This window comes from Eubalaena glacialis, chromosome 20 (genome assembly GCF_028564815.1).
Source record: "Eubalaena glacialis isolate mEubGla1 chromosome 20, mEubGla1.1.hap2.+ XY, whole genome shotgun sequence".
Classification (NCBI taxonomy): Eukaryota; Metazoa; Chordata; class Mammalia; order Artiodactyla; family Balaenidae; genus Eubalaena; species Eubalaena glacialis.
The window spans coordinates 33,953,251-34,241,608 of record NC_083735.1 but is presented as its reverse complement, the minus strand read 5'-3'; the positions used below and the strand labels follow the sequence as shown (position 1 = coordinate 34,241,608).

General features: G+C 42.1%; 3 protein-coding genes and 1 pseudogene across 4 annotated transcripts; 2 read left to right on the top strand and 2 right to left on the bottom strand.

The window, feature by feature from the left end:
* Positions 1 to 41,275: 41,275 nt before the first annotated feature.
* PLAT (plasminogen activator, tissue type) lies at positions 41,276 to 65,410 on the top strand. The gene is made up of 15 exons (XM_061177176.1): positions 41,276 to 41,413; positions 41,927 to 42,024; positions 53,072 to 53,169; positions 54,325 to 54,373; positions 55,971 to 56,108; positions 56,464 to 56,574; positions 56,886 to 57,060; positions 57,727 to 57,818; positions 59,015 to 59,189; positions 59,635 to 59,720; positions 60,595 to 60,790; positions 60,883 to 61,019; positions 61,157 to 61,297; positions 62,161 to 62,327; positions 64,569 to 65,410. The coding sequence occupies exons 3-15, from the start codon at positions 53,098 to 53,100 to the stop codon at positions 64,725 to 64,727; spliced, it is 1,698 nt and encodes a 565-aa protein (XP_061033159.1). The 5' UTR covers positions 41,276 to 41,413; positions 41,927 to 42,024; positions 53,072 to 53,097; the 3' UTR covers positions 64,728 to 65,410.
* A 2,935-nt stretch (positions 65,411 to 68,345) lies between these two features.
* Positions 68,346 to 88,360, bottom strand: AP3M2 (adaptor related protein complex 3 subunit mu 2). The gene is made up of 9 exons (XM_061177207.1): positions 88,320 to 88,360; positions 86,540 to 86,877; positions 82,606 to 82,777; positions 79,180 to 79,317; positions 74,400 to 74,485; positions 74,015 to 74,148; positions 72,456 to 72,663; positions 72,055 to 72,199; positions 68,346 to 70,868 (listed from the first exon to the last, which is right to left on the bottom strand). Exons 2-9 carry the CDS (start codon positions 86,810 to 86,812, stop codon positions 70,768 to 70,770), a joined length of 1,257 nt encoding a protein of 418 aa, XP_061033190.1. The 5' UTR covers positions 86,813 to 86,877; positions 88,320 to 88,360; the 3' UTR covers positions 68,346 to 70,767.
* Positions 88,361 to 131,993: 43,633 nt separating this feature from the next.
* Positions 131,994 to 144,494, bottom strand: LOC133081288 (large ribosomal subunit protein uL22-like; annotated as a pseudogene).
* A 14,552-nt stretch (positions 144,495 to 159,046) lies between these two features.
* Positions 159,047 to 267,413, top strand: KAT6A (lysine acetyltransferase 6A). Of its 2 annotated transcripts, XM_061177623.1 has the most exons (17): positions 159,047 to 159,124; positions 161,638 to 162,554; positions 214,101 to 214,209; positions 217,866 to 217,981; positions 218,576 to 218,657; positions 221,381 to 221,516; positions 222,843 to 223,159; positions 225,609 to 225,727; positions 238,563 to 238,678; positions 249,139 to 249,280; positions 250,780 to 250,941; positions 251,959 to 252,052; positions 254,202 to 254,433; positions 255,128 to 255,359; positions 256,529 to 257,146; positions 260,382 to 260,694; positions 262,811 to 267,413. In XM_061177623.1, exons 2-17 carry the CDS (start codon positions 161,955 to 161,957, stop codon positions 265,486 to 265,488), a joined length of 6,066 nt encoding a protein of 2,021 aa, XP_061033606.1. In that variant the 5' UTR covers positions 159,047 to 159,124; positions 161,638 to 161,954; the 3' UTR covers positions 265,489 to 267,413. The 2 variants fall into 2 exon arrangements, with proteins under 2 accessions (XP_061033606.1, XP_061033607.1); XM_061177624.1 differs by lacking the exons at positions 159,047 to 159,124; positions 161,638 to 162,554 and adding an exon at positions 186,425 to 186,489.
* The last annotated feature ends 20,945 nt before the right edge of the window (positions 267,414 to 288,358 follow it).

Below are 288,358 nucleotides of genomic sequence, written 5' to 3'. Positions count from 1 at the left end.
GGTGTTTGTCCCACCTGCCTGCCCCGTCCCAACTTCTCCTTTCTGCAGGAGGCTGCGGGCGACTCCGGGCGGCCAGATCTCCAAATAGGTAAAGCGGATCTCCATCTCGCCACCAACTTCCTGCCTCCGGGCTGGGGCCTCTCTCTGTCTGAAGACATCTTACCCAACTCCTCTGTCCCCTGGGCCTCTGTCTCCAGCTTCATGCCCTTTTCTGTGTGTGGGACCCTTTGCAGGGGCGTTTGAATTTTAACTGGAAAAAGAAAAGGAAGTAAAATCACATGTCTTGAACACCTTTTACCAGAGGGAAAGAAAAATTCAAACAGTAACAAACAAAATTAAAAGTAAAAAAATTCTCTCTCCAGGTCTTAATTCCCAGTCTGTCCCCCAAGAGCCAACACATCAATATTTCTTTTCTGTCCTTTTTAGGGGGAAGAGGGGATACTGTCTTTTTCTTTTTTAAAAAATTTTTTTGATGGGGACCATTTTTAAAGTCTTTATTGAATTTGTTACAATACTGCTCCTGTTTTTTTTACGTTTTAGTGTTTTAGCTGCAAGGTATGTGGGATCTTAGTCCCCGACCAGGGATCAAACCCTCACCCCCTGCATTGGAAGGCGAAGTCTTAACCACTGGACCACCAAGGAAGTCCCGGGGATATTGTCTTAAAGCAGCATAACATATGCATGGCTCTGTACCTTCCCTTTATCACTGTATAATCCGTCTTGGAACTCTTTCCATGTCAGCATATATATTAATTTTGATATAATTTCAAACTTGCAGAAAACCTGCAAGAATAGTAGAAGGAATTCCTGTACACCCATGAGCCAGATTCACCAATTATCGATATTTCACCCCTTTTGCTTTATCTGTCTACCCATCTACATATTACTTTTCTTTTTTTTTAATTGAAGTGTAATTGGTTTACAATGTTGTGTTAATTTCTGCTGTACAGCAAAGTGACTGAGTTATACATATATATATATACATTCTTTTTTATATTCTTTTCCATTATGGTTTATCATAGGATATTGAATACAGTTCCCTGTGCTATACAGAAGGACCTTGTTGTTTATCCATCCTATATATACTAGTTTGCATCTGCTAATCCCAACCTCCCATTCCAACCCTCCCTCAAACCCCTCCCCCTTAGCAACTGCCAGTCTGTTCTCTATGTCCTTGAGTCTGTTTCTGTTTCACAGATAGGTTCATTTGTATCATATTTTAGATTCCACATATAAGTGATACATATGGTATTTGTCTTTCTCTTTCTGATTTACTTCATTTAGTATGATAATCTCTAGGCCCAACAATGTTGCTGCAAATGGCATTATTCTGTTCTTTTTTAATGGCTGAGTAATATTCCGTTGTATAGATGTACCACATCTTCTTTATCCATTCAGCTGTCGATGGACATTTAGGTTGCTCCATGTCTTAGCTATTGTGAATAGTGCTGCTACATATGACTTATCTGAACCATTTCAGAGTACGTTAGAGACAGTCTACCTCTTTACACAGTCTACCTCTAGACTGCGGGATCTTAGCTCCCCGACCAGGGATCGAACTCCCACCCCCTGCACTGGAAGGTGAAGTCCTAACCACTGGACCACCAGGGAAGTCCCCTTTGATGATGTTGTAACTCTATCGTTCCTTACAGTTGGTATTCTACTGTAAAGAACTTGGTTTTTTAGCTGGCATTCTACTGTAAAGAAGAGCTTTCCCTTCTCCACCATTTATTTATGTATTTGTTTTGTTTATATTAGTATAAACCTTTGGATTCTCATTTTATTCAATGAGTTGTAATCCAATGCTATTACTTTTATTAATTTTGATACTTAAATTATTTCAAATGGCCAGTGAAAGCCACTTCAAGTTGGCTCCTGTGTCCGTTTGATGTGGCCCCATCATTCTTTGAGCCCTTCCTTATATTCTGGTAACATTCTGGCAACAAGATGTTCCAGGATTATCTCACACTTTCTATGCCACCGTCCTGGAATCAGCCTTTTCTCCAAGGAATCCTGGTTCCTTTTAGTGGAAAAAGTTATTTGGAAACCAAGATCAGGGTGCTGACAGCACACACATTTTCACCTAATTGATTTATCAGCTGGATATGATTCTATTGTATGTATGTAACATGATTTATAACCAGTCACCTGTTCATGAACATTTGTAGTGTTATCAGTTTTAGCTATTACAAAAGTGTGCTGCTGTGAATACTCTTGGCTTACATTTGGGAATATACCTGTAGAGCAGATTTCTAGCAGTGAAATGCTCAATCAGGTTTATGCATTCAAAAATTTGATAAGATTACTCAGCCATAAAAAGGAACGAAATTGGGTCATTTGTAGAGACGTGGATGCATCTAGAGATTGTCATACAGAGTGAAGTAAGTCAGAAAGAGAAAAACAAATATCGTATATTAACGCATATATGTGGAACCTAGAAAACGGTACAGATGAACCGGTTTGCGGAGCAGAAATAGAGACACAGATGTAGAGAACAAACGTATGGACACTAAGGGGGGAAAGTGGCGGGGGGAGGGTGGTGGTGTGATGAATTGGGCGATTGGGATTGACATGTATACACTGATGTGTATAAAATGGATGACTAATAAGAAAAAAAAATTTTTTTTAATGCAATATAAGCAGAAGGATTAAATTAGAAACAAGCATTCCAAGGATTAAGAAAACAAGTAGATTGAATTGCTCAGAGCGGTCATAAGTAAGGGAATAGAACTTAAAAACTAAAAATAATAAATGAAGGACCAGGCTAAATTTGAATTGATAATTTGTATATTTAATCATATGAAAATATGAACATTACCGTACCCACAAGGTTAACTAGAAGTTTAAAGTATGTTAAATTAACCTATATAATACCCCAGAATCTTTGTTATAGAAAAGTCATAAAAAGGCAAGCGTGAGAGTCAGAGATGGTATGGGCCAGGATTTATTCAATTTATTTTAAGCTAAATTCTTTCTATTTTTAGATTACATACAATATCACAGTTAAATACATAGGGATGAGTGGTACAATTGAGTAGGATAAATAAAGACAAAAACTTAAGAAGAAAATATGGATAGAAAACATGTTATATGATCAGATTCTAAACATGGAATCAGCTGGGCATATTGATCCTTTATTAGGTCCTTGAGGCTACTAGTGATTTATAGATGGTTTCTGTCTCTAAAGTTTACACAGAATTCCCTATTCTTTTAAAATCACCACTTTCACTCAAACCACAGACTGCAATTTCAGTAAGTGCTGAACTTCACTATTTTGAGATCATTTAAAAACTTTGTGATTTCCTCAAATTGTCCAGTGTCTCCACAGTCCGCTGCTCTCTAGAAAATACTTCTCACAAACACACACTAGATTTTTTAGCTTAATCACTGAAGAAGCTACACACCTACTTCTCATGAAAAATGGATTTGTTTGTTCTATTAGCAAGATCAGCAAAGCAGTGATGTGCTCTGCACGGGGGCAGGGGACAAATCTACACCCACTTGGTGTTTGTCACGGTGAGAGAAGGTTGAAGTCAGTGGCTCCAGTAAGTATCTTTAATTTCACATGTACACTAAAAAACCAAGTTAGTCAGATTCCACTGAATAAAACATATCCAACTAACATGTATGAAAATTTCAAAAATGCTTAGGGATAAATGGCCAAGCAACCATTAAAACTAGCACGTGGGCTTCCCTGATGGCGCAGTGGTTGAGAGTCTGCCTGCCAATGCAGGGGACACGGGTTCGAGCCCTGGTCTGGGACGATCCCACATGCCATGGAGCAACTAGGCCCGTGAGCCACAACTGCTGAGCCTGCGCGTCTGGAACCCGTGCTCCGCAACAAGAGAGGCCGCGATGGTGAGAGGCCCGCGCACTGCGAAGAGTGGCCCCCGCTTGCCGCAACTACAGAAAGCCCTCGCACAGAAACGAAGACCCAACACAGCCAAAAATAAATAAATAAATTAACAAATTAAAAGAAAACAAAAAACAAAAAAAACTAGCACGTTATTTACAATAAATGTATAATTATAAATCTTATTGATACAGATTCACTTAAAGATTCACATTTGAAAATTTAGAGCAACTTTATAAGGTTTGGCAAGGTTTCTTCAATAAAGGTGGCATTTAAATGGAAAAAAAATGTGATAAGGAATATGAAAAAGAATGCACGTGTATGTATAACTGAATCACTTTTCTGTACAGCAGAAATTAACACAACATTTAAAATCAACTATACTTCAATAAAGTAAATTTTTAAAAAAAAGTGATAGGTATTTTCAATTATCCCTTGAAAAGATTAGAAAAGTACACTGATTCACTCCACATCAATGATGGAGTGTCTATTTATCCAAATCTTGCTAACTCTAAATACTATCTAAAATTTTCAATTTTGTCGATTTGATTATGGTTTTAAATGGATTTCTTGTGTTACAAGTGATATTGACTATCTTTCATTGGTTTATTGGCCATTTGTATTTCATGCTGCCTGGTCAAATCCTTTTCCCATAAATAGACATTCTCTTTATTCTTACTGATATATACCTTCCTTGTAAATGAAGACATTAGCCTTTTGACAAATTTTTTCCCAATTTATTTTCTGACACTGCTTAGTGTGATTTTTTAAAAAACATTTCTGAGAGCCAATTTATTGACATTTTGTGGCTTCTAGCCTTTATATTCTGATTAGACAAGCCTTCCCTACTACATGATTATCAATGAACATCACTCAGATGTTCTCTTTATACTTTTGTGGTTTCTTTTTTTAGGTTTAATAGTCTATTTAGAATTTCCTTTTGTGTAAAGAATGAGGTAGGGATTCAGCACTATTTCCCCCCCCAAGAGGCTAGTTCCAGCCGTTTATTTAAACATCCATCTTATTTCTCACTACACTGAAGTTCACCTTTATCAGAAACTTCATCCTCATTTGTTTTGAATCTATTTCTGAACTCTATTTTGTGTCATTCAGCTCTCTTTTATTCTCCAGGGAGGAAAAACTATTTTAATGATTGTACTTTATACTGTCTGAATATCTGGAAGATGACACATGATCTCATTTAAACCTCAAAATAACTCAGAGAGAAAAATGTTTCTCCCATCATTGCTAGTGAGGAAATGGAAAAGAGGAGAGGCAGCTTGCTCCGGGCTGCAGAGAAGTTACTAGGACCCCAGGACCCACCCTAACTTCTCCATCGCTCTCCGGGGCTTTTTTGAATATGAGGTCTTCCAGCAGGGCTTAGTAGGTTCTGATGTCCTGCTAGGGCTCAGAAGAGTCATTGGCTTTACCCTGTCACAATCAAAGGTCCTGCAGTTCATCTTAGATAGTCCCAGTTAATAGAAATATTCCTTGCTCTATGTAACAGATGTTTCCGAAAGGTCATATTAACCAATTTTTACAAAGTAAATCCTTTTTCAAATGAACCAGAAGGGGGTCTCTGTTGAAAGAAACTTCAGCGATCTAGCACAGCAGAGTCCTCTTGCAACTGTAAAATTTTCTCCTTCACTGATCTTTTTGTGATTCATATTTGGAGCAGATATTCGGACCTCTTAAAAAGAAGCATACCTGCCCTCTTAGAGTCCAGTAGCGTATGGCAAGTGTGCCTGAACCAGAGATATTGATGAAAGGAGCAATGAGATTGGACTCCAAGGTAAAGATGAGTGTTTCCTGGAGAACACCCTTCTTCTTTGTCAGCATCTGAAATTCACTGAACGGTTGCCTGTGAAAATGACCAGCAAGCTAATGAGAGTATGGTGTAAGAAACCAGTTCATCTTCCTTAGACAGGAAACTTGAAATTGCTTTGTAAGGACAGTCAAAGGGCGGAAAAGCTGCTGAAGAAACTGTTTTCCACTGGCTCTCCTGCTGAGATGGGTGGTTTTCTGCACCAAGATCAAGAAGGTATCTATCTAGTTGTTTCCTGATACCGCAGAGCTAAATTTTAGTGAGCATCACCTCATGCCTGATCTGTGCTAGGGGTTTTATAAATCTCATTAGATCCTTAAATCTAAGTTTTATTGTATACACCTTTCCTATCTAAACACGTTTTAAATGGAAAATATATATCTCAGGGGGGAAAAAACAGAGCAATACAGAAACATATAATTCGGAAAGTGGACTTCCCACAAGGCAACTCACAGAGATAAACTCTTCTGCAATTTTCTTTCCAGTTAATACTCTGTCTTGAAAATAGATCTGTGTCAGTTCTTATTCTTTTTAACAGCAGCTTCGTATCCCATCGGATGGATGTACCACTTCTTAACTGTTTTCCCATTGGTGGGTGTTCCACATTTTGGCTATTGTAACAGTGCTGCAATAAACATCCTTGTACGTGTATCTTTGCACACATGTCAAGAATTTCACAGAAATCCCTAGAAGTGGAATTGAGAGTTCAACAGCCATGCAGATGTAAATATTGTAATAGTCATTGCCAAATGGCTCTGCAGAATGCTTATGTTTTACAGGCAAACTCCAGATAAGGGCTCTTGTGTCTCGTGAGCTGAGGGCTGCCTTTCCCCTCTGAACCTGAGGGTCCTAGATTCCCTTGTGATCACAATAAGATGAAACTACGGGCTACAAAACACAGGGGCTCCCTCTCCCTTTACTTTGTTGCCACATGCGTGCCCAGTGGTGTCCAGATGAAGCCCTCACTGCGCTCTGCCTGCCCATGTGATTCTCAAGCAGCCCAAGGCTTCTCCGGCCAGAGCCGGGTGGCTCCCTGGGTGCTGTGACAGATGGCTGGTGACCTGTCGCTGGGCCGTTGTGTGCACAATCCGCCTGCAGTACTGAGGGGGTGAAGTGTCCTGACCTGTCCCGTTGCTCTCCTCAGATCAGAAGATGTAGACCCACGGCTTCATCCAATCGCGATGCTCCCACTGCTTTGGGAGTACTGATGGGAAAGGGAGAGGTATTCCTGACTTGTATCGAAGCATTAAAAGTGTGATTTCTAAACAAAGGGCCTAAAAGCCCCTTTAGGCCAGGGCTTTCCAGATGTTACCCCTTGTTGCTGATGTGCCCTCTGCCTGGGGAAGAGCACATAGACCTTGGCACAGCTGGCTAAGGCAAACCACAGCTTATGTATCCCTCTGACTTCCGTTCAGAGGGAAAGCGCATTTGCAGGAGGTTTACCTGAGGGTTCCCCATATATCTCTGGCCTAGTCAGTGGAGGAATCAGTATCTGAACCCAGGTCTTACTGATTCAAAAGCCTGTCTAGAGAAAGGACAGTCTATTCAACAAATGGTGCTGGGAAAATTGGATATCCACATGCAAAAGAAGGAACTTGGACCCTTACCTTATACCATATACTACAAAAACTAACTAAAAGTGGGCCATATACAGCTCAATAACAAAAGAACAAAATAATCCCATTAAAAAATGGGCAAAGGATCTGAATAGACGTTTTTCCAAAGAAGAGGTACAAATGGCCAACAGGTACATGAAAATGTGCCCAACATCACTAATCAGCAGGGAAACGCAAACCAAAACCACATGAGATACCACCTCACACCTGTTAGAATGGCCGTCATCAAAAAGACAAGAGATGACAAATGCCGGCGAGAATGAGGAGAAAAGGGACCCACCATTGGTGGGGTTGTAAACTGGTACAACCACTATGGAAAACAGTACGGAGGTGTCTCAAAAAGTTAAAAGTAGAACTACCATACGATCCAGCAATCCCACTTCTGGGACTATATCCAAAGGAAATGAAAACACTCTTACGAAGAGATATCTGCACTCTGTTGTTCATAGCAGCATTATCTACAGTAGCCAAGACACGGAGACCACCTAAGTGTGCACTGACAGATAAATGGATACAGAAGATGTGGTATCTATACACAAGGGAATAAATTCAGCCATAAAAACAAGGAAATCCTGCCATTTGTGACAACATGGATGGACTTTGATGGCATTATGCTCAGTGAAATAAGTCAGACAATGACAAATACTGTATGATCTCATTTATATGTGGAACCTAAAAAAACAACAACAAAAAACCAAACTCACAGAAAAAGAGATCAGATTTGTGGTTACCAGAGGCAGGGGTGGGGGGTGGGGAAATTGGATGAAGGGGGTCGAAAGGTACCAACTTCCAGTTATATAAGATAAATAAGTACTGGGGATGTAATGCACACCATGATAAATATAATTAACACTGCTGTATGGTATATTTGGAAGCTGTTATGAGAGTAGATCCTAATAGGTCTTATCACAAGGAAAATAACATTTTTTCCTTTTTTTTACTATCTACATGAGATGATGGATGTTAATTAAAATTATTGTGGCAATTATTTCACAATATATAAAAGTCAAGTCATTATGCTGTATACCTTAAACTTATACAGTGCTGTGTCAATTATATCTCAATAAAACTGGGGGGAAAAAGATTTTAAAAAATGGACTGTAGACCTAAATGTAAGAGCTAAAACTATAAAACTCTTAGAAGAAAACATAGAAGAAAAGCTTCACAATACTGGATTTGGATATGACACCAAAAACACAGGCAACAACAACAAAAGAGATAAATTTGACATCAAAATTTTAAAGTTCTGTGCATCAAAAGACATAATCAATAGATTGAAAAGGCAGCTCATTGAATGGGAGAAAATATTTGCAAACCATCTATCTAATCCAGAATATATGGAAGACTCTTACAACTCAACAACCACAACAAAACCCTATTAAAAAATGGGCAGAGGACTTGAAGAAGTCCGTTGTCTCCAAAAAAGGTATACAAATGGCCTAGAAGCACATGCAAAGATGCTCAACATCACTAATCATTAGGGAAATTCAAATCAAAACCACAATGAGATACCACCTCACATCCATTAGGATAGTTATCAAAAAACAAAAACCAAAACCAGAAAACAGCAAGTGTTGGCAAGGATGTAAGAAAATTAGAACATTTGTACACTGTTGGTGAGAATGTAAAATGATAGAGCCACTGTGGGAAACAGTATGGAGAGTCCTCAAAAAAAAAAAAAAAAAATAGAACTACCATATGATCCAGCAATCCCACTTCTGGATACAAACCCAAAATAATTGAAAACAGGGACTTGAAGAGGTACCATTATTCCCAATAGCCAAAAGGTGGAAGCAACCCAAGTGTCCACTGATGCACGAACAAAATGTGGTCTCTACACAATGGAATACTATTCATCCTTAAAAGGGTAGGAGATTCTGACATGTGCTACGACATGGATGAACCTTGAAAACATTACCACAAGTGAAATAAACCAGTCATAAAATAAAACAAATAATGTATGATTCCAGTTATGCGACGTGCCTGGAGTAGTGAAACTCATAGAGACAGAAAGTAGAAGAGCGGTTACCAGGGGCTGGGGGAGGGGAATGGGGTGTTCTTGTTTTATATTGTTAATACTGTTTAATGAGTACAGAGCTTGAGTTTTGCAAGATGACCAAAGTCCTGGAGATGTATGTTGGTGCTGGTTGCACAACAACGTGCATATACTTGACACCGCTGAACTGTACACTTAAAAATGGTCAAGAAGGTAAATTCTATATTATGTGTACTTTACCGCAATTTAAATTTGTTTAAGTTCACAATAGTTCTCCCCCAATGTAGGAGGAGAGCAACACTTCGTTGCTCAAAAGTGTGCCTCAGAGACCATCAGTTTCTTAAAAGTTCAGATTCCTGTGCCTCACGCCCAACGTATGGAATCAGACTCTAGGAAGAGCAGCCCAGGAACCTGCCTTTGGATGAGTTCAGACGGTTCCTAAGCCCACCAGTTTGAGAACCACTTCCCTACAACCAAGTGGCCAACTGAGGAAACATAGCAACTTTGCAACACACCCCTCAGCCCAGGAAAAGCGACGGCTCGGACTTTGAAAGCAGAATGACACGCAAAATCTCGTTGCTTTTGCCGCAGGGCTGTGGTCCGTGAGCAGCCAGCTCCCCGCCTGCACTGCCTCCCTGGAGGCTCAGGACTCGGCCTTCCAACCGGGGCCTCGTCCACAGCTGACCTGTGTCACGCCTGGTTCTGACGTAACCAGTAAAGTGGGGGATGATCACTGCCTCACCAGGTTGGTGTGAGGGTGAAATGAGAAATGCCTACAAACTCTGCTTTGAAGTCGTATGTAAATATAAATAATCATTATCTTGCAACTCTGAGAATAAACCATTTTGGCAACAACACACTCTCAGATCAGCATCTCGAATGCAGCAAAAGACCTTCCTCAATATGGTATAGAATAGAGCACAGGGACAGAACTGATGCGCGGTCCAGCCTGGTACAATTTAGGAAATAGTTCCCATCATGTTTCCTGCCTTCCAATCCCTGGACCAATTACAAGAGCAGCCTCGTGTCGCTGGATAATCCATTGATAGCAGACAACTTAACATATGAAATTAATTATGAATTACTTCTCAAATCATTGCTATACCAACACAGGAGTACGGTAAAGAAGATTAAAAGAAGCAAAAGGAACTTGGCACACTTAAATCAGGCCTGTTTGCTGCAAACATCACCTGGAGCATCGCATGCATTAGAGGCACTGCCTGTCCCATCACGTGTCTGGCAGCCACAGCACTGGGATGGCCAAGGACACAGTCCCCCTTATTTTCTAAACAGGAAAGAGAATGGACTCTGTTTTACTAGCTCCTTCCCTCAATCAGGGATCAGACTAGAAACTGTGAAGTTTTAATTAATCCATTCACATAACATTACCGCACGGATATGACACACACATCGGCCTGGATTTCCACATTTTGGTTGGGAGACCCCAAAGCATGACAAACACCCAAATAAAATAATTAATACATTTAAAGAAAAGTGTTCATACATCATCAGTGGAACCAAAACATGATTACTAGAAGTAGTTACCTCCCAAATAATAGGAAACCTGTTTTGGAGTTTATATAGACTAGAGGGTGTCCAACCCTGAAGTCATATCAGTATCCCCCTCGCGGAGTCACTGCTAATAAAGCCAGAAGCCCTCGGTGACCAATGTCCTGCATCATCGGAGTTCAGCCGAGTTTCTATCTATAGTCTAATTTTGCGAGTGTAAACAAAATTTGAGACAACATGCAGGTCTAAAAGCTCAAATATTATGTGTCCAACTACAGATACTCTTAAAATGATTAACCAAAGGACCAGGACTGTTGATCCTTATTTTAATGCTCTGAACACCAGCCCACCACTGAGCTCGCCTGCAGTTACAAACTTGGGGTTCTTGCCAGGACTGTCCGCCTCCCTGAAACTCAGTCTGGGTATCCGGCTCAGCCTGGAACCCTGGGGCCTCGTGCGGGGCTCTGAGCAGTAGTGCTAGCAATTTCATCTGAAGTGACACCGTCAATCATGCTAATTAATAGTGGTTGTTATTATTATCAATCCTGACCACATCTCAGGGGGGTGGTGAGACAGGATACCCCGGAGATGTGTGGGGCTCTGAGGACACAGAAGCCCCATGCCCACGTCCAGAGAGACCTGCCCATTGGCAGCAAGCCTGGCGCCATAGCAGTCTTGTGGAAATGGTGACTAGGCATGTCCAGTGCCCCGTGTCCCACAGCCCTCCTGGACAGCACTAGGAGTGACCGGGGGGAGGGTCCAGAGACCAGCAGGAGCCTCTGGGCAGGGATGGGGGGACAGCATTCGCAGATGTGGCACGGGCTTTCTATGCTAGAGGCTACGGAAGGATTGTGGGCAGCGACAAATGCTGCAAAGAGTGAGGGCAGTGACCAATGACCAGGCAGAGCGGGTTGACATCTGTGGAGGGTGGCAGAAAACAGCGTGGACCAGAGTCCTCCCCTACCTGCTACAGAACTCAGCCAGAGTTCACTGACCAGCCACCAGTATGGAGTTTTCCTTATACCTTTATTATTTCTTACAGGGGTCCTTTATACATCCCCTCGACAACATCTACCCTAATCTCTCTGATTCTTCTAGTCTTTTCGCTGCCCAGTGCTGCTCTAAGATGAGGCTTGCTAATAACAGCATCTAACATCCGCAATATTGATTCTATTCAAAATCTTGGCTGTTTATCAATGCTAGAAAATTTTATCCCAACCACAGGGCTGATGCGCTAAACCATCCTTACTGTAAACGGATGCTCTTTGTTTTGTCATATTAATGCGCCTCTCTACTGTGATGCAAGTACATCAGGGATCTGATCTGAGCTCAAATCCCACACTCACCAATGCCGCCCGTGCTCTCTGTCTTCTCCTCCACTGTTAACAGCAGGGCTTTTACCACTATCGCTTATAAGCACGCGAGCTTAGATTTCCATATTAACTTTCTATTTCTTTTTTCATTTGTTTCGAGTGTGTTTGTAATCACTCACTGAAGCATTTTTATGACGGCACTCTCAAGTCTTCGTCAGATAATTCTGACACCTCTGTCAACTCTGTCTTGGCATCTATGGATGGTCTTTTATTACTCAATCTACTGATTGTTTGAGATCTTCCTGGTTCTTGGCATGATGAGTGATTTTTGGTTGAAAGCTGGACATCTGGGGTATTATGTTATGAGGCTCTGGATCTTTTTCAAACCTTGTGTTTTAGCATGCTGCCTCTGACACGACGCTGGCAGGGCAGTTGGCTGGCGATGGGGGGAGGTGCCACCTCATTACAGCCAGGAGGGGTAGGAGTCCAGGTTCCCCCACGGCCAGTGATGATCCCCAAGGGGGGCGTCATTACTGCTGGGGGGGGGAGTTCCTGCTCCCCACGTGCTTTCCATGACACCCAGTGTGGGGTGACCTTGTTACCACTGGGCGGTGGAGAAATTTCTGGCTCTTCCCTCTGCTCCTCTGACAGCCCCCAGGAGGGAGACAGGGGCACGTGGTTCCAGCCAGGGGAGGGCGGAGGCCCAGGACCCGCCTCGGCCTTGGCTGGTGTGGGTGGCTGTAGGTCCATGGCTTTCCTTCAGTGTTTGGCTAGGGTAGAGGTATTGTCTACAGGCTTCCTGTCTTGCTAGGCTGACGCTTCCCTGCTCCTTTGGTAGAGGGAGCAGCCTTTTCTCGAGGGTTTTGTTTTGTTTGTTTTTTGCACCTATTGGCGTTTCGAGGGGGCTCGCTTCTCCACCTCCAAGTCTGGGAAATAGACGAGGCAAAAAGAAAACCCAGAGAACTCACCACCCTTCACCACCTGGGACTTGTGACCCCCTAGCCAGTCTGCCTCCTCTCCACCTTCCAGACTCTTCTTAAGTTTATGTGTAATGTCCAGGGTTTCCAGTGGTATTTAGCAGGAGGAATACAGAAAATCTGTTTATTCCATCTCCCCATAGCAGAAGAACCTATCCGTTAAAAATTAAAATACTGCCTTTTGGGGATACACACACACACACACACACACACATATGTGTGTGTGTGTGTGTGTGTGTGTGTATATATTTTTTTTTTTTTTTTAATTTTTTTATTTGGCTGCACCGGGTCTTAGTTGCGGCACGCGGGATCTTTTGTTGTGGCGCACGGGCTCTTCATTGTGGCACTCGGGCTTCTCTCTACCTGTGGCAAGCAGGTTTTCTCTCTCTAGTTGTGGCCCGCAGCCTCAGTTGCCCCGCGGCAAGTGGAATCCTAGTTCCCCAACCAGGGATCGAACCTGCGTCCCCTGCACTGGAAGGCAGGTTCTTTATCACTGGACCACAAGGGAAGTCCCGGGGGTATATTTTTTAAAGGACTTTAAAAAACCACAAATGGCTTCTGCATCAGCAACAGTAACGGCAGCACTAATTCAAGCATATGAATGTTTATAGGGGCAAAACCTCTTATGATCGCTCATGATTTAACATCTATATCACTTAACTGGTAATTCAAATTATAAGGAAATTTATAGTAGTGCTATTTATTTGTGTGAGGATTATAAACATTATTGTCAGCTGACTTAACAAGCCTAGCTTTTCCCCGCCTATTAATCTAATTGGGACAAACTTGTAACTAATGATTCTTTCTTTTAATTGAGCATTACTGTTTTACAGATAGGTCTAAATTTAGTAATGACAGCTAGTTCTAATTATACAGTCTTTATAATAGAAAGTAGGATATGTATTAATCATTTTAATTGCACTAAACCATCTTTTGTATATAGACATGTTCACATAAATTTATACGTAATCTCTCTTCTACTCCTATAACTTAATCCTAAAATTATTCATGGGTTCAAGTTCTGTAAATACAATTTAAATTAAACCTTGGATCATGATTCTATGAAGAGAAGCTCATTAGTTCTCATTTACTAAGAAAAATTTTAAGAATTTCAAATTCCTGTTACTTTATGTAACAGTGGTTTTTTAAAGATTTTAGATAATAATTTTTAGTTTGTTCATTTTCTCAGGAGCCAAAAACTTGGTAATGCTCCAAACTAAAAAGTATTAATATACTAATACTTTAACAGTAATAAACTTGATGGTCACTTTTCCTATGTTATCCACACACTTGCACGAGTCATATCAATATTCAAATAGCTCTTTCACATGCCTTTTTAACCTGTCCTCTTCTTGGTCTTACATTTACTAATGCAGGTCAGATGACTACCATTTCAAACCCACATTGACCAACTATGCAAATATTTAGGCTCTTCATAAATGTTAAATTTGATTATATTTCAGTAATCTTTATTCCCCCTGCCTTTTAAGAACATGTTCAATTCTGAAATTTTAAAAAATGGGTACATATTTACTCAAATATTAATCAATTACTCAAAACATTTACCCTGATTTATGATCACTATAACTCTTATGCCTAACGATATTTTCAAACTTTTTATTGAGTAAGAAGGCACAGTAGTCATGTCATGTTATTAACTCGTTAATAATACGGTCAAACAGTTGCAAACACAGCACCCCTCCAAGCAGTTCTTGGCAACTGTGTTGAATTGTCAGCTTTGAATCAGGTTTTGAAAAATTTATAATTAACTCTACTTCATAAGCTTATAACTAATTTTTTATAATCAACCCTACTTGGCTTCCCATTTTAGGCTTCCTTGAAAGACCTGAGAAGTCACCCCAATTTGGGTCTGGCCATGACTGCCTCATACAGTAGAAATCTTCCAACCTAACAGCCCTACCTCATTACAGGACAAGAGTGGAACAGGATTTGTTTACACTAATCTGAGTCTAATATAACCTAGAGAAAACAATACAAAACAGAACACTCTGTTTATGAGCCCAGATAGCAATCTAATTTTCACGAAAACATTACATTTTTAAATTGTTGCTTTTCAACCTTTGACCTACTAAGAGTACTAATAACACTGAGACAGGCTGGGACCTGGGACCTGGGAGCCCTTGCTGCAGGGCTTGCATCTCCTCTAGCAACAAAACACAAAGAAACTATAAGGGACTAAAAATCACTGCGTATATGGGCAGTTGGGGCTAATTATGGACAACAAGATACAAAAAGACCAAAAACCCAACTGCCACTTCTGAAGAGCCAGGAGCAAAAGCAAGGTACTGCACATGCCCCCTGCACAAGACACCACCTAAGGGGTGGGCAGACCCCCTAAGCCCCCTCTCCTGCCCAACCCCTGGACACACCCCTACACTCACCCCATATGAGGAACCAGCTCGCACCACCCCCCTCCCTTCCCACCTTGCTCGGGGGCGCAAGTAAGGGAACCTGTTACTTGTTTTTGCTCCCTGCTGCTGCAGCAGGGGCCCCAGTAAAGCCTTGCCTGAATTTCTTTTTTTTTTTTTAACATCTTTATTGGAGTATAATTGCTTTACAATGGTGTGTTAGTTTCTGCTTTATAGCAAAGTGAATCAGCTATACGTATACATATATCCCCATATCTCCTCCCTCTTGTGTCTCCCTCCCACCCTCCCTATCCCACCCCTCTAGGTGGTCACAAAGCACCGAGCTGATCTCCCAGTGAGATGCGGCTGCTTCCCACTAGCTATCTATTTTACATTTGGTAGTGTATATATGTCCATACCACTCTCTCACTTCGTCCCAGCTTACCCTTCCCCCTCCCCGTGTCCTCAAGTCTATTCTCTATGTCTGCATCTTTATTCCTGTCCTGCCCCTAGGTTCTTCAGAACCTTTTTTTTTTTTTTTTAGATTCCATATGTATGTGTTAACATGTGGTATTTGTTTTTCTCTTTCTGACTTACTTCACTCTGTATGACAGACTCTAGGTCCATCCACCTCACTACAAATAACTCAATTTCGTTTCTTTTTATGGCTGAGTAATATTACATTGTATATATGTGCCACATCTTCTTTATCCATTCATCTGTCGATGGACACTTAGGTTGCTTCCATGTCCTGGCTATTGTAAATAGTGCTGCAGTGAACATTTTGGTACATGACTCTTTTTGAATTATGGTTTTCTCAGGGTATATGCCCAGTAGTGGGATTGCTGGGTCGTATGGTAGTTCTATTTTTGGTTTTTTAAGGAACTTCCATACTGTTCTCCATAGTGGCTGTACCAATTTACATTCCCACCAACAGTGCAAGAGAGTTCCGTTTTCTCCACACCCTCTCCAGCATTTATTGTTTGTAGATTTTTTGATGGTGGCCATTCTGACCTCTCCAAAGAAGATATACAGATTGCCTAAATTTCTTGTATGGCCTCTAATCAATTTCTATTGATTAAGGAGGCCAAGAACCTTGGTCAGTAACAATCGCAATTGAAAGTAATCAAACCCACTTAAAAAGAAGACATACAGATGGCAAACACGCATATGAAAAGATGCTCCACATCACATGTCATTAAGGAACTATGAGATACCACTACATACCTGTTAGAATGGCCCAAATCCAGAACACTGACATCACCAAATGCAGGTGAGGATATGGAGCAACAGGAAATCTCTCCCTCACTGCTGGTAGGAATGGAAAATGGTGCAGCCCCTTGAGAAGACAGTTTGGCAGTTTCCTACAAAACTAAACATACTCTTTTTATATGACTCAGCAATCATGCTCCTTAGTATTTACTCAAATGAGCTGAAAACTTAACATCCACAAAAAACCTGTGCATGGACCTTTATAGCAGCTTTATTCAGAATTGCCGAAATTTGGAAGCAACGAAGATTTCCTTCAGTGGGTGAATGGATAAGTAACTGGTGGTATATCTAAACATGGAAATTTATTCAACACTAAAAAGAAATGAGCTATCAAGTCATGAAAAGACATGGAGAAACCTAAAGTGTGTATTCCTAAGTAAAAGAAGCCAATCTAAAAAGGCCACATACTATATGATTCCAACTATATGACATTCTGGAAATGGCAAAACTATGGAGATGGTAAAAAGATCAGTGGCTGGCAGGGGCTGGGGGGAGGAAAGAGTGAATGGGTGGAACACAGAGGTTTTTTAGGGCAGTGAACTACTGTGTATGATATTATAATGGTGGATATATTTGTCCACATCCATAGAATGTACAACACCAAGTGTGAACCCCATTGTAGACAACAGACTTTGGGCAATAATGATGGGTCCATGTAGGTTCATTAAGTGTAACAAATGTACCATCTGGTGGGGGATTTTGATGGTGGAGGGGAGCAGGGTGTACATGGGAACTTTCCATATCTTCTGCTCAATTTTGCTGTGAACCTAAAACTGCTCTAAAAATAAAGACTTTTTAAACATCTAAAAAATTGTTGCTTTTTCAGCTTTCTGCCTATTAGGAGTAATAATATACCAATTGGAATGAAGCCAATGTACTTAAAAATCCTTTGCAATAAGCACATGCTTTTTTTTAAGCAATTGTATTCGTGGCTCTATTAATCGCAGCTTTACGGATGAACAGATGTTGGCGAGACAGGAAACCTAGTCTCATCCTTTCTTTTTACTGTGTCATCTTTAGCAACTGATAGCCTCACTTAATTTTTTTTCCTTTTTTTCCATTCTTTTGTTTTTCTTTTTTTTTCTCTTTTTTTAAGCCTCTCTTTAGTCGAATGCTTTTTCTAGTATATTTTTAAGTTATAAATTGTGAAATATTTCAACCTTCAGGAAAGTAGAGAAATAATATGACAACCACACATCCACCATTAATTTCAAAAATGGATATTAGCACTTTGCCATACTTGCTTCATTAACATCTTTACAAGACCAGGTGCATTACACTTTCCACATCACATACTATTTGTAACTTTATCACCATGCATGTCATCTCTACATTCTTTCCTTGATCAGCAAACTCATGAGAAACCAGCAACCCTGTTGGAGAAGATCCTTCTTGGCCTGGCCTGCTGTTCAAAGTAATTTCTAAGCTGAACTATGGCTGGTCCTTCCTTCAAGATCATGCAATCTAAAACTGACCTTAATTCCTCTTAAATGAGACATCATGACAATGAACTCATGACTAATTGGTCCATAGTCACACATAACTATCGTTTCTTCAGTTGGGTATCTTTTGTTTTATTTTGTTTTAATGTAACCTTAACATACATACAGAAAAGTACATAATCTGTAAGGCTGCAGCTTGACATCACTCAGATCACATGGTATCTTATTAAGTGAGGGAGATGCTATAATTTAGATATGACGTAAAAACCTAAATACAGTCTGAGAGCTTATAGCGTGTGATCTATGAATGCTATCTTCTTAATGTTTGAGCCATAAAATAAATCTTTATCAAAAGCAATGTGTAATAAAGATCTGTACATGAGCACAAATGTACATGAGGTAGTTAAGCATAAACTAGAAATAAATACAAAATTAAGTTAATTAGTTTACCTCCTGAATTACCTAGCCCTATTACTTTTAATATCTTGTTAGACCTCTAAAGTAAGATTAGTATATACAACAGCAATAGCTACTATCCTGTATTAAAAGACTAATTTTTAGGTATAAATAATGTTAAAATTACTAATGTAGCCTACAGAATTTTTACCTTGGTTTTGCATTTATGTAAATTACCTGATTTTATGCTTCAGTACGAACACAGCACACAAACGCTTCCTGAGCTGATCTTGCTTATATTAAAGCTGGGCAACGGAAACACCCAGGTGGGCTTTTACAGGCCCATAAACCTAAAGGCGGGGCCTGGCTTTATCGATAGCGGTCAACAGAATTGCACGTGCCAGCACTGGCACACCAAAGGGAAGGGGCTCTGGTCCACGAAAACTGAAAGGCTGCAGTGCCGAGAATACCATAAGGCAACTCATCACATCTTGTTTGACCAAGTCCCCACGGAATCAAATTGTCAATAAATAATTTTAAATTATCGAACAATAAATGACGGTTTGACTAAGCTGTCCTGAGAATGGTAAATTTCATCCTAGCAGTTGAGTGCATATAGTTGATCCAAACCAGCATTCCCCCGTGTAAGGCATGTCTAAGAATTGAAAAGTGAAGTTCAAATTCAACTGCATTGTGGATAATTCCAGCTGAAATAAAAATGAAGATGCTTAATTTTTTCCCTTTTTTTCGGTTGGGGTGGAGTGGGTTTCAAACATACAGAAAAGTTGAAGAAATGGTACAATGAAAACCCTTGTACCTTCCACGCAGATTAAACATTTTGCCATATGTGTACCCTCTCTCTCTTTCTCTCCCAAACTCTCTCTGCTTCTGTCTCTCTAGGCAGATAGATTGATCGATAGATAGATGTACTGTTATATAATTTACGTTTATGTTTGGTTATGTCATTTGAAAGTAAAGTTGCAGACATTATGATAGGAGGACAGGTCATCCTAAATATTCCGGCATGAGTCTTCTAAGAATAAGGACAATCTCCTGTGTAACCACAGTCCTATTATCACACCTGAAAAAACTAACAATCATTCCTGAATAGCGTTTATATACACTCCATATTCAAATTTCCTAAATTGTGCCCAGAATGTTTTTATAGCTTTTATTGCCTTGGAATTGCTCGTTACATGTTCTTCAGTCTACCCACTCCTTTTTTTCCCTCCGTGACCTTGACTTTTTGATGAGTCCAGGACTGTTATCCTTTGAAATGCTCCACAGCCTGGATTTGCCTAGATTTGTCTAACCGGCCTCTTGATGTCACTTAACTTCTTCTCCCTCCCCTGTGCTTCCTGTGGACTGGAGGTTAGGTTTACGGCTTTGGTAGATGCAAGTAAGACATTTTGGACAGTCCTTCATGGGGGATGTTGGGTGCCTTTTGCATCCCACTGGGAGGCACATACACTCAGGGTGTCCCACTATTTGTGAGGCTAATGTTGATCACCTGATTAAAGGGGTGATCGTCAGATTGCTCCATTATAAAGGTGTGTCTTCTCTTTGCAATTCACAATGAATCTGTGGATGGTACTTTGGTGCCATGAACATATGCTGTTCACTAACGATCTTTCACCTAATGGTTTCAGCATCTGTTGATGATCATTGACTGAATGAATATGTGGGACTGCAAATTGGTGATTTTTAAGAAAATGATTTTTGGAGACTATATAAGTCAAGACCCTGATGAGAATTAGATACTTTCCCATGCTTCATCCTAAACTAACACAGACAAAGCATTTTTTTTGCCAGAAGACTGCTAGTAATGGCTTAAAAGCCAAATAATATGTGGTGGTTGTATCCCTCTGGGAGTCTCTTCTGTAACTGATACTCTCCTGTAAACCTCAGCTTCCTTACCCTTGCGATCAGCAGAGCCTTGGCATTGTAGAAGAGAAGGCACGGGACGGTCATAAAACTGTCAGAAAAGGTGCAGCATCTGGGTTAGGAACAAAGGAGCTACATCCTCTAGTGTATAGAGTATGTGGTTTGTGAATGTTTTCATGGTTAAACAGTCCAAAAGAGGATTTAATAATTAATTTAAAAAAAACCATCTATGAAGCACTCATACCCAACTTCAATGAAAAATCTGTAATTTGGGGCTTCTCTGGTGGCGCAGTGGTTAAGAATCCGCCTGCCAGTGCGGGGGACAGGGGTTTGAGCCCTGGTCCGGGAAGATCCCACATGCCGCGGAGCAACTACGCCCGTGCACCACAACTACTGAGCCTGTGCTCTAGAGCCCGAGAGCCACAACTACTGAGCCCACGAGCCACAACTACTGAGCCCGCGTGCCACTACTACTGAAACCCGCGCGCCTAGAGAAGCCACCGCAATGAGAAGCCCATGCACCGCTCGCGGTTGTGCAAAGAGTAGCCCCCTCTGGCTGCAACTAGAGAAAGCCCGTAGGTAGCAACAAAGACCAAATGCAGCCAAAAATAAGTAAATAAATTTTAAAAAAATCTGTAATTCATAATATGATGTATTTTATTGGAACCCACAGAGCAGATGGGTCACAACATGGTGAGAAGACTGACAGGTATACTTGGGTGAATCAACTGTGTCTCAATCCAAGCAAATTCGGGGTGGTTTGGGGGACACCTGATTACACTGAACTCACCCTAATCCTTTCCTAAGTCAAATTAAACTCTGCTCCACATTTCTTAAAACATTCATGTTCACTTAAAGAAGGGAAAAAACACTGGAGATTTTAAGCAAGTGCTGTAAGGAAATGGTAAACAATCAAAGTTAGCCAAGATCAAAACTTACGTCTTCGGCATGAAAAATTAACCAGAACTAGACGCACAAAATCTTATGGGTTTCAAATCCTAAATGTAACTAAATGAACAACTCATGAACAATTAACAGAATGAAGTCATCTATGTTGCAATATTATGAAAAGATTTATTAGGAAAGGGGAGAGGCCAACTCCACCCAGATAGTCAGTTACGGAAAATGGAATTTAAGTTAAACTTTAAATACGCTTTTAGCGATAATAACCTCAAGCTTATTTTAATAGAAAAAGAAGGTACAGGTCTTTTGAAATTGAAAATATTTTTTGTTGATCAATGAAAATACCAAAAATTCATTGTAGGCATAAGAGAAGGTATCAGTTTAAGTGGCTTAATTCCCATAATCAACCAGTAGCCCTGACAAACTATTGAACTAATCTATATATTTTAGAAGAAATAATACTTATTATTAGAAATAATAGTAGTTAGAAATATGAAAATCAGATTTCTTGGCATACGTCCATTTAAAAGAATAAGAAGGACAGAAGGCTGGAAAGGTGAAGGGGGGACCAGACAGAGGAGGCTTTTCTTAAAGGGTCTGCACATTCTCCCATGGGTAGCAGGGAGCCAGTGAATGTTTTAGAGCAAGGTGACTATATGAGGCAGGCATTGTTGAGCGATGACTGGAAACAACTCTTTGAGAAATGAGAACGGCTAGTTTGCAGGCATCCAATAAGTGCCAGGCTGTGTGCAGGCCCGGTGGATATTCTCTCTCTCAGCCCCACAGCCAGTCTGCAGAGTGAACACCGGCCCCATTTACAAATGAGGAAACTGCTCAGAGAGCGTGTATCTTGCCCAAGGCCACGCTGCTGGCAAATTGTGGAACTAAGATTCAAAACAAGTGTGTTGACTCTGAAGCTGGATGCTTTCCTCTGCCCCAGGCAGTGACTGTGGAGAAAACACGTGGCCCGGCCAGCAATGCAGAGACCTGTCTTCTGTGCAAAGGAGAGCGTGGGCTGCGTCCAGGGCCCGGGGCCGGGGGCCGTGGGGTTTCTGCCCTCTTTCCGGGGTTAGTGCTGACACCAGGGGATCCTTCTCCACGTGCCCCATTGGAAAAGTCGCCTTGCCCTCACTCTAACCCTCTGAAGGCTGGGCAAAGGAATGAAGAAATAGGAAACAAGATAGACGTAAGATGGGAATTCAAGGCTGAGGTATTTGGCTCTGACTCTGAAATGTGTCACTTTACAGTTTTTCTACTCTCACTTCCTTCTTACCTATCCAACTGCCATCGCTGTTGGAAATGTACCTAGTCAACCACCAGTGCAACTAGAAGCAGGGATGGGGCAGGTGCACACAAGGGACAGAACTGGGAAGAGGAAGAAACCTGGGCAGGGGGGCAGTTGATCATGTTTTCTGGACTCAGAATATATAAAGAATCTCTCTTTAGAGGTGATTTAAGGATTGAAATGGGATTAGTGACCATTTCTGGGTACAGGTGCATAATCACATTCCCGGCGTTTCTCAAACTTAAATGTGCATGTGAATCACGCGGGATCTTATCAGAATAAATATTCCGATTTAGCAGGTCCAGAGAGGGGCCTGGGGTTCCAGGTCAAGTTCACACCTGGATAAACAGGAGCCAGACTTCTGTAAAGGACAAACCTCTGTAAAGTGGCCACAGGGGTCTTGGTGTGAAGCCAATGTGAAGAACCAAATAAAAGTTATTTGGATAAATGATACACTTTGATGTTAATTATTTAATTCACCAAGTGTCCGCTGAGGTACCCACCAAACACCTGGCAGATATGGAAGACAAAATTCCTGAGAATTACTCTCATTTTCAGAGCCTGGACTCAAAAAAGAACCAAAGTGTCCAGCGGCTAAGCAACCACGTAGACGGGGCCCAGGGCGGAGCTCTGTGGGTGGCTCTGTGCGGGAATCTCTGGAATTCTTCTTGCTCTATGGCCTCGGGCACCACAGCCTGCTGCCAGGAGTGGGCTCCAGGTGGGCCCCAGCCAGGGTGATGCCACAGAGCAGGAAACCCTCGGCCACAAAGGCATGCCCTCCCCCAAGGGCACTGGCTTCCCCTGGCTCCCTGCCAGCCACCTGGGATGCTCCAGCCTGACCAGTGGGGTGACCGGACAGCGCCCCTTCTTAAGATCCCCTCCCTGCACTACCCACGGTTTAACTTTCTTCCAACTCTGAGAAATCTTGGCATCCTTTCCCCACTGGCAGGTGAGGCCACAGGGGTGGGACAAGGGAAGGGGGTCCTCAGAGCTGGGACCCACGAGGGGCAGTGTGGAGAGAGCCAGGGGTCTGGCACCAAACACGTCTGCCACTCAGGGGAGGCAGTGACTTTTGGGCAAGGGTTCCCATCACAGAACGGGCTTAATAATGCCGACCTCACTGTGTTTTGTGAGAATGAAACTGAGATGGTTTATGTAAACTTTCTGGAAGTGCACTGAACACAGACGCCTCGGGCCTGCTTGTTCCTCTTCCCCTCGGCCCTGAGCACGGAGCCCCCCTGAGCTGCCTGCTGCTTCTCCGGCCTCCTATCTGGCTCCTGTTCCCTCCAGTCTAATCACATTCCTGGGTTGCGGCAGCCTGACGTCCCGTGCAGTGCTGACCGCAGGGCCTTTGCTCTGCCACATGCCTCCGTTTTCCAGCCACGCTGCCCCCAGCCCAGCCCACATGGTAGCTTCAACTCTTCGGTCAGCTCAACCCTGCAAGGCCTCCTTCACGAGGCCTGCTCAGTCCTGACGTCTCCTCAGTAAAAGTGCCGGCCCCCCTTTGAGCCTCCCCACACTGGGTGGTCATGTCTAGCTGGTGCACCACCCTCTGGGGCAGGATCGATAAACCGCAGCCCACGGGCCAAATCCAGCTCGCCACCCGGCTTGGTCCATAAAGTTGTATCAGAACCCAGCCACACTCCTGTGCTGACCACGTGGCTGCTTTCATGCTGCTGTGGCAGTGTTGCATAGTCACCGTGGAGACCCTATGGCCCTGGACCATTTGGCACGTTGCAGAGAAATCTGCCAGCATCTTCTCTAGTACATCCTTGTCTCCTCTCTCTAGACTGTCAGCTACCTGAGGGCAGGGCTAGTGTCACCTGCCTCTGTATCCCCAGCACGTCGCACCCTGCCTGGCACGTAGCAAGATTCTAGCCAATGTCTGAGAGATGGAAGAGCGAGCACATAAGTACTGGAATTGCGAGGCTTTGTCTTCCTTATCCCCCCGTGGAGTGGGGACCCATCATGTGGCTTGAAAGTAGACGCAGAGGATTTTTTGGTTTTTATTTATTTATTTATTGTATTTTTGGCTGCATTGGGTCTTCGTTGCTGTGCGTGGGCTCTCTCTAGTTGTGGCGAGCGGGGGCTACCCTTCGTTGTGGTGCATGGGCTTCTCATTGCGGTGGCTTCTCTTGTTGCGGAGCACGGGCTCTAGGCGTGCGGGCTTCAGTAGTTGTGGCACGCAGGCTCAGTAGCTGTGGCTCACGGGCTTAGTTGCTCCGTGGCATGTGGGATCTTCCCGGACCAGGGCTCAAACCCGTGTCTCCTGCATTGGCAGGCGGATTCTTAACCACTGCGCCACCAGGGAAGCCCAAGGCAAAGGATTTTTGTGCTTGAGATGAAGTCTCCTGGACCCCAGCGAGCATATCCGAATGAAATGGTGACATAACGTAGCTTATCTGGATGACAAAATCTCCATCTCTGCCAGTGCTTCTGAGGATGCCCCCAGGATGCCCTGGGACTGCAAACAGAGTCCCTGGGCAGGAGGACAGCAGGGAAGCTGGGCGGGAGCTCTGCTTCCGTCCGAGGAAGAGTCCACAGTCAGATTTTGTAAAGAGGAAAAACTGGAGATCAGATCGGCGTGTTGTGAAGTGGTAATGGCTTCACGCATGAAGTTGCCCTGGGCTGTCTATACCTACTTCCGGGGAGGGTCGTAACTGAGCCTTTCTCCGGATGGGCAGCATCTTCACCCTGTAGCCATATTTAACTTCGTCTAGTCATTTCTTCGGAGTGGCAAGGTGGATTTCGTGGTGTTCTAGAGAGAGCCCTGGACTAGGTCAAGGAGCACTGGGGGCCCAGTCCTACCACCACTGGTCCAGGGACATGAAAGTGTGGAGTGTGGGCTATAAGTCAAGTGGAATCCAGGGCTGCTTTTAGTTCCATAATTCTGCAAATCTGATTTGTTCTCCCTTTGGCTTAGGAGTACAAGAGTCCCTTCCCGTCCACGGGACTACGGTGCCAGGGTCTCAGTGCAGACGGGGACTGGTGTGTGATCTCTGAGACAGCGTGCTGGCCACTGCTCCCGTCTTCCTGCACCCTCTCTGCTTCTCTGCAGGCCATAGTGATGGACACACGACCCAGGCTGGGCCTGTCCGCAGGATCTTTCTGTGGTGCCGGGCTATAAGGACTGTCATGTCTGCATCCCCTGGACGCGTGGCACGCCAGTCTGAGAGGCCCTGTCACACAGAGAGGAGGGGAGAGACGGTGAGCAAAGACCAGTGTCTGCTGCCCGACAGGCCAGTTTACCGGCTACTATGCCAATAAATCCCCTCTGTGCTCAAGGCTGCGCGCGGGGCCAGACCTCCCGAGCACACAGCAGAGTCCTGGCCTTCTCACAGCGCTTCAGGCAGCTCAGGGCCCCACGGGGCCCCCTCCCCGATGCCCTTACTGCTCTCTCTGGGAGAGTCTTTGCTGGGTGGTGCTGCGTTGTGGCTGCACAGGGGTACTCTGGAGTCAGGCTGGACTAAATCCTGGTTTGTCACTTACTAGTTGTGCGACATGCAGGTCTTGGTGCCTCTGTTTTCTCATCAGCAAAATGGGCGCGATCACAGCATCTCCCTCACAGGGCTGAACACGTGTGAAGGGCCTGACCGTGGAGGTGCCGTGTAAGACATGGCTATTAATATTCTCCCCGGGAACTCAGGCTATCTCTGTCGCAACCGAGGAAGTTTAAACTCTTGATGGAAACCCGTTCTCCCTTCGGCGTGGCGGCGTGGGAGTGCGTGCATCAACAATTGTGTTTAATTTTTGTCCAACCCCAGCCACATAGGACCACTTCAGATGCATTTTTGTTTATCGCTTTACCTTGAATCACTTACAGGAATTCAGCAGTTGGGCACAATTTCCTGTTTAGGACACGCAGACTGCTTAAGGGAAACAGTGTGGGTTAGCCGTTCCAGCCCTCTGCCCCCTGTGCCGTCCGCCCCCTGCACAGCTGATGACCCCAGGGTGGCCTGAGAAAGATCCAAGAGCTGGGTAGCCAGGTGGGGTGTGCAGAGGTAGCTGCACTGCCCTCTGAGCCTGCCCTGCCCCCGCCCTCCTTTCTGACCTGTACCCTTTATGAAGGTATTTCATAGGGAGTCATAACTGAACTTATTTTTGCATAGCAAGGTCTCACCAATGATCATTCAATCTTCCAACACCCCTCTGAAGGCACAGCGTTGGATTTCATTCCCATTTTACAGATGAGGAAACTGGTCCAAGAGCTTAAGTGGCACCTGGTGAATGGCCTGGGGCCTAGTTTGATCTCTGGACCGTGTCTGCTAATAGAGGCGGTCAGAGACCCTCTGGGCAGGTGTGTTCCAGGTGTGAGCCTGTCCGTCCCACCTGCCTCCTGCCACTTCTCTCAGGGAGAAAGTGCCAGGCGGGGCTGCCCCATCCCCCCAGGTGGAGCACATCCTGGCTGGCAGAGCACAGCCGGGGGACCCATCACCACCACCATCACCACCACCACCAAAGCGGGACTCCCAGCCCAGTGGGAGGTCAGGCTATGGGGCCAAGTTTAATGACTCTGGCAAGGGCACGCCTTCGGCATCTCTGGGGATGGAAATAGAGTGACCCGTCCCAGGCCTGGCAGGGTGGAGGCAGGTGGGCAGGGCAAAGTCGTGCGGCAGCCTCAGCTTTTTGGCGTCCATGCCCTCCTCCTGGCCGGGAGGCTGGGGCCACTTCAGACCCAGGGGCTTCCCGGGAGCCAAGAGGCCCAGGAGGAGACATGGGCGGTCACAGGACGCGGGGAAGCGGTCTTCTGTTCCCATCCGTGTGGGAGACGGACAGGAGGAAACACTACACGCAGTCTCAGGAACGTTCCGTGGCGACAAGAGCCAGCTGAGCGGCTCTGCCTTGAGGACGTGGGAAGCGCCAGGTGGCATTGGTTCCAGGAAGCCACTTGGTGGGCACACCTACCACAGGAGCATCCCTCTGGCCAGCACGTCGGCTTCTGATGTGATGTGGGTTCTACTGGGGGCACGACAGACAAAAACACCAGCAAACTTAATCCTCGCTTGAGTTGCCGCCTGTGGGCGGCTGCTGCGGACTCTCTGCCTGCCCACCGACAGGTGGCCGGAGCCCCCTGCTGTGTGCTATCCTGGCTGAGCCCACATTCTATTTCGGTTGACCTCGTTGGGCTCCCTCCGGTACCAGTGAACAATTCTGTGGCCACAGGCAAGTCCTCTCTGGGCCTCCGTCTGCTGCTCTGCAAATTGGGTCTAACACCATCTCTGTCTTGCTGCTAGGCGATCACATTTGTGAACAGAAGTGATCGTGTACCTGAAAGAGCTTTGTAAGAGACAAGGCACTGTATAAAATTAGTTATTACGACAACCCCGTGGTGTCTGCAAGGCCGGCTCACCCTGGAAGCATTTGGCATCTCCCTGTTTGAGCCTCCTTCCTCCCTCTATCTCTTCTCCAAATACTCAGCATCCCCTGGGTACCACAGCCAGGGACGGTGAGGTGGGGGACCACACTGCCAGCACCACCCTGCAGGAGTAGCTTCTCCTTTCCTTCATGACTCCGATTACCTTTCATTTCCCAGCAAGGTTAGGGTTAGGGAAGGTGTCTTCCCTCCCAGCTTCATGCTGCCCCATAGCCATCCCCGTTCCCCGCCTCACGGTCCTCAAGTCTCCTCTGCTTTTCAGCTCCACCTATCCCAACCCCTGACTCCTTTGCCCTCTACCAGCCTGGACCCAACAGCCCATTAACACGGTGCCCACGAACGTGCTAGAAACTCTTACGCTCTTACTCTAACTCCAAGCTTGGACCTGACCATCTCAACACTCCCTCGGAGGGGCTCACTTACTCCCTTGGTTTCAAATATTATTTCTTCAGCTACAACCTCTCCTCTCCTGTGAACCCTTTGGGGGGGTGTGCTTTTTAAAAGTTGGCATCAGAATGCTTTGTAACCTGATTATTTCTCTTTTTAAAAGTTTTTAATTTTTAAAAATTATTTATTTTTTATTTTTTGTTGACATGTAGTAGATTTACAATGTTGTGTTAATTTCTGCTGTACGGCAAAGGGATTCAGTTATACATATATATACATTCTTTTTCGTATTCTTTTCCATTATGGTTTATCACAGGATATTGAATATAGTTCCCTGTGCTATACAGTAAGACCTTGTTGTTTATCCATTCTCTATATAATAGTTTGCATCTGCTAATACCAAACTCCCACTCCATCCCTCCCCAATCCCCCTCCCCCTTGGCATCCACAAGTCTGTTCTCTATGTCTATGAGTCTGTTTCTGTTTCGTAGATAAGTTCATTTGTGTCATATTTTAGATTCCACATATAAGTGACATCAGTGTCTGGCTTACTTCACTTAGTATGATAATCTCTAGGTCCATCCGTGTTGCTGCAAATGGCATTATTTCATTCTTTTGTTGGATGAGTAGCATTCCATCGCATATATGTGCCACATCTTCTTTATCCATTCCTCTGTCGATGGACATTTATAACCTGATTATTTCTTCACTTTCCAAAGTAATTTCCCTGTTAGCCCAAACACATCAGCTAGTACCTTGAGAATGGGTGGGTCTCTGCCCTTGACCTGTTGCAGTTGTGATGTGATGACAGTTAGGTGGATCGGTGCTCACAGAGGTCTTTCTTTCGAATTGGAGGATAGGTCAGATTATTCCAATCAACAAGTGCGTGTTCAGTGTTCTGTGTTCTGGCAGCTTTCCTCAATCTCTAATAAAAGCTGTGGACTGAGCCATGCCTGAACCACACAGTGAGATAGGACAAGTGACATTTGGGATGTGATTAAAGCCACCAATCTAAAATCAAACAGGAAACCCTGTGCCCACTGATAAAGGGGAGCTGGGAAAAAATCTGATGTCAGGTTTGTTGGGATTGGTGCCAACGCCTCACAGGGGAAAGAAATGTACAGTCAGTCAGGATGAGTTAAAAGAACATCTCCTAGAAAACACATCACTTCCCTGGGGTGGAGGATACGGGCACTGGAGGCCACACCAGAGCTGAATTCACCAGGCAAAAATGCTGGACTCAGGAAGAAGCCGTGGGCAGGGAATCCTGTGATGCTGCAGCGGGAGGGGTCCAGCGGAAACAGCGTGTTCCTGTCACCCCGGACACAGACAGTTCCCCCACGATGATCAGAACTGACGTGGACTGCCTCGCCCACGTGACTGTGTCCTGTGAGTTCGTGGGAGGTGAGGAAGGCGTTGGCCCCCTCCGCCGGCCTGTCCCAGACATCACAAGGACCCGACACTGTGGCGTCAGCTCGTGGGCAGAGCCATATCCACTTAGTTTGGTTATGGCTGCTGTTGTTATTTCCAAACAAAAAGGAAATGACCAGAAAGGCTGAAAGGAAACAAATCAAATGTAGGCTTCCAATGAGGCCTCAGGTTTCGGTGGCACTGGATATAGTAGAACAAGTCACCACCCAGCATCACCTACACAGCGACTCCAACGGTCACTTCTGAGTGTCCTCAGGTTTAAAGTTAAGCTCCTTTAGGTAAACTTAATGGACCACAGACACCCTTACAACCCGAAGATGCTGATAGAATCCTTACAGATATGGATTAGATGGGATAGATGTGCATATAAGTAGACGGCGGTGGATGGTTTCACAAACCAGTTAATCTCTGCCAAAAAACCATAAAAACTGGATTCTTAGTGTCATTTGATGAAAATATTCAAATGTTAGAGATTACTACAGGTCAATTGAAATCAACTGATAAAACATAGGCTTTATATCCATCTCTTTCAGATGTAATCTTGCAGTATTTAAAATCAATTTAAAAAGTAATCTTAGAGCTAAACTTTCTTGTTTACAATTTGTCAAATGTGTATACATGCATATAATATTATTATATAATTTTATATCAGAAATGGCCATCTTTTGCAGTTTCAAGTAAATATTTCTAAAATTAATAAACATTTTTAGAAAAGTTTTATTTACAGAAAAATTAAGCAGAAAATAGTTTTCCCATATACTCTTCTCTTCCTGCATTATTATCTTACATTTAGTGCGGTAATATTGTTTTTAAAAGAAAAACATCATTAGCATTGATTTTTTTCAAAAGTGTGACACTCCTACTGCTTCAAGGACAGTTTGAGAAAATTTGAGGTAGAAACAAGAGGGAGAGGTTTTCCCCTACAAAGCGTTTTCCATTTGAGGAAAGATATAAGAGGGACAAAGCTGCAAAAAAAGGTTTACAAAATGGCTTATGAAATCACCCATAACATGTCATCGGCCTGAGGGCTTTTTCTTTCCCTTGCTGTCTTATTTGAGTCAAATAACAACCCTGTGAATTTACGGCTCTCATCTGAAACAGAAAGAAGCTAAAGCTCAGGCAAACTGGCCACAGTGGTGCAACTGATTTCAGAGGAAAAAGGGTGAATTTTCTGATTTACACCCACAGGTTCCCACCACCGAGGCACAGCTCACATGTCACAGGGAGGACAGCTCACAGGGGCACAGTGGACATATGCTTATTTAAGGACTCCTGAAAGGTCAAAAATAGGGGTTATGTTTCAAACTCAATTTTTTAGGGATGGAAAGGTCTTTTTTTTTAATTCAAGTAGGGTTGATGTACAGTGGTGGGTTAGTTTCTGCTGTACATCAAAGTGACTCAGTTATACATATACATACATTCTTTTGTGTATTCTTTTCCAGTATGGCTTATCACAGGATACTGAATATAGTTCTCTGTGCTCTACAGTAAGACCTTGTTGTTTAACCATTCTCTATAAAATAGTTTGCATCTGCTAACCCCAAACTCCCAGTCCATTCCCCCCACCCGCCTCCCCCTTGGCAACCACAAGTCTGTCCTCTATGTCTGTGACTCTGTTTCTGTTTCATAGGTAAGTTCATTTGTGTCATATTTTAGATTCCACGTATAAGTGATATCACGGTATTTTCCTTCTCTTTCTGATGGGACAGAAAGTTCTGTTTTAGAGAATCAAGAGGCTAACCCGAGCAAGTCGATTCCCTCCAGGAAGGAACTGATTAAACAAGAGATGTATTCTAGGACTGTTTGAACACATTCATGGGTAACTCCATAACTTTCCATAACAGATTAAGGAAATTTCCTAACCCTCTGGCACACAAACCTGCCTCCTCTTGACCAGGCCTGCCCTTCCATTGCCCAAGTCAGAGAGAAACTGCTGGTCGCACTCAGACTAGCCTGGATCCAGTGCAAAGTCAGTAAGTCTCTTTTTATTAAAGCAATTTCAAAGCATTGAAAAAAAAATGCATCAAAAATTACAGCACTCCAGGGACTTCCCTGGTGGCGCAGTGGTTAAGAATCCGCCTGCCAATGCAGGGGACCTGGGTTCGATCCCTCGTCCAGGAAGATCCCACATGCCGTGGAGCAACTAAGCCCGTGCGCCACAACTACTGAGCCTGTGCTCTAGAGCCCGCGAGCCACAACTACTGAGCCCGTGTGCCACAACTACAGAAGACCGCATGTCTAGAGGTCTCCACAACAAGAGAAGCCACCGCAATGGGAAGCCTGCACACCACAATGAGGAGTGGCCCCTACTCGCTGCAACCAGAGAAAAGCTCGTGCTCAGCAAGGAAGACCCAGCACAGCCAAAAATAAAATAAATAAAAATTAAAAAAAAAAAAGAATCTGCCTGCCAATGCAGGGGACACGGGTTTGAGCTCTGGTCCGGAAAGATCCCACATGCTTCAGAGCAACTAAGCCTGTGTGCCACAACAAGAGAAGCCACCACAATGAGAAACCCGTGCACCGCAACGAGGAGTAGCCCCTGCTCGCCACAAGAGAAAGCCCGCGCACAGTAATTAAGACCCAACGCAGCCAAAAGTAAATAAATAAATAATAATAATAATAACAGCACTCCATAATGAGAACCTGCTGTATAGCACAGGGAACTCCACTTCACTGTACAGTAGAAACGAACACAACATTGTAAAACAAATATACCTCAATAAAAAAAATAAATTAAAAAATAAAAAAAATAATAATGCATCAATTTTGGTTCATTCATTGTGACAAATGTACCATACTAATTTAATATGCTAATAGGGACAGTAGGTACAGGGAATATGATACATTCTCATTTTTTCTGTAAATTTAACACTGTTCTAAAAATAAAGTTTATTTTTTAAAATGTAAAAAAAAAGAAATAACAGCACTCCACTTTTGATTTTCTCTCCGATCTTTATTACACTCATATGTAGTGCTTACATAGTTTATATCACAGTTCATATACAAATTTGTTTTCTACTTTTTCGGGTAAGGTAATTTATGATCAATTTTGATATTCTATATAATTACACTATAATCATCATAATGGCTACACAATGTTGCATTATACTGACATATTATATAGGACTCTTCCCCTATTTTTGGACATATATCATTTTCAGTGTTTAGATAGTCAGGATAATGTCTTGCACATATTGTTTTCTTGTATGGGAATTTAAATTTTTTATTTCATTGGGTTAAATATTCAGAAGTAGAATTACTACTCCAAGAGAATAACTCAGTTTTTACCTATTTATTTTGAAGTAATTTCAAACTTACAGAAAAGTTGCAAGAGTAGGTCAAAGAACTCACAACCTGGTGAATGATTCTTAACAAGAGCAACCATTTTAAAGGGCACTTTCCAGGCATTGGGCCTGTCCTATTCAGCAGGTCACCAGAACAGCTGACCAATGTGAGAGTCTGGTCTGGATGAAGGCATAGAAAGGACACATCCAATGATACCGTGTCAAATCCATTGTGATTTTTACCCCATCCCTGAAAAACCAGATGGCTACCCAAATTAAACCTTCTTAGGGCCAGTCTCATCCACCAGAGGGCAGACAGCAGAAGCAAGAAGAACTACAATCCTGCAGCCTGTGAAACGAAAACCACATTCACAGAAAGATAGACAAAATGAAAAGGCAGAGGACTATGTACCAGATGAAGGAACAAGATAAACCCCAGAAAAACAAATAAATGAAGTGGAGAAAGGCAAGCTTCCTGAAAAAGAATTAAAAATAATGATAGTGAAGATGATCCAGGACCTCGGAAAAAGAATGGAGGCAAAGATCAAGAAGATGCAAGAAATGTTTAACAAAGACCTAGAAGAATTAAAGAACAAACACCTAGAAGAATTACAGAACAAACAAACAGAGATGAACAATACAATAACTGAAATGAAAAATACACTAGAAGGAATCAATAGCAGAATAAGTGAGGCAGAAGAACGGATAAGTGACCTGGAAGACAGAACAGTGGAATTCACTGCCGCAGAATAGAATAAAGAAAAAAGAATGAAAAGAAATGAAGACTGCCTAAGAGACCTCTGAGACAACATTAAACACACCAACATTTGCATTATAGGGGTACCAGAAGGAGAAGAGAGAGAGAAAGGACCTGAGAAAATATTTGACGAGATTATAGTCAAAAACTTCCCTAACATGGGAAAGGAAGTAGCCACCCAAGTTCAGGAAGCACAGAGAGTCCCAGGCAGGATAAACCCAAGGAGAAACATGCCTAGACACATAGTAATCAAAATGACAAAAATTAAAGACAAAGAAAAATTATTGAAAGCAACAAGGGAAAAACGACAAATAACATACAAGGGAACTCCCATAAGGTTAACAGCTGATTTCTCAGCAGAAACTCTACAAACCAGAAGGGAGTGGCACGATATATTTAAAGTGGTGAAAGGGAAGAACCTACAGCCAAGGTTACTCTACCCGGGAGGATCTCATTCAGATTCGATGGAGAAATCAAAAGCTTTACAGACAAGCAAAAGCTAAGAGAATTCAGCACCACCAAACCAGCTCTACAACAAATGCTAAGGGAATTTCTCTAAGTGGGAAACACAAGAGAAGAAAAGGACCTACAAAAATAAACCCAAAACAATTAAGAAAATGGTCATAGGAACATACATATCTATAATTAACTTAAACATGAATGGATTAAATGCTCCAACCGAAAGACACAGACTTGCTGAATGGGTACAAAAACAAGACCCATCTATATGCTGTCTACAAGACACCCACTTCAGACCTAGGGACACATACAGACTGAGAGTGAGGGGATGGAAAAAGATATTCCATACAGATGGAAATCAAAAGAAAGCTGGAGTAGCAATACTCATATCAGATAAAATAGACTTTAAAATAAAGAATGTTACAAGAGACAAGGAAGGACACTACATAATGATCAAGGGATCAATCCAAGAAGAAGATAGAACAATTATAAATATATATGCACCCAATATAGGAGCACCTCAATACATAAGTCAAATGCTAACAGCTATAAAAGAGGAAATCGACAGTAACACAATAATAGTGGGGGATTTTAACACCTCACTTACACCAATGGACAGATCATCCAGACAGAAAATTAATAAGGAAACACAAGCTTTAAATGACACAATAGACCAGATAGATTTAACTGATATTTATAGGACATTCCATCCGAAAACAGCAGATTACACTTTCTTCTCAAGTGCACACAGAACATTCTCCAGGATAGATCATATCTTGAGTCACAAATCAAGCCTCGGTAAATTTAAGAAAATTGAAATCATATCGAGCATCTTTTCTGACCAAAACACTATGAGATTAGAAATCAATTACAGGGAAAAAAATGTAAAAAACACAAACACATGGAGGCTAAACAATATGCTACTAAATAACCAAGAGAGGGCTTCCCTGGTGGCGCAGTGGTTAAGAATCTGCTTGCCAAGGCAGGGGACACGGGTTCGAGCCCTGGGCTGGGAAGATCCCACATTCTGCAGAGCAACGAAGCCTGTGTGCCACAACTACTGAGCCTGCACTCAAGAGCCCGCGAGCCACACTAGTGAGCCCACATGCCACAATGATTGAAGCCCACACGCCTAGAGCCCATGCTCCACAACAAGAAGCCACTGCAGGAGTAACCCCCACTCGCTGCAACCAGAGGAAAGCCCGCTCACAGCAACAAAGACCCAAAACAGCCAAAAAAAAAAAACAAAAAAAAAAACCAAGAGACCACTGAAGAAATCAAAGAGGAAATCAAAAAATACCTAGAAACAAATGACAATGAAAACACGAAAACCCAAAACCTATGGGATGCAGCAAAAGCAGTTCTAAGAGAGAAGTTTATAGCAATACAATCCTACCTCAAGAAACAAGAAAATTCTCAAATAAACAGCCTAACTTTACACCTAAAGGAACAAGAGGAAGAAGAACAATCAAAACCCAAAGTTAGTAGAAGGAAAGAAATCATAAAGATCAGAGCAGAAATAAATGAAATAGAAACAAAGAAAACAATAGCAAAGATCAATAAAACTAAAAGCTGGTTCTTTGAGAAGATAAACAAAATTGATAAACCCTTAGCCAGACTCATCAAGAAAAAGAAGGAGAGGACTCAAATCAATAAAATTAGAAATGAAAAAGAAGTTAACAACAGACACCACAGAAATACAAAACATCATAAGAGACTACTACAAGCAACTCTATGCCAATAAAATGGACAACTTGGAAGAAATGGACAAATTCTTAGAAAGGTATAACCTTCCAAGACTGAACCAGGAAGAAATAGAAAATATGAACAGACCAATCACAAGTAATGAAATTGAAACTATGATTAAAAATCTTCTAACAAACAAAAGTCCAAGACCAGATGGCTTCACAGGGGAATTCTATCAAACATTTAGAGAAGAGCTAACACCCATCCTTCTCAAACTCTTCCAAAAAATTGCAGAGGAAGGAACCCCCCCAAATTCATTCTACATTTGTTAATACACCATATTAACAAATTGAAGAATAAAAACCATATTTTTTATTCTTCTGATCATCTCAGTAGATGCAGGAAAAGCTTTTGACAAAATTCAACACCCATTTATGATAAAAACTCTCCAGAAAGTAGGCATAGAGGGAACCTGCCTCAACATAATAAAGGCCATATATGACAAACCCATAGCAAACACCATTCTCAATGGTGAAAAACTGAAAGCATTTCCACTAAGATCTGGAACAAGACAAGGATGTCCACTGTCACCACTATTATTCAACATAGTTTTGGAAGTCCTAGCCACTGCAATCAGAGAAGAAAAAGAAATAAAAGGAACACAAATTGGAAAAGAAGAAGTAAAACTGTCACTGTTTGCAGATGACATGATACTATACATAGCAAATCCTAAAGATGCTACCAGAAAACTACTAGAGCTAATCAATGAATTTGGTAAAGTTGCAGGATACAAAATTAATGCACAGAAATCTCTTGCATTCCTATACACTAATGATGAAAAATCTGAAAGAGAAATTAAGGAAACACTCCCATTTACCATTGCAACAAAATACCTAGGAATAAACCTACTCAGGGAGACAAAAGACCTGTATGCAGAAAACTATAAGACATTGATAAAAGAAATCAAAGATGACATAAACAGATGGAGAGATATACCATGTTCTTGGACTGGAAGAATCAACATTGTGAAAATGACTATACTACCCACAGCAATCTACAGATTCAATGCAATCCCTATCAAATGACCAATGGCATTTTTTACAGAACCAGAACAAAAAATCTTCAAATTTGTATGGAGATACAAAAGACCCTGAATAGCCAAAACAATCTTGAGGGAAAAAAATGGAGCTGGAGGAATCAGACTCCCTAACTTCAGACTATACTACAAAGCTACAGTAATCAAGACAATATGGTACTGGCACAAAGACAGAAATATAGATCAATGGAACAGGATAGAAAGCCCAGAGGTAAACCCACACACCTATGGTCAACTAATCTATGACAAAGGAGGCAAGGATATACAGTAGACAAAAGACAGTCTCTTTAATAAGTGGTGCTGGGAAAACTGGACAGCTACGTGTAAAAGAATGAAATTAGAACACTCCCTAACACCATACACAAAAATAAATTCAAAATGGATTAAAGACCTAAATTTAAGACCAGACACTATAAAACTCTTAGTGGAAAACATAGGAAGAACACTCTTTGACATAAATCACAGCAAGATCTTTTCTGACCCATCTCCTAGAGTAATGGAAATAAAAACAAAAATAAACAAATGGAACCTAATGAAACTTAAAAGCTTTTACACAGCAAAGGAAACTATAAACAAGAGCAAAAGACAACTCTCAGAATGGGAGAAAATATTTACAAGCGAATCAATGGACAAAGCCTTAATCTCCAAAATATATAAACAGCTCATGCAGCTCAATATTAAAAGAACAAACAACCCAATCAAAAAACAGACAGAAGACCTAAATAGACATTTCTCCAAAGAACACATACAGATGGCCAAGAGGCACATGATAAGCTGCTCAACATCACTAATTATTAGAGAAATGCAAATCAAAACTACAATGAGGTATCACCTCACACTGGTTAGAATGGGCATCATCAGAAAATCTATAAACAACAAATGCTGGAGAGGGTGTGGAGAAGAGGGAACCCTCTTGCACTATTGGTGGGAATGTAAATTGATACAGCTACTATGGAGAACCGTATGGAGGTTCCTTAAAAAACTAAAAATAGAATTACCATATGACCCAGCAATCCCACTACTGGGCATATACCCAGAGAAAACCATAATTCAAAAAGACACTTGCACCCTAATGTCCATTGCAGCACTATTTACAATAGCCAGGTCATGGAAGCAACCTAAATGCCCACTGACAGACGAATGGATAAAGAAGATGTGGTACATATATACAATGGAATATTACTCAGCCATAAAAAGGAATGAAACTGGGTCATTTGTAGAGACGTGGATGGACCTAGAGACTGTCATACAGAGTGAAGTAAGTCAGATAGAGAAAAACAAATATCATATATTAACGCGTATATGTGGAATCTAGAAAAAATGGTACAGATGAACCAGTTTGCAAGGCAGAAATAGAGACACAGATGGAGAGAACAAACGTATGGACACCATGGGGGAAGGGGGGTAGTGGTGGTGGTGGGATGAATTGGGAGATTGGGATTGACATATATACACTAATATGTATAAAATAGATTAATAAGAACCTGCTGTATTAAAAAAAAAAAACCTTCTTAGATTGTACACAACATTTCTGTCTTCTGGTGCCAGACCACCTTGTCATAAGCCTCTTGTCTGTCTCTCTTTTCTTTGAGTTTCCAGACATCACATCATTTCTTACTCAGCTGAATGGGGTCTCAGCGAGGTCCTTGTTCTTGTGCCCATCCCTGGGTCCACTTGGGTGATAAGGGGTCGGGGGCTGGTGACTCATGATGCTGCAGAGGAGGGGGCCACAGCAGAAACAGCATCTGCTGGGAAAGCCCTGGAGGAATTCTGTAGGAATATTTCCTTCCAGTTTCCCTGTGCCCAGTTGGTCTCCGTGTTATCTGGGCCTGGGTTTTTATCTCTCTTCCTTGAAAGCAAAGGCCTTTGATACAGTTTTCTCAGGATGTGATTTCACCAAGATTTATTTTCATTTCTTCTTTTTTTTTTCCACAGGAATCTTGTGACTAAAATCAATGCTCCCATTGTCATCACAGCAGCCTCCCTACTCCCACTTTCCCCAGAATCTACGAAAGAGAAAAACACTCTCATGCTTAGTAGGAACACAAAGGCCCGTTCCTAGGACCAGGATATTAACTGGTCTGAGTCATTTGGTTGTGTTTCAACAAAGCTCCAGGGGGCACCTGCTGGTGACCAGAAAACTCTCTCCTCTCAATCCGCAGCTCTTGGTCCACTTCAAGACCCCAGGCCACCCCGGGCCCAGCAGAGAGCTCCTCCCTACTGGAGGCCACTTTGAAGGTCAACTGACCCAATTTGCATTTTAATTGGGGCCTTAAAACCTAAGGGATCGTGTTTCTCTTTTTAATTTAATTTTTATTTTATATTACAGTATACAGTAGTTGATTTACAATGTTGTGTTAGTTTCAGGTGTGCAGCAAAGTGATTCAGTTATACATACATCCATCCTTTTTCAGATTATTTTCTCATATAGGATATTACAGAATAGTGAGTAGAGTTCCCTGTGCTATACAGTAGGTCCTTGTTGATCATCTATTTTATATACAGTAGTGTATACATGTTAAGCCCAAATTCCTAATTTATCCCTCTGCCCACCTTTCCCTTTGGTAACCATAAGTTTGTTTTTGAAGTCTGTGAGTCTGTTTCTGTTCTGTAAATAAGTTCATTTGTATCATTTTTTTAGATTCCGCATATAAGTGATATATGATATTCATCTTTCTCAGTCTGACTTTTTAAAAAATAATTAATTAATTAATTAATTAATTTGTTTATTTATTTATTTATTTTGGCTGCACCGGGTCTTAGTTGTGGCATGTGGGATCTTCTTTTTCTTTTTTTTTTAGTTGCGGCTTGTGGACTTCTTAGTTACAGCATGTGGTCTCTTATTTGCGGCACGTGGACTCTTAGTTGCGGCATGCCTGCAGGATCTAGTTCTCTGACCAGGGATCAAACCCGGTCCCCCTGCATTGGGAGCATGAAGTCTTACCCACTGGACCACCAGGGAAATCCCCTGACTTACTTCACTTAGTAGGATAATCTCTAGGTCCATCCATGTTGCTGCAAATGACATTACTTCATTCTTTTTTATGGCTGCATACTATTCCATTGTATATATGTACTAAGGGATCATGTTTCTAAAGGTGAAATTGCAGGCACCCTGGCAGGGGTGAGGGCAGGGGTAGAATGGGGGGAGGACTCTCCCTACCCCCTCTTTAATCACATCCTGCCCCTCATCCCCTCCCCAGTAGGGTCTCTGCCCTGGCTTTCTGAGCCCTTACCCAGACTGCTGTCTCTATGTGATCTAAGCATTTAAATGGGATCATTCATCTTCTACAGGAGCCCAAATTAAAGTCCTATTACCACCTCCCTTCCACCCTGCTGAATAGAAATGCCAAAAAAAAAAAAAAAAACACAAAACCCTCCAAGCATCATCATGGCAAAGCATGTTACAGGAAAGTAGACCGTCTCGAGGCACAGCCCCTTCCCACTGCTGCAGCTTATCCGGCGCTTGTCTGCAGATAATGCTTATCTGCAGCTTGCCTGGCTCCAATGCGCCAGTGTACCTGACTCGGTCCCCCATTGCCCCTTTCCTGTAACAGCCATTGGCGGACTTACGGCTTGATAAAAATATGGAAAAACAGTTCAACATTGCCCATGACTGACTTATTTTCCAATCTCTAAAGCAGCTCTCATTACTTGACAAATATGAGCATAGTTAGGATCAGAATACGGGACATCTGGCCAGTCATCCCACACTTTCCTCATCCAGCCTCCTGCACCCTCTCTGGCATCCTTTCTCTTACTTCTCTCTCACCATAATGGTGCCTGGTGTTGGCTAGACATCGGCATAACACATGCCACCGACTGCACCCTGGGATGTGCCAGGGATCTCGTGTGCAGTGTCTCTCTCTAATCCATACATGACCTCAGATGCGAAAGCTCAGCGTCATTGAAAAACTTGACTGAGGTCACATCCCTCATTCCTGATAGAGGTGATTCAAGCATCGCCTTTTCCCCTACACGGTGCGCCCTTATTTGTGAGTCCTCTGCAAGGGGTTACCAAGTCCAACGGGGGCATTTACATTTAACAACAAACTCCAGAACGCTGAAACGCTTCCCCAGTGTCAGGGGTGGGGGGGGGAGGGGTGGAATTTCCGGCGTGCGCAGCCACGTTTAGGCAGAGCCTCGGCTCAGCGCCCCAACCTGTATCCACAGCCCAGCTGGAGACCTCGGGAGCCGAAAAGACCTCAGCGACCGCGGATTCACTTTACAGAATGATTTCCCCCAAGATGACAGAGCTGGGGAGTGGCTGATTCCAGGCTGCGGCACTTTCCACTGCAGGTGAGCAGGCGGGGCCCACCCACCTGTTACCTGTGTCCCCACCCCCCAGGTGCTCCGGCTCTGGTATTTCCTCTGCCCGGAGGGCGGCCGGTCCACCAGTCTAGCCGTTCCAACCTCTTGTGTCCGGAGGGGCAGAGTTACTGCTGGAGATTCCAGAAGAACCCTGTCCCCTCCGCGTGTGTTTGTTTAGAATTGTAATTGCCTATTTTCCCATCGCGGGGCTTAGAGCTAGCAGATCCTCAGGGTCCCTTTAGGAGACGAGGCTAGGATTCTTCAGGTCCCGTCCAACTCCCAAATTGCTGTGATTCAAAGACATCAGGACCGTGAATAATCAGCCTGGCCTCAAGCCAGGATGGGCAGTGCTGCTTCCATGGGGAACTTCCTCCCCCTCTTTATACAAACAGGCCCGCCCTGATTTGGCTCCTGTGGCCTGGTCCGCTGGGCATCCTCCCGCCACAGAGAAGCCCGCCCACCCGGGGCCACTGACCCCACCCCCTGCCTTGAAATTTAAAGGAGGCGGGAGCTGTGCAGGGAGAGCAGAGCCGAGGTCCTGCAGAGCCTGGGGCTGAAGAGGACGCCTCTCGGAGGAAGGGAGAAGGCTCGCGGCGGTGGTAGGTTGGATTCTGTGCCTCTCTGTACCCCAGCTCTCTTAAAAGTCTTTCTGAGCCAATGAAGGAATGTCTACACCGAGGGGCCGACTTTGTAATTCAGGCCAAAAGGGGATTAGCTAGAATCCTTGTCCAGGGGGAGATTTCTTTTTGAATGTGCATCTCGTTGGGATGGGCTGAAGTGTTTGCAGGGGCCAGGTCGTCAGGGGAAGAGAGAGGATAGAAGGGTTGTGTTTCCCGGAGAGGAAATCTCTGCTTGCAAAGGGGAAAGTGAAAAGAATGATACAGAAATGCTCTGAATAGTCAATGGGCACACCTTATGACTCACGGGCAAGAAATGTGAAATGGGCTGATGGGGTCAGAGCCGGGAGGGTCCCTTGGGGGGGGGGTGTCTGAGCCCATGGGGAAACTGAGGCTGGGCTGGGCAGTGAGTGAGTTGCCCACAGAAGATTCCCCGGGAGGGAAGTGCTGGGCGAGAGAAGTGGAGGACAGTCCCAGGGAGGCCTCTGATCTCCCTCCTCGTCCCCCACCTCCACGGCGGGTTTTGTCCTCTGGTTTTTTGCCTGGGGTGCAAGAGGTGGGGCTCTTGGAGGACTTTTCGATTACAGGGGAAAATAACAGCAATGTCTTCTATTCCCAGAGCACTCTGCAGGGACCATATCAGGCTCTCTAGGCTTTCAGTGTTATTACCTTTATTTTCTTAACCTCCCAGGGAGGGAGGGTAGGAGGCGAAGGGAAAGGAAGGAGCTCTCAGGTAACTGATGGCAAACTCAAGCCCAAAGCCGTGTGGTAGTGATGACTGGTGTGGATAGCAACGGTGGTCTCCTGCAGCAGCTGGTGGATGACAGAAAAAAATTACGTGTGTGTGTGTGTATGTGTGTGCAATCCCATGAAGAAATTCTGAAACACAACCGTTAAGTGGAATTCCCTCAAAAGGACTTCCTAGCAATTCTTGCCAGTGGACAGGAGACTCATCCCAGGATCTAGACACTGACTGGTCCAGAATCAATAGATGACGGTCAGAGTGAGCTGCCGGGTAAGTGCTTCCTGTGAGAGCAAAGCCAGACGGGGCACCAGCAGAGACGCCGTGAATATTGAAATAGAAATAGCTCCATCCTACCCATCAACTGATTCCACCTAAAACGTTCTCAGAGACACCAGCCTTGAATTGCTCTTGTCATGAGCAGGTGAGAGGCTGCTCTCTGCCTGAATGGCTCAGTCTCTGTGCAGACTCTCCAGGACCACCTCAGTTTATTTTGTGGATCCCCATATCAGAGTCTCCCAGTGATGGTGCTGGTCTCAGGTGCTTCTGCACCAGCCTGGAGAAGTTCCTGCTTCGAGGGCAAGATAAATGATCCCGTTACTAGTTTTTGCTCATGGAGGCGGAACTCTTGGACCTGGGGACCTAGCATGTTGGTGAGCAGGGCTGGTGATCAGTATATTTCAAATGATTGTAACAAGCAACCCAGCCACACCCCTGGTGGTGTGACTTGAAGCCACCATCACCATGTAAGGTTTTTGTAAATGGGTGGCCAGGACCACAGAGCATCTGGGGAAGTTACAGCCCAGGTGAGGTCTGTCACTAATCCACCTACAGGAGTTCCTCTGGCCCTGGGGTTTTACAGCAGTGTAAGGGGCCCTTTGGCTAGATGATCATTTGGGAGGAGCAGTGCTGGCTTTAGATCTTCCAAAGATTCCAGAGTTTGGGCAGATTGTTTGGATCAGAGGTTGAGGTGGCAGCATGATTCATGGAATTAATAGTGGGCTTAGTTCCAGTCAAAATTCAAAATCCATGTGCTTCTCTGAATACCGAGTTATCTGGTGGGGAGGAAACATTTGGGTTTTGAGCTAAAGTGTTCAGTTTCGATGACTCTTTGGCATCTGCAGTCTCAGAATAAAATTCCTATTTTCTGCGAGTGATTTTCAGCTCTGTTCTGATAAGATGGCCAGGATAGACAATGAGTGACCAGAATATTCTGTCCATTCCTTCTTTGGGCCATTCACTTTGCACAGAGAAAAATGCTGTCGGTAGTTTCAGGTGGTAAACCTCACCCTAGTCGACCAGCTCGCAAAACCAAGTGGTGAGTCTCCAGTGAAGCCAGATAAAAAGCGAGGATGATTTAGACTCATGGAAAGTTCCAGCTAGAAAGAATCCTCAAGACCATCTGCCCTGGCTCAACCCCAAGTCCAGCTACATGGTCTCCTGCTATTGGCTTAGGTGTCTATTTGCATATAAGGACAGCACATTCTTTTAGTGATATTTTGTGCATTTTACATTCCACTTTCCTTCCTGGGAAAAAGACTTCTGTAGAAGGGTGTAGAGGGAAAGATAAGCCTTTTGATCGCCTGAAAGTTAAGACCTATGATGAAGGGAAAAGGAACCAGGTGCCGAGTCCATAGCAGGCATTTCATAAACAGTTTTTGAAGGCATGACTCAGGCAAGCTCTGGTTCTGATCGTGATTCTCCAGGAAATGCTAGCGGCTGTTCTTCCTGTGGAACTGATCGAGGGTCCTTAGCAGCTGCCCACACCATCCATACCAATGGCCATGATCTGGAAGGTGAGTCTTGGCCATGGGTTCAGCTGAGCTGCAGAGGAGGGCTACGTGACGCTCCTGATACATACACAGTGGCTTGGAGAGGTTTGGCCTGATTCCACCTGGAGCTTCTGAAAGACCACTTCAAGGTCAGGCTGAACCCAGATACTAGGAGATCTTTGTAATAAGAGCCTTTTTTGTTTCTTATATAGTCGCAAGGATTCCTTTAACTTACAATTAGACATTAGGGAATCCAAATTGAACTCCTCCCCCAAGGCCCCTACATCCCTAGGACTCTTGGGCTTCCCAAGCCACACTTCCTCCTAGGGACACCCTCAAAGGGAGAGCCTGGGGTGTGTGACTCAGACTCCTTTGCCCGAAGAAAGGTGTTCGTGCTGAATTTTAAGAGGCTCTGGCTGCTCGCTGCCGTTACCCGGGGCCCCAAACAATGGGCCCATCTTGGGGCTGTGCTTTGCCAGCGACACCTCTCCAGTGCCTGGCTCACTCCTGCCTTTGTTCGACAAACAGCTTATATAGTGTCCATTCCAGAAAGCCCACTTCGACCAGCGCCCACCTCAACAAGAGTGACCTGCATCCCCTCCTTCACATCCCAGCAGGACCCCTTCTTCCTCTGTGTGCCCACCTTCCACCCACCCGACCCCCGCATATCACAGCACCGATCTGCGGGGTGTGCTTGTCTAGTTACTTGTCTGTCCCCGTCCTAGACTATGAGGTTTTGTGGATGGAGCGTATGTGTCTTTACACCACAGAGCCCGTGCCTGGTGCATAGCTGGTGCTCACATAGCTGGTTTGTTGGTGATACACAGAGTAAGTCATCACCCGTGAATTCAGGAAGAGAGGAAACCAGAATGAGCCAGGGCTCCGGTCAAGGTGGATGGGATGGGGGATCTGATGGAAACCAGGAGGGTGGCACCCAGGAGGCTCCCAAGCCCCTTGGTTAGAGACCTCTGCAGGGGCAGTTCATTGAAGGCGGCGGGGAGGGGCTCGGCAGGACGCTAAACCCGGTATCCTACTATGAATAATGTAAAACAGAAAGCCCACCAATAACTGGTCTCTGCTGGTTATTCACATGTGGTCATGTTCACACAAAAGAGGAATTTGTTTTATTTTGCAGCAAGAGCCAGTGTCTGCCACCTGGGCTGCAGAGAGAAAGGGGAGATCTGGTTTGGTTTGGTTTGGTTTTCTGAGAAGCTCCAGTTTCCTTGTTTTTCTTGCCTCATGTCTCTGGTTTTCAAACATTTGCATGGTCTGCATCAGACAGCCCTTATCAGTACTGAGGGCCTGACCTTCCAGCTGCCTCGGCCGCGAACTCCACCTTCCTCTCAGAATCCAGAGTGGCCCTGGCGTGTGTGGTGTAAGTAGGCCTGGGAAAGGTGAACAAAAACACAGATTGAAAATAAGATAAAAGACATCACCCCATAATCCAGGAAATAAGGGCTCCAGTTAATACTGATCTGTGCACGTAGCTGAAGGGCATGAAACTTGACTTCAATCGTAAAGAATCCAGTTACAGGTTATCGCAAGATCTCCAGATGATCTAGGAGACAGGATTTGGTATTAACACTTGAACTTGATGATGACCCCATAGAACTTGGCTTCCCTTCTAGTCAACGTTCCAAGCAGAAGCTGTAAACTTTGGCACTCCCCCGTGCAAAGGGCGCTCCTGGCAGTAAGTATTGTACAGTTAACTCTGCTGTGTGCAGGCCAGTAACTGGGGGCTTTACCTGCTTCTTCGCTAATTGCCATCACAGTGAGGCAGGGTGGAAAGGACTAGCCCATTAGAAAACCGGGAACCACATACAGCCTGTAAGCGGTGGTTAGAGTTTGAACTAAGGCCCCAGAGGCTATGCTCCCTGCATGCCAACCAGCAGCTCCTCTCCACAGCAACTCTGAGCACATTAACAACACGACAGTCCAGCGTCAGGACCCAGTAAGAGTCGTGGAAAGAGCGACTGTTGGGTTTTCGGTAGAACCGGGTGTCTTGAGACCCTACTCCTCCCTTTACAAGACGTGTCACGTCAGAGCAAGTTCCTCATACTTTTATGAAGTTCAATTCTCTCATCCGCAAACATAAGATAACAATATTGACTTAAATGATTCAATGGATGCGTGGCAAGGGGTCACAACTCCCGTACCAGATGAGTAAGTGTCATTCATCCACACGCATTTCTCAAAAATACGCTATCACAGTTACTTTCATGTGAGCCTCATAAAATGTGGACAAAGTTCCGCATGTAGTGATACAAGGAAAGCCTCTGATCATTTTTTCCTGATTTACGTGTGTTGAAATCTGGAAGGAGACTGAAGAATTATCAGATGATTGCGTATTTCATTCCTTGTAGTGATGCTTGCTTTAGGGAGTGGAAGGAACAGGAGAAACTAGCTCATTGCTGAACAAGATTCCCCCTTAGATTACCGTTCGGTTGCAGGTTTGTTGGGATTCAGACTTGGGGATGACATGTCCTTGCACTGACTCGTGAAGTTAGCTTTGCCAGCTGAACCTTCTGTTTTCTTTGCAAGGGTCTAAGTTTATCAGGAAAGGATTTCTTTTGTTTTTACTGTACAGGAGGCAAGATGGACTTCTATTTTCCTAGACCCACAACTGTACTCCCTGAGTTCCTCCAAATAAGCAGGGTTACCTGGCAGACGGTGGAGAGGTGCGGCAATGGCAATGCTCAGGACAGATTGTTCTGAGTAGGTTGATGTCGTATAAAACTTGACACAGGTCACGTGCCTATATTTTGAAGATACTTTGCAGGGAATTCTGCCCTGAGTAACAGAGTGGAGATGGGAGTGGATGGTGCCAGGAGAGGATTTTTATCCTATTTACCTCATTGGAATCAATCCAGTTAGATAAGAAACAGAATCCTCTCTTTTTCCTTAGTTATAAAGAGTTCTGTTCAGGAAGAGAGGAAATAAGCTTTGGCACATAGAAAATTATTTTTAAAAAAAATTTTATTGGAGTCTAGTTGATTTACAGTGTTGTGCTAGTTTCAGGTGTACAGCATAGTGATTCAGTTTATATATATATATATATATACACACATTCTTTTTTATTTATTTATTTATTTATTTATTTATTTTTGGCTGTGTTGGGTCTTCGTTTCTGTGCAAGGGCTTTCTCTAATTGTGGCAAGCGGGGGCCACTCTTCATCGCGGTGCGCGGGCCTCTCTTTATCGCGGCCTCTCTTGTTGTGGAGCACAGGCCCCAGACGCGCAGGCTCAGTAGTTGTGGCTCACGGGCCTAGCCGCTCTGCGGCATGTGGGATCCTCCCGGACCGGGGCACGAACCCGTGTCCTCTGCATTGGCAGGCAGATTCCCAACCGCTGCGCCACCAGGGAAGCCCTACACACATTCTTTTAAAGATTCTTTTCCCATATAAGTTATTACAGAATATTGAATAGAGTTCCCTGTGCTATGCAGTAGGTCCTTATTAGTTATCTATTGATATTTTATATATAGTAGTGTGTGTATGCTGATCCCAAGCTCCTAATTTTTCCCTCCCCCCTCCATGTTTCCCCTTTGGTAACCTTAAATGTGTTTTCAAAATCTGTGAGTATGTTTCTGTTTTGTAAATAAGTTCATTTATATCATTATTTAAAATTAGATTCCACATATAAGTGATATCATATGATATTTGTCTTTCGCTGTCTGACTTACTTCACTTAGTATGATCATCTCTAGGGAAAAGCTAAGAATTGCTTCTGTGATGGCAGTTTTGGGAAATGGTTTTTATTCTGAGAGCATGAGCTCTATAAAAAGCAGGACCTGTATAGGTGGGACCAGAGCTACCAGGCTAACGGCTCCGGCCCCGGGCTCTGACGCTGGTCCGGACACAGGTGTGCTTTTGTGGGAGGTCAACCCCCTTTCCAAAGCCTGCTTCCTCCTCCCGTCTCACTTCATCTCTTGCCCTGACTTAGTGACATGCCTTTGCTGTTCCAAGGCGTTCTGACCTACTGTTTCTTTTCTAATTTGTTGGCATCCCTCCTGGGCATGGTGGTTGCCCCGGGGGGGGGGGGCGGGGGGGGGAAGGTGTTGTTTGTCTTAAGGTCCTGAGTCATTTTGGAGTATTGGTATCCTTGGAGACTGACTTTCTCTTACTCAGATTTCCAGAGAGAAGCTTTGCAAAGCAATAACAACCCAAGAATCCTCTTTACCAAAGATTAAGGTAGCAAACCTTGCACACTGGTGCAAAATTTGATAACAGTATCAATTTACCTTCATCTTTCCCTTGCAATTTCCATGGTCCTCCAGCTTGCTCACGTTTCTGCCTTTTTCTTGCTGCCAAAAGTAGAAACTGCAAGTCCTCAAGTTCTTTAACTTCCAGGCAATTGCACTGTTTGTACCTAGAATCACAGAACTCGATTGATTGACTGCATTGGTCCAGACCTTTATTGCAGGTCACGTTATGGGATGTGGTTGAGTGTTTACCTGAAAGTACTTATCCCCATGTGCAAATGTTTCACAGTTCACACAGCGTCTGTTCTCACAATAGAAACCACAGAATGTCAGCCCTGGAGGAAGCCTTGAGAGTCTAGCCCTCTTGGTTTTTCATCCCTGGGAGCAGATTTGATGTCTCAAAATATAGATGCTTTTTGGAAGGGCAGCACATTAATTTTTATGCAGTCACACCATATGTGAATGAGCCTATCTGTTGTTTTCCTAAGAGCAGAAATTTCTAGGGGCAGGTGGACAGAACGGGTCATTGCAAAGGACAGTGAAAGACCCTGAGGACAACCCTCCACTGCATTTCCCCAGACCCTTCCTCTGGCTGTCCTGCTGCCATTCCCATGGCCTCACCCCACCCAGACTCCAGCCATTACGAACTGGTGCCCATCAATCAGCATTCCCCGTGTCACCACTGCAGAAAGGAACCCTGTGCTTCTGGCTGGCGTGATTGGTTTCCCAGCCACAGTGGCACCCTTGGCTCCTGGAGGCTGACCCTCCCTCCTCCCTCGTTACCACACCATTGTTCTTCCCTGGAGCAGTCATCATTCACAGTTGTTCAGAGGTCAGAGAACAGAGTCACTTTGTCTCTGCAGCCAAGCAGGATCCAGCACCGCTTCTAGGCAGGTCGGGGGACGCCCTGGAGTCAGAGGTTGCAGGCTGGTCCCACACAAGGATGCCTGCCACGCAGCCTGCGAATCCAGGCCACGCTTTATTTGCCATGTGTCCTGATGTTTCTAATTTGCACAGATTCTTTGTCAACTTGCCAAGCTCTGCATCTACTGAACTCCATCCGCTGAGAGGGTGCCTTTTGCAAATCTACAAAAATTGACTTTATGTGCCAGGGTGGGCCGCCAGGGCTGGGGCCTTGGGAACGTGGGGACCACGGGCCTTAGAATCATTCCATACTCCCTGCCATACAGGGATGCTTCCAGTGACTCAGGGATTCTAGTGCCACAAAAGTCAGTCATCCTCATGGTCTTCTTTTTCCTTGTCTTTCCTCCGTTCTTCCCTCCTTCCCTCCTTCTTTCCTTCCCTCCTTCCTTCCTTCCTTCTTTCCTTCCTTTCTCCTCTTGCTTCCTTACTTTTTTAGTTCTTTGATTCTGGGAAACTATTAAATACAGCAAAAGGAGAGGAGCACAGAAAAAAATGACAAGTTTTGTATTTATAAAATGAACCTCCAAAGGACTTCTTATGCTTATTTCTCAAATCTCCCGCTCCTACTGGCCTCACACGGGCAACCGGCGCCTCTCCCTTTGGTGGGAGCTTCTGGTCCAGGGTTGAGGTCCACCCTGGCATGGACCCCAGGGTCCTGGGTCCAGTCTGCTTTTCTGGGGTCACTTGTTCTTTGTCCAGGTGCTGCCCCCTGACCTCCACACCCCCTGCCATCTCTACAAAGGCAAAACCAGGACACAGTTTTCCTTCTTCCCTCTCACTCCCTTGTCTTGGGAAGGCACTGCTTGTCTGCAGGCAGGATGACTCATTTCTTTGTCATCCTCTCACCCCACTTGGCCCGTCCAGCTGCTTCCATCCCCTTTGTGCAGCGAGGATGGAGCCATCATGTGGTTTGTGTGAGGCTCTTAGGCACTGGATCAGCTCCAGGCCCAGCAAGGCCAAACGAAGCAGAGGACTGATAAGGACTGATAGAAGAGAGACAGGCTCCAACTGTCCCAGAGCAGAAGACAAAAATACACTCCTGCTGCTGATTCTTTAGCTGCAAAAGGGTCTGAGGCCATGCAGCTGTTGGAGCCTTTACACGCAGCCCTAAGTGCATCCCTCCCCCCACCTGGCTCCCCTTCCCCCATTCGTCCGGGGAATGCAAATGCCTTAATGCTCCACTTGTCACTTTGCAATTTTCCAGCATCTAGACTTGTGCTCCACTTAGGATGAGCTTGAGTTCTTGAAATTACACAGTAACTTGACAGGCATCCACCGTGTATGAGGGCCATGAACTTGCTGGAAGCCCTGGCTGGTTGGCAGGTGAGATGAAGAAGAATCAAATTCCCTGTTCGCAGGCTGGTTCATTGTTTCATTCAGAATTTGCTCGCAAAGTCCTGAGAGGGCAGAGCTCTCCCATCACCAAGGCTTGGCTGAGATAATGCAGCTGGGACAACCTATAAACGTGAAAAATGATTAGCAGCAGGAAGAGAGAGGGGGAATGTGTTTAAGAAGACCTATTTTAAAAGGTTATAAGTACTGGGTTAAAATTAAGAAGGCGAATTGAAGAGGAATTTGGGGAAATTTTGAGAAAGGGGAAATTCGAGGAACACTGAGCAAGAAATTCTGGAATGATGGCCTGTGATCAGAAGACTCCCCCGCGGGCTCCTGTTCAGATGCCCTTGACCCCCTAGTTCTTCCTTCTGAAACTGCCTGGAACCAGTGTGCTGCAGCAAGCTTCCTGCAATGAGTGAGAAAAAGGCCCCCAAGCAGCGCACCCCGCCCTGCCCCGCCCTGCCCGGGAAGGGGCCCTGGGCAGGCCGGACTGGAACAAAGACCCAGATCCTGGCTTCCTTCTGTTTCCTTCGCAGTAGGGGAGGGGCTTGCTGGCTGGCAGGACGCCCTCTGAGCCCGAGGAAAATCACCGCCCAGACTGTCCGGCCCCCTCCCCTCCCCCCCACAGCTCCGTGCCCTCCTCTGCCTGTCACCAGCGGCCCCAGAAGGTCACTGGGGCACAGAGCGTCTCCCACCATCTCCCTCTATGTTTTCATCCTCGCTCTGAAGGGAGCTTGTGGTTGAGGGGACAGCACCTCCGACAGGAAAGGAGCCCGAGCCAGCGCCAGGGTCAAAGTCCCGGACGTCTCTGAATCCGCGGGACCCTTCGGATGCTTGGGATGAGGGGGAGGGATGGGACCAGAGTTGTTGTGACTGAGGGGAAGTGAGTCAAGGGAAGAAAAGCCCTGATTTAATTCTTGTGGACGAGGGGGTGAGTGGAGCTGCCAGACCACAAAATAACACCCCAACCAACTAACCCACTTTGGGCTGCTGAGGGTGAGAGCACCAGGGCAAGGCACACGGAACCAAGGATGTGGGTCCGGGAAGATCTGAGTCCGATGACCAAAACCAGATGTCTCCCCTCCTTTCTGCAAATCTGCACTTCACGGGCCCCATCTATAAAAGAGAGGCTGGTTTCCCGATGGAGTCGGGGGGCCGGGGGGGAGTTGGGGACGGGAGACTTTCCTTTGTTGGACAAGGAGGCATGCATGTTCTAAGTGGAAGAGCTCAGGCCATCTGAGGCAGGCTGGCTCTGAGATGTGCCAGCAACAAAATTCCTATGGTTTCCTCTAAAAAAGTCAGAGATGAGACATTAGTCAACCCCAGGGCAGCAACTGGGTCCATCTAGTCAACCCCAGGGCAGCAACTCACTTCAAGGGAAACCAAACCAGCACCCTGAGGTCCCAGGCTGCCAAGAAGTGCCAGAGGTGGTCTCAGCCTTCAGCCCACAGAAATGTCTGGGCAAAATCATCTTCCGGCAACCCATGTCCATCATCAGATGGATGGATAAACAAGATGTAGTCCATGCAGATGGTGGCATATTATCCAGCCTTAAAAAGAAAGGAAATTCTGACCCATGCTACCATATGGATGGACCTTGAGAGCATTATGCCCAGTGAAATAAGTCAGACACAAAAGGACAAACACTATATAAGCCCATTTATATGAGGTACCTGGAATAGTCAGATTCATAGAAATAGGAAGTAGGATGGTGGTTGCCATGGGAATGGGGAGTTCGGGTTTACTGGGTACAGAGCTTCAGTTTGGGAAGATGAAAGTTTGGAGATGGATGGTGGTGACGGCTGCACAACAATGTGAAGGAACTTAATGCCGCTGAACGTACACTTAGAAATGGTTAAAATGGTAAATTTTGTTATGTGTATTTTACCACAATAAAAAAGGTATGCGAGAAGAAGACACCATCCTTCAGACACTTGCCGTGGCCTCTCCTGCCGTGGGAGCCGACGCTGGGGGGGACCGGCAGACTCCCGAACTGTGCTGTCCTCTTGGTCCTCGCACATCACACGGTTAAGGTTTTTTCCCCTCTTCTTCCAGAGCTTAAGGGACACTCTGAGGAAGCGATGAGCGTCACGAAGAGAGAGCTCTTGTGCGTGCTGCTGCTCTGTGGCGCTGTCTTCAGTTCACCCAGCCAGGTGGGCGTGCCCTCTTGTCTGTGCTGGCACACACCTGGACACACTCGCCTCGGTGGACGATGCTCGGGATCCAGGCTTGCAGCGGAACCCTAGGCACTCGTTCTGACTTGAGTAAACACTGCCTCTCAATGCCTTCTTTGGGGCTGTTTTTAAAGGATGTGTCTGAATGAATCCATAAAGTATTTATAAAAGACAGTGCAGGCGCTGTGAGCCATGGAGGCAGGCGAGCTGCCCGTGTACTGTGTACTATCTACTTGGGATGGAAGCTACACAGCACACGTGCTCTCTGCAGATGCCTGGCAGCTCAGGGCATCATTCAGGCCACGTGAGCGATGCCCACACAGCAGGATTTTAGAGAAGGGAGAGTTGGGGCAGCTACCTGGAGGAGATGGGATTGCAGGGGGGCGCGGTGCATACAACCCCACTAACCCACATGTGGCTATTTTTTTTTTTAATTTATTTATTTTTATTTTTGGCTGCGTTGGGTCTTCGTTGCTGCGCGCGGGCTTTCTCTAGTTGCGCGAGCGGGGGCTACTCTTCGTTGCCGTGCGCGGGCTTCTCATTGCGGTGGCCTCTCTTGTTGCGGAGCACGGGCTCTAGGCGCGCGGGCTTCAGTAGTTGTGGCATGCAGGCTCAGTAGTTGTGGCTCGCGGACTCTAGAGCGCAGGTTCAGTAGTTGTGGCGCACAGACTTAGTTGCTTTGCGGCATGTGGGATCTTCCTGGACCAGGGCTCAAACCCGTGTCCCCTGCATTGGCAGGCGGATTCTTAACCACTGTGCCACCAGGGAAGTCCCCAGCTATTTTAATTTAAAATTAATTAAAGTTAAGTAAAATTTAAAATTCACTTCAGTCACACCACATTTGAAGTACTCAGTCGTCACATGTGACCAGTGGCTACCGCATTGCACGGCCCGGATGTTAAACATTTCCATCATTCAGAAAGTCCTTTTGGACGGGACTAGTCTAGAAGGGGGGAAAGAATTAGACAGGAAGGCAGGTGATGGACATTCCACCTGGGCCCATTACCTGAGGGGGATGCTCTGGGCAGGTGGCCTCTGATTGGTGGGTTGATGGTGGTCTTCTGGTTTGACCACCCTTATTCCTAAGACACCCAGCACGTGCTGACTCTTCCTCCGCCCCTGGTTTCTTCGCAGGAAATCCACAGGCGACTCAGGAGAGGAGCCAGATCGCACAGAGGTGGAGGTGAGATGTCACTGGGGTGGAGGCAAGTCAGGCTCAAGGTCAGGGTCAGGGTCAGGGTGCTTTAGGCTCCGGCGGGGATTTTTTTCCACGTGACCTGCTTACTCAAGATCCCTGAAGGTGAGACTCTGCTAAGATGCTTCTGTCCTGTCTCACCACTCACACAGGCTCTGAGGGGACAGGAACAGGTCCTCAAGGGGTCAGGATGCCTGGGAGTCGCTCGCTACTGGGAGCCTGCAAGCCCAATGGCACAAAGGAAAGCGGATTCGAATATTACACAGATGAGAACAGAGCCCAGAGAGACGGAGTGACTTGCCCAGGGTCACAGAGCCGCCAGGCCGCACGGTCCTGGTCCTCCAGGGCCTTTCCCTGGGCTGTGATCCCCACCGGCTCGCACTCCATTTAGCGCCTTTGTTAACTAGCTTCTCTGTGCCTCTGTTTCTTCAGTTGGTAACTCAGGGATGACTAACCTGGGCTGCTTCACGGAAGTGCTGTGGGAAGACCATCTCTGTGAGGCCGTTTCTAGAGTTGAGACTAGAAACCCAAGGAACATTCCCACAAGGATCCCAAGAATAAAACGTGCTCACGGCCCAATTGTCTTGACTCTGATCTAAAGAGCTGCAGGCCCCACTGCAGGTCCCAGATCATCCCTCCTCCCTCATGACCTACCTCTTTCGGGGCTGGAAGGCTCTGCAACACCCATTTAAGGTGGAAGTTTTCCCAGAGTGAGTCACAGCTTAACTCTGACTGCTTCCGCGGTCGGATAGCACAGTGCTTCCTGCAAGCATACCCTGGCCCCGACGGCCCTCTAAAGGAACAGCAGTATTGTTGACAGTGAACGTATGTCACTGCTTCAATTCATTAAAAGTTAAAGATGTTTTAAGTTCGCATTCTGGGTTGCAAACAGAGAGAGAGAAAAAGGGAAAGTGTATTAATGGGAGTACTTCAACTATTTTCATTATACCAAAGTACTAATGGAAGTAGCAAATTTTCTGCACAGACTAAAATGTCAGTTTTCTTTGTTTGGGACCAGAAATGCATCATCTCAGTGTGGTAATGCTAATATGGATCAAAAATTCTGGTAGGCAATTGCGTACATGTGCATATTATTGATGAATTAAAATGAAAAATTAGAGTATTACCTAATAAATGTGTTTTGATAGATAAACTCTTTCAAAACAAGGGCCCATCAGAGGAAAAACAATAAAAGGGGTCTTTTTTATTGTTTTTCCTAAGTGTATTTCATATTTCATTGAAACTAAAACAAGGAAATAGTAGAAATACACCATTATATTCTATTATATATTTCAAGAAAATAACTGATTTTCATAGGAAATTGAATGTAAAGATCACATAGTCATATGGAAAGTAATATTGGCACTGCCCCCTAATAAATTGAATCTGAAATTGTTTTTGAAAAATGAAAGGGCTCTTTGGTGACAAAATAAGGGGTATTTGTTGTCTTCTGGCTGAGAGCAAGGAAGGAATAAAGGACGGATTATCCCGAAAGTGAGCAGGATTGGTGGGTGGGGGAGGGGGGCGTCAGTGTCAGTTTGGGGTGAGTTGGGCCCTAAAGAGGCCGGCCTGTCTGTCGTTACAGCGACCTGCAGAGACGAGAAAACACAGATGACGTACCTGCAACATGAGTCCTGGCTGAGGCCCCTGCTCAGGGGCAACAGGGTGGAGCACTGCTGGTGCAACGGTGGCCGGGCCCAGTGCCACTCGGTGCCCGTCAACAGTACGTGTCCACCCAAGCCAGGCTGTGAGCCTCGAGTCCAGTCTCACGGCCCCAGCCCTGTCTGTCACAGTCCCGGGCCTGTCTACCCTTCAAATGGGGCTGCAGGCACGCTCTGCCCTAGGCCAAGGTGAAGGTGCCGAGCAGAAAGCATGAGGCCGTGAGCCTCAGTTTCCTCATCTGTAAAATGGGAGAACAGTCGTACAGACTTCGTGGTCGGCTGTGAGGAGTCAATGAGTTCGTTTTTGTGAAGTGCTCAGAATCGTGTGTGCGTGTAGACAGCACGCTTCAACTTTGACTCTTATATTCTTGGGCTGCTTGGAAAGTAATTAGGGGTTCCCTTGCTTCTACTTGACAGGTTGCAGCAAACCTCAGTGCTTCAATGGGGGGACATGTTGGCAGGCCCTCTATTCCTCAGAGTTTGTCTGCCAGTGCCCTGAAGGGTTCATCGGGAAACACTGTGAAATAGGTGAGTGGTAGGTGAGTGGCTGTGAGACAGGGACCCACCAGGGTGAAATCCCACCTGCAAACCTACCCAGAAAGGAAAGCAAGTGTGCAGTGACGGGGGAAGGATTGGGGTGGGATGGGATGGATCATCCGAGGGTGGTTAGGGCCTCGGGCACAAATCTGGAGCCTGGCGCGGTCCCCGTCAGCGGGGTGACCCAGTCACCCAAGCAGCTCCGCAGCTACTGCCTCAGTGGTTTGAGGTGAGATCCCCTTTGGAAAATAAATGACAGGAGGATTCATACGGGAGGTGTCGTGTGTCCTGTTTCCCCTTAGATGCCAGCGCCACATGCTACAAGGACCGGGGCGTCACCTACAGAGGCAGGTGGAGCACAGCGGAGAGCGGGGCCGAGTGCGTCAACTGGAACAGCAGCAGCCTGGCCGTGAAGCCCTACAGTGGGCGCAGGCCTGATGCCATCAGGCTGGGCCTCGGGAATCACAACTACTGCAGGTGAGAGGGCCGCCTTCCCCGCCCTGGAGGATCTTCTCTGCTGAGAAGCTGCCACAGTCGGGGAAAGACCTGCGTCAGCTCTGTCAGGGTTTCCAGAGAAGTAGTAGGAGATGTGTATACATAAAGAGATTTATTTTAAGGAATTGTCTCATGTGATTGTGGGAGCTGGTAGGTCTGGAATCTGTAGGCAGCCTCCCCAAGCTGGAAACTCAGACCTGAGTCGATACTGCAGTCCTGAGACAGAACTTCTTCTCAGCTTTTGCTCTTAGTGCCTTCAACTGATTAGATGCGGCCCACCCACACTATGGAGGAGAATCTCCTTTAAAGTCTGCTGACTGCAAATGTGAACCACATTGACCCAGCCCTTCCCAGCACCACCTAGGTTGGCATTTGATCAAACAACTGGGCGCAATAGCCAAGTTAACCCATAAAGCTCACCATCACGGTGCACCCCTTGTCAACGTGGCAGCCACATGCAACTCCGTAAACCACACTTAATTTCCAAATAAAGACGATTACAAGGTCATACCTCCACCCAACACGATCTGACTCTCCTGTGTACAACAAACACGCGTTAACTCTATCCCCGGAAGAGGTGCAGAGCCCTTGGCCCGAGAGGCGGGCCTCACTCTTCACCTCCCCTGGCCTTCCTGGCTGATTTTTCAGAAACCCAGACCAAGACTCAAAGCCCTGGTGCTACATCTTCAAGGCAGGGAAGTACATCGCGGAGTTCTGCAGCACGCCAGCCTGCGGCAAGGGTAAGTGCAGCCTCCCCACGGCCTCTGTAGCCTCACGGGGGGAAGGGTCTGGAGGACAGCGCTGACGGTCCTTCTGCAAACAAGGAGACAAAGGACTGGGCTGGTAGTTAATCGTTTCAGTGTCAGAGGGAAGGAAGTCAAGAGGCTTAGGTCCTCACCCAGGCTTGGCATCTAACTAGCTGTTTGACCTTGAGCTGATCTCTGCACAGCTCTGACCCTCTATTTCCTCATCAACAGAGAAGATGGGGCTGTATCGGTGATTTTCAGTCCCTTTGAGAAGGCATGGAGGTTCTCTCTTTTTTGATTAATGGACCTGTTTCTCAAGATCTCTCTCTCTGTCTCTGTAAAGACTTTTAATGTGAGAAAATTTCCCAGATTGAAAAAACACTCAGTTACAAAAAGGTACTGTGAATTCAGTGGTGCTTTCGCAAATGGTGATGTTATTTATCACAAGAGTAGGGAAAATATGTTTTAAAGTTCTAAATATACATTTACAAAAATTGTGTACATTCAGTCTACAGGTGACGCTGATATTCCTGTGAATTTAAGAACTCTTCAGAGTAACTCTAAAGCATCCTCCCCACCCCCCAGCTCTGGTATAAATTGGGAGTCACTGGTCCCGATGATCTTAAAGGTCCCTTATCACTATGCTATCTGTGCATGGTAGTATACTTTGTCAGTTTCAAGTGGGGAGAAAAGAGGGTAAAATGGGACAAATAAGCAGCATTTGAAGGTTCATACTCTCCCTTCCTTCCCAAGTCCAACAAATCCTTCAGGTCCCTAGCAGACAATATCTGAGAAAACTGGGCCTGCCCATGTGTCCCCCCATTGAAGCACCCAGGATCCCAGCAGCCTGTCAAGTACACACAAGGAAGCTCCTAATTGCTTTCCGAGCAGCTCCAGGAATAATCCCCACTAGCTGAACTCAGCACCCTTTCCTGCCGAACCCGAATATCCCTCAGAGTCTCTGTTAACACAGCCATCAAGGAAGCCACAGCCCATGATGGAGGCTGGCACCGGATGGAAGCCACTTACCACCCCGTGTGAAAGGGCTTGAAGGACAGAAAAAGGGTGGTGGGCTGGCTGCCTTGGGCGTCCCAGGCCAGCAGCTCTGCTTTAGGCCCTGCTGCAAACCCCACCTGCCTGCTTTAGCATTTAAGTGGCTTTGTTTCAGTTTGAGATTTCCTGTGTTCCAGAAAAAGATGGGGACTGCTACCAGGGGAAAGGGCTGGCATACCGCGGCACCCACAGCCTCACCACGTCTGGGGCCTCCTGCCTCCCGTGGAGTTCCATGATCCTGATGGGCAAGATTTACACCGCCTGGAAGAGCAACGCTCAGGCCCTGGGCCTGGGCAAGCACAATCACTGCCGGTGCGCAGCGCAGGGTCTGGGGCGTCTGCGTAGAGGGCGGGGTTGGAGTGGGATGGGAGGGGTCTGATGCTGAAAGTTACATGAAAGACCCATGTGGGTGGGAGGGAACCATGGATGTGACCCAGCCCAACCTATTCATTTGCACCTGTCGTGAAAAGGAATGTCCTCCACTTTCTTGACCCAAATCCCATGTTAGAGGGTCTGTCCTCATCTGCGCTGTCCTCATGTGGCCCCTTTGTTCCATCCTAAGAGTCTTCTCCCGGCACAGCTGGGTGATGAAGACGTAATGTTAATGACAGAAGAAAAAAGTTACAGTCATTTCCCTCTGGTGGGGTCTGCGGCTGAGCCCAGCCCGGGGCTCAGGGTCCTCCTTCCCAGCTGGGCAGCCTTCCCCTCTCTTCCCTGGCTTGTGATGTGATTGGATACCTTCCCTCCTTATGACTAGGAACCCAGATGGGGACGCCCAGCCTTGGTGCCACGTGCTGAAGGATCGCCAGCTGACATGGGAGTATTGTGACGTGCCCCAGTGTGGTAAGGCCAGCTGTGGCCACCTCCCCGTGCCCAGCCTCATTCCTGACCGTGTCCTCTGCCGCTTCCCGTGTCTTCCAGGCTGCTCTCCCTCCTTCTCCCAGAACCCAGTTAACACAGGGGGACGGGGTTACCCAGAGGGGGTGGAGACCGAGAGAAATGCAAGTTGGCACACTTTGCTAAAAAATGAAACTTTAGAAATCGTCTGAGAACCGATTGTTATTACTCGGTTCCTGTGAACACACAGATCAGCCAGACTGTTCCTCAGGGCACACATGCACACAGAGTTTAACTGGGCAGGTAAGACACAAACTACCAGCGAACTCATGACCAAGGTCACGCATGGCGCATCCTCAGCGGGCAGTACCAGTGGGCTGGCAGTATTAGGAAAACTTCGTGAGGGGGCAGGCTGTCCCGTGGGCCTGGAAGGATGGGTAAGGCTGAGTCGATGGGAAAGCAATGGGGTAGACATTCCCCAGGAAGAAGCTGCAATGCCTCGTTATTTCTTAAGCCAGGAAGTGGCTGCAGGAAAAGAGTAGAGGTAACAAAGCATTGCAGAAAGACCCCCGGCTGTGGAGTCAGATCTGGGTTCTAATCCAGGTGCCATTGTGACCTCGGCAAGAAGGTCCCAGCCTCTCTGAAGCTGAGTGCTGTGAGGGTTAAGGATAGTGTCTATACAGTGCTTAGCTCGTCCTGGATACTCACCACATGCAGGCTGTGGATTTATTGCCGTGGAGATGGCTCCATCCTTCTGTACAGCCTGCAGAAGTGCAGCAGGAGGTAGAAACCCGGGTTCCAAGACAAGACACCAGGATGGGGCTCAGGGACCTCGCCCAGGCCCACAGGTCTGACCCAGGCTCTGCCCTTCCCTCCCCAGTCACCTGTGGCCTGAGACGGTACCAGCAGCCCCAGCTCCGCATCAAAGGAGGCCTCTTCGCGGACATCACCTCCCACCCATGGCAGGCCGCCATCTTCGCCAGGAACAGGAGGTCCCCAGGAGAGCGGTTTCTGTGTGGGGGGGTCCTGATCAGCTCCTGTTGGGTGCTGTCGGCCGCCCACTGCTTCCAGGAAAGGTAGGGATGAGAAGCCGGCGGGCCCTCCTCCTCTCTAAGGCCTTAGACCAGGCCCATTAGAGAAGAGCAGCCTTGAGCCGTCTCTCCATCAGGTATCCTCCCAACCACCTCAAGGTGGTCCTGGGCAGGACGTACCGGCTGGTCCCTGGAAAGGAGGAGCAGACGTTTGAAGTAGAAAAATACATCGTCCATAAGGAATTCGATGACGACACTTACAACAATGACATAGGTAAGATGTCTGGCTCTCCCTGCTGCCGTGGGAACTCCAGACCCACACGTGTGCAGTCCCACCTCCTCCCCCCAGACCCCCGCCCCCTCCCTCTTCTCCCCTGACATCCTCGCTCTCTTCCTCGCCCCCCCTCCCAGCGCTGCTGCAGCTGAAATCGGACTCACTGAGCTGCGCCCTGGAGAGCAACGCCGTACGCACCGTCTGCCTCCCAGACGCCGGCCTGAAGCTGCCGGACTGGACAGAGTGCGAGCTGTCTGGCTACGGGAAGCACGAGGCCTGTGAGTGGGAGGACATCTCGGCCCCGTCCTGTCTGTCTGGGGGTGGACCGGAGCACAAGTGCTGACCAGAGGGAGAAAAAAGTGGTCCCACGAGTGTCCACCCTCGGGACAGGCGCCGCCGCCGTGACCGTGACCGTGAGGGCAAGTTCCTGCCTAGCGAGGCCCCAGCGTCTGCCCTCCCAGCCTCACAGGGTGGCCGTGCAGGTCAAGAGGGGTCTGAGTAGCACAAGGGTTCTAAGAGCCTAAGATTTCAAGGAGGTTTTGATAAGAAGTGGAGTGAGCATAGTTAAGGGGGTGGGGTGGCTGGACTCTGCCGTCGGGTAGCCCTGAGTTCAAATCCTTGCCCTGCACCTTGCAAGCAGTGTGATCCGGACATGGATTTTTATTTCATGATGCTCCAAGCCTCCGTTTACTCAGTGGCAAGAAAAGGATAGATTATGGGGTTTAAATGAGATATTAGGTTAAGCCAGTGGTTCTCAACTGGGGCGATTTTGCCCCTCAGGAAACACTTGGCAATGTCAGTTATTGTGACAACTCAGGATGGAGGTTTATACCAGCCTTTAGTGAGTAGAAGCCAAGGACGCTGCCGAACATCTACAATGCACGGGACACCCCCCCGCAGAAACATTATCTGGCCCCAATGTCACTCGTGCCGCTGTCGAGAAACCCTGGGTGAAACTCTATGAAACTGCTGTTTCTGTAGGTCAAAAGAATAAAACATTGGCCATTTCATAGGATTCAACTTAATACGTGTAAAAGGTTGATAAACGTTAGCTCTTATTGGAAAGTTCGGCTTTCTCTTTCCAAAAGGTTTATAAATAACTTTCCCTAAAACCACAAGACGCCTTCCTCCTCTGTTTCAGCTTCTCCATTCTTTTCCGAGCGCCTGAAGGAGGCCCATGTCAGGCTGTACCCATCCAGCCGCTGCACTTCCCAGTATTTGTTCAACAGGACTGTCACCAACAACATGCTGTGTGCCGGAGACACACGCAGCGGCGGGGACCAAGCAAACCTGCATGACGCCTGCCAGGTAAACACGAGCGTCTCTCCTCCCCTGAGCCTCCCCCTCCAAGGGCAGAAGTGCTCCTTGGCCGACAGGTTCTTAACCAAGAAAAAAAGTGATAGCCAGAAAGGAGTGATTCATCTCAGTGAGGTGCTGGGGATCTAGATGAGGACCTCAGAGAATAAAGCAACTGGAGCAAGGTCAAAGTCACCCAAACTCGAGAAATCTAAGCTGCAGGAAATTTCCCCAGTGTCTGCACCGGAGCCACCACCTGGTACAGGATTTCCTGTAAGCCCAGACAATTAAATGACTATCAAAGTGATGGATAAAGCAACACAAATTAAGACATCTTTGACTTCTGTGGGAGCTGGGGAACTGGAGTCCATTGTGTAGAGGGGGAAGGAGGAATGGCAGCTTCCTGGGAAGTAGGACACAGATGATTTGTGAGATAAGTTTTAGGAACTCAAGTTCAGCCCTCAGATGAGGGTTTTCCCCTGGGAAAGCACACTCTTTTGGGGTCTCTGCGTTAGCATCCCTATCAGAGCTAGTACGTACTTGTATTTCATGATAACTGGGTGTAAGACACAGACCAACCCGTGTACTTAGGACCTAAATAGAGCCAAGGAGCCGTCCGTGCTGGGCTGTTTTCGTGCCCACAGTGTGCCGGGCTGCCCCCTGAGGCTGGGGAGGAGCGGATGGAGACAGCAGGGCCGGGCTCTTGCACTGAGGACTGTAGGCTTAGTTCTCATGCGGAGACCACACCAGCATCTCCCCCTCTTGGCTCCTTGATAGCCTCTGGTCCCTCTTTGAAAGGTTTTTTCAGACACCTCCACCACCTAGCTCGACAGTCATAAAAGGTTGTATGTAAGGTGGAACCATGATCTATCAGCTAGGGTTACCCACCGGGTGCTTGGCCTCCTTAATCAATGGAAATTGATCAGAGGCCTGATGAGAAATTCAGGCAAGGCTTTACTGGGGACCCTGCAGCTGCAGGGGGGAGCGAGAACAAACAACAGGTTCCCTTGCTCACCTGCTCGCTGAGGGGAGGCGAGCTGGTTCCTTATACAAGGAGAGGGTAGGGTCGGGTCCAGGGGTTGGGCAGGAGGCGGGGCTTAGGTGGTCTGCCCACCGCTCAGGTGGTGGTGTGTGCAGGGGGCATGCGCAGTACCCTGCTTTTGCTCCCAGCTCTTCAGAAGTGGCAGTTGAGTTTTTTTGGTCTTTTGTATCTGTTTGTCTATAATTTGCCCCAGCTGTGCATGCACGCAGCTATTTTTAGTCCCTTACAGTTTCTTTGTATTTTGTTGCTCCAGCAGAGGTGTATCCAGGTGCAAGCATTGCAGCCAAGGGTCCCAGGTCCCAGCCTGTCTCACTAGCAGCAAGTTAAAAACGAAACCAGAAATCATTTCGATTCAATAAGACAACAACAGCTAGCAATTACCAGGAGTTTTACTAAATGCCACACATTGTTCTCAGAGCTTTTCAAACTTTCTCTCAATTAATTCCCATAACCTTACAAGGGAGGCAGTATGATTTCTATTTTAGATTTTTATTATTCAGTATCATTCAGGTAAGAATACTGAAGCCCAGTTACCCTGGGGCTTCACAGCTAGTAAGTGGTGGAGTTACAGCCTGGGTGGGGACCTGAAATGTCCAAGCAATGATCTCAATTCCGCTTTACCACGTAGCTACAACCTGATTCTGTGAAGGCCCAAGGTCACGGAGATAAAATTTCCCTCCCCGAACTGAGCACTTTGAAGAATACATAGGAAGGGCTTCCCTGGTGGCGCAGTGGTTAAGAATCCGCCTGCCAATGCAGGGCACACAGGTTCGAGCCCTGGTCCGGGAAGATCCCACATGCCGCAGAGCAACTAAACCCGTGTGCCACAACTACTGAGCCTGAGCTCTAGAGCCCACGAGCCACAACTACTGAGCCTGTGCTCTAGAGCCCGCGAGCCACAACTACTGAGCCCATGTGCCACAACTACTGAAGCCCGCACGCCTAGAACCCGTGCTCCGCAACAAGAGAAGCTACTGCAGTGAGAAGCCCGCACACCACAACAAAGAGTAGCCCCCGCTCACTGCAACTAGAGAAAGCCCGCGCGCGTGCAGCAACAAAGACCCAATGCAGCCAAAATAAATAAAAATAAAATAAAATAAATTTATTTAAAAAAAAAAAAGAGTACATAGGAACACTACAAACATTCACCCTAACCTCCCCCCAAAGAGTCTGCATTTTTGCAAAGAGCTGACCTGTTCTCCCTTCTGCAGGGTGACTCGGGTGGCCCCCTGGTGTGTATGAAGGACAACCACATGACCTTGGTCGGCATCATCAGCTGGGGCCTGGGCTGTGGCCAGAAGGGCATTCCGGGCGTGTACACCAAGGTTACTAATTACCTGGACTGGGTTTGGGACAACACACGACCATGACCAGGGGCACCGGTTCCCTGCATCACGGAGACCCTGCTTCCTTCACCTCCGAGGATGCACTGCGGCGGGGGCTTCTTCACGCAGCACAAGTGGGGAAGGATGGATTTCCATAGGTACTTTCCGTTTTGGAAGTTTTCAGGGCTTCAGGTCTGAAACGTACTCTGTCAGACGGGAAGAGGGGTCAACGCCAGCCCCTCCTGGAATCCCAGTCCCCGGGGCAGAAGCCCACCTCCTCTGTCCACTTGAGCAGCTTTGCAAACGGGACCGCAAAGGTGAAAGCGTGTCTCAGTAGGCAAAGATAACTCGATCCTTCAGGAAAGAAGGGTTAGAAATATTCTATTAGGAGTAGAATGTCTATTTCTAGTCACAAGGAAGCTCAGCAGGAGCCTCCTAATAAGGGATGGGCTGGCTAGCCAGATCACGTTCCTCAAATCCAGCCTTCAAATCAAGTGTCGGGTTTTCCCTTTCTGCGGCTATAGCTCTTGGAAGGAATCCTGTTGTGTAGAGTGTAATTCTTTTTCCTTTATAAATCTCATCATAGGAGGACAGGAGACATGTATCATTTTAATAACTGATAAACTAGGCTCTAACATATTTATATCAGTTCATTTTTGTTTATACTCTGTTATACCTGTATGATACTGTACTGGAATAATAAATTCTGATATATTTTTCACATATTTTCCCCGAATCAGAGTGGAATCGTTCTGTTACATGCAGTATCCCACAGCTTTTATTCATGTTACTTGTGTCCACGTTCTTTGACTCGTTGGAAATATTTCCTTTCATTCATTCAGAATAGCTGCGGCATACAAGGCCCTGTGCCGGGTGATGTAAATGGTACAGAGGGGGAAGAAAGGAGCTCTTGGTTTGACAGGAAGGTAGGGATTTAGAGAAATAAGAAGGCTGAATGGAGATGGACCACAAAATAGCAGACAGAAAGTTTTACTGAAATTCAGCTGCAGGAAAGATTCAAGAATCTTTGAATTCTTGAGACACCAAGAGGGAGGAGATTATATGTATATGTACAGCTGATTCACTTTGTTATAAAGTAAAAAAAGAAAAATTAAAAAAAAAAAGAATCCTAAGGAAAAAATAGAATTAGGTAGGCTTTTCAAAAACTGGGCAAGATTTGGGCTGGTGGAGAGGGGAGGGAAAGGCATTCTTTTTAAAAATTTTTTTGAAATTCTATTTTATTGAAGTACAGTTGATTTGCAATGTGGTTAATTTCTACTGCACAGCAAAGGGATTCAGTTATACATATATACACGTTCTTTTTCATATTCTTTTCCATTGTGGTTTGTCATAGGATATTGAATATAGTTCCTGAGGCAAGGAATATCACCGCATGAAAATCTAAAGATCTGGAGGGGAAAAAAGGCAGGGGGAGTCTGGGGAGGAATTGAGTTATAGTTTGTCCAAAGTGAAGTTCATGAAGAAGAATGTAGGTTGGAATTTAATTACGGCGCTTTGAATGCCAAACCGAGCTTTGGACTTAATTCTGTTGGCAACAGGGAACCACAGAGGCTTGGGCTTAGCGGAGTGATGGACCGAGTGAGGCTCGGGGAAGTTAGCCCTGCGAGCAGACTAGGTAGGGAAGACTCCCTGGGCGGGACCCAAGTATAAAGGAGGAATGAGGGGTAAGAAGATGCTGAACATGACCTTGCTGACACAGTGACACCCCAATTGTCAGTTCAGACTAGGAGCTAGTATTAGGGCCATTTTCCCCCAGTCCATTTTGCTGTATCCGCTCATTAGAAAGAATTCACTCCCAGACCAGTCCACAGAAGTATGTTACTTAAGTAATGCTGCTTTCTGCCTCTCTTAGACTTTCTTAACTACTCTTGAGATGCAACCCATACTCCTGGCTGCTGCCTGACAGTTTTTGTTATCACTGACACCCCAGATACAAGCATAAATCTGATGCCATTCTTGCTGTTGGGTAAGTGCCGACTGTTCCTTGGAGCAAACGTGGTCATCGTTGTCTCTCTCAAGAGGCTGTCAGAACTGCTCTGCTTAGAGGTTCTTAGAAGAAAAGTAGTTTCAACTCACAAAGGAAAGAGACTCTCTAAAGCCCAAGAGCTTGGCTCAGGGGGGAAAACACCAATTTCCCTGAAATGCTCAAGTCCCTGGACCAGTTCAATAAACGTGGGTCACAGAAATGTAAGTCACAGATTTCCTGACTTTAGCCTGCTGGCTTACAAGTTCCCCTGTGAAAATGGCAGGTTTTGTCTTAGGCAGATGTGCATCTTAGCCATTTCGGGAAAACACTGCTGGAGGACAGCAGTAAGGAAGACCCCGAGCATCTCTGGCCAGAGTTCAGCTGGTTTCACCCCCTCCCCCCTTGCAGGACAAGCTTTTCTTCGGGTAGTTGGGTTAAGGAAATGAACTGAAGCAGTGAGGGCTCCTTTGATGGAAATGCAAAGTTAAAAGGCCCCAACATTCCTCTGAGTGAAGTCCTGGAAACCACAGGCTGCATGAAGACAGGTGCTCGGCAGAGCCCAGTGACTAAGCTCCAGGCAGAGTCCCAGCCCTGCAGGACTGACTCATGTGGATGAGGCTAAAACACACTCAAGCGCAACACATCATTACCCGGTGTGGGTGAGACAAGTCAGCGTAAACTGTCTGGGACTTGTCTGGGGAAGGAAATGGGTATAAGGGGAAATTAAGTAGTATTTCTTTACTATCCCCAGCTGGTTAATACTGATAAAACAGATAGATGCTAATAGACCCAAAGAACAAAAAAGAGTCTCAGATAATTGTGCAAATTGTTTTAATGGGTAAAGGCCTACAGGAACTCAAATGATTGAAACTCCGACCCCCCTGGAGCCCCAGTCTTAACTCAGGTTGTCAAAAGAGTGTCATAAACTTTGGTTCCACATTTAACTCTGGAAGCCAAAGACCCACAAAGTCCCCAGTACTTGGGATCTTGGGGGAAAGTTTACGCGTTTCAAATTCAATTCCCTTTTAAAAATTCTAACAATTACAAAAATTAATGTCATTGCTGGCACTGAGTCACCACCTACTGGCCATAGAGGAAAGTACAAGTGTTATAAAACGTACCCGGTCACACCACAAGGCTAGGGAAACAGCCCGACCAAAGGAAGAGACGTGAACGACTGAAACAGATAGGATGGGGTAGTAATAAACACTCAACAACACTTGTGGTTAGAAAACAGAAAGAAGTCTTAGTCTCCCCCAGGCCACGAGGGACCTAGAGAAGGAAATCAGGACTGACGTAGAAGGACCCTTGTCTACACTTCACAGGAGACTCTGGGAAATCTCCACTACAATTAGGATGACTGGGACCTCGGAGCCCTGTTTCACGCCCTAATTAATCAACCCAGGAAGATCGAGAGGAAGGGGAAAGCACTAGAATAGACGCCAGCAGTCTGGATAGTTTTGTCTTTCACACGCTAGGCGGGACATAATTTGATGGCTCTGGACCTTTGTTCTCACAACCTTCAAAATGACATATGGCTTCAGGTCTGCTGGTTGGAAAGTGCAGAAGCAGTGAGATCCCCATGAACTGGTTTCTTTCTTCCTGCTTCCACGGGGGCGTGTGTGCACGGCATCACCGCTGGTCCTAGTAACAAGACCCTCAGGACATTAAGGACTGTTAACACTCAACTTTATTAACATTTAAACACAGAAGATGCTTCTGCACGTTAAACACGTGTGGAACCGAGCGGCTCGGCAGAGGCGCCCGGCCCCGCCTATGCTAACACACCACCGGCTGGAGGGGGTGGCCAGGGGTCTGCGGCCCAGGGGTGCCTCCCATGCAAAGGCCTGTGGCTCCCACAGCCCCGGTGCTTTATTTCTCCTTAAGTTCTTCCCTTGAAATTAGGATGAGCTGCCCTGGAGGGACAGCTGGACTTATAAACCTAAGAATATTCAGGGACCAATATTGGTTGTTTCCTATGACCGAGGAAACCCTGAAATCCTCCAGAGCCCTCGAAAGAAGCAGTTCCGGTGTTCTGGAATCCACAGGCAGAGGCGTCTCCCTTCCATGGCAGGTGTGTATGGGACCTGAGAATCCGGGACAAATTCCGGAGTGATGGAATATGAGACATGTGTGCTGGCTGTCCACAGCACAATTGACCCCAGAGGAAAACCATAAAGCAACAGTATTCTGCAGCAGCAACAAGTCCAGGAAGTAGGAAGAGAAAACTAGAAAAAAAAAATTGCTGAAGTATTTGGAAACAGGGCTTTAGAGAAAAATTGTAGGGTTTGGAGAGTACAAGGTCTTCATTTTTCTCCCTGCACGAAGCAGGGTGCAGTATCGCTCCTAAAGGTATAATTTTAAAAACCTGTCTTTTCTATAAATATTTCAATGGGTAGTGGGCACACTAAACTAGACTAAAAATTCCCTGCTGGGAACACCTGAGGTCCGCCTTCAGTTGCCCGTGTTTCTTAAACCAGGCTACACAGGATCAACACGGTCCATCTTCCTACAACATCAGTTTTATTCAACGATTCAGGAGACTTTTCTGTCTTAAAACAAAAACCGACTGGTTGATATACATTGCTAATAAATATATCATACAGTGGAGACTCCGAGGAAATAACTTTACTGGGCAGCTCCCAGGACTGGCCGTGCCCTCAGTGGTCAGCATCCTTTTCACTTAGGGTCACCACTGGAAAAGCTGCAGACGGGAGGGTCGGACTGCAGCACCAGGGCAGCACTGACAGACATGAACAAGGAACCACTGGGTCACAGAGGTGGCACAAGGGGGCCATCTACACTCCGATACTATGACACACAACCTGCTGCCCTGGGGGTGACGGGATTGGCTTCTCTGAAGCGCTCCTCGGGGAACAGGAATTCTGTAGCGTGAAGTGAGTGGAGCTGCTGGGGGTTAGGGAAAGAGGCATTTCAGGCAACGCCCCCTGGAAGGGGGCAGCTCATCCTCGCTGAAGATGCCAGGCCACGTGCTGGAGGCACGCAGCGGTCCGTACTGGAAAACCGGTCGGAGAGCATCATAGTCTTTAAGGGAAAATCTGATTCTACTGGGGTTTCCGTGTCAACAGTGCACTCGAAGAAGTTTCCAGTGCACTTCCAGAAGTACAAATTTTTATGTTTGTATGAAAGCGGAGGGGTCAAAAAGAAACTCACTCAACTCTGTTCCTCCCAGCCGCCCTGCAGGTGGGGCTGGACGGCTCCTCCCGCCTTCCTCACTTCAGTGCGCGGTGCGCACGTGTGCTTCACGCGGCCCCGAGAACACAGCCTTCCCCGGCCCTTCCTTGGCTAACAGTCCTTCTCTTCCAAGCTTGCTCTCTCTTTCTAATCTTTCTTCCCAGCTTGAAATACAAAAACAGGACTTCCCTGGTGATGCGGTGGTTAAGAATCCGCCTGCCAATGCAGGGGACATGGGTTCAAGCACTGGTCCCGGAAGATCCCACATGCCGCGGAGCAACTAAGCCCGTGCGCCACAACTACTGAGCCTGCGCTCCAGAGCCCGCGAGCCACAACTACAGAGCCCGCGTGCCACAACTACTGAAGCCCGCGTGTGCCTAGAGCTCGTGCACCACAAGAGAAGCCACTGCAGTGAGAAACCTGTGCACTGTAATGAAGAGTAGCCCCCGCTCGCCGCAACTAGAGAAAACCGGTGCGCAGCAACAAAGACCCAACGCAGCCAAAAATAACTAAAAATAAAATAAATTACTTAAAAAAAAAAAAAAAAAATCAAAGACGTCTTTCCTTGGCTTAAGATAATTAAAGCCAAGCGAGTAACAAATGCTGGTCTTTTCCTGTGGTAACCATGTCACAAGTAGTTACATATGGCATCAAGTACCTCCCCCTGCATCGCACGCCTCTGCTTTGAGAACTGAGTTGGTGCTGCTGGCGTGTTGGCTCTGCGCAGGCCTCCCTGGCGGCCCGGCCTCCCTTCGTTAGCTCCGGGGCACTGAAGGCTACGGGAAAACAGGAGCAGGTGGTCCAGAGTGGGCAGTGACCTAGGAGAGGGCTGATAGTTTTTACTTTTAGACAAGTAAGCAATGAAAAAGTGTTCGTGACTGTTCCCTTTGCAGAACTCTCCCTTCAGGTTCGAACTTGGAACTTGCCAGCTTTGGTCATGTATTTTATGCCCTTAAAGGGTTTGTACTTCTCTCCATACATATCCAGACGATTCACTTTGAGTCCTGGAAGGAAGGAAGAACAAGACACAAGCATTATTCAAAAGAAGCAGGTAGCATAACTGTTTAGATTCGTTTCAACTCAAAGAGATCCGTGGGCTAGAAAAAGCTGCAAGAGTGAACTGGAAAATACCTGCCCTGACTTATATCACTTAAACGCAGCCGACAGATACTTCACTCTTGATATACAGGCTGAAAATAAAACCCTGCCCCAATGAAAAGCTAGCCTATTCGGAGACCTATTCCTGAAGTGGAAAGGGCAGAAAGTTATACGCAGGCTGAAATGAGGGTAAGGGAAAATTAAGACTGCTCCAGACTTTTCTCAAGTTATGGGGTTGAACATATGAATTAATAATAATAACAAAATTTAAAAATTCATAACCAAATAAAGGTATAACTAAATGAATAAATTAATGATGAAAAGTGATGAATTAATACATGAGTGCTTCCTAAATATTCTCACTATACTAAGAAAGGAACATTTTATACCGTGCAGAGCTTTAAAGTTTATTAAGTATTTTAAGATGAAAGAGCTTATCATTTAAATGAATTCTAATCACTTAAACTAGACAAGGTCCGTTGGTAAAGAAAACAGGAACTTCATATAAAGCTGCAGTCATCTCCTATCCATCTGAAAGGGTCGTTCTAAGGACTAAATAAGAAAATAGATGAAAAGAGCTTAAACTAGTGCCTGGCACGTAGTAAACGTCCGCTAAGGGGTAACTGTTATTCTCACCATCCCCCTGCGGGGCGTAGACTATAGTCGATGACTCGGATTGGCCCGAGGGTTCCCAATGATAACAGCACCTGTGAAATCTTCTGAAACTGGGGGAAAGGAGGGGAATTCTTCTTTCAGTCACTAGCTGAGAATGCGGACACATCCCCCTACTGAAAACCCCGGGACCCCAATCAGCAGGCCCAGGGTGACTCAGCCTCGGCCTGTGAACACTTCTGTCTCCGATACTGTTTCCTTCTCACACGTGTCTCAGACACTTTTATTCACATCACTTAAGCCAACTTCGAGGTAAGGATTATGGACTTTCTCCAGAAATGTGCTAGGAAAGATCTGACTAAAGATCGCGTGTCCGGTAACGAAACACAACTCTGCAGACAGGGCGCCGCCGGGAGGCTTTGTGATGCCGCTGCCTTGGCCACGTGGCCGCCCCACAACCTTGGGCTGCGTGTCACTCACCAGAAATGGCCAGCTGCTGGATCTTAAACTGCAGGTTAATCGTGGGGTTCTCATCGGGTTTGGAAGCTCCAGCCTGAAGACTCATGGTCCCCTTCAAACTGGGGAGCTTTTGGGGATTTATTTTTCCTACATCCCAAGACAGCATCTCCAAAGAAACAGAAAAGAAGTTACAGTGGAACCTTCATCTGAGGCGCCGGAGCTCAGGGTATCTGTTCACAGTATTCCTGGCGGCCTCCAGGGTGTTTCCCAGCAGAGAATACTATTTGTTCCCATAAATTATCTCAACGTCCTCAACAATGTCCATTTGATCCATCTCTCCTTTCCACAAGATATAAAGGGATCCTGCAGAGTTCCTGCTACTTATAACAATGGCAACTCAATGCTCCCGCTTATTCTCCTACCTTGGTAACTGGGTCAAACGTGTGCGTCCCCTGAGACGGCGTGAGGCTCATGTTGAGGACGCCTCTGGGCATTTGGCTGCTGAGAGTCACCCCCTCGATGGTCTTCCCCATAGTCTGCTTGGGGCCCACCGTTATTTCAAAGCGGCCAAGAGAACTACTGTCCCGGAAGCTGATGTTATGTTTGACATAAACTGGAATCGCCACCAGGCTGGAAAAGAGAGAGACAAAAAGCCCATGTCGTTAATGTACCAGAAAAATGGCCACACTTCCCTTTTTTTGCCCCGCTGGCAGCTTTTCCTCCCTCACCTGCTTCCTTATCTGACAAAGTAAGCACAGAAAAACCCTCTAGACGTCTTTAAGTATTTTCTTTTTGTAAAGCTAAGATGCTGACTAGTAAGTAAACTAATTCTTCTAATGACTCTTTGAATAATATCAACAAAACCAAAGAGCAGACCCAGCAGACTATGAGAAAAAGGCGTGGCAAACAAAAACCACGTTTCTGTGTTTTACTTTGTGACATGTGACCAATAATTATTTGTACTTGGGAGGGTAATATTCATACCTCACGGAGCTTTTACAATTTCTAGAGAGTGCTTTTACCTGACTTTGATCCGTAAAAAACCCTAAGGGTTAGGGTTGTCATCTGACAGAAGAGGAAACACAGCAGCTACAGGATGATACTAAAGTTGTAACCATCCTTAGCATCTGTGGGGCACTTCCTGTGGCCAGCGCTACTCTAAAGGTTTTCTATTAGCTCATTTAATCCTCCCTGTAATATGAAGTAGGCACTGCCTCTGTCCTCGTGTCATGAATACTGACATCCTCATACTTAACTGAGGTGAACTAACTTGCCATGGTCATATATCATAAGTACTACAGGTGGGGCTTAAGTGTTGGCAGTCTGATTCCAGAGCCTCTGCCCTCAGGCGCTCAGACATGTCCCTAAATTATTTATTCCGAATCCCACAGGAAGGCTTCAGTGGCTGTGAGGTCCCACAGCTCTCTTCAGTCTGCATGCCTTCTACTATACACCTTCCCCTAAAAGCCCTCAGACTCCATAGTAAAGAGAATGTGTAAGACCAAAAAATCATTGAATTTTATGGGTTTTCATAGCACCATTCATGGCTTTTTTGAGTGGAGGGGACTGAATACAGGTGTTCTCAGATTCCAATCTGAGAAAGGAAAAAGTTCCTGTTTAGGCATATAACAACAACAATAAAACTTACAGCAGTAAACTTAACGAGCACTTAACTTTGTGTGAAGCACTATTTAGAGTCTCTTGTTTAACCCACACAACAAGGTACTTTTATTATTTTCAACTTACTTATTACTTCATTACTTATTACTTTTATTACTTCAACTTTCTTAGGTAAGAAAACAGACACGGAAAGGATAAGCAACTCACCTGAGGTTACCCAATTAGTTACCTGGAGCCCAGGTAACTCCAGAGCCTGAGTTCTTCATCACCATGGATACTGTTTCCAAACACACACGCACATGCACGCACACGCACACACACGCACACGCACACTCCACCCTTTGGTTCGATGGCTGCTTACTTCTGTGCACTGACGTGGTACGAGAGCAGGCGGAAGTTGCCGTCGGGAGGGATGAAGGAGAGGATGCGCTCGGACTCCCAGCGCTTGAAGCGGACGCAGGGGTGGAAGCTGACATCATCCAGCAGCCTGGGGTTCTGGGTGACAGGCAAGGGAAAGCAACAAGCAGGAATTAAACACCGTGCTTCTTTCAGGAAAGTAACTCAGATGCTGTTCTCACTGAAACACACACACACAGATTCTGTCGTTACTTTCAGGAAATTCAAGCCCAGCATGAGCTTTGTGGTTGTCCTTGATCACTTCTTCTGGTTCCATCTCCTTCCCACCACTCTGTCATTCCAGAAGCATCTAATTTCCCAAAAACTAAATCTCTCGCCCAGGATTTTACCATGAAGGAAAGCGTAAGGTCGGGCATTCCGGTCAGCTTGACGCAGGCATCGATAACCCCCTGGATCTCGGCAGTGATTGTGGACCCTGAGACAGAATAAGACCGAAAGAAGGTAAAACCCTCTCTGTACCTACCAACTAACCTACCTCCTCCCTCCCTCCTTCTTTAACTTTCTCTTTTTTCTCCCATCCTATTTCCTTCCTTCCTTCTTCCTCCCCTCCCCCATTCTCTTTCTTCCTTCCTTCTGTCCATCCATCCATCCATCCATCCATCCAAATCATCTACCCAGTCCATCTGTCCTCCTTCTAAACCTTTATCGACTGCATAACAAGCACAAGACACTAATGAAGCAGTGGGGATAAAAGATTGGTGAGATAGTTACTAGCCTAAAGGAGTTTTCAGTCTAGTGCCAGAATCAAACAGAACACCGCTATCTTAACCAATGGCTCAGAACACTAAATTCATATCAGAAACTGCTCTCCCTAAGGGCACCAAGGAGCTTTGCCACCAAACGGAATGGATACTTTTGGTCTTCATCCTGCAGGCTCTCCCTGCTGCAGGGCCCTGTGCCCACTTCCTTCTTTCAAGTGTTCCTTTCTCCTAACCGCTCCTATTTCCTGTTTTTCTAGCTCTTCTCTCTCCTGCCTTCTGCAGGTTTCTCCTTCTTTGGACATCCTTTACATGTCTACATCTTATCACAGTTCTGAACTTCTCTTTTCTTGAACTTGACACGGTCTCCTTGGGTTACTTTACCTCCTTCCTAAGGCTTCGATTTCCACTGATGGCCAATTATTTCCTAATCTTTTTTCCAGTTCAGCCTCACTCCTGCCAATGGGACTGCTCCACCTGGCCACCACTGAGGCACTTCAAACTCCACGTGTCAAAAAGTGAGTCCCTTATCTTCATTCCTGGATCTGCAACTTCTCTTTTCCTTACCTTCACGATAAAACCATCTATCCTGTTGCCTAAGCCAGAAACACGGATGCGTCCTTGATGACTTCCGCCCCCTCGGCGTCCATATCCCACCAACGCTCCATCCCCTCTTTCCGTGACTTCTCCACTCCTCTCCATCCTCACTACCATCACGGAATCTGTATCTTGGCCTGGACTCCACCACAGCCTCCCGCCTCCCTGCCCCCAGACTCCCCCCAACTCCATGCCACGCTGCATGCAGCAGCCAGTTGGGACAGTTGGAAACGACAAACCTTGTCAAATTATTCCCAGCTTAAAACTCTTCAATTGCTCCAAATGGTCCTTCTTAAAATGGCATACAAGATTCTTCATGATCTGGCCACCTAGAGCTTTTGGGGTTTTGCTTTTTTACTTTTTCATTGAGATCAAACTTGGAGTAAAACGCAAAAATCTTAAATGTCCAGCCCAATGAATTTTTAAATATGTTCACACCTATGCAGACACCACCCGCGTCAAGATGTGGACCCTCACCGGCATCCCAGCACGCTCCTGTTGCCCATCCCACTTCACCCGAGTCTCTAAAATTCTGACTTATATTACCTTAGATTAAGTTGCACATGTTTTCAAATGTCATATAAATGTATATGGTCAAAAAAAAAAAAAGAAAAAGAAAAAGAAATGTATATGATCTTACACATCTGACTTTGCTGCTCAAAACCATGAGATTCATTCATGCTGTCAGGTGTACCTGCAGTTCTTTTTCTTTACTGTATAGTATTCCATGGTGTGATCATATCGAAATTTCTTTATCCTTTGTATTACTGATGGACATTTGGGTCCTTTCCAGTTTGGGGCTAATATGAAAAGCTGCTGTGCCTACTTCGTTTTAAAGCCTCATCACTTACTTTTCTTTTTTTAACACCTCTCAATCCAATCACACTGAGCTACTTTATTTCCCAACCATATTTTACTCATCTTATAGTGTTTGCACTGCTTTGCTCCCAAATCCACGTAGGTCTTACTAACCCCTACTCATTCTCCTGACAAAGCGTTAGTTAGCTTTACAATTTGCCCTGCGTGGGAGGGGACCTCTCTTATGCTCCATCTTTTTCCCTTTCTCTCTCCCTCGCTAGACTTTCAGGAAGCTTCCTGCAGCCACAGACTCTGTCTTAGCCACCATCACATGGCCACGATCCGGCACTCAGGTACAGCACCACTGGTTCTCCGTAAGCACTTTCTGGACGAATGAGTTCACTCGTGTGAAGAGAACTTTCTCTAAATTTCTAAGCTCCAAGGACTTGTAGTCACATTAACCTATCCCAATGGATAGAAAAGAAGGTTCTCTGAATTTTAGTGATTACAACTTTAGTTCTGCCATGAGAATTGAGAGTCAAATACTTCCAAAAGGAAATCTGATCAACAAGAGATCAGATTGTTACTTTTCTTTTTCACTCGAGAGGATAAAACCAGTGAAAGTGTAAGCTCAGCACTGGTCTGCATCATGTTTTACTTATTGCTTTTCTTTCAGCTTTATTGAGGTATAATCAACAAATAAAAAGTGTATATATTTAAGGTGTACGACTTGATGTTTTGATACACATATACCCTGTGAAGTGATCACCACAATGAAGCTAATTAACATATCCATCACCTCACACAGTTAGTTGGGTTTTTTTGGTGGTGAGAGCCCTTAAGCCCTACACTCTTAGCAAATTTCAAGTAGAGGATACACATGTGAGGTGATGAGGGGAATCCTTTCACAATGTATATGTATATCAAATCACCATAATATACATGCTAAGTATCTTACAGTTTTGTCAATTACACCTCAATAACACTGAAAAAAAAAAGTACACAACTGTAGTCACTGTGCCATATATTAAATCTCCAGAACTTTTTCATCTTGTGTAAGTGAAACTTTGTACCCTTTCACCAACATCTCCCCACTTCCCTCTCCCCCAGTCCCTGGTAACCACCATTCTACTCTCTGCTTCCATGAGGTTGACTATTGCAGATTCCACATATAAGTGAGATCACGTGATATTTGCCTTTCTGTGTCTGGCTTATTTCACTTAGCATCATGTCCTCCAGGTTCATCCATGTTGTCACAAATGGCAGGATTTCCTTCATTTTATGGCTGAATAATATTCCTGTGTGTGAGTCTATCTCACATCTTCTTTATCCATTCATCCATCAACAGACATTTAGCTTGTTTTCATATCTTGCCTATTGTGAATAATGCTGCAATGAACACGGGGGTGCAGATATCTCTTTGAGACACTAATTTCACTTCCTTTGGCTCTATACCCGGAAGTGGGATTGCTGGATCATAAGGGAGTTTTAATTTTTTGAGGCACCTCCATACTGTTTCCATAGTGGCTGCACCAACTTACACCCCCTCCCCCAGCAGTGTACAGGGTTCCCTTTTCTCCACATCATTGTCAACACTTGTAATCTTTTGTCTTTTTGATGTGAGGTGTGAGGTGGTATCTCACTGTGGTTTTGACTTGCTTTTCCCTGAAGACTGGTGACACTGAACACCTTTTCATATACCTGTTGGTCATTTGTATGTTTTTTTTTGAAATATGTCTCTTCAGATCCTTTGCACCCACTTTTTTGTCAGATTATCTGGGTTTTTTTGCTATTAAATTGTATGAGTTCCTCGTGTATTTTGGAATATTAACCCCTTATCAGATACATGGTTTTCAGATATTTTCTCTCATTTGTAGGTTGTCTTTTCCACTGTTGATTGGTTCCTTTGTTGTACAGAAGCTTTTTAGCTTGATGCAATCCCACCTATCTATTTTTCCTTTTGTTGACTTTGCTTTTAGTGTCATATCCAAAAAATCACTGCCCAGACCAGTGTGAAGACGCTTCTTCCCTATGTTTTCTACTAGTAGTTTTATGGTTCCAGATCTTATGTTTAGGTCTTGTATCCATTTTGTATGTGGTGTAAGATAAGGGTAATTTTATTCTTCTACATGTGAATATCCAGTCTTCCCAACACCACTTACTGCAGAGACTAGCCTTTCCCCATTGCATGTTCTTGGCACTCTTGCTGAAGTCCAGCTGACTGTAAACACATGGATTTATTGCTGAGCTTTCTATTCTGTTTCACTGGGATACATGTCTGTTTTTATGACACTACCATACATTTTGATTTCTGTAGTTTTGTAATATATTTTGAAATATAGAATTGTGAAGCCTCCAGCTTTGTTCTTGCTCAAGACTGCTTTGGCTATTTGAGGTCTTTTGTGGTTCCATATGAATTTTAGGATTGCTTTTTCTATTTCTATAAAGAATGCCATTGGGATATTTATGTGGATAGCATTTGGGATTTTGATGGGGATAGCCTGCTTTGGGTATTACAAACATTTTAACAATATTAATTCTTCCAGTCCATGAACAAAGCATGTCTTTCCATTTATCTGCTCTTCAATTTCCTTGATCAGTGCTTTGTAATTTTCAGTGTATAAGTCTCTTCGGTTAAGTTTATTCCTAAGTATTTTATTCTTTTTGTTGTTATTGTAAATGGGATTGTTTTCTTAGTTCCCTTTTTGGATAGTTCATTGTTTGTGTATAGAATCGCCACTGATTTTTGTGTGTTGATTTCGTATCCTGCAACTTTACTGAATTTATTAGTTCTAACAGTGTTTGGGTGGAGTCTTTAGAAGTTTCTACATGTATGATCATGTCATCTACATCATAACATTTCAGTCCAGTCCTGATACACAATGCTTGACACAAAGTAGCCACTAAGTTAAAATGAATGACCTTGAATGGGGGGTAATTCTGATACTAGCTAGCACTACCTAAAAGGGGCCTCTTTCTATTTTCATAGTTCTGTGGACAGGCTGAAAGCACCTACCTGATTTATCAATGATGGCATCAATCTCTTCAACCACATCAAAGTAGGCCTCATTGTTGGTGTATTTCACCCCAGTCCGTCGCCAAGGCACCACGGACAGCTGCCCGGTGGGAAGCTGGTCACCCACATTGGTGCTTCCTGAGACAATGAATATTTGATAATTAGATGTAACCAATTATCCAACAACCAGAGAACACGTCCCCAAAAGTTTCTATACATCCGCTATCCATGCATTTAATTGAAGAATTTTTCCAAGAAAAAGATTATAGCTTTCCCAACTTCTATCTTGGTAAGCTAATCTATTTTAAAAACTTGTCACCAGCTGGTCTGCCACCTCAAGCAGAATAAAGGTTAAAAAGTTACCTGAGAAACAGATATCATATTTTGGTTTTGAAAGTAACCTGAACTTGGTCTCTCAAATTGCACAATAGCTTGCAGCTTAAATAATGCATTGGCATTCAGTAGGGATGGTAATCTACATACTGATATAAAATTTTCATGGGTAAAAACAGTATTCTAGTTTGAGGCAGGTTTTTAGGTACATTTATGCCAGGTATTAAAATGTATACATAAACATAATCTCTCTTACACCAATACTGAAACTTAGGAAAAGAATATAAATCAGATCGTTCCCTGTCTGTAAGAATTGTAAGTTGATTCCTTGACTTGTTTTTCTCCCCACAGGTATCAAATTTTTTTTTTTAATTCAAAGGTTCTATACTGAAATTCTGAAATAGAACTAATTTAAAATCTATTTTCTTCTAATATAACCTGGATCTTTTTAATATAAAGAAGGAAACATTAAACACACATATAGTCAGCAGTTTTACAAAACATTTCAACTAAGATAGCTGATTCTCAGATATCTTTTCTAGATTAAGTGAGATTTTAAAAACAAAGCTTTTAAAGTTTTAAATGAGCCCAGAATATTGAAAAACCTGACAATTTGTTTTCTTAAAAAGAGGCACTATGTATTAAAACATATCAACAAGCTATAATAATTAAAGCAGTATGGTTATAAGGCAGGAAAGCCTAAAAACAGACCAAAAATCCAATAATGACTTAGTACAAGATAAAAATATCATTTTAAAACGAGGAGGGCGTCCCTGGTGGTGCAGTGGTTAAGAATCCGCCTGCCAATGCAGGGAACACGGGTTCCAGCCCTGGTCCAGGAAGATCCCACATGCCACAGAGCGACTAAGCCTGTGGGCCACAACTACTGAGTCTGCTCTCTAGAGCCCTCAAGCCACAACTACTGAGCCCACGCGCCACAGCTACTGAAGCCCGCATGCCTAGAGCCCGTGCTCCGCAACAAGAGAAGCCACCGCAGTGAGAAGCCTGTGCACCGCAACGAAGAGCAGCCCCTGCTCGCCACAGCTAGAGAAAGCCTGCGCACGGCAACAAAGACCCAACACAGCCAAAAATAAATAAATAAAATGGATGCATGCATACTTAAAAAAAAACGAGGAAAAGGGGTAAAGTATTCAATAAATAGTGCTAGGGAGACTGACAGTTTTGGAGAAAAAAACACAGAGCCTTACTTTACCGAGACAATTTCCAAATGGATTAAAGAATTAAATCTAAAAATAAAACCATAAAAGAACTAGAAGAAAATGTATTTTTTTAAAAGAAAGACTTTCCCTTCTTTGAGATCAAAAAGACATTTTCCAATATTTCCTTCTAACAATTATAAAGTTTCTTCGTGTTTAACACTTGATCCAGCTAAAATTTATTTTGTGTATACAGTGAGTAGGGGAACTTCATTTCTTTTCTGTATCAAAGCTGACTGCCCCGATACAATATATTTAACAACTGGCCCGCAGTCCACGGATTTGATATATGAGCACATTTATCTATACAAAGTTCCTATAAAAGAATCTGTTTCTGGACTTTCTATTTTATCCCAACTGTCTATTTGTCTATTAATGGGCTAATACTATATTTTAAAAATTACCTAAACTTCATAATATATCTTGATTCTGATAGGACACATTTTTTCTCTTGCTCTTTTTAAAAAATATTTTTCCCGCAAACTGTCTTGGCTCTTACAGTATATCCATTCTATGAGTTTTTGTCTAATGTACCAAGTGAACTTAAATATGTCTTGATATTTGACAGGGCAAATTCTTCCAACCCGTCTGTAATTACTTTTTAAAATGTATTTTTCATTCAGTTTGTCAAATTCCATGAAAACTCTTGTTTATATATTAAGCAAGACCCAAAATGTAAAACCTTAATGAAGCAGAATGATTATATTGACTACATAAAAGAACTTTAAAGGTGGCTGAACAAACACCACCTTGAACAATGTTAAATGACCAGGGGCAGGATGTGAGAAAACATCTACAACAGAGCATTCAAAATACACAGAGACTCCTGCAAACTAGCGTGTGTATTTAGAGTATATATGATAGTTTAATATCCTTAAATGAAAGGAATACTTTTCAATTAGTAGGAAAAAAGAAAAACATTTCAACAACAACAACAAAAAAACGGGCAAAGGACATGAAAAAGTAAATCACAATAGAGGAAAAACAGTCAATGAATACTTGAACAGGTTTTAACTTCCTTAGTAATAAAAAACAAGTTTGGAAATAACAAGATATCACTGAACTATCCAACTGCCAAAGTTGTAAAAAAATTAATAACGATAATAATAGAGTTGGCCAGGTTGCATAATTGCTACTGAAAGTATAAACTGACATAACTTCTCTGGGGGGCTACGTGGCACAATGCATTAAAGTCCTTAAGACACGCACACCCTCTGATCCGGCACTTCCATTCCTAGTACTGAAAAGGTATCATTCTAGATGTGCACAAAGATTTAGGCATAAGAATGCCAATTCCTTGCTATTTAAAAGAACAAAAAATCAGAGACATCATAAACAGGTACACAGTAAATGACCCGGGATCTATTCCATATGGCAGAAAATTGTAAAGTCACCAAAAATGATGTAGATGAATATTTATCATAATGGGAACACGTTCACAAAACAATGATGAAAAGTTAAGTTTAAAAATATACAACAGTTGTTGTTTTAAAAAATTCCACCTGTCCATCCATTATCCTGATGTCTAGAAAAGATAAAAAATATATACACCGTATGTTAAAAGTGTGGTGGGATTATGAGAAATTTTCATGTTTTTTGTGCTTTTCTGTGTTTCTGACATTCCTACAATAATCATGTGCTACTTCTGTAATCAGGCAAATTATTTTTAAAGGAGAACAGTTCATTCTATCATTGAAATCAGAAAATTTTCTATATAACAAAAATATATTTCATGTTATATTCAAAGACTATAAAGAACAAAATTAAAGCACCTGGACATTTGAGATCCCCAAAGACAAGCACTCAAAACAATGCACAACAGCAGGCTAAGCCACACCCAGGATGGTGGCAGCCTTCCCTGGGGCCCCTCTCATACCTGTGATGGTGTTGACAACGGTTCGAAGGATAGTGGGCGGCTTTATCAGTTCTTTGAGGATGTTCGACTCGGTAGCCAATGGAAACCCGTTGTCAAGCATCTCTTCCAATACCTCATAAACCACAACCACATTGTCTTTTATCACTGGCTCCGAACAGACTCCAAAATAATCCTGATGAAAATACAATACGTGTATACATTTATCACTCAGAGACTGTGATGAGTGAAGGAATGTTCCCAGAGAGCAAGGATGGAGTCCTGTCCACACGTGTTGTTTACTCTGAGTTTCTGGGATCTTCTAAAATAAGTGAATGAAGCATAACCATGGTTCTCTTAGGCAGGCCCAGTTTGGTGGAAAGAACACCGGACTGGATTGTACTACGAGTGTCATTAATAACTTCTTTCATAAACTAGAGTAAGTCATTTAATCTCTTTGGGTTAGTTTCTTCAACTAATAAAATATGAAGAATACAAAACTGAATCTAGACTATTATATGTGTTTATGAACATGAATTTGAAAGAACTATGCAAAGTGATAATACCTGATATGACATACATTGGACCATTGGAAAATCTTTTTAACCCGTACTGTTGTGTTATTCCTTAACATTCATGCAGCAAATAAGAATTGAGAGAGAAACAAAATGAAATGAGGGGGGTGAGCTAGCACACCTGAAAATCTCTTTGGATCCCCTTACTCTAAGATGCTAGGATTCTAGTAACACTCTGTCCTTTTATTAACAGAGGCTAAACTTAGATACTAAACTGTCTGGGTTGTGGAAGGCCTGGGTAATAATCTTAATTGTCACCTACTAGATTAAGTCATGCTGACTAATTTGGGTCTTGATTTCTCTCACAGTATAATCAGGATAATACCACGGGATGCACAGGGTTGTAAAAACTCAGCCTGATGGATGAGCTGAGAACATGTATGAACATGCTTTGTAAACTACAAAGCACCATGTAAACTGTGGTGCACGGCAATGAAATGATGCAGAGAGAAAAGCTGTAGCCTCTTGGCGTGCCCCTCCTGGCAATGCTAGCACATCTGCTGCTGGGCCTCTCAGACAGCCCTCTAGGGATTCATCCACTGAGGGAAATTCACCCCTTTTGAGAAAGCCCATTTTATTCACGGGCGGCACTGACTGTTAGAAAGTTCCTTCTTTTGCTAAACTGAAATTTGCTTCCTAGGTCTGCCTTACAGAACAGGTTTACATAACAGCCCCACAGTGATCCAGTGATCTGAAGACCAGGACAAGCTTTGACTTGCATTTTTCTTCACAGGGCCGAACTCCCTGTTTGGTCCTCCCACTGTTCGTGCTACAGTAAGGTTTCTAGATTCTTTCACCATCTTGCCATTTCTTTGAATTTGCTCTAGTTTTCCAATACTCTCCTCAAATTATGACATCCAAAACGGGACACAGACTCCAGATATGACCTAAATTACATCAGATGATGTCAACTATCAGAGACATTCCAATATCCAAGAGCACTTAGGAGTCAGGAATGTGTTTCTAAAACAAAAAGATTTCTTCTTTAAAAAAATGAGGATTGAAGGGGGGGAAAAGTTACACATTTCCTTCTCAAGAATGATTTTATTTTGAAAAATAAATAAAACACCTCACTCAAGAAAAGGGAACCCTCCTACATTGTCAGTGGGAGTGTAAATTGGTGCAGCCACTATGGAAAACAATACGGAGGGGCCTTAAAAAGCTAAAAATAGAGCTACCATATGGTCCAGCAATCCCCTCCTGGGCATATGTCCAGACAAAACTATAATTCAAAAAGGTAAATGAACCCTTATGTTCATAGCAGCACTGTTCACAACAGCCAAGACATGCAGCAACCTAAGTGTCCATTGACATATAAATGGATAAAGAAGATGTGGTATATATATATATATATATATATATATACACACACACACACACACACACATGGAATACTACTCAGCCATAAAAAAGAATGAAATAATGCCATTTGCAGCAACATGGATGGACCTAGAGATCATTGTACTAAGTGAAGTAAGTCAGAAAGAGAAAGACAAATACCATATATCAGTTACATGTGGAATCTAAAATATGACACAAAGGAATTTATCTATGAAACAGAAACAGACTCACAGACATAGAGAACAGACTTGTGGTTGCCAAGGGGGAGGGAAGGTGGGGGAGGGATGGACTGGGAGTTTGGGGTTAGCAGATGCAAACTCTTATATAGAGAATAGATGGACCACAAGGTCCTACTGTATAAAACAGGGAACTATATTCACTATCCTATGATACAACATAATGGACAAGAATAAGAAAAAATGTATATATATATATGTATGACCGAATCACTTTGCTGTACAGCAGAAATTACCACAACATTGTAAAACAACTACACTTCAATAAAATAAACTTGAAAAAACACCTCCCTCGATTTTCTAATCAGGCAGAATGTGATTTTCTCAATCAGCAGCTGGAAGGAGACTGGTGAGCAAGGCACAGCGCCACAGCAAAGTGCGTGCACTTCCATAGCGGGAGCTCTTCCGTCACAGCCCAGCATGAGAGAAAGAACGCAGCCAGAGAACACACAGCAGGTAAGACATTAAAATCAGGATGCGTCCATTTACTTTTAACAAGTGCTTCCAAAATGGCAAGCTCTGAAGTCCCAGCCTTCCAAAGTAGCCACTTCGATGTTTTCCCCAATTCCTCTGTGGTTTCAACTGGATTAAACAACATTTCTCACTTCCTTCCTTGTAATAAGTTACATAATACCACTACGGAGGTAGGGAGCAGACTGTAAACGGGGTAAAGCATCCCTGTGGAAATCCTAACAAGGCCCAGCTCAAGCGGTTGAAGATCAAAACTGCTGGGTTCTTCTAGTTCTTCCACGTACGGGGGTTTATAATTCTCAGGTTTTCACTGTGTGATGGAACAAGTAGGCCACTGGAATCCCAGAATAGAACTACCAGAAAAGAATTTGGGGAAAAGAATACAAATATATGTTTATTCTTTGGGGATGAAACTGTTCTAAACACGTGATCGATATCTGAGGGCAAATGAAAGGACTCTTTGACTTGCTTCTTAATTTTTATCGTAATGTCTGGGTCCTTGTTCTCTTCTTCTCCAATCCCACAATTTCTGTATTCATGTGACCGATTCCAGACCTCACACGACACAGAAGTTAACCCAAAGGGCCCTTGATTCTCATGGATCGTTGAGTTATGCAAACAACCACAACCGCTGGAAGTTGAGCAATTCTTTTAGGGAGAGAATGTCTGAATCCAGAGTCTGGGCAGCCTAAAATCCTGGGCCATAAAGGGTGCTGACATCCTGGTATGACATACCTCCCCGCGCCCCAAGATCTTCAAATCTATTCCTGAAGGAAAAACTCAAAGTGAAAACTGTATCTTGGAAAATGTGTCACTTAAGTTTTTACAGGTACAGAAGATTTTCCAATGTTAAGTGTGCAAAACAGCCCGTCACTGGTACTCATATGCTGTGGATGAGCACCCCAAATTCAAGCTGAAGGACGGGTTCCCAAATCACCCCTGCCAGGGTGAGTGAGTCACTTCTTGATGCAACTCAAAGCAATGTCGTTAACGATGGTTAACATCAAGTCTACCATAAATAAAAAATCGAAACTCCTCAGCTTTGTGAACAAAATGTAGGACAATTCCAATCTCTAGAACTGAAATGACTGTATACAATCATACCAAGTAGGGTGGCCTTCCCAGGCAACGGGTTCAAAAGTATACAATCTGTCATTCTAGATGCAGCCCAATCAATAAATAGAAACAAGTGTCTTATCAGACGGGAGAGGAAGTGAGCAATGTCAGAGTTTTAATTTCTTTTTTAAGTTCCTTAATTGAGGCTGAAAACAATGGAAACAGAACTATAAAGACACTTTGTAAGGTACACGGATGAACCTCCTCACATTCACGCACCTGAAACGTGTCCACTACTCGGTGAAGGAACTCAATGACAAACAGAGGTGGCACCTCCGTCTGGATCACAGCCACAAAAAAGATCTTGTGACGGTAAACACTTAGGAGATAGTGGTGAGGGGTGGAGATAACTGGAGGAACATTTTCAGCCTCAGTTGCTCGCTCTTGTGCCTCGAAAAAGTAATCGCAAACAGAACGGCTGACCACACTCTTCCAGTGTTTCTCCAGGAAAATATCTCCAGAGGAGTTGATCAAGAAAAGGCTGTGAATCATGGTGGAGACTGTCAGGGAGAGAGGAAAGTCTTTTTCCGTCCGACAGCCTCTGCAAATGCTCAACTCTAAAAACAAGAGAAGCTATGATCAGTTCCAGTCAACCAAAACCCCCTCCCCATCTGTCCAGCAGCCCAAGCCTTCTCACCCACCTTTCAAGACGAGACTCAAGTCTTCTGCTACCGCAGGAGCCCGAAGTACCCCTCCCTAGAATTCCTAAGGGTAATTATCAGCCATCTCGTTTGTCAGCTAATCATACACTGTCATCTTTACTACTGCCTGAATCATATCCATTTAAAATTCGACTTAATTTTTGACTGTCTATTTTCTCAACTGGACTGGGAGCTCCTTGAGAAAAAAAGCCCCTGCCTCATGTTTTTTGTTGCCTCCTTGTAACAAGAGGGCTTCAAAGAACACTGATGAGTTTCATGTATTTGGCAACAACACACACATATATAAGAAATGGTTATGGTTGTGTAGTCTCATACAATAGCCATCGGACAAATGGGGTCACTGAGCACTTCAAATGTGGCTGGTCCAAACTGAGATGTGCTGTGAATGTAACACGCACCAGATTTTGAAGGCTTTGTATGGAAAAAAAAAAGAATTTAAGATAGCTTACCAATAATTTAATATCAATTAAGTCAATTAATAATATTAACTTAATACGTATTATATTTAATATTGATATTTTGGATATATTGGGTAAATAAAAGATATAAAAATTAATTCAACTGGTTTATTTTTTAAATGTGCTTACTAAAACATGTAAAATTACATAGTATGTGGATCGCTGCCTATTTCTACTGGATAGCGATGGTCCACGTTACAGAGCTATCGTTCTGGTCTTGATTTATCCTGTCAGACCCCATTCTCTAAGTACTTGTTATGCACAAGGCTCTACATTGGATGCATTTTAAAAAATCCCTCTGGGGGATCCCCCAGGTCCCTCAGGCGGCGGCATCTCTACGGTGCCAGTCCCCAGAAACGAGGCGACCGCGCGGGACCCCAGCTGTGGCCACTCCGCGAACTGGTCCAGGTGGCCAAATCGCGAAGGCCTGTTGTACCAAGTGCCGAAGGGTGAGCTTAAGCCCTCTGCCGGCGACGAGACTGCGGGAGGGAGAGGGGGCCGGGGAGCCACGCTGTGGCGGCGCAGAGTCGGCTGCCAACGAGGGTTATTTCTGCGCTGGTCGCAGGGAGGATGGAGGCCGCTTGGGGCGAGGTAGACGCGGGCGGATTAAGGTGTGCGCACGATCCGGGGCTGAAGAGGGTCGCACATCTGCGCACCTGCGTCGCCATGACAACAGTGTCCCCTCCTCCCCCAGCCCTCCGGCCGGAGCAGGCCACCTCCCCAGACCGGGACTCAGCCCCTCACCTCTCCCTGCCACATCACGCAGCTCGGAGGGTCGGTCCGGCTGCACCCCGTGGCCCCGCCCCTGTCCCGCGCGCCCCCGCCCAGACCCCCGCGCGCCCAGCCCCACCCGGGACCCAGGTCATCAGCCCTCCTTACCCCACTTGCTCTTCGCAGCGCCCACCTTTTGGCCTCGCGGACAGGCCCCGCCCCCGGGCGTCCCCCCGCGCCCGCCGGCCGCCGCTCGCCCGCTGATTGGCCGGCCAGCGGGACTCGCGCCAGCACCGCCCGCGACCGAGGTCTGAAGGCCGCTCATTGGGCATCGGCGATCCATTGCTCCCCTCTGATTGATCGCGGTCCGCCGCTCACCCTGTTCTGGAGCTCCCAATTGGCCCTTGTTCAGGCTCCGGTAATCTCTGATTGGTGCAGCTCTGGGGCTCTGAGCCCTGATTGGCTGTCATGAACAGTCGGCGGACCGCCCGGCCCCTAGCCACCCAGTCACAAAGGGTCCGGGCGTCTTCGCTGCCACCTGCGTAACCGCGGAGTGCGCCTCGAAAGGGATGCAAAAAGTGTGACTTCCAGGGCACGGTTTATCGAAGAGCATATCATGGATGGTAAATCCTGAGCAGTAATAGCTACTCTCCATTAAATAAGTGCATTTAAAAAGGGACGTGATGCCTTTTCATTTACGTGCATTGAGTAAAGGTGATTGGCTGTAACAGCGTTCTGTCAAGAGCTCTGAACCTGGATTCAGGAGGCCTCTTTCAGCCCCAGCTGGACCACCACCTGCTCGACCTTGGGCAAGGCACTTAACCTTTCAGAGTCTCAGTTCCCAGATCTGAAAATGAGGGGGTTGGGCAGGTTTCTCTCCAAATTGCACTGGAGCTCTGATGGCTATTTTAAGTTTGAGTCAAGCCACTGTGACCCAGAAAAGCACGCAGTAGAAGTCAAAAGACAAGGTTAAACCTGGTTGTTAAGTGGGATGGGGTGTGGAAGGGGTTTGCCGCGGTGCCTGGACATTGAATGTGTTCAATAAAATGGTAAGCTGTGGTGATGATGGTAACGATGCCCCAGACAAGGAGCGCGTCTCCCTGCCTGTGCTGTGGTTTTCACTTGGAGCGGCAGCTCCTCCTGACACAGGACCATGATAGGTGTTTATTAAAGGTGGCATGGATTGTTCTTTGCTATACTTGCTAAGGGCAGATAGTTGGCTAATTTTGAACGACGTCCGAGAGACAACCCCAAATCAGAATGGCTGAGTCGTGAGGCATCCTCTAGGGTTAGGGGCTCTGGTGCCAGACCCCCTGGGTTTGAATCCTGCTCCAACACTTTACCAGCTGTGTCATTGAGAAAGTATCTTAACTTCCCTAAACGTCAAGTTTCTTACTTTCAAATAAGGACACTAATAGTACCTACTTCAGTACCTACTTCGGAAAGTTGTTGTGAGGATTAAGTTAGAAAAGTGTCAGCGATTGTTACTGCCTAAGAAGCAGCACAAGATACAATTACACACAGTTACTAAGCAATGTGTGTCTAAGGTGCAGAGATGCTATCACTGCTGCGGGCATTTCTCACTCATTCACTGAATTAACCTTTGCTGAGAGCCTCCCATGTATGAAGCCCTGTGCCGGGGATACTGCAATGACCAACATCACAGGCCGAGTCTCTTGTCAGAGAGCCTGGCTGAGAAGACAAATGAGAAGCAATTACAAAACGGTGTGATGAGCAAGGAGCACATGGGGGGGGGGGCGTTGCTGGTGGAAGGGGCAGACTTAGAGTCAGCGAAGTCCATGTAAACTGAAACCTGAAAAAGGAATACAGATTCCACTGGGGTGGAAGGACAGAGAAGAGTACACGTGGAAAGCTCTAGAGATGAGAGAGGAAACCATAGCTGAGCTAGAACATGAGAAAGAATGAAGACTTTCTTCTTTTTTTTTTTTTCCTAAAATGAGATTAGGGGGGTAAGTAGGAGCCAGGTGGTCGTGAGCTTTGTAATAATTGTTGTTGTTGTTTTTAATTTATTTTATTGAAGTATAGTTGATTTACAATGCTGTCTTAATTTCCACTGTACTGCAAAGTGATTCAGTTATACACATGTAGACATTCTTTTTCATATTCTTTTCCATTATGGTTTATCACAGAATATTGAATATAGTTCCCTGTGCTGTACAGTAGGAACTTATTGTTTACCCATTCTGTATACAGTAGTTTGCATGTAATAATTGTTAATAGTTATAAAACACTGTACCTCTAGTAGCCATCCAAGTGGAGATGTTGGGAAGGCAGCCAGATATATGAGTTTAGGGTCTGGGAGAGAGGTCTGAACTAGAGACATAAATTTGGAGTTATCAGTATATATGGATATTTAGTCATGGGACTAGTTGAGATGACTAAGAGAGTGAGCACAGAGAGAGGAGAGGCCCAGAGTCAGGGGACTCCAAAGTTAAGGGTTCATAGAAGAGGGGAAGACCCATGTTCATTTCATCCTCCCAACTACCCTAAAATGAATCATTGCTATGACTCCCTTTTTACAGATGAGAAAACTGCAGGGAGTGCTTAGGTAACTTACTGAAGGTCAAGCAAGTAGGTGAGTGGCAGAGATGGAATTCAAGCACCCAGGGAGGTCTAAGCAGTGCTCCTCGAAGTGCCACCTCCTGCCTCCCTCAGAAGCCCGAGAGCCCGCTAAGAGATGTTAAGTGGGAGAGTGAAATGCCTTCAGACTGACATTTCAGAAAGACCATGTGTATGGGATGGATTAGGGAAGGCCGAGCTTGGGGGCAGGGAGAGCATTTAGACTACTGCGGTAATCCACATGAGAGATGCTTGTGACTGCAGCCAAGATGGGGGATTGGAGAGAAGTGGAAAAATTCCAATGATAGGTAGAAGGATAGAGATCAGGGACTAATTGAAAGTGAGCGGTGAGAGAGACTAGGAACCAAAGTTGATTCATAGGTTTCTGATTTGGGCAGCCATGTGGATGGAAGTGTCATATGTTGAGATGGGGATCCCAGGAAGAGAGGCATGTTGAGGGCAAGGAGAGATGGCATGAATTCAGTCATAGCGATGCCCGGGGTCACTAACAAGTCGACACGCAAATATTTGTTGAGTTGAACCAAACAACATAGAACTTGGGAGCTCGACTAGTACATTCCCATGGTTTTAAGAGAGACCACAGGAAATCATGGACAAATGGTGAGTCTATTTCAGGCATGAAAATCTCCAGGGGGAAGTTCCCTGGTGGTTCAGTGGTTGGGACTCTGTGCTTTCAGTGCCGAGGGTTTCGGTTTGGTCCCTAGTCGGGGAGCTAGGATACTGTAAGCCACCGTGCGGTGTGACCAAAAAAAAAAAAAAGGAAGGAAAGGAGGGAGGGAGGGAGGAAGGAAGGAAGGAAAGAAAAAGAAAGGAAGGAAGAAAGAGAAAGAAAAAGGAAGAAAGGAAGAAAGAAAAAGAAAGAAAGAAAGAAAGAAGGAAAGAAGGAAGGAAAGAAAGAGACAAAGAAAGAAAGAAAATCTCCAGGAAAAGATTTTCTAAAGCTGCCACTGATGAACCATCCTAGTGTTTAACAGCTCTTGCTGCTGCGAAGTTTTCTACCATAAAAAGCCAATCCCAACCCTCCTACACTGTTGGTGGGAATGTAAATTTGCACAACCATTATGGGGAACAGTACAGAGGTTCCTTAAAAAACTAAATATAGGGCTTCCCTGGTGGCCCAGTGGTTGAGAATCCGCCTGCCAATGCGGGGGACACGGGTTCAAGCCCTGGTCTGGGAAGATCCCACATGCCGCGGAGCAACTAAGCCCGTGCGCCACAACTACTGAGCCTGCGCTCTAGAGCCCATGAGCCACAACTACTGAGCCCGCGAGCCACAGCTACTGAAGCCTGCATGCCTAGAGCCCATGCTCCACAGCAAGAGAAGCCACTGCAATGAGAAGGCTGCACAACACAATGAAGAGTAGCCCCTGCTCACCACAACTAGAGAAAGCCCACGCGCAGCAACAAAGACCCAACACAGACAAAGATAAATAAATAAAATAAATTAAAGAAACAAAAAATCTAAATATGGAACTACCATATGATCCAGCAATTCCACTCCTGGGCATATACCCAGAGAAAACCATAATTCAAAAAGACACATGTACCCCATGTTCATTGCAGCATATATACAATGGAATATTACTCAGCCATAAAAAAGAATGAAATAATGCCATTTGCAGCAACATGAATGGACCTGGAGATTATGACATTAAGTGAAGTAAGTCAGACAGAGAAAGACAAATACTGTATGATATCACTTATATGTGGAATCTAACAAAAAATGATACAAATGAACTTATTTACAAAACAGAAACACACTCGCAGATCTCAAAATCAAACTTATAGTTACCAAAAGGGAAACGTGAAGGGAAGTGATAAATTAGGAGATTGGGATTAACACATACACACTACTATATATAAAATAGGTAACTAACAGGGACCTATTGATTAGCACAAAGAACTCTACTCAATATTATGTAATAACCTATATGGGAAAAGAACCTGAAAAAGAATATATATATATATATATAGCTGTATCACTTTCCTGTACACCTGAAACTAACACAACATTGTAAATCAGTTATACTCCAATAAAAAAATTTTTTTAACAAAGTTAAAAAAAAGACCAGTGCCAGTTCTCAGGGGTTCCTGGTAATGATTAATTAATTAATTAATTTGGGGATCTGAGATGAGAGAGGCCTTGCTCACTGAGAAAGACGTTTGCAAGGGCTTCTCAGTGGAGCCCCAACACTCGTCTCTGGCTTGACACTCCACCTCCTGTCCACGCACGCTCCCCTTGCACTGGTCACCCCCTGAAGAAATGGGATGCCTCCCCTCCATGTCTTTGTTCCCACTGATCCTCTGCTTGGCATGTCTTACTCATCCTTTTTGTGGAAATTCTCTCCAGCCCTCGAGCCCAGCCATGTGTTCTCTTCTCCACGAAGTCTGTCCCCAGCTTGATGCCCCTACACTGGAAGTAGTTCCTCTGTGATCAAATAGCATTTCACAGCTCTGTCAGGTAACCTACAGCACTCTTGCCTCTCTGCCATATGTCGTGTACGAATCTGGTCCCCATCACTGAACTGTGAACTCTTTGAGGACCACAGGGTACATAGCTCAATGCTTTATATACATTCATTCACCTATGAAACTAACAGTTATGGAGGGCCTACTACCACCTGGACACCGAGGGGGCAAAGACAATTAAAGCGTGGTTTCATGGACCTTACAATCAAACGTGGGGAAAAAAACTCGAAAGAAAAGACCAGATTCCGCTAAAAAAAAATCAAAACAGGTTTCTTTAAGCCTGGCTGTAGAATGAGCCTGTCCCTGTGGAGAGGAGAGCTTGAACTTGACACGCCTGCTCTGGAACAAGAGACCCATTTCTGTCTTAGGGACCTCCCACTGCTGGCTGCTGCCCCGCCATGCTGAGCTTGGGAGGCACCGTGTCCCCAACTCTTCAACACCAGGGTAGACACACTAGTTTTTGTTTAATTTCCCATAGCAGAGCCGAGACTAGATGGACACAGACAAAGCATGTCCTAAGATTTGGCGAGTGGCTTCCCTGGTGGCGCAGTGGTTGAGAATCTGCCTGCCAATGCAGGGGACACGGGTTCGAGCCCTGGCCTGGGAGGATCCCACGTGCCGCGGATCAACTAGGCCCGTGACCCACAGCTACTGAGCCTGCGTGTCTGGAGCCCGTGCTCCGCAACAAGAGAGGCCGTGATAGTGAGAGGCCCGCGCACCGCGACGAAGAGTGGCCCCCGCTCGCCGCAACTGGAGAAAGCCCTCGCACAGAAACGAAGACCCAACACAGCCATAAATAAATAAATTAATTAATTTAAAAAAATTCTGTAAAGATTTGGGGATAATAACGGGGAATGAGCAGAAAGAGTAACATGCAACCAATAATGCAGCTCACAAGATGTGACGTCATCGGGATCTCTCGGGATGCATACCTGCTTCCAGGCGGCAGAGGTTCTCTGTCACTCCTCGTACTCGGGAGCCCCAGCAAAGCCCTCTTGAGTTACTGAGACCCAAACAATGCGTGACAAGAAGACAGAAGCATCCCTCTCCCGGCAGCCCCAGGAGCCCACTGATTTGCATCTCCTGGGGGAAGGAATCATCGCACCAAATGGCCCCTTCCCTACATAAGTAACCCCAGGAACACCCAACTGTGAGGCCTCACTCGCATCTCTGGGGTCCGAGCCTTCTTCTACGGCTTCTTACGAGACCCTCCTCCATTCTCTGCCTACCTGTCTAGATGACCTCATGAGTGTAAGTCCACTTTGAATGATGTACTCATCTTTTTTAAAAAAATTAATTTATTTATTTATTTTTGGCTGCGTTGTGTCTTCGTTGCTGTGCACGGGCTTTCTCTAGTTGCGGCGAGCGGGGGCTACTCTTCGTTGCAGTGTACGGGCTTCTCATTGCAGTGGCTTCTCTTGTTGCGGAGCACGGGCTCTAGGCGCGTGGGCTTCAATAGTTGTGGCTCGCAGGCTCAGTAGTTGTGGCACACGGGCTTATTTGCTCTGCTGCATGTAGGATCTTCCGGACCAGGGCTCGAACCCATGTCCCCTGCATTGGCAGGCGGATTCTTTTTTTCTTTTTTTTAATATCTTTATTGGAGTATAATTGTTTTACAATGGTGTGTTAGTTTCTGCTTTATAACAAAGTGAATCAGCTACACATATACATATACCCCCATATCTCCTCCTCTCTTGTGTCTCCCTCCCACCCTCCCAGCAGGCGGATTCTTAACCACTGAGCCACCAGGGAAGTCCCTGAATGATGTACTCTTGATTTTATGCATCCAATCTCAAACTTTTGACAGACCTCCAGATGCACATATCCAATTGCCCACTTGACTTCTCCACTTAGGGGCCTGCCTTACAGACATTTTAATAGGGCAAAAAGGAACTCTTGAGTTTCCCTCCCAAATCTGTTCCTTCCTCCAGCCCTACTCCAGCTCCAGTTTTCCCCATCTTAGTAAACGACAGCCCTATCCATTTAACTACTCAAACCGATACACTAAGTCCCCTACATACGAATGAGTTCTGTTCCGAGAGCGTGTTCGCAAGTCCAATTTGTTCGTAAGTCCAACGAAGTTAGCTTAGGTACCCAACTAACACAATCGGCTATATAGTGCTGTACTGTAATAGGTTTATAATAGTTTTTACACAAATAATACATAAAAAGCAAACAAACACAAAAAATAAACATTTTTAATCTTACAGTATAGTACCTTGAAAAGTACAGTAGTACCAGCTACATCACTGCTGCTTTTACGCTTGCTTCCAGACATCCTGGGCTTGAAATAAAGATACTGTACTACTGTACTCTATACAGTACTGTACAGTAAAGTACACAAAAGCACAACCACTTGTAGAGGATGCACGCATGTGACAAGGTACGCCAGACACGTGAACTAACTTAAGTGATTGGACATGTGAACACACGTTTGCATCTTTGAAAGTTCACAACTTGAAGGTTCAGTTGAAGGGGACCTACTGTACCCATGATCGTCCTTAACTCCTCCATTACCCTCATCCCCCACCAGATCCAGAAGCAAGCCATGTGGATTCTATCTCTAAAGTATATCAGGAATCTTTCTTCTCTCAACTCCACCCTAGTCCAGGCCACCATGGCCTGAACGACTCTAAACCACCTCCAGACTGGTCTCCCAGTTCCACACTCACCCCTTGAATCCATTTTTTCTTTTTTACAGCAGCAAAAGTGAGCTCTTCAAGCTGTAAATAGTTACCTGCAGCTCAGATGCCTTCAATGCCTTCCCGTGGCATTCAATCCAAATGCATTTACCACCTTGCTATAGGCTAAAGGTTTGCATCCCCTCAAAACATGTGTGTGAAATCCAAATGCCCAATGAGACAGTGGGAGGTAGGACATGAGTGTGCAGCCCTCATGAGTGGATCGCTTAGAAAAGAGACCCCAGAGACCAACCTGGCCCCTTCTGCCACATGAGGACACAGAGAAAAGACAGCTGTCTTCTGAAACAGGAAGCAGGTCCTCACCAGACACCAAATCTGCTGGCACCTTGATCTTGGACTTCCCAGCCTGCAGAATGGTGGGAAATAAATGTCTGTTGTTTAAGCTGCTCAGCCTGTGGTATTTTTGTTATAGCAGCAGAAATGGACTAAGGCACATCTCTGTTATCTTATCCCCTCCTGGGTCTCCAGCTGAATCTCTTGCCATTCCCCATCCTCAACACACCCTGCTTTCTAGGCCCTAGACTATGTTGTTTCCTCTGCTTGAAAAGCTCTTCCCCTGGTCTTCTGTAGCTAACTCCTTTTCTTCCTTGAGGTCTTCCTAGATCGCCTTCTCAGGGGCTTCCCTGGTGGCGCAGTGGTTGAGAATCTGCCTGCTAATGCAGGGGACACGGGTTCGAGCCCTGGTCTGGGAAGATCCCACATGCCACGGAGCAACTAGGCCCATGAGCCACAACTACTGAGCCTGCGCGTCTGGAGCTTGTGCTCCGCAACAAGAGAGGCCACGATAGTGAGAGGCCCACGCACCGCGATGAAGAGTGGCCCCTGCTTGCCGCAACTAGAGAAAGCCCTCGCACAGAAACGAAGACCCAACACAGCCAAAAATAACAAATAAATAAATAAATAAATAGATCGCCTTCTCAGAGCCTTCCATTATCGCCTTATGTAAATCCACCCCCATCTCCCTCTTCCTCTGCTACCCTAGGCTATTCTCTGTCTATTCTTTGTAACACCCATCACAGCCCGTGATGACTGCATTCATTTCTCTGTTGCCTTTTTCTTTGTCAGTCTTCCCCACTAGAGTATGTGTGTCTTGCTGTGTCCGTCTTGTTTCCCCTTATAGCCCTAGTCTAGCACAGTACCTGGCACCCAAGAAGTCTCGATAAATGTTTGTTGAGTAAATGGACTGTTCTGAGCACCTCCTATTCACCCTGCTGGTGAAGGAAGGATTCCTGCCCTTAATAGTATGAGATGGCCAAACACATGACACCCAACACTGGGCAGATGACCCTGACAGCAGTTTATGAGCGACAAAGGCTCAAAGCCTGGGGAAAGGGGACATCGCACAGCACGCAGGGCCACATGGGGGCTGCACCCTGGAATAGAGTGAAGCGACAGGGGCAGTGGGATGCAACCTTGTAGTGACAAGAGAGTGGGATGACCCTTGGTTCCTGCAGCACTACGTGATTGGCTTGCTTGAATAATTTTGAGAACCGACAAGGAGGCAAAATCCAGTAATTTGAGGAATGCATGGAGTGCAGGTCCCGCTGGTAGGGGAACTCGTCAGTCAGGGAGAATTTCCTGCTGCTGGGGACATATCTGGTGAGGACTTTGGGCCCTGTGATGCTCAAAGACGTCAAGGCAGCACTTGAAATTTTAGGTCTTACAACACATGGACCTAGCTTCTGGACAAGAGACATGCACATATAGTAGCCATGGGTAGGGAATACAGGGAGGAGATTGTTTCATTATATGAGTAAGTGAATGAATTATTATTATCCTGTACGCCCTGTGATGGTGTATGTAAGTACTATATGAGCAACTAGTAAGTGTTCAAAAAAGGATCATTCAGTAAAACTGAATTCCTACTTTGTTCTTATCCTAAATGGGAGCCAGTGGAGATTATGTTCAGCTTCATGTAAAAGAAAACCCAAATAACACTAACTTAAATAAGATAGGGATTTATTTTTCTCTCCCATTATGAGAAGTCAAGAAGTAGGAGATCCAGGGCTGGAATGGCAGCTTCACATCAGGCTTCTCTTAGCTTGCCCCATTCCACCATTTCTAGGGTGGAGCTTTCACCCTCATGCTCACAATATTGTTGCTGTTGCTCCAGTCATCAAGCTATATTCCAGGCAGAAAGAAGGAGAAAAGACAAAGAGCAAATGGGCATGAGTCACTGGAGTCACTTGCCTTTAATGAGCTTTTCCTGAAGTCCCACTTGTGCTCAGAAGTAAGCTAAAAGAAGTCCTGGGAATGTTTTGTTTTATTTTGTTTGTTTTTTACTTTGTGTGTGTTATTGTTGTTGTTTTTAGGGTTTTTTTTTGTGGTTTTTAAAAATTGTAGTATAGCTGATTTACAATGTTTCAGGTGTAAAGTGATTCAGATATATATGTTCATATATATATATATGTTGTCAGATTCTTTTCCATTATAGGTTATTACAAGATATTGAATATAGTTCCCTATATTGCTATAGTGCTATACAGTAGGTCTCATTGTTTACCTATTTGATCTACAGTAGTGTGTATCTGTTAATCCTAAACTCCTAATTTATCCTTCCCGCCCCCCGACCCCAGTCCCAGGAATGTTTTTACCTGGGTACATTACTACCTCCACCCCCAAAATGGGACTCTGTTTATAAGGAAGACAGGAGAATGGATATTGGATAGACAACTAACAGCCTGTCCACAGCCAGTGGGAGTGAATAGCAGCTACAATCAATGAATAGACTGGATATTTTAAATAAAGCCTGGAACTGAAGGCCTTAGGCAAGGCAGACTAGAAAACAGGAAAGCTCCACAAGATAGCTTTTATTTAATCTCTGCAAGATTAAGATAAGACCAAAAAACACGTCCATAGTAACAAGAAGGTTCAGTAAGTGACAGCCAGGGAAGGGGTAATGTGGCCAGCTCTGGTCTGAAAGGGTTGTAGGAAAGGCAAATGGTCACAGGGTCATAAATAGCCACAAACAGATGGCTTGATCTTGGGCAGGTTATCCAGATGAACTCCTTGGATCTCAATGTCCTTATCTGTAAAATGAGAGGATTGGACTAAATTATCTCCAAGATCTTTTCAACTCTAAATTTCTTTTGTAACAGTGGTCTTTTTTTCTTTCTTTTTTAGCAGTGAAATCTTTTAGACAAATGAAAGCTTATGTAGAAAACTAATAAAGCAGAGCTGCTCTGAATGACCAGGGATCGGAACCCTGGAGTTCTGTCCGCTTGGCCTCAGTTTTAATCCCCACGGTGGCCCCTGAACTCCAAAGAGCACATTTCTACATAGTTCCATGTGTAACTTTAATAAAATCAAATGATGTACTTATTGGTATAAATCAGACGACAGATATAACCACGGGAAAATTGCTTTTACTTGTTACTAACAATCATAAAGGCTTTCTAAAACCCATGAAATTAAATAACTAGAGTTTCAAATTGTGACACTTTATTATGACTCTCATTTGAAATCACTGGGGAAATATTCATAAAATCTCACAGAAAACTCGACAGAATTTCCAGCAAAATTTATTCAGCAGTGATGGGGGGAAAAGGAGCTTGGATTATAAACCAAAGTTTTCAGAGCAACATACTTATTATTTTCTAGGTAGTTATTTAGATGAAAATGATTCTCAAACAAAACAAAACAAAACAAAACAAAACAGACCCTTGTTTTGCAAATACTTGTTTCCTGTGTGCCAGGCGCGGCTGCTTCCTGTTTACCAAAAGTAATTGTTGGTAACTGGAAGCAAAGACCAGAATAATGCACCTCTTGTCAGTCACCTGCTGCACTTCCTTTCCCTTACACTTGTCATACTTTTAACATTCCCAAAGTTTTTCAAATGTCCTTCCAAATCTTCAGTGTATTCAAAAAAACAACAGTAGAAAGACTTAATGAGATCTGGAACCGTTATCCTCACATTTCTCCCTCTATAGCGTCTACCCTTTGAGTATCAGATAAAATTTTATGAATACTCTGATATTTTTTCTACCCACACAGAATCCTAAAGCGTGTTTTTAGCTCCATAATAGTTCAACACACCCAGTTTTGCTCTCTTTCTTCCTGTCCACACTGGCAATCACCACCCAGCTTCTGCATTTCTCTCCTCACAATATCCCGCCTCCTTGATCCTGCTTTTCTCTCATCACTGTAACCTTTTTTCTTTGCAGATAGGTCTGGAAAACACCATCTGTTCCAATTTTAAGGTCTCTGGGGCAGATTAGAGGTCCGGGAGCAATACTCTTCCAACTCGAAATCCCAGATGCACCGTCAGCCAAAGATTTTTTTTCTCATTTTTAAATTTGATTTTTATAAAGTTCCTCCAGAGGCAAAATAAAGGAAATCGTATTTGGGTATTCATGAAAAGTCATACAAAACTTTAAAAATGGTTTAATAATCCATTTAAGTTAGAAGTCTGATCACAGTACAGGTCATATTGTTACCGCGTGGCCTCTTTGGCCAGAAGGCGTCCAGCAGTTTGAGGTCCAGATCCCCGAGACAGTTAACCAACTAGCCCTTATTGCCACGAACAGACTCAACTCCCAACCTTGGCGCCGAAAGCATCCGCGCAGCCGGGCCGGACCCGGTAATGAGCTCTAGGCTACGGAAGGTGGTGCTGTTGGGTCTGAGGGGAGCCGGGCTGGCGCCTGGACCCCGGGACCAGAGTTGGAAAAAGCACCCGGGATGCCTAAAGTGAGTTGCCCCAGTTTGGACACCACTCGAGAGTGGGACTTCTGGGGACTCAAAGAGTTCGAGATAAAGGCAGGAATGCTCTGGGAAGAGCCAATCCGAGAGGAATTTAGACCCAAGCTATGGGCGGGGACCGGGGGCACCTTCTGGGGTCGGGGCGCGGGGAGCGGGGTCGACGGAGAGAAAGGGGGGGCGATGGAAACCAAATGTCTTTCATCCCCTGGAGACAAAGAGATGCCTTCTTTGGACAACAGCTGCCAGTGCCACACACACCATACGGCGGGGCGCGGGGGAGGGGCGCCGGGGAGCGTCGGGGGCTGGGACAGCTCCGACTTCCCACAATGGTGGTTGTCATGGTGACGGGCCATCCATCTAAGGGGAGGCTGAAAGGACCCATTGTTCCGGAGGTGGGCTGCCCGGGCTGCGCCTGTTTCTGGGAGACACCTTTAAACACCTCCCGGCTTCGGGAGGGCTGGGGACCGTGCCTGCGGTGTCCGCGGGAGTCTCAGCCAGGAGACCCGCAGACCGCGGGTCGCGACGCAGCCGGGACTCTGCTCGCGCCCGCACCGACCCCTCCCACGCGGGCGTGCGGCGATCAGCGGGGGACACGTGTGCGCGCGCGCACACACACGGAGATGGGGTTGGTAACACAGCCGGCACGGGCACACACACACACACACACACACAGATGGGATTGGTTAACACAGCCAACACACACACACACACACACACACACAGAGATGGGGTTGGTAACAGCTGGCACACGCGCGCACGCGCACACACACGGGGTTGGCAACACAGTCGGCGCGCGCGCGCACACACACACTCACACGGAGGGGTTGGTAACACAGCCGGCGTGGGTGCACACACACACACACGTTTGGTACCACAGCTGGCACGCGCGCGCACGCGCCCACACACACGGGGCTGCTAACACAGCCGGCGCGCGCACTCGCGCGCGCGCACACACACACACACACACACACACACACACACAGAGGGGTTGGTAACAGCCGGCACACACACACACACACACACACACAGAGGGGGTGGATAACACAGCCGGCGCGCGTGCACACCCATCCCGGGGCGTGGGCCGGCAGGTGCACGGGAGGCTAGTGGGGAAGGCCTGGGAACCCCACCAGTACTAGCTGAGGTCTGGGGCCAGGGGCCTCGGGAAAGCCCCACAGAATCACTTCGCAGTCATGCTGGAAGAAAAAGGAGAACAAAATCACGGTGTAAAGAAGGTTAAAAGTTCCAAGGAAGCATGGCACGTTTCGTTATTAACAGCAAACAATTAGAGACAACCTAAAAGTCCGTCCCTGGGGGCTGGTTGAATAATGTGGGACACATCCCTCTGATGAAATATTAAGCGGCCATTTAAAAATCAAAGGGCAGCTCCATATGCAGAGCTTATGGGAGTGTCCCGTATGTTTCAAGTAATAAAGCAAGTGCAGAACAGCGTGTTACGTGTACCTGTGTGTACACATACACCCCTGTGCACCTGCACGTGTTTGCGTCTCTCTCTCTTTTTTGTTTTTTCGCTGAATTGGATCTTCCTTGCTGCGCGTGGGCTTTCTCTAGTTGCCCCGAGCAGGGGCTACTCTTTGTTGCGGTTCTTGGGCTTCTCATTGCCGTGGCTTCTCATTGCGGAGCACAGTCTCTAGGCGCTCTGGCTTCAGTAGTTGCAGCACACGGGCTCAGTAGTTGTGGCTCGCAGGTTCCAGAGCGCAGGCTCAGTAGTTGTAGCGCACGCGCTCAGTTGCTTCGCGGCCTGTGGGATCTTTCCGGACCAGGGCTCGAACCCGTCTCCCTTGCATTGGCAGGCAGATTCTTAACCACTGCGCCACCAGGGAAGTCCTGCATTTTCTTAGGAGAGCACTGTGGAACTAGAGCATGTAGTGGGGAAATGAAAACTTCCTTCTCACAATATAGTCTTTGGTACCTTTTGGATTTTGTCCTATGTACCATGTATTATCCAAAAAAAGAAAAAACTTTTACAAATCACTTTAAAATTTCATTTGAACACTATCTAATGAGATTTGGAGCTCTCCATAAGGTGCCTGAGCTCTTTTTAAAAATGTTTTAATAAATATTAATTTAAACAGTATACGTGGACAGCAAGTACCATTAACTCGCAGATTCGGAAAGGTAGTCGGAGTGCCAAAACATCTAAATACACACCTCTGGGAGCTCACTGTGTAATCGATCTGTTATATCAAATTAATCACAGGGCTTCCCAATTAAACAAATATGACATTGCATTAGGGCGCTTTTCCTAATTACAAAATGGTATACAGTCACTGAAATGAACTATTGAATCCCAATGACATGGATGATTTTTCCACATGGATACAAATAAAAATTGTTACTTATTAATGACTTACCAAATAATGATAATGAGTTAACATCTATTGAGCACTTACTGAACACCGTGTTGAGGGTTTGATATGCATTATTTCTTTTAATCTTCCAAACAAACCATTTGCCTGTTATACAAGCGAAGAAACATGGAGAAGTGTTCTTCCATTTACCTAATATCACACAGCTAAGAAAGCTGCAGAGCCTGGATTTGAATTCACATCTGACTGACTCTAAAACCTATGTTCTTAACCTTTACACATCACTTTTCAAATTATGGTGAAAATATAGGCTCAGTATGAATCTCTAATCCTGAGGCTTCACAGATTTTTTTAATTGAAATATGTTGCTTTACAACATTGTGTTACTTTCAGTTATACATATATATTCAGTCATACATATATATGTTTCTTTTTCAAGTTCTTTTCCCTTATAGGTTATTACAAAATATTGAGTATAGTTCTCTGTGCTATACAGTAGGTCCCTGTTGGATGTGGCTTCACAAATTAAAAGTTTCTAACTATTAAGAATTAGACTATATTTGAGGAAACATCCATTGTAAACAGTGTAGTGGACCTATGAAATTTTAACTCATGCTGTAGTTTAGTTGTGCAGAGTAAATATGAGGTCTGTGTTTTGTGAATAACTAATGTAGCCTTTATTTAGATGTCCATAAATAAAGCTGAATTGGAATCAAACATGCTCATTCCTCTACGTATTGTCTGGCTGCTTTTGCACTACCATGGCAGAGTTGCATACTTGTAAGATCGACTGTATGGCCCACAAAGACTAAAATATTTGCTGTTTGAGCCAAGACTTGGAAACAACCTAAATGTCCATCAACAGATGAATGGATAAAGAAGACGTGGTATGTATCTACAATGGAATACTACTCAGCCATAAAAAGAATGAAATAATGCCGTTTGCAGCAACATGGATGGACCTAGAGATTATCCTACTTAGGTGAAGTAAATCAGAAAGAGAAAGACAAATACCATATGATATCACTTATATGTGAAATCTAAAATACGACACAAATGAACTTATATACGAAACAGAAACAGACTCACAGACATAGAGAACAGACTTGTGGTTGCCAAGTGGGGTGTGGGGGACGGATTGATTGGGGGTTTGGGATTAGCAGATGCAAACTATTACATAGAGAATGGATAAACAGCAAGGTCCTACTGTATAGCACGGGGAACTATATGCAATATCCTGTGATGAACCATAATGAAAAAGAATAAAAAGTATAACTGAATCACTTTGCTGAACAGCAGAAAGTAACACAACATTGTAAATCAGCTATACTTCAATATAATAAAATTTTAAAAAATATTTGCTATTTGGCTTCTACAGAAAATACTTGCTGATCCTTGATCTAGAGTTAAGGTCATGCACTCAGAAAGGCAAAAGAGGGAGGGACTTTTATCATTTAAAAATTGTAGCCCCATTCTAAAAGTATTATTTTAATATTCACCCAAGTATTCCACTCGTGGTCAAAGCTGTGCATTCAGGGCTGTCCCCAGGGCTTTAGCAATGAGAAATATACTTCAGTTCTTACAGGATAAGAACGGTAGATGTACTGACATAGGTTGTCCTCAGCCACAATGCTATTTTTGTTCTGTGAGAAGCAGCTCACTGATGAGCACCCATCTTTTTGCTTTGGCGGCTGTTCTTAACTGAAGAACTTCCAGAGAAAGAAAGAAGCCAAAGATACATGATGATTTGCCAAAAGGCAGCAATTACTATGATTGAAATATATAGCTTGTGATATCACATACGGTAGTTGGAACCCACTGAGAGAGATGATTGGCACTGTTTTCCTTCGATTTCAAAGAATTGTGTTTCCTTTTCTCTTTAAAAGCTTTTGTGGCTCTGGAAACCCTGGAGAAGGTTGTGTGAATTTGTAAAAAATAGTACGTTGGGGAGAGCCCTGTGCCATCTGCAGGGACAGTTACCACTAATCATAGGGTAAAACTTCTAGGAAAATCAACGTTGGGGGATTTTTATCCCTGTTACCCCTCCTCTTCATTGCTATCTGTGTCACCTTCTAGCCCAGAGCAATGGCTGTTGCTCCCTTGTTGCACAACCAGAAAGTCCTAGGTTATGCCCAGGGACAACACCTCCTCGTAAGAGCCAAAATCTGTAGGTGTCTTAGGCAGCAAGCCAGATGACTTTTTGAGTTTGAAATTTTGTTTCTTTAAACTGGGGAGAACTCTCTGGAAGCTCCTCCACCCAGCTAACAGCTGACCTGTGTTGGCTTGTTTAAAGCATTCATGAAATTGGCCACAGTACAGAGCTCTTATGAAACACTGGCTTTACCAGTAGGCACAGAATACTTTCTATGTAATTATGGTAGAGCTATCACTCCATTCAACATCACTCAGTGGCTTAGGCAAATATGAATTCAAGCCAGTAAAAATTAAATTCTGACTGTAACCTAATTTGTGGGTATATGGGTGTTCATTGTTCAATTCTTTCCAATTTTCTGTATGTTTGAAATTTTTTCTGATCAGATGTTGGGGGAAAATTAGATTCTTATCTGAAAGCTCCATTTTCTCCAAGTTTCTGAGGAACAAAACAAGACTGATATTTGAGAAAATATTAGAACTTTTCATTTAAAAACATATCCCCCCTCTGTAAGAACAAAACAAAACAAAACAAAAACACCTCCATTAAGATCATAAGGATACTATGCACTATGAATAATAAAAACACAGATAGGGATCGACAAATGGATAAAGAAGATGTGATGTGAGATATATATATATATATACACACACATATATATATATATGTTCAATGGAATATTACTCAGCCATAAAAAAGAATGAAATAATGCCATTTGCAGGAACTTGGTTGGACTTAGAGATTATCATACTAAGTGAAGTAAGTCAGAGAAAGACAAATACCATATGTATCACTTATATGTGGAATCTAAAACATGACACAAATGAACTTATCTATGAAACAGAAACAGACTTACAGACATAAAGAACAGATTTGTGGTTGCCAAGGGGGAGGGGGGTCCGGGAGGGATGGATTGGGAGTTTGGGGTTAGCAGATGCAAACTATTACACCATAGAGAATGGATAAACAGCAAGGTCCTACTCTATAGCACAGGGAACTATATTCAATATCCTGTGATAAACCATAATGGAAAAGAATATGAAAAACTATATATTTTTATATATATATATATATATGAATCATTTTGCTGTACAGCAGAAATTAACACAACATTGTAAATCAACTATACTTCAATAAAATAAAATTTAAAAATATCAGAGGGTAGGGTTCAGAGGCTAAAATAATTTCAGCGGTCTCTTCCTAAGCTTGAAAACACTTTCAGGAAAATATTTGGACATTTTCTAATAAAATAATTCCCAGCACTATTCTTAAATTATCAAGGAATGGTAATAACACTGACTGTGTATGTGAGTAAAATACTCTTTTTTCCCTCCATATTCAATTTTAAGTTGTCATTACTTGTTTCAGACTCCCAGATTGCCCTCTTAGTAGGTTTTCATCTATCAGAAGTTCTGAAAGGGCCACAACCTAATGCAGATGTCAAAGTCTTCTCTTTTATCTTCTCTCATCTCTAGAATAAGCATCCATGGGCATTTCTTCCCACTGCTGCCAAACTACCCACTAACTTCTATTCAATCCATCTCTTAGTCCTTGCAGCACACATACAGTTAAATAGGAAAGAATATAAAGGGACTAATGAACATTTGCATTTAGTCAATTAGGCAATGAATTTTCTCAGCTTATTGTCTAATATTTTTTCATGTTACTATACTAATATAGCACCCTAATGCCAATCCCCAACTCTATAAGAAGTCTCTTGATTAAGTATGTAAGGAGGTAAGTATTTATCTTACTAAATTAGAAAAAAGGGAAAAATTATGAAGAGAAAATGAATATACAGTAATAATTGAAATTAATTACATTGAGAACTGATCAAGGAAAAAAAGAAAGTAAAAATGGAAAAGAAAAAGAAAGATGTAACCATGGGTATAAAAGAGAGTTTTTAAAAAGTTTTCTTCATGGAATTATGAATTATGTGGCATCAAATTGGAAGATCTAGATGAAATGTATAATTTCCAGGTAGAATTTAAATGACAAAAATGACCCAAGAAAAAGTAGAAAATATGAATGGTCTTTTATCATAGAAGAAATTGGAAAGGTAATTAAGCATCTTCCATTAGAAGAAGAGGAAAACAAAAACTATTATTAGTATCTTCAGAGAGGTAAAAGGGATGCATGGAATGAGAACAGAACAATATGAAAAAGGATCAATAGAGAACAAAGACCAAGAAAGAACTCAGAAATTTTAAGTATAGCCATCTTAACTTAAAAGCTCAATAAAACATCTGGGAGAGTAAGTCTAGAAATCTCCCAGAAAGTATAGGAAAAAAAAGTAGAGAAAATATTAAAATATTAGTAGACCAATGCAGGAAGTCTAATATCTTTTTTTTTTTTTTTTTTTTGGTTGCACCGGGTCTTAGTTGTGGCATGTGAACTCTTAGTTGCAGCGTGCATGTGGGATCTGGTTCCCTGACCAGGGATCGAACCTGGGCCCCCTGCATTGGGAGTGCAGAGTCTTAACCACTGCGCCACCAGGGAAGTCCTGGAAGTCTAATATCTTACTAGCTGGAATGCTATAGAGAATGGAGAAAATGGAGAGAAGGAAAAAATTTTAATCTAGTAAATTTCCCAGTGCTGAAGGGCCTGAGGATCTAAATTGAAAGGACTCACTGAGTACCCAAGTCAAAGAATGAAAACCAACTTACAGTAAGAAAAGAAAATATCTAAAACCTATGTGGATTCAAAGAGAGAGAGAAGAAAGAAAGAGAGAAAGAAAGAAAGAAAGAAAGAAAGAAAGAAAGAAAGAAAGAAAGAAAGAAAGAAAGAAAGAAGGAGGGGGGAGGGGAGAGGGAGGGAGGGAGTGGGGAGGGAGGAAGGAAGGAAAGAAGGAAGAAAGTAAGAAAGAAGATGTAGGAGGAAGAAGAAGAGCAGGATTGACAGGTTACCTGGTGCATTTGATAGGTGGGAAATAATGGAGAGGGGCTATATAGTTCTATTGGAGAGTGAAAGAAGAATGATTTGGGTACATAGAAACCTGAGCAAGCCAACAAACAAGAAGTAAGTGTTAATTTCAGGAAAAACAAAGTTGTACAAGAAAGAAAATGTCACCACAGTATATTACTCGGCTTATCAGTGATGAGTTGATATCCAGAATATATAGAGAACTTCTACAACTCAATAGCAACAAAACAACCTAAATAAAAAATGGACAAAAGACTTGAATGGACAATTTCTCCAAAGATGGCATACAAATGGCCAAGAAGGGGCTTCCCTGGTGGCACAGTGGTTAAGAATCCGCCTGCCGATGCAGGGGACACAGGTTCGAGCCCTGGTCCGGGAAGATCCCACATGCCGCGGAGCAACTAAGCCCATGCACCACAACTACTGAGCCTGTGCTCTAGAGCCCACAAGCCACAACTACGGAGCCCACGCGCCGCATCCACTGAAGCCCACGTGCTCTAGAGCCTGTGCTCCACAAGAGAAGCCACCGCAATGAGAAGCCCACGCACCGCAACGAAGACAACACAGCCAAAAATAATTTTTAAAAAAACAAACAAAAAAAACAAATGGCCAAGAAGCATATGAAAGATGCTCAACATCACTAATCATCGGGTAAATGCAAATCAAAATCACAATGAGATATCACCTCACGCTCATTAAGACAGCTATTATAAATAAATTAACAAGTGTTGGTAAGGCTGTGGAGAAATTGGAATCCTTTTTTTTGCATAACTGGTGGGAATATAAAATGGTGTGGCCACTGTGGAAAAGAGTATGGCGGTTCCTCAAAAAATTAAATATAGAAATACCTTATGATTCAGCAATCCCACTTCTCAGAATATATTTAAAAGAATTGAAGTCAAGGACTTGAAGAAATATTTGCACACCCATGCTCATAGCAGCACTTTTCACACAATAGCCAAAAGGTGGAAACAACCTAAGTGTCCATCAATGGATGAATGGATGAACAAAACGCGGTCCCTATACATAACAGACAATTATTCAGCCTTAAAAAGGAAGGAAACTCTGACATATGCAACAACATGGATGAACCTGCAGGACATTATTTTAAGTGAAATAAGTGAATCACAAGAAGACAAATTATTATATGATTCCATTTATACCAGGCATCTAGCGGAGTCAAATTCACAGAGGCAGAAAATAGAATGGCAGTTGCCAGAGGCTGGGGGAAGGGGGAAATGGGGAGTTGTTGTTGTTATTTAATGGGCATAAAGTTTCAGTTTTGCAAGAGGACAAAGTTCTGGAGATTGATTGCACAACAATGTGAATATACTTGACAGTACTGAACTGTACACTTAAAAATGGTTAAGAGGGCACATTCTATGCGTATTTTGCTACAATTAAAATTTTTTAATTACTTCAAAATAGATCAAAGATCTTAATGTAAGAGCTAAAACTATCACTCTTAGAAGGAAACAGGTATAAATCTGCATGACCTGGAATTAGCAATAGTTTCTTAGGTATGACACCAAAAGTACAAACAACTGAAGCAAAAATAGATATTGGACTTCATCCAGGTTCAAAAGACACAATCAAGAAAGTTAAAAGGTAACTGAAAACATGGGAGAAAATATTTGCAAATCACATATCAGACAAGGCTCTAGTATCTAGAATATAAAGAACACTTATAATTCAACAAGTAAAATACAAGCACCCAACTTTAAAATGTGCAAATGATTTGTATAGACAGTTCTCCAAAGAAAACGCACAAATGGCCAAGAAGCACATGAGAAGATGCTTAAGATTATTAGTTAACAGGAAAATGCCAATCAAAAGCACAGTGAGATACCACTTCATAGCCACTAAGAAGACAATAATAAAAAAACAAAAAATAGCAAGGGTTGGTGAGGATGCGGAGAAATGAGACTCTGCTGCTGTTGCTGGTGGGAATGTAAAATGGTACGTCTGCTGCGGAAAACGGGATGGTGGTGCCTCACTAGGTGAAACATAGAGTTATCATGTGACCCAGCAATTCCACTCTTGGGTATTCACCCAAGAGAACTGAAAACATATGTTCACACAAAAGCTGGTAAATGAATTTTAATAGCAGCATTATTCATAAAAACCAAAAAGTGTAAACAACCCAAATATCCATCAACTGATGAATAGATAAATTGGTGTACCCACACAGTGACATGAGAAGGCAAGTACTGATACATGCTACAACAGGATGAACCTTGAAAGCACTATGCTAAGTGAGAGAAGTCAGTGACCAAAGATCACATATTATACGATTCCATCTATGTGAACTATCCAGAAGAGGTAAATTCTAGGGACAGGGCTTCCCTGGTGGTGCAGTGGTTAAGAATCCACCTGCCAATGCAGGGTACACAGGTTCATGCCCTGGTCCAGGAAGATCCCACATGCCGTGGAGCAACTAAGCCCGTGCGCCACAACTACTGAAGCCCACACACCTAGAGCCCATGCTCCGCAACAAGAGAAGCCACCGCAATGAGAGGCCCGCACACCGCAACAAAGAGTAGCCCCTGCTCACCGCAACTAGAGAAAACCCGCGTGCAGCAACGAAGACCCAACGCAGCTAAAAATAAATAAAATTAAATTAAATAAATAAATTTATTTTTTAAAAAAATTCTAGGGACAGAGGGTAGATTCGCCTGGAGTAGGAGCAAGGCCGAGTGGAAACGAGAAGGGGCAGCTGATACGGAGTTTCCCTGGGGGGAGGTGAAAAAAATCTAAAATTAGATTGTGGTGATGCTCGCACAGCTTTGTGAATATACTGAAAACCATTGAACCATATACTTTATTTATTTTTTTAAATTATTTATTTATTTATTTGGCTGCATTAGGTCTTAGCAGCAGCGCATGGGTTTCTCTCTAGTTGTGGTGGGCTGGCTCCAGAGCACATGGGCTTAGTTGCCCTGAGGTGTGTGGGATCTCAGTTCCCCAACCAGGGATCGAACCCGCATCCCCTGCACCGGAAGGCGGATGCTCAACCACTGGACCACCAGGGAAGTCCCAGAACCATATACTTTAAACGAGCAGGTTTAATGATATGTGAGGTCTATCTCAATAAAGCTCCAAAAAAGAATGCCAATAAAAGGGGGGAACCATTATCTCCTCCCCATTACTGCATCTTCTCATTGTTACTGGACCACTTGCCTTTTTTTCATCTTCCAAGTTCTTGGGCTGCTTTATAAACATTCTGTTTTCTCTAATACAGAGAGAGTGTCTTTCTACTCGGTCCCTCCTGCCTCCACGTGTGAGGACTGGATGCTTGGTGTTTCCTCCTCTCTTTTATCACCTGAGAGTGGCAGGAAGTCAGGGAGCTGAAAGCAGGGATTCCAGGTAAAAACCTACTGCGATAATGAAGGTGAGAAATGACCAGGGTAGCCTCGGTAGAGAGAGTGGAAGTAGTTGGATTCTCTATATAATTGAAGCTGGAGCCAAGAAGCTTTGCCAGAAGACTGGGTGTGAAGTGTGAGAGAGAAGAGACAAGAATGACTTTAATGGATAAACAAGGTCCTACTGTAGAGCACAGAGAACTATATTCAATATCCTGGGATAAAACATAATGGAAAAGAATTTAAAAAAAAAAGAATGTAGGGGCTTCCCTGGTGTCTCAGTGGTTAAGAATCTGCCTGCCAATGCAGGGGACATGGGTTCGAGCCCTGGTCCGGGAAGATCCCACACACCGCGGAGCAACTAAGCCCGTGCGCCACAACTACTGAGCCTGTGCTCTAGAGCCCGTGAGCCACAGCTACTGAGCCAGCGTGCTGCAACTACTGAAGCCCGCGCGCCTACAGCCTGTGGTCTGCAACAAGAGAAGCCACCGCGATGAGAAGCCTGCGCGCCGCAATGAAGAGTAGCCCCTGCTCGCCGCAACTAGAGAAAGCCCGCACGCAGCAACAAAAACCCAATGCAGCCAAAAATAAATAAATAAAATAAATAAATTTATGCTAATGAGGTGACCCTTGGTGGCCCCTAGATGGCCTCAGGATGGGGGCTGGTCACCAGAAAGACTGACCACGTGATTAGAGAGTTGGAACTTTGGGCCAGCCTGACCTCAGGGGAGGGGAGGGTGGCTGGAGATTGAGTGTAGTAACTTGGGCAATGAGAGTTAATCGATCATGCTTACGAAATGAAACCCCAATGAAAACTCTGGACATGGAGGCTTGGAGGAGTCTCCTGGTTGATGGGCACAGTGATGTGTCAGGAGGGTTATGCACCCTGATTCCATGAGGAGAGGGTATAGAAGCTCTGCACTCCCCCCAAGGTCCCAACTATGTGTATCCTTTATAATAAAACTAATTGTAAGCATAGCATTTTCAGTGTGTTCTGTGAGTCCTTCTAAATGAATTACTGAATCTGAGTGCATCCTGGGAATCCCCATATTTGTAGCCAGTCAGGCTGAAGGGTGGTGGCCTGGAGACACCAGTGAGTATCATCAGAATTGAATCGTATTGCAGTACACCCAGTTGGTGTCAGACTAAGGGGTGTGGAAATGGAGTAAGGAGGTAGTTTGATATTCCACTTGGGAGATTCAGGGAAAAAGTCAGGGCTGGAGGGAGAACGCTGTGAGCTGTGAGCATACAGAGAGTGTTTATAAAGGCCCAAGAGTGGATGAAGTTATCTAGGGAGTGGGTGTGAGTAGAAAAGAGAAGACATCCAAAGCCATGCCAACATTAGAAGTGAGGAAGATGGGGAGGGACCAGAGAAGGAGGCTGAGAATTGGTCAGAGAGGAGAGCCAGGTGAGGGTGGTCCTGAAGAAAAGAAAGTGTATCTAACATTGCTGATAAGTCAAGTAAGATTGAGACAGAGGATTTTTCATTAGATTCAGCAATGTGGAGGTTTTGGGAGAACAAGGTCAGAGAAGTTTCAATGGAGTGATGGGGTTCGAGAAAGAATGGGAGGTGAGAAATGAGAGCAACTCGTTTAAACAATTTTGTTCTATTATTTGCAAAGCAGAAATAGAGACACAGCCGAACAAATGTTATGGATACCAAAGGGGGAAGGCAGGGCAGGATGAATTGGGAGATTGGGATTGACATATATACACTACTGTGTATAAAAGAGATAACTAGTGAGAACCTACTGTATAGCACAGGGAACTCTACTCAATGCTCCGTGGTGACCTAAACGAGAAGGAAGTCCAAAAAAGAGGGGATATATGTATACATATAGCCGATTCACTTTGCTGTACAGTAGAAATTAACACAACATGGTAAAGCAACTATACTCCAATGAAAATTAGTTAAAAACTAAATAAAAGAACAAAAGAATTTTTGTTCTAAAGAGAGGAAGAGAAATGAGGCAAAGGCTGGAAGAGGTAGGAGGACCAAAGAGGGCATTGGTTTGCTTCTTCAGTGGGAGAAGTAGCAGTAGGTTTATATGCTAATGGAAATGGTCCAGTAGAACAAGGAAAATGTACACAGAAGAAGAGCAATCGCTAGGTGGGGCAAGCTGGTTGAGTGACAGGTGAGCTGGGACAGGACCTAGTACACAAATGGAAAGGATCATCCAGTGTGCAGTTCACCCCTTGTCACAGGAGGAAAGGCACAGAGCACAGATGGAAATAAGTCTGAAGGTTTGGTGTTAGGAGCTACAGAAAGTCTTCCCTAATTGCTGTTGTCCAAGGTTGGATTCTCCAGGAGCAGACACTGAAACAAAGATGTTTCACCAGCTACCAACAGGAGGTGGAGGTGACAGGATTAGGCAGAGAAAGAACGTGAACTGTAAGGTAGGCACAACAAAACCCTGGCCAAGCCAGTGGGGAGCTATGGAGGAAGTGTGGCCCACCAGAGCTACCCTGCACTGAGCTGTCCTCTGGACACCAACTTCCCCAGCCCACTCTACAGCCTGGGTTGTGGTAGGATTCTCCTGGTTCTCCCAGTAAAAGGCTGTCACACAGGTGGGGTCTTGCTCAATGGGGCTGTGAGTCCCCAGGTGTGCTCTGAGACTATGCCTCCTCTGGTCCACTTGGTATTGTCACTGGCCTCCAGAAACTGCGAGTCCGGGACAGCTTGTAATGTACATATTGTTCAGTATCTCTGCTCTGTGGGAAGGAGGAGGGATATGTGGTGTGCAGAGTGGGGCTGTGGCAGCCAATGTGTGGGAAGAGCCAGAGGGAAATTGAGAAGATGAATGGAAGGTAGGCCAAATTGGGTTGACCAATGCAAATATTGAGAACAAGCTCCAGAATCTATGCTCTGGCCAAGACTAGACCCTTCCCAGTTCTCCACTGAAATGACCTCCTCTGGTGTGAATTTGGCTAACTGTCCAGAGCCATGAACTTCTCATTTGGTCATCCTGGGGCCCTCTGATATGGGGAATAATGCCTCTGTGCTGCGTATTTTCTGTTTGCTCCCAGAAACACTCTCCACTCCTCTCTGCCCTGATTCCTGCCCTGGGAGGCTGACCTGTATAATTTAGCCTCCTCCCTCCCTCTTCTGGTTGGGTTCAGTCACTAGGGAGAACCATCAGGAAACCTGAAGTAGGGGGGAGAATGAGGCCAGAGTATTTGTCCCCCCTGGTTCCCCACGACGTCACCTTGGGCTAGCTGTGTCACTGGTTCTCTCAGGGAAGCTTAATCTACATGACTCTGCTCCAGGTTGCAGGCAAACTTTTCCCCCGCTCATTCTTTTGGGCTACAGGGTCCAGGTTGTTGTCTAGTGTTTTGTGAGGGTCCCTTATACCCTACTCACATTTGGGGGAACTAATACCTTTGTAACTAAACCCTTCTCAAATACTGTATTTCTTATCCTTAGCTGCCCCACCCTCTAAGTCCTGGTCTGCTGCGGGGGCAGCTGGGAGTGGAGGATGCAGAGAACTGGGCACAGAAACAGCACCAGAGAAAGAGTATGTAGCAGGGAGGACCTTTCAGCTGAGGTGGTCAAACCAACGGAGCTAACCAAGGTGGAAAGGGAAACCATTGGCTTGCGTAACTAAAGAGCACAGAGGCAACCTCTCTTCAGGCATAACTCATCCGAGGACTTAAACTTGTCCTCGAGGGCTTCCCTGGTGGCGCAGTGGTTGAGAATCCACCTGCCAATGCAGGAGACACGGGTTCGAGCCCTGGTCCGGAAAGATCCCACATGCCGCGGAGCAACTCAGCCCGTGTGCCAGGACTACTGAGCCTGCACTCTAGAGCCCGCGAGCCACAACTACTGAGTCCGCGTGCCACAACTACTGAAGCCCACACGCCTAGAGCCCGTGCTCCGCAACAAGAGAAGCCACAGCAATGAGAAGCCCGCGCACCGCAACGAAGAGTAGCCCCCGCTCGCCACAACTAGAGAAAGCCCGCGCAGCAACGAAGACCCAACACAGCCAAAATAAATAAATAAATTTTTTAAAATGCATTAAAAAAAAAAAACTTGTCCTCGAGACTCCATGTCTTGCTTCATCTTCTGCTTTTGCTTTCCTCAGTGTTGGTTTCGATCACGGCCATGCTCTTTCCTTGTGGAAGCAAAGATGGCTAAAGGCAATACTGTGTTTATATCATCCTTCAGCTAGTGATCTCATAGAAAAGAAAACACCTTTTTCCTGATAGCACCAGCAAAAGTCCCAAGTCTTTTGCTGGTTGGCCTGGTTTGGATCACATGCTCTTTCCTGAACCACCATTATGACCAGGGGATGGTCCGATAGAATTATCCAGACCTGATTCATCTGCCCAGCTCTGTGGTGGGAGATGGGGGCCTGACCCCATTTGAGACACATAGTCTGAATTCCCTACGAGAAGTAAGAGCTCTATAACCAGCACTGGGGAGGAAAATGTCTGGGAAGAAGTTACAGCTACCACGGTCGAGCACCAGTGAATTCAGAGTGGAGGAACGAATAGCAGCCTTTGAGAATTCTGCTGGAAGAAGTGGCTGAACCCGTCTGCTGCTGACGTAAGTGGTATCACAGCACCCTTTCCACACTTGATGGTCAGCCTGACAGGTGGTCAGGTTGGGGGAGGTGGGCAGTGGAGGTTGCAGATTGCTTTGCAATTTGACCATGTCTCCTGAGATGGGGAATGACCTGGAGCCTCCAAGTCTGCTTGGACAGCTCATGAGCAATGCCATGGACAGCGGGGGTTCTGAGAGCCACGCTAGAGAGGAGCCAAGCGCACCTTCAGCCCAGCAAGCAGAGCCTCAGCCCAGGAACTGTGGGAGCTAGCAGGCAGATGGGTGTGGGTGCTCAGCCACTGCCAGCTTCCACCAGGCTTCTTTGCCCTCTTTGGGGCCTAAGCAGTATCATCATGCAGGGCACCATTAGGCATTTTTGGAACTCTGTGCCTTGATTTTTGGCTCTTCTTCAAGGACTTGGCTTAGACCTACCTCACTGGTTTAATTTTTGATGTACCACTTCAAGTAAGCAACCCTGCCCAGGGGACTTCCCTGGGGGTCCAGTGGGTAAGACTCCGCGCTCCCAATGCAGAGGGCCCAGGTTCGATCCCCGGTCGGGGAACTAGATCCCACATGCATGCCGCAACTAAGAGTTCGCATGCCACAGCTAAGGAGCCTGCCTGCTGGCACCTACGGAGCCTGCCTGCTGCAACTAAGACCCAGTGCAACCAAATAAATAAATAAATATTAAAAAAAAAAAGAAAGAAACCCTGCTCAGTTAAGCAATCCTAAGCATAACGGTGCTAACGCCCACCATGCTGGCTCTACTATGGAGAGTGGGCTGCCCATCTCTTGGCTGGCTCTTCTGGGACAGGTCCAGAACTTCTGGCTGTTACAGCCACCTTGTGAAGAGGAGAGGCTCTAAGGTAGTTCCTTCCTTCCATATGTTCTCGAACTGTCCTGCTAAACATGCATCCTTGCAGAGCTGTGAAGGGTACGGTTCTCCCATTCTGTCTCCCACTTGCTCCATCAAATTCTCAATTTCCCCTCCCAAGGTAGCTGTGAAGTGAAGGGGTGCCAGGGTCTGTGGGCCAGGAGTTCATGGGCCATCTGACCCTCTAGGAGCCAGAGTAGCATCCAGAGGCCCAGGCTCACTTGGCCTGTACATGGAGGCTGTCAGCAGGAAAATGGCCTGGGCCAAGCAGAAGGTCATCTCCCCTGTTGGTCAGACCGGCTGGGCTAGAAGGTGATAAGCAGTAAGGCAAGGACTAGCCGTGAGACTGGAGGCTGTGGACACGAATATCCAGAAATGGACAGGCACAGGGGCTCGGTCACAGAGAAGGCGAAGATGTGAACTGCAGACACGGACTAAGATCAGGTAATTAATACTATGGACACCAGGCTTTTGGCAAAGCAAGGTCTTTTTTATATTTAGCTGTCATGTCCCCATCAGGTAGGGAGTAGGTCTTAAAGGGGCAGGCGCCACCAGACCCAGGATTGCCTGTAGGTCCCTAAAAGTGATGATCCCACCTGACCAGCTTAGACTAGAACCAAGAGTTCTAGAACCGTGTCAGTTGCCTTTGGGGCCAAGTTGCAAAGCCCAGTGGGGTCAGATGTGTGGCGTCTGTTGGCCTCCATCAAGAGAGTGAACAAGCAGTCAGGAAGGGAGTGTTTGGGAGGGGATAGGTGGATAACAAGTAAATTTAGACACTGGAGAATTGGTTAAGGTGAGGTCCTGAAGTTAGAGGGGTCCCTGGAAGCACACAGGAAGCTAGGAGGATAGAGAGGTGGAACTGATTATCAATAGGGGGCAGAACTTGTAGTTCCTGGATAAGACACTATCCTAAGATAAGATATGACAGGGCATAGATGCCTGGTCCTAGCCGCAGCAGGTTTTCTTCCTGAGGCCTTTGGGTAGTCCCAGAGCCAAAAGCAGAGTTTTAGAGCAGCAGCCTCTTTCCACATATTCAAAGAATATAAAAGTATTTGGGGTAGGGATTAGGAGTGGGGAATTGTTGGAGAGGGGGTCTCCAGGGAGAGAACTAAGCGTCAAGCAGGACTTCGGTGATTAGGAACTCTGCATATAGATCAGTTAAATTCTGCAGGACTCACTTTATACCCTTCACCTCCTCCAGAAAAAAATGAAGAAGAGAGAAAGAAAGAAAGAAAGAAAGAAAGAAAGAAAGAAAGAAAGAAAGAAAGAAAGAAAGAAAGAAAGAAAGAAAGAAAGAAAGAAGAAAGAAAAAAAGAAAGAAAGAAAGAAAGAAAGAAGAAAGGAAAGAAGGAAGGAAGGAAAGGAAAGGAAGGAAGGAGAAGGAAGGAGGGAAGGAAGGAAGGAAGGAAGGAAAGGAAAGGAAGGAAGGAAGGAGGGAAGGAAGGAAGGAAGGAGGGAAGGAAGGAAGGAAGGAAGGGAGAGACATAGCAGGTAAGCAAATGGGCCTGACCAGGTCAGTTTCTGAGACCAGGCATGAGAATCCATGTTCCGGGCAGGACAGGGGTCATTCCCAGTCCTCCACTGAAATAGCCTCTGGTATGCATTTGGTGTGTTGGCCACAGCCATGAAACACCCCTGGGCCAATCGTGGTCACCTGGGGGCACTCTGGAATGACTCAAAGGCCAGAGTTTGGAGGGCCCAGGTGCTATAGTCTGTCAGTCCTTCCCCAAACCTTCCATGCCCTGTAGATGTGGTCACCCACCTCTCACCAGCTCAGCTTTGCTCAGGCCCTGTGTTGATTCTATTTTCTAACGACGGCTGCCGTAGTGACTCTCATCCCATTTCCTTTTTTTAATAACAGTTTTATTGAGATGTAATTCACCTGCCACATAATCTACCTCTTTAACATGTCCAATTCAATGGCTTTAATATATTCAGAGTTGTGCAACCATGACCATAATCAATTTTAGAACATTCCATCACCCCCTCCCAAAAGCCACCACTTATCCAGGAATCATCTTTCCTCCTCCCCTGCCCTAAGCAACCAAAAAATCTAATTTCTCTCTCTATAGATTTGCCTCTTCTGGACACTTCATATAAATGGAATCACAATATGTGGTTTTCTATGACTGGCTTCTTTCACTTAACATGATATTTTCTTTTTTTTTTTTTAACTTTTAATTTTATACTGGAGTATAGTTGATTAACAATGTTGTGATAGTTCCAGGTGTACAGCAAAGTGATTCAGTTATACATACACATGTATCTATTCTTTTTCAAATTCTTTTCCCATTTAGGTTGTTACATAATATTGAGTAGAGTTCCCTGTGCTATGCAGTAGGTCCTTGTTGAGTATCCTTTTTTTTTGGCTGCATTGGGTCTTCGTTGCTGCGCGCGGGCTTTCTCTAGTTATGGCGAGCGGGGGCTACTCTTCGTTGCGGGGTGCGGGCTTCTCATTGCGGTGTCTTCTCTTGCTGTGGAACATGGGATCTAGGCGCGCGGGCTTCAGTAGTTGCAGCACGTGGGCTCAGTAGTTGCAGCACACTGGCCCTAGAGCAAGTGGGCTTCAGTAGTTGCTGCTTGCGGGCTCTAGAGCACAGGCTCAGTAGTTGTGGCGCACGGGCTTAGTTGCCCCGCGACATGTGGGGTCTTCCCAGACCAGAGCTGGAACCCGTGTCCCTTGCATTGGCAGGTGGATTCTTAACCACTGTGCCACCAGGGAAGTCCCTCCATTTTAAATATAGCAGTGTGTACATGTCGATCCCAAACTCCCTTACTATTCCTTCCTCCCACCCTTCCACACTGGAATCCATAATTTCCTTCTCTAACTCTGCGAGTCTGTTTCTGTTTTGTAAATAAGTTCATTTGTATCATTTCTTTTTAGATTCCACATATAAGCAATGTTATACGATATTTCTCTTTCTCTGTCTGACTTACATCACTCAGTATGACAATCTCTAGGTCCATCCATGTAGCATGATATTTTCAATTTCATCCATGTTGTAGCAAGTATCAGAACTTCATTTCTTTTTATGGCTGAATAACATTCCATTGTATGAAACTACATTTTATTCATCCATTCATCAGTTGGTGAACATTTGAGTTGTTTCCATATTTTGGCTATTATGAATAATGCTACCACAAACATTTTTGTACGGGTTTTCTTGTACACATATCTTTTTATTTCTCTTGGATATATACCTAGGAGTGGAACTGCTGGGTCATATGGTTACTCTATGTTTAACCTTTGAGGAACTACCAGACTGTTTTCCAAAGTAGATGTACTATTTGCATTCCCATCAGCAGTGTATGAGGGTTCCAATTTCTCCAATCCTCATTAACCTTGTTATTATCTGTTTTTTAAATTATAACTATCCTACTGGGTGCAAAGTGATGTCTTATTGTGGTGTTTATTTGCATTTCTCTGATGACTAACATGTTGAACATTCATATTTGTATATCTTCTTGGGAGAAATGTCTATTCAGATCCTTCTCCCATTTTTAATTAGATTGTCTTTTTATTACTGAGGTGTAAGCATTCTTTATATATTCTAGATACAAGATCCTTATCAGATATATGATTTACAAATATTTTCTTCCATTAGTGGCTTGCCTTTTCACTTTTTGATGGTGTCCTTTGCAGCACAACAGTTTTCAATTTCGATGAAGTCTAATTTATTTTTTCTTTTGTTGTTTGTGTTTTTGATATTGTATCTAAGTAACCATTGCTTAATCCAAGGTCATGAAGATTTATGCCTGTGTTTTCTTGTAAGAATTTTATAGTTTTAACTCTGATAATTAGGTTTTGATCCATTTTGAGTTAAATTTTATATATGGTGTGAGAATATTTTCAGGTAGATATACAGTTTTCATAACACCATTTGTTGAAAAGACTATTCTGTTTTTTTCCTATTGAATGTCTTGGCACCCTTGTCAAAAACCAAAATGTATTGACCATAAATGTATAGGTTTATTTCTATACTCTCAATTTTATTTCCATGGTCTATATGTTTAGTATTATGCCAGTATTACACTGTCTTGATTACTGTAGCTTTATAGTAAGTTTTGAAATTGGAAAACATGAGTCTTCCAAATTCATTCTTCTTTTTCAAGATTGTTTTTGCTATTCTGGGTCCCTTGCAATTCCATATGAATTTAGGAACAGTTTGTCAGTTTCTACAAAGAAGCCAGCTGAAGTTTTTGTAGGGATTGCATTGAATCTGTAGATCAGTTTGGGGAGTATTGTCATTTTAAAATATGCAGTTTTCTGTTCCATGGACATGGTATATCTTTCCATTTATTTAGGTCTTCTTTAATGTCTTTCAGCAATGCTTTGTTGTTTTCAGAGTGTAGTTTCACACTTTTGTTAAATCTGTTTCCAACTATTTTGTTTTATTTTCTCAATTTTATTTTCGGATTGTTCATTGCAAGTATATAGAAATACAATATATATACTGATTTTGTATCCTACAAATCAGTATATACTGATTTTGTATATACTGATTTTGTATCCTACAACCTTGTTGAACTTGTTTATTAGTTCTAATAATTTTCTTAATGAATTCTTTGGGATTTTTTATATGCAAGATCGTGCCATCTGCAAATAAAGATATTTTTACTTCTTGTTTTCTAAACCCGATGCCTTTTATTTCATTTTATTGTCTAATTGTCAACTTCTAGAAGTGGTGAGAGGGGTGCTCTCTGTCTTATTCCTGATCTCAGAAGTAAAATATTCATTCTTTCACCCTTAAGTATAAAGTGAGTTGTGGGTTTTTTGTAGATGTCCTTTATTAACTTGAGGGACCGTATGCTTTTCTGCAATGTGATGTGTCACTATCTCATTGGGAGAAGTAGAGTCTAATTCCCCTCCCCTTGAATGTGGGCTGAGTTCCTTGACTCACTTGTGGCCTGTGACAGTCTAAAAGCTAAGCCAATCTTTGAGTTTTCCCAGCCCAGGCACCAGACATGTAAGTGAATAAATGATTCCACCCCTCAACCATACGAGTTACTGTCAACTGTTTCAATCCTCCCACTGTGGTCCCAGATATGGTGGAGTACTGCATCTTGTCGGAATACCTGGCCATGCAATCTATAAGCATGATAAAATGGTTATTATTTTACATCATAAATTTGGGTGTAAATTATAAATTATACAGCAATAGGTTTCTAGAATAGGTCTCAAACTTTCAAAAGCAAGCTTATTCAGAATGCTCTTCCCATCAGTGGATGTGGGCTGGGTGCCTAAGCCTGCAGTAGGAGTGGGCAGGGGATGGGGTAGGGGAGGACATGAGGTTACAAGTTTCTCTGAACCTGTCTGTAGGTGGCCCATCTGCAGCACCAGCCTTCAGTGCAGGTGGCCTCGTGGGGGTGGAGCCCAGACTTGAACCTCAGGCCAGCTGATGGCTCTTGCCAGTCTCTAGTTCCAAGACTGGACACTGTTCTTCCCCAAGTTCTACTTGATTCCTGCATCATCCTGGACTGTCCTCAATTGAGGTAATGCCCAGGGCCTTGTTGCAGCCCTGAAACATCATAACATTTAATACTAACACATGGGCTTCCCTGGTGGCGCAGTGGTTGAGAATCTGCCTGCCAATGCAGGGGATGCGGGTTCGAGCCCTGGTCTGGGAAGATCCCACATGCCACGGAGCAACTGGGCCCGTGAGCCACAATTACTGAGCCTGCGCGTCTGGAGCCTGTGCTCCGCAACAAGAGAGGCCGCGACAGTGAGAGGCCCGCGCACCGCGATGAAGAGTGGCCCCTGCTTGCCACAACTAGAGAAAGCCCTCGCACAGAAACGAAGACCCAACACAGCCATAAATAAATTTAAAAAAAAAAAAAAGTCTCTAAAAAAAAAAAAAATACTAACACGTTTTATAAATGAATGATAAATTTTATTAAAATGAATATAAAATGAACAAATTTTATAAAAACCCGTGACTCTGAGGCTGAGGATAGCTACATGCTTTCTGGCCCAGATCCCTTGGACAACAGGGCTTGAGTCTTCTGTCACCCCTTGAACTTTGTGATTTGAATAGCTCTTTTTGTAGAATTTCTTCTTCTCTGGCAAACCTCAGTTTTTGCTCTTAACACCTTCAATTGATTGGATGAAGCTCCTCCACATTATTGAGGATAATCCCCTTTACTTAAAGTCAATTAATTGATTGTGGATGGCAACCACATCTATAAAATGCCCTCATAGCAGAACCTAGATTAGTGTTTGATTAAATAACTGGGTATATAGCCCAACCAAGTGGACACATAAAACCAACCATCACAGATGTGGACATCTTTGGGGAGGGGCATTACTCTGCCCCCTACAGGTGAGAATAGTGAGAATGATAGGGATGACCATCCTCTCCTCTGAGAGTTTGAGGCAGGCCCTTAGCAAGGGAGGGTATTCCACAAACGGCTAAAACACCCAGAAGAGACTATTCTAGAGACAGAAATGTCTCATATGAGGCAAGACACTGTTCAGCTTACATTTTGGGGTTGGAAAAGGGGTTTCCAAGAAGCACTCATAAGAGCTGTCAGTTGCAAGAGGGTAGTAGGGTAGCAAGAATCACCCTTGGGAACCCTCTTGCACTGTTGGTGGGAATGTAAATTGGTGCAGCCACTATGGAGAACAGTATGGAGGTTCCTCAAAAAACTAAAAATAGAACTACCATACAACCCAGCAATCCCACTCCTGGGTCCTATATCTGGACAAAACTCTGATTTGAAAAGACACATGCGCCCCAATGTTCATGGCAGCACTATTCACAAGAGCCAAGACATGGAGACAACCTAAGGGTCCATCGACAAAGGAATGGATAAAGAAGATGTGGCCCATATGTATAATGGAATATTACTCAGCCATAAAAAAAGAATGAGGGATTTCCCTGGTGGCGCAGTGGCTAAGAATCCTCCTGCCAATGCAGGGGGCACAGGTTCGTGCCCTAGTCTGGGAAGATCCCACGTGCTGTGGAGCAACTAAGCCCATGCACCACAACTACTGAGCCTGTGCTCTAAAGCCCATGAGCCACAACTACTGAGCTCATGTGCCACAACTACTGAAGTCCGTGTGCCTAGAGCCCATGCTCTGCAACAAGAGAAGCCACCGCAATGAAAAGCCCACCCACCGCAACGAAGAGTAGCCCCTGCTCGCCGCAACTAGAGAAAGCCTGCATGCAGCAAATGAAGATCCAATGCAACCAAAAATAAATAAATAAAAACAAATTTATATTAAAAAAATGTTAATTTCTTAAAATAAAAAAAAAAGAATGAAATAATGCCATTTGCAGCAACATGGACGGACCTAGAGATGATCATACTAAGTTAGTCAGAAAGAGAAAGACAAATACCATATGATATCACTTATATGTGGAATCTAAAATATGACACAAATGAACTTATCTACGAAACAGAAACAGACTTACAGACATAGAGAAGACTTGTGGTTGCCAAGGGGTGGAGGAGAGGGAGAGATGGATTGGGAGTTTGGGTTTAGCAGATGCAAACTATTATATAGAGAATGGATGGACAACAAGGCCCTACTGTAGAGAACAGGGAACTATATTCAATATCCTATTATAAACCATAATGGAAAAGAAAGAATATACATATAACTGAATCACTTTGCTGTACAGCAGAAATTAACACAACATTGTAAATCAACTATACTTCAATAAAAGAAAAGAAAAGAACAGAACTACCCTTGGAATTAACGTAGTGGGGTGAAGCCTTAGCCAGCTCCAAAGTTTCTCAGGTGAGTTAGATCAGGAGCCACTAATTAACAAATTTCCAACTTTCTTAACATCTCCATGTTTCCTCCACAACAAATAGAAATTAAACCCCAAAGTCCTATGTGCTCCTTTGTGGGGAAGAGCTCTGAAGTTAAGAGTGAGTAGCCTTGTGGCTCACTGGTCAGCAGGCTTAGGGAGAAGGGAGGACAGCTCTAGAGTGGAGGTGGCAGCTGCTGAAAGGGGGAAAGAAGACAGAGTTTTCAGGTCTGTGGCCGCAAGGGAATGAACAGGTTCCTGGTTTGTGCTGAAGAAGAGGCCTTAGTGCTGAGCAGTTGACAGGCACATACATAATCCTTGAACACTTGGTGAGCTCTGGGGAGCATGGGATGTCCTTGGCTCCCACCACTAACCTTGCTTAGAAGCCTGGATCTCATGCCCAATCAGCATGTCCCCAGCAGAGCCTGGGATCATGAAACACATGTATTCCAAGCTTTGCTGGTAAGTGGGTGATCGGGGTAGGGGGCCTGGATCAGCTGCTCTGGAGCCATCTGAATGGACTGATAGTAGACATGGATTTGGATACTGTCCCCTAAAGACGGACTGGGAACCCATGTGCCATTCATCACTTCGTAGACCCTCACCAGATGGGAGGGCGTCAGCAGCCAGCCTCTGTACGAACCCAGGCTCCCTAAAGCAGGTCTAGAAGATTGGGGAGCACCCGTAGCAAAGGGAGCAAAGTCCGACATAAACAGAGGTCCCAGGACATCTTACCCAGTAAGGGTAAGGTGTGTGCCTTACATCTTACCCAGTAAGATGGTAGCCCTCGCAGGTGAGGTGAATAAGCAGACAAAACCATGCTGTAGACTTTTTCCTCAAGAAGCACTTATAAGGTTTGTGCCCTTGGCTGGTAAAGAAATTGTACCCCAGGAATTAGGGGGTGACAGAACTCAGAATGAGCAAATGAAAGTTATCATGAGACGGTCCAGGTGGGTCCAGGTGGGGTCCCTAAAGGTAGGAGTTGAACAGCGCACTGCCAAACCCAGCTAGAAGGAGGGCCTGTGGAAGGAGAGGGGACTTCGGATGGAATAGAAAGAGAATTCCCAGCAGCTTCCAAGAGCAATGCATAGCGTGGATCCTACAAACGCTTGGAGGTTTGAACGTAGAAGTGACAGCAACTCAAGGTTTCACATAGCCATTCAGAAAAAGAAATAGAATCAATGAATTTTTTTCACACGGAGGCTATCTCTGTCCAAGTTTATCCTCTTAACATCAGGTGTATGTGTCATAAAGTCTTTTCCATTAACTAAATCTATCTGTGGCCACTTGGTCCAATAATCCCACATGGGATGTTAAGAAAGATTGCGTGGATTGAAGTGCCACGTAAGTACCGAAATAAACGCACTTGGGAGAAGTTCAGGGTCTTCAAAAGGGACTTGCCGGTGGTAGCCCAACAAGGCTGAAAGGAAACCATGAAGGTGGCAATCGCTGGACTGAAAGCTATGTGGCCACAGTCACCATGCATCACACACGGGAGTTTCAAATGCGTCCGTATCAGCTTTCTCTAGGTGAGGAGGGACCACACCTCTTGGAACCTGATTGCACTGGTTGAGTTGCTTTCGTGGAGTCCCGTGAGGTTTGCGGTGGTTCCCATCAAAACATTTACATCTAAGCCAACAGAGGATCTGGCCTTGTGTGTACCTGCAGACCCACCCACATTCCCGCCTTGTGCTACCATCAGCTGCTAAGGAACATGACTTGAGCCACATCTGAAGGAATTCACCCTTCATGAGGGTTATTAGCTGGATGAGAAATCCTAAATTTCATGGGATCTCCAACCATTACAATGGAAACCCAAGAAGGCAGAGCGGGGACCTGATTAAGATGGGGAGATCAATTGTCAGGTTCTTACACCACTTAGTTTTCTGTCCACACAGCGGAATTCACTGCCAGGACAGGGGAGAGGGTTGCAGCGACCTCATCTGTGACCTTGCTCACACGTGGGTGCCGTTCAGCAGGACCAAGTTGCATCTGGTGCCGAGTGATGGAATCCGGAGCCTGGTAGGGGAGGATCAAGTATGTCTGCTCCCCAGAAGACAACACAGGGGTGGGTGTGGAGGGCTTCCAGGGTGCCAAAGAGAATATTATGCCTTTTCCCTGGTTTCCTCTCCCCCATCATGTGACCCAGGCAGGCCAACTAACTCCTAAAGGATTCTTGTATCTGTCCTTTCCTCTCCATTTCCACCACCAAAGCATTAGTCATTTCTCTCCTGCTCTGGTGCAAACATCCCCTTGGCTGACTCCTCTGCCTCATCCATGCCCCCCTCCAGTTAACGCCCCACGGTGCCCTCAGCCTTGGTCAATTCATTCCACTACCTGCAGTCCTTCAACGAAACCCCATTGGATCTCCACGGCGAAATCCAAACTTTTGCTTTGGACCAAGAAAAAAAAATTTAATCAAGAGAATGTTCCCCATTATATGCTTATTATAAAAACTGGGCAATGTAAGGAATTCCCTGGTGGGTCAGTGGTTAGGACTCGGCGCCTTCACTGCCAGGGCCCGGGTTCAATCCCTGGTCAGGGAACTAAGATCCCACAAGCTGGCCCGTGCAGCCAAAACAAACAAACAAACCAACAAAAAACCTGGGCAATACAGATAAATACAAAGAAAAAGCTGAAATTCACCTGTAATGATACCATCCAAAGATAACAACTGCAAATATTTTGTTATGTAATAGGAATGTTCTCTGGGAACCATTGAGATCACTAAGGTGACCGCCTAAATTACAGTGGTTCTGAGATTGCATCTCACAACTGAGTGTCCTTCTGAATCCTCCCCTTCAAAGGCTCCCTCAGCTATTTCTGAGTCTGGGATGAGTCCCACGTGTGCTCAGGAACAAGTCAGCCCTTGAGCTTCCCCTGTAGTTTCCTCGTGGAGATTCTGCTACATTCCAGCCCTTTAGGAAGGTGCATCAGCTACAGGTGTCACCATGGGAACACTGGTTTCCGGTCCTTCCACTGGACACTACCGGCCCCCGTGAGCTGACACAGTGGAAGGAATGCTCTTCCTCCATCCTCTGGGGTCACTGGGTCCCTGGGTTTCCCTCTTTCATTCTCTAAGCTCCTCCCAGGCATTCAGGCACCCAGAACACAAACAAACGGGAATGGAGACCCCAGTAACCACAACAAAACGTCTTCCTCTTTCAGGAAACAAAACCGCACAAAATCTCCCTGCTATATAATAGCAAACGCTTACATGTGCTTTCTGCATGCCAGGCTCTGTTCTAAGCATTTTCCATGTATTAGTTCCTTTAGTCCACAACAATCCTATAAATTAGGTATTAGTGTACCTTCATTTTACAGGTGAGAAAATTAAAGCATAGAGAGGTTAAGTGACTTACCCAAGGGCTCACAGCTAGGAAGTCTCAGAGCTGAGACTTGAACCCACACAGACCAGCTTAAGTGTCCACGATCTTAGGGTTCATGTCTACTACTTCTGAAGACAGCAATCCAGGTTGAAGTTTACTGGGGTACCATGTTACAGGTGTATTTCCTTCTACCTTTTTCTCAATGCTTCTGTTCACATCCATAAGCCCAAACTTCTCAGCATTGCACCCAAGGCTGAGATGGCTCCAACTTCTACACAGCCTCTTTTGCCCAGCTCTCCACCACCCACCCCGAGGAAGAGTCGCTCTGAACCATGGGCCCTCCCCCAGCCCTCATGCTCACCCAGGCCTCTCTGCCTTTGCACGTAACTACTCACCTTGACCTTGATGTCTGTGTTGCTGGTGGGCCAGGCTCTTCTTCCCAGTTCCAGTCCGGGGGCTCTGGGGTCTCAGGCCTTCCCTGACTTCTCCAGAAGTTGGGTGCTTCCTCCTTCCCACGTCCATGCCCTAACTCTGCTAAAGGCCCAACCCACGGTATCAGAGTTCTTGTGTGTGTGTCTGATTCCCCTTGGAACTGTGAGCTCCTGGTGGGCAGGAACTCTGCTTTATTTACTGTTTCCCTAGGGCCTACCATAGCATTAATGAGCTCATCTTAATAAACTCATTAACTTTACAAATGAACGTTTATTGTATTTTTCAACAGTTTCTAGGAAAGGTGATTCCATTGCTTTTCTTAGTGGTCAATTCCAGCCTCCACACCTTCCACTTAGACCTTTTTTCCTAGTTAACCTGTACATTCTCCTTTTTCTCTCCACAATAATTACCGCAAACTCTGCTTCTTCTCCTGTGGAGAATTGTGCAAAATGGATTATGGAATAAACCCAAGATGACAGGATGTCATAAACAGCCCTGGAAACACAAGTGCCAAGACAGCTGATTGAGAAGCAGCACGCAACTCCACCCCACCCTTCTGGGAGGAGAAACAAGTTCTATCTTTTATGGGGAACATTAAAGCTAATTTTCAATCTTCACTGGTTCCAGGTGTGAAGCCTCTGGACCTGCAGTATTTTTTTTTTTTTTTTTTTTTTATTTATTTATGGCTGTGTTGGGTCTTCGTTTCTGTGCGAGGGCTTTCTCTAGTTGTGGCAAGCGGGGGCCACTCTTCATCGCGGTGCGCGGGCCTCTCACTATCGCGGCCTCTCTTGTTGCGGAGCACAGGCTCCAGATGCGCAGGCTCAGTAATTGTGGCTCACGGGCCCAGTTGCTCCGCGGCATGTGGGATCTTCCCAGACCAGGGCTCGAACCCGTGTGCCCTGCATTAGCAGGCAGATTCTCAACCACTGGACCTACAGTATCTTTTATGTCTTACCGCATAAGAGACAGCCTGGAAACACTTCTGATTCGAGTCAAAGAAGAATTATGTCAAAATCCAATCTCTGAAGTTCTCGGCACAAGAAAAAAATTGTTTTCCATTTGTTTATGTGTCTATATGAGACAATGGATGTTCACCAAACTTGTGATAATCACTTGATGATGTATGTAAATCAAATCATGATCTGTATCCTTTATTTTATTTTTGGCTGCGTTGGGTCTTCGTTGCTGCGCGCAGGCTTTCTCTAGTTGCGGCGAGCAGGGGCTACTCTTCGTTGCGGTGCGTGGGCTTCTCATTGCAGTGGCTTCTCTTGTTGCAGAGCACGGGCTCTAGGGGCACGGGCTTCAGTAGTTGTGGCTCACGAGCTTAGTTGCTCCACGGCATGTGGGATCTTCCCGGATTCGAACCCGTGTCCCCTGCATTGGCAGGCGGATTCTTAACCCCTGCACCATCAGGGAAGTCCCGATCTGTACCCTTAAAACTTATACAGTGCTGTGTGTCGAGATCTCAATAAAACTGGAAGAGGGGCTTCCCTGGTGGTGCAGTGGTTAAGAACCCGCCTGCCAATGCAGGGGACATGGGTTCGAGCCCTGGTCCGGGAAGATCCCACATGCCGGGGAACAGCTAAGCCCGTGTGCACTGCTCGCCGTAACTAGAGAGAAGCCCGCGCGCAGCAACGAAGACCCAATGCAGCCAAAAATAAAATAATAAAAAAAAAACTGGAAGAAAAAACAATCCAGTCTCTGAGACTTCGGTCAAGAGATATGCCTTTTCTTTACAATTGTCCTTTATTTGCCTAGTTGCTTGAGTGGGAGGGAGGTTATTGCCTTAAGTATTTTATCATTAAATAATTCCAGTTCCTTTAAACTTTTTGGAACCATCTATTTTTTCTGTGTTGTTTTCTGAGTCTACTTTAGGCTGTGGGTGTGTCGCATGGCCCCTGCTGTTGGATTCTGGGGAAATGCCCCAGGGAGTTTACCCGCACCGAACTTTCATTTGTGTTAGCAAGAGCTCCTCACTCTTAAATATTCCTCATGAAGCCACAATATAAAAAGCAGTGTTCACCTGGGAAACCAAGGGCAGTGGAGGCTGGCTTGGACACAGCGCGATCTAATGAGTAACTCCTTTAATCAGAGGTTACGCTTGATGATGGGACAGCTGCACGTGCTGTGGTCACGTGGGCTGCGAGTTCTCTGCTGCAGGGTAATGACCAAAGTTCTTTGGCATAGGTCAGCTTTGTACTGAAGCTCCACGCAGTCTGGAGCAAATCATCCTAACATCCTTACTTCTCCTGTACCTCTTTCGTGCACCTTTGCGTCTGCCAGACCCAGGGAGTGACATGGCCTGGCGTCTCCTGCTATTGCCCACCTTGGAGTTTCGCTCCTACCCTCCCTGCTCTCTGGAACCTCCACCTCCTTCTGGGCATACCCAGTTTCTTCTTAAAAGTCATTTGTTGTCTGAATTAATTGATACTTTCTGCTCTGATGTCTTTGCCCCTCTTTTTCTTTCCCTGTTCAACCAAAATAGTAAAAACCTGCCCAGGTTACACCCCTCACCAATGTGCTAACAGCTATCATTTGCTAAGTGTTTATCTCATGCCAGGCACTGTGGGAATACACACAATCTGCAACAAAAAGCCCTGAAAGGTTTTTAAGTAAATATGTATTTTACATTTGAGGAAACTGAGAGTCAGATCCAACGATTCCTCAGGGTCACAAAATTAGTAAATGTTAGAGCTGAAATTGGATCCCAGGACTAACCCAAACCCCATACTTTATTTTTCTATTATTGTTATACGTGACAAATAAGTTAATGTCTATAAAATACATTTTTCAAATGTAGAAATGTAGTGCTTGTTGACATGCTTGTTTTGTCCTTGTGACTTGCAAAGATTGAAACCATTCTTCAAAGAAAAGTTACTCAAATTACCAAGCGATAGCTGGATCTGAGGTTTCTCCTCTATGCACATGTGACTTCTTTGACCTTTAGTCGGAAGAATCTTCATTATAGTGGGGTGAGGCTGCTCCCAGACCCTTTCAGTGGACATACATAGATATGTGTATGTGCATACATATATGCATACATACATATATATATATTCCCTATGTCTATTCCCATATATATGTATACACACACACATATATATCCATATCTAAATTCATTTTATTATTCAGCTCTTTATACTGAGCCTGAATTCTCACCAATACCTCTAGTTCATCCAATTTTCTTCCTTCCCATCTTCCTTCCTTCCCATCTTCCTCCTTCCTTCCTCCCTCCCTCCTTTCTTTCTTTTTCTTTCTTTCTCTCTTTCTTTCTTTCTTTCTCTCTTTCTTTCTTTCTTTCTCTCTTTCTTTCTTTCTCTCTCTCTTTCTTTTCTTTCTTTCTCTCTCTCTCTCTTTCTTTTCTTTCTTTCATTCTTTCTTTCTTTCTCTCTTTCTCTCTTTCTTTCTCTCTTTCCTTCTCCCTTCCCATTTCGTAATGCCAGAATTTATCTCCCTGATAACGGACACAACTAGAAAACACTTCACTCCAACAGGACTAACATTCCCATCTCGCCTGGCTCATCTGGCAAGAAAAAAAATGTCTGCATGCTGTGGCGGAGATGGTGGACAGAGTTTCTCCATCCTTGTTTCAGCCTCCTTCTAGGGTGTTTCTTGTTCCTTGTACCTCAAAAACAGGAGGGCTGAGCACAGCCTTCCCCACGCTCCCTTGCAGCTTAGGGCCTGGTATGATTTGGGTTCCACCAGTCAGATGCCTTCGTGCAAGAAATGAATGTAAAACTGAGTAAGTGGGAAGAGGAGCCCAGGCTTTGACTGGTCTGGATCTCAGTGGGGGGCCTGACTGGTCCGGTGGTGCTGTGGACCCACAGATCACGGCCCAGGCAGCTTGTACCTGGAAATAACAACGTGGCAGCAGCTTCCCTAGCCCCTGACTGAGGTTAGACTGCTATATGCTAGAGCCGTGGTTGTCGACCAGGGACCACTCTGCACCCAGGGCTTTTAGCAGTCCGGAGACCTTTTTGATTGTCACGACTGAGGACGTGCTATCAGCATCCAGCGGGCAGAAGCCGGGGATGCTGTGAGACCTTGCTCAAGGCACAGGACAGCCTTGCAACAAAGAATCGTCTTGTTCCAAATGCCAACAGGGCCTGTCCTGAGCCTGGATTTCAGATGGTGGCATCCTGATTCCTGAAGTTGTCCATCAAGGCAGAAGAGTCACTCCCTCATAGGGTCACTTTTTTTTTTTTTTTTGCTTGTACTTTAATTTTGTTCTGGATTTATTCCTGAGCTGTAAGTGTTCGTTTTTTCAGTTTCTCCTGGGATACCTTTTTCTTCGGTGCAACCACCTCTTCGGGTTCAGGAACAATTTGTTCTTTCTCAGTAAGGACCATGGCAATGTGGCAGGAGGAGCTGCTGCAGGGGCTAATCCCACCCTGAGCTCTGTACATCCAGAGGCCTCTTCGGGACTCCTTCACCTGGATGAGCTCAGTGCTCAGAGAATTGACATCTAAATCCTTAAGCATTACGGTCTGCATTTTAAAGTACGTACAACAAAATTTCAGCGCTCTTTTGGGGCCACCGATGCTGGGTCCAGTGCCAGGCACCTGCCAGCTCCACCATCATAACCGTGAATGCCGAGCGGCGCTTCAGTAAAGGGACATCTTTCTGAGATGGGGGGGCCTTTCGGATATGCACACCCTTGTAGGCCCGTGCAAGTTCACAGGTGTCCTTGAAGTGAACATGAAGATTTGAACCTCTTGAATTGCACGGTTTTGTGGGTGTTTCTGGGTTAAGTGAGCAGCAAACCACTTTCAGAGATCACCCCGGGCCGCTTTGGGAAGAAGACGGGGTCACTTCTGTAGAATCATTCTGAGAATCATTCCTCAAGTTTCAACCTAAAGCCTGCTTTTCTAACCCCTCACACAATTTCATAAGCACCTAATTCCTTGGATTAAATTCCTTTTCTGTGTAAGGTACCCACAGCAGTTTTTAATCTGCCACTGAACTCTGATACACATGCCATTGCCTGAACAGATCCCCAGATGATCCCTCCAATGAAAAACTGCATCAAAGGTAATTTTGTGCTAACAAACCATGAGGAATATTAAGCTTTTGCCTATTTGTTTGTCTCTCTCCTTTTCTTTTACCCACAGAGACGTCTGTTGATCTCTCTGCAGAATCACATGTCACGTGCTTGCTCCAAGGATTTTTAAGATACAACAAAGTGAAGATGTGTAGAAGAGGATGGAACGGGCCTATCCTGATTTATCAGGATATAAAACCAGCAAGACATTTTTAATTATAACCCCCCCCCAAAAAAACCCAGGAATTCACTATGGGCTGCAGTGGGCATAAAAGGCTTTAATGGAGGCAGCATGGCATGGGGTTGAGAGCATGGATTCTGGTCCAGAGTAGGTGTTTGGGCTCAAATCCTGATACACACTACTATATATAAAAGAGGTAATCAACAAGGACCTACTGTATAGCACAGGGAACTCTACTTAATATCCTGCAATAACCCAAGTGGGAAAAGAATCTGAAAAAGAATGGATATATGTATATGTATAACTGAATCACTTAGCTGTACACCTGAAACTAACACAACATTGTAAATCAACTAGACTCCGATATAAAATAAAAATTAAATTAAAAAAGAATCCTGGCCATGCGCCCTCAGGAAAGTTGGTGAACCTCATCTGTAATTCGGCGATGGATAATAGTCCCTATGTCACGGGGATGCTGTGCAGACTGAGGTAATTAATATGAGGAAAGCAGTTAACAGTCCTTATGCATAATGATGCTATTAAAGTGTCTGTTAAATAAAATTTAAACGGAGGTAGAATTTCACTTGGATGGGGTGAGTATTGTTAAGGGAGTGAAGAGCTTTCTGCGGTAGGCACCGGAATAGCCATGCTAGGGAACAGGAAGGAAGTGGTGTGTCTGCTGTACGCGCCGGGTGTCGAGGAGCGGTGACAGAAAATGTTGGCCCAGTAGGGCGAGGCCATGAGTGCAGAGTCTTGATCATCTTCCTAAATAGTCTGGGCTTTCACCTGTCAAACACTAGGAAGCTCCGGAAGGATGGTCAGCCGGCAGGTGATGTGGAGAAAAGTGACATTTTAGGAAGAGCACTCTGAGGGCATCCTACACCTTTACACCCACCTGACACACCCATGAGCTACTTGTCAACTGGCCCATCAAAGGACCCTTTCCACACCTACAAGTATTCATGGCAAGCAGCTGGTCCTTCTCAACTCTGAAATCTGTCCCGCCCTAGACAGCTTCTGTAGCCTCTGCAGTTGGGGGAGGGAAGCTTGGAAAGTCATTAACTTTAATAAACTTTAATTTTTTGGTCTTAAAAAATAGCACAGTTATATGAAATTCTATTTCAGTTAAAAATTATTGGTGTCTCTTGGCTGATTGATTTCTTTTTCTTCCTTCCTTCCTTCCTTCCTTCCTTCCTTCTTTCTTTTTTCTGTCTCAGCTAAATTCTTATAGGTCCTGAGTGCCCTCTGGTCACTGTAGGTCTTTTAGACGTTCGTAAGTGTTCTTAGACCATACCTCCAGTTGTCACCCAGCTGATGTCATTCCCACAAACACAGACACTACAAAGGATGAACTAAGCATAGCTGTTATTTTTTTCTTTCTCCACTATCCGATGGGGGAAAAGCATCATAGGTGGCTTAATCAAAACCAGGATCATTCCAAATTTCTTTTACTTATCTTCACTAAGTCAGTGGCATTTGGAAATGAAGATGCTAGAAATATCTAGAAAATAAACTATAGAGTTCTTTGTGGGGGCATAGGAGAGAGGGAAAAGTCAGGGATAATTCCCAGATTTCTGGCTTGGGTGATTGGAGTGGTGGCATCATTGATTGACATAAGGAAAGAGGAGGTGCAGGCAGGCCTGCTACATAATTTACAGGGTTTACTGGAAAATGAAAATACGGGTCCCTAGTTCAAAATGCAGGGAGAACTCTTTCCTTTCTTCCATGGTGTCTCTCTCAACTTGTCATGGTGGTCTTTATTTCCTACTTAATGTCACACTCTCTTGGGTACAGGGACACATGCAGAGTGAGTGCAGACCCTACAGATGAGGAGGCACAGAGCAGCCAGGTTACGCCTCCCGCCAACAAGGGACCAGCACCCGTGGAACTCAAGCCAGGCATCTCCCCTTCCCTGAGGCCGCAGTCCCAACCCAACTGTAGGCAGGTGAGCCCCAAGGATATCGTTACTTCTGTGCCAGGATGCACTAGGTACCTGGGTAAGGGTGGGCAAGAGGCTTACACAACTGCCAAGTTGCCCGCTGAATGGGACCGTGCGCTGCCAGCCTGGCACTGGGACGGCCACTGCTTTGCCCTGTCCCGAGATACACACGGTGAGCATGTCCATCCCCCACCATCCCTGCACCCGTGCCCAGGACCCCACCACTGGGGACAGAGGTGCAGCAGCACGGGAGATGGGGAGGCGAGGCCCTCAGTGCAAGAGGCCAGGAGCAGCAGGCTGAGAACCTCTCCCGGGGCGCAGGGTGGCGGAGGGAGGGAGGATGGCGTGTGAGCCGACACACATGCTCCATTGTCTCGTAGGACTTCACCTACAAAACATAAACTCAAAGCTAAAGTTATTAAGAATTTCAAAACAGCTAATGCAGAGCACTAAACGCCAAGTACGAGATCCTTCTGAGCTTGGGTCCCTGAGTGACTGCCTGGCTGTGGACCTGTTGTTATGGACTGAATGTCTGTGTCCCCCCAGAACTCATAGATTGAAGCTCTCTCTCCTCCAATGCGGCTGTATTTGGAGACAAGGCCTTTAGGGGGTGGTTAAGGTTAAATGAGGTCCTAACGGCGGGGTCCTATCTAAGAGGATTGGTGGCCTCATAAGAAGAGGGACACCGGCACACACAGAGGAAAAGCCAGCCGGCAGCCAGCCAGGGAGAGGGCTCATACCACAGCCCAACCATGCCGGCACCCTGATCTCAGACTTCCAGCCTCCAGAACTGCAAGAAAACAAATTCCTGTTGTCTGAGCCACCCAGTCTGAGGTACTTTGTTAGGTCAGCCTGAGCTGACTAAGACACCCATGAAGCCAGACCTGGGAGCAGGTTTTTTGAGAAAGATCATGAATTCCATTATGGATCTGTTGAGTTTTGGTTTTTTAAAAATAAATTTATTTATTTTATTTTATTTATTTTTGGCTGCATTGGGTCTTCGTTGCTGCGCGCGGGTTTTTCTCTAGTTGCAGAGAGCAGGGGCTACTCTTCATTGCGGTGCACGGGCTTCTCATTGGGTGGCTTCTCCTGTTGCGGAGCACGGGCTCCAGGTACATGGGCTTCAGTAGTTGTGGCACGTGGGCTTCAGTAGTTGCAGCTCGCGGGCTCTAGAGGGCAGGCTCCAGTAGTTGTGGTGCACAGGCTTAGTTGCCCCACGGCACGTGGGATCTTCCCAGACCAGGGGTTGAACCCATGTCTCCTGCATTGGCAGGCAGATTCTTAACCACTGCGCCAAAAGGGAAGCCTGGATCTGTTGAGTTTTAAGGTACCTAAGTTATAGTCAATGGGCAATTTCTCACATACAGACTTACAGATCCATCAGCCAAGAGTGAGGCTGAGTGAGGCTGGAAATACCAGTTTGGGAGGCATTAATACATAAACAGCAATTAGATCCAGTGGAGGCGATGAGATCACTCAAGCACAATGTTTGGAGTGAGAAGAGGGTGAGGATAGAAACCAAGGTGAGGGTTGCCAACATTTAGGATGTGTCCAGATCACAGGGAAGACAGTGGCAGGGAAGGAGAGGTCAGAAAGGAAGGGAGGAAATCCAAGAGCAGAGTGGTGTTCCGGAAGCTAAAGAAAGAAGTTGGACTCCTGGGCTCTTCATCAGGAGATTATGGCTTGGCAGATCTGGGGTGGGACCCAAGAACTTGTGTTTTTGAAAGGTCTCGGCATGATGCTGATGCCCTGCCAAGTTTGGGAACCACTGATAGAAAGCAAATAACATGACTTGTATTCAAATTGACCTGGGCTCTAATCCTGATGTTGTCACAGTGTAGTTGTTTGAGCTGAAACAGGATACTTAAATCTTTTTGAGCCTCGGGCACCTCATACATTAAAAAACGGGAGTGATGGCCCTACTTAGTGGTATTGATTTAAAGACTGCAGATAATGTATGTAAATCATCCAGCTCACAGTAAATGTTCAGCAAATAGCAGGCAATGCAATGAAAGTAATGAACGTAGACCGCTCCCTTAATAAATAGCTTGACCTTGAGGGGCAGGAGAAAAGGGTCAACAGCTGCAGGTGTACAAGGGTCAAAGAGGGACAGTGTTTTGTTTTGTCTTAATTTTGTAAGATGGCTGAAATTTGCACATGTCTGTAAGCTGAGAAGCAAGAGTAGGAGATGCGGTGTGATGAGCTCAGATCTCTGAGTTGATGAGAGGAATTTTCTCCAATTGATGAGAGGAATTGTCTCCACAGGTGTAATGATTAGCTTCTAAAGGGAGGAGAAACCCCCTGGAAAGAAGTTAGTTGGTACAGGAGCAGGACATCTGGAGGTTTCACTCTTAGTAATTCCAATTTTCTCCATGAAGCAGGAGGCAATATCATATGCCAACAGTGGTAGGGTTCTTGAGAAGAGGCACAATTTTGGAAAGAATATGAAAGAAGTTTGAGGAATAGCAGAGCCAGATGACAAAAGATGCATAGAAGGATTAATAGGAAGTGCCAAGGTCTTAGCTTGCTTTCATGTCTTGGCTATTGTGAATAGTGCTGCTATGAGCATTGGGGTGCATGTATCTTTTTGAATTAGAGTTTTCTCTGGGTAGATGCCCAGGAGTGGGATCACTGGATCATGTGGTAGCTCTATTTTTAGTTTTTTGAGGAACCTCCGTACTGTTCTCCATAGTGGCTGCACCAATTTACATTCCCACCAACAGTGTAGGAGGGTTCCCTTTTCTCCACACCCTCTCCAGCATTTATTATTTGTAGACTTTTTGATGATGGCCATTCTGACCGGAGTGAGGTGATACCTCTTTGTAGTCTTGATTTGCATTTCTCTAATAATTAGTGATGTTGAGCATCTTTTCATGTGCCTGTTGGCCACCTGTATGTCTTCGTCTGCCCATTTTTTGATTGGGTTGTTTATTTTTTTGTTATTGAGTTGTATGTGCTATCTGTATATTTTGGAAATTAAGCCCTTGTCAGTCGCATCATTTGCAAATATTTTTTCCCAGTCCATAGGTTGTCTTTTCGTTTTGTTTAGGGTTTAAGATGCCCCTTCTTGAAGAGAACATGGAACAGGGCAAGAACACCTTAACACTGATTGGACCACGCCCCTCTCAAGCTGAGCTCAGTTCCCCCAACCACACTGCTGCTGGGGGGGAGGGGGTGGAGTGGATATTAAAGCATCAACCATAATGCTGTCTGTACTTTTGGTTTCTTCCAGAACATATAAATCAGAAGACATTTTTGTATTCAAGTCTTTTTTTAAAAAATAAATTTATTTATTTTATTTTTGGCTGCGTTTGGTCTTCGCTGCTGTGCGCTGGCTTTCTCCAGTTGCGGTGAGCTGGGGCTACTCTTCGTTGCGGTGCACGGGCTTCTCATTGCGGTGGCTTCTACTCGTTGCGGAACACGGGCTCTAGGCACACAGGCTTCAGTAGTTGCAGCATGTGGGCTCAGTAGTTGTGGCTCGCGGGCTCTAGGCATATGGGCTTCAGTAGTTGTGGTGCACGGGCTCGATTGCTTTGCGGCACGTAAGATCTTCCCGGACCAGGGCTTGAACCCGTGTCCTCTGCCTTGGCAGGCAGATCCCCAACCACTGCGCCACCAGGGAAGCCCTATATTCGTCCTATTATCACAAAATACAATGTATTACAATGCTTTTGACAAATGGTTGAAAATATTGTTGATTGCTTATGAATGGAATTATCTTGGAAATTGTAAAAATTAAGTTTGTTAAATAAGAATAAGAAAATTGAAAGAAATGGAGGGAATGGAGCTACATAAATTCATAATTGTACTGTTATTTTGGGTAAGAGTTCCATTTTTTCCTGTATAGAAATATTGATATTTTCTAAGAAAATTTTATGTGTAGTTAGCTCTTACCCTTTATAGATTTTTGAATATTTTTGAATTCACATCTTACTAAATATATGTATATATATATATCATCAAAGGTGCAAGCAGTGAAAGAAAAAAATTGATAATTTGGACTACATGAGAATTAAAAACTTTTGTGCTGCAAATGATACTGTAAAGAAAGTGAAGACTATTTGGAAGTTGCTAAATGAGAATCTCTTAAATATTCTCAGCATGTACACACACACACATACACGAAAGATAACTATGTGCAGTGATGGATGTGTTGACTAACCTTATTGTGATGATCATTTCACAGTATGTACATATACCAAATCATCATGTTATACACCTTAAAGTTAAACATTGTTATCTTTCACATATCTCAGTAAAGCTGGGGGCAAAAAGATGGTGAAAAGACAACCCAAAAAATGAGAGAAAATATTTGCAAATCTTATGTCTGATAATGGGCTGTATCCAGAATACATAAAAATGCTTATAACTTAGTAATAACCCAAATTTTAAATGGGTAAGAGATTTGAATATACATTTCTCTCAAGAAGATATACAAGTGGGCCTTAAGCACACGAAAAGATGCTCAGCATCATTACTCATTAGGGAAACCAAAACCACAGTAAGATTCTGCTAAAGCACCCAACCTATAGGGTGGCTATAATAAAAAATATGGACAATAACAAGTTTTGGTGAGGATGTGGAGAATTGTAAGGCGCATAGGTTGCTGGTGGGAATGTAAAATGGTATAGCCACTTCGAAAAACAGTTTGGCACTTCCTCAAAAATTTAAACATAGAGTTACCATATGACTCAGTAATTTCACTCTTAGGTATACACCCAGAAGAAATGAAAGCATATGTCCACATAAAAACTCGTACACAAACAAATGTTTCTAGAAGAATTATTCATAATAGCCAAAAAGTAGAAGCAATCCAAATGTCCATCAACTCATGAATGGATATATAAAATGTGACATATTCATACAATGGCGTATTACTCAGTCATAAAAAGAAACAAAGTACTGACACATGTTATAGCACAAACCAACCTTGAAAACATTATGCTGTGTGAAAGAAGCCAGTCACAAAAGACCACATAGTGTATGCTTCCATTTATATGAAATGTCAAGAACAGGCAAATCTACAGAGACAAAGTCGATTAGTAGTTATTAGGGCTGTTGGTGAAGTGGACGTGGGGTGGGGGGTGGGAAGGAGATGAGAGGTCACAGCTAATGGGTATGTTATTTTTAGGGGGGATGAAAATGTTCTAAAATTAGACTGTGGTGGAAATCACACAACCCTGTGGACATAGTAAAAGCCATTGAATTATACACTTTTTAAATTGTGATTTCTGTCATTGTTGAATTGTATACTTTAAATGGGTGAATTTTATAGTATGTGAATTATATCTCAACAAAGTTGTTTTAAAAAATGAACTTCATCAATGAGCGGTAAGTGGAATTCACATACCTCCAGAGATGTTACCCTGAGAAGGATACATCACTTTTGGAGTATTCTGGCTGGGGATGAGTAATCGGAATTTAATCCTGAGCAAAAGAGGCAAGATACAAAATCAAACAGAAAAAAAAAAAAAAAAGCCCAAGTTAGAGAATCAGAGAGCATACAAGGAGAAAAAAACGTGGGCAGGGGCTGGGGGGACCATTATTCATGTCCTCAGAGAGATAAGATAGTGTCACATTCATGACATAAGAAGAGGATCCTATGACAAGGAACATTAGGAGAAGAAAAAAACAGCCCTTAGAAATTAAATACATGTTAGTGGAAATGAGGAGATCCTTGGATAAATAGTTTTGGAAATTTCCCCAAAAGTGGAGAAAAAAGACAAAGAGATAAAGGATTAGAGAGAATAGGTGAGAAGGTAAGAGGATCTGTCCAGTGAGTCCAAAACCTAAGTAATAGGAAGTCCAGAAAAAGAGAAAATGGAGAGGCAGAAATCAGCAATTAAAGTAATTTAAGAAAAAAATCTCAGAACTGAAGGACAAGTTGTTTGATCAAAAGCCCTGTTGAGTAAATTTCACAAATCTAGAAACCTGAATTTTTCTGTCATCGGTAGGTGAGGAGCAATTGCCCAGTGGTGTAGAGTTGGGCAGGGGTGTAGAGTCTGGCACAACTGATTAAAAAGACTTACACTAAGGTACCTCACTGTGAAATTTCAGAACACTGGGAACAAAGAAAAGATTCTACAGTCTTCTAGAGATGGTGGGGGGGGGGCGTTTGGAAAAGAGAGGGTAGGATTTGGAATATGAATGTTTTTGATTTTCCTTTAGAAACTCTGGAAGTAAAAAGACTACAGAGCATTGCCTTCAAGATTCTGAAAGAAAATTATTTTCTTGCATAATTTTATTTTATACCCAGCTCATTTATTATGTATTTATGAAGATAGATTTAAAATATTTTTAGACTTTCAAAATCCCTCCAAATTTGCCTCCCATGCACTCTTTCCTCAAGAAGCTCTCAAGGAGGAAAAAAAAAAAAAAAAAGATTTAGCTGAGAACCGGATAAGATATGAGGAAAAAGAAGATTCCACATGGGAGAGGGGTAAAGGGAATCCCATGAAGTACTATGAAAGAAGTACTAGGATCACAGCTACACCCTGGATGTGAGGGCAACCTATCCAATGTACTCAAAAGACCAGTATATTGAAGATTATAATTTCCAAGATCTCTATTGCCATTGTACCATCTTTTTGAGGACAGAGTGAGCCTGGCACTGATTCTTATGTAACCTTGACTTAGCTTAACCATACGGTTATGAATTTCCACTCTTCTCTTTATGCCCAGTTAGTTCACTCCACATAAGTGGTTGCTTTCATTTATTCATGAGCACTAGAGGTGGGTCACAAACATAGAAGGTGAAAATACAGGGTAACCCACTCTCTCTGACAGATTTCCGCTGTGCATCCAATACCTGGTCTATACATACTCCAAACCCACCTGCTGTCCTGACCATGGTGCACCCTGTGATTCTCAGCCTCACTCACCCATGACCGTACCTTACCCACTGACTCCCAGGTCACAGTGGCCCTTCCTTTACACAACTAGGTTTCTATCTGATACTCAGTTTTTCAAAACAATGTATTGTTTGTCTAGGAATACAAACATTGGTGGAAAACTGTAAAAAAAAAAAAAGCAAGGAAATTATTAACACAGAATAGTGGTTACTTGGAAGTTGGGGAGGGGGAAATGGAGGAAAAATATTAAAGGTACCAGTAAATATTCTATTTATTACCCTGAGTGTGTTTAGGTCTGTGAGTGAGAAAGAGAGACAGAGGGAGAGATGTGTATGTAGATGTTCACCATATCATTATTCTATAAATGGTACATGTGTTTTATATTATTTATCTGTGTATTATAGCTTCATGTTTGCTATATTTCAAAACAAAAATTTCCTTCAAAAGACAGTAAGCAAAATCACTGGCATTTTGGTCAGAACTTCCTTTTCCTTAATCAAGGATTTATAGACACTGGCAGACTAATTTAAAACAGTTTTATCCTGAAGGAATTGCAATGGTCCTTCTAAAATCCACGTTTATTGTATTTTATTTTAAAAAAATTTTTGGCCACAACGCGCGTGGCATGCGGGATCTTAGTTCCCTGACCAAGGATCAAACCCACGCCTCCTGCAGTGGAAGCGCAGAGTCTTAACCACTGGACTGCCAGGGAAGTCCCTAAGATCCATTTTTAAATGCTCAAAAGTTGGAGGAAGGATGAATGTAACAGAGTTCAGGAGATGAATTTCTAGAAACAGACAATGCCAGATCATGAAGGACCTTGAATGCTAGAATCATCCCGGCCTGCAGGGAGGTCTCTAACTACACCTGGATGAGGACCAGATATGTGTGGCTGGTGATTTCCCCCTCCCTCAGCCTTTTTCCATCAGTGTGTCTGGGGCAGATCAGGAGGTTGCAGAGCCCCAGTAACAAGTGATGTGCAAGCTCACAGGAAATGTCTCAGGTTCTTAGAGGAGGCGAGGTGTTTTGTTTGTTTGTTTGTTTAAGAAAGAGCTCTTGTATTTGTTATTTTATCATTATTATCATAAAATTTTTAAAGATTTTTTTTTAAAAAGAAAGAAAAAGAAACAGCTTTTGACTTGCAACTGGGCCGTTAGACACCATGTAACCTATGCTGCCTTACGTGGGCCAGGCGTTAGCTGGTCCAATTAGCTGTTATACTACTCCTGCCCAGAGGTGCTACTTCAAAAAAAGGAATAAATATGTACAATAAGGACCATGCCTGAACAGGTCCTGAAAGATAACTGTTTCAAGAGCAGATGGATGGGGACTTCCCTGGTGGTCCAGTGGTTAAGACTCCACGTTCCCAATGCAGGGGGCCTGGGTTCGATCCCTGGTCTGGGAACTAGATCCCACATGCCGCAACTAAAGATCCCGCAGGCCGCAACTAAAGATCCTGCACACCACAATGAAGATCCTGCATGCCGCAACTAAGACCTGGCACAGCCAAATTAATTAATTAATTATTTTTTTAAAAAAAAACAGTAGATGGATCATATTTGCTGTGTGTCTGCTCATGCTACACTCTGGCCCCTGCTTGACTGTGGACACTATTGTGTCATTGACTGAGGAGAAACTATTTTGAGCCTGATTTAGAGATGCTGCTTGTGATGTAGCCCCTCTCAGAAGTTGTCCTGAAGGACAGGGAAGCAGAAAAATCCTCCCAGTGGGATGAACATTAAGCAACACATCTCCTTGTCCTCTTCATCCAGAAGAAGAGATTAGCCTGAACTAAGAAACTACATCGATTCCTGGGCAAAGGCTAGTGTCTTGACTGGATGACCAGTGACTTGGAATGACCACGATGGGGAGATTGCTGGCGAGGAGCTTTGGGCCAAGAGTGTGCAACTAATTTGTTCACAGGTAAATGTTCACCAAGAGTCCTCCACTGCGGAGAAGGCTCATGATAATCAGTTTGGCAAGACAACTCATTTTGCAGATGCCGGTCAAGCTCCTTGTCTGACCATTTCAGTGCTTGCTCGTGAATAAAGTGGTAATGGTGTCAAGACAGAAGCTGTGCAAAACCTCATCAATCTGGACTTGCCCTCACCAGAGCCGGCCTTGTGTATCATAGGCTAACTGCCAGTGCTGAGTGCCCGACATGCCAGCAGCAACAATCCTGTGCCCCTAATATGGTACCACCTCCCAGGGGAAACAGATGTCACATGGTAGTAGGTCGATTACATACCACGGGACCTCCTCAGTTACAAAGTGGGCAGGAATCCACCCTCACAAGGATGTATGCTTATTCTGAATTTGGATTTGTTTTCTTTGTTGTCCTTCTAGCACCATCATCTGGGGACTTACAGTACTATATACTGTCATATACTCCCAAATAATATTACTTCTAACCTAGAAAATCAATCCACACTGAAAGAAGAAAGGTAATGGGTTTATCTTCTCAGGACTCACTGATCTTACCATGTATTCAATCACCCAACAGCAGACAGCTAGCTGCCCACATAGAATGGTAGAATGGCCTGTTAGCAACAGGGGGGATCAACAATGTAATTGCCTACAGCCTCAGAGAGACAAACAAGAAAAGAACTTTCCAGTCAGAATGGAACTGCATATGTGGACTCATGTAGATAGGAGAAAACACAGCATATCTGATGTGTTACAAGTAATTCAGGAAGGCAGAGGATGGGGAGGGCAAGAAAATGGGCTTAGCAGGTGAACTCTGCAGGTCTCACTGAGAAGCATGGCCTTTCTTCCATAGGTGATCGGGAGCCAAGGAAGGTTGCCATGTGAGAGTGACAGGTACAATTTACAGCACAATTTACAGTTTGGAGGGGTGCTCTTGCCACCACACATTCCTCCTTCGGAGGGTAAGTCATTGCTTGAATGCTTGGTGGTTCTTCCGTCCTTCTCCAGGAGGTGAAGCTTCCCTTCCCGCGATGCAGGCAGGATCGCAGTGACTGGCTTCTAACAACAGGGTAGATAACAGAACAATTGTAACTTTACAGACAAGAAAACCCCTAAACTAAGCCATCAAGGGTAACATCAGCAGAAATGCATCACATTAATATAAGGCAGCCTCTGATGTGATGCCAGGAGAGGAACACACCATCTCTGTGATGTTCTTCCCAAAAGCTGGGTGAAGGTTATGGTGGAACTTTCTGGACTATCATTTCAACTCTTCTGTAAATGAGAATTATTTCAAAATAAAAGTATGAAAATTATTTTAAAGTAAGAAGAAAAAAAAGGATAATACCTTGTCTGAAAGATCTTCACTAAAGATAATTTTAGAGAATATATTTCAAGCAGAGTGAAATGATTCTGCATGGAAGGTCTGAGATTCAAGAAGGAGTGATGAGCAGAGAAATTGTAAGTATTTGGTAATTCGAAACAAACATCAACTATATAAACTATAGGGACTTCCCTGGAGGTCCAGTGAGTAAGCCTCCACGCTCCCAATGCAGGTGGCCCAGGTTCGATCCCTGGTCGGGGAACTAGATCTCGCATGCATGCTGCAGCCAAGAAGTCTGCATGCTGCAACGAAGATCCCGAGTGCTGCAACTAAGACCTGGCACAGCCAAAAATAAATAAATAAATAATAAATAAGGGCTTTCCTGGTGGTGCAGCGGTTAAGAATCCGCCTGCCAATGCAGAGGACACGGGTTCGAGCCTTGGTCCAGGAAGATCCCACATGCTGCGGAGCAGCTAAGGCCGTGAGCCACAACTACTGAGCCTGTGTTCTGGAGCCCACGAGCCACAACTACTGAAGCCCACACGCCTAGAGCCCATGCTCTGCAACAAGAGAAGCCACCACAATGAGAAGCCTGCGCACCACAACGAAGAGTAGACCCTGCTCGCTGAAACTAGAGAAAGCCGGCGCGCAGCAACGAAGACCCAATGCAGCCAAAAATAAAATAAATGAAATAAATTTTTAAAATAATTAATTAATTAATTAAAATAAATAAATAAATATTTTTAAAAACTATATAAACAATAATATTTTGAGGACTTAAAAAAAAGAAACAATACACATGAAAAAAATACCAAGTATACTAAAACGGGGTATCACAGTTTAACTGTTCTAGGATTCTTGTGCCATTCAACAAGATGATAAAAATATTAACTTTAGACTTTGACAAGTATACGTATTAAAATGTCTGGCATTACAACTAAAAGAAGGATATTTATCATCCACTTAAGTAAATTTTTTAAAAATCTTAAAAAATTCAAAATAAGGCAAGAAAGTAACTGCAAATAAGTATAGAAAATATAGGATAACTAAAAACCACAAAATAAAATAGTAGAAGTAAATACAAATAAAAAATAAATAGACTAAGTGCTCTAGTTAAAGAAAAAATATTAAACTATGTTTTTATAAATTTATTTGTTTTTTATTTATTTTTATTTTATTTTTGGCTGTGTTGGGTCTTTGTTGCTGCGTGTGGGCTTTCTCTAGTTGCGGCGAGCAGGGGCTACTCTTTCTTGCGGTGCACGGGCTTCTCATTGCAGTGGCTTCTCTTGTTGCGGACCACAGGCTCTAGGTGTGCGGCCTTCAGTAGTTGTGGCTTGTGGGCTTCGGTAGTTGTGGCTCGTGGGCTCTAGAGTGCAGGCTCAGTAGTTGTGGCGCATGAGCTTAGTCGCTCCGCGGCATGTGGGATCTTCCCGGACCAGGGCTTGAACCCGTGTCCCCTACACTGGCAGGTGGATTCTTAACCACTGTGCCACCAGGAGAGCCCTAAACTATGTTTTTAAAAGTCAAGATATTAGTTGGCTTACAAGAGACATTTTTAAGACATAAGTATACAGAGAGTTGAAGGAAAAGAGTAGAAAAAGATATATCAGGCAATACTAACCAAATGAAAGCTAGCATCAGACCAAATAAACTTTAAGGCAAAAAGTACTACTGGAGATTATTTACCACAGTATAATAATAAAAAAGTTCACTTCCCAAGAATGATATCACAATTATAAGTGTATGTGAACCTAATAACATAGCCTCAAAACACACTTGTATTTTTAAACTTGGAGAGAATTTCAAGGGAAAATAGGCAAATCCATCATCATTGTAGAGAATTTTACATTACTCTTAATAATGGATAAATCAAGCAGGAGAAAGACATCATAAGGTAACAGAAGATTTAAACAACACAGTTAAGAAGCTTGATCCAATAGCCATATATAGAGTATTGTTTTCCAGTATCACTTTTTTATCAAGCGCAGTGAAATACTTATGAAATTGATCATATGCACTAGGCCATAAAACAATTCTCAACAAATTTTCAAAGGATTAATATCATGCAAATTATGTTATTTAACCATAGCTTAATTAAGTTAGGAATGAACAGTAAAAAGATAACTAGAAAAGTCCCCTATATTTGAAAATTAACAAATAAAACATTACGTAACTCAGAAAAATATTTTGATCTTGAAAATGATAAAAATACCACATACCATTGTTTAGCAGTGTTAAATTTTTATATTAGAAAAGAAGAAAAGGTAAATGTGCTAAGTATCCCCTCAAGAAGTTAGATAAAAAACAGAAGAATAAATCTAAAGAAAATAGAAGAAAAGATATATTGATAAAGATGAAAATTAAGGAAATTAAAAAATAAACAGAAATAGAGATCAACAAATCCAGAAGCTGTTTCTTTGAAAAGGTTTATAGCATTTTCTGCCAATAATGTTCAAGGAAAAAAAGATGAGAAGGCAAAAATAAGCAATAGTAAGAATAATAAAGAAAACATAATTACATATACTACAGAAATTACATGGATATTAAAGGATATTATAAACAACTTCCTGAAAATGAAAATGAAATAGACAAATTCTTAGAAAAATATGTTATCAAAACTGATTAAAGAAGATGGGAAACCATAATAATTTTACAACCATTATAAGAAATTGCATCAGTATGCAAACATTTTCCCACAGGGAAAACACTAGGTCTGGATGGTTTTACTGGTGAATTTTTCCAAATATTTAAAGAACAAATAATTTTACCTTATAAAACTATCAGGAGGGACTTCCCTGGTGGACCAGTGGGTAAGACCCTGTGCTCCCAATGCAGGGGGCCTGCGTTCGATCCTTGGTCAGGGAACAAGATCCTGCATGCATGTGGCAACTAAGAGTCTGCATGCCACAATGAAGACCCTGCGTGCCATAACTAAGACCCGGAGCAGCCAAAATAAATAAATAAAGATCTTAAAAAAACTATCTAGAGAATAGAAAAAGAAAGAACTCTCCTTTCTCATTTCATGAGGCAAGCATAACTTTGATAACAAAATAAGAATAATTCAAGACAGGAAAATTATAGACCAGATTCACTTAGGGACATAATCACACAAATCCTAAAAAATTTACCTATGCATGTAAATCCTGCTTTTTTTAAAATATAATATATCATGACCAAGTTGGATTTGTCCAGGATGCAAAGTGGATTTAACATTAGAAAAATAATCATTGCCCCTCATTGCCTTCAGAGGTTAAAGGAGAAAATTAACAATCATGTCATTAGTTGCAGGAAAAGCATTTGACAAAATTCAGCATTTGGTAATGTTAAAAACTCTTAGCAATGTGGAAATAGAAGTAAGTTCCTCATTCTTATTAAGAGCATCCTCAAAAACTATAGCAAATATCACCCTCAATTTGAAAGCATTTCTTTTGCAAGATTAGAAGCAAGACAAGGGTACAAACTATCACCACACAAATGATAAAAAGAAAGGATTGACACATTTACGTAAATTAATAATAGGAGCTTTTGTTCACCAAGAGACACCACTAAGAAAAGTGAAATGACAAGCTAAAAACTAGGGGAAATAATATACAACATATATAACTGACATGTATCAGGACCTGGAAAATAGAAAGAATTAAGAAAGATGCAAGCAATGCAATAGAAAAATAGGCAAAAGATTAGAACAAGAACTTCACAGAAAAGAAAACTGAAATGGCCAATAAATGTATAAAAAAAGGTCAATCTCACTAGTAACCAGGGAAATGCACATTAAGCTACCACAATAATAACAATACTAAAAATTGTGCTTATTATATAATGCAGACTATTTTAGTGCTATAACTATAGCAACTTTAAACTCTCACAGCAGACCTATGTGATAGTGTGGCAGCCATTACTACTGATGTGCCCTGAATGAGAAAACTTAGAAAGTCGTAAAGTCAGGCAGTAAAAACTCCTTCAACTTTGTTCATTTTCAAAGTTGTATGGCACTTCTACATCTTTTGTATTTCCAAAAGAATTTTAGGATCTGCTTGTCAGTTTCTAGAAATGAATCCTGCTGGGATTATGATTGCGAGTGCAATGAATCTATAAATCAGTGTGGTGATAATTGACATCTTAAAAATATTGAGTTTTCCAATCCAGAAGAAGGTTTATCTTTCCATTTTCTTAGGCCTTCTTTAACATTCTCAGCAATATTTTGTACTCAATAAACATATCTTGCACATTATTTGTCAGATTAACCCCTAAATATTTCATATTTTTGATGTGATTGTAAAATATATTCGTTTTTTACATTTTCATCTCCAATTGTTTGTTGCTGGTATATAGACAATTTATTTTTTTAACTCTGGTGAAATACACATAACATAAAATTCACCAACTAACCTTTTTTTTTTCCTTTGGCCATGCTGCACGGCTTGTGGGATATTAGTTCCCTGACAAGGGATTGAACCCGAGCCCCCAGCAATGGAAGCATGGAGTCCTAATCACTGGACCACTAGGGAATTCCCCATCTTAACCATTTTCAAATGTACAGTTCAGTGGTGTTAAGTACATCCATCATGTTATTGTGCAACCATCATTACCATCCATCTCCAGAGCAAGACTGAAACTCTCCTTATTAAATAATAACTTCCCATTTCCCCCTCCTGCTATCTCCTGGAAACCACCATTCTACTTTATGTCTCTATAAACTTGACTACTCTAGGACCTCATTGTAAGTGGTATCATACAATTTTTGTCTTTTTGTGACTGGCTTATTTTGCTTAACATAATATTCTCAAGGTTCTTCCATGCTGTAGCAGAAGTCAGAATTTCCTTCCTTTTCAAAGGTGAATAATATTCCATTGTATGTATAGACCATATTTCATTTATCCATTCATCCGTCAATGGACATTTGGGTTGCTTCTACCTCTTAGCTACTGTGAATAATGCTGCTATGAACACGAATGTGCAACTCTCTCTTCAAGAACTTGCTTTGAATTCTTTTAGATATACACCCAGATGTGGAATTGCTAGATCACATGGTATTTCTATTTCTAATTTCTGGAGGAACAACCATGCTATTTTCCACAGTGGCTGCAACATTTTACATTTTGAACAACATGCAAGTGTTCCAATTTTTCCACATCTTCACCAACATTGTTATTTTATGTTGTTTGTTATTTTTTATAGTAGACACCCTAATGGGTGTGAGGTTGTATTTCATTGTGGTTTTGATTTTGCATTTCCCTAATGATTAGTGATGTTGAGCATCTTTTGATGCGCTTATTGACCATTTGTATATCCTCTTTGGAGAAAAGTCACTTCAAATCCTTTGCCCATTTTGAAATCAGATCATTAACACTTGCTTTTTGTATGTTGATCTTATGTGCTGCAACCTTGAAAAACATTAATTTTAGCAGTTGTTTGTAGATTCCGTATGATTTTCTAGATAGACAATCATGTCATCTATGAATAAAAGTTTAATTTCTTTCTTTCCAATCTAAATGCCCTTTAATTTTCCTGCCTTATTGATCTGGCTAGAATCTAGAGCACAATGTTGAATAGATGTGGTGACAGCAGGCATCTTTGCCTTGATCATGTCTCCAAAGGAAAGTATTGGTCTTTTATCATTAAATATCATGCTAGTTTTACATTTTTAAAAATACTCTTCATCAGGGTGAGAAAAGATTCGCTCTATCCCTAATTTGCTGAGAGATATTTGTGTGGAATAGATGTTGGATTTTGTCAAATGCTTTTTCTGTATCTGTTGTGATGATCATATGATTTTTTGTCTTTTAGTCTTCTAGGATCGTGAATTACCTCAACTGATTTTCAAATGTTCCTGGATAAACCCAGCTGGCCATGATATATTATCTGTTTTATATACAGTCATATTCAATTTGCTAAAAGTTTTGAAAGAATTTTGCATCTGTGCTTCCACATTCATGAAGGATACTCCTTTTCTAGTAATGCGTTTGTCTGGTGTTGCAATCAGAGTAATGCTGACCTCAGAAAATATGTTGGGAAATATTCTCTCCCCTTCAATTTTCTGGAAGAATTTATGGAGAATTGGTTTCATTTATTTATTAAATGTTTGGTAGAACTTACCAGTGAGACCATATATCCCTGAAGTATCTTTGTGGAAAGTTTATAAACTATAAATTCCATCCTTTTAATAGATGTAGGATTATTCAAATTATCTATTTCTTCTGGTATATCCTTTAGTAGATTGTCATTCAAGGAATTTTCCCATTTAATCTAAGTTGTCAAATGTTTTGGCATAAGGTGGTTCATATTATTCCTTATTCTTTTAATGTGTATAGTATCTAAGGTTATGTCTCTCTTTTCATTCTTTATATTGTTAATTCATGTCTTCTCTTTTTGTTTTCATGGTCAGTCTCCTTAGAATTTAATTGATTTTTTAAATCTTTTCAAAAAACCATCTTTTAGTTTCATGATTTTTCTCTTTGGCTTTCCTGCTTTTCATTTCATTGATTGCAACTCTTTATTATTTCCTCCCTCTATTTACTATGGGGTTTTTGTTTGCTTTCTTTTTCTAATTTCTTAATGTAGATGCTTCATTAATTGATTTGTTCCCACTCTTCTAATATAACTGTTTAGTGCTCTAAATGTCCCTCTAAGCACTGATTTAGCTAGCCTCTACATATTTTGATATTTTCATTCAATAAAACACTTTCTAAGTTCTCTTGTAATTTCTTCTTTGATCCATGTGTTCTTTGCTTTGCAAACATTTACTGATTTTCCAGATACATTTCTGTAATTAATATCAGCTTAATTTAATTTTTGTCAGAGATCACACTGTGTATAATTTCAATCTTCTTGAATATATTAAAATTTGTGTCATGATCCAGAATATAGTCTATTTTGGTGAATATTTTGTGTGCACTAGCAGAAAATGTGGATTCTTCTGTTGTTGGGTACAATGTTTTATAAATCTCTATTAGTGGACAATGTTCTTCACATATTCTATATCATTACTCATTTTCTTTCTACTGATTTTTTCATCAATTATTGATACAGGAGTGTTGAAATTTTAACTGTAGTTGTAGATTTGTCTATTTCTCTTCATTTCTATCAGTTTTTGCTTCAGTATTTTGAAGGTCTGTTATTAGTTCTACATACATTTATGATTGTTAAGTCCTTTTGATGAATTGACTCTTTTATCATTCTAAAATATCCACTTTTATTCCCGGTAATATTCCCTGATCTAAAATCTACCTTTTTTTATATTAATACAGCCATTCCAGCATTCTTTTGATTAGTGTTTGCATGGTGTATCTTTTCTCATTCTTTTAATAGTAACTTATCTGTCTTTTTATTTAAAATTTATTCCTTATAGACACTACATATTTGGCTCATGCTTTTATTCAATCTGATAATCTGTACCTTTTGTTTGGATGTTTATACCATATATATTTAATATAATTGCCAATATGGTTGAGTTTAAATCTATCGTTTTGCTATAGTTTTCTATTTGTCTCATCTGTTCTTTGCTCCTTTTTTTCTTCTTTTCCTGTCTTCTGGATTGAGTAATTTTGTGACTCCATTTTATTTCTAGTATTGGCCTATTAGCTATACCTCAGATTTATTATTATTGTTCCTTTCAGTGGTTGCTCTAGAGTTTACAATATGCATCTTTAGCTTACCCCAGTCTACCTGCAAATATTATACCACTGTATGTGCAGTGTAAAACCCTGTGACAGCTACTCCCATTTCCTTAGACAACCCCATCATCCACTTCATTCTACATAAGTTTTTTTTTTTTTTTAATTAATTTATTTATTTATTTATTTTTGGCTGTGTTGGGTCTTCGTTTCTGTGCGAGGGCTTTCTCCAGTTGTGGCAAGCGGGGGCCACTCTTCATCGCGGTGCGCGGGCCTCTCACTGTCGCGGCCTCTCCCGTTGTGGAGCACAGGCTCCAGATGCGCAGGCTCAGTAGTTGTGGCTCACGGGCCTAGCCGCTGTGCGGCATGTGGGATCTTCCCGGACCGGGGCACGAACCCGTGTCCCCTGCATTGGCAGGCGGATTCCTAACCACTGCGCCACCAGGGAAGCCCTCTACATAAGTTTTAAACTCCATGTGCATTGTCTTTAATTTGCCTTCAAATCAATCATCTTATAAAGGATATTAATTTAAAAAAATTATACTTATCCACACATTTCTCATTTCTAGTACTCTTAATACCTTTCTACAAACCCACATTTCCATCTAATAAAGGATATATACTTTTCTCTTCTTTCTGAAGAAATGGTTTCCACATTTCTGGCAGTTCAGGTCAGCTAGGGATAAACTGTCTTAGCTTTTTCTTTGTGTGCCTGAAAAACTTGTTATTTTGCCCTCATTTCTAAAAGACTTTTTTTTGTTTTTTGCTGACTAAGGAATTTCAGATGGAGTTTTTAATCTTTCAATAATCTAAAGTTATTTTTTCTCATTTTCTTCTTGGTTGTATAGTTTCTAAAGATAAGTCTAATGTAATTCTTACCTTTGTTGCTGTATATGTTATGTGTCTGTTTTAATCTGGCAAATGTTAAGATTTTTCTCTTTATCATTGATTTTCAGTAACTTTGCTATAATGTGCCTTGGTGAGGTTATAATTTTGTTTATTCTGCTTGGTGTTCATTAAACTCCCTTGAATTTGTGGATTTACAGTTTTTATTCAATTTGGGAATATTCCAGCCATTATTCTTCAAATCTCTCTGCTAACCCCCAATATCGGGTAAATTCATCCTCAGTACTAAGATGATACCCTCCTGAGGACTCTACCCAAGGCCAACAGTGTTGAAAGCTCTTTCCATTCTGGCTTCTCGAAACAGGCACTATTTCCACCCACATGGGAGCTCTGGGAATTGTTTTACCTGTCATTTTTTGGTGGTTCTTTCCCCAATTAATTTGTTCTCAAACATGTGCAAATTAATACCCATCCCCAGACCCTGCAGATACCTGGGGTTCTATACATATATATGCATCCTCCCCCTTTCTGGTTCTCTGTCCTGCAAATGTTAGCTACCTTGTTCTCCCTCAGTTGTGATCTTTGTATCCTCAACTCAGCATATTGCTGGGCTCTGGGCTGAGGCCTGGACACTGTCTCAATGCAGTAAGCTGGGGCAATTAGATGGTTCAACCTGTGTACTTCTCGTTTCAGTCATCACTGCCCTACACTGTCTATTGTCCAATGTCTAAAAACTGTTGTTTCATATAGCTTTTTTCAGGTTTTCTAGTCATTTAAGAGGGGAGGATAAATCCAGTCCCCATTACTCAACCATGGTTAGAGCGTAAGTTCTTACTTAGAGAGCTTTTTAAAACACAGTCAAATTCATCTCACTCTCAGAAACTCAGATTCAGTAGGTTTGGCCTGGAATCCTGGAATCTTCACTTATTAAAAAGTACTCAGGTGATTCTGATACACAGGAAGTGTTGGAAACTATATCTTGATACATCAGGCAAAGCCTTGTTCAGACATTCTTCTAATCAGAAGGAAGGACAGACCTTTCCATTTTTAAAACTTTTCCTGGTTCTGAGTATGGCGGGGGTACTTACAGCAGACCAATGATCCAGTGAAAACAATAAGTTAATTCAGTCTCTGATCTATTAAGGTGCTTAGTCCTCCTAAGGGCTCTGCAAAGGAGATAATATTATCTGGATAATATTATCCAGAGCCTCTATAGTTTTAATGTGTGGCATTCTATTAAAAATTACCAGGCAGGCCAAGAGCTAGTTTAAAAAAAAAAAAAAAAAAAGAGACCAAAAACCAACGGAAAGAAAATGTAATAGAAATAGACCCACAGAAGATCTAGATATTGTAATGATCAGAAAGAGATTTAAAATAGCTGGGACTGATGTTCAAGAAAGTATTGGCAAAAGTGGAGAAAAATAAAAAGATGGAAAATTTCTCCAAATGAATTAAATTTTATTTTTAAAAAAATCACATGAACATCTTAGAACTTGAAAATACAATGATCAATATTAAGAACTCAATAAATAGATTTAAGATAAGATTTAAATTGTGCATACAAAATGTACAGACTCATGCACAAAGAGGCAAAAAGTATAATAGGAAATACAGATGGTAAACAATGAAAAATTATGACATAGGTGTACATGAAATCCTAAAAGGAAAAGAGAGATAAGAAGAGATAGTGACCAAGATTTTTCTAAAACAGAGAAAAGATATCAAGCTACCAATTCAAGGGACTATATGAGTGGCACTCATCCCATGACCCAAGCGGGATGAGTACAAAGAAAACCATATTTAGACACATCACAGGAAAATGGCTGAAAACTAAACAAAAAACAAAAAAACTAAAAGAAGCCAGAGGAAAAATGACATTACTTTCCAAAGGAGTAACAAAGGAATGATGGAAACCAGAGGACATCTTCAAAGTGCTGAAAAAAACTTGCTAAACGAGACTGCTATACCCAGCAAAAATATGAAGGATAAAATGAAGTTTTGAGGCAAACAGAGGTGGAGAGAAATTGTCTCCAGCAGACCTGCTCTGAACAGAGGAATTATTCAAACAGAGGGAAAATAATTCCAGTCATAAGCACATAAATGTATATTGGAACAAGAAGCAATATAAAGGGTAAATATGTAGGCGAATATAATGAGTATTGACTGTACGATGATTATAGAACCTTGTGTGGTTTAAAATATATGCACAATTAAAATCCATGACAACAATAAACACAAAAGGGGAAGGACTAAGTGGAGGCACAATATTATTCTAAGCTCTTAGCATCTGGGGGAAAGTGGTAAAAGTAATCATTTATATTAGAGTGTAATAAGTCAATCAGGAATGTGGTAATCTCTAAGACTTCTTTAGAAATGTATAATTAATAAACTGATAGAGGAGGTTAATGGTATACTTAAATATTTAAATTAATTCAAAAGGCAAGAAATAAGAGAATAAGGGGTATAAAGTAAATGGGCAAAGGAAATGAATAATAAGATGGCAGGTATAAATCCAAATACAGCAGTAATTATATTAAATGTAAATGGACTAAAAACTCCTGTTGAAACAAAGATAGAGCAGCCTTCCAATTTTAGGCTTAGCTGGACTCTGCATAAACTGTAGTTTATAACAGATACTACTGAAAGGGCAGGGATTCCTAGAGCGAAATGTGGAAGGGGGAAGAACTTTTAGCTGCCAGCCCTGCATGGTTGAATTCTGAGTAAGCTTGAACCAAAGAGAAGCTGTCCTCTCAGTCCTGTGGATTTTGGTTTTTAACATGCAAAAGATGAAGACCTTAATATGTCTTTGCTGCAAACCTTTTATTTTGAGAAGACAGCCTGAATGTGCCATTAAGTTATGCAAATGTAAAGCAAAGAGTCTCTGTGGAAGCTGTTTGAAAAGCTAAACTGTGCTTTGTTGTTGCAAATTGTTTTAAATTCTTGCTACTGTGTGCTTAAACTCCAGTTTGGTCTTTTCACAGGAATGCCTGTGGCTAGTTTCCTTCTAAATTAACCAAAAGCAAACACAACTCATCTCTGTATTATTTTTCTTCTGAAGACCATACACTAGTCTCACATGAATAACTCATTTTCTTTCTATTAATATGACTTTATCTGTCCTCTTTGGGAAATAAAAACATTGCTTTATTCTTCGAAAAGAGAATTTCCCCCACTTCTTCCCCCCAGATGTATTTTCATTACAAATATCTCTCATTTTACCTGAGACTGCATCTGTCTGATTCATCTAGGATGGAAAATATTCTAATAGATTATTTTCTATCCCCAAATTTCTCTCCTAATTTGGGGATGGGCTTGGCAGTAGGTGATGAAGGGTGATTCAGTAAATCTCACCACATCACACTGACGTTAGCAGTTGTCAGTGGTAGGATACTGAGTTGAAAATATAAGTTTTTATGTTATTATTGAATGGTCTAGACAGTCTATGGTATAGAACAGTAAGGCTAAGGATTAGAATGGAGAAAAGCTATAGAGACAGGAAAGTATAGGTTGAGGTATAAACAAGGCAGGGCTTGATTTGGGGGGTGGAAATTCAATCTCTTAGTAACTGAAATAATGTTCATTCACTAGCAACATTTTTTGGCGTCTGTACTGCTTGCACAATTCTATGCCACTAGAGATGCAAAGAGGCATCCTAGAAGAGAATATACCTGGGAATGCATTCATAAAACGTAGATGAGGCCACACAACCGGTGCCACACGAAAAACAGGGCAAGTGGTCAAACTACAAAAGTTCAGAAAAGGAAGTAGACGTTAAGGTAGTGAGCGAGAGGGTGCACTTTAAAAGGTAAAGCTGAGATAAAACGAGGAGGTGTTGGGGAGAACAGTATAGCAGATAAAAAGGTCCAGGGGCAGGAAAACGCTTCCACACAAGATTATCAATTATTTAGTATGTCTTTTCATTTGTCATTTACTGCTCTTCCAGGGAATGCAGGGTAATAAAAAGTATGACTCAGTCTCTGCCTCAGGAGTTTAAACTGGAAGAGAGACCAGACAAAGAAACATCCATGCAGCCAGTAGAGGACAGGCAGGCCATGAAAAGTGCCAGTCCGCAGCTCGGCCATAAATTCGGACAAGAGCAGTGCTGCGTAGGGCACGGGTACAAGACAGGCGTCGGCATTAGACAGATGGAGGCTCCAAACTCAGAAGTGTGCCACCAGACAGCTGTGTGACCTGTGCGGATCTCACCACCGAGCCTTCGCTGGTCCCTACAAAGATGGCTCTGGCGAGGTCCAACAAGTCTCCCGGGGTAGGGAGGATGAGGTCATTGTGGTGAAAGGGCTCGACACGGCGTCCAACTTTCTACCCTTCCCCTCCTCCTCGCACCTACTGATTTTCCCGCAAAGGGGTGGATGTGTGGGGAGAAGGCGCGCGCAGACAGGGAATGATGAAGCGAGGCGGCCTCCTCCCCGCCCGCCGCCCCATTTCCCGACCCGGTTCCGGGGAGTCGCCGTGGGAGCGGGGCGCGGGCACCGCGGTGCGGAGGGAGGCTCGGTGACGGTAAACACAGGCGCCATCAGAGTTCAGATCCTACCGGATTTCCGTGCCGCACCGATGCCTCCCCACCCCGGCGCGGCCCTCCGCTTCCCCAGCTGTGCAATGGGGACAGAGCAGCTCCTCCGGCCCCGGTTATCCGCCCGGCCCAACCGCGCTAGAGGGTCGAGCAAGCGCCCCCGGCCGCCGGCCTCCTCCAGTCCTCCTCCCGCTTTGGCTTTGGCCTTTTGTACCGGCCCCACGTGATCCGCCCGGCCGGCTCTTCCCTCCTGCCCCGCCCCGCCCTCCGGCCTTTCCCGGCTCTCGGCCCAGCTCTTCCCGCTCCTCGGCCGTCCCCCTCCCGCGCTGCCCCTTCCTCCCCCTCCCGCTCGCCTAGCTCTCGGGCTGTTCCCGCGCCCTCCCCCAGGCAGCCGTTCCCTCGCGACGCTTCCCCTCCCCCCGCGGCTGTTCCGCCGCCTCGCCTCCCCTCCCCCCGGCCGTAGCTCACTGTCTCCAAGATGGCGGCCGTGTCAGTTTGGGGCATCTCCGCGGTCCGGCCTGGGGCCCCGCTTACCCGGCGCTCTTCCCCCCCGGTAAGTAGTCGAGGGGCCGCCCCCGGCCGCCCCGGCCGTCAAGCCCGAAGCCGAGCCGCTCCGGGACCCGCCCCGCTGCCTCGCGGGGCCGGTGGCCGCTGCAGGCCCCGGCGCGGCCTGCGCCGCCTCCCGCTGCTCTGCGCCAGGCCTCGGGCTGGGGCGCCGCGGCCGCCCCCTCGCGCCCGCCCGGCGCCCGGCTCCCGGCTCCCCCGCCCCGCGGCCCGCGCGCCGCCGCCGCCGCCCCGGGCCGGGCCCGGCCGGGGAGCCGGGGAGCGGGCAGCCGGGAGGGGGCGGCGGCGGTGGCCCAGGCCGCGAAGCCGCGGGCGGGCCGTGCGGGCGGCCGGCTCTCCCTCGGGGCGCGCCCACCGGGCCGGCTCCTGCGCCCGTCGCCCGGCCCGCCCGGCCCCTGCGCCCGCGCTCCCGGCGCTCGCGCTCGGCTCCTGCGGCCGCGCGGCGAGGGGTGACAGGCGGCCGTGTTGTGGTGCGGAGGGCGCACGTGCGGCAGCGTGTGCGTCGGGCTGTCAGCCCCGGCGCCGGGGGCGGCGGGCGCCTGTCAGCGCGGAGCCGCCAGGCCCGCCCGCGCCCCGCCGCACGGGACCGGCCTCCGGGCGGCCGCGGCTTCGGCGAAGCTGGGAGCGCAGATGTGCGGCTCTTAACTCTTTCACGTGATTTCATTGTTAACTTCGTCCTCGGGTTCCGTTCCCGTCCGGTGGGAGCCGCCGACTCCCCGTCGGCAAGCCGCGGGCTGGTGCCGTTGCAAGTTTCTTAAGTTTCTCGCCCTTTAAAAATAGAGCGCGAAGAGGCTTTCGCGGGGTGGGGGGGGGAATGGAGGCCGGAGAAGGACTGCCAGAGGCGAGCTGCACTTTCTCTCCGGCCGCCGGGGTACTTTCGCGGAGTTAAAGCTCAGGTCTGCAGGCGCTTCGCTTGCTGAAGACCTGGAGACCCGTGCGCAGCCCGGCCCGAGAGACCGCGGGTGACTGTCCTTCGTTCTCTCACCTGCGAGGTTAAGCAGCCAGGACGGGCCCAGCGTCTGCAACTCGGGCTGAAGCCTCTCACTTCACTGTAGCGTTAATGCCTCCGTAATGCACTCACTCCGAGTAATAATACCATGATTTCTGTGCTCTCGAGACTCTTACCACGGTGAAGCTGAGTTCTTCTCTAGGGGGCTGCTTTTCAGTCAGCTAATTTAAAAAGAAGTCTTGGCTCAGGTTTGCGTGTTTCCTTCAGCCTTTTCTTTCTTATCAGAGTTAGTAGTACTATCAGTTTCTTCATATCTGTTAGTTTTCCTTTTGATTTTAGAGGCACTCGGAAGAACGATTACTGTGGGAGCCATTTTTCTAGCATGTTTATGTTGTAAGTGCTCCTCAGAGTATGAGGAGTTCTAAAAAACATTTAGGTAAAGGTAAATTTATTTTTGGAAGCAAAGAAGTTATTAGATTCGGAATTCATTATTTTGGTGATTTTCAAAAAGATTTGTATCTGCCAGATTCTTTTGTCTGAAAGAATACTGACTTTGATCCTGGAGAGGCAACGTATGTGCGTGTGTACATACATAGATGTGTGTGTGTATACGTATATGTTGGTGTCTTATTCATTAATGTTCATTTCAGGACAGCAATCTTGAATCTTTACAAGGTCGTCTTCTCTTTAGACTACAAACAGGCAATACATTTTTTTCCTGTGCTGTACATTTGATATGTAGTGTGTACATTTGAACCCAGTGATTCTGGGCCATTCTCATTTCTAGTTGCTCTGTCTGTAGATTGGTTATGAACATTTTGACAGTTGTTGGACTCTCTCCAGTATATTGAATGTTACTAGGAGAAGCTTATCAGCATGTGGTTCCTAAAATTTGAATGAAATTGGAGTTTTAAAAAATTCTTTGAACACTTTTCGCACTAGACTGTTTGCATTGTTAATTTTGTTTCCACTTGGAATGTTGAAAGTAATATCGTACTTAAAATGTGAACTTGGTTTGTGGAAATTGTATTTGTTTCTTTTACTATATGCAATAGTTAAAATTTTCTCAATGGTTTTCTGTCCATCTTATTGACTGTTTTCATCCAGTCTGAATGTCTGGAATTTTGAAAGATGAAAGTTTCACTCTTACTTTCATTGCAGGATCCTTTCTGCTAATCTAGATACTTGTTGAAGTGCTGAATAGTTTCTTGGAGAAAGATGTCAAGGAAGAGTTTCAATTCATAGACTGGTGAGCAGAGATTGTGGAGGGCAGAATAGCCAGCACCCCTCTGGTTAGTTGTAGCCTAAGGTCATTCACAGTGCATCTCGTCTTGTTTCCTCATTGTATCCTAATTTTTTATCTTTTTTTCCTTTTCTTTGTTATCCCCGTGGTTTACATACATGATCGTTTTGGAATGTTGATAGAAACATGATCAAACTTCTACAGGTGCTCAGTGAACACTGAGTGCTTTAAAGACTAGGATGTTTCAGTTCCAGTGTATTTATAAAATGGGCCTTGATAGGAAACTGACCTTGTTTTAATTGTTTTCCAGGCGTAAGATGCACATTTTTCTGCTGGGAATGAGATGTTCTTGAGTTCTTACAACTTTATGAACAGACCCATGTGTGGTGCTATTGAGAAGTTTGTTGAGAAGTTTGAAGATATTTCAGATAACAGGTTGTTTTGGTTTCTAAAGTAAAAGTGGGGAGGCACTCTGTTTTGTGAAAGGAGGAAGGACTCAGGCCAGAAAACTTGTATGCTATGGTTAACTGGTTCCCAGCCTCCGGGAATGTTGTTTTCCATGGTGTAAAACTTACTCAGCATCAGGATAAGGGATAACGACTCTATGGATATACAGAATCCTTCACCATGGTAAAACTCGCAAACCCGCTGTATACGGAGTGGATTTTGGAGGCCATCAAAAAAGTGAAGAAGCAAAAACAGCGTCCTTCAGAAGAAAGGATATGCAATGCAGTGTCTTCATCCCATGGCTTGGATCGTAAAACTGTTTTAGAACAATTGGAGTTGAGTGTCAAAGATGGAACAATTTTGAAAGTCTCAAATAAAGGACTCAATTCCTATAAAGATCCTGATAATCCTGGGCGAATAGCACTTCCTAAACCTCGAAACCATGGAAAAGTGGATAATAAACAAAATGTAGACTGGAATAAACTGATCAAGCGGGCAGTCGAGGGCTTGGCAGAGTCCGGTGGCTCAACTTTGAAAAGCATTGAACGTTTTTTGAAAGGTCAGAAGGATGTGTCTGCATTGTTTGGAGGCGGTGCTGCCTCTGGCTTTCACCAGCAGTTACGATTGGCTATTAAACGCGCCGTTGGCCACGGCAGACTCCTTAAAGATGGACCTCTTTATCGGCTCAACACTAAGGCAACCAATGTGGATGGGAAAGAGAGTTGTGAGTCTCTTTCTTCTTTACCTCCAGTGTCACTCCTTCCACATGAAAAGGATAAGGTAAGAATGGCCTATGCATCAGTGTTTGCAGAGCTGATGATACAGCATGCTACAAAGCCACATTTCTAGGAAGTTCAATAGAAGTTACCGTTGGTGTTTGGGGCCTTTTGTGGAATAATCACCTCCTGTTTTTTATTGGTGAATTCTAGGTGTGAGAACTCAGTAGATGCTAATTGTTCTGATACTTTGACATATTTGATGCCTAAGATTCAAAGTGTAGAGTATTGCTCTCCTAAAAGAACATATCTAGATTAGAATTAAAGAGTAGCACACAACTTTACACCTGTCACATAAAAGTTCTTATAATACTTTACTGCTGAAGTTGATGAGCAGCCAAATGCTGGAGACTCTAAGAACCTATCTTCTTTCTTTTTTCCGTTTTGTTGCCGCTTACTAGACAGGGATGAGACTGATTTTCCTGACCATAGTAGTGGCTAAGCAGATTTAGCAATTCTTATTTCTGCTCTTTGTATTCTAACTTTTGGTCATGCATTATTTTTTGCATATGATGAAGTCCTAAACATTATTATGTACGACAGGTGTAACTGCATGCGTCAGGAATACAGTAGCCTGTGTTCCTAAAGTTCTGGGGAGTCCGGAGTCTTGATACACAAATGGTATACCTTACTGTGCTGTGTGTTTTATGCCGTTATTTTGTACCGTTGAAAGTATGTCTTCTTAACAGTCAGTCTTGGCCCTTAAATAGATATTCGAGGATGAGGAGAGTTTTGTTAGTAGCTCCTTTGTACGTTGACCTGGTGTCTTAGCTGTGGATTTATTTCAGGTGTTCTGAATTGTGGTTCTGTGGGGAGTGGCTGTACTTTAATTTTTGCACACCTTAGTGTACACCAGTAACATCATCTTCATTTTGCTTAAGATCATGGAGGCTACTTCTAGGGTGAGAAGATTCTAAAGTTAACATTGAATGTATTTTAAAATATTTGAGATTTGATCTAAATTCACTGTAGTTAGTAACCCACCAGTAGATTTTTGTTTAAATAAAAACTGAAAATGAACAGGTTTTTGGTTGTTTTTTTTTGGATGAAGGTTTTAGAGATCTATTTTAGGGTTCAGTTTTCCCTGTGAACTTTGAAATGGAAGCATTATCTTACTGTTACTACCCTTAAAATGATTCTGATGGAGTCATGAATTAATAGGCAGTCCCATTCATCACATGGTTCTGTATCATTGGAGCATTTATTAAGGGTGTAGTATTGAAATTCAAGGTGGACAAGTAACTGAAATACTTGATTCTGCAGTTCAGTGTTGTAAGGACTCATCTGTAAGAACTGTTTTTTGATTACATGGCTGAAATGAAATATAACGATTCCAACAGCTGTCATCAGGTGTCTACAGGTTTAGTGCATGGAAACAGGAAATAATTTAAAGTTTAGAATGAATTCAGTGTCATATCTGTGAATTGGGTATTATAAATTTTTGTTAGAACACCTGGGTGCTTGTGTTTATTATAATTTCCCTTGCTTGAATTAGATATTTTAATTTTTAAAAATATTAGCCATACATAAAATGTCAGTAGTGCCTATTTTTTAAAGGTAGTCAATATAGTACAGTGTAGGACTAAACTGAGTCTTGTCACCCTAGGATTTTACTTTTTTTTTTTTAATTTTATTTATTTATTTTTGGCTGCGTTGGCTCTTCGTTGCTGCACGCGGGCTTCCTCTAGTTGCGGCGAGCGGGGGCTGCTCTTGGTTGAGGTGTGCGGGCTTCTCACTGCGGTGGCTTCTCTTGTTGAGGAGCATGGGCTCTAGGCACGCGGGCTTCAGTAGTTGTGGCTCACCAGCTCAGTAGTTGTGGCTTGCAGGCTCTAGAGCGCAGGCTCAGTAGTTGTGGCACACGGGCTTAGTTGCTCCGCGGCACGTGGCATCTTCCCGGACCAGGGCTCGAACCCATGTCCGGGGAGGTCCCGCTAGGATTTTACTTTTGAAAGGGACTTTTAAGAACCATCTAATCCAGCAATCCCTATTTTGCAGCTGAGCCTGAGACCTTTGCATTAAAAAAATGTTTAATCCAGTAGAGATCTGCTGGTTTGCTTTGGTTAGAAACATCCCTTTGGTTTATATAACTTTAATATACAGTGTTGTTAACCAAAGTAACTAAACTTGGAAAAATTGTGTTTCTTTGAGTAGACTTTTGTGTATTTGTACTGGTCTGATTGGGAAACAAACTTATGATAATATCTACAAAATTAGAGTTGATGAGATGTTATGTATATTTGAATCGAGTCTTATTTTCAGTGGTTAAGTTTTGTGCATGAGTTTCCCCAAAGATATGAAAAGCTCACAGTAAAAATCATAATACAGTAAACTCTAGGGCAAGGAATTATTCCTCCTATGAGCAGATTATATTTGTTCCTTTTGTTGTATTTAATTACTTTCCTCTTTTTTTAAAAAAAAAAACTGTCCAATCATTTCCCATTTGGAATTGATTGATTTGCTGTTATGAAAACCTAGATATTCTTAAAAAAAATTATCCAGATTATATTTGACAGGGGTGGAGAAAAGAAAGTGTAGGCTACAGGTAGTTTCACTTTTAGGGCATTAATTAATTCAGCAAATAGTTACTGAGCACTTACTGTGGGCCAGGCGCTCTGCTTGGAGCTGCGGTAGCCTTACCTGCTCTGGAGTGCATGTGTACCTACTGGTCTGCTTAGCTGTGGGTGAGAGATGAAGTTCAGGGACTATGGAGTGGCCTGAGTACGTTCTTCTTTACTTTTTTCTGTACGGTTCTAACTTTTAATTTATTGTGATATTAACCTTTGGAAGGAGCTGTACGTTAACTTTTCAGCCACTGAGTGGTTTTTGTTTTGCTGTTTTTGGTGAGATAGCTGTACAGAAATATTTTTAAGAGTTTTTGTGAAGACACTTGAACTTAAGTGTGTTTTCACTTGATGGAGAATCTGGAGATACTGTGATTTAAAAGTTTTATCCATGTTATAAGGGAGATTTGCTGTACTAACTTTAGGTTGTCGTAGTTTATGGTGAGTTTATTTATTTAACTTAATGATATATTTATACTATGTGCCAGACGTTACTTTACAGCCATGCATATATTAACTGGTTTAATGCTCATACAACTCAATGAGATAGGTACTGTTGTTTTACAGATGGAGAAACTGAGGCATAAAAGAGGTTCAGTAACCTGTCCGAGTCACAGAGATATTAGGTGACAGAGCTAGGTTTTGGACTTGGGCATTCTGGCTCCAGAGTCTTTGTGACAGCGATACCTACTGCCTCTTGGGAGTTGTTGGGTATAACGCCTGTCACCGCATTCAAGTGCACAATTGTAAATGTTCTTGGTGTTAACTTCAAGGCACATTCTCTGTGTGTAAAAAGACATGTCCAGCGCCCCCCCCCCCCACCCCGTTTCCATTTCACTGTCTGCATCCCTTTTTTCTCTTTCTGTCATAGAATGAATTCTAAAATTGACTTTGAACCAGCGCTAAGAACGTTTCAGAAACCAGAGATTATGAATAATCTAGTTTTGCATACCTGAGGTCCATAAATTTAAAAAACAGTTTGGTCTACATGACTTTTTTTTTTTCTTTAAAAGATATTTTCTGTGTTTCATTTTCCTTTCAGATGTCACTGAAGTCTTCTGATTTGTAGTTTGGGATTGGTTGCATGGCTGTAATAGAGTGCTTTCATTTGGGACCAAATGTTGCTTTCCCTTGAATTATGAGATATAGGTGAGGGTGATAGTGTGTAACTAGCTTAAATAATAACTTCCTCCTTGCAAATTTCTTTTTTTTTGAAATACAGATATTACTGTAAGATAATTTGTTCATTTACTTCATTTATTCATTATTTATTCAGCAAGCATTTAGGCGTCTACCATGAACAGTGCATTTAGGGTTTAGGTCCTGTTGGGGATTAAGGCATAGAAATGTGAAATAACTTTTTTGCAACCTTTGTTTAGCTTATGAAATATAACTTTTAGTTTTTTGCATTCACTATTTTTTTTTTTTGGTAACAATTAGGTATTGTGAATCTCTGAGAAAGAATGGGATGTTTCTTGTGTGAGGCTAATTATTATTTGAGATTCTAACGGTCATTTAAAAGAATTACTTTGGACACTGAGTCTTGGAAGGATCCATTTCCCTTTCAGGAGTAATTTTCACCTTCATTTCAAATTTCTGGGTTCATTTTACACGCAGAATAATTTACTTGAATGTCTACAGCTTGTGTTCCATATTACTAGTATAGAAAACTATACGCTTACGGTAATCAGCCAAGTCAGGAAAGTGTTGTTAGTCTGTGGAGTATTGTGGAACAGAATTATATTTTGCTGAAGCTTTCCACTTGGGAAGGGAAGAGAAGATATTGTCAACTAATGTTATTGTTTAGCTTATTACCCATTAGGTTATTAATGTTATTATTTAGGTGACTTGGAGCAGAAAGATCAAATGATAAGTACTAGCCTTCTAATACAGAAAGATCAAATGATAAATACTGGCTTTCTAATATAAGTTATATCACAATTCAGTAAACTTTTAGTACAGTCCAGATTATTTTGTGTTACTGGAACTTGGCATTTTAAATTCATAAAATAAAAGGGGCTTTGACAGGAACTTTGGTATTTGATGTAGAGATGCTGATTAGAATGGAAATATGTTTTCAGTTTACCAGAGTTAAGAATGATAGTTTTGATTTAGCTGTTTGGAAATGGCCTTTATTGTAAAATTGTTTCACATATTATGTGTTAGAACAGTGATATGATAAAATTGTTTATAAATGTAAGCTTGGTAATGTCATTTTCAGATGTTTTGTTGCTATCATACTTTATAGTAATTGTCCATGCTATTAAATTCAGGGGTGTGTTGACTGCTTGGCAGAATGATTGTCTACTTAAAAAAAAAACACACGCACACCAAAAAACTGCAAAGCAAAGGTGCTACAAAAAAGTTGAGAAGGGATACATTAGTAGTAAAAAGTGGGAAAAGTTCTCAATTTAAAAATCCTTATGAGAGCACGCAAGGGAGTGTATTTCATAGTATAATTATTGGGAAACTCTTTAAGTTGCAAGTTTTAATTCTTACAGCATTGGGGAGGGAATGGAGGATAATGCCAACTGTATCAGTCTTTAAGTGAAGAAGGATTATTTTAGGGAAAATTATCCTAACCATGTGTAGTTGACTTTATTTTTCAAGTAATGGCAAGGACACAGCAACATGAATATTGTAGATTTTGTAATGTCACCGAGTTTGCAACTGATTGATCTCAATAATTATATTTTCTTACATTATAATTAATTACATTAATTTTAATTATAATAATTGTACATTTCTTACATCATTGTTTATACCATTTTTTGGTGGCTCTTAAATGTCCTGGGTCCTGAGGAGAAGCTGGCTAGAAATAAAAATTTGTTACTAACAAGTCATTGAGGTGGATTAAATATAAATGTGGTGAATATAAACTGACTTCGTCTCAGCAGACTTGTTCTATTTAAAAAAAACAAAATGGAAATTTAAAAATAACTCAGGCAGAGATATGTTTGTAATGCAATATTTATTTAAATACAATTAATTGTACAGATATTTTAAAAAATTTTATTTTTGGCTGTGTTGGGTTTTCATTGCTGCGTGCGGGCTCTAGTTGCGGCGAGCGGGGGCTACTCTTCGTTGTGGTGCGCGGGCTTCTCATTGCGGTGGCTTCTCTTGTTGCAGAGCACGGGCTCTAGGCACGCGGGCTCAGTAGTTGCGGTGCGCGGGCTTCATGCGGGCTTCAGTAGTTGTGGCGCATGGGCTTAGTTGCTCTGCGGCATGTGGGATCTTCCCGGACCGGGGCTCGAACCCATGTCCCCTGCATTGGCAGGCGGATTCTTAACCACTGCGCCACCAAGGAAGCCCCTGTACAGATACTTTTTTGGTCTTCTAGTTAGCCTTTGAACTGTGTGTGCTTTGGTAGTTTTCAGTCCATGACACACCCTGAAAGAATACTTGAGCTACTGAAGCAACCTTTGATTTAGCCATTGCTGATCAAACTTCTGTACCCAGCCAGTGCACACAATGTAAACATTTTTCTTACAGTTACAGTTGCTAACACTTTACTCTTTCTTGGGCTGACTTCTTGTAAATTGATGAAATAAAGGGAAGAAATTAACGAAGACATCAGATAGTAGTACAAATTGCTTCTAACCTCTTTCTTTATCCTCTATCAGGAGGCCAAGGGAATGTAAGCAGTTGCTTGTAGAAATCTATTAATAGCTAACATTTGTTAAGGCCTAACAGTGTGTTGGGCACTGTTCTGAGTGCTTTAACATGTACTTTCTTATTGAAGTCTCAAAAGAACTTTACATGGTTAAGTTTTATAGGCATGATATATTTATATAATAGCTATTTAATAATACAAGTTTTCATTACGGCGTCTCATAAAATGCCAAATGGAAAATAAATATATGCAAAATACATTGTCTTTTTATTCTGCCACCTGTTTTTTATTCAGTTCATTCGGACACATGGGCCAGCACTTTTTTACATTGTACTTACTGTTAATACTATGAAAGCAAATAGATAACAGGAACTGTGCGATGAATCTGGGGAAAAAAATATTGTATCTTTCCAGGCCTCTTGAGGTTGTAAGAATCTCCTTCACAGAAATTTCTTCCCTTTCTATTTAGAATATTGGATAAAGTATATTTACACTGACATGTTTCTTAGATATGTGAGAGGACTGAATCTGGGTGCCAAGTTTGCTGGTTAAACTAGAGTTAAAAATTTTTTTTCTAGTGAATGGGGAAATGTTTTTTAAAATTATAATACTGAATACTTTTCATGCTCTGATTTGAAATTTTTTAAAGAACCAAATGTTACATACAGGGATTAATTAAGAGCCTCAGTCTGGTAAAGTTGTTTACCAGTTGGCTACTCAGGGGTGGAGTCAGTTCACAAAGAATCTGCAGCAGATGAATTAAGCCAGTAGCCACTTCACCCTTCTGCTTTTCCCAGCTGGAGTAGGATTAAGACTCATTCAGCTGCAGCTGGTTCCCAGGAAAATCTAGGCTGTTTCTTCTGGTTTTCTCCTTTTGACAGGAAAGTCAAAGTTCCCAACAGATGGCTTTCATCAGCACTGTACATAACTCTGTAAATTCAAGTCAAAAGAATTACTTTCAGCTTTATTAGGGAACAGGTGAAGAAACAGTTCGTAGTATGGCCCTATTTGGTTTAGGGTCGAAATTAAGCATAGAGATTATAGGAGTGTAACATTTAGATTTGCAGAATGCCATTCTGGGTCAAAATAGTTTTTAACTGCTAGCAGTTAAAGAAAAAGACCTGCTAAGAAAAAATAAGTCTGGCTGTAGTGTTGAGTAAGGTATATTTTTTGATTACAGTATGTTTTATATATTTATATTTTGTATGTTTTATGTTAATATTTTATATTAAATATACATTTTTATTAAGGTATGTAATTTTTATTTTGGATTATGCTTACAAAGTATAGATACATTCTTAGAAAAAATAGAGTAGACTCATCTGCATTTTGTAGAACTTGAAGCCAGTAGCAATCTTGGATAAAAATGATTCTAATTTTATTTCACAAATAGAGAAACTGAGGGCCAGAGAGATTTGAGTGTCTTGCTTAATGCCCCACAGCAAGTTAATTACGTCTGGGAGAAGTGGCCGAGCCCTCCTCAGTTCTGTGCTTTTTTCATTAGGCTGTAGTACTGTCTTACAGTTTTAGAGAGCAACGAGTATAAAATAACATTGTTAGAAATCTCTTCCTTAATGGAAACCATAGGATGAACCCTGGTGTAGAGAATTTTGGTGGTTTTTGTAAACCACAGATATGTAAATCTGCTTGTTTCGGTGTTTGAAGACTCTAGAAAGTTGAAACAGTTTTTTTTTTTTTGGAAAAGACTGCTTTCTTATGACCCAAACTAGAGGAATTAGAAAGTTTTCTTCTGTTTTAGCTAAATATTAGGAGAACATGTTAAACTACCCTAATGCTGGGAGATAAAGTACTCCTTGAGTTTTGAAAAAAATATCCACTTCCAGTTAAGTCTGATTTTCAGAAAGTCTACAACTCAGATGATGTCCATGTGATTTGGGTAATTGGTTTGAACTTAAAATATTTAAGACGGAGATAGAAAGGTACAAGCCTTTCTATTAATTAATGAAGTAATTCTCATTAAAGGCATTAACTATGGGTGACCTAGGAGTGTACAGTCTATCATTCATTGTTATGTATACATAGTATCTTGGTTCTGGGTGATTTTGTAATACCAGTAAACAAACCTTACAGGGAAGGCAACAGACAACAGGTCATGTTTGTCTTTTTTGGTCTTTATGACTAACCGTTCATCTCTGCATTACTTTTAACTTTTACTTTGTTGTAAAACTTAGCAAATAGACTAGGAAGTGGCAAATAAAGGTTAAGATTGGGGACAGTTACTTATAAAATAATTGGATAGAGTAGTATGGCACTATTTGGTTTAGGGTTAAATTAAGCATAGAGATTATAGGAGTGTAGCATTTATATTTGCAGTAGGTGGTTTTAAGATTATTGGTAAAACTTGTTAAGGAGAAAGTGACTGCTGTAGAAAGACAATCAGGCAGACTAAAAAATTTAAAACCTTTGTATATGTGAAAGAAGACAGCTGATTCCTTTACCTTTTGTGCAGAAGAGGTAGAGTCCATGTACGTGAGATTGTTATCATGCTTTTACTGTAGGCTGCCTTTTCCTCCAGGGAGTTGTGAACTGTAGTTGACCCAGAGAGCTGTTGTTCAGTGTTGCTTTTCAGTTCTTTCTGCTTAGTAGAGCGCAGGTTTGTCTTTTTTCTTAGTCATTGGCTACAGCGAAGCATTTAACTCCTGAGTTTCCTAGAACCTATAACAGAACTCTTGGAAGCATTATTACATTTTTGGGTGTGTGTTGAGTATGATGCTGTGCTTTAATAGTTTCCTAACTTTTCTATTCAGGACATCTTTAAATATCTGACGTAGGGTTTAGATCCTCTTTCACCATTTTCCTGCTTTAGTTATTTCATTTCTTCTCATGCCAGTCTGTTTTCCTTTAATTCTCTAACATAAAGCTAAAGTCCTGTTCTTTCTAAAGCAGTGGTTCTTGACACTAAATCTACTTTAGAATTACCTGAGGAGCCTTAAAAAATAACCACCAAGCTAATTAAATTAGACTCCAACAGTGGGGCCCAGATTTCAGTTTGTTTGTTTGTTGAAGTCTCCATGTGCATCTGATACGCAACTTGGGTTGAGAACCACTGCTCTAGCGCTTCGAACCAACATGTCCTGTGGTGGGAACGGGCTGAGGGAGTCAGGGGACAGAATTCCCTAGTGATTGAAATTCAAATCCAGGAAACAGCACATTTCACACCTACTCTCATGAACGCACTTTGAACCCAGGACAGGGTACCTCTGGAAACCTGAATTTTGTTCTACTCCGTGACCATAACTGCCTTAATTTTCCACTTTTCTCTTTTCACTCTTGCTGCACCTGCTCTTTTATCTCATCAAGGTTTCCCATAGGGTATGTAGTTCCAGGAAGGTTCCCTGTGTGATTCTGATGCCCCTCCCATCCCCCCATGAATGCTTTTCTTCTAATTGCTTGGCCTTACGGTTTATCATTGCAGTTACTCACTTTACTCCTACATCTAATTGGCAAACCCCAACCTTGAAATTAAGCCAACCATCCTCTCCCTGATCCTCTATGAGACTCGATCATTTTGAAGAAAATGGCACAAACCCACTGGTGGGGTGCCACTTGCAAGTTTGTGACCTCTAATCTCAGTTCTGTCCTCTGCTTGGGGATGTATGTCTGTGTCTGTAGTCTGTTTTCTCTGCAGCAGTTCAATATTCCGTCCAACCCTTTTGCCTCTCTCATTTTCAGCAGATACTCCCATATCCTACTTCATAGAGAGAAGAGAATCTCTCTGACCATATGAGCTCATCCAGCTTTACCCTTCCCACACTACCCTAAATACATCTGTACTTATTTGTACCCCCTTTACTACCCCTTCAGAGGACGTGAAAGAAGCGTCTAGAGGTAATATCTCTGTTTATGTGCAGGATCCTGTTCTTTCCTGCGTTAGGAACCTTGCTCCATTAAGTGTTCCAGTCTTTTCGCTCTTTGCCCCTTAGCATGGAGAAGTCTCTCCCATCAAGTCAGAATAGAAGCAACACTGCTCCAGATTCTTCTCTCCATCTACACCCTGTCTCCTTCCCTTCGTTTTGAAACTTCTTGGAAAAAAGTCTGTAATTGTTCCAGATCTGTTGCAATCTGGCCTTTGGCCCTAACACCGTCTGAAACAGCTCTTGTGGACGGTTTTCAGTCTTTATCTTACCTGACCTCTCAGCAGCACTTAGCATTTGTTTACTATTCTCTCTTCCCTTGACCTCTGGGATAATTCTTTCCTAGGTCTTCCCCCACTCCTCCCATCTTTCTGGTGATTCATTTTCAGTTTACTGGCTTTTTATCTTTTGCCTGTAGCTTACATGTTGGATTCCCTAAGGTTCTGTTCTTTGTCTACTTATTGTTTTAACCTTCTTAAGTTATCTCTAGATGTACCTCCTCTATACTGATGACTCTAAATTCATATCTTAAACCAAACCTCTCTTTTGAGCTCTGGACTTATATATCCCACTGTGTAGTGTAGTGTCTTATCTCAGTCACTTCAAATTCATCATGACCCAGAAGGAGTTTATCACCCTCCTTCAGCTTGCTCTTTTGATTTTTTACTGTGGTGAGAGGCATTGCCATTGACTCTGATTCCTAAAACAGGAACTTTTGTACCATCTTCTACGCCTCACTTGCACCTCTTTTGGATTCAGTTCTAGTCCATCCCCAGTCTTTTCTCTTCTACTGCTTTAACATCTCTATTAATGAGCCTTTTCTCCATTCTAGCTGCTACTCTCTTGGTGCAGGTCCTCATCGTTTCTCTCCTGACTTAGTGTAGTAGCTTCCTTACTGGTTTTCCTTCCTCCAGTATCATCTCCTTCTAGTTCACATTATTGCCAAGAATGATCTTATCAAGAAGCAGTTAAGAACACAGGCTCAAGAACCAGACCATCCGGGTTTGCATCCCATGTTGGCACTACTTACCTTATGACCTTGGGTAATTTGCTTAATCTTTCTTTGCCACATTTCTTTCTATAGAATGGGGATAATACAGTACCTCTCTCATAATGAAGTTGTGAAGATTTAACGAGTTAATGTAATGTACATCAGTGTTGTCTAATAGAGCTTTGTACGATGATGGAATGTTTTACACCTGTACGCAAAGCAGTAGCCACTAGCCATATGTGGCTCTTGAGCTCATGAAGTATGGCTGGTTGACTGTAGAACTTAAATTAAAATTTTATTTAATTGTAACTTAAGTGAAATAGCCACATATGACTAGCAGTTACTGCATTGAGCTACACATAAGTCTAGTGCTCTGTAAATGTTAGTATTACCATCTTTCTAAAATAAACTCTGCTTAAGATCCTTCAGTGCCAAATTCTGTGGCATCATATATATGATTTTTAACCCCCTACTTTACGTCCCATGTTGCTCCAAATTGTCTACTGCTACTGCTTCATGTGCCCTCTGTGTTTCACTATACCACTGGTTCTCAAAGTGTGGTCCTAGGACCAGAAGTAACAGTATTGTCACTGGAAAACTTGTTTGAAGTGCATATTTTTGGGCCATATTCCATGCCTACTGAATCACAAACTGGGGGTGGGGTCCAGCAATTTGTATGTTAATAAGCCCCCCGTTGATTCTGATCCGTGCTGAGGTTTGCACATTCCATACTACTTGGAGTTCCTCAGGTCCACCTTGTTTTCTCTTGCTCCTTTGTTTTCGTCTCATCTGGAATCCTTTCTCTTTTCTTTACCAGTTAGCTCTTATTTAATCTTGAAGATTTAGCCTAGGCATATCCTTTATTTCTTTCTTGTCACCCATCCTGCTTCCAGGCTGACTTAGAGAGCTCTCTTCAAGCCCCTGATATCCTGAACACCCCTCCTTCATAGCCCATTTTACACTGTATTGATAGTGAACTTAGAATCCGGTTTTTCATCTTTATACCCTATCTAGCGCAGTGTCTGGTGTTTTGCAAGTATTTATGGAACATCTTCCAGGTGCCAGCACAGTGATTAGTTCCTGAGTGAAGAAGATACAGTCCTGTAATTAACACACACAGTGATAAGTGCTCTGATGGGCTGAAACAGAGTGCTGTGGAAACCCAGAAGAGGGGGTGGGGAAAGTTAGGGAAGCCTTCTCAGAGGAAGTCACATGTGAGAGGTTAGAGAATGGGGAAGCAGATGGGTGGGGTGGGAAAGAGAGTGGTTCCTGCAGAAGGAACAGCATGTACAAAGACCTAGAAGCAAAACATTGTGGGCCCATAATAAATGTTTAATTGAATATGAATAAAAAAGTCACATGTCTAACTTTTAGGTTTTGGTTTTGAAGTCGCTACTCTCCCTAGTAAACTTTAGTTAGCACTTTATGTTTCTGCATTTTATAAGCAGCTTTTGTATTTGACATCATGCTCTCTTTGAGCTGATGATTAAAGGTATGATAGGGTAACCTCCAAGCCAGCAGGATACATTTATCTTTTTTCTTTCTTCCTTCCTGGTTTTTTTTTTTTTTTTTTTTGCTTTTTTATGGTGGAAGAAAGAATTTATCTGAAGAATTATCCTACTGGGTGAGTAACACATCACTGGTAGCAGAGGTAAACAGCATTCCTTTCACTGCATAAGAATAGGCCAAGATTTTAAGCAGGCAACTTCAGATTTAGGGCATTGACAAAGCATATCATGAGGAAGGCTGAAAGGCAGCCAGCATGACAGTCACCACTGGTCACTTCTGTAGCCCCGCTCTGTGTTGGCCTTTTTTGCCCTTGTTGCTGCCATCCTTGGCTTCTTGTTGCTCTCATTTACCCTCCATTGTAAGCGCATCAAGGCCTTGGTTAATGTGCTATGTAAGCTCCCTTTTTCATAGCTGTTGAATACCCACTTTATCTATGTACTTTTTAGTAAAAACTCACCTTTTACTCTCTCTGAATGCTCTACAGGTGGGTTGGCTCCATCATCTACTAACTTTGAAGAAAGTTAAAAATACACAGTTTTGTTTCTGATAACTTCAGCTACGCGGAGAACTCAACTTCATCCAAGAAAGCTAGAGAAGGAAAAAGGGGAATAGTCTTTTCCCGCAAAACTTTGTATGAGTGGTAATAACATACTCTGAAGTGTTTCACAGATTAAAAAGAATTTTGCTTTCATACATATTTTCTTTTGACATAGTACTTGTAGTAAGGTAGGCAGTCCAAGTGTTATGGTGGCCAGGTTTTGCTTATGCAGAATTGTATGGTTAGTTAAGGGAATAAATAGAACTAGAACCAGGTCCCTTTCAAGCCCAGTACTCTTTCAGCCACATTAGGCTGCCTCTTGTTCATGAAAATGACAAGCATTAAAAAAAAGTGGGTGCTTCTTCAGCATTTATTACATACGTCTGTTAAACCACTTATCAAGTCATACATGTTATTAATCCTGTATCCAGGTCTTGACAAATTGTAATATGCTCAGAAAATGTTTGTTGAATGGAAACTGTCAGGTTTAAACTGGAAAGGGGAATGATAGAAATTAGGTTGATTTTTAGTTTTTTTTTAAATATTAAGTCTCCTAGTAAACTTAGAAGCTGAACCATTTATCCTCTCAAAATAATATAGATTGAAAGGAGAGAGAGAGTTCAGATGTTTTCTGCAAATGCTTGACACCTCAGCAGAAAAGTACCATCTGCCACTTCCTTTGGGGTAATATTTGTTCTCTGTTACCCCTGTAGTATTTTTAAAAGTGTAAGCAATGGTGTTTTCCCAATAGGTAATACATTCACGGGTACATAACATTTCAAACGTACGGGAAGAGTATCCCACGAGAAGTGTTCTTCTGACTCTGGTTCCCTTGCTGACCGGTTCCCTTCCTAGGCAGCGGTCAGTGGCTTTTGTTTCTTTTTTACCTTCCAAGGAGATTCTGTGTGTATGTAAGCAGTCACTTTATATATACATTTTTTTCTCACAGTTGGTAGCGTATCTTAACATACTGTTGTGCACCCTCCTTTTTTCCCTCTCTACTTAACGACGTATCTTAAGTGTGTTCCACATCAATACGTAAAGTTTGGTGGTATTCCCTTATGTGGGTGTGCCATAATTTATATAACCAGTCCCTTGCTGATGGACATTTGTTTCCAATTTTTTGTGACTACAAATAGCACTCAGTAACCTCCTTTGTGCATTATTTTACTTACAAATTCCTAGAAGTGGAATAATTGGGCAAAGAGTGTGTCTTGGTAATTTTGATATTTCTAAATTTCTCTCCATAGAGATTCACCCACAGTGTATCAGAGTAGTTGTTTCCCTACACCCTTGGCAACACAGTTTTATCAAACCTTTTGATCTTTGTCAGTCTGATAAATGAATAATCATTATCCATTTTTGACTCTATTCTTTCGCTTTCATTGGAGTTAGCTCTTCCAACCTAGTGACCAGAGACAACCTCTGATCTGTATTTGTACTGTTAGACTGTCTTAAGCCTGATTACTTGAAAATGTACAATTTTTAGGGTCATCGTAAATTTTTTTTAACTGCTGCTTTGTTGCTTTAAGAAGTATCTAGGTCTTTTTGCTGGACCTCCCTTGTAAGCAGCAGCTTATACTGATAGGTTTCTGTCACGTAGAGTCAGCTCCCCCCACACCCCCAAGTAGAAATCTTAGCCTGTCGCTTTTCTCCTGATGGCAAGGAGCAGATGATTTAGTATGACCTTCTTTGTCAATCTTTTTAAGTGCTTGTATTTGAAAACTTATGTAATTTTGAATAAATATTATATGCTTGATGTTACATTTAGGTCATAACAACATTTTAAGGAAGACTGTCTATTTTATAGAAGAAACAAGGCTCATAGAGGTCTAGTGATATGCCCAAGGTTGTATAGTTTTAGTATACGTGCCAGAATGTAGAGGCTAGTGGAGTGGTCAAAAGAAAAAAGCACTGTGAATTCAGAGTTGAGATAAACTGAAACTCTAGTAAATTGGTGCAGTGGTTTAAAGTATCCCTGAATTATTACAACATTATTTCTGATTAGTTTAGGGTTTACATTTAAGAGTACATTCTCTTGACCTCATCAATTACGTGTTCTTTGATCTTTAAATTACTTTACCCTCCATGAGCTTCAGTTCCTTTTCTGTAGAAGAGAAGTAACTACCCAATGCATGCAGCAACTGCCTACTAAGGATTGTTTTAAGCCTGAGCAGGTCATGGCTCCAGGGATTTTTTTTTTGCCTTCACTTTCAGAAATAAACAGCAGGAAATAGTGCTGATTTTCCTCTCCTTTCTCCGGTAAAACACCAAACACAAAACCAAACAAATCAATTTATTAACCCACAAAATCTTGCCATCATACTTTAAAGACTGAAGTTTTCATGAACACATGTCAATTTTAACAGGACATAGAAGCAGACATATAAATAGGTTAAAAAGCATTTTTCACATATCTGTAATCCATTTAAGTTAGGATGGATGTTCTGTGGTCATGTTCTTTTGGAATAGGCAAAATATTTGACAGTCCCTCATTTGGTCCTGTTTTTTAAGTAATAGTAGCTCTCTCTTCCCCGAGTAAAACCAACAACCCTCACCACCCCCCTCCCCCCAGAGTACCCCCTTTGTTAAAGTTGTTAATATAAGTCTGTATTTTGTATCTTGAAGTTCAAGATTAGAGTAAGGATGAAGCCTTAGAGCTGTTGTTTCTCCGCATGCAAAGCAACCTGGCCCATATCGGAAATCAAACTAAGGACTTTAATATAATTAAGCACCATGTTTTATTTTTATAGCACTGCTTCTCAAATTTTCATCTGGGAATCTTGTTAAAATGCAGTTTTACATCTTTGCTGAAGCCTGAGATTTTGCATTTCTAACAAGCTCCCAACAATTCCGCTGCTGCACAGAACACACTTTGAGCAGCAAGTTTCTGTAGGACTGAATCTCTCTTTTACTTTTTTTAAAAATTAATTAATTAATTAATTTTTGGCTGTGTTGGGTCTTTGTTGCTGCACGCAGGCTTTCTCTAGTTGCAGCAAGCGGGGGCTACTCTTCATTGCGGCGCGCAGGCTTCTCATTGCGGTGGCTTCTCTTGTTGCGGAGCACAGGCTCTAGGAGTGTGGGCTTCAGTAGTTGTGGCACGCGGGCTCAGTAGTTGTGGCTCACGGGCCCTAGAGCGCAGGCTCAATAGTTGCGGCTCATGGGCTTAGTTGCTCTGCGGCATGTGGGATCTTCCCGGACCAGGGCTCGAACCTGAGTCCCCTGCATTGGCAGGCAGATTCTAAACCACTGCGCCACCAGGGAAGCCCCTTTACTCTTGACTGATTGTCTTAAATCATATGGTTATTTTCAGGTATTCATTTAGATTTCCACTGAATGTCTATGTCCCAGGCACTGTGCTAGGACTGGGATTATAATGGGGATGCTGGATAGATACTCTGCTCTCAGTCAAGGGAAAGCCAAGGAAATAATAACAACCAAGTATATGAAATTGTGATAAGTCCAGGGAGGTGTGAAAATCTAAGTACAAAACTACTGTTTAAACAGGTTTATGAAGATAGTGAAGCTAGGTTGTCTGGTATATTGACATCTAAGTTCCCAGTAGGCATAAAGTGGAACTCTGATCAAAGTGTCAGTCTAAAACAGATGATGGCAAACTTTTTTGTAAAGGGCCAGATAGTACATATTTTAGGCTTTGTAGGCTCTATAGCCTCTGACCTAACTACTCAGCTCTCAGCAAAGTAGCCATGGGCAATACATAAATGAACACGTGTCTTCCCAAAAGACTTTACCTATGAAACACATGGTGGGCTGGATTTGGTCTGAAGGCCATAGTTTGCACACCCTGCTCTAGAACAGCAGTACATTACACTCAGTTGTAAGATGTGTTGAAAATAATTTAAAATAAAGTAATGATTTATTTAAAAAATTGAGGTGGTTACCTCTATAATAACATTACTGATTTGTTTGCATTCAAATATGCTATCTTGGAACATGAGTTGTTCATATACCTAGGGATACCCCTGAGAATATGTCATGCATGTGATTGTCATTTGTCATGTGTATCATCGGGAAAAGAAGGGTAAAGAATTATAGTTAGTACTCCTAAAGAGTATCAGAAATACTTATTTCCTCCTTTTCTTATATGGGGAAAGAAGCTGTGACAGGTTAGAGGGGTTAGGGAATTTCAGTACAGGTATATAATGAAACGTTGCCATAAGTTACTTTTTCTGGCCAGTATTGAAAAACATGTAATTTCTGGACCAGAAGAGGATGACATTCTTGGGCACTCAAATAAGTTATCATTTAGGGTGGTGAATAGAATTTGGGCTCTGGAGTTTGCTTTCTGGTTTCACCACTTAACTAGTTGTGTCATCTTGGGCAAAGAATTTAACCTCTTTGCCCCTCAATTTCTTAATGGGATCATGATACAGAATACAGTTTTTGGAGATGATAAGAAACACTATTTGATAGCACTGGTAAATAGTAGGCCCTCAGTAGGTGTTGCTTCCCCTCCCTTCTGACCTGTCTGAGGAAAATTAAGAAAAAATGTTTCTGTCATATAAGAATGTTAAAATTTTCTTGGAGGTAAAAAAGTAAAAGAGGAGCATGTTCAGAATAACATGCGAACAAGTGTAAGGCCTTTTAATAGAAAGGTAAGTGGGTAAGAAATTATCATTCAGTTGTGGAGCTAAAAGTCTTAGGAATTCTTTCACTTCAGATCCATATTTTTACAGATGAGAAGAGATTAAACGACTTCCCCTAAGCGTCTCTGTGTTGTCTTTGTAAATAGGTAGGGAAGGACACTCGAACGTTCACCCGTCAACTGCATGTTACTGGCTCTTGGTTAGGAATTTCTTTATCTTTAAGCTAAATTCATCTTGTTTCATTTTAAGCACCTAATAGCTTTCTTTGCTTATTTTGAAACCTTGGTAAATGTTGACTCAAATAATTTTCTGACTTCAACAGAGATGAAGAGTAACTATAGTCCTGACTATAAATTAAATAATCTTGATTTGTTTAATGTTGCCACTAGGAACAATTTTTAAATGACATTTTGGTAGCTCTTTTAACTTGGATTTTTTTGCAGACCTAAGAATTTATAATGCTGTGAGTCTTTGAATTGCATTAGTAGAAGGGAAAGGAGATATTGAATACTGACAAGCCAAAAAAAATTATACATATATATAAAATAATTGCTGTTTAGCAGCTTTAGTCATGCTCCTATATCTGTCTCCTGTTTCCTTAACTCAGTTCTTTTCTCTCTTGGTTTATTGCAGTTGTCTTTCAGCTGGCTTTCCTTCACTTTTTCAGTAAATGATACCTGATGATAAATGCTGCGGATTGAGCAGCAAACCGAATGGATAAAAATCCCTGCCCTCATGGGCTTATATTATCTAGCAGACTCCAGTCTAGACTTTTGGAGCTCACATCTATACTGCCTGATTATTCTCTCTAAAATATCTTGTCTTCCCCTTGTTTAGAATCCTCAAGCCTGTTGGCTTTCTGTTAATGTCTGGATAAAATTCAGGCTCCTGAGCCTTTATGCAGCTTCATCTGTTGCCACACTCTTTTAACCTACTGTCTTTCGACATATTGCAGTTCCCTGTAGGCACCACATTCTCTAGCTAATAAGCCTCCTTGGCCTACCCACTACCATTACTGATTTGGTGAGATGACTTTCTTCCTGTATGGCCATAGCAGACATATTCTCATGGTATGTTAGGCATGCTGATTTTTCTCCCCGTATTGTGATAGTCTGTTTAGCTGCCTCTGCTACTGGAATTAAAGGCAGAGTTGCTTTTTATTCTTTATTTTTCAGTGTCTGTCAAGGGGCCTGGCTCATAGTTTGAAATTTTTATTGAACAGTGAATGAAATGCCTGTGAAATGAAACCTCTACTATCTCAGCGCTATCAAGATGACTAAAGAGTGTTGGGGTTCATTCAGTAAACCTTTGAATTTGTGGAGTGCTTACTATGTGTCAGATAATAGATAAGTAGATAACCTGCTCTCAGATGAGTCAATGATAAGGCTGACAACTTCCTTTTATAACAGGCTATCTTTTTTATTATTACGCACACACATACACACACACACACACACGCTTGCACACACATGTAAATAATAAATAGTCTCTACTATCAAGTATCCAAACAGTGTTGATGTTATCTTTTTAGTAAAGCAGTGTTTTAAACTATTGAATAGAGACTGATGAAAATTTGGGGATCCACAAACCATTTTAGGGTCATATGAGGAAGGAATATGAGTCCTGGTTTGTCAGAAAACCTTCTGTGGACACCTTCTGGTAAGATTAAGAAAGTGTCAGCATCCAAACTTGGATAATGGGTCAGTAGCTTGGAAGAAAATTCTGGAGACCACAGTGAAATAGTCTTTAAGAATTACTGTATCACTGACACCTGCATGGTTCAAAGAGTGATACTGTAAACAAACAAACAAACCACCAACAAAAAATGAGCACTGACAACTCTGAATAGAAAAGTGTTCCAGAAGAGATGAACTCTGAATTCAAAAAAAGGTTTAAGGATACTCAATTAATTTTGCTTACATTTTTCCTTCTTGATTGCACAAGATTAATAAAGATAAAAATATGTCTAAATAAGAGCACTTTCAATAAGTTTACATTAAAAATTTAATAAGTTTGGAAAAAACTGGGGAAATGGAAGCATAGAAGTATATAAAATGCCAATATTTTTTGCACCCCTCAGAGATCCAAAGTCATTTGCATAGTTTAATAGCATACAAAATATATTTTAAACAACTGTGTTTGCTCATTAAATCATTGTATTTATTATCTTTAAAAATATGAAGGCTTGTAAATGTTTTCTTCCTCCAAATAAGAATAAAGTTTTGACCTTAAATGACCTTTGTAGTAGAGCTGTCTACTTGTATATCTCATATTTCACCAATATCCCTCCTTTTTTAAATAGTAGATTAGTTATTTTCATATTGCAGTTCTCTTTGACTCTTATTTTACACTTTGACTTTTGTGTTTTGTAACCATTAATCTCTCAATCTGTTGTTGTATATTTTTAGAGATGTTAAAAGTGGTTTGTATGCTCATGCTGGTGTTTTCAATTCAGGGATATGCATATGTAAATCTGCTGTTTTGAAAAGGATTGTAAATATACACACACAGTATGTGTATATTTGTTATAAGGAAAAGGTTTAATTAATCTTTGACTGATGAGCCTTGATGTTAATTTTTATTGCTTACTTTTAATACTAATTTTAAAACAATAAGCAGAAGAGAGTTGTGTTTCCCAAATTGCTTCCTTGCTATACCAGTTCCTGAATTTGTGTTCGGAGAACAGAGGAATCCCGGTCAACAGTAAGTTTAGGAACAGTGCATATTCATAGTTCACATAAGCATATTAAAAGCATTGTGGAATCTCCACCCCTACACCTTTTACACTTTGCTTAACTAAACCTATTTGGATAAGGGGAGACAACTCCCTCCTTTCCCACCTCTTAACTGCCCTTGAGACCTGTTTAGGAACCACGGCTATCATGCTTTTTCTGGGGCTCTAATACTCTTTCAGAACCTGGCCTTTTGATTGTTAATGGCAGTTGGAGTCTTTGCTCCTGCCTGCTTTTGCGGTAAAATATCTAGGGGAGTTACTTAAAGGGGGAAAAAGGAGCCAGCCTTTTTCGGTTGGAAAAACCTGTGGCTAGGGCATCTGTGTATGTCCACGAGCAAACTTCTTTGCTGTCTTTTAGTTCTTATATGAACATCAGACTTGTTGGCTGTTTGGATTATTGGAGCAGGAATAAACTGACGTTCAACTCAATTTTTCATGGCACTGGAAGGGACAAAAAGATGTTTAAAACAAAATTGTGATTAAATCAATGCCTTTTTTTTCTTTTTTTAAAGAAAAACTTTCAAATGAAGAAAAATACCCTTGAACATAACTGTTTGGCTCAGGCTTTTTAATTACCTGTTTTTCTGTTGAGAAGATAGGATAATACATATTCCAGGAATTGAAATGTGTCTAGAAAACTTACAGGAAATTGTGAACTGGCATTGCAGGCTTTTTAGATTTGCTAATCTGTAAGCGCCTTGAAGATAAAGTGTTCATCTTTATGTTGCTCACGGGCAAATATTGTTTTATGCGCCACAGTAATTTGTGTCCTCATTTAAGGCAAGAAGGGCTTTGTGTTCAGTTATCAAGTGCCTCCTGTGTGTCTCGACATTGTTCATCACCTGGGATGACCATTAAATGTGATTGTGGTATCTGGAAAGTTGTTTGTGTAGTTGCCTCCTGATTCATCTGCCCTCCTTGCTTCCCAGCTCTGCTTTCCCCCAGCTCTGCTTTCCCCCAGCTCACAGGGGCTGAAGGGATCTGGCTGTAGATTGTAGTCCTGCTTACTGTAACACAGGCCTGTCAGCTTGAGTCAGGATTCTCTTCAGTACAGAAGGGACACAGGCATGGCCCTGACCTCAGTGGACAGATGATTTGTGGGTTTTGATGTCAGTGATATATCAGGAGGTTTTGGTATGTCTTTGTGGATGACATTGGTGGAGCATCTCTGACTGTGACTTGACATTTTCTAGCCTACTCTATTCTCATTGCCTTAGTGTCTCCCCTCATGCAGTGGTTCAACCGTTTGAAAGAGTCTCTTGAGGCTTCAGGATGAGGAGTAGTTGAAGAATTATGAACAGTGTTTCCTCAGCTAATTAAAGAGACCCGAACCTATAATCTAACCTAACCTAATGTAATCCTGAACCTGTAGCTAAAATTAATCATTGAATATACCGAAGTTTGTTATTCTGCTTCAGTTTCTGTCCCCTTGTACGTGAAGTTGCTCATTCTAATTGAGTAACAGATCTCTGAATTTCTTTGTGTGTAGAGTTGGCCAAAAAGTTCGTTTGGTTTTAAGTAAAAATAAGACATTTTTCATTTTCACCAAGAACTTTATTGAAAAACGGATTCATTAACCGAATGAACTTTTTGGCCAACCCAATATATATGCATGCTAATCTGCTGTCCTCCCTGCCTCACTTAATCCTTTTCTTTTTTCTTACTTTGCTTCTCTTTTGTCTTCCTACCTATCCTTGTCTTATTGCTGTGATTTCTGCCCCACCCCAAAATAAAAACAGACACAAAAACTGATCATGCTATGGATTGAAGGGCTATTTGTTGATTTAATTTTATATATTAAAAAAAAACAGACCCTGGTAGCTTGAGACTTCTCTGTGTGTGTGTTTTAAGAAAGAGCATAGCCCCTAAATCTTAAGCCAAAAATGTGGCTGTTTTTGCTGGTATATTTGCCTTCAGTTGATTTTTCTATGGGATTTGGCCCTGGATAGCTATACCATGGGTACAGTGACTGTGAGCGGCCTATAGTAGCTGATTACAGGGATTAAAAAGTTCTTACGGAAGTGCACTTGCTTTGTATTGTGTATGGGGCAGTTCGGTAGGAGTACTCACTATAGCAGAGAGACTGGTAGTGTGTCTGGCAGCTTTTTCTCACATGTCACCTGCAGTCCAGTTGCAAACCCTTCTGGCTCTGCCCTCAGCAGGGGTTGGTGATTTACGGCCCCAGCCAAATCTGGCCCCCACCTCTTTTTGTACAGCCTATGAGCTAAGAATGTTTTTAAAAACATTTTTAAATGGTTGAAAAGGTCCAAGGAAGAATAGTATTTCATACGTGTGAAAAGTATATGTAATTCAAATTTCACGTCTTTATAAGAGTTTTATTAGAGCACAGCTACACTTGTTCGTGGCTTCTTTCACGCTTTACAACGGAGTTGAGTAGTTGCAGCTAATGTGGCCTGCAGAGGCTAAAATATTTACTTCCTGGCCCTTTACAGAAAGAGTCTGCCAAGCCCTGCTCTAGAGCAGGGGTCCCCATCCTCCCCCCCACCGGGCCGCACAGCAGGAGGTGAGTGGCGGGCGGGTGAGCGAGAGAAGCTTCATCTGCCGCTCCCGTTATTTCCCCATCGCTGGCATTACTGCCTGAACCAACCCTCCAACCGCCCCCGCGGTCCATGGAAAAATTGTCTTCCATGAAACTGGTCCCTGGTGCCAAAAGGTTGGGGACCACTGCTCTAGAGTACACAGCAGGATCCATCCACTTCTCACTTCCTCCTCTGCTACTATCTGGGTCAAACTTTTTTTTTCTTAAGATTTTTTTTTTGACGTGGACCATTTTTAAAGTCTATATTGAATTTTGTTACAGTATTGCTTATGTTTTATGCTTTGGTCTTTTGGCAGTGAGGCATGTGCGATCTCAGCTCCCCGACCAGGGATCAAACCTGCACACACACCCCTGCATTGGAAGGCGAAGTCCTAACCACTGGACTGCCAGGGAAGTCCCTGGGTCAAACTTTCTGACTAGACCATTGCTGTTGCTTCCTAATTATCTCCTTGCTTTTGTCCTTATTCCCCTACATCTGCACGGCCAGAGGACTTTTTTTTTTTTTTAAGTAAACCAGATTTTGTGACTGCTTTGCTTAAAACCATTTAATAGTTTACTGTCTTGCTCAGAGCAAGTGTGAAAAGTGTGTAAAGTTTCTCTGATTGTAATGGAAAAGCAAACATAGCAGTATGAAAACAGATGGACATGGCTGAGTTCCAATAAAACTTTATTTGCAGAAACAGGTGGTAAGTTAGATTTGCCCTGTGGGTTTTAGTGTTCTGACTTCTGCTCTAGATACTATGAAATCCTCCCAAACCCTTTCCTTCCACATAACACACACTTCCTGGTTTTACTTCCTGCTGTTCTCCTCCCCTGCTGTCCACCAGCCACATGGACTTTCTTTTTGTCCCCAGGTACATCCCTGCCTAAGCACATTTTGCATTTGCTGATCCCTCTACTTGGAACTCTCCCCGCCCAGTCAGTATGTATTGTGTACCTGCTATGTACCAGGTATTGCCCTCAACTCTTGGGATTTATCTGTGAGCAAAACCTGAAATCTATCACCTTATGTAGCTCACATTGGGGGGTGTGTGTGTGTGTAGGCAGTAAAAATAATAGCAAATATAAAAAGTAAAGGATATAGTTTGTCGTAAGACACATGCAATGGGAAAAAATAGACTGTGCTAAGAGAAGCCTTGTGGATAAAGTGATGTATGCAAAGATCTCTGGGAGTGGCAGTGCGGGGAGGGGGGAGTGGTCTCCAAAATAAATATTTGCATGGCTTGTGTACCTCACCTTCTTCCCTGACTGCCCTATAGAAAATTGCAGTCTCTCCACCACACTGGGGATTCATTAGTGCCATTTTTGTGTTGTTTTTGTATATAGTACTTACTGCCATTTGACATACTCTGTATTTTATTTTTGTTTGTCTCCTCCTACTAGAATTAGAATGTAAGCTCCAAGAGAGCTTTCTTTTTGATTTCTGCTTTTTCCTTAGTGTCTGGCACATAGTGGGTGTTCAGTAAGTATTTCTGAAATGAATCAATCTAGGTGAACTGTTAATCCCTAGACTTATTCTTTACCAGTGGTATTTATAGCATGCTTATCACTGCATGTATTTACTGCTTTTTAGTAAGAAATAGGTTATTGGGTGATAAATTTGGAAGCAAAGGAGGAAGTTCAGCACCACTGAGTACTCTTCAAGATGATTTTGTTTCTTTTCAGATCAAATGGCTACATATGTATAGTGGAAAGATAGCCATTTAAAAAAAGTGATGTTGGATGGTGATGGAAGGGAGGGAAAAAAACCAAGACTGTGCTTAGTGATACATCTAGATAGGCAGTGACCTGAATGTCCTACTTCTAAATAGGAATGCCCATAAGGAAGTCTACGTAAATGTTCCTCCCCTTGTTCATCATTCTTCTCTTTCCTAATTCAAAATAACCTCAAAACAATTGATTTAGAGCAGGGGTCAGCAAACTAGACCCAGCCTGTGGGCCAAATCCTGTCCAAGACCTATTTTTTATGGCCCTTCAGCCGATTTTATATTTTTACGGGTTATTTAAAAAAGAGAGACTATACTCTAGATGACACAGACTTTGCCTGGCCTGCAAAACCTAAAAACACTTACCTTCTGATCTTCTACAGAAACAGTTTGCCAACCTTTGACTTAGAGGTAGGCACCTTCTTGGTTGCTTCCAGGGTAGAAAGATACTTCTCTATGGTGGTCTTCATAAATAATAGAACTTTAGAATTGGAACATGTACGCCATCTCGTTTTAAAGGTTGTGTCGAGACCTAGAAAGCTACGTTAACTTTTTGGGGTAACACAGCTTTCTAGGTATAGATCCTGAGTCTCTAGCCCATTATTTTTTATGTACTTTTTTTCGTATCAGTAAGGAGTGGTATTCCCGCTTCTGTGATATCTTAGGCAAACTGTCTTCTTCTAAGCCTAATTTTTATCATCTGTAAAACTGAGAAATTGATACTATAGGCGTTCTGTAATAATTAAATGAAATAATGTTATAAGGTACTAGTGTATAGTTAAAAGTGCTCAACAGATCATGGCTATTATATTTTGTCACGTTGTAGTTAACAGATTTCTGGTGCCTAGAAGTCACACCCTCTCCCTCCCCCCACACATTTTTTACGGGATAGGGCCAAGGAGGGAAGGTGTTTCTGTCATCTAGAGCTTTAATTCACACCTCCTTTGTGTATTGAAAAGTAGTTAGAGATCTTAACTATTTCAGTAATATTGTATTTCATGAGTTTTGCGGGGCTTAATCAACTTTTAGAACACTGTTAAAAATGGGACATTTTGTTCCAAGTTGTAAACACTGATTTACAAACAGACTTTTTGAAGTTGAATTGCTGATTGAAGATTACTTTTCTAAAAAGTTTAGGCAGAAGGGATTTTGGGGGGAGCTGAAAGGAAAAGAATGAGGGAAGGGAGAGCAAGAAGTAGAGCACCTGTGGGAACTGAGGACTATGGTTTTACAGGCCAGGCTTATTTCTAGTGTGTGGTGATAGAAATGCTGGGAGGCTGTAAAATGCTCAGAATGTCATTTATGCATGGATTAGTGCTGTTCCAGAGTTTACCTAGTCTGTGAGGGGTATATTATGAGATTAGAAGGCCATCACGTCGTTCACCTATCTCCTCTCCTACTATACCCTCTGTCTAGATGAAATAGGGTTAGTAAATTAATATCAAGGACAGTTTTGAAAGAAAGTCATAAAAGGACTAGCAACCTTGGTTAAGATAGGAGCAGGGAATCACATATTTGGTGTTTAAATGTTTATTGAATAAAAAAGTGATTTTACATGTGTGCCTGTGAACTTTCTTTTAAAGTAGTAAATGGCAGAGCTCTTGTAACTCCTTCCTTCCTCCCTCCCTCCCTCCCTCCCTCCCTCCCTCCCTCCCTTTATGTACAGTAATGTATTCTTTTCGGTGTATAGTCTTTACAAGTTTTGACAAGTGCGTAGGGTTGTGTAACCACCACCACAATTAAGATACAGAAAAATTCCATCATCTTCTCCAAAAAACTTTCTCTGTGCTACCCTTCTGCAGTCAAACCCTGCTACCCTCTGACCAGACACGCTACTGAGCTGCTATTCTCCCTATAGTTTTGCATTTTCCAGACTATCATATAAATGAAATCATAGCCTTTTGAGTCTGGTTTCTTTCATTTAACATAAAGCATTTGAGACTCATCCATGTTGTTGTGTATGTCAGTATTTTGTTCCTTTTTATTGCTGAGTAGCATTCCATTGTATGGATGTACTGTAGTTTATCTTTTCCTTTATTGAGGGTTATTTGGGTTGGTTTCAGTTTTTAGCAGTTATGAATAAGGCTGCTATAAACGTTCATATTCAGGTTTTTGTGTGGACATAGATGGCTTGGTTTCCTGTGGCTACTGTAACACATTGCCAAACTGGGTGCCTTAAAGACCATGGAAGTTTATTCCTGCACAGTCCTGGAGGCCAGAGTCTGAAATGGTATCTCAAGGCCAAAATCAAGGTGTTGGCAGGAACACACTCACTCTACAGGCTGTTGCAGCTCCTGGTGCTCCTGACATTCCTGGGCTTATGGCCGCATCGCTTCAGGCTCTGCCTCCATCTTCACATCAGCGTCCGCCCTCTGTGTGTCCAGTCTTCCTCTGTCCCTCTCTTATAAGGGTAAATATGATGGCTCACATGGTAATCCGGGATAATTTCCAATATCAAGATCCTTAATTTAATCACATTTGCAGAGATCCTTTTCCAAATAAATGAACATTTACAGGTTCCTAGGTTTAAGACCTGATATCTTCCGGGACAGTCATTCAGCTTATTGTAGTAGGTTTTCATTTCACTTGGGTAAACACCTAGGAGGGGGACTGCAGGGTTGAATGGTAAAGGTATGTTTAACTTTATAACAAACTGCCAGGCTGTTTCCACAGTGGCTCTACTGTTTCGCAATTTTTTTTTTTTTTTTTTTTTTTTTTTTGGTCTGCATTGGATCTTCGTTGCTGCGCACGGGGTTTCTCTAGTTGCGGCGAGCAGGGGCTACTCTTCGTTGCGGTGCGCGGGCTTCTCATTGCGGTGGCTTCTGTTGTGGAGCACGGGCTCGGAGCGCGAGCTTCAGTAGTTGCAGCGCACGGGCTCAGTTGCTCCGCGGCACGTGGGATCTTCCTGGACCAGGGATCGAACCTGTGTCCCCGGCACTGGCAGGCGGATTCTTAACCACTGTGCCTCCAGGGGAGTCCCTGTTTCGCATTTTTACCAGCAATGTTTGAGTTTCATTTGCTCTGCATTCTCACTAGCACTTGGTATTGTCATTTAAAAAATTTATTCTAATAGGTTTATCATTGTGATTTAATTTGCATTTCCATAGTGATTAGTCATGTTGAGCATCTTTTCATGTGCTTATTTATTTATTTATATCTTCTTTGGTGAAGTGTTCATATATTTTACCATTTTAAAAATTGGGTTATTTTCTCAGTTGAGTTTGTTCGTTTTTTAACAACTCTGTTCTCCCCAAGTTAGTCCTGGGTCCCAGGGAATTAGGAAGCTGTTGGTGCTTTTGTAATCCTCGATGTTTCTTACATTTCCTTGCTGCAAACTTTCCTTTTTGAGTTTCTAAAGCTAAATAAATTAGACTTGAGTCCTTTTCTAGCTCCTAATAGATTTACTATGTAAAAGAAATGAAGCTAAATTACCATGTGGTGGGTGTGTTAGTCAGGTCTGGGGTTGTAAAGAGAGTGATTTATTAGTGCATATGAACAAACTGCAAGGAAAGGTAGAGATGGAGCTGGCTTTAGGGACCGCTGGTCCAAGGACTCGATGATTGCGAATTCTCTCTTCCGTACTCTGCTTCTCTCTTTGAATTGGTTACATTGTCCCCTATCTCAGACAGGTTTTCTCTCACTGGTCGCACTTCTCTTAGGACTCAGATCTTTCCACCTTAGTGACCCTAGACGGAAAAAAAGATCTTCTTTGCAGACTTTGTTCAGAAAACCCCTGGGGTTTTCAGCATGAAGGCACATGCAGATCAGTAAAGCAGTCACTCTGACCTACTTGAACATCTTAACTCAAATTTAATGGGAATAAAATAAACTTGTTTTCTTCTGTCTCTTTTTTCCCCCATAGTTTTCTTTCTATCAGTAAATCCACCCCTTATCAAAGCCAGAGAATAAGGAGTCCTCCTTGATTTCCTGTAAGGAATAGGCCCTCTTCTTCCATATGCAGACCATCTCCCTTGCTTGCTGCTCTGTAACCACACTGCTATTTCCCCAGTTTCTCCATGTGCCAAGCTCTTCTCTTCTTGAGACCTTTGCACATGTTGTTTGTTCCTTCTGCATGCAGTGACTTACCCCTCTAGGAGTATAGCTTTTTCTCTACCATTAGACCTCTGCTTAAGTGTCACCACCTCAGAGAGCTTCTCTTTCTAAGGAGTGTAGCTCCTTCTTCATTCCCATCTCTTTCCAAACTCCTTATTTATTTGCTTCATAGTACTAATAACAGCTGAGAGTCATTTGATCCATCTCTTTGCTTGGATTTTGTCTTTTTACAACTAGACTCTAAATTGCTTGAATTTAGGAACTATCTTGTTTACCTTTGTATCGCCAATTCTAGTGTAGTGAGGGGCATATGGTAGGATGTAAAGGTTTTTGAATGAGTAAATCAGAATGCCTTTTTACAGTTGGCCCAACCTGGGTTTAGTGCCCGTTTAGGGTGGGGGTTGGTGGATAGACAGAAACACAGTAGCCACCACAGTAAGCTCCAAGTTAACCTATGATGAGATGCCACACTTCTTTTAGTTTTTTTTTAGAAAAATAATAGTGATTAATTCTGGTATTAGTCATTGTATTTACTAGTATTATTATTTGAATAGAAATAATCTCTAAGAGTTATCTGCAGGCAGTGGTCTAAACTAAGTTTAAAATCTTGATTTAAAACAGTAGCCAGTAGAGTCTGATTAGCACTTTTTTTCTGGTACTTAGTGTGGTGTGGCCATGTTATGGGCCAACCAGATGTTTTAAAGCATCAGTAATGACATTCACCTTCATGTTGCTCCATTGTGCTTACCCTAGGAGGCTTCTGTTCAGCTGCTTGTATTGTCCCTTTCTGTCACTTTCCTTTTGACTGTCCATTTATTTGCTGCTCTCTTAACCAGTGCTGGGAAGTTCAAGACAGAGAAGGGTCTGGTCAAGAATGTTTGGACATGCACTAGAGCACAGAAAGTTTATAACCTGTCTGGGAATGACTGTTGAGTTAGTGAGGGTTAAGGTGATTATACAGTTTGTCATTCAAACGAGGTGGTTTCTGAGCTGAAAGGGAGTGCTGGGAAAACAGGTGTAAACCTGGACTGTCTCGCAAATCCCAGTGATGGGGAGGTGATAATCAGTTGTTGCAGGATAGGGTGCTCTGAGCCTGAGAGCTTTGAATAGGAAAGCAGCTTGCCTAAAAGTGTGTTAGAGGAACCCAGGCGGAGCTCTGGGCTTTCTTGAATCTTTTTGAGGACTGAATGTAAACAGCGAGCCAAGGGTTCTGTCCCATTTAGTAGATGTAATTGCCTTATGGATAAGGTTGAAATCCTAGAATCTGAACCAAATTCTCTTTTTGTTTCCCATAGGAAACTAGTATTGTGTTTTGCTGTAATACTCACTCAGAGAATACATGGGTTGTCTGATCTGCCAGCGTCTGGCCCACTGTCAGTAGAAGATGACTGCGTGTCTTTTGCACTAGTGTTTGAAGGATTTTCCCTTCACAGCGTCTTGCCAGTTTGTCCTGTTGATAGTTGTAGTGCACATTTGAGAGTAGGTTGGAAAGATGGGCTTTAAGAGTAGTTTTTAAGTCTTATTTATATGAAGCAAACTTGAACTCTTAAATTAGAGGCAGGGCAGAATTTTATAGCCAAGTACGTACCATAGAATTTTGTCTTCGCTTGTTAGATTCCAATCTGGGGATTGTTAATAGGAGCATGGTAATTGAGATTAATAGCTATGACAGTATGTAGCATGGTGGATTCTATAAAGGTAAACTTATCACTCAAGAATTGGGTTTATCTTCTTAAATTAGGTAAAGGAGTGCTTTTTCTTTAATAAGGTTTTTGTGCTTTTGACAAAGGATGCTAATATCGAATGTTTTGTGGGAAAACAGAAAAAAACATTAAAAGTTTTGTGAGGAACGTAAAATACATACACACACACAGTTGACTTAGGGCCACCTCATATGTAACTTTTTCAATGAAGACACTTTTGTTATGCTTTTTCTTATAGTTTTTTTTTTAAAAAAACTCCCTTGTTAAGTTATATGTACCTAGATAGAGTAAATAATACTGTATATGGTTTTTCAGTGAGAATCACAGTTACTGTGAAGTTTCTTGAGATAACAGCATTAAAAATAGTATTTAAAATTTTATTCCTGTATAAAGTAGTGGCAATGCCTTTTTATGTTTTAATTCAGAGTACTTAATGGTTTCCATTTTATTTCATTTAATCAAGTCAGACAGAGCTAGTTACTGTTATCTCCATTTTATGGGGGATGAAAGAGAACCAGTATAGGTAGCTAGCTATATTTTCAGCAGCCGACTAAACTAAACCCTCAAAGCATTATATTAAAGGTGAGGGATGACACATGATGTGAAGCGCTTGGTATTAAAAAGTGGCCTTGCACAGGGTGCTGTGCATGTAGTCATACACTGGTGAGTTTGTCAAAAATTGTTTTTCAGGGTAAAATATTGCTGTGTAGACATTGCTGTATTCACTTTTTATAATTGCTTTATGCATCAACTTTAAAACTTTATCAGTTTTAAAATGTGATTTCCCTCTATATGGATTTTCTAGAATGGCACCCATACAGATGCCATTAGCCACATGTAGCTATTTCAATTTAAATTAATTAAAGTTAAAAAAATTAATGTAGCCACATTTCAGGTACCTACTAGCCCACACGTGGCTAGTGGTTACCATATTGGACAGCACAGATCTAGAACATTTTCATCATCACAGAAAGTTCAGTTAAGAACAGTATTAAAGAAAGTATCATGGGAGGACAGGGTTTGCTTTTGTTTATTAAGCTTTAGGGTTTTTTGGAGTTAAAAATGTGAGCTTTGAATTATTTATCCTAATGAGATGAGCTTTGTGATTTACTATCTGTGGATCAAGCTTGTCATGTTCACACTCGCCCTAATCTTTTTTTAGTCTCTCTGGCTCTGTATAAATCAGTCATACTAGGCTGAGGGTATTTTGGGCTAAGTAATAAAAAATTTGCAAATGTGTTTTATGTTGTTAATGTTTAATATCTTTTAAGCCTTAACGCTTAATATCTTTTTCCTTATCAATAGAGGTAATGAGAGAATGGCTACATGGAATTTGAATTAATTGATTGGGGTTATGAAGTTAACAGTTTGAATCCCGATGAACCTCCTGGTCCCAGCAGAACTCTTTGCTCTATTTTGAAGTTATCTCAGCCTCAGCTTTCCTTCAGCCTCTAAAACCCTTACTTAACGTCAGGACTCTCAGCTCAGTGCCTCTCTGAACCGTCTCACACTTGTGTCACTCCTCTGGACCACTCACTGTCTTACATTATTTGCTAATTCATTTATGATTACCCAATACGATTACCCTTAACTAGATTATGAGCTCCTTGAAAGTAGGAAACCCTATTTTGTATTTAACCTGTAATTTTAGAAATTAAGAACTGAAAGAGGCTTTAGAGATAATCGTGTCAAATATTTTCATTTTACAAATGAAGAACATGACAGGCTAAGTTGCCCATTATTGGAGAACTAGGACTAGAGAACTTGGATAGCTTCCTGTCAAGCTGTCTCCTTAATTAGCTGATTTTAAAATTTAAACTGAAGCAAGTCCTAAGCACAACTGTTGGTTGAATCTATTTTGTGTATAAACTATGTCAGTGTACAACAGAGTTATTTATAACTACTGATTTCAACACACGATATTTCCTGTTTGTTTCTTATGACACATTCTTAGGGGCAGATTGTATTCTATTTTTGGAGATACAGCATTTGATCTTGAAAAGGCATTTTTGGTTTTAGACTGAAATAGATTGGTTTCTCAGGTTAAATAAACTCAGGGTTTTTATTTTCATATTGCGTTTGGTAGTAGTGACTCATGTAATGTGTCATGGGGTTGGAGTATCCATTTATTGAAACTAATAGTGTTGAGTTTCTATGAGCTATGAATTCTGATCTCTACTTTCATATTCCAGTTCCAGTTTCAGTTTCAGTATTATTATTGTGCACACACACATGCATGCCGGCACATACACACACTCACAGGAATACTAAGAACAGCAAACTTCCCTACATATAGACAAGACTTTCTAGGGTATCTGAACTGTTCCTTGAAATTCATTTTTATTCTCTGTAGTCATTGGCAAAGTGTACATTAGGTATTTATAAGGTAATTGTTATTAGACAGGATACTGTTGCTTCTCAGAAGTATTACTGGTTTATTTCTGTGGTAGCATATGCTTGTAGTGGGCATGGACCAGACCAGCTGAGGCTTTTTTGCGGACTGCGTTGTTTCCCCACAGGGTCAGAATACCTCCCCTCCTCCTTCCTTCTTCCAAGAACTGACATCAGTTTCAGAAGGGAGTCATTGCTTGTGAATCAAGACTTTAAGTATAGGCTTTCTTCTTTCCACAGGCAGCTCTGTCCTCTGCCGTTGCTCTTGGGTGGAGTGCGCGTGTGTGTGCGTGCGCGCGTGCGTGTGCACGGTGTGTTTGCTTGCAGCATTTGGATCTGTGCAGCGGCGGCACACTGGCTTTCTACACATCCTTTGTAGAGTGACAGCATGTGTGGAGGGGCTGGCAGCCTGTGAAACAGTTTTTTTTGTCTTCCTCCTCCTCTCAACCTCACTCCCTCCCTAGATCTGGTGACATTACAGAGATAAATGTGCTGGCTAGGAAAACAGCGGAAGGAATTGACTGTCTGCCAAAAATGTGCAGCATGAAGCCAAGCTGGCTGCTCAGGCTTGCTTCCCTGATCTCTTATTGTGTGTGCAGTCTGTGAGCCCAGGGCTTTCCTTGTGGAGCATTACGTCACTGTGTTCTCCACCCTCAGGACACTGCCTTTTCTTTTGACAAGCTACTGTCCTCAGGCTTCAAACTTGTTAAACACTTAAGGCTTTATTTACACTGTTATGGAGGTAATATTGAAGATGAAATATATTAGTGTCTGAAGGAGAGATTTTATTTTATTTTTTTAACATCTTTATTGGAGTATAATTGCTTTACAATTGTGCGTTAGTTTCTGCTGTATAACAAAGTGAATCAGCTATAACATACATATATCCCCATATTCCCTCCCTCTTGTGTCTCCTTCCCACCCTCCCTATCCCAGCCCTCTAGGTGGTCACAAAGCACTGAGCTGATCTCCCTGTGCTATGCGGCTGCTTCCCACTAGCTATCTATTTTACATTTGGTAGTGTATATATGTCCATACCACTCTCTCACTTCGTCCCAGCTTACCCTTCCCTCTCCCCGTGTCCTCAAGTCCATTCTCTACGTCTGCGTCTTTATTCCTTTTCTGCTTCTAGGTTCTTCAGAACCTTTTTTTTTTTTTTTTTTTTAAGATTCCATATATATGTGTTAGCATACGGTATTTGTTTTTCTCTTTCTGACTAACTTCACTCTGTATGACAGACTCTAGGTCCATCCACCTCACTACAAATAACTCAATTTCGTTTCTTTTTATTGCTGAGTAATATTCCATTGTATATATGTGCCACATCTTCTTTATCCATTCATCTTTCGATGGACACTTAGGTTGCTTCCATGTCCTGGCTATTGTAAATAGAGCTGCAGTGAACATTGTGGTACATGCCTCTTCTTGAATATGGTTGAAAGAGAGATTTTAATTCGATGTAATATCCACTTGGGCATGTGTGGGCATGCGCTCATGTGTTCTGGACAACCTTAGGGTGGTGTAGAGAAGTAAGGTCCTGGTAACTACCTGAAATTATTACATTGCTTTAAAAAATCTATTCTTCAGGAAGAGGGATATCGTCTCAAATGACTTCGAAGACAGTTCAGAGACGTACTGATTTTAAACTGTTGATCTTCATTGCAGATAGACATTTCTAGGACAAGTGATTTCATTTACTTACTGTGTTGAATTAAAGAAGATAATATGAGATCTGGAAGTTTGGGGTTCTTATTTTCAAGACTGCTAATGAAATTGAGTATCTAGACTGTGTAAAATGTGTCAGTGATTTTAGAGAAAAAAATTAGCTTTTTGTTCTTTTCCATAGTTTGGTGAGACTGTTTAAATCCATGTCTAAAGAAAATGGTTTTAGCTATTAATTAAAGATTTATATAGTCCTTTAAAAAAATAAGATGAGGTCCTACTTTTTATCATTTTAGGAAAGCATTATTTTAAATAGGTTCATTTGGGTGCCTTTAACCATAGTATTTTCATTGTATTTGTTCCTTATCATGTGTTACCCTGCATTGTAATGTGTTTTTAATGTGTATGTTCTGTTTTTACAACTAGATTGTGAGACCCAGAAGCAGGGAACTAGTTTTGTTACACCTTGTTTCTCCAGCATTGAATTTGGTGTCCTTATGCATAGTAGATGGTATGGACAATAGTATGTAGAGGTAACACTGAAGATGAGAATTGTGTGAGGTGATTTTACTAGCTGACTGTCTAAGTCAGCTAAGGCCTCCGTTGCAGAATACCGTAGACTGGGTGGCTTAAAAAATAGAAATTTCTTTTCTCACAGTTCTGGAGGCTGAAGTCTGAGATCAGGGTGCCAGCAGGGTTGGTTTCTCCTGAGGCCTCTCTCCCTGGCTTGCAGATGACCACCTTCTTGCTGTGTCTCACATGGCCTTTCCTCTGGACACACCCCCCTGGTGTCTCTTCCTGCTCTTACAACACACCAGACCTCTAGGATTAGGGACCCACTCTTGTAACCTCACTTAACTTTACCTCCTTAAGAGTCCTATCTCCAGATACAGGTGTCCCACTGAGGGTTAAGAGTTTAACGTACGAATCCTGGAGGGATACAGTTCAGTCCAGAACACTGGCCTGAAGATAGATATGCCAAGTTATTAAGGTTTGAGATAACACGCTTTGCTGTACACCTGTAACTAACACATCATTGTTAGTCAACTATACTCCAATATAAAATAAAAACTAAAAAAAAAAAAGGTATGAGATAACATACCAGTCAAGATGTAGTCAGGAAAACAGAAACCTTGAGAGAATGCAGGATAGGGCATTGATAAAGCAGATGTTGGAGAGCTGAAAAGCACAGTGGGAACACTGAAGACGGTAACTTCCATAAGCAGCTACCACTCCTAGGGCTGGGACAACAGAAGGAGGAGATTTGGATTATTAGAACCTAGAAGCGTGGAGGAGGGACCCCATGGAGCTGGGGTTCAGACCTATGAGGAGGGCCCACTGCCTGGTTGCTTTTAAAAGCTTGGAGAGGGCTTCCCTGGAGGCGCAGTGGTTAAGAATCCGCCTGCCAGTGCAGGAGACACGGGTTCGAGCCCTGGTCCGGGAAGATCAGCCATGCCTCGGAGCAGCTAAGCCTGTGCTCCACAACTACTGAGCCTGTGCTCTAGAGCCCACGAGCCACAACTACTGAAGCCTGCGCACCTAGACCCCTGCAACAAGAGAAGCCACCACAATGAGAAGCCCGCACACCACAACAAAGAGTAGCCCCCGCTCGCCCCAACTAGAGAAAGCCCGCGCAGAGCAACGAAGACCCAACACAGCCAAAAATAAATAAATACAATAAATTTATAAAAAATAAAAGCTTGGAGAGGTGCCCCACAGAGTTGGGGTGCAGACCTCCCAAGAGGATGGAGGATACATTGTCCTGCTGCTGATGAGGCTGATTCTGAGAGAGCTGGAAGAAGCTGAAGACGGCAGATGACTGTTGCTGCTGGGAAAGGACTAATGCTAGGATGGCATTGGCAGGAACAGGAGACAGACCAGAAGGAGCAAGCCCACTCTTTTATCTTTACCTTCTGGTCTCCCTCTAGCACCCCGACTAGTGGAGCCTAATGGGAAGGCAGCTGAGCAAGGAGAAACGAAGTGTGCATTCTGAGCCCAGCATCACAAAGCAGCCTAAGGGCGAGATTGGAATTGAGAGACAACAGCTTTCTAGCTGGCACAGGTACTACTGGTGGGAGTCAGCCTCTCTCAGATTCAGTTGGCAGCGTGTATCAGAAATCTTAGAAGCGTGCACCCCTTTGACCCAGCAATTCCAGTTCAAGAAGTATATCCTAAGGAAGTAATCCCAAAAGTGAGCAAAGATGTATATACAAGGATGTTTGATTACAGTATTGGATATAAAAAATATTAGAAGCATTAAATGTTCGTCTATATGGGATTGGTTAAATTATCTTAAAACATGTAATGAATGTTATATAGCCATTAGAAAGATGATGTTGATTTAGATTTATTGTGGGAATAAATTTAACAAAAAGCAGATTATACGTCATATGTAATATGAGCCTATTTATGTCTTTTGTTTTAAAAAAAAAAACTGTATATATAGGGAAAGCTGAGAACAATGTACATGAAAAGAGGCAGCACAGTGCCAGGTTGAAGAGTGTGGGCCCTGAAGCCAGTATGCCTGGGGTTTGTATAATATCTGGGTTCTGCCCCTTTTTATGACCGAGGATACATTAATCTTTCTAGGGATCTGTTTTCTCATCTGGAAAATGGTGATAATAGTACCTACCCCATAGGGTGGTTGTTAGGTCTAAAAGTGTTAATACCTGTAAAGTATATATGACAGTGTTTCGGATGCTCAGCAAATGGTAGGTATTGTAGGGGAGGAAGAGAAAGACTAGGGAGAATTTAACTGTCTCTTCTCTCTTTCTTATCTAATTTTTTAAACGAGAATATAATGATTTTATTATTAGGGTAAACAATAAAGTTTTCTATTAAAACTAAAAACGAGGAAGCTGACAAAGATATAATAAGTATTCTTGCTTACTTCTGGAAGTCCTAGAACCCCAGGGTGCTTTGTAGGTAGGAGAGCATTTCCCACTGCAACCTCGATGCTGAGGCTGGTCTCCTAACAGCCTCCTTCCTCCTGTGGGGCAGGTTTACTCAGATACCCAGGGACAAGCTTCTGACTGGGCTCCTTGAGTGGGCTCTTTTCCCTCTGCCCTGCTCTGTGAAGAACCAAACTGAAGTTCCCTCAATTTTTTTTTTTTTAATTACTGAAAAATCGCTCACTTCTGTTTTTCATGTGGAGTGCAAGTTTCAGCATTTTTATTGTAGCATGGAAACAGTCTTAGAACTGAATGTTATACAGTTCTTCAAAGTCCTTTTACCAGCCACCTCTTTATCCACATTCCAACCTTCCTCTGCATTTCTTGACCCTCTCTCAATACCCTCTCTTGGTTTCTTAGGCAGACAGTTTGCCTTCCTTGTTTACCAAGACCCTAATGTGCTGTGCTGAAACAGAAGGGCTCTTTACCCTTTTAGTTACATTTAGGAACCTGCTGTGGCTTCTACATTTTTGTTTTCCTTACTCCCTCCTTAATCATTCCCTGAGAGTAGGAAAAAGGGGTAAAAGATTGATTTCTTTTTTTTTTTTTTTTTAATCTTAGTTATTTTTGGCCGCACCAGGTGGTTTGCGGGATCTTAGTTCCCCGACCAGGGATTGAGCGCAGGCCCACGGCAGTGAAAGCGCCGTGTCTTAACCACTGGACTGCCAGGGAATTCCCAAAGATTGATTTCTTATTGCTGCGAATAATGCTCCTCTTTGAAGAAGGCAGGAGAGGATGACTGGTCAGCTTTAGTTTAAGTATGTAAGTTTAAATCCTGCTACACCATATTATTAGTGAGTGGTATCACTGTTTACCAATAATGGAAACTCAACCTTTCCCATCGGTAAGGTATTTCTTTCTTTTAAAAAATTATTTTATCTTTAGGTTGTTTACTTGAGTGACTGAGTTGAAGCTGTTGACTAGAGTTAATACTCTAATTACTAGATTCAGACTATCTACCTGACTGAATCACTTTAGTTATTTTACTAGTCATGTATAGCCTTTGACAATGTTTTTTATCTTTGGTAAAATTAGTGTATAATGGTTTTTGAAGATCCCTTCCAGTTCCAAACACTGTGATTCTGGTAGTAGCAGAACACTACCTGTTCTGTCAGATATGTGTCAGTTATTATTTTTGGTAGGACTTGAGGAAATGATGCTTTTTGCCAGTTTAAGTGCTACTTGTTTTAGACCTTAGTTTGGCCAGAATAAATGCCTATAATTGCAGTCTCTTAAAAATGTAAGGGAACACAAAAGTCTTGTTGAACATCTTGCTTCGTGTAAACCATCGCTTTTGTATATTTTTAGCATAGAAAATATTCTTTTGCTAATACTCTTATACTCAGGTACCACTAAAGTTTTTTTTTTTAATGTGGTAAATGTGTGTGTGCAGAAAGACTTAAAAACTTAATGCAGTCTTGCAAATAAATACCATATATAGAAAATCTATAAGTCCATGGAAAATTCTAATCGCCATGCCTTTTTGGGGGTGTCAAAACAAAACAAACATTTGCCCTGACTTAAAAAGTGGTGATCATTTAACAAAGGTAAACTTTGAAGGATAGATACTGTTTTGAAAAGGAATATGAGAAGTCAGAGTTTTTAGGTGCTTCTTATGTTTGAGTTACACACCCAATAACTTTATCTCATTTAATCTTCGTGATAACTTGAAAGGTAGGTATGTTGTACCGTTTTACACCAAAATGTTAAGTAACTTGGCCAAAGTGATGCCGTAGTAGGAGCCCAGTCTGTCCCTAAGCTCTACTGAGTTGATCCTTAGAGGCAGGGATACAAAGGACTTTGAGGGACGGGGTAAAATAACCTGGAGAAAGAGCATTAAGTATGATCTTTGAAGACAAGTGAGTAATTGGAAGTAGAGGAAGATAGTGTGAGGAAGGTAGTTTGGTGTATGGTGGAGGGAATGGAATACCAGCCGGCAGGAGTTGGTATGTGGGGATGTGTTGTGTAAGTTTTGAGCCAGGCGAGTAACTGGATAAAAAAAAGTATTTTAGGGGGATTAATCTGGTAGTAGTGTGCAGAAAGAAAGAGTAGAGAGAGTCAGTCGGTGTAGAAGATTGTATATGGTGATATGACTGTGAATTAGGGGAGAGCCATAGGTATAGGAAAGAAACTGAAATAAGGAGGAAAGGCCCACAAAGGAAAGGAGAGGCAGTAATAACTTAGCAGTATCATATTTGGATGAATGAGGAAATGGATACATAGTGATATATCTGACAAACTGAAAGTGGAGCTTTCAAATAACTGATGAATATGTGAAAGAAAGACAACTCTTTACAGTTTTTTAGCATAGAATTTAAATCCAGTAAATATGCATATATCATTTTTGATGTCACCTCTGATTAACAAATAGAAAATTGTTATAGTATCTTGACAGATGATTGCTTTCTCATCTAAATGTACAGTAATCCGTATACATAGTAAAAGTGTAAATTGAAATTGATCGTTACTGATCTAATTATATCATTAACGTATTTTCTTTCACCAATGATCTTGTTATTGTATCTAATTGTAGAAGTTATTGAATGAACTCATCATAATAAAAGAACTCAATTTAGTACCCCTATTAAAGCTTTGTAATGGCTGATGGGTTATGTTGGAACTGATTAAAATTATGCAAGGTTACCTTATTGTAGACTGTAAATAGTAGAAAATGGACTCTTTTCCAGGCCATTCATGTTGTTTTATGATTATATATCTTTTACAACTGTATGCTTTTGAGGAAAAGATTATCCTAAAAGAATGTTTAATAAGCAGCCACAGAGTACTTAATAGCATATGTGGTGCTGAAGAATTTAAAGAGATTAAATCCTACCCAAGTTACGTCTCCCCTGAAGGTTATTGATTCTTGGAGGAAAGGCTTTGAGGAAGTAGCTAATAAACCTATTTGGAGCTAAGCATGATTTTGTTGTATTTTAATTTCAGCAAGTGCTTAGTACATACTGTGTACAGGCACTTAACGAGATGAATTAAGAGGTCTAGGGTGAGTTCTGCTTACCTAGGGTTGTCTTTCTGGAAAAGATGAAGGCAGATTGGATTCTAAGCTGTTGGAAAGGATTTGGAAGGAGCATGAGTTCACCCAAGGCCGTTGGTAGTGAAGGAATGAAGAACTGGGTGAAACCGAGAGGAGGACTTGCCTGACTAGAAGAGGGACAGTGTATGTTAGAGTGCCCAGCTTTTTCAACAGAGTATAAACGCCTTCCAAGAACGCATTCATTTCCTAAAGTGAACTGTTATGGGCCAGTTTGCTTCCCTTCTAATATTGGAAAAAACAAATCGTGCAAACATCCTCTCAAAAGGCTTGCTTTTGAATTTTTGTGTGTGTGTAAGTGGTTAATGTGAAAAGTGAAACCAGTTTAATTGGTTTTTAATTATTTTGTGTGGATTTTATTTTGTATTTACTGACATTTATAAGTGCTTTAAAAATGTGAGTCCTGATTCTTTTTTTGTCTTCTCACATTTTTATGTTACATTACAATGCTTACCAAACAGTAGTATTTACCAGACTTCTTATGCTTTGGATAGTGTTTTGAAAAGGTAGCAATATTTGCTTTCCGTGTGCTCTCAGTCACTGAGCAACATTTTGGTTTCCTTCACTATACCATACCTAAGAGTAGTTCAGTTTTCGTCTTTTCTAAGCTAAGACTTACCTCCTCTTTATCCTTTGGGTACTTATTATATATAATAGAGCCATTCTTTTATCTTTATTATACATAACAGTACTTCAGCAGTAGATATTATCAACTAATAAATGATATCTCTACTGAAAATTATTTAAATTTCAAGTTGTGTGAAATAAATATCCATTGAAGAAAGTTAATTTGCAGTTAAATTTACTTTACTTGATTATAATTGTAGTAGAAGAAACAAGATAAACAAATAGATCTGAACCACTGGAAGAATTCAAAGAGGTAGGTGAGGCCTGTAGTTTGAGGAAAAGTTAAATGTAAGGAAGAGAAGTTCAGTGGGTAGATTTGAGAGGAGCTTATGGTGGTTCAGAAACTGGCTGGATCACACAGTGGTCAGAAAGAGGTTTCAGCTTGAGACTGGTGCTTGATTGATAGACTTTTATTCTTAGACTTGTTTTACAAGAAAATTGTTAAGGCATAAGGGTGAGCTATTTTTATGTAATTGGATTAAAAGGTAACCAACTTCGGTGTAGGTACAGTGAGAATAAAATGCCTAATGGTTAAATTTAATAACCATAATTTGTTATTAGTAATTTAAAACGTTTTCATTTTGGGGAGAGTTAAAACTATATTTCTAAGTCTTAATTACTGCACTCAAAGTTAACATAATAAGGGGTTCCACAGGAACAGTTAAAAGATACAGGTTTTCAAGATAAGGACAAATTACAGTAGTTGCTTCTCACCTTTATCAATTTTGACCTTATTACTTCAGTCATCTGACTTGTGAGAATATGAAAAATCATAGCACTTAATTTTTTTGTTCATTTTTTTATTGTAAAATTTACATAAAATTTATTTTAAACATTTTTTAGTGTACAATTCAGTGACATTGAGTATATTAACAGTGTTTTATTTTTAAAAATATTTATTTATTTATTTATGGCTGCATTGGGTCTTTGTTGCTGCGCATGGGCTTTCTTTAGTTGCAGCGAGCGGGGGCTGCTCTTTGTTGCGGCGCGTGGGCTTCTCATTGCGGTGGCTTCTCTTGTTGTGGAGCACAGGCTCTAGGCGCATGGGCTTCAGTAGTTGTGGCATGCGGGCTCAGTAGTTGTGGCGCACGGGCTTAGTTGCTCTGCGGCATGTGGGATCTTCCCAGACCAGGGATTGAACCCGTGTCCCCTGCATTGGCAGGCGGATTCTTAACCACTGCGCCACCAGGGAATTCCCTTCACAGTGTTTTAAAGCCATCACCAGTATCCATTTCCAGAACTTTTTCATCGTCTTAAGTCTGTACTCATTAAACAGTGACTCCCCATTCTCCCCTTCTTCCCAGCTTCTGGTAACCTCTATTCTACTTTCTGTCTGTATGAATTTAACCACTCTAGGTACCCCATATAAATAGAATCATACAATATTATTCCTTTTTGTGGTTTGCCACTTGATTTTTTAAAAAATGAGTTGCAATAATTATAGTTGAACATAAAGTTTTTTATATAATTTTTTGTAGTGCTTTATAGATATTTCGTATTTAAGTCTAAGAACGATATGACCATTATTATTGCTTAGTGCATGTTTGAGTATTATAGGGAGTCTTATATGAATTACGTACTTCTTTCATACTCTTAACATTGGCTCTGCTAACTTGTCTCAATCATTTCTAATGGTCATAAAACGAGAATTTGTAGCTTTTAAGAAGTCACAAATCTTTATTGCCTGATAGCCTGTGACAGGATCTCTTAGAGGTTTCTGAAATCCTAAGTCTAAGCGCAGGTTTTTTTTCCTTGAAAATTCTGGTGGTCACAATTCCAGAATTTATCATTCAGGTCAGTCTTGAAAGAAATAATTGCAACAAAACAGATTCTTGATTATCCTTTATGTCAGTGTTTAAGAACAGAGACAACATAAAGGTGGATTTGAGGTCCTCAGAAGATATTAGAAAATGAAGACAGTGACAGGTATATAGTGGATTAAAAAATTAACATCAAGTCTGGGAAAAATTAAAATTGGACTTTAATAAAGATGGGAATATCTCAGATGATGTATCTCAGTATTTAGAAAATGTCATTATATTTAAGATTGTCTAAATGATTGTGTTCAAAATTTATTTTCTTTCATGGTGTAACCTCATGTAATAGAGATCATTGGGCAAAATTTTTGCTGTCCTTTTTTTAATCAAAGTTATTTCCAAAAACTCAAGTCAGAATGCTACTCAACCATCTGTCTACTAATGGGAGCATCTACTGTGTAGCCTCAGTGCTGCCATCCAGTGATTATTGTGGAGATCTCAACGTGGTGCTTAAGGCAGCCTAGGGCAACCCATGACACAGGGTACCATTTAAGTGCCTCCTGCCACAAATCTCCCCCTACTTTTGAGAAATTGAATGGCAGTAGGTTGCTGTGACAGAAATCTTACTTAGTTATTGAGGCCGTGAAATCACTTGGTGAGATTACTTGGAAACAGTAGAGCATTTTTATATTATTAAGATTATTATTGAGCTGTGCATAGCTTTATCAGGCTCATAACCAACTCATTGTTCTTTCTAAGATACTGTTTTTCTTATTATTACCAGTTTTTCAAGGTACTTTGATTAATGTATTGAACAACACTTCTCAAATGCATATTACATGCTAGGCACTGTTCTTAGTACTAGGAATACAGTCCTCAACAAACAGAAATCAGAGCCTTCATGGAGTTTACATTTAGTGGGGGACAAATGATAAGATACACATACACACACAATATTTTAATTAGTGAAAAGGGTTAAGGAGAAAAAATAAAGCAAGGCAGGGGATTATGAATTATTGTAGCTGGTGAGTTGCTTTGAAGTGTTGGAGTGGACACAGAAAGCCTTACTGAGAAGGTGACTTTTGCGTAGAGATCGGAAGGATCTAGGGAAGAGCATTCCAGATAGAAGGAAAGCAAATGCAAAGGCCTGGAACAGTTGACTTGTAAAGAAAGAGCAAGCAAGGAGGCTGGAGTAGAAAGTGAGAGGGAGAGAGCAATAGGAGATTAGGTCAGAGAGGCCACTGTGGGCTTGTGTGTGGGGGTACAGGTCACATGGGGCCTTTAAGCTGGAAGTGCTTGGGCTGGATGGAGAGTTAGAGGCACCAAGCGACTGCTCTGATTTACCTTCTAACAGGCTCACTCTGGCTTCTGTGTTTAACGGTGTGTAAAGTCATTTGCTACAATTTTTTTTCTTGTTTTATTAGTTGTAGGAGTAGGTTTACTTTATATAGATATGAGAACAATCAGATATAAGGACTACGTTTGGACAGTTCTGGGAACAGTGATTATATTGCATATCGTGTATCTCTATACATATTTTAAAAAACTTTACTCGTGGATTATCAATTGTTCTTATTTTATCTTTGTGATACAGGATAATTGAAATCAGCTGGTAGAGTTTTACTTGGAAAATGTTACGAATATCACTACCCCAGTACATTTCAGGTTCAAATCTTACAGTGAACACAAAGTAGTGTTAGCTTTTCTCACTGATTTTCATGCTCAGTGATATTTTGGGAATGAGAATGATCTGGAGTTGTAATTTTTTACGCACTTCACGATATGGTTAGGCATATGCTAAAACAAATCACAAAGTTAACTGATTAGCAGTTCTATTTGATCAACACAGAAAATCTCAGATTTATTTTGTAACCTAGATGATTTATTTAAACCACTTTTTTGCTTCTAGTTCATCAGCTAAAATGACTCATCCTCAAAGTACTGTTACTCTTTCCCAAATTGCACTTAAAAAATGCCCTGAAAATAATTTTTTAAAAAACCCCAGAAATTATCAGTTAGTTAAAATATCACGATCACTGTTGGTAATAGTATTTCTTTATGGATTCAATTTTGTTTTGGTAGTTAAAATATTTATTATTTTTATGCTTGGTCCTGTGACGTCAAAGAATAAACATCTTCAGTGTACAGTGTTTAGTTCAAGGAAATTATGGCTGTACTGCCATGTGTTACTGAAAAGTATCTGTCTGTATAAAATTTGAGTCTGTTTGGACCAATGTCTTTAATTGACTTAACAATTGCTTTCCAGCCTGTCTTATTTTCACACTGTAAATACCAATACTGTTTAAACTTTTTATTGCTGATAATAATCAAATTGTTTTGTGTAGGGAGTAGGCAAGGTCTAAGACTGTGGTCGTTTGATAAGTACCAGAATAACTGAGTTACACTGCCTGCACAGCTCCAAGTTAACCATGCAGCCAGTATGTCTAAATCACTGCCCACCCCTTTCCCCCAACTTTAATGAAAGACTTGAATGAACTCAGTTATTTTGTTTGAGGTAGACAAAATCTAGTAATATGGAGCAGTGATCATATATTAAAAATATTAACAGCAGTAATATTACAGGGAACATACAGGAACATATGGGGATAGTTTTGGTAAAGATTTCTTAGGTATGATTTTAAATAACATTTCTGCCATTAAGAACTTTATTGTCTGGTTCTAGATGACAAAGATATATGCTTGAAGACACAGCTTACTGCATAGTTTTACTTTTTTAAGACTACATTTCCTATACTGAAGAATAACAATTTGTTTTTCAGACTTCCTCTTTTCTTCATCCTTGCATGTTTGCTTCCTTAAGTATGATCTAATCTATCCCTCAGAAGTAGCAGCAGATTAACTTAATATCTGTTAATTATGGTAACTAAATTGGAATTATGATACTATTCCTGTTCTGCCCTGTAGCTTCTTATTGTAACATAGGTTTCTCCAGCTCCAAGATTGCAGGTTATACAGGATTCTTTATCTGAACCCAGCTTTGTTTCTTTTTTAGCCAGACTGCTGAAGTGATACACTGCACTTTATGTGAAAGTGGAACCACTAGTCTACCAGTAGCAGATCCTTACGTTGGACTGTGTCCATATCTTCCTAGTGGAGCTACTTTTCCATACTCTTATCCCTATTTTAAAAAGAGGGTGGGTGGGGAGAGACCCAAGAAGACAAGTTGATACACAGTCCTTGATCTTTACCACTTCTCAGATGATTGTTGTTCTCTTATTGAACAAGTTCTGACATGAAGTTCTTCCCACCATGAGCTCTGATTGTGTGTGTGTGCAGGCGGGTGGCGGGGAGAGCTGTCATTTACCAATATTCTTTTCTCTAAAACTTAAAAAAGTTTTTGCAAAACTTTCCTATCTTGGGCACAGTCATCATTTTTGCTGAGTTGAACACATGTATATGATTCTTCTAAGATCATGCTTTCCCAGCTTTTTGACTTCTTTCATTGTCTTCAATTTTACTTTCTTCTGCTTTCACCTGGAATGTAAAACTCTTTGAAAGTGGGAGCTTTGTCTTTCTCACCATTGTACCCTCAATTGTCTAGAATAGTGTTTACTAAATGTTAAAGAATTCATGCACATTTGCTATTTGGGGTTTTCTTTATTAGCAAGAACTTCATACGTAGGAAATCAGAAACTCTAACACTCCTCTGCTAACCACAATCTTTAGTCTTTCTACTTTTCTGTTTCTTTTACTTTCTACTGGACCTTTATTTCCATTTGATCAGGATTCCTATGGGTCCTTAACTCAGACTTTCAGTTTGTCAGGCCCTGTTCTGCTTATGATGTCCAGCCTTAACTTTGTGGCCCACTATTGTAAAAATATTTGCGTTTGCATTGTGGGGAATTCCCACCCTTTAGCTTATCTTGTCAATCTACAGTTCTCTGATTTTGTGAGTCCAAGGCTTCCGAGGTGTTAAGGAAAGTTGTACAGCTGTCTTGATTGGAAATACTACAGATTGATTCTCTCCTATCTTAGCTTTGTGGTTAGGGCTGATTGACAGTTTTACTTTCCATCACAAAGTGATTCCCTATCACTTTCCACACAGATTTTCAGACTTTTCTGCTCTCTGTAAATGCCCAAACCCATACCTATCTACTTCTCTTTAAGCGAAAACATAGCCTTCTATTTTAGTGAAAATATAGAGGCCACTTTGCAGGGATTCCATCAGCTTTTCTCTTCTGTATTTCAAATTTATTCTATGTTAATACGTACTTTGCTGATTCTGTCTTGCCTGAGGAATGTGTGTCCATTTCCATTTTGATAGGAGGTTTTTCTGTTGTTGTTGTTATCTCTGTTCTTAAACCCAGCCAGTCTCACCTCTCAGTTTTCTCTGTCAGTTATCACTTTCTCATGGTCTGTCTAGCCAATCCCTGTCCCACTTGTAGCAGGTGATTTTATTTCCTATTTTCCAGAAATAATGAGGCTATTGGAAGTGAGCATCCTCGACTTTTCCCTGTTCCCACCATCCCACCTACAAGCAGTATGCATCTACACCATTCTGTCTGTGAAGGCCAGTCCCTTTACCTATGCTTACAAATCCATTCTCTTTTCTAAGCCAGTGTTTTCCAATAGAACTTTGTGTAATGATGAAATAGTTCTATATTTTTGCTGTCCAAAACTGTAGTCAGTAGCCACATGTGACTCTTGAGCAATTTAAATGTAGCTAGTATGACTGAGGGATTAAATTAGTTTTATTTTAAATTTAAATAGCCATATATTGTAGTGCCTGCCATATTGAACAGTGTAGCTCTAATCCTTACTACATAATATGTTCCTGTTATTTCTTGTTTCTTGACTCTCTTTGACCATGTGTGTCTTCTCTTCCACATTTAAATTGGTTTAGTCTTTCTCATTTGAAATAACTAGAACACATCAAAACCCTTTGTCATTTCCTTTTAGCTGTCTCCTGTCTACTCTCTGTCCCTGCATGGCAGCTTGTTGGTTCCTGTGACTTCAGTTCTTATCCTGTCACTGAGAAGGGCTCTCTCTTAGTGAGGTCTCCAGCTATTTCTCAGTTGTAGAATCCAGTAGTTACTTTATCTTCCCAACATTGATTTTTGATTGCTCTCTGCTTCTTGAAATTCTTGTGTCATCACTTCTCTTGGTTCTGTTTTGTCTTGGTCCTTTCTGGCCTGCTTTTCCTCTGATGCTTCTAAATGTTGCTGCTCTTCTATCCCGACTTTGTCTCACTTCTCCACTCCCCTCCCTTTACTGTCTACCCCTTCCACCCACTCCACTTACCTCCACCCTCTCACTGGGCATTGTCAGTTGTCACTTGCACGCTCATGTCTTTTAAATCTATCTCTAGCCTCTTTTCTAAGTTCCAAACTTCACTGTCTAAATCACCATCGGTATTTCTTTCAGAATATTCCAGAGTATATTGAGTATATTGAGTACCACAGTCCTACTCAATAGATGTAAATTAAATTTAACTTTCTAATTAAAATATATATTCAGAAAAGTACACAGATTGTAAGTGTATGCCTTAATTCCTAATTAAGATCCATGAAACCATCATCCAGGTCAAGAAAAGTAACATTATTTATACCTCAGAAGTCCCTCTCCAATTCATTACCTCTTCCTTTCTCCCTAAAGGTAATCACTATCCTGACTTATAATAATATAGAACTATTTTTGAACTTTATATAAATAAAATGATATATTATGTATTCTTCTGGGTCTCTTCTTTCATTGGCTGTTGTTTGTGATATGTTGTTGACTGTAACTTGTTTATTTTCATTACTGTTTAATGTTCTACTGTATGGATATAGCATAATTTATTTGTGTAACCATTCATTGATAGTTATTTGGGTAGTTTTTATTTGAGTAGATTTTGGTGTTATGAATAATGCTGCTCTGCTCATTTTTGTGTATGCTTTATTATATATTGTGTGTATGTACTTCATTTGGGTATATAGCCAGGAGTGGAAGTGCAGGATCATATGGTATGCTGTGTTTATTTTTAGTAGTTTTCAGAGTGGTTTTGTCAATCTATATTCCTATCAGCAGTGTAAGAGAGTTTCTTTTGTTCCACTTTCTTACCAATACTTACTATTGCCAGTCTTCATAATTTTAGCCTTCCTTGAAGATCTGCTTCCTTGATGGCTAGTGAGGTTGAGCATCTTTTCTTATGTTTATTGGCCACTTGTATATTACATAGGTATTTTCTGTTGTAAAGTACCTGTTGAAGTCTTCTGTCTGTCTTTTCCTTATTGACATGTAAGAGTTCTTTGTATATACAGTACTGGATATGAACATTTGTTGGTTAAATGTGAGTTAATATCTTCCATTCTGTGGCTTGCCTCTTCACTTCTTTAACGGTGTCTTTCTAGTCTTGCGTCCTTCTTACTGTGTTCCCTACCCCAAATCAATTAGCCAGCAGTTCCTGCCAGTTATACCTTTAAATACCTCTTTTGTCTCTTCTCCAGTCCTTTCATCAGTGCCTTAATGCAGGCCCTTGTTACTCAGGGCCTGGATCATAGATCATATCCCTTCCCGTCCATTTCCAACCACGTACAGAGTGACTTTTCTAAACTTCAAATCTTACTCATATCATTCCTCTGTTAAAATCTTCTCGTGGTACTTAGAGGCTACAGCATAAAGCTTAAGCCTCTTGACCTTGCTTCTGCCTTCTTTAGAGGTTACTTCAAGTTTCTACTCCTGGATGAAGTCTTTCCCGACTTTATTCCCTGGTTCCTTTTCATATTTCTTTTTAAAGAAAGGATGTGGTTGTCTTTACCACAGGCACAGTTGTTAAGACAGCTTCCTGCTGTTCATCTCTCATTTCATCTCTTGGCTGAGCAGTACTGTTAGTTTGCTTGTGTTGGAAATTTTTACGTTGATGTACCGTCCAACTCTCTGATTAGTCTATTTCCTTTTCAGGCTTTTTCCTCTGCCAGTCCCTTAAATATTGATGTTCTGACCTTGGCTTTCTTCTTTCCACCTGTTCTCCATGGGAGAACTCATCAACTCTGATGGCCTTACTGCCATTTTGTATGTGCAGTCAGCCCTCAGGGTATCTGCAGGGTCTGGGTTCCAGATTCAACTGACTAGGATCCACGGTTGGTTGAATTCAAGGATGTGGAACCTGCGGATATGGAGGGCTGACTGTCTATGACTTCCAGATTTTTATTTCCAGACCACCTTTTCTCTTGAACTCCAGATCCATGGGCATTGCCCCTTTGATGTTTCTTAGGCATTTTAAGCTCATTAAGTCCCAAACTAAGCTCATACCTCCCAACTCCCAAATCCAATTCTGTATGATTCTGTATTTTCTTTGAACATCCTCTTCAGATATGCCTGCCTGTCAAATACCTCTGTGAAGCCTTTCCCTGATACCACTTTTCCCTACTTGATCACTTCTTCCTTTGTTTCCCTATCATGGTACCTGCAAACATCTGTTCTCCCCTGTAGACTAAAAGCATCTTGAGGGGTTTGTATCACTGTCCTGCACAATGCTTAGCATAAGTAGTTGAGAGGTGACTGAGAGTACCTCCAGCTAAACACACATGAAATCAGATGCAGCGTCCCTTTGCTTTCCTCCTGGTTTTCTTCTTTAAAATGACTCACCTTTCACAGTTAATGACATCACCATCTTTTCAGTTAAGTTAGTCATGTTTAATTCCTTTTCTGTCACTTCCACAACTAGCTGGTTTCTGAGTCCATAGCTGTGTTTTCCTATTCCATTCCCTTAGCTTTGGTTCAGGTTCTTATCTTGTCTTCACCAGACTATTGCAATCCCTGTTTAAATGTTCTACCTATCTTTAGGTTTTCCCCAGTTTGTCTTTGTTATTGCTACTGGAATTATTTTTGTCAAATACAGTTTATCATCTCTTGGTTCAGTAACCTGTTCGTCTTTTCTTCAGGATAAAGTCCAACTTCTTTATAAGACATTCAGTGGCATCTTAAAGAACTGGTCTAGTCTTCCTCCCTCCGCTTATCACGGAAGCCATATCCTTTAAGCACTAGCCTTGGCAGACTGCAAACCGAAGTTCACCTTGTTTATACTACCTGTATTGCCTTTCTCTCCATCCAGTGCTGTGGAGGAACCTAGAGACCTAGGTTTAAACCTGCTTTTAGCAATTAGTATCTGTTGTCCTTGGACAAGCTTCTCAAGATACCATAACACACATGTATTAAGTACTGGGACTTAGTATGTGTTACCTTCCTCGTTCAACCATTCTCCTCCAAACCACAGTCGGAATTTATCCTTCCCATTTGTACAGAGCTCTTACTGTTACTTTTCATTATGCTTATTAAACATCTTATTTTTCTCCTACATCACATGCCTTTTAAGGGCTGATACTATGATTTCTTGTGCTTAAATTCAGTTGAATTTTTCATTCTTAGGTAATGGATTTGCTTTGCCTAATCCACACTGTATCATTTAGTTTCTAAGTGACCAACATGATTGGGATATGATTTTTTGGACCAAACTTGTCACTACAGGGACCATTTGTAAAGGCCCAGCCAAAGCAGCTTGGTAAAAACTCACCTACTTTGTTGGAAATTTAGGAGGGGGATACATTTGTCCTAAAGTTATATGTAACTCTCGAAGGAATTTACAACTGTAATTGTAATGTCTTTATAATTATACTAAAAAAAAGCCCCAGTACCTGAGTGAATTGTGTTTTTCTTTACAGCCAGTTGCTGAACCAATCCCCATCTGTAGTTTCTGTCTTGGTACAAAAGACCAAAACCGAGAAAAGAAGCCAGAGGAACTAATCTCCTGTGCAGACTGCGGCAACAGTGGTATGTAGCCCTCGTGTCCTTGTGACAGGTGCCCTCAGGCGAGAGGATGTTTGACTGGAGTTTGTACCCTTGGTCCTTAAGAAAGGAACATTTTAATTTGATTCTGGTTTTAGGTACCTGAGATGAGCTTCTAGATGAGGGAGGGATTTAAATGTATAGTTGAAATGTTTTACTCAGTTAAGTTAAATCAGGCCTCAGCTGTTATTGTTGTTTTTATAAAAAGCTTTCCATAGACTTATTTTTTTCTGTTGGTCTTTATATTTCACTGTCGAACATCTGTTCGAATCACAGCAATCAGTTAGAAGTTATTGCTGGTTTCTTTAATAATCACTACTTATCTTTCTTGATTTATGCCTCAGGCTTCGTGAATAGAACCAGGATGATAACAGATTTGTTTTTCTTGATAGAAACTTACATATGTCACATTGGGAAATAGAGCGTTGGCTCTAAAAAAGGTTTTGCAAAGAGTCTCCTAATTTGTCAATTCCAGAGATAGTCTTGGTCTGCATTTTAGGAACTTAGGAGGCTTTGCAGTATCTTTAATCATTGGCTTAATAGTCAGTGTTTTATACCAGTGACAAATAGGATTTAGTCCAGAAAGCAGAAAACACACTACATACTTCAAGGGGAGAGGAATTTAATACTAGAATCAGGTTTTTGTGAGATCGTTGGAAGGGCTGAAGAGGCAAGCTCTGGACTGGGCCTCAAGGACTGATTCCTGGGACGTTGCAGAACTGGCCCACCAGGGAGCCACTGCATCTGCCTCCATCTGGAAGAGGTGGAAGTGGGAAGTACTGCAGAACCGTTGAGTTCTGTAGCTGGTGCTGAAATGCTGAATTCGGCCATCGTCACAACTGTTTCTAGATAGCCATGAAGGTGGAGAGTAGACACTGGCGTTTTCATAACTTTTCATTAGAAAACAGTATCAGGAAGAAGATGGTCTTTGCTTCATTACTACCTTTCAGAAATCACTCAAACACATCCCACTGGTAGAATTTAATTCGTATCTAGAGCCTAACTGCAAGAGAGTCTGGGAAGTATAGTCTTCAGCTTTTCGGTTTTTATGTATAGAAGGCATTAGAAGGAGGTGGGAAGAGATCTTGAGTAGTGGTGACCATATCCAGCATAATACCACAAACCAAAATGAATTCTGGGTGGGTTTCACAGTTAAATATAAACCATAAAATCCTAAAAGGTTAGACAAAAATATAGTGACATGTCATACAATACAGTGATTTCCAAACTATTTTAGTAATGGAACCCTTAAGAAATCTTATGAGAACTCAAATATATAAAACAGATAAAAATGAATCTGCTTTAGGTGAGGTAGGAATGAAATGGGAGCAGGGAGAGGGTTGTGTTATAGCCCTGCCTTCTAAGAAGCATTATATTTGAGGTGGTCTCTGAGTTTCTGTAAGATAGGGAAGAGCGTACTTTGAAAATCTTACTGTAGAGGGGACTTTCAAAGAACTAGTAAGATAAATAACTATTAGTTACCATTGCTATAGAAATAAATTATTACAGAACTTAGCAGCTAAAAGCAACAACAAACATTGTTTATTTCATGTTGTTTCTTTGGGTCAGGAATTAGGGAGTGGCTTATCTGGGTGGTTTTGATTTGGGATCTTTCATGAGGTTGCAATTAAGATTGCAGGTCCTGTGCTTGTGTCATCTGAAGGCTTTCATGGTGACTCATTTACCTGGCTGGCAAGTTAATGCTGCCTGTTGACAGGAAGCCTCAGCTCTTTGCCCTGTGGACCTTCCCATAGGGCTGCATGAGTGTCCACAGGTGGCGGCTGATTCCCCCAAGCAGGTATCTGAGAGAAAGAGCAAGGTGGAATTGGCAGCATCTCTTATACTTACCTTAGAAGTCATGCTGTCATTTCAGCAGTATCCTGTTTGGTGTGGGAGAGAACTACACAAGGGCGTGAACTGGTGGTGTTGCCAGGAGGGCTGCTTGGAGCTTGGCTATCAGAATAACCAAGGAAGAAAGTATGGACATGTTCAAGTATACAAAATTTGGTATTTTTCAAATTGAGAACTAAAATACCCCAAATTTTAAAAAGCAAGAATTGTTTGAGAAAAATAATTGCATTAAATATGGCAAGGGGCCAAAAGCTCTCTAAAGTATAGAGCGCGTGCTTACATTTCTAAACATGAAGTCTGGGGGCAGAGCCTATGAATAGGCAGTTCACACGAGAGAAAGTTAAGAGTTGAGCGTGTGAAAAACGTTCTACCGAAATAATAATAGGAGCGCACACCAAAGCAGCAGTGAAGTGTTATTTTATAGCTTCTATAGAGCTCGAAAGATAAGAGAGCCCAAACTGGAGCTGATAAAATTGCGGTAAAATATTTGTGCTTTGCTGGTGGCACTGCGTATTATATCATAGGATTTGAAGCATGTTTTGGCGGTGCAAGTCTACCTCTCAAGCTGTAACAATGTTTATTTCATCTCACTCACCATCTCCTCTTTCAGGAATTTATTCTCAGGAATTAACTTAAAAGAAGGAAAGAATCTATCATCATGAAATAATTCACTTTAGTGATCTAATAACTGTTATGGGTAATTGTCTAAATAATTGCAACAGGGAAATGGTCAGGTAGGTTATAGTGTGTCAAGTCAGTGGAATATAATCAGTTTAAGGAATGTAAATATAAAGTTTGCTTGAATAAAATAATGAAGAAAAGCAAAACAAAGCCGTATATATTCTATAATTAAAACCATGCAAGGGCTTTAGTTAGTTTTCAGAGGAAGAGTAGGACACGAAAATGGCTGTTCTAGGATGATGAGATGATGGGTGAGGCTTTTACACCTCTTCCATTTTCCTTGGATGTTAGTGATGTTTTGATGATAAATTTCTTATCATCTCTTAAAAGAGAAAATTGTTTAGGGATAGAAGAGAGAGGAGAGAAGATAATTTAACCAACCCTTTCTCTCACTGAAGAAAAATAAACATAACCAATTTTTAGAGGAAAGGGATAAATCTTTTCAGGGTTAAGAGCAAATTGGCTACCCTAAGTTTTTGAGAATCAAACTGATACTAACTTTCGGGAGAGGAAACATTTTTTTCTGTTACTATTAATTTTGGTCACAGTAGAAATATTGCTTAGATTTTAGTTTTAGCTTGAGTGCCTTAAATCATGAGCACATAACTCACTTCTAAATGATGGGATTTTTAAAATATATTTTTTAGTTATAAAAGTAACACATGTTATTGTTTTAAAAATGAGAGCACAGAAGGGTATAAAGTAAAATGTAAAATCCTTTTCCTGCAAAATATTTATAGCTCTATATCCTAGGATGTTACAGTTGTAAACAGTTTTTGTGTTACTCTTCCAGAAATGGCCCAGGCATGTTTTGTATTCGTATGCATGGGAGCATGTGTACACACATAGTGCTTTAATTAATGCAGGCTTAATAAAAGTTTGGAGTTTGTCAAGTTTTTTATAATCAAATTGGGGAGGGTGATGTATTTAGCACGCATAAAACTGAATTGAGTGCCCAGTCCTGATGAGGCGTGTGTGGCAAGCTTCCAGGGGCTTCTTGTTTTCCTTGATGTTTTGATTTAAGAAAATTGCCTTTTTCTACCTCATTCCTTTAATACAGTTACAAAATGATTCTTGATTGTTTCGTTTGCGAACTTTCCCCTTATTAGGTCATCCATCCTGTTTAAAGTTTTCCCCCGAGCTAACGGTTAGAGTGAAGGCCTTACGGTGGCAGTGCATCGAGTGTAAAACGTGCAGCTCCTGTCGAGATCAAGGCAAAAATGCAGTGAGTATCTTCGTCTTCCAACGTGAATATTTCATTTAGAAGTAGAATGTACAACTGGCATTTTCCTCTTAAGTATGGTTGGTTATTTTCAGTCACTTGGTCCAGCAGAATTTAGAACAGTAGCTCCTTCAAGTTACACATCATTAGTTTAGAATACTTGCTCATTGACACTTGGATGATTTCTAGGTAGCTTCTGAAGCACCTTAATTGTATGTTTGCAGAGAGACTAGCTACGTTAAAGAAATACTCGTGAAATTTGTTTGAGTAATATGGAGGTATTCATTTAGGGATGGTCAGTTATATTAATTACAGTCATCCGTTTCTCTTCTTTTATTAAAACAGACTAAAGTTAGCTTGTATCTGGCTACTGGATAAACTTAAAAGTAATGAAATTTTAGTTCTTTATTAAAGATGGATGAAGCAAAACTTTTTGCTAACTCAGGCTGTCCGTTTACTCAACTAATACAAATTAAGGGAACTTTTATTATTATGGTAATTCATCTTCTTTATGGAAAGGAGCTTCCTAGGTTTCATGAAGTCGTGATCCTGACATGTTTCACAAGGTTGAACCGAACTGTTCTTTCTCTCCTTTAGGATAACATGCTCTTTTGTGATTCCTGTGACCGAGGTTTTCACATGGAGTGTTGTGATCCGCCACTCACCCGGATGCCAAAAGGTAAGAAATACTTTCTGAAATCAGTCTGGCAATATAAAGGGGCAGGTTAGTGAAAGCGCTTTTTAATCTGCTTTGTTAGATGAGAGAATAGTTTGCATCTTTCTATTTGGTGTTGTGTAAGTAGGAAGAGAGCGAGCAGTCACCCTAAAGGTGGGGATAGTCTTTCTGTTTAGGCATCCTAACACTCTTATGTGGTGTGGATTTATTATTAGTTTCCTCTGTTTTCATTATTTAAGTATCCATGGAGGGTGAAGGTGTTCATTTATAATTTTTTGCCAACTCTCTATAGCTAGAGGGCAAAATACTTGCCTTATGTAATAGTTTGAAATATCTGTTTCTTGAAAGGAAGAAGTGAAGTTGTATTAGGTCATGTTGATTATATCACAGCTCATCACTTTTGAGGGGCCTAAAGCTATCAGGGCCTCTGATTTATCGAAAACCTTAAAAATTTTATAACATTTTGCAAACAAACAGGTGCCCAAATCAGAAGAATACAGCTTAATAATGTTATTCTATTCTTTTGACTCCTGTTCCTTGAAAGGTATTTAGTTGGGATACAGTTGCCTGTTGGTTGGATTTTCATCTTATCATATGCTTATAAGTTTCTTAAAAAAAAAAAATTATTAGTCTTCCCTGCTTTGTCTTACCATAAATTCCATTTTCAACTCGGATTTTGTGATTCATAGGTTTCTTAAGTAAAATGCTTATGGGATACTTGATGTGTCTGTTTGAAGAAATTTTTCCTGTTGATGGAAAGGGACTCAACCTTAATTATAGCCAAGTTATTCCACTTTAGGATTTTACTTGAGTCCCTCTGTGCCACTGTTGATTGTCACCTTTTGAAGAGCCTACATTTATATGTACTGGAAGAATAAGTATCCCCCATTTCCTACCTCTTCCATTTACTTGAAATGTGGACAAAAGGCCTTCTGAGAATCCTTCAAGATAGTAAAGATTTTCTTAGGACTTCATTCCTGTGTATTTAATGCCTACAAAGGAAGTTTTTGGAAGCTTAAAGCAGGCAACATTTTATTTTGAAATAATTTCAGATTTACAGAAACGTAGTACAAATAGTACAGAGAGTTCTCATTGTACCCTTTACTCAGCTTCCCCTAAAGTTAACATCTTACAGTTATTGAAACCAGGAAACTAACATTGATCTGATGTGATTAATCTACAGACCTTATTTGAATTTCTGGTCCTGAGAATCCAATCCAGGATGTCACATTACATTTAGTTGTCATATTTCCTTACTCTCTTCCGGTCAATTCCTCAGATTTTGTCTTTCCTGACCTTGACACTTTTGAAGAATACTGGCCAAGTATTTTGTAGAAAGTCCTTCGTTTTGGGTTTGTCTCTTGCTTTATCGTGATTAGACTGAGGCTATGCAGTTTGACAAGAATACTAGAGAAGTGATGTTGTGCCCTCTTAGTGTATCATAACAGGGGTATATTATACTGGTGTGTCTTATTAATAGTGGTGTTAACTTGGACCACTTGATTATAGTGGAGAAACTTGACAGACACCTTAAAGTTACTCTTTTTCTGCTTTGTATCTCCTTTAGCATCAGTCATTGATTCGTGCATGCACCACTTTTTACTGTGGTGTTTGTCTACATAGTGATGATTTTTCTATTTCCATCATTTCTTCTACATTTACTAACTGTAATTCTGCTATAAGAAAGAGTGATCCCCAGCTGTGAGATGATCTGAGGTGATGCCTGTTTGGCAAACTTTGGTTTTTGCTGTCAGAGCTCCCATCCTGGCTTCTGAAGCCGATATGGATGCCCTGGGGTGGGCACCCCCTGGCTCCCACGGGCTCCCGGGTTTGACTCTATCCATTTGGAGTGGTTTGGGGACCCCAAAGCCTTTGCTCCTGTTGGTTTGTCCCTGACAGCAGACAAAGCCTCGTGCTGCCCTCAGTTTTCCCCCTTTATTTCTTTTGAAGAACCTATTTTTCATGGTACTTGTCCTGATTGTTTTCATAGTGTTCAAATCTGTATTTTTGTATGTAGGGGGAAATAATTTTTTCAACACTAATCGTTAATAAATACTGTATTAAATTGTCATGAAGGAGTTCTTGTTTAATAAATGGACATGTAAAAACAACAAAAAAAAACACCAAAAAAAAAAAAGAAAGAGTGATCCCTTTCTCCCACTTATTTATTCAGCTATTCAAATCATTATGGACTCATGGATATTTATTTTATTCTATAGCTTATAGTCCATTGCTGTGATTATTCCTTTTTTTCTGGATTGACCCAGATCTGGCTGTTGGGAGTTCCTTCACGTTGGGTTCTGGTCCTTTTCACATGCCTTCATCATCTGTTGAGCACTTCTTTATTTCCTGGCACCACAAGCTGTTCCAGGTTATCTTGTATTTTCCCAGCTCCAGTCCTGGACTCAGCCATTCCTCTATGGGAACCTGGCTTCTTTTCTTGCAGAACAGTAATTAGAAGCCCGTATGTGGGTTCTGGGTATAAAGTGAGGATCAGTGGACTTCAGCCATGTGTGGCCTTCAGGATATTTGTGAGTCTCTTCCAGTTGTTTGTAGAATTTTGTGTGTGTATGTTTTCATGTTTATTTTTCTGGGGGGCGTTTATCAGATTTTCAAATGAGAGTCCTTGCCTGAAACAGGTTAAGAACTCCTGGCTTAGAGTATCTGAACTCTTTCAGTGTATTTATGTCCATTGTGCTTTTATGTGGAATTTTCTTTCTTTATAGGCATGTGGATATGTCAGATATGTCGACCTAGGAAAAAAGGACGAAAACTTCTACAGAAGAAGGCGGCACAGATAAAACGGCGCTATGCTAATCCAATAGGACGTCCAAAAAACAGGTTAAAGAAACAAAACACGGTGTAAGTTGTACTTGTGGCAAGGTGAGGGGAGAAGAGCGTAGGGTCTTCTCTGTAGCACAGGGTTCACTTGTTTGCTCTGCGAAAAGACACGCAGTTGTCACAGCTGCCACTTTTATGTAATAATAATGGCTAACTCTTACTGAGCCCTTAATAAAGTGCCAAGGCACTCACTGTTCTAAGTGCTTGACTTGTGTTAAATCATTTAATTCTCCCACCAGCCCAGTGAAGTAGGTACTGTTGGTACTCTCCTTTTTCAAAGGAGGAAACTACAGTCTAGAACGATTAACTTGCATAGTTTATAGTAAGTGTTCAACTGAAATTAAAACCCCAATAGGCTGGCCCCAAGGTCTGGCTCTAAACCGTTACCTTAGCTTCTTTTACCTAAAAAACAAGGAAGAAAAAATTACATTATTGAAGCATTTCACAGATTCTTCTCTTGATGTAATCTCAGTAGTTTATTTCTGTTATATGTGCAGATTGCTGGATAGCTTCTATTGAGGTCATAGCTAAGTTCCATTTCTGTGTCCTGAAGTAAAATAATGTGAATTTTCATCTGTTAGCAGAAATCAGGGATATAATTATCTCTTGTGGACTAGAAAACTGGGCTAGGTCTGGAGGAGGTGGGGCAAGATTAAGTAGCTAATTTTCTCTTTTCTTCGGAGTATCTCTACAGTAATTCACCTTTGATGATATGTAAACTATCTTTAGGCCTGTCAACCTCTCACAAAATTTACCCACCCTTTGTACACTTAAGACGAAGGTGGTATAGCTGAAATGAGTGGGCATTAGCAGCTTGAAATACATAGAACCAGTATTGTAGTTCATATTTTAAATCTTAAATCAAGCTTTAACTTTCCTGTAAAAAGATCTTTTGATTCCTGACTTGCAGAGAGTAACCCATCCTTATGTTTAGAGGTAAGAGTATAACTCTGAGTTGGTGCAGAGATCCTTGGACTTCATACCTGGAAAAGTCTTAGTTTTTCTCTGGTACAACTCTCATTGTATAGATGAAGACACCGTTGTTTAAAGAGAATGTGATTTGTCCAAGATGTGCAGCTAGTAAGTGGCAGAATTATGACTCAGATATGCCCTCTGACTCCTGGCCTAGGATTCTTTTCACTATAAAATGAATAGGCTTCCCAGAAATAGATGTTTCTAATAACATTACTTTTTAGTCATATAATATTTACAGTTTATGGAATATTCTTAACGATATAGACTTTTTAAAATATAGTTGTAGGTTATTCACTGTGTGTTATATATTAAATAGAAACCATATAAAGATTTCTTTTTAATAGTTTCCCTTTTCCCTGTTTGATTCTTTAGGTCAAAAGGTCCCTTCAGCAAAGTTCGAACAGGCCCTGGAAGGGGTCGGAAACGTAAAATCACTCTCTCCAGCCAGTCAGCATCGTCATCAGAAGACGGATATCTAGAGCAAATAGATGGCTTGGACTTCTGCAGAGATGGCAGCGTCCCCCTGAAGTTCAATAAGAAAACCAAAGGGCTCATCGATGGCCTTACCAAATTCTTTACCCCTTCCCCTGATGGGCGGAAACCTCGAGGGGAAGTGGTGGACTACTCTGAGCAATATAGAGTCAGGAAAAAGGGCAACAGAAAATCAAGCACTTCAGATTGGCCCACAGGTAAAAGTTTGTTCACTTAGAAACAAAAAGTATTCCAAAGTGTGTCATTTGGAATAACAATAGTTATCTGGAGTAGGTTTATATTTGATTATTAAAAATTGGTCTTGGACTATAAGAATGTGCTAAAGATATGTATGTAGGTGATACTCAGGTGATAACTATGGCAGGAACTTAGAGGCTAGAGGTAAAGTTGGAGAATGGACAAGTAGGAGTTTTAGAGAAAAGAAGATGCTTTTTGGGTAGAACCACAAAGAATCTGCCTACAGAAATTTGGTGTATAACCTTGACTCAAGGATAACTTTATGTAATATTTCATAAATTACAAAATAAATTATGTGATGAACATTAATATGCTTACTTTATTCCTGGAAGGATATTGCAGAGTATGGGTAAATATTGGGTTGGCCCAGAAGTTCATTTGGGTTTTTCCAAGCCTGAACGAAGTTTTGGGCCAACCCAATAAAATGCTGTTGATCTGAGCATAAGTGAAAGACCAAATTATATGCAAATATGATGAGGTCATTGATTTTTCTACTTCAGATCTTGGCAAATACAGTTGTAATTTTTCATGGATTATACATAAAAAGAAAGAGAAAGAGAACCACAGCTTCAGACCATTTGCTTATGTGTCAGGCTCAGGTCCCTAGTTTTCAAAGTAGAAAACATCTGTGGAGAAGAGTTAAAAGTATAGCAGATAATTCAAGTCAGAGGAGAACATTTTGATGAGCTGTCCAGATAATTAGAGCTGGTCTCATCACTGTTGAGTTGCGAGAGCCTAACCGTGTGAAGAAAGTTAGAAAGGGCTCTGAGGAAAGCAGAAGAACAAGAATGGGCCCTTGGATCACAGGGCTGAGTCTGTAGTGTCTCGTGTGCTGCAAGGACTTCCTTAACTTTCATTTCCTTCCCCGCGGTGTCCCGTTGGTGATTGTATTCACCGCTTCATCATTCCTGCTTATATCAATGATTGATTGGTCCACTGCAGGAGAGAAAAATCCTCATTCTTGTCAGGTGTCCCCTTTTATGCGGTATTGATTGGCTTTTCACCTGAGTGGCAATCAACTAACTACAGTTTAAGCATTTAAGTACTTTTCATGTCTTTATCAGCCATGTAGACTGTAGATAAGCTCCACTCTGAGTACATTTATCTAAGAAAATATGCAAGCCATTTAGGTTGGATTTAGGAAGGAATCTCTTAAAGCAGATCATGATAAAAGGCATTTTTGAATTAACCATTTCACTGGTGGTGGATTATTAGAAGAATCTACTGGAAAGTGTTAGAAATTATTAGAGCAAATGTATAAAGTATATGGAGAACCAATATTGAGCTTTAGGCATTGGTATGAGCTTTTGCTTTAATTGGCTCTGTCATTTTCTTTATGAATTGTAGAGTTTCAGAAGCAATCTGCACCATCTGATACAATGCTACGGAATACTGTGCTAGATCTGTGCCTGCATCCGTCTGTGTCATGCACTAGGGGGCATTAAAGGCACAGAATATCTTCAGATTATATATGTATTTTTCAGTTTAGGAATATTGTCAAGAGTGAGTCCTTGTCCTTCTTCTTACACTAAATGAGTAACTGTATGTGCAATTGATTTTTAAAAGAGACTGTCTGTCACTAATGGGTTTTTTTCAGCCATACTCATACAGAGAGGAAGTGAGACCACATCAGTGTCATCTTCAAATGCAAAGGATAGTGATCTACTTAATCCCCCAATGCTCCTTTCACTCATTTCTTTACCCATTTGAGGAAGGTGCATCATTTAGTGTATGCTTATTATAATTTGTCATACTTACCCGGAGGATTACCATCTGTGATACTCAGGCTTTGGAGTTTGTGCTTTAAAAGGGTACCCAGAATGTGAGGGGAGTTGGTAGTACTTGGCATCAGTTAAAGTAGCTATTTGAAATACATCTTTTTGTTGAGATAAGAATGTATTGGCTTTATGAAGATTGCAGAATCATTGAGAATTTTAAAAGGAGCAAAATTTCCTTGTTTTGCTCTGAAGTGATGAAAATTATGTCTTGCTATAACATAAACTTCTTCCATACTACCAAAGAATGAAGAAGCAATATTTGCATGTTGACATGTTAAACTCATATTAAAAGTCTTATATTCATGTTATTTCAAAATAGACTTCATACTTCTTAGACCTTTTTCCTGTTCTACTTTTATATGTATGTATGTATATACTGAAATATCTCTTTTAATGAAGTTTAAATTTAGTTATTTAGTTAATATTTTTAAGCAGCTTGAAGTCAATTCAGGGTTTTCATTATAAGGCAGATATAATATGTACATATTGTTTATTGACTGGTATCTTTCTGGGAGTCAATGTTATCCTCTTCTCTTTTATATAAATAATATTAAGACTTTTGAAATTTGTTCTAGTTCATGTGTTAAACTGAAGGTAGCATTAATAACGTGAGCCCTTTCTTAATGTGCAGACAATCAGGATGGCTGGGACGGCAAACAAGAAAGTGAGGAACGGCTTTTTGGGAGCCAGGAAATCATGACTGAGAAAGATATGGAATTATTTCGTGATATCCAAGAACAAGCACTGCAGGTAAAGTTGAATATTCAGATGGGACAAGCAGTTTGTTCATGGATGAGAAACAGAGGATTAATTATTTTGTGGGTAAAGCAGTAATAGCAATTTATTTATCCATCTGATCTGCGAATAGATGTGGTTTGTGCGTGTGCATAGTTTGCTGGTTAAGGTGTTCTTTTCAAACCCATGATAACTGCTTTGGTTTTGCAGATAAACACATTGCTTTGACTACCAGTATCAAATGAGCTTGGTTTATTTATCAATATTTTCTGTCTTACGTATGACGAAGAGTTTAGGATTTTACCAACAAACAAAAACCAAGCCTCTCTCAAGTGATAAAACACATATTCATTAATTCAGGAAATATTTATTAAATGCTTCTGCCTTAATCCTTTGTTAACACGTAGCAAGATATAAATGTACAGACACAGAACCTACTTATGTGCCAGATGCTAGAGATGCCAAGGTAAATAAAATGACAGGATTCATTCTCTAGCCAGGAGAGACTTGTAAATAGATAATTTCCTTAATGTGAAAGTTTAATTATAGAATACATGGAATTTGGGGAGTATGGGAGGCAAGTATGTACTTCTGTCTGGGGAGGTCAGAGAAGGAGTCATTGAGGGGAAATACTACTGAGGTGGTCTTAAGAATGTATAGGAGTTTATCAGGATGACAAGGAATGGGGTCCCATATAATTAGAGGGAACAGAAGTGCGAAGATTTGAAAATGGGGGAAAATGTGAAGAACATAGGGTGTAGATAATGGCAGGAGAACAGATTGGAAGAGTGCAGGGGTAGATCATAAAGGCTCTTTTGGATTGTGTTTATCTTTTGTCTTTTCCTTCTTTGCCACCAACTCACTGTGTAAGCCAAGTTGAGTTCTGTCTCTTTTCTTGAAATTAAGAATTTATAAGGCTGATGCTGGGGATTCCTGTTGCGTAGGTGAAACTCTTTGGATTAAGAGACCCATTAGTGAATAGATTGTTTATGTAGAGTATTTTTGAAAAATAAAGACAACAGTATAAATATTCAGCAAACATTTACTCGGCATTTCACCGTCTTATGATTTAACCAGGTATTGGCTTTGAGTCAGGTAGATCTGAGGTCAAACCTTGGTCTTTCATTTACTAACTTCTACTTCAGACAAGTTGCTTAACCTCTGAAGGCATATTCTTTTCCGGACAATAAGTAAAAAAAAAAAAAAAAGTGTTATAGGTACTGTAGTAGAAAGTTACATGATGTTCAGTGGGAATTCAAAGGAGTTCTTCACTTTTTAAGAACCTTTTTTTTTCCCTGAATAAGTTGCAGACATATGCTAATGCTTTTTATTCCTGCTTATTTGTGTGTATTTCCTAAAAACAAGGACGTTCTTATATGTGACCACAGTACAGTCATTGCATCAGGAATTTAACACCAGTGAAGCATGTTACCTAATCTGGAGATTTTAATCAAATTTCACCAGCTGTACCACTAATGTTCTTTATAGCAAAAGGAAAAAAAAGCCTTGTCCTGGTCCACTGTCCAGTCTAGGATCATGTATTTCGTTTACTTGTTGTGTCTCCTTAGTCTCCTTTAACCTGGAACACTTTCTCAGTCTTTATCTTTCACGCCCTCGACATTTTTGACATGTGCAGGTCATTTATTTTGTAGAATGTCTACAGAGGTGACGTGTCCTCGTCAGCGTGTCATACCAGGAGGCATGTAGTAGGTGTTCGTCCTGTTACAAGTGATGTTAACTTGATCACTTGGTTACAATGGTATCGTGCCTTGTTTCTTCTCTGTGAAATCATTTGCCCTCTGCAATTATTGATATGTATCTTGTGGGAATACACTTTATGTAAATATCCTGTTTCTTATCAAATTTTACCTGCTAGACTTTGCTGGTTGCTTTAGATGGAATTAGATGATTTTCTAATTCCATCATTTATTTTATGTTTATTAATTGGCGTACTGCTGTAAGGAAGAGCCTTTCCTTCTTCCTGTCAGTCTGTCTATCCATCCCTCCCTCCCTCCCTCCCTCCCTCCCTCCCTCCATCCATATGTCTGTCTATCTATGACTTGTAGATTCTTATTTTATGAGTTATCTTATCATTTGTTGCTATTGATATTTATTTTGATGCTCAGATTGTTCCAGATTTGGGCAGGGGGAACTTCAAGCCGGCCCCTGCATCATTCCGACGTGTCTCTGTCATTTCCCGCCCCCCACAGACTGAGAACATGTATTGTGATTTTAATCTCTACCTCACCCTTAACTTTGGTTTTTTTGTGTGTGTTACTTTCTCCAATTTATTCTATTCATTTGGTGATTTTTAAAATTGAGGTATAATTGACATATAACATTGTATTAATTTCAGGTGTACAACAAAATGATTCAATATTTGTATAGTCCATATTCATATTTACGTTTGGCCACAGCAGTATATCCTAGGCTCTTGTTGTTCTAGCTGTAGATTCAGCCATTTCTCTAAGAATCCCTGGTTCCTTTTATTGGAGAATAGGAGTCAGTGGTAGTTCTGTTCTTTTACTTGCTCAGGCCCAAAGAGGTGTCATCCTTGATTTTTTTTCTGTCTCATGCTCTGTACATATTCAGTTCATCAGCAAATCCTGTTGGTTCTACCTTCACAATATATCCAGAATATGACTACTACTTTTCCCTTCCACCTCTGTCTTAGCCTAAGCTGCCATCACCTCTTGCTTGGGCTGTTGTAATGTCTCCAGACTCATCTACTTGCTTCCACTCCTGTTCCTCACCCCAATCTTTAGTCTATATTCTTTATACAGGGCCCGGAGTAAATGTTTTGAAACATACCACTCCTCTGCTCAGAAGCCCTCCAGTGTCTTTCAGTCTTGCTTAGAATGTTTAAAAAGGCCCACCGTGACCTTGTGCCTGCCCCCCTCTTCCACGTTGTCCTCCCACTCTTGTCCTTCTTTGCTCTGCTCCAGCCACAGGCCTCCTTCTCTTCCTCAGACACACCAGGCACCCTTCTGCCTTGGAGCCTTTGCACTTACTGCTCCCTGTCTGGATTGCCCTTCCTCGGGCCCAGGCGTCTGGTTGGCTCACTCTGTTTAGGTCTCTGCTCCTGTCACCCATGAGAGAGGCCCTTCCTAAATCCCAAACTCAAATAGCATACATTTATCCCCACTGTATCACTCTGTGTCCCCCTACCTGCTTGCTTGTCCTATATAGTTCTTATCACTTCCTGAATGTAAATATTTATTTCTAGAATGTAAGTGCCTTGAGAACAGGCACTTTCTTTTTGGTCACTGCTTTATACCAAGTACCTGGAATATAGTAAAGGCTCAGTAAATATTTGTTTAATGAATGGATGTTTAAATGAAATTTTCTGCTGGGAGGAATGGGCCAGGAGTTGGAATAATAGGAGTGTGAAGAGAAAGATGACTAGGGAGAGTTAAAAGGGGTGCTGAGCCTTGCTGAGACCCAGTGGAGACAATATAAATTTGTATTGACAATAATCTGGCTAATTGTGTGTTTCTTCCAGCATTTTATTAAACTTGTGATTGTCCATGTATGTATCTGGCACCAAAGAAATAAGTAGATATTTGAATTCTAATCTGTGCTTATTTTCATTGGCAGTGCACTGAAATTCTGATGATGGTGGTATTTCTGCATGAGGTTCATTCATTTGGAATTCATGTGCCCGGCATGGAACTGGAGCTATAGGCTGAACAAAAAGTCATAGCTTCTGCCTTCATGAAACTTTGCCTCATGAGTGAGACAGATAGTAAACAATCATACAAATAAATCTGTTATTACAAACTGATAAGTAATAGGAAGAAAATAAGAATGCAGTGAGAGGTTATAGTAGACACTTCCTGGTCCAGGTGTCTGGGATTCCTCTTTTAGGGTGGTGATAATTTACACAGGGACCTAAAGGTTGAGTGGAAAGTCAGCAAGGCACAGAACTACTAAGAAGAATGTTCCAGACATAGGGGCTGCCTGTGTAAACATCTTGAGGCATAAAGAAGCTTGGTAAATTTGAGAAACTGAAAGAAGGCCAGTATAACTAGAGTACAGTGAATAAAAGTCACAAAAGATGAAGCTGAAGAGATAAGCTGAGGACATAAGTTAGGATTGGGGTTTTTATTGTAATTGTAGTGGGAAACGATTGAATGATTTTTTTAGAAAATTCTTTTCCATTATGGTTTATTATAAGATATTGAATATAGTTCCCTGTGCTATACAGTAGGTCCTTGTTGTTTATCTCTTTTGTATATAGTAGTGTGTATCTGTTATCCCAAACTCCTAATTTATCCCTCCCTGTCCCTTTCCCCTTTGGTAACCATTAGTTCGTTTTCTATGTTTGTGAGTCTATTTCTGTTTTTTAAATAAGTTTCATTTATATCATTTTTTTTAGATTCTACATATAAGTGATGTCATATGATATTCGTCTTTCTTTGACTTACTTCACTTAGTATGATAATCTCTAGGTCCATCCATGTTGCTACAAATGGCATTATTTCATTCTTTTTTATGGCTGAGTAGTATTCCATTGTATATATCTACCACATCTTCTTTAATCATTGAATGATTTTAGCAAGGAAATAGAAAGATCAGATTTGCATTAATTTTTTTTTTTTTTTTGGTCACTCTATGAGGAATGGATTGGAATTAGGCAAGAGTCAAAGCCGGGAAACCAATTTAGAGGCTTTTTCAGTGATCCAGATGGAAGAAGATGATGACTTAGACTAGAGAGGTGGCAGTGGAAATGGGAGAAAAGTGGTTGGATTTAGAATGCATTTCAGAGACGGAGTCAGCAGAACTTGGTGGTAGATTCAATGTGCAGTGTAAAGGAGCGAGAGGTTGTCAAGGACAGCTCCCAGGCTCTCTGACCTAATGAAACAGAGAAAGTGGGTTGAAGCCAGTGGGGAGAGTCACTATTGATTAGATTAGATGTTTTTAAATAATAAAAGCATTCATAACATACAAAGTCATTTTTGAGAGCCTAGATATTCTTTAGTAGAAACTGCTTCAACCTTTGTTCCACAAATTTTGCAGGAAGATTTTATTACAGGGTCTTATGCAGTCTTCATAAGAGATAAATTATAAAGGAGTTAATATAGGAATCCATCCAACCAAAAACCCATCATTTATTAAGTACCTACTTTGTTCTAGAAACTATGCTAGGTGCAGGGGCTACGAATGAGACATTGTTTTTATTTTCATAGAGCTTTACCGTTTAGTAGGAAACGTACTCACAAAAGCAAATCCAATAGTGATGGCTCATAGTGATGATCTTGAACAATTAAATTTTGTGTGATACATTATCTAATTAAGTTGAGCATTATTGAAATGTTTAGCAAGTGGCCCCCCCCCAAAAAAAAGAGTCATCTGTTAATTGGTTTTGTTTTGTTTTGTTTTTTTTTTTTTTTTAATTTCAGGAGAAGGATATAGTTTGCCTGGTACTATGTTCCATCATTATTAGCTAGTCAGTGAACACTTCATAAAAAAGAGCCACCTCTAAAAAGAAAAACAGAAGCATAAGAAATTAGTAGTATAGGCTTTTGTTTGGAATTATATTTCAACAGTGATCTTGTGAGCTTGGAAGAAATGGTTTTTCTTAAAAGATGCATCACCAGAAAGAAGCATTTGTATTCAACTCATTACGTTGAAGAGCATAACAGCCTCCTCGAAATATATAGAATGATTTTTACATAAAATATCACCAAATAGCACATTATATTTCGATAGTAATTTTAGTGCTTTCTAATTTTGAAGGATTTGATTGTTTTTTTTTTGTGGTTCTAGAAAGTTAACAGCATTTTTGAAATCTGTGTGGGCTACTAAAATAATTTTCTTCTTTGCATAAAGAATTGAACAGTTAATTAGAAATGGAATAAACTAGGTTCAACAACTCTCTTCACCCTATGAGGTAAGGATTGTTATCCCTATTTAATTTAATTAATTAAGTAATTAATTTTTTTCCTAGAAAAGTGTTTATCTTAGAATTAACAAAACATGCGTGTAAAAGCATTAACATTATATGCCCAATGTCGCAACTACCTAAACAGTCATTCTCAGGCCAGGATGTACTTCAAAACCACCTTAACCTGCCTAGGCTCTGTTCAGATATTCAGAAACTCCAGGGACTGGGGAGAAGGGGCCCAGGCACAGTATTTAGGAAACACTTTCCAGATGATCTTGTAATTGGGAACTGCTCTAAGATATATGAGCCTGTTAGCTACAGCTAGAATAGGAAAGTCAAGATGCGAAGGCGGTTCTATAACTTTAAGCAGTTAGTTCTTATCCACATTAATTGTCTGAGATTTTTGAAAGTGGTGACAGGTACATAGGTAACCGATGTATAGAGATTGGCGAATCTTCATCTTCGTTACGTTTTCTGGACAACTGCACACAGATACGGTATGGGACATTCCTTATTCCTTTGGCCCAGCAGCTTTGTTGAGCCTGGTGTCAACGTGCACATCTGGAGTTCCCATCTCCTTCATGGCAAATTTCCGGATTTCTTTGAGTGCCCGAAGGGCATGCTTCTTGAAACCCACTCCATTTTACACAAGGAAACCGAGACTTTTAGTTGAGTGACTTTCCTGAAGTTATGTAACTAGTAATGGTAGAGGTGGATTAGAGCTGGAGCCTGTGTGACTTCCATTTTTGTGCCCCTGATCACAGTAACATCCTGCATTACCCTGTGAAAGATGTTACAGAGGCATCAAAATCATAAAGCCTGTACTGAATGCAAGTAGGAAAAGGTAAGATAAACAGCAAACAGTGGCACAGAGTACCAATTGATGTAATTTGTTGCTGTATTAAATGATATGGACTGTTCCATATGTTCACAGTATATACTAGGATTAGTAAGAGTTGGTATGATCTGAGATGGTCACAGAAGAAGCAGGATTTAGGTAAATGAAGAGAATGAGGGCTTACCAGGTAGAGTAAACAACATTAACTTCAGCTTTGAGGAATACAGTGTATATATTGTATTAATACAAGAGACATTGTGATTATTGGTCCATCAGGTCAACAGATATTTGAGGGCCTACTATGTGCAGGTCATACTGTGGCGATGATGTGGCGAAATATAACACAATAGCTGCCTGTGAAGGTGTTACAACATGGGCAGTCCTTGCTTTGCATGGCGCTGTGCTGATGGGGACACATGCATATCAGAATTGTGTTCGTGCTTCATGCACTCTGTAGCGACTGAAATTGGATCTCAGTTTTGATATGCATAAATTTCAGTTAACATGGTAGCATGCAAAGCAAGGACTGCCTGTAGTTTAGTCTGAGAGGTAAAACTGCATGGAACATTGTTGGGTAATGGTAAAAAATATATTGAATTACTGGTATAGGGCTGGATCTTAGAGGGCTTTGAAAGCTAGTAAGAGGATGTTAGTTTTAGCGTGCTGGGGTTTTAAGGTATCTCCATGACTGCTTTTTTGTTGCTGGAGTGGACTCCTTGGTACTGCTGAAATTAGGGATGGGAGCAGAGGGCTGTTTTAGTGTCTTAAGGCATTCACCCATTATGAGTCACATATTAAAGGCTGTTTAGATGTATTTTGAGTTAATTCATTTGATGATTTAGCAAAATTTTATTGAGTGTTTATTAAGATAGTGGTTAAGAGCCTAGGTATTAGAGACAGCCTGCACAGGTTCAAATCCTGTCTCTGCTGAGTGACCTTGGTCAACCAAGTTACTTAATAGGTTTCTTGAAAGGATTAAATGAATTGGTATTTGCAAAGCGCTTAGTGTGTCATTCATGTCATTCGGGGCATTGGCCTTAGGTAGGAGCCTAGACCATTCAGCCATAGCCTTAAGGAAGGGCAGGGTGTATGGCCACAAGGGTAGACATACAGATGTGCCGTGGAAAGCTGCGGAAGCTCTCTTTTGATTGCTTCTTAGAAAGCAAAGGCATTGCTTGAATGTGAAGATGGGGTACAAGGTATTGGAGGCTTGAGGAGAGACAGGAGAAAGTAATGAAATAATCTAGAAGAACAGGAGAGTAAATGGAGTAGGGAAGCATCAAGGGCCCATTGAGGTTAGTGGGTATGAATTATAAATTGAGACTAGTGAGCATGGTTCTGTGTTTTTCTCTAATAGTGTTCAGATATGAGGGTAATAACTTGGATTGTGTTGGAATATGGAATTTAACCAGAGTTGGGATTTCGGTGAATCAGGAGAAAAGCAAGGAAGTTAAGGATGTATGTAAAGATGAGGTAGTAAAAGACCTTGGAATCTAAGCTGGAAAAGGAGAAAAGGAAAGTCTAAGTCCCCATTTCTCCCTCCCCCAGCCCCTGGCAACCACCATTCTACTTTCTGTCTACGAATTTAACTACTCTAGGCAGACCTCACATGAGTGCAATTGTAAAATATTTGTCCTTTTGTGTCGGCCTTATTTTACTTAGCATAATGTCTTCAAGGTTCATCCATGTTGTAATATGTGTCAGAATTTTCTTCCTTTTTAAAGGCTAAATAGTATTCCATTGTGTGTTTGTACCACATCTTTTTTATCCCTTTATCCGTCAGTGGACACTTGGGTTGCTTCCGCCTTTCGACTTATGAATAATGCTGCTATGAACATGGTGTACAAATAATTGTTTGAGTCCTGGCTTTCAATTCTTTTGGCTGTATTTCCAGAAGTGCAGTTGCTGGTTCATATGATAATTCTGTGTTTAATTTTTTGAGGAACTGCCATACTATTTTTTTCCACAGTGGCTGTGCCATTTTACGTTCCCACCAGCAATGCTCAAGGGTTCCAGTTTCTCCAGATGCTCGCCAACACTTGTTATTTTCTGGTGTTTTGTTTTGTTTTTTATAGTAGCAATCCTAATGGGTGTGAAGTGGTATCTCATTGTGGTTTACATTTGCATTTCCCTGATGATTAGTGATGTTGAACATCTTTTCATGTACATATTGGCCATCTGTATGTATATCTTCTTTAGAGAATGAAAAAAAATTATAACTCATTTTATAGTAAGATCTTAGTTACCCTAATTCAATTGTTGGCAAAACATGATCTGAACTGAGTTTAGACTATATATATTCTTTACTTATCCCATTTAATGTGACTATTCATATGCTTTGCTAAAGAAATATTAATGTATCTGATTATGGAGCATTGTCCCAAATCCTACTGAGGCTGTTGATTTAAGATACATATAGGTACTGTAGTACTTCTCTAACATGAGAAAAATTCAGTATTCCAAAGTACATTCTATTCCAAGGGTTTTGGATAAGAGACTGTGGACATGTAGTAGCTTCATTTCTTCGGAAAACTAAGTTCCAGTTCAAAGAAACTTACACACAAACTTTTGGAATTCAGAAATTAATTAGTTGAGGGCTACCCATACTTTCTATCTCCCCTTGTACCCAGTTGGTTCTTTTCTGTCTTTGTGCTTCACTCTTGATATTCCTGTCCTGGAGTTCTTTACCTCTTAACTTCTCTGATCCTTGCTTCTCTCCCCTCCCCCCATCTATAAAGCAGGCATGTTGTTTCCTACTTTGAGGAATGGATTGTGGGGAATAAATGAGATGACAGCGCGAGGCGCAGAGACTGCACAGTAGGTGCCGCACACATGCTGAGTCTCTTTACTCCTTAAGGTCATGCTGTCTCCACTTGGCAGCATGTGAACTCATTCTTATGTATCTCTTTCATCAGGTAACTTTTAATCCCTAAGGAACAGAATTATTTTTTATCATAGTTTTTATGGGAAAATGTTCAAATACCAGAAAGACATGTCCTCTCCCCACAGTTCACATTCTCATACTGATACTAAGGGTACAGTCCTACCCTCCACTCCCACCCCAAAATGTCATTTCCCACAGGGAATGGAAAAGGAAGTTCCGGCAGAGGGAGGGAGCAGGGCTGTATCTACATCAGTTGTAATTTTCGTTCTGTACCAGATCTAGACTTGGGGGTCTCTGTGTGCAAGAGTGGTCTGTCTCTATATTGGAAAATATATATTAGTCATTTGACAGAAGTGGAGTTTTTGCAGAAGAATAACAGTCTTTTCTCATAAATTGCTGGTAATAAAAGTTTTATTATCTAGAATAGGCATATTTAAAGTTACCTTTTGATTTAGCCCAATTACTAGTGCATTTAGTGCCCCCCTTACTTTCTTAGATTAAAAAGTCCATTCTGGCCCAGAATATATGTTATGTTTTAAAAGATTTTGGCGTATTCAAATGAGAAGGAGGGCACAGAGTGGCAGAACCTGAGTTAAAAGTTTAAAAAAATGTTGTGCCCTTGATTATATTAGATATCTGCTACTTTGAAAGCTGCATGTTTAATGAAATTTTGACTGAAATTTAAAAATAAAATGACTTAGTAAAGATAACCTTGTAATTCAGATTTGACAATTTGAATTTGGCAAGGACTAGGTTAATGAGTGGTGTAGATGCAGCTGTTACTTCCTCACTGCACAGAGCCTTTGTTAATTTCCAGACCTTGGTAAAGGGAAACACACTGGCTCAGAGGCTTCTTTCCCAAGGGAGCTGGAGGTCGTGGAACCCTGTGGCTGTTCGCATCTGACGGTGCAGGAAGGCGAGGGCTGCGAAGGCAGAGAAGGTCTGCTCTGAGTCTGGTTTTACATAGACCCTCCTCGTGGCGGAGATGTGCAGACAGTTGTCCTGGGCCTGGGTGTCCACTTTTGCGTTGGGCATCCACCTGGAGGAGCGCCGGGCAGCGGATGGGAAAGCTCTCACACAACAGGCGGTGCCGCAGCAGGTGCATGGTCTCACCTTTCGTGCTTCCTGTTTGATCCTTGGCTCAGGAAGTTAAATTTGGTTTCTGATATTGGTTATTCTGATATTTTCTGTACTACTATTCTTGTTGTTTTGAGCTGTGAAGATAGGCTAAAAGATACTACTTTATGAGTTAGAATACATGATTCTGGAATGTAGTTTAAAGAACGGTGTGTTTAAACCCTTTTGCAGAGTTCTATTTTGGTTTTCAGAAATGAAAAAAATCTTATTTTAACCCTGTCTTGTGTTTTTCTTTTTGATTTTTGCCTTTGGAAGAGCCTCAGTACTCCTTGGTTTCATAACACAGTTTATCCAACTAATAGATGTTTGTCTTTTGTTTTGAGGTGTCTGAGGAAGAGGTGAGGTTTCACCTGGCTGTGTTCCAGCATGAAACCTGAGACAAGTCCCTTGGCCTTTTATAAAAGGGACTGGTTAGAAAGACCAGAGAGAGCTCTCAGATGAGTTGTGGTGCAAAGGCTTCTTCCTCAAATGAATTTATATGAAAAATGAATAAAAACCTCTGATTTTTTTTAGTTTTGTTAGAAGGGGTGTGTGTGTGTGTGTGTGTGTGTGTGTGTGTGTGTGTGTGTGTGTGTCACGAGCTCCATCAAGAGACTTTAGTAATCTCGCAGTGGTTTTTAAAGCATGAAGTTGAAGGATAATTTTGGTTGCTCGTTTGAAGAGTTATTAATACTCGTGTTTGATTAGGCTAAATTCTAGCTCCTTTTTTAAAAAAAAGTCAGTTAATGTTTATAGAATATCCATAATAAATATACATGCATATATATTATATGTTATATGCATAACACACACGGGGGCATACCTTGTTTTATTGCACTTCACTTTATTGTGCTTCACAGACAGTTAGGTTTTTACAGATTGAAGGCTGTGGCAGCTCTGAGTTGAGCAAGTGTATCAGCACCACTTTTCCAGCAGCATTTGTTCACTTTGTGCCTCTGTCACATTTTGGTAATTTTTGCAATATTTCAGACTTTTTCATTATTATTTTTGTTCTCGTGATCTGTTATGGTGACTTGCTGAAGGCTCAGATAATGGTTAGCGTTTTTTAGCAGTAAAGTATTTTTTAATTAAGGTATGTCCATTGTTTTTTTTAGACATAATGCTATTGCAAACTTAATAGACTAGAGTGTAGTGTAAATACTTTTATATGCACTGGGAGACCAAAAAATTCGTGTGACTTGCGATATTCACTTTGTTGCTGTGGTCTGGAGCCGAATCCACAGTATCTCCGAGGTATGCCTATATACATGTATACATGTATGAATCTTGCTATATTGGGTGCAGGGCAAATCAAATTCCCCTTGAATTTAAGGTTTTAAAACCTGATCCTTGTAGTCATTAGCAGTGGCTTATATTTGAACTGCTGCTGTGGAAGCCTAAACGCTTTACAAGTTATTCTTTTTTTTAAGATAGTGTAGTTCAGGTTATTGCAGGGATGGGGGTATAGAAATTATTTTAATTATAAACAGAAGATAGATAAAAAGGGATAAAAGTATGTGTTTAACAGAGTATTACTTTCTTTGGTTAAACCTATGAAAGCCACTAAGAAGGGAATTTTAGGGGCAGTGTAAAATGAAGACTCTTACTTGTTTTGTCATATTCCTTAATATCTATTTTCACAAACTGGAGGATGATTCCTTTCTGTACGTGCTCACGTGTTTAGTAGGTCATTGCTGTTGCTGTCAGTTGGGACACTATACATGTGATCTCGGCCAGTGGGCAGCAAGCACTCCTCCCCACCCCTGACTTTATATCCCCAAGTGCTGGCAGGGTCTCTTTAACAACTCAGTGATTAAGGAGTGAGTTTAGTTGAGGATATTCACAGTATTATTAAATGTGGAAACTGCAATGTCACCAGCTGCATTTGGTTCTAAGAGATTTATTAGCATTTTTATTCTTCATTTGGATGCTCTATTTAAAGAATAGTACAGCTTATTGCAAAACTTATTAGCTTGTTCCTGGCTTTTAAAATTTTCCTGTGGAATCCTGAGAAGGCGACACTTAGATTCAGATGGGTTTTTTTTTGTTTTGTTGGTTTTGTCATCTGTCTGAGTGTATTTAATTTAGCTAACTTACGTAATTAATGTATTTTCTCACTGCACAGAAAGTTGGAGTGACCGGTCCCCCTGATCCGCAAGTCCGCTGTCCCTCTGTTATTGAGTTTGGGAAGTATGAAATCCACACCTGGTACTCTTCTCCATATCCTCAAGAATACTCAAGGTATGTTTTAAGAAACCATTTACCTTCCGTTCTTAGATTCATAGAACTTCAGCACTAGAAGGGATCTTGGAGACATTGTAGTGCAGTTCATGTTTTTACATTTGAAAAAACTGGTTGGTTTTAAATGTCCATAATAGCGGCGTACTTTGGCAGCCACTTAATCTCAGTTGGCTTTAGATTTTCGTTGCTGTATTCTGTCCAAAAGCTGTTACTTAAGATTGGAAACCTGACACATTGTCAGAATGAAAGGGGAACATTTCTTGTTTATGAGAAATTTGCCTTCATACCTCACACTAAGAATTTTTTTAAAAGGGAGATTCTTATTTTTAACTATAAATAAAGTTTCACTGAGTAGCCTTTTATCTAAATTTTTATAATTTAACAAACTTAGTAAATGATTTGTTTTCCCAGGAATAATTGGACGAATATTACATATAAATGGCTTGGGTTTCTAGATATAAAAACTGGTCAGTCACCAGCTTTTTGGGATAAGGCAGCATGCCAGATTTCTTTCATGACTCAACTCTGACATTTATAAGCTACATAACCTTAAGTTACCCAGCTACTTGGTACCTCAGTTTCCTCATCTGTAAAATAGAGATAACAGTAGTTCTTACTTCATGAGGTTTATTATGAACATTAAATGAGTTGAAATATGTAAGTCACTTCAAAATGGTGAGTGCCCAGTAATGTCAGTTATTATTACTTTTTTCTTTTAGGGTTGAAATTAAAAGAGTTAAAATAAGATTTGGTCAAAGAATTAAATACTGGCCTACCATTTGAAGTACAGCAGTCCTATTAATTCTTTCTTTAATCCATAAGCTACATATGCCTCAGTTTCCCATTTAGCAGAGTGTTGTTAGGAATAATAAATTGCGGTGCTCTGTGGGTTAAACACGTATTCAAAGTACTCATAACTTCTTAGCTATCTAGTAACATGGTTTGTCTAAAATGTTAGGCAAAATAATTATACTGACAGTGATTTATTTAGTGCTTTATAGTATACACAGTGCTTTAATATGGGTTATTTCTAAGAAGCTGGGAATAGGCCAGTATAATTGTTAAAAAACTAGAACTCAGTATTTTTTTAAACTTTTTCTTTCCATGTAACTTAATAACTTGCTTGTCTGGTTTCCAAGTCTAACAGAAATAGAAAAATAAGAATGAGAATGTTCTTACAGACCTAGACCTCAGTGACCAAAAGAAAAAGAGAAAGAGAGAGAGAGAGAAAGCAAAACTCAAGGAAACTAACATAAAGCTCATGAAACACAGCAAACTGAGACCCATTTACTGTAGGGTCAGTTAGCCCCAAACTCTGTGGTAGATCTTTAAGGCAGCATTCTGTTTATTTCATGGAAGAACAACAATCTGAGTTTGTTAAAAAGATTAAATTATATTTATATATTATTTTATGTGTATATGTTAAAAGAGGGAAGGAAATTCCTCAACTACCTACAGACAGAACACAGGTATTCAGTGCAATTTCCTCCTCAGGAGTTCTGGATAGCCAGGGTAGTGTATGATCAAGAACAACAAAGTTGAGGAATTAATTCCTTCATTAAAATAAATTATTTTAATAAATTATTATTTAAAGTAATAGTAATTTAAAATAAATTATTGCCTTTTTTAAGTGAGCTGTCGAAATCACAAGAGTGCTCCACTTAGAAAAGAAAGCTTGTTCAACACATGTGTCACCTGTTCCAGGGATTGTAGTGCAGAGATTGGAACCACAGGCACCTTCTTTCTTCCTCTCAAGGGGAGGAGAGGAACTCCATTTACTCAGGAATGGAGATAGCGAGAAGATGAGAATGGACCCAACCATGAGGCTGTTGATTTTAAGATATTAAGCCTCATTAAAAATGTGCTTTTTGTTCTGATGAGGTTGTCACTAGAACGTGACTTCTTAATCAGCTTGGAGGGGATTAGTTATCGGTGAAAGAATGAACAAACATTGCCAGCAGAAAAATAAATAACCAGAAAAGTATAATAGGAATTGTAATAGAAAGCAGCAATAGGGCAAGAACTGTAAAATTCATCAACTTTCTTAAGTAGAATTTTAGACATTTTCTATTCATTTCCTTATCCACCATTGTGGAGGGTTCCCTGAATTTTCCATCAGAAAATACTCTGTAATTTAATAAGCTCTTTAGTATTGATAATTATGATTTTTTTCTATCTATTCATAATTTTAAGTACATTGTTAGAAAACCACATATAAAATGAGTTTAGGCTTGTTTCACTTCTGAGTTCTTTTAAACTTGAGTTGACTATAATGTTTAGAGATCTTATGTTTTCCAAATAATAAACCTGTATTTTTACTTTGTTAATGACTATTATTCTCTGCTAAATTACTTCAAATTATTTTCTTGTTGTTAAAGGTTTTAAACACTTTTTTAAAAATTCCAAATCCTAAAGCATGCAAAATAGGACAATTGGAGCAAAAACAAAAACGATCACAGGAGGAAAAATCTTTTGGGAAGTGGGATTATGCATTGTCTCCCATAATATTCAGATATTTGTGTGTGTAGTGTATGTTAAGTAATCTTGCATCCATGACTTAAAAAAAAAGCAAAACAAAATGAAACAACAACAATGAAGCCATAATGCTGCTTCATTTGGAGCAGTATGATTAAGTCTCAGATGTTGAAAAATAGAAACCAGAGTCTTAACCCGAGGTTTCTCCAACAGGGCCATGTGATGCACACACATGGAAGACAGGTCCATAGAGGGTCCTGCTCTGCCTTTAAAAACATGACATTGATGGGCTAGAGGCAAGAGGAACTGTGATCATGGGATAGCCTCTACTCCTGAGCTGCTTAGTGCCTAGCTTCTTAATGACCTCTGCTGCAAGAGCATATTAAGATCCTAAGAAGGCAGATTCCCATACTATTGAGTAGCTTAGGAACCTTGCTCTACCTTTTTATCCTGTTCCTGACTTGATTTGATGCGTAGATTATGTACAGCCCCAGTTACTAAAGAACAGCCTCCTTGAAGTCCTTGAATGACGATTAAATGATGACGTAAAATGGATGAAAGAATAAAAATATTCATATTACTAATTATAAATAATAGCAGCTATAGTTACCATTCACTGAGCTTGCTACTGGACTGAACATCTCTGGAATAATTCTGTGAGGTGGATATTGCTTTCTTCGTTTTACAGCCTAGGACCCAGCAAACATATTCAAGACTGTACAGTTTATAAGTGGCAGAACCAGGATTTAATCCCACTTTTCTCTTACCATATAGCCATAACCTTTAACCTCTGTGCTTCACTACTCCATACAGCATTGATGTCTAGATTGATCTTAGATGGCTTGTACCATAGTCTTTGACTTAAGTAGTATTTGATGTAATTTTTATTGTATTAAAATTTTACTACAAGTTGACCTATTATAAAAGTCACACAAACTGCTACTATCTTGGGCAACGTTCAAAAGCCAAGAAGGTATTGTAGGAATTTCTAGGAAGAATATTTGCATCATCCTAGAAGTAAAGGAACCAATAAGCTGCAGCCCAGTCCTGACTTCATAGACTGTGGTGTCCATGTAATGGGTGACTTTAAAATAAATGTCAAGTGTGGGGGCTATACCGCATGATGCAGCTAATCACAGTGACCATACACCTACTTGATAGTCAAGGCCGAGGTGCTCTCAGGAAGAAGATGACAGAAAGCAGCACCCAGCAGTATTCTTTAGGGCAGGGAGTATTCATAATCTCAATAACTGCATTTCATTTCATGTGATCTAATGTTTTTCCTATATGATAATATCTTTTCATTGAGAGAACTGCAGCCATTTGTACTATTACTAGAAGAAATGTTTTGTTTTTTCCTGGAGTTTTATTGGATGATTCCCTTTAGACTAACAGTGTCATCCCAGTAGACTTGGTTTTAATAAAGTAAGAGGCTTTTAAAATACAAAGGATCATAAGAGACTATGACAAACAACTGTATGCCAATCAAATGGACAACCTAGAAAAAATGGAAAAATTCCTGGAAATTTACAATCTCCCAAGGCTGAAGCAAGAAGAAATAGAAGATATGAACAGACCAATTCCCAGTAATGAAATTGAATCAGTAATAAAACAACTCCCAATAAACAAAACCCCAAGACCAGATGGCTTTATAGATGAATCCTACCAAACATTTAGTGAAGAGTTAACACCTGTCCTTCTCAAACTATTCCAAAAAACTGCAGAGGAAAGAATGCTTCTGAACTCATTCTATGAGGCCAGCATCACCCTGATACCAAAACCAGATAAAAATACCACAAGGAAAGAAAATTACAAGTCAATATCACTGATGAACATAGATACAAAAATCCTCAACAAAATAGTAGCAAACCAAATACAACAATACATTAAAATGATCATAAACAATGATCGTAAGCAATAATCAAGTGAGATTTATCCCAGGGATTCAGAGGTTTTTCAGTATCTGCAAATCAGTTGGTGTGATATATACCACATTAGCAAATTGAAGGAGAAAAACGATATAATCATCTCAGTAGATGCAGAAAAAGCTTTTGACAAAATTCAACATCCATTTATGATAAAAACTCTCCAGAAAGTGGGCATAGAGGGAACATACCTCAACATAATAAAGGCCATATATGATAAGCCCACAGCTAATTTCATACTCATTTATGGAAAGCCAGAAGCATTTCCTCTCAGGTCAGGAACAAGACAAGGGTGCCCACTCACCACTTTTATTCAACACAGTGTTGGAAGTCCAAGCTACAGCAGTCAGACAAGAAAAAGAAATAAAAGGAATCCCGATTGGAAGGGAAGAATTAAAACTGTCACTGTTTGCAGATAACATGCTACTATACGTAGAAAAGCCTAAAGATGCCACAAAAAACTTCTAGAGCTCATCAATGAATTTGGTAAAGTTTCAGGATACAAAATTAATATACAGAAATCTGTTGCATTTCTGTACACTAACAGTGAACTATCAGAAAGAGAAATTAAGGAAACAGTCCCATTTACAGTTGCATCAAAAAGAATAAAATACCTAGGAATAAACCTACCTAAGGAGGTAAAAGACATGTACTCAGAAAACTATTAAGACATTGATGAAAGAAATTGAAGATGACACAAACAAATGGAAAGATACACTGTGTTCATGGATTAGAAGAATTATTATTGTTAAAAATGACCATAGGGGGTTCCCTGGTGGCACAGTGGTTGAGAATCTGCCTGCCAATGCAGGGGACACAGGTTCAAGCCCTGGTCTGGGAGGATGCCACATGCCGCGGAGCAGATGGGCCCGTGAGCCACAGCTACTGAGCCTGCGCGTCTGGAGCCTGTGCTCCGCAACAAGAGAGGCCGCGACAGTGAGAGGCCTGCGCACCGCGATGAAGAGTGGTCCCCCACCGCTTGCCGCAACTAGAGAAAGCCCGTGCACAGAAACGAAGACCCAACACACCCAAAAATTAATTAATTAATTAATTAATTTTTTAAAAAATGACCATATTACGCAAGGCAATCTACCGATTCAGTGCGGTCCCTATCAAATTACTAATGGCATTTTTCATAGAACTAGAACAAAAATTTTAAAATTTGTGTAGAAACACAAAAGATCCTGAATAGCTAAAACAATCTTGAGAAAAGTAAAACAGAGCTGGAGGCATCATGCTCCCTGACTTCAGACTATACTACAAAGCTACAGTAATCAAAACAGTATGGTACTGGCACAAAAACAGACACACAGATCAATGGAACAGGATAGAAAGCCCAGAAATAAACCCACGCACTTATGGTCAATTAATCTATGACAAAGAAAGCAAGAATGTACAATGGGGAAAAGACAGTCTCCTCAGTAAATGATGGTGGGATGACTGGACAGCTACATGCAACAGAATGAAACTAGACAATTTTCTTAAACCATGTATAAAAATAAACTCAAAATGGTTTAAAGACCTAAAGATAAGACCTGAAACCATAAAACTTCTAGAAGAAAATATAGGTGGAACACTCTTTGACATAAATCACTGCAGTTTTTTTGAGGATCTGTCTCCTAAAGCAAAGGAAGCAAAAGCAAAAATAAACAAATGGAACCTAATTAAACTTAAAAGCTTTTGCCCAGCAGAGGAAACCACTGACAAAATGAAAAGACAACCTACTGAATGGGAGAAAATACTTGCAAATGGTATGACCAATAAGAGGTTAATATCCAAAATATATAAACAGCTCATACAACTCAACATCAAACAAACAAACAAAAAAACCCCAAAACCAAGCAGATTAAAAAATGGGCAGAAGACCTGAATAGATATTTTTCCAAAGAAGACATGCAGATGGCCAACAGGCATGTGAAAAGATGCTCAACATTGTTAATCATTAGAGAAATGCAAATTAAAACCACAATGAGATATTACCTCATGCCTGTCAGAATGGCTGTCATCAAAAAATCTACAAATAACAAATGTTGGCGAGGATGTGGAGAATAGAGAACCACTGTACACTGTTGGTGGGAATTTAAATTGATGCAGTTACTGTGCAGAACAGTATGGAGGTTCCTCAAAAAACTAAAAATAGAACTACCATATGATCCAACAATTCCACTTCTGGGTATATATCCAAAGAAAACAAAAACATTAAAGTGGAAAGATATATGCACCTCAATGTTCATAGCAACATTGCTTACAATAGTGAAGACACAGAAGCAACCTAAGTGTCCATCAACAAATGAATGGATAAAGAAGATGTTATGTATATATAACATCTTCTTTATCTATGTATGTGTGTGTGTATATATATATATGTATGTACATATGACAAAGGAATACCACTCAGCCATAAAAAAGAATGAAATAATGCCATTTGTAGCAACATGGATGGACTTGGAGGGTATTATGCTTAGTAAATAAGTCAGACAAAAAAAAATACTATATGATATCACTTATATGTGGGATCTAAAAAATAAAACAAGCTAGTGGATGTAACAAAGAAATAGACACACAGACACAGGGAACAAACTAGTGGTTACCAGTGGGGAGAGGGAAGGGGGAGGGGCAAGACAGTGGTGCAGATGAAGAGGTGCAAACTACTATGTATAAAATAAATAAGCTAAAATGACATATTGTGCAGCATGGAACATAGCCAATATTTTAATAATAACTATAAATGGAGTATAACTTTTAAAAATTGTGAATAACTATGTTGTACACCTGGGACTTATTGTACATCAGCCATACCTCAATAAAAAAGAAAGAAAGAAAAATAAGTAGGAGGCTTTAAAAATGTTTTCAGCAGGAAGTGATTTAGAATAAACTAGATCATATTATGCTTGCTTCTATTTTATTAGTTTTCACATAATAAGGCCCAGTGAAGTTTTTAAAAAAATAATCAATAAAATGCCATACATCTTGCTATTCCAAGTAAACACCTTGAAGTTGGCATTTGTCATTATTGTAACCTGGAAAAGTCACTGGTTCTTTCTCTCTTCCCTCCCCCTCCCTCCTCTCCCCCCCTTCCCTTCCCCCTCCCCCTCTCTTCTCTTCCCTCCCTCCATCTCTCTGTCTCTTACTTTCTTTCTTATTTCAAAAAGCTCAGAATTTTGTTTAGGTTTTTCAGATTCACATTTGTAGGAAATATTTATTTGTAATACTTAGCTGTCACACTGAACCTATACTCAAGGATTCTTCTATATCTTCATGTTGCAACAAGTTAAAATTGGTCGTTGAGAATTTATTTATTTTATTAAAGTATAGTTGATTTACAATATTGTATTAGTTTCAGGTGTACAGCAAAGTGATTCTGTTATATATATTTATATATATTATAAATAATTTGATATATATTAGATTATTTTCCATTATATCAGTAGGTTATTACAAGATAATGAATATAGTTCCCTGTGCTACACAGTAGATTCTTGTTGCTTATCTATTTTATATATAGTTTATATCTGTTAATCCCATACTCCTAATTTATCCCTTCCGCCCTCCCTTTCCCCTTCGGTAACCATAAGTTTGTTTTCTGTGTTTGTGAATCTGTTTCTGTTTTGTATGTAGATTCATTTGTATTCATTTTTAGACTCCACATATAAGTGATACCATAAAATATTTGTCTTTCCCTGTCTGACTTCACTTAGTATGATATTCTCTAGGTCCATGCATGTTGCTGCAGATGACAATAGTTCGTTCTCCATGGCTGAGTAATATTCCATTGTATGTATATGGGTGTGTATGTATATGTACCACATCTTCTGTTGATGTGCACTTGGGTTGCTTCCATGTCTGGGCTATTGTAAATAGTGCTGCTGTGAACATTGAGGTTCCTGTATCTTTTCAAAGAGTTTTTGTCTTTTCTAGATATAACTCATTGAGAATTTAGAACAGGTAAAGAATAGGTAAGTAGTAGAGTAGTTGCAGGGAGGAGGATGCCATTAAGTACATTTATAGGGAGAACCTCATTCTTCCACCTTCCTTTGAAGAAGAAATTGTTCAAAATCCAAGATATTCAGGAAGACAGGCTGGCAGTTGTGGGTCATCTTTGAGACTCAGTTAATACATTTAGTGCCCACATTAGATGATGAAGTATACAACTGGGGCCATTTCATTTTGAGGTTTTTTTAGTTCTGGTGGTAAAGAAGGAAAAAGCTATTTATCCTGCTGTCGTTCCTTCTCTGAGTAGTTTGAGGCAACATGCAAAGGAAATAAGCAGAGTGGCCTAGGAAGCCTTTCTTTTCTGTGCTCTTGGCTCCTGCTTCTTTTATTTATAATGTCAGTCATTATTTGTTTCACTCAGTACTTTATTTTGGAATGGCTTTTTTTTGTACTAATGATATAATTTAGGGTTGTTTGAGTTTGACTAATATTAGATATTATTTTTGTGTTACATATTGTAGACATTTAGAAATACTATATACCACAGCAGTTCCATGGAAGCTTTTAGTGTGCTGAATGGCAGTTTTAAAACTAAGATGTGGGATTGTAGAGGAGGAATTAATACACATTGTGAATCCCCAAGGGAGAAGAAAAAATTAATCACATGCCTTTTCCCACTTTACTTGAGCATGAAACACTTAAGTGTATACAGAACTAGTGTTCCATAATACACCTGGGAAAGGCTTTAGTTGAATGTTAGATGTTTTCAGATAAATATGCTTCAAAAGCTGCTTCTAAAGTAGAACTTGAAAAAATAGTTATGGTCTTCACACGTGAACAAAGCAAACATTTTTGTACATTAATCTACTTTTTCTTTAATTCCAGATTAATCCTTTTAAAGCATAGCTATCTAAACTGATGGCAACTAAATTAATGAGGTTTTTTTTTTTTTTTAAATTTCCTTCAGCCTCAGTACTTACTTATATGAGGGAAGATACAGTATTTTATTTGGATTATATTTTTTGTCATCATATCATCCAGTATTTTCACATATGCAGTTTTCATTGTAGGGTCAGATCTTAGCTTACCAAGGCGTGCTTACCGGTTTTGGACACAGTTCAGGATGCACGGAAGCCTCTGTGCTGAGGATACATGGGGTGTATATTTTATAATAGAGAGCCATGGGGGGTCTTCTCAGTTCAGACTAAAATACATATAAAAGCCACTGGTTTTTAGTTTAGGTTATGTTCCTTCTGTTACTTTATGAACTGATCTCATCACTTTGTTGCCTAGCTCCTCATAAAAGGGACATTATAAGGAAGAAATCCTGTTAAACTATGGCTAATATAGCAAGACTGTTGAATAAATATAAATGATATGACTATAACAGAGAATATGTGAATGAATAAATTGAAATTTTATTTCACCTTGAAAAATAGACTTTTGAGTTGCAGGATTTAATGTGATATTTAACTAGAGAGAAAGCCAGAATTTCAGGGGTGGAAGGAAGGAGGTAGTGTAGTATGTCCTAACTTGAAAAAAACATATTATAATTTTATACTTAAAAAGATATACAAAATCTGCTTTTATAATACCTACTATATGTCCATCTTACTCAGCACTCTGTACCTAGTGTACCTAGCACAGGGGCCTGATAGTAAGTATTCATAAATGTTCATTTTCTGAAATTAATGAGTGAATGATCAAATAAAGGAAGAAAGAATATGTAGCGTAACAAAATCTTCTTCACTTATTGGTGTGCTCTCAAGGTAGACTTTACTTTTTACTTACTGGAGATTATCAAGGAGTAGAGAAGGTGAGATTTTCATGTCTGTCCCGTGGGTAACTTAAAAAGACTGCAAAGTATTAGTCTAATAGGAAGAGCACTGAATTGGGTGAATTGATTCTCACCCCTGCCTTCTTGCCGTTAATTAGTTGGATCCTGTTATTCAACTTAGTTTTATCTTTAGTTTTTGTTTTTCCTTTTTTTCATTTGATTAATGGGGATAACGATACATTCTTTACCTTTTTACCTGGGTAGTGATGAGAATCAAAAAAGAATAGTGATGAAAGTTTAAAGTCTTATAAAATATAAAGGCCTCTTATTTGTGTAATTATTTTTTACAGGCTGCCTAAGTTGTATCTCTGTGAATTCTGTCTAAAATATATGAAAAGTAGAACTATTCTACAGCAGCACATGAAGAAATGTGGTTGGTTCCATCCTCCTGCTAATGAGATTTATAGAAAGAATAACATTTCTGTCTTTGAGGTAAAGTAGAAGATGTTTAGTAGTTGTCTTCCTACCCATTTCAAATACAGTGCCACCTGTACTTTATCTAATTGCACAACTTGATTTTTTTTTGGAAATGTTATTTTACTGTTGTTCATTCACTATTGAGTCAGTAATTCAGCTGTATGAGGGAGAAGCAGAATTAGGCCAATCTAAGTGGTACCAAGTTCACAAGCTTGATCTCTGAATAAACTATTATGTAGTTCATTGAATCAAAGACATCAGTTGTAATATATCTTATTTTATGTACCACTGAGAAGGTAAAGGTACTGCTAATTATGATATATGAGACTCCATTTGATTATTAAATGCCAACAGATTTTACTTATGTTTAGATGTGATAAGATTGTGTCTTAGAATCTATGAAATATGGTACTTAAATGAAAAGATTTCTACTGCTCTATTTAAAGGAATATTGTGTAGAGGTATGTGTAATAGCTGTATATTGAATAAATCTTAATATATTTCCTGACTGCATCATGGTTGTATGACTTACGCTACATCTGTGATTCTGTGTTGTTAGTAGTGGTTTTTAATTTCTTCATCTCAGTTCTGTGGTTTAATTGCCAAGTATTAATTGGGTACCTTCCATGTGCTCAGTTCTGTTAATTACTATGACGATAGAATTTCAGATTGTCAGGAACTATTCCATCCCTCACTTTCTTCATCTTCCCAAAGCCTTTATTTTAGGTGAGGAATAGAGGAGCTCTTGACCTCGTGGGGAGGGAAAGGATGTGGTGTACAATAAATTACTTAAATTGCTAAAGAAATTGTAGTCTTGAAATGTCAATGTCTTTGGGTCTGATGTAGGCAGTCGTTGGCATTTTCATAAAAGAGCTGGCTCCAGCAATGCCAAGAATTACAGGGGTATTGGGAGCATACAGCCCAGTCCTCCTGATCTTGGCCAACCAGTGTCCAAGAAATACCTCACTTGCCAGGTTGCTGCCTAGGGAACCTGCTAGGTGCTTCTGACAATAGATGATAATCCCTTGAGTAGCTTTATTGGGGGGAAATCTCATCATGGCAGTCAGATTACATTGCTTCTAGCTGCTGGCACAGATTAAACTATAGTTTTACCTTGCTTTACTTATATGTATTTTAGAAGAGGTTGCATTTAGATCTTTTGTTGAATTAAATACTTTAAAAAATACATCAGATCAGCTTGCCATCTGAAGGATTCCTGTAGTCAATCTTGTTATAAAAGCAAAAAGTGCTATTTTTAAAACTGGCCATCACCTCCTTGTCTAGACTTTTCATGCTTTGTTGAAGTGCAGTGTTTTATGTATTTAGTTGTCTTAAAATAGCAGGCACTGTACTCTGCCGTTTCAAGGGACAGCTTCCAGGTCCATTTTGTTCTGATAGCTGCCAGCTCCTCTTAGGCTGGACTGTGGGTACTCACAGGTGCTTGTTTCTGATGTGTGTTATTCTAGAACTAAAGAGGCACCCTGTTGACCATTTTGTCTATTTTTTTCCTCTAGGTTGATGGGAATGTGAGTACCATTTATTGTCAGAACCTGTGTCTCTTGGCAAAATTGTTTCTTGACCACAAAACACTCTATTATGACGTGGAGCCATTTCTTTTTTATGTACTAACCCAGAATGATGTCAAGGGCTGCCACCTTGTTGGCTATTTTTCTAAAGTAAGTATATCAGCTTAAAATTTTTTTTGAATTTGTATGGAAATCTGAAACAATCTTTGCTGCTTCTCACTAGGAGACACTACAAGGATGCAGCGCCTCTGGGTGCCATCTAGCTTTCTGGAAAGGGAAACAGAAGGAACATTGAGAAACTTACCTGGTACCAGCAGGTGCCTAGTAATGTTCAACAGACTGTACTCTGCTGGGAACATAAACTGCTGCTTACCCAGAGGGAAAGCTTTACTATGACTTCTACTCCCACGGTGATGATAGACAGAACTCGTGAAATAAACAGAGTCATTACCTCTCTGAGTTCTTTCTCATTTTAAATCTCTTCCTAATTTGTATTTTAGGCATAGAAGTAAGAATTTCTAGGAAGCCATTTTTATTAAAGGGTATTTTCTCTCCTTCAATTTTTCATTCTCTTGGGGAGAAAAAAAAGTTTCTTTTGTAGTCAAATAATGTAAAAGATGTACTTTCATTTAAGCAAGCCCATGGTAAAATCTAAGTCTATAAAGATAGTTAAGTGAAAAGTCCTAGTTCTGTTATTAGGCTGTTTCAATAGTTAAATATAATTTAAAATATATTGCTTGATTTATAAAAGTGTATTTATACCCACCCTATGTAGCACCAAAAAGGGAAATAAAAGAAACTTTGGTGATGAATCGTCCCACGTCTAGGGTGCCACGCTGACACACCATTTGTAGCTTTGCAGATCTGTTGGGACTCGGATTCCTCTGCTCATCTCAGGCATTGACATACTGTTTTTGAGTTGCGGATGGTGTTGAGTGGCGTCATTTCATTTTATATTTTTATTCTCCTGGTATGGTTGCTTTGTGGGTAATGGCAGTGACTTAACCTTGTCCTCTCTCCTCCCAGAGGAGTGTTTTTTTCTTGATGTGCATTGCTATTCCCAAAGGACCAGGGCTGTGGTTTTGACTATTAGTCTTTGTTTCTTAAAAATTAGCATCAGTGTTTAGTCTTACCAGCCAAAAACTTGGCTTTTGTTTTCTCCACCAGGAAAAGCACTGCCAACAGAAGTACAACGTTTCCTGTATAATGATTCTTCCCCAGTACCAACGCAAGGGCTATGGCAGGTTTCTCATCGATTTCAGTAAGGATTATAGTAACATAATTGCTCATTGTCTCTTCCTGTGGACTCTGTGTGTGTGTGTGTGTGTGTGTGTGTGTATTTTTAAGGATTTGCAGATGATTTATTGGTTGCTTGTATCTTTTGTCATACTGCTGAGTGGAACTTTAAAGCCTAAGGCCATGAACATTTTTTTCTTTTGGTTGCATGTGAATATTTCAAAAATAGCTAATATTGGATATGAGCTTCTGTGTGATCTATAGCAAATAGTTTTAATTTGCAACTATTAATTTACAACAGAACTTAGTTCTATTTTATGCAGTTAATTCTATCTCACGACAATATTAAAAACACTGTAGAACTACTTAAATTAGTACTAATAAAGAAGTGCAGCACCTGCCCTATTTTTATTACCTAGTTATCTGAGAAAATGTGTGTGTGCATCATTTTTTTAGTTACAGGCTCTACCTAGTGGTTAAAAATACGCTATGCACCTTTAAAAATTTTAGAAGTAAATGATACAGTAAAAAATTTAATTTGAGTTAAAATTGAAAGCTAACAGTTCTAAAAAAAGCTTATTGTGGAACTTGCAATTTGTTGTTGTTGTTTTTTGATAAATTTATTTATTTTTGGCTGTGTTGGGTCTTTGTTGCTGCGTGCAGGCTTTCTCCTAGTTGCAGTGAGCGGGGGCTACTCTTTGTTGCGGTGCGCGGGCTTCTCATTGCGGTGGCTTCTCTTGTTGCGGAGCACGGGCTCTAGGCGCGTGGGCTTCACTAGTTGTGGCAGGCGGGCTCCGTAGTTGTGGCTTGCGGGCTCTAGAGCACAGGCTCAGTAGTTGTGGCGCACGGGCTTAGTTGCTCCACGGCATGTGGGATCTTCCCGGACCAGGGCTCGAACCTGTGTCCCCTGCATTGGCAGGCGGATTCTTAACCACTGCGCCACCAGGGAAGCCCTGCATTTTGTTTTATACATTGATAATCTTGCTTAGAAAGTAAATGTATGTTTGAGGTAAATTTTATATTGATTATAAAATAGTGGTATTTGAGGGCATATTTTCCCTCAGATAATTGCTAAAAATAATATTTAAAGGAATACATTCAGAGGTAATGGTCAAACTAAGGATTTTGATACAGGCAGTTCTTCTAAATATCAGATGATTGTATCACTAGTATTAATTCTCATGCAGACCAATGAAGCTTATTCTACTTGGCCTTAGACTGTACTCCTGACTATATTTTATTGGAAATATGTGCCATTGGTTATTTTTTACATTTTCTTGGTGTTTTTTTTTTTCGACTAATAGTAGAGGGTAAAAACTCAGATTATTTCCTTTAATATCAGTATGTTGTTCTGAAATAGGACTCATGATTGGATATGTATGCCATTAAGTAGCAAAGTTAGGGGAAAATATTTTACTATGCATTTATTAGTCATTTTTTTGAGATATACAAATAATTGTATGATTACAGTATTTGTTTTTATTTTAAAACATTATTTTAATGTAATGTATTTTCCCACATTACCATTCTTAGACTGAGTTCCCTTAGAATTTATGCCTTTCTTTTCCTGTTCTTGAGACTCAACGCACTGGACAAGAGGACAAAGTAATACCACCACACACAGTGACACTCGCACACTGACATTGTTGCTCACCAGGAATTAGGGTGATAGGTAATTGTGAGGAGAGCTTTGGTTGAAGTGAGAAATCGTCATCTAAATCACTCACAGAAGAACTGCAATCTTCATAGATAGGGTTATGTAAAAACTAAAGGCATTCTTTTGTATTGTGCAATTCGTGTAGATCTGTTGCCATCTAGCGGTCGAAATAAAACATGCAAGGGTGGTTTCCCCTCCTTGTACATTGAATAAAAAGCATTCTTGCCTATTAATGTGAAGTCCTGATTTTTAACAGTTTGAATATTCTAACAGTGTGATTTATATTAACTATAGACAAAGTAATACTAACTTAATGTTCGGTGTATACAAATTATGTAATCTTCCTGCAAATTTGTTTTCAAGTGATTTTGTAATTTTGTTCTTTTTCTTGAAGGAATTTACCTTGGAGATGATAGCCTATGATACTTGGATTGGTTGTGGAAGAGGGGCTTGTTATTTTTGTAAACTGCCCTCTTTTAGGATCTCTGACATATTTGTGATTTGGGGGTTTCTTTAGGTTATTTGTTATCAAAGCGTGAAGGCCAAGCAGGGTCTCCAGAGAAACCGTTATCCGATCTAGGTCGTCTTTCCTACATGGCTTATTGGAAAAGTGTAATATTGGAGTGCCTTTATCACCAAAACGACAAGCAAATCAGCATTAAGAAGTTAAGTAAGTTGACTGGAATCTGCCCTCAAGACATTACTTCCACACTCCACCACCTGCGAATGCTGGACTTCCGGAGTGACCAGTGAGTATCACATCCCTTTGTATAACCTTTGAAAGATAATTAGGTAGAAGGTTTTGGATTGGACAGCCAAATTATCAGTTAAAGGACATAAACTAATATAAATGGTGTACTTGGTGATACTGAGACATCATTTTCCTTTCTATATTTTATACTATTGACCATATTTTTTTTTAAACTTTTTTTCTGGTCTTCCTTCTAACTTTTGGACCTAAGCTACTGAATCTTTTATTTTATTTATTGGGAGCTCCTTCACAATACAAGAAGTAACAACTGGAGAAATAGTGTCAAATAAAATACACCCTTGATTAATTTCCATACAAATGGGACAAAAGAAATACAGGTCAAAGGAAAGACAGCTTACCCTTTTCTAGTGTGGTTGAGAAAAGGTCACAAAGAAAGGAGGCATTTGGGCTAGAAAGATGGAGAGTAAAAGATAGAGGACAGGAGAGTCGCAGAAGTTTCAGAGGTGGGAAGTGTGAGATGGGGAGTGGCTGAAACAACCTCATCCCTCGCTCTAGTTGCGTGTGAAGTCTTTGTCCGGTTCATATTCTGAGCCATCTCAGTGGTGGTGTCTTCCCAGGCAGGCTTTTTGTGAAGCATTTATCTCCAGGGCTTTCTGAGGGTGTAGCTCCATATTCATTGTGTGGTACTCCTTGTGCATCGTTGATTGCTATAAACTTTTCTCTGGTTTCAGATTTGTGATTATCCGCCGGGAAAAACTTATCCAAGATCACATGGCAAAGCTTCAGCTGAATCTGCGGCCTGTGGATGTAGATCCAGAGTGTTTGCGCTGGACTCCTGTCATAGTCTCCAATTCCGTCGTCTCGGAGGAGGAGGAGGAGGAAGAGGAGGAAGAGGAGGAGGAGGAGGAGGAGGAAGGAGAACAGGAAGAGCCTCAGAGCCAGGAAAGAGAATCAGAGCCGAGTGTAAGGGCTCGAATGGTCCCTGTTGATGATAGAAGAGCATAGTTTGGTTTTCATGAGTGTTTGTGATGTACCTATAATGATATCTTAAACGAACACCATAAATTCACATTAGAATTTCTGAGTTTATTTCAGTGATAGAAATTTCAGGAAGACTGGGTTTTGTTTACTTCTTTCTATATTTTTAAGCCTTGTATCATTAGGAAACCTTCAGATTTGTTATAATATGTTACTTACGAGTAAATATTTCTTATCAGAGTGCCAATAAGCAGCTAAATTTGAAGCTGTATAGAAATTGAGGAATCTGAATTGAATCTAAATTTGACCATTGTTTAAAATAAAATGAAGATACATTTTCCTTAAAACATTAAGGAAATAAACAGATGTGTGTTTTCTAATAGAGCACCAAATAGTTCAGTGTCTCTAGCCATTAAAGGGTTGATGAGGGACTGTACTACATCATTTTCAATATTTTTCTTCATGTGATGTGTACTTGTCTCTGTTCTTTTTTTTAAAGCAGTGCTTTCACCCTTTAAAAATCTGTGTCCTCCTTTGATAAACATAAAGTTTCATGCCCGTTTATAGTGTAATTTTCAAAATAAAATGAAATATTCAGAATAAAATAAGTCAAAATAATTACAGAAATTTTCTTTCATTTTTTGAGCATCCTCTTTCTCTTGCCCATGCCCCAGAGTCTGTCTCCTCTGTTTATAAATTTCTGTTTCTGAGAAATTTCATAAACTATCTCATTTAACATTTACTAGATTATAAGAATAATAATATTCACTTTGTTTATTGAATATGGTATTGTATAGCAGTTAAGAGCACTGGCTCTTGGGTCAGACTGTCTGGGTTTATATCCCAGCTTCTTCATTTGCCATTGCATGACCCGGGGCAAGTTACTTACATTTTTTGTGCCTCAGTTACCTCATTTGTAAAATGGGGATATAATAATAATAATATTTCATGTAATTGGTGTGAATTATACCCATATAGCATTTAAAACAGTGCCTAACACATAAGAGATATTTATGTTAGCCATTAAATAATTAATAACTTTCTCTTTAAAGCTCTGTTTTCTTTTTTTATCTCAGTATTTAAAAGGTCAGAATAGGAGATACAACTAAATAAGACTGAAAATTAACCAGCATGGTTTTATTTTCTAAAATCAGGTGGGGAAGTCTGCATCTCGTGAGAACAAAGAACAAGATTCTTATTCTTCAGTAGAAAGTGAAAAGAAACCGGAAGTTACGGCACCAGCCAGTTCTACGCGTTTGAACAAACAGGTCCTTCCCCGTGACAGTCTTCCTGCCAATAATCAGCCATCTCGGAGAGGCCGCTGGAGGAGGAAGAACAGAAAAGCCCAGGAGCGCTTTGCTGATGAGGATTCAAAACTGCTTTTGGAAGAGACATCAGCTCCTCCGGAGCAGTATGGAGACCGTGAGGAAAAATCAGAAACCTGCCAAGAACAGTACACGGAAAGCCAGGAGCAGTCGGCAGCCTCGCAGGAGCAGCCGAGCCAGGACGGGAAGCCAGACGGTCCCAAAAGAAGACCGAGTGAGGTGCTTGAGCTCTGGCGAGGACCGCTCAAGAAAAGCCCCGAGCCTCTGAAGTGTGGGCTGCCAGAAAGCCACGACAGGCTGCCCCGTCGCTACAGTGAAGGTCGCTACAGCGATGGGGACAGGGCCCTCCTGCGGGGCTGCAGCGAGAGCAGTGAGGAGGAGGGGGAGCCCGAGAGCCCGCGGTCCAGCTCGCCCCCGGTCCTCACCAAGCCCACACTGAAGCGGAAGGTGGGGCCCATCTCTGTGCTGTCCTGGAGCTAATCCATAGTGTGTTAGCCTTTCAGCTTCAAGCCTCAGTATGTTGTAGCATATGATGTTCCCAGGGAACATTTGAAATGTGCACATGACTTCTTTGGTTCATGGGAGTTCACTTACAAGTCATAAACTTATTTAAGGGCTGACAAACTGTTTTCAGCTTGCTGGTTTGATTTCAAAGTATGACTTTTCAGGGATTTAAAAAAAATGTACAGGGACTTCCCTGGTGGTCCAGTGGTTAAGACACTGCACTTCCACCGCAGGGGGCACGGGTTTGATCCATGGTTGGGGAACTAAGATCCCGCATGCCACATAGTGTGGCCAAACACAAACTAACACAACGTACAGATTAGAAATGTTTCTATTAGAAAAGGAGAGGAAACCACTACACAGTTCGATGGAAAGTGGGCGTAACGGTGCCCTGTGTTGCGATGCTGAGAGTGAAGCCATTCTTCTCACCCCAGGTAGTACTGTCTCCCCTGTCCTCTGTCCTCCCTTCTCGCTCTCCTCTCCACCCCTCCAGTGGTTTGACTTAACTTTGTTTTAAAAATATTTTCTAAACTATATTTCATCATCTTGCAAAGGTTGAACGATAGCCAGATCGTTAGTAAACGCTGTATGATGATGACAATGAATTCTGTTAATCTGTATATCAGAAATCTCCCAGGCTATGGAGTGAACTTTAAACATTGCTGCAGACCAGCCAGACTGAAGTGTGTCAGCTCTCTGGATGAGCCATTCTGTGCTAGTGAGGTGACAGCTTTCATCCAGAGCAATAAAATCATTCTTTTCCTTAGCAGAACCTTAAAAAAAAAAAGATAGGGCTGTTTATTAAAGAATGAGCTTTCCATTTTAGAACAGTTTTAGATTTACAAATTTATTGCAGAGAAAGTACAAAGAGTTCCTATATTCCCCACACCCAGTTTCCCCTATTATTAACCTTTTACCTTGGTATGGTACATTTGTCACAAATAGTGAACCAGTACTGATGCATTTTTAGCTAGAGTCCATACTTCATTCAGCTTTCCTCTGTTTTCCCTAATGTCCTCTCCTGCCCCAGCACACCACCTTACGTTTAGTTGTCATGTCTCTTTAGGCCCCCTTGTTGGTGACAGTTTCTCAGACTACTTGTTTTTGAAGGCCTTGCCAGGTTTGAGGAGTACTGGCTAGATTTTGTAGAATGCCCCTTATGATAGTAAAATGGGGTGATGTGTTTTGGGGAAGAAGGCCCCAGAGGTAAAGTGCCATTCTCATCACATCATATAAGGGCATCTGCCGTGAGTCTGTACCGATTACGAAATACAAGGGTATTTGCTGTCAGTGTGACTTCTCACTGTTCACGTTCACGTTAACCCCAGTCGTCTGGCTCCAGGTATCAGGTTTGTCAGGTTTCTCTACTGTAAAGTTACTCCTTTTTTCAAACTCTTTTCCATACTGTATTCTTTGGAAGGAAGTTACTGCCTACAGCCCACACTTAAGATACAGGGAGTTATGCTCTACTCCCTAAGAGCAGAATATCGTGTTAATTATTTGGAATTCTGCTTGGGAGATTTATCCATTTTTCCCTGTCTGTTTCTTGATTCAAGCATTTATTATATCAGTATGGACTCATAGATATTTACTTTATACTTCGAGTTATAATCCAGTTCTACCACCTTATTAATTTGTTGCTCAAATTGTTCCAGCCTTGGCCATGAGGAACTCTTTCAGTTTTGCTCCTGTGTCTCTTCAACATACATACCCTCAACATTGTGAAGTTTTTTTAGTTTGTTTTGTTTTGAGCACTTCGTTACATTCTGGTTCTACAAAATGTTCCAGGTTCATCTTGTATATTTCATGCCCCAGTCCTAGGATCAGCCATTTCTCCTCAGAGCAAGTCCATGTTTTTTTTTGTTTTAATTAATTAATTTATTTATTTTTGGCTGTGTTGGGTCTTTGTTTCTGTGCGAGGGCTTTCTCTAGTTGCGGCGAGCGGGGGGCCACTCTTCATCGCGGTGCGCGGGCCTCTCACTTTCGCGCGGCCTCTCTTGTTGCGGAGCACAGGCTCCAGACGCGCAGGCTCAATAATTGTGGCTCACGGGCCTAGTTGCTCCGCGGCATGTGGGATCTTCCCAGACCAGGGCTCGAACCCGTGTCCCCTGCATTGGCAGGCGGATTCTCAACCACTGCGCCACCAGGGAAGCCCGCAAGTCCATGTTTAACCTAGTTTGAAAATTGTGTTCTCAACTAGAAAACTAGTAAATTTGAAGTGGAGAAAAAATGATTAACCTGCTGTTCATTACGTGATCATGACGAATATATCTTTGCCATCCTAGGCTTATACTGCCTTTTTATAAAATAAAATTGTGCTATTTCCCTGTGTAAAAAGAGAATATTATAACAGGCAGTGAGACCATGTACAGGATACTTTTGAAGTTTTTGAAGAGATTCACTTGACTAGGAGTCAGAAACTGTTTTACAGCCATTTCTGTACTGACTGGATATGACCTTAAAGCAAGTCCTGTAACTTCTCTGGCCTCTCTAGAACGAGGGGATTGAATTAGATCAGTTTTGGTGATACAGTATTATTTTGTGATATCTTTCATGTGATTCAAGGTGTTAGATCAACCCTAGTACAAAATTGTGCCTAATGTACCAGGTCCCAATAACAGAGTTATTTTACTTCTGAATGCTCACGGACACCGAGGAGACCTGTACCGATTCCCAGGCTCCACTGTACCTCTTTGTGGATAGCCTATGAAAATGGTGTACAGCCTTCCTCATGGTTCTGCTGACCTGCACAGTGGAGCTGTGAGACGAGGAGTGTTTTATTTCTCTTTTTCTTTTGAGGAAAAGAGAATTTAAGGGACTAGCCACTGTGTCATTTCTGAAATAGGCAGCTTCCCTAGGGTGCTAAATTTAACTGAACTGTTAGTAAGGGAATGATAATATCTACTCTCTAGGTGTGCCTGTCTATTCTTTTACAAAGTTGTATTCAGTGATACTTTGTATCTGTGACACTTTATGTATGTATAGTATCTTACTATAGTATTTTTTTTTCTTTTACTGTAGTATTTTGAAATAATATTCAAAATGTCTTTTGGCAAACGGCCTACTCATTTTGTATGTGCTAATAATTCTAGCAAGTTTAAAAACTATTAATCATGTTACTAATGGAAATGATAGCATTCATTGCTGTAAATAAAATGCTCCTTTCTCTTTTAAATAGAAACCAATTCTTCACCGAAGAAGGCGAGTCCGAAAGCGCAAACACCACAATAGCAGTGTGGTCACAGAAACCATTTCTGAGACCACGGAGGTCTTAGACGAGCCTTTTGAAGACTCTGACTCCGAGAGGCCGATGCCCAGATTAGAACCCACGTTTGAGATTGACCAGGAGGAAGAGGAAGAGGATGAGAACGAGCTCTTCTCTCAAGGGTACTTCCGTCACTTGTCCTCACAGGACGTTCTCAGGTGTCGACCCGCTTCGAAGAGGAAGTCTAAAGACGGAGACGAAGACGAAGATTCAGACGATGCTGACGGTATGTTTCGCAGAGCTGTTGCTTACTGTGGTTTTCTTGTTGTGAAAGATACAGCAGTGATAGTGGCAGACCTCCAACAGAGAGGGCTGAAAGGCAGACACGACCCACTGGGCAAGTGCAGAATGACTTGCAGCCTCTGCAGAGTTGTATCAAGTGTACTCATCCTCATTTTCTCACTTAGTTTTCTGTCCTTTTATAAAAGTGCTTTTTCGTAGTTCCCCCTTCGACTCAAGACCTATTTTTGCCTCTGCAGAAAATATCTTGCTGTTAGGAAATTGTTCTTTTTGCCTACTCCTTTCTCAGCCATTATCTGAATCTTTAGTCAATGGGTAGATTAGACTTAGCATCAGGAAGATATTTAATTAATAACCCTTTACTGGAATGTGCAATCTATAGACCTGGCCTGTTTTGCTAATTGTGTATGCTGAGTGCTTAAAATAGGCACTCAGTAAATATTGTTAAATGACTAAGTGCTTAGACGTGGTTCTCAAATAAGGTCAGATTCATGTAAATTGGACTTGCTTCAGATCTGTTCCTGAATCATATCTCTAATATGTCTTACTCAACAAGTAGTAAATTTCTAATAAAAATGGTAACAGTACCTCAAAATAAGTTAAATTTTATGGCAACTAAAAATCTAACTAAACTAACTAAAACTAACTAAAAATCCACTGATTAGACTTGTTGCCATTTCCTTTGTAGAGATGAAAAAAATGGGCTTATGTATGACTTGGGTCCCAAACTAGTTGTTCACGTCTAGCCTAAAGTTTCTGCCCGTGTGTCATGCTGCTTCCGTGTGCAGGGCTTGCCTTGCTGGGGTCAGATTGAGCTGCTTTGCTTTGCTGGGCGAATTTGAAGGAATCTTGTTGTCCACGCCTGGTACATAAACCTATAGCTTTTATGTACTAACCAGTTGGGCTTTTATTCTCCTTTTAAAAATAAATTCACTCAATTTCAAATCTAGTAGACAACTTGCATTTTCTTCAGTCTCGTATTTTTGTATAATACTTTTAATATAGTAATAAGATGACTAAGTTTTTTGCTTTATCATGCATGATTTTCCAGAATTTTATTATGTTATATTTTGAGATGTATAACTAGGAAGCTAAAAATTTATTTTGTAAAATGTGGCACTTTAGTAAAATTCTATCTTGGATCATCATAGATTAAAATAGTATCCTATAAGTTCCTGTTGGCCAAATTTTTCTCTAATGTAGACATTTCCTTTGTTTATTTTCAGGTTGTTACTGCTAACTGTACCTTTTCAGTCCCACCAGTGCCCCTCCCCCTCAATCCTATTGAAAAATAGGATTTGCTGGTCTTCTCTTTAAAAATTAATGGGAAATGTGGATGTACTTAATACCACACCAAACTGTACACCTAAAAATGTTAAAATGGTAAATTTTATGCTGTGCCTATTTATATTTTTAGAAATAGAAAAAATCAATGGGGAGAAAATAATGTTAATAATCAAATTTATTTCTAATAAACCATTGTCACTGGTACATTAACTTTTGCTTCAGGTCAGTATTTGTCCGGGACTACATGCTTTGCAGCTCTTCCTATACAAACACAACATTGGCTGGGAACTGTTGGTGTAGGGTTGCTCAAACATGGCCTGGAGTAATTGGCTCAATATTACCTGAAGTAATGATTTTGCAGAAACTAAGAAAACCAGAGCAATACTATAAATTGCAAACAGAGTGGGGGGAAAGAAGGGGAAATGAGCTGATGTGTAATTTACACAATAAAGACAGCTTGTCTAAAGTAGTTGTAGGAACTACTTAGTATTTGCATCCTTATAAAGCTTATTTCCATTTTAAAGATGGTGAAACTGAATACTAAGAGTAACTCTCCAAAGCCATGCGGTTGGTGATGATAAACTTGAACCTAGTGGGTGGACCAGGTCCTCTCGTTGCTCCGCCAGTTCACTGTGTGACTTCAGAGGATAGCATGAAATGGGTGTCTCCTTTAGAGTCTTACCTTGAAAATGAAGACAGTCAGGAGTTCAGGATGATTATGAAAATCATTTCTGTTGTACGTGTGGTCTCAGAAAGAGGCACTAAAAAATACAAGATCCTGTAATCTGTTTTTATTTTTTATCCCTCCTGTGCAGACACTCCTATCCTAAAGCCGGTATCTCTTTTGAGAAAATGTGATGTGAAGGATTCTCCGCTTGAGCCAGATACGTCCACGCCCATGAAAAAGAAGAAGGGATGGCCCAAGGGCAAGAGCCGTAAACCAGTCCACTGGAAGAAGAGACCTGGTCGCAAGCCGGGACTTAAGCTGAATCGGGAGCTGGTGGCTGTTTCTACTCGAGAATGCGTTGTTGAGCCCGTTGTCCCCCTTCCTGAGCCTGGGCGTGAACCCCAAGTTCAAGAGAACCAGGAAGCTGTTGGACCACGAGAAGACTTGCCTTTAAGGGAGGAAAGGAAGGAAGGGGAGGAGCTGCCCCTGGAAGCGGAGGAGGGGGAGGAGGGGGAGGAGGAGGAGGACACCACCAGCAGTGACGTCAGGGCGGCCTCTCTGGCGGACAGTTGCAGCCCGGAGACCGGAGCCAAGGAGCCCGAGGTGGGCGAGGAGGGAGAGGAGGAGGAGGAGCCCCGCGTTCCTGCGGGGCAGCAGCCGTCGGAGGAGGGGCCACAGGAGCTGGCACAGCGTGCCCGCGAGGAGGAGGAGGAGGAGGAGGAGGAGGACGCCGCTGCGGAGACCCACCAGAGCGAAGACCATGACGCGGATGACGAGGACGACGGCCACCTGGAGCCCACAGAGAAGAAGGGGCCGGAGGAGCAGCCGGCTGGGGGCGACGGCAAGGAGGAGCACGGTGGCCAGGAGTCTTTTTTAGATCCTGATGTGCACAGCAGTCGGGAGCACACAAAGGACAAGGAGGAGACAGAGCCGGATTCCGAAGAGGAGCAGACTTCCCACGACGCGTCCGTGGTCTCGGAGCACATGCCGGGCTCTGAGGACGACCACGAGGAGGACTCCCACTCTAAAGAAGAGCTGCTGCAGCTGAAAGAGGAGGCGGAGATCCCTCACAGTGACCTGGATCTGGAGACCGTGCAGGCCGTGCAGTCTCTGACTCAGGAGGAGAGCAGCGAGCATGAGGGCGCCTACCAGGACTGCGAGGAAACCCTGGCGGCCTGCCAGACCCTGCAGAGCTACACCCAGGCCGACGAGGACCCACAGCTGCCCCTGGTGGAGGACTGCCACGCCTCGGAGCACAACAGCCCGCTGTCTTCTGTCCAGTCCCACCCCAGCCAGTCGGTGCGCTCGGTCGGCAGTCCCAGCGTGCCTGCCCTCGAAGGGGGCTACACCCAGATCAGCCCGGAGCAAGGATCCCTGTCCGCGCCGTCTATGCAGAACATGGAGACCAGCCCCATGATGGATGTGCCTTCCGTATCAGACCACTCCCAGCAGGTGGTGGACAGCGGCTTCAGCGACCTGGGCAGCATCGAGAGCACCACAGAGAACTACGAGAACCCCAGCAGTTACGACTCCACGATGGGCGGCAGCATCTGCGGGAACAGCTCCTCCCAGAGCAGCTGCTCCTACGGCGGCCTGTCATCCTCCAGCAGCCTCACCCAGAGCAGCTGCGTGGTCACCCAGCAGATGGCCGGCGTGGGCGGCAGCTGCGGCCTGATGCCGCAGAGCAGCGTCCCGCCCGCCGCCGCCCCCTGCAGCATCAAGTCCCCTCAGAGCTGCGCCGTGGAGCGGCCTCCCAGCACCCAGCAGCCGCCGCCGCCCCAGCCGCCCCCGCAAGCGCCGCCCGCCCCGCCGCCGGCCCCGCCACCGCCGCCGCCGCCACCGGCCCCGCAGCCGCCGCCGCCGCCCCCGCAGCCCCAGCCCCCGGCCCCGCCCCCGCAGCAGCAGCAGCCCCCGCTGTCCCAGTGCAGCATGAACAGCAGTTTCACCCCAGCGCCCATGATCATGGAGATCCCAGAATCTGGAACCACGGGGAACATCAGCATCTACGAGCGGATCCCCGGGGACTTCGGGGCCGGCAGCTACTCCCAGCCGTCAGCCACCTTCAGTCTAGCCAAGTTGCAGCAGCTGACCAACACCATTATGGACCCTCATGCCATGCCTTATAGCCATTCTCCTGCTGTGACTTCCTATGCAACCAGTGTTTCTCTGTCCAACACGGGACTGGCTCAGCTGGCTCCATCGCACCCCTTGGCTGGGACCCCTCAAGCACAAGCCACCATGACGCCGCCCCCGAACTTGGCCTCCACTACCATGAACCTCACGTCCCCTCTGCTGCAGTGCAACATGTCTGCCACCAACATTGGCATTCCCCACACTCAGAGGCTGCAAGGGCAGATGCCAGTCAAGGGGCACATCTCCATCCGCTCCAAGTCCGCACCCTTGCCCTCTGCGGCAGCTCACCAGCAGCAGCTGTATGGCCGCAGCCCGCCTGCGGTCGCCATGCAGGCTGGCCCTCGTGCGTTGGCTGTTCAGCGTGGCATGAACATGGGGGTTAATTTGATGCCAACCCCCGCCTATAATGTCAATTCCATGAATATGAACACCTTGAACGCCATGAACAGCTATCGGATGACGCAGCCCATGATGAACAGCAGTTACCATAGTAACCCTGCCTACATGAACCAGACAGCACAGTATCCTATGCAGATGCAGATGGGGATGATGGGAAGCCAGGCCTATACCCAGCAGCCTATGCAGCCAAACCCTCATGGAAACATGATGTACACGGGCCCCTCCCACCACAGCTACATGAACGCTGCTGGCGTGCCCAAGCAGTCACTCAACGGACCTTACATGAGAAGATGAGCAAGACGAACTTGCAGTTAAAAACTTAAATATATATAAATAAAGGAACCTTTTATACTGACAAACCAGAGAAAAATGGACCTTTTTTCCAGTTAAAATATTGCTGTAGATTTAGAGGAATTTTTCTTTGGTTTATTTTATTTTTTAGAAAACCTGGTCTTCTCTTTTTTGGGGGGTTCATTTTGTTCTGGGTTTTGGTTTTCTTCACAATCTTGAACATTTTACAATAGAACTCATCTAAAAATGGATTTGGGGACGGGGAAACATGCACAAAAATCTTTTCATAATTAAAAAGAGCCTTACTTTCTTTACACACCACATGGACAGACTTTGTGTAAGAGTGAATTATCTTTATTTTATTTTAAGATGTATGTTTCCCCTCAGTGTTTGCAGCTCCCAATGTTGTCATTTTTAAATGTTATATATACATCTCGAGGGTTAGCCAGACCCTTTCCTCCACACCCAGCCTTTCATTCCCTACTTCATTCCAGCAGGAGGCACTTATGGGAGACTCGGACGGGGACATGGAGAACAACCCAAGCTCCTTAAACTTATTATTATTGTTAATATTATTATTATTATTAATAAAGTGAGGCAGGAAAATGCTTCTCCTCTTAAAATCCCCTCCACTCCCTACACACACACACGCACACACGCACACACACACACCTCTTGAAACCTTTCCCCAAGAATGTTTCTTTATAGATGAACTTCATTGAAATGTTTGTTTTTCTTAAATCAAGTGTAATATAATTTTTTTTTAAACTACTCCCACTCAGCACTCAGAGACACAAAAATACTGTAAGTCTCAGTTAACAGCGGAATCTCAGAGGAAGGCTGTTTGCAATCCTAATCCAGCCTTGGAGGGATAGATGGTCAGTTAACAATCAAAAAGAGGCAATTAACCTCCTGTTTTTTACCACCTGGTGAATCAGCCATACGCACATACTCCACGCAGCCTCTTGTTTTTGGTATGTACTTTGAGATGCCAAGGGTCTTGATTGTTGAGCCTTTGACTCTGATTAAACTCAAACAGTCCCCAGTGATTAGCCTCTTATATTCTCATGTAAAGGGTTGGTGGATGACTGTACATGTCAGTGATTTGAGAAATACCTGACTAACCTTTGACACTGTTTACTTTGTGTTGGAAGAGATGACGCAGAATGTGTGTCGTGAGGGAGATCGTGGTGTGAGTTTTATAGCTACTTCAGTGATACATACCTCTAGTTTTCCTTTGTCTTTTGAGATCCTGAGTTCCTCCCCTGTGAATCAGAGTGCGCCAGCCCCTCTCCTGTGAGTGGCTGAAGAGAAGAGGGATTAAACCAACCACCAGCATAGTAGGGCAAATCTGGACAGCAGGGTTTTAGCAGGCTCCTGTGTTGCTCCCAGCTTCATTCTCTTTTCTCTTGTGCAGCCAGTTCGCCCATTCTCTTCTTGTTACTTGCTCCAGGGATAGGTAAAAAAAAAAAAAATATATATATATATATATGTGTATATATATATATATATATACGTTCCATCATTAGACGATGGACACTATTATACCACTTGGTATGTGCAGTCAAATATCCAAAAGGGGGAAGTACTGCTTAAAGAAATACCTGTAAGCATTAAATTCTCTCCTTTATTTGTACATTTTATATAGATAAATTTTTGAAGTACGAATTAGGCATTAAATTTTTTCAAATGCACAGGTTTGTTGGGTTTTTTAATACACTTTAATTGACTTTCTCAATTAAACGTGTTAGGTAGAAAAAGGCAGAATTCCACATCTTACCGCTATCGATTCTGAGCATGTGCAAGGCTGTGTAGGACCCAGTTTCTCTGTATATACTGTTCCAGTTCCCAGTCGTCTGTGTAGAACGTGCACTGTGCTGCCCTCTGCCTACTCTTCGGCGCTGTCATTGCTTCCTGGTTGGGGTGGGGACGGGGTGGGTCGGGAGGGAGGGAGGTGTATTGGGAGGAGGGTGGGTCAAGGCAGAAGGAGAAGCTGTTGAAATGAGGGCCGAGAATTCAGTTTCTGTTGGTTTGCGGTTGTGTTTGGTTTTGTTTCTTTAAAAAAAAAAAAAAAAAATTTCAATCAGGCAGCTCCCTTTTCCACAAGCCTTTTTGTGACTTTAGAACTATTGTAGAGAAAATGTTTTTTTCTATATTATAAAAGAAATTATCCAACACAGTAATATTGGTACCTGTCATTTTTTCACTTCTGTTTAAAAAAATGTATTTTTAGCAAGATAACTTGGGTAATCTAAAAAAAGAAATTTAAAAACTCACTGTTAGTGACTTTGATGCCTTTTAAAATAAGAGCTTTTTCATTTCATTCCATCTTTAAAATTTTTTATCTTTGTTGTAGAATATTAAAAACTATTTTAAGAAAGATAAAAATTCTCTTTAAAGAGATCTCTAGAGTGTGTGAATAGAGCTCCAGATGCCTCTAAAAGCCGCATGTACAAATGAAGCTAAGTCTATTCCTGTCTGTTTATATTTGCTTTTCCTGTTTTGTAACCTCTTTGTACTTTGTTCATGGTGACTCGTAAGCTAAGGGGAAGGGGTGCCTAGATGCCTTTGTACTTCTCCATGTCACGCGCTCCTGGGCCAGCTGGTCTCCTTCCTCTCCTGTATGTAATATCACTTTTTTTTCCCCTTTCTAGCAAGTACTTTCAAAAGAACTCTGTACATTTTAACATAAAAAAAAAAATAAATTATGTTGAGCCATTTTGGATGTCTGTCTTGCATGTGGAATTTTTCTCCCTTCCAAGTGTTTCAAATTCTCTGATTCTTTTTCTACACACAGAGACTTAGAAATATAAGCCTTTTCATGTTCCTCTTTATGTAGCAAGTATAAGTTTATGACCTTTGCTTTGAAATTTCAGTTTTCACTCATATAATGTGTTTCAGTGCCAAGAATATAGATGGTTTTCCCTTTTCCAAAGAAAATGGTCTTATAACCTCACTTTGGATTTTTTAGGGAAACCCATTTGAAAACCTTCTAAAGGGTTTGTAATTCATCCAACCAAAAAAAGGAAATACAGTTGCAGTAACAAGTAGCTCCCACTTGGAATGAAGCAGTGTTTTTTCTCATTTCAGTTGACCTGATTGTGTAATCTAGGACGATTTGCCAGAAATCCGGGCCCTAAATACTGATGATCTTTTCTGATGTGTTCTGAGTTAATGTGCTCGCCTCTCATCATTAAGAATTTTAGATATAAGGCAGATTCCAGAATTAGATTTAGCTTTGGGAAGCTAACAGCTTCCTGGGATAGAGGGGTGAGGCAGACACAGGTTTTCATGCCCTCCTGACTTGATCTGCTGTTCCTTGCCACTGAGTTAGGAATTTAGGAAGTGGTGTGAACAGTGTCCGTAGCAGACGTTTGTTCTAAACTTCGTGCCATTGAAGTTTTAGGCCATAGAGTCATGTCATCTCCAGAAAATAAATGGCTTGTCTCCCTTGATTGCTTGCTTCATAGTCACAGTTTGAGCCCAAGACTGCCACTGCTCTATGCAGTTACTAGTGAATTGTCCCAAAGACGTACTGCCTTTGCTACTGCAAACTACCTGCTTTAAGTGAGTTCAGCATAACAACAATTCTGATTTTTCCACAAGGAGGTAATGTGACCAAAGAATATACTATAGATTTCATTGAAGTGCTAACAACCCTCACTATGTATTACATGTAAACTGTAACTTGAGGAATCCCATGTGTAGCCAACGGTCTCCTTTACCATCTACCATCCGGCCTTTTCACTCTCAGAAGGTACGTTTTGGGGGAAACGGCAACACATTTGACTAACGTGTGTACTGCTGAGAGCCTTGGTCTACCGTTTTTCGAATCTACTGCCATGCCTTCAGTTACTAGGGTTCCAGGAATCATTCTTCTATACGGCCTCTCTGAGCATCTCAGGTGGTGCCAACTTCCTCTGTAGTGTGGTGAGAACCGTGTGTATTCCCTGAACACCAAGTGTCAGGTTGACAGCTCTAGCTCTTTAGGTGAGAATTACTACTGTGTTAGGTTCTCCCTGGGACACCCTGCGCGGTGTGTGGTTTTCGCCCTTCCTCTTGTCTTTTCGTAATGTACAAGATAATGGGTCAGTGATGATGATGGAAAAGCGTAGTGAAAAGAGAAAAAATGACTGTCCTTGTTGACGGAACAAAGTAAGCAGAGTTACGACAAATGGTGGGCGGGAGGGAGCTCCATATTCTTAATGTAACTTAAATCTAAAAATTCAAGTGACATATTCTATAAATGAACTCAAAACCATGAAGAGTGACATTTATTTGTGTTGTCAAATGTCTGGAATTCTTGAGCATGGTCATCCAATTAAAAGCTGAAAATCCCCACAACAAAACCCAACTCGTTCGTTTATATATTTCTGATAAGGGGCAGGTTGGGTTTGTTATCTAAGTTGGTGTGGTTATATAATGCAGCACAGACCCATGGATTTTCTTTCCAGAATGACAGCTTTACAAATTGGGCTTATCTGCAATTCCTTGCTGTATTAATAAGTAGCCTAAATATTGGTATACAGATTACATAAACCTCAAAAAGGTGGCAGGTGTAATTTTTGCCTGAAATAAGGACAGCCATGGAGTCTGATGGACTTTGGTTTTTTGAGTTTTTTTGAAACAGTAGACAGACATACTCATAAGGAATTGTTTTCCTGTGACTATTGTGAATACTCTTTTTGAAGGTGAGAGATACATTCTTGTTAGCAAGAAAAAATATTCTAACATTTAACTGTATACTAACAGACATTTCTGAAAGCCACATTTAAGCAACGTTCAAAAAAAAGTTAAGCGTTCTCTGGGGTGATCATTTTTAACTGTTTTTAGTTTATGCGCACACAAAGAGGAGAAAGTAAAGGCAAGCAGGTGACCTGAGATAAACTAAACACCTTTGCCTGCATTAGAGAGCTACAGTGCCCGGACTCACCGGGATGTCTATGAATATGCATTGAGAAACTGACATCCGGTTAATGCTGGGAGACCAGCCATTCAGATCACCTTTCAAGTTATTTACATTGGCCTTAAAGAGCTTTTTGAGCCTCAGAATCTTCTGTTTTTGAAAATGTCATTTAAAACCCTTCAACTCTTATCCTAAGTTCAAAGTCTCTTGTGAACAAAGAAAAACATGCATACACAAAACCTCTTTGCTAGGACTGAGGCTCTGCCCCATGTACAAACAGCTCTAATTGTTTAATTGATGTATTACATTGAATAAAATTGGTTGATTTCATTTTCTTTTTAAAAGAAGGTTAGAAAATCATTCAAAATGACTGAATTTGATCATAGTTTTCCAGAGAAAGTGAGGACAGTTATATGTTGAATAGGAGACAGTGGCAAAGGCTTTGCTAGAGGCAAGGACCTCTTGCAAAATGGAATAATTACACAATTTTTTTAAAGTTTGTCTTTAGCTCCTGTTTAAGGAAAAAAACTAGAATTGACTAGGACCCCTAACTTGACGTCCCCAAAGGGTTCTTGATGGAAAGAAAGTCTTGAATCTGAAAACTGAATAATATGGAATATAGTGAGAACAACTGTAGAGGCTGAGGAAGAAATTCTATTAAAATTACAAAGGAAAACAAAGAAAACAGGTCCCAACCAGCCACTACAGCCTATCTTAATTATTTCTTTGGGGGCTCTCAGGTATTTCTTTTTTAAAAAAAAAATATTTATTTACTTATTTAATTTTTGGCTGTGTTGGGTCTTAGTTGCAGCACGTGGGCTCTTTCACTGCAGTGTGTGGGCTCTTCATTGTGGTACGCTTGCTTCTCTCTAGTTGTGGTGCACAGGCTCTCTAGTTGTGGTGCATGGGCTTATTTGCCCCGTGGCATGTGGGATCTTAGCTTCCTGACCAGGGATCGAACCCACATCCCCTGCATTGGAAGGCGGATTCTTAATCACTGGACCACCAGGGAAGTCCTGGTATTTTATTCTTTTTGATGTGATTGTAAATGGGATTTTTTTCCTTAATTTATCTTTCTGATAGTTTGTTGTTAGTGTAGAAATGCAACAGATTTCTGTATATTGATTTTGTATCCTGCAACATTACCGAATTCATTGATGAGCTCTAGTAGTTGTCTGGTGGTGTCTTTAGGATTTTCTGTGTATAGTATCATGTCATCTGCAAACAGTGACAAATTTACTTCTTCTTTTCCAATTTGGATTCTTTTATTTCTTTTTCTTGTCTGACTGCTTTGGCTAGGACTTCCAACACTATGTTGAATAAAAGTGGTGAGTGGGTACCCTTGTCTTTTTCCTGATCTTGGAATGCTTTCAGCTTTTCACTGTTGAGTATGATGTTAGCTGTGGGTTTGTCATATATGGCCTTTATTATGTTGAGGTAGGTTCCCTCTATGCCCACTTTCTGGAGAGTTTTTATCATGAATTTTATCAAAAACTTTTACTGCAGTTATTGAGATGATCATATATGGTTTTTATTCTTCAATTTGTTAATGTAGTGTATCAAATTGATTGAATTGTGGATATTGAAAAATCCTTGCATCCCTGGGATAAATCTTGATCATGATGTATGATCCTTTTAATGGTATGGTTGGATTTGGCTTGCTAGTATTATGTTGAGGATTTTTGCATCTGTGTTCATCAGTGATATTGGCCTGTACTTTTCTTTTTTTTTAATCATATCTTTGTCTGGTTTTGGTATCAGAGTGATGCTGGCCTCATAGAATGAGTTCTGAAGTGTTCCTTTCTCTGCAATTTTTTGGACTAGTTTGAGAAAGATAGGCTTTAACTCTTCTCCAAATGTTTGATAGAATTCACTGTCTGGTCCTGATCTTTGTTTATTGGGAATTTTAAAATTACTGATTCAATTTCATTACTGGTAATTGGTCTTTTTGTATTTTCTTTTTCTTCCTGGTTCAGTCTTGGGATATTGTACGTTTCTAAGAAGTTGTCCATTTCTTCTAGGTTGTCCATTTTATTGGCATATAATTGCTCATAGTAGTCTCCTATGATCCTTTGTATTTCTGTGGTGTTGGTTGTAACTTTTTTTTTCATTTCTGATTTTATTGATTTCGATCCTCTCCCATTTTTTCTTGATGAGTCTGGCTAAATGTTTATCAATTTGCTTTATCTTTTCAAAGAATGAGCTTTTAGTTTCACTGATCTTTTCTTTCTTTCTTTCCTTTTTTTTTTTTTTTTGTCTCTGTTTCATTTATTTCTGCCCTTACCTTTGTGATTTCTTTCCTTCCACTAACTTTGGGTTTTGTTTGTCCTTCTTTCTCTAGTTGCTTTAGGTGTAGGGTTAGGTTGTTTACTTGAAATTTTTCTTGTTTCCTGAGGTAAGCTTGTATTGCTGTAAACTTCCCTCTTAAAATTGCTTTTGCTGCTTGCCGTAGATTTTGGATTTTTGTGTTTTCGTTTTCATTTGTCTCCAGGTATTTTTTAAATTCCCTCTCTGATTTCTTCAGTGATCCATTCGGTTGTTTAGTAGCATTTTGTTTTGCCTTCACATGTTTGTGTTTTTTGCAGTTTTTTCTTGTAGTTGATTTCTAGTCTCATTGCCCTTTCACTTTCTTAACTGTGTCTTTTGATGAACAGAGTTCTTCCTTTATGGGTAGTGCTTCTTCTGCCTGTGTTAAGAAATCTTTTCCTACCCTGAAGTTATAATAGTATTCTCTGTAGAGTGATTTCCAAAAGCTTCATTGTTTTGCTTACATAGTTAATTTTTTAATATATCTGGAATTGATTATTGTTCAAAGCATAAGGTAGGGGACCAGTTTCATTTTCTTCCCATATGGATATACAGTTTTAACATCACTCTATCTTTCGCCACCTCTCTAAATCAAGTGTCCACATATGCATAGATCTATGTATGGACTATTTATTCTGTTCCACTGATCTGTATATCCTTCCTGGCTTAATTATTTTAGCCTTATGATAAGTCTTGATATTAAGTAAAGCAAGTCCTCCTAAGTTGTTTTTCTTCTTCAGGAATGATTGACCCATCTAGGCCTTTTGTCTGCCCACATATATATTTTTTAATTTTTTATTTTTTTTGGCCGTGCAGCATAGCTTGCAGGACTTTAGTTCCCCAGCCAGGGATCAAACCCGTGACCCGTGCAGTGGAAGCATGGAGTCCTAGCCACTGGACTGCTAGGGAATTCCTGCCCATATATTTTTAGAATTAACTTATCAGATTCCTTTAAAAGTCCTAATGACATTTTATTGTGATTGCATTGATCCTTAAAATCAAGTTGACAAAAATTGACAACAGTATTGACTCTCCCATTCATTTAACATGATGCATTTGTTTGACTTCTTTAATTTCTACTGAAAATTTTATTGATTTTTTGCATAGAGATTTTGTGCTTTGTTATTTTATTCTTGGATATTTAATGTTTTTGAAACTATTAAAATATCTTTTTAAATTTTTATTTTCTGTTTATTTTTGGTATACAGAAATTTCAGTGATTTTTGTATTTTGCCCTTGTATCCAGTAACCTTTCAAAAGTCACTTAGTAATTCTAATAATTTATCTACAGATTCTTGGACTATTTACCTATATGTCATATCATCTCTAAAAATGAGAGTTTTATTTCTTATTTCCAATTTTTATACCTTTTTCCTTTTTCAGGCCTTACAGCACTGTGTTCGACCTTCAGCACAAGGTTGAATAGCAGTGGTAAGAGCAGGCATACCCTTAATCAGATGAAAGAAGATTCATTCAGTCCCTAGTTTTTTAAGGGATTTTATCATAAATGTACGTTGAATATTATCAAATGCTTCTTCTGCATCTATCGAGAAATGGTTCAATTTTTTTCTCCTATAATCTGTCAACGTGGCCAAAATGTTGATTGCTTTTCTAATGTTAAACCAATATTTGGGAAAATACGTGGGTAAATCTAAATGATTATACACACATGGAAGAAAAGGGTGGGAGATTTTAATGACTTTTCTAAGTAAAAAAAAAATGACTAAGCAGGCTAGTTCTATCAGTCATGATATAAGAGTAACAAGTCATTGCACAAGAGTAACAAAACTGTCCTAATGAACACATATAAAATACAGCATGCAGGGCTTCCCTGGTGGCACAGTGGTTAAGAATCCTCCTGCCAATGCAGGGGACATGGGTTCAAGCCCTGGTCCGGGAAGATCCCACATGCTGCGGAGCAACTAAGCCCATGCGCCACAACTACTGAGCCTGCGCTCTAGAGCCCACGAGCCACAACTACTGAGCCCACGTGCCACAGCTACTGAAGCCTGCGTGCCTAGAGCCCATGCTCCGCAACAAGAGAAGCCACCACAATGAGAAGCCTGCGCACCGCAACAAAGAGTAGCCCCTGCTCGCCACAACTAGAGAAAGCTCGTGCGCAGCAACAAAGACACAACGCAGCCAAAAATAATTAATTAATTAATTAATTAATTAAATAAAATAAAATACAGCATGCAAAAATAGCAGAATATGCATTGTCTTTAAAAATTGACTGTATACTAAGCAATAAAGCATGCTTCAACAAACACTAAAGGACTGAAATCACACAGAGTAAGTCTGACTACTCTGTGATAATGCTAGAAATCTGTAACAAAAAGATAACTAGAATATCTCCATACGTGTAGAAATTAAGAAATACACTTTGAGATAATTCATGGTCCAAAGAAAAATAAAAATTAGAAAATATTTTGAGCTGAAATTATTTGCAACCCATATGAAATAGTGGATCTAAACGAAGATCATCAAATGCTGCTAGCATCACAATAAGAGAGACATCCAGGACACATGTGCTTTTCACACCATCTATGAAAATATCCTTGCCAGAAAATCAACCTGATTTGGAATCAGCCTCAATCTATCCGTTTACAGGAAATACAAGAGACAGTGGAACATGCTAAACACCACCACAGGGACGTGGTCAACAAAATCTAGAATATGAGAAACTTTATGGGATAAATGACTCAATTTCCTCAACAGGTGAATTGCAAAGAATAATAAAAGATAGGAGGTGGGGGAAGAGCAGCAGTGTGGTGGGAACTTACAAATTAAGAGATTTAAGAGACACGAATGAAATGCAACGTGGGGAGCTTGTTTGAATCCTGAGTCTAGGAAATTAACTTAGAAATGTTTATGATACAGGGAAATTTGAACACTGTATATTTGATCTTATCGGAGGTTTGTTATAAAGTGTGTTATATTACACCTTAAGTGTAATATAATGATATTGTGTTTCTTTTTTAAAAGATCATTTTCTTTTAGAGTTAAATGCTAAAATACATATATAGATGAAAGGATATGTGTGAATGGGACTTGCTTCAAAATAACCCAGCACTGGTGTAAATCACATAATATTAGCAATGAGCTGATAATTGTTGAAAGTGCCTAATGAGAACAGGAGAGTTCATTATACTATTTTCTCCAATTTTGAATACATTAAAATTTTTTCCTGATAAAAATGGTTTTAAAAATCATGAGATGCAACCAAAGAAATATTTAGAGAGAAATTTATGGCTTAATTGAAATACAAATATTCAAAAAGAAATTGTGAAAAATGAACGGCCATTGTGTACCCAGCAGATTAGTAAAAGTGAAAAGGATAAAAAATATAAACCATTCTCACATTGGTGAGAATGTGAAGCAAATGGAACTCTTATAAACTGCTGGTGGAAGTGTAAATTAGTTCACCTCCTTCTGGAAACTTCCTGGTATTATCTGGTACAGTTGATGTTATACATGTCCTATCACTCATGCAGCAATTCTACTCTGTTACAAACCTAGAGAAATACGTGCACATATGTCCCAGCATATGGGTACAAGTGTGTTCATAGCAGTGAAATTTATAATGGCTGAAGGCAACCCACACGTCGTCACCAATAAAATGGATAAATGTGCAGTCTGTACATGCAAGGGAATTCCATACACCAGTAACGGTGAAGGAACTACAGTACACACGATGAATGAATCTAAGGAATAACAGTGAGCAAAAAAAACCAAATATAAAAGAATCCAGAGGACACCAAATACATGAACCATACAATGAAACAACTGATAAACTGGATTTTATCAAAATAAAAATTTTCTCTTCAAAAGACACCATTAAAAGATGAAAAGTTTGGCCACAGTCTGGGAGCTATACATATTTGCAATACGTATATCTGACAAAGGACTTGCACCCAAAATATATAAAGAGTGCTTACAACTCAATGATATAAACAATCCAATTAAAAAAAAACAGACACCTCACCCAAGATGACGTATGAATGACTGACCAATAAGTGTGTGAAAAGATGTTCACATCGTTAGTCATCAAGAAAATGTAAATTAAGACCACAATGAGACATCACTTCACATGACTAGGAAGGAAAAGGCTGACCTTATGACCTGTGGATAAGGATGTGGAGCGCTCTGACCTTTCACATAGCACTGGTGGGAATGTGCATGATACCACCACTTTGCAAAAGTTCGGCAGATTCTTATAAAGTCAAACATAAACTGACCACATACTTCACTGCACGTCCACTCCCTGGTTTTTACCCAAAAGCAATGGAAGCATACATCTTCCCAAAGACTGATATGAAAATACTCATAGCAGCTTGTTTCACAAATGCCCGACCCTGGAAAGAACCCAGTGCTGAATGGATGAACAAATGTGGTCTATCCATCTGATTGACTAACGTATTCTGCAATAAAGGAAAAACTACAGATATATAACAGCAGAGACGAATCTCAAAAACACTATGCTGGGACTTCCCTGGTGGCACAGTGGTTAAGAATCCACCTGCCAATGCAGGGGACACGGGTTCAAGCCCTGGTCCAGGAAGATCTCACATGCTGCTGAGCAACTAAGCCCGTGCACTACAACTACTGAGCCTGCGCTCTAGAGCCCGCGAGCCACAACTACTGAGCCCATGCGCCACAACTACTGAAGCCCTCGTGCCTAGAGCCCGTGCTCCGCAATAAGAGAAGCCACCGCAGTGAGAAGCCCACGCACTGCAACGAAGAGTAGCCCCCGCTCGCTGCAACTAGAGAAAGCCTGTGCGCAGCAACGAAGACCCAACATAGCCAAAAATAAATTAATTAAATAAATAAATAAATAAATAAAATTTATTTAAAAAAAAACAAAAAACACTATTCCGAGCACCAGAAGTCAGATTCAAAAGAGTACTTTCTCTATCATTCCATTTATATAAAATTCTAGAAAAGGCAAAACTAATCTCTAGTGACAGAAAGCAGATCAGTTGTGGCCTAGGAGTGGGGAGAGGGATTGACTGTGAAAAGGCACAATGGACTTTTGAGGTGATGGACATGTCCTATATCTAGTCAACGCTAATCAAACTGCACACGTAAAATGGGTAAATTTTGTTGTATATAAATTATCCCTCATTACATTTGATTTCAAAACAAAACAAAACAGGAGATAGTTGTACACCCATGTTCACAGCTGCATTATGCATTATAGCCCCAAAGTGGAAGCCACCCAAGTGTCCACTGATGGATGAATGGATAAACAAAATGTGAACTATACATACAATGGAATATTATTCAGTCTTAGAAAGGAGGGAAATTCTGACACATGCTATCATACAATGAGGATGACACTTGAAGACATTATGCTGAGTGAAATAAGCCAGACACAAAAGGACAAACACTAATGATACTACTTAAATGAAGTACCTGGAGGAGTTAAGTTCGTAGAGAGAAGGTAGAATGGTGGTTACCAGGGGCTGGGAGTGGGGAGGGATGGGGAGTGTTTGATGGGTTCAGAGTTTGGGAAGATGAAAAAGTTCTGGAGGGGAATGATGGTGATGGTTTCACAACAATGTGGATATACTTAATGCTATGGTACATTTTAAAATGCTTAAAATGCTAAAATTTATGTTATATATATGTTACAACAATTTTTAGAAGAAGAGAAGGGAAAGACCCAACAAAGGGGAGCTAGGGACCAATTTTTTTCTTTGTAAGTCTTCTGAGAGAGCCGTGACTGCAAGTCTGGGGGGGTCTCAAAGGCCCATGTGCCAGCAGGACGGGGGTCGGGGGGGTCAACACCTGGCACAGCCAGCTCAAACCACTGATGGGAGAAGAGCTGAAAAGCTGCTGACGGTGCCCACGAGAAGGGAACACAAGGGAGAGAACCAGAACCGTCTTATCTAGGCTTATGCCAGCTCAGACATGAGTCCTTTATCGTGGCCCTGCAAAGAGGTAACTGAGACCGTCCGGGAGAGAACAACCAAAGAGGAGACGAAAAGTGATGCTTCTGGGAGCAATTAACTAGTAATTAGTAGTAAGTAAAGTAAGACACACACGCGTTAGAGAATTAAAACTGCATAGAAGTGTACGTTTGCAATGAAAAGTGATGTTTCTGGGAGCAATTAACTAGTAGTTAGTAGTAAGAAAAGTAAGACACACACGCGTTAGAGAAGTAAAACCACATAGAAGTGTATGTTTGCAATGAACAGTTAATTCCTCTCTCCTCCCGTCTCCTCTGTTCCCTCCCCCAGGGGCAGCCTCGTTAAGATCTCCCTGGATCTTTCCAGACACCTTCTGTCTAGAGCATGCGTGTAGCTCTCCGGCTTCACTCCCCAGATGCAAGCCCACCATCAACGCTGTTCTTCCTCTTCTCTGTATCCCTGGCTCCCTCTTGGAGGGCTTCTGTGCAGCCATCACTACACATGGAATTGCCGTTTTCTTTGTAAAGGCTGCAGGTTTTCCATCACGGGGAAATGTTTCGTTATAGGCTAATGCAAACCCCTTTCCACTTCTCCCCGGGGCCGCGTGGTCTCTCCTGGTGGCCTTGGCTGGTACTCAGGTGCCCCTGCCCCGCGGTGTCTTCTCTGCACAGGGCTGCGTGGCCCACATGCTCGGTCAGCCCTGCAATGAATCACGCGGAACCTGGTCCATCCTCTGGCCCTAGAAACCTCTCTGCCCTGCACAGCCTTTCCCGCTCCGCTCTTCCTCATTTGCTTTTCCTCCTTGTTCATTTTCTTTCCTCCCTCCTACCCAGCTTCTTGCTTCCTTCCTCCTGAGCTGCCTTTGGGGGGATGGCTCCCCACACACCTCCACCTTCACAGCCTTACCCTCTACTCTCGTCCAGGCGGCCTGCCCACCCAGAGGGCCTCCACCTTCTGCTCGATTAGAACAAAGCCAAACCCACAATCAAAGGTCCAACGTGCTGATATATGCATATTTCTGGAGAGGTCTACACTTAAAGTGTGTTTGGTCTTAGTAGCTGAGACTTTTAACTTGTACTTCGCGGGCTGTGGCATATCTAGGTGGCAGGGCCTTGCAGAGCAGCTCCTTGCAGACATGAGGGGCCGGGCCCAGGGTGGTGAGGCTCTGGGGGCCTGCCTGCGGTCACACGACGTGATGGTCACTTTGAGGCTGTGTGTGATTGTGGATATGGAAATGGGTCTCGCTCATTCACTCAACAAGCATTCACGGCCAGAGACTGGACGAGGCTGAAGCTACAGCCGTGAAGGGGCAGAGGGACCAGAGGAGCCTCGCCCCCGCCTGCTGAGGCTCAGTGTCGCTTGTCCCAGTGCGGATCCCGGTGGTCACCGCTAGCAAGAGGCCACACGGCCTGTCCCGCTCTGGACTCGGCTCCGGATGGCCTAGGCACGGCCGCATCGTCTGCCCCCTCCCCGCGGCCCGTTCCCTCCCTCCTGCCCTCCCCCACCGTACTTACCCTCGGGGCCCCATGGGATGCGGGGCTCTTGGTTGATGGCACCTTTGGCCTTTCTTGCAGCCCGCGCCGCTCTGTTTGAGGTGCGACCTCGGGCTGCGATCGCTGGGCCACGTGCACCCGGCGGGCTCACCGTGCTGCTCGCCTCGGGCCTCGCACCCCTCCGTGGGTTCCAGGGTCCCTGAGCCCGGGCCCAGCACGTCTCGGGAGACCTGGCCTTCTCTCCTAACCCCTCCAAGTCACGCCCCCTCCCCACGCTGTACCTCAGTTTCTCCTCTGCAGGAGGAGGGTCAGAAGATCTTGGCGAGCCTTTGGCTCCGACATCGGGGATTCCGCCGGCAGCCTGGGTCCTGGAGGCCGCCCTCCTTGGTGGCCTTGATATCCTGAGGAGCGAGGGGGATGCCTGTGAAATCTTCTAAGCCCCATGCTGAGAGGTGGCTTGTCCCTGGTCACAGGTGAAGTCAAAGGAAGCTGGGAGCCCCCATCCCCCCGTCCCCGGGCACTGGGGAACAGAGGCGCGCGTGGGCCGGCCTCCCTCCCTGACCCCTCCCCGTTACCCCAAATCACCACCCCGCACCCTCTGCTCACACACGCTCTTGATTCCAAAATTGGGAGCCCAGAGCAGCCATTTAGAAATTCTAGGGTGAAAAGATGAAAAGGTCAAGGAAAGGCCTTTTACCAAAGAAATGCCAGGACAGCTGTACCTAACTTGATGCAGCACGAGTGCTCTGTGTGGTACTGTATGAATGCAAATGCGTATGTCAGTCCACATTTTAAAAGCACCAGAGGAAAACCACTATTAAGGAAATGCACACCGAATCCTTAAAGAGAAACTAATAATTTTTCTTTAATTTATAATTTACTTTATTCACTTAGTACAGTAAGAACACCTTTCCATGCAATTAAATATATTTCTACAGAATCTTCTTTTTTTTTTTTTTAACATCTTTATTGGAGTATAATTGCTTTACAATGGTGTGTTAGTTTCTGCTGTATAAAAAAGTGATCAGCTATACATATACATATATCCCCATATCTCCTCCCTCTTGCGTCTCCCTTCCACCCTCCCTATCCCACCCCTCTAGGTGGTCACAAAGCACCGAGCTGACCTCCCTGTGCTATGCGGCTGCTTCCCACTGGCTATCGGTTTTACGTTTGGTAGTGTATATATGTACATGCCACTCTCTCACTTTGTCCCAGCTTACCCTTCCCCCTCCCCATGTCCTCAAGTCCATTCTCTATGTCTGCGTCTTTATTCCAGTCCTGTCCCTAGGTTCTTCATGACCTTTTTTTTTTTTTTTTAGATTCCATATATATGTGTTAGCATACGGTATTTGTTTTTCTCTTTCTGACTTACTTCACTCTGTATGACAGACTCTAGGTCCATCCACTTCACTACAAATAACTCAATTTCGTTTCCTTTTATGGCTGAGTAATATTCCATTGTATATATGTACCACATCTTCTTTATCCATTTGTCTGTCGATAAGCATTTAGGTTGCTTCCATGTCCTGGCTATTGTAAATAGTGCTGCAATGAACATTGTGGTACATGACTCTTTTTGAATTATGGTTTTCTCAGGGTATATGCCCAGTAGTGGGATTGCTGGGTCATATGGTAGTTCTATTTTTAGTTTTTTAAGGAACCTCCATACTGTTCTCCATAGTGGCTGTATCAATTTACATTCCCACCAACAGTGCAAGAGGGTTCCCTTTTCTCCACACCCTCTCCAGCATTTATTGTTTGTAGATTTTTTGATGATGGCCATTCTGAGTGGTGTGAGGAGATACTTCATTGTAGTTTTGATTTGCATTTCTCTAATGATTAGTGATGTTGAGCATCCTTTCATGTGTTTGTTGGCAATCTGTATCTCTTCTTTGGAGAAATGTCTACTTAGGTCTTCTGCCCATTTTTGGATTGGGTTGTTTGTTTTTTTGATATTGAGCTGCATGAGCTGCTTGTATATTTTGGAGATTAATCCTTTGTCAGTTGCTTCATTTGCAAATATTTTCTCCCATTCTGAGGGTTGTCTTTTCATCTTGTTTATGGTTTCCTTTGCTGTGCAAAAGCTTTTAAGTTTCATTAGGTCCCATTTGTTTATTTTTGTTTTTATTTCCATTTCTCTAGGAGGTGGGTCAAAAAGGATCTTGCTGTGATTTATGTCATAGAGTGTTCTGCCTATGTTTTCCTCTAAGAGTTTTATAGTGTCTGGCCTTACATTTAGGTCTTTAATCCATTTTGAGTTTATTTTTGTGTATGGTGTTAGGAAGTGTTCTAATTTCATTCTTTTACATGTAGCTGTCCAGTTTTCCCAGCACCACTTATTGAAGAGGCTGTCTTTTCTCCATTGTATATCTTTGCCTCCTTTGTCATAGATTAGTTGACCAAAGGTGCGTGGGTTTATCTCTGGGCTTTCTATCCTGTTCCATTGATCTATATTTCTGTTTTTGTGCCAGTACCATACTGTCTCGATTACTGTAGCTTTGTAGTGTAGTCTGAAATCTGGGAGCCTGATCCCTCCAGCTCCGTTTTTCTTTCTCAAGATTGCTTTGGCTATTCGGGGTCTTTTGTGTTTCCATACAAATTGTGAAATGTTTTGTTCTAGTTCTGTGAAAAATGCCAGTGGTAGTTTGCTAGGGATTGCATTGAATCTGTAGATTGCTAATAATTTTTTTTAAAAAATATCTTACTGAAGAAATCACCTTTCCCTTTTGCCCCCTACCTTTAGCTGATGTTTTTGGCATTTTCAACTTTTTATGTATTGAGTCTTCTTAAAGCAAGGCCCACAATTACAGAAAATTCACTGGAGGGAGAAAAAGCCTGCATTTATGCCTCTCAGGGTGTGTTTTTAAATACCAAATAGAAGGGCAGGAGGGAAAAAAATTACACACCTTCTTGTGCCAAAAGGAGATTAAGAAACAAAAAGGCCTTTTATAGTTGGATTGAGGGAAAGGTACCAGGGAAAAAACAGTCCACTAATAGATGAGCAACACCTGCCGCTTATGATGACAGCAAATGTTTTAGACAATGAGTCCATTTTCAAAGTTCATTAAAAGAAATCTTTAGGGCTTCCCTGGTGGCACAGTGGTTGAGAATCTGCCTGCCAATGCAGGGGACACAGGTTCGAGCCCTGGTCTGGGAGGATCCCACATGCCGCGGAGCAACTGGGCCCATGAGCCACAACTACTGAGCCTGCGCGTCTGGAGCCTGTGCTCCGAAACAAGAGAGACCGCGACGTGAGGGGCCCGTGCACCGCGATGAGGAGTGGCCCCCGCTCGCCGCAACTAGAGAAGGCCCTCGCAAAGAAACGAAGACCCAACACAGGCAAAAATAAAATAAATAAATTAATTGAAAAAAAAAAAAGAATTCTCATCATAAGGAAGAAAAAAATTAAAAAAAAAAATCTTTAATAAAAATATCCAAAGAAATAAATATGAGCACCAGGGTGTTCTGGAGGCCTTGTAAAAATAGTTGTGTCTTTAATTAATTAATTAAACATATATGAATTATATATGTTAATGATGTTGTATTAGCCTAGCGTCTGCTGTGTCCCAGGCTCTGTTAGAGGCATGGGGGTAATGCAGTGAACACAAGAGACAAAACTCCGCCCTCACGGGGCTGACATTCAAGTGGGGAGACAGATGAGAAATAAAATACAGATTTAAAACACACAGTGTGACCAATAAGTGATGAGAGCTAAGGAGCAAAATATAAGCAGGAAAGGGAGATATGAAGTGTGTGGGGTGGAGGGGATGAAATTTTAGGGAAAATGGTTAAAGAAGACTAGGATGGGCTTGAATTGTGTCTCTCCAGATTCATATGCCGAAATCCTAACTTGCCAGCACGTCCCAATGTGACTGTATTTGGAGACAGGGCCTATAACGAGCTAATTAAGTTAAAACGAGATCATTAGGGTGGGCCCTGATCCAGTGTGACTCGTGACCTAATAAGGAGAAAAGATTGGGACACAGACGCACACAAGGACGATTGTGTGAGGACGCAGGGAGAAGATGACCGTCTACAAGCCCAGGAGGGAGGCCTCAGAGGAAACCAGCCCTGCCGACACCTTGGTCTCAGACTTCTAGCCTCCAGATCAGCGAGACATCAGTTTGTGTTTCTCAAGCCACTCGGTGTGTGGTACTTTGTTACGGCAGCCTTAGCGAACTCATACAAAGACCTCACTGAGAAAGCAAGGGGACGAGCCAGCAGGGGTGAGGGGGGAGGTGGACAAGCAAGTGCAAAGGCCCTGAGGCAGGGATATGCCCCGTGTGCCGGGACAGAGCAGCAGGGGGGTGGGCAGAGAGGTAGCAGGGGGTCCGGGGAGGCGGGTGGCGGAGCGGGGGGAGCTCTGGCTTTTATTCCGAGATGGGAAAGTGCTGGAGGGTTTTGGACAGAGAAGTGAGACATGCTCTGACCTACATTTTAACAGAGGCGTTCTGGCTGCCGACTTGCGCACAGACGTCAGGCCGGCGAGGGAGTTAGCAGGGGCACCACTCAGGAGGCGGGTCAGAACTTCCAATGAGACATGATGGCAGCTTGCACGAGGGTGGGGCAGAGGGTTTGATAAAACGTGGCTGGATTCTGGCTGTATTTTGAAGGCAGAGCCGGTAGGATTGGCTGACGAATCTCGTGTAGAATGTGATAGAAAGAGAAGAGTGGAGAGCTCTGCAGTGTTTTTGTTCTGAGCGGCTGGAAGGACGCAGCCGCCAGCACCTGGGATGGAGCCGGGTGGGGGACCGCCAGGGGCTCGGTGTTGGGTGTGTTGAAGCCCCTGGCCTTAGAGAGGTGGTTAGAAATCCAGACGGAGACTGGTGTCCATCCAGGGGTGAGCACGGCCTGAGGAGCGACGTGGGCGAAGCTTCCGTCAAGAGGAATATTAAAATGAACGATAAACACACAGAGGTGTGCACAGTTTCTCTAGTCATCAGAAAATGCAAAGTAAAACCACAGTAGGTGAGCACGGCTCGCTCACTGGAAGGGCTGAACTCAGAACCAAGGGCGATACCAAGTGCTGGCGAGGATGTGGAGGCCCCGGAATGCTCTTACGTTGCCGGTGGGAACGCAAGTCGGTACAACCACTTCGGAAAAGTGCTTGGCAGTACCCACCAAAGCAAAATACGTGTATGCCCAATGATCCAGCCATTTCACTCCTGGGTCCACACCCAGCACAGATGCATATCTGTGCTTCTGTCCACCAAAAGGAACATACATGAGCGCTGTGTCCATAGCAGCTTTATTTATAGCAGCCTCGAAGCAGAAACAGCCCATGTCTGTCAGCATGAGAATGGGTAAACTGTTGTACACTCACACTGTGGAATATACTGCACAGTAATGGCAAAGAACCCACTCCTGATATACGCTGGAAACATTCCTTAGCTTGATCTGAGTGGTGTTACACAGGGTGGACGGATTAAATTGTCGTGTAAGGGAGGGACGGAGAATAGGGGCCACTGTTGCAATCCATCCCTACTTGCCAACTCCAAGCCTGCATTTTAACAGATCCCTAGGTGATTTGAATGTGCATTCAAATTTGAGAACAGGTTTTGAAGAAAGACTCTGGCATCTAGTGGGCAATGGAACTGGGGGTGGAAAGGAGAGGAAGGGGGGAGCTCCATGGGACCTCAGGTTCCCAGCTTGAGTGATAGGTGAATGGTGGTGCTGTTACCTGGGAATTGAGATGCCAGGAGGGGTGATGATGGATGTGACCTCTGACGATGCTGCCTAGAAGGCTTGGGTCCACTACTTGTCTCCCAAGGAGAGAGATCAAAGCTGGAGTTAGAGACCCAGTGTTGTTGGAAAGTGGGTGCAGGTTGACACCGAGACTGGGATCATGGCGGGAGGAGCGCTAGACTGAAAGGGGCCAGGCAGGAGTTCTTATTAATGAGCCCTTAAAAGAGCATTCAGGAGACAGGAGGGGAACCAGGCGAGAGCAGGGTCTTGGGAACTAGGGAAGTTTGCAACCAGGCCAAATGCCAACAGGGAGTTAGTTTCAAGATGGAACTGTGGCTGTAGGTTCCACGGTGCGAGGACAGAATTCAGGGTGAGGGACAAGGGACGGGGATGCAGTGATCGTGCTTTGGGGCAGCTTGGCCATGGAGGGAAGAGATGGTGGGTATGGCGTGTGGAGAGGCACGCTGTGGATGTCTGCCGAGGGAAGGGGTGATTGAAGCCGTGTTTTCTGAGGAGGTGAGAAGGGATGAGATCCAGAGGATAAACCAAAGGAAGCGCATTGACAAGGGGGTGGGTTTAGACAAGTACAAATGCTGAGGATGGGGAGGAAGCTGAGGATGGTCAACCTGGCGGCTTCTGTTTCTTCTGTGAAGTAGAAGACACTGGCATCTGTGGAGAGTGACAGGGGAGGGCAGGCTTGGGGTGGAGAGGAGCAGACAGGAGGGTAGCAGACGGCATCTCCGCGCGCTCTGGGGGCCCAGTGCAGGGTGAGTGAATACATGAATTTTATTCCAGCATTTTCGGAATGCCTTGGCTTTATGCTGTTTTACCTCTTCAAATTCCACTCTGGAAAATGCAGTGATTAAAATGGTAAGTCGCCTTCCTTTGTAAACCTTGGGCAGGAAATGAGGAATTCTTGAGCTCAATATTCACCTTTGCTATGAACTTCTGACATTATTTTGGACAAGCATAGGAGAGAAGTGAAAGCTCTCCTCAAATATTTGAAGGGACATCACACGATAGGAGGGTTTGAATAGTCTCCGTGTCTGGCCAGAGGGCAGTGCGGGGTCTGATGTGCACACACTCGGGGAGATGGTTTGGACTCAGGTGGAACAGAGGCCCTCTGGGGCAGGCCGTCCAGGGAGCGATTTGGCCTGGGAACATGAGAGTGAACAGAGAAATCCAGTCCTCACGTTGGTTGGGAAATGGAAAGGCAATTCCTTCGGATTCTGAGATTCTCTGATTTGGGGCCTTTCCTGACTCAAACCTGAATTGCACACCTGTAGGGGGTGGCACTGGTCGGATGGTTGGGACAGCCTCTGTCTCCAGAGGGCTCAGGAGCTGCTAGAGGCTTGGTGGTACCTTCTTTCCTAAAAGAGATTAGGGAGCAGGGACAGAATAGGAGAGACCTTCAAAACCCACTCTCCATCGAGGATGTCAGCCCTAGCACCGCAGTAAAAACACAGACTCTAAAGATTGACTTTTTGTTTCAACCCTAGGTCCCGTGACTTACCAGCCATCGATCTGGAACAAGTTACTCATTCTCGGTGCCTCAGTTTCCTCACCTGTAAAATGGTGATGGTGAAATGGCACCGCCCCACATGGAGTTGTTCTTAGCGTCAAATGTGCTCAGAAGAATGCCTGGCGCACTTAGTATATTTTAGCTATTTATATTATTTAACGCAGGAGGCAGCTTTTATCTTGGGAAGCTTTATTAATTATTGACAATGTTTCTTTTAAGAACACAAATCGGTCCAGTTGCATAAACTCATAATAACAGAATGGGGTTAGGGGAACCAGTTGGAAATCTTAGGGAAGAAAGGAAAAATAAAAAAATGGATCCCTTTCCCTTCACTTAACAGCAAAATTCAAAGGCTCCACTGAAATACAGAATTTACTTGAGTAATAATTGTCTCTGGGGAGAAAGAAAAAGAGGGGCTTCTAGGGACTGTCTCTTATGCTGGGGTTTCAACATGCGTCTCACGCCGCGCTCCTGTACATCTGAGTGAACAGCCTGCGCTGACCGTGGGTGCACGCAGGACCCCGGGGAGCAAGGAGAAAAGGCAAGAAGAGCCCGAAGAGGGATCACAGCCCAACGCCGCCAGCTGGACAAGAGATGTGGGAGATGGCCCCTGGCGATGCTGTGCTCTGTGGGTTCTGCTTCTACAGCTTCAGAGGGATAGGCTGGCCCTTTGGTTGCCTGCCTGGGGATAGAATCACATGTGTCTAACTCAAGTAATTACTACTTACTTCCTCACTGCGGGGGCCTGCTGAGTCACTGGCCAAACCAGTCTCCTCCTGGCTTCCTTTAGGTCAGCCTTGGAGTTAGGGAGCTTGGGTCTGAATTCTGACTCTGCCCACGAGGTGTATGACCTTGGGGAACTTAGGTAAACACACTCGGCCTCAGTTTCCTCATGTGGGAAACAGGGATAAAAAGGCTCTTGTGAGAAGTAAATGTTACACAAATGACTATCAGTGCCTCGGGCATAGCAAACCATTCATAAATGGGGACTCTTATCACTATAGTCTGTTGACATAGGAGTGTCTAGAAGGGTTATCTTCTGAAC

What these genes read in the sequence shown, in the direction of transcription:
- PLAT (XM_061177176.1), top strand. Translation starts at nt 53,098, where the DNA reads ATGAGCGTCACGAAGAGAGAGCTCTTGTGCGTGCTGCTGCTCTGTGGC. An exon ending in GGCAAGCACAATCACTGCCG is followed by an intron (nt 59,190 to 59,634) that starts GTGCGCAGCGCA and finishes CCTTATGACTAG; the next exon opens with GAACCCAGATGGGGACGCCC. An exon ending in CTACGGGAAGCACGAGGCCT is followed by an intron (nt 61,298 to 62,160) that starts GTGAGTGGGAGG and finishes CCTCTGTTTCAG; the next exon opens with CTTCTCCATTCTTTTCCGAG.
- AP3M2 (XM_061177207.1), bottom strand. Translation starts at nt 86,812, where the DNA reads ATGATTCACAGCCTTTTCTTGATCAACTCCTCTGGAGATATTTTCCTG. An exon ending in GAGTAGTGGACACGTTTCAG is followed by an intron (nt 82,778 to 86,539) that starts GTGCGTGAATGT and finishes TATTTTCATCAG; the next exon opens with GATTATTTTGGAGTCTGTTC. An exon ending in CCAGCAGCTGGCCATTTCTG is followed by an intron (nt 70,869 to 72,054) that starts GTGAGTGACACG and finishes CCTTCCTTCCAG; the next exon opens with GACTCAAAGTGAATCGTCTG.
- KAT6A (XM_061177623.1), top strand. Translation starts at nt 161,955, where the DNA reads ATGGTAAAACTCGCAAACCCGCTGTATACGGAGTGGATTTTGGAGGCC. An exon ending in TATCCTCAAGAATACTCAAG is followed by an intron (nt 238,679 to 249,138) that starts GTATGTTTTAAG and finishes TATTTTTTACAG; the next exon opens with GCTGCCTAAGTTGTATCTCT. An exon ending in AGATTCAGACGATGCTGACG is followed by an intron (nt 260,695 to 262,810) that starts GTATGTTTCGCA and finishes CCTCCTGTGCAG; the next exon opens with ACACTCCTATCCTAAAGCCG.